The sequence below is a fragment of the Schistocerca nitens genome, chromosome 3 (genome assembly GCF_023898315.1).
Source record: "Schistocerca nitens isolate TAMUIC-IGC-003100 chromosome 3, iqSchNite1.1, whole genome shotgun sequence".
NCBI lineage: Eukaryota > Metazoa > Arthropoda > Insecta > Orthoptera > Acrididae > Schistocerca > Schistocerca nitens.
Genome location: NC_064616.1, coordinates 182,055,829 through 182,344,186, shown reverse-complemented (window position 1 = coordinate 182,344,186; position 288,358 = coordinate 182,055,829).

Genomic DNA, 288,358 nt, shown 5'->3' with positions numbered 1-288,358 from the left:
TTTTCGTATAAATTCCGTAATTCTTTTCTTCTGCAAGTTAGTCACAGATTCAACGTCAGCTAGCAGTTCAATCCATACCTGCCCATTGCCATGAATTTTGCGGAATTTTCCGCCATCCGGTCGTCACTTTAAAATTCGCTCGTGCGTTTCCTACACCCGCCACCGCGGTACGAGGGCGTTGCCACGAACGCTCACGTTGCTGCCAATGATATACAAGCATCTCTTCTCCGGAGCTCCAGCGCCGGGTCTGCTTAAGTTCAAATATCGAGGCACAGTGTCCAATTTTGTGTGCTTGCCATTTCATAATATTTATAAACTTACAAAATGGTTCAAATGGCTCTGAGCACTATGGGACTCAACTGCTGTGGTCATCAGTCCCCTAGAACTTAGAACTACTTAAACCTAACTAACCTAAGGACATTACACACATCCATGCCCGAGGCAGGATTCGAACCTGCGACCGTAGCAGTCGCACGGTTCCGGACTGCGCGCCTAGAACCGCGAGACCACCGCGGCCGGCATAAACTTACATAGCGGTCAGAGCTCGTTATGTACGGAGTAGGCATTGGGTTGAAAACTGATTTAATTGTAAACCTCCGTATCTACATGTATTTCAACATTCAAATATCCTGTTAGCAAATGACGCTGCAACTGCAGCAAACGAAGTTACGTATTACTTTTACTATTTGATATCAAATGCAGAATAAATTAATATCTGAATTCTTTGTCCACGAACCACGTCTGTTCCTCGCTCCTGTATCCACTAATGAACCACAAAATGTGCAAAGGAAGTTACAACATCTTTCTGTGGGCAAGGAGAATCGTAATATTGTTTGCGTTTCACGGCCACCAAAACTGTTTTTAGTGCGAGAAAATACCAGCACAAAAGATTCTGTTAGACGTCAAGAATCGCCCGGTGAACAATTAAAGCCCCTCTTGCAACAACATCTGCGTTATTCCCCCTGCAGGGCTCTGTTGCCGGAGAGGATACTCGGCACAACTTATGTTTTTACATGAGATGAGAGTGGGCACTTAGGATCTAATGGAAACTGTCTGAGTTGTTTGGTTTAGACGTTCAGAGGGACCCTAACTGTTAGAGCGGAGAAGACTCTCCAAACTAACGGAAAGGAAGTGAGAATCTTGTTTAGTTATTAGCAGTCTGGACTGCTCGGGTAAGAAGATGCCTACTCTCTTTACTTGCTGATGAGACTATTATTCCATCACCTGAACGTCTGTATGCATCTTCCGCCCACTGGTGTTCTTCGCTGGTTGATTGACGTGAGTGACTTTCTGGCATGATGCGTGGAAGCGGGAATGAATATGTGAGAGCACAGCACACAGTGGACTGGTCTGTACTGAGGCGGACAGGCGCTCCCTGACAAGTTTGTGGCGCGGTTTGGCTCTGTCTACAGCTGATCTAGTGAGGCCCAGAATAGTACTAGCCCACACCAAAGAGCATTTATCTCACATAGAAATGACAGGACTACGCACTATAAGGACGACTAGCCTCTTAAAATGATACATCACCAGACGTATCTGCATAAGAGGACCCATATGTAATGATTAATGCACTTCTCACAAGGGCGTAACCAACGAGCGGCAGTGGACGGCAGCCACCCTCCTCCCCCCCCCTCCCCTCCCCCCTTATCGATATTCTCACTCAAAAGAAAAAAAAATCTTCACAAACCGAATTCGCATCCTACCCGGCCAATTAACAACTGTTTCGTCATTCACCACAAAACCGACATAAGTCATCCGACCCCTCTTCCCCTCCACCGTAGGTACTAGGTGCGCTCTAGACAACTACTCTTTCACACAGGTGAGCGATGATTTAATTTCCTTGCTTGTTTAAAAACGCAAATTAACAATACACGTGTGACTTTTCAGGCATCCCAGGTGCATGTGTAGCAAATATACTTCTCGGGTTTGCCACCGGATGTCATTGTGTAAGTCCCACAATACTTCATCGAAACAACTGTTAGACATCTTTAGGCAACGGTTGTCTCTGTGTTCACTGCGGCAAAATGTGTCTTGCTGCAGTGAACAGAGCAACAGCCACTACCTAAAGACATCTAACAGCTGTGTCGATTAAATAATGTGGGACTTGCAAAATGTTCTCCGCCGGCAAACCCGAGGAGTGTATGTGTAACTTGAAAACTAGTAGCCAGTATGAAAACTTGTTTTAAGTGTAGTTGCATGTGTAGCAATAAAATGATGTGTTCATTAATGTTAAAAGTAATAATGTATACATATCCTATAAACTGACTCGTTTCACATCATTTCGATCAAAGAGTCGTTCAAATGATCTGTGGAACATGTATTAACTAACTAACAATACACGTGTTCGTTTTAATATATGTCGTTCCTTATAAACAGCATTTTCTATTTCCCTAAATTTGGTCATTGATTGTTTACCCAACGATTAAAACAATCTAATACTAGATGTGGACTTCTACAGTATGCAAAAATATAGCCCTGGTTATATAGTTGTCTATGAACTATTTCCTTGAAAAAAAAGCATCGTTAGGTGATACGTGACGTACTGATACAGCTACTTTAATTTCCATTGTGTTTACTCAGTTACATAAATTATCTGGAAGCCAAATGCAAATCATGGTGACAGAGTTACTTACGCATCCATCGTGTTTCACTTTCCAGTGCATAGCAGTTCTCTATACATGCCTTAATCACTCTGATCGTGTTATTACACTTCTCCCTTGAGATATACAATGAAGATAGCAAAAAAAAGTTTCACAATTTGTCATAAATATTGTTACCTTAAAAGCACTTCCAGTATCGTTCTGGAAAGGACGTCATTTATTCTTAAACAGTTTCTATGTAACACAGCTGTGCGTGTCCGTAACACCTTTGTACCGACAGAATCTCTCAGATACAAGACCAACAACGGGGCCCTGAACTCTTTCAATATCTTCCTGTAATTCGACCTGGCGAGAGTTTCAAGGACTCCCTAGGAGGATTGTTTGATTTGGAGAAGGGGACCAAACAACGTGTTCATCGGTCCCATCGGATAAGGAAGGATGGTGAAGGAAATCGACCGTGCCCTTTGAAAGGAACCATCCCGGCATTTGCCTGAGGCGATTTAGGGAAATCACGGGAAACCTATATCAGGATGACCGGGTGCGAGTTTGAACCGTCGTCCTCCAGAATGCGAGTCCAGTGTGCTAACCACTGCGCAACCTCGCTCAGTGTTTCAAGGACTCGAGCGGTACTTGAGCACAGGATGTTGTAGATGAGCTTTCTTGGGCTGCATTATACTTTCCATAAATCGTCTCGATAGATCTAAATCAGTAACCTTTATTCCAAAAACTGATTTTTATATATTTGTCTCACTTCATATCGCATTACATATATATCTGACAGACATGACTATGTCTTGCAGCAGATCACTAATTCAGTGCTACTAGAAAATGTTCTCTCTTTTATTACTTTCGAAAGACCGCCTGTGTAGCTACCCCTGGTGACGAAATAACTGGTGACGGATCTTGAGATATTTGTACCAAATAATTCTGAGTGGCAACAGCAAACTTCTGAAACTCCGATCTAAGACAGAGTCTCTGAGTATCTCAGTATTCAGTTGCGAGAGTGTCGTTATATTCATTAAGAGATCTGCTGATACTATATCTCAGCATTATCGTTTCCCGTAGCAGGTATAGATCAGACCGTTTAGAATCTTCGCATGTTTCCTTGTTATTACTGAACGTCCATGATTGTTCTGTGAATGTTAGTAATGTGAATATTCCTTTTTGCGAGAAGAGCATGTCGTTCGTACACGTCATATGATTCCCAAGTGTATCACATCCATCTTTGTATTTGTGATATTTCCTAAAAACAAGATGTTGAATATGTATGCCATTAAAACTCTTTTTCTGCCGTAAAATGATTAATAGCAGCGCCGTCTACATTTTCAGAAGTAGACAGCTGCTAGTCTTCTAACACCTTACTTTCATTTCTCGCTTTCAATCTCATACTGGGATAAACCAGTCGGTCAGGTTCATATGAGCGCTGGAACATGCTCTAAAAAAATTACCAACTACCTTGCAGTCCTCTCCAATCAGTTTTTAGAGCTATTATTAATGGAAATTCACGTTCGCATTATATTTAGTGCTTCAGCTTGATGCCTTGTAATCTGCCAGTGATAGAGCAAGCCCCTAATTTCATAGAGCAGATTTCGTCTTAATATTACACGGGACAAGTTGGGCATTACTTTATTTTTCAAAACCTCGTTTAGCTACACCTAAAAACAGAAGCGAACTTCAGTTAATCGATTTGATCCAAAGAAGACATTACTTATCGGAACTCATATAGAATGTGATATTCTACCCTTACTTTTTGGTTTTAAACCAATTAGAGCTCCATTGACTCGTCCATAAAATTGTCTTTCGGGAAATATACCGCAGTTCTTCAGCAGTCCTTTCCACTACCTCTCATTGGTTAACTACCACAGCTGTTTCAGGGAATAATTTTTACTCTTAGCTTGATGCGGAGGATGCGTTAATACAGCACAAATCTAAGGAGATCTTGTTGGAATTAAGAAAGTAAGTTTGTTCCATACCACCTCTCCACATAAACGAAGCTTAATAAACCGTGTTCTGGCGTGTAAATTTATCTACAGAGCCCACTAAATTTAGATTATATTCTAGTATAGTGAGGAGATCCTCGTCAATGTTAAACACGTCGGGAAGGCAAATTATAGCATGCATATTTTACATAAGACATATGCTGGAATATAATGTTTATTCCACAGAGTCTTCCTGGAATTACTTTCGATATCGTAGAACAACAAAGAACTTAAAACTCCTGAAATTCACTAAATAATGCCTATTAATCGTATACATACAAACATATGCATGCTAAATTATAAAAACAAATACTAGGCTATTCTAATCGAACATCGGCAAATGAAAGGAACTTACAATGTTTACTCATACCGATTGCGTTACTGAACCAAAGACGAATGGAAGATAAATATTATTTAGAAGGTACATGATGAATGGAGAATAAAATGTGCGCTTCTGCAAAATGAGACGTCACTTAGTGAGTCTGCAACCATGTTTTGTCAACATGCGGTGATCAAACAGATTTCTGCTATCCAGATACTATTTCAGTAATTCCATCCTCTATATAAACTGGATGGATCAAAAGCAGCTATTTGTCTGCCCGTTTCAAAAGAAGGTAGCTTCATTATTACAATCAGGTATTTGTAGTTGTGGTGTTTTGAAATCTGATTCGCTTTAACCTCGAATAAATGCTGGATAATGTTCCTAGCAAATGAAAATTGTATATAATTACAAATTTAGTGATAGACTTCTGGAGTCTGCCACATCGTTAAACATTTGTGAGTAATAGAAAAAGCGATATGAGACGAACGCATGAAATCTGTGGCAGGGATGGTAGACTTGTTGGAAGATTCTGGGAAAGTGCAATACACCCGTTGACGAAACCGCATAGAAGATGAAAGTGTGATATTGAGTGCGTCTTCAGCCCATAGCAAATAGAGCCCAAGACAGAAGTTGAGAGAATTCAGAGATGCGCTGTTGAAGTCTATTGGACAATTTTAGACCAGTATTCGAGATAGACTGCTTAACAATGCAGCTGCCTTATGTCTCAAATAGTTATCATGATGGTAAGTTAAGCGATGTTAGGACACATACAGTAGCACAAAGACAGGTATTTCTCCTGGCTCCTTGAACAAACTGCATAATACAGTAAGTGGATAATGTTGGTTAGGAGTGCCTCCATCATGCGATGTACAATGGCTTGCGGAGTGTCCAAGGGGTGGTCATAAAGTTTTAATTATTACCTCGAAAGCATAATGTACCGGAATTAATGTTTTGTTAGTTTGCAGATAAATGTCTGTAGTCCTGGAACCAAAAATTCCGGTGTCGCTGTACAGAGCTACGGCGCTGGATGTGTCGGAAGCAAAACGGCGCAGCCCCTCAATAAAGTGGAGTATAGTGCGTAATTCGTTTTCGGAATTTGAAGGGGATGATGATGTCTGGTTTGTGGGGCGCTCAACTGCGCGTTTATCAGCGCCCGTACAAATTTCCAACCTTTCAGCACTCTAAAATTGCCACTTTCATGAATGATGATGAAATAATGACGACAACACAAACACCCAATCATCTCGAGGCAGGTGAAAATCCGTGACTCCGCCGGGAATCGAACCCGGGACCCCATGCTCGACAAGTGAGAACGCGACCGCGAGACCACGAGCTGAGCACAATTTGAAGGGGAACAACGTTGCACCAATCACTGCTGAGCTGATGGTAGTTCATGGGAACAATGCACAAAGCGTACGGCACAGTGGTTAGGTGTCACAGCACTTTCAGTGAGACCAAATAAGTCTGAATGACGAAGAACGAAGTTGCAGGAGAAATGGTACTCGAAGACCCGCGTATCACATTCGAGTCGGTTAGGGACCGTGTCTGGGTGGCCGAAGCGGCAGCTCGATGTCGGTTGCGAAACGGTACTAACGGAGCTGTTTATGTCCTCGCCGTGGCGTGTGCCTCCCAGTTGTTTACTTCATAACGATATTCGCAAGTGTTACGACCAACGATAGAATGGCCAACCCTTACCATAAAACTACACTGAATTTCACCTTTCCGAAATAATATGCCTGACCAAAAGCGCTCTCTGAGTGACGTAGTGATACTCCACCGTAAAGACATGATTGGAATATACCTGTCCGTCATCAGAAGAGTGGTTTACGTCAAGCTGAAAAACGACGGCCGGCCCTGTGGCCGAGCGGTTCTAGGCGCTTCAGTCCGGAACCACGCTGCTGATACGGTCGCAGGTTCGAATACTGCCTCAGGCATGGATTTGTGTGATGCCTTTAAGTTAGGTTTACTTAGTTTTAAGTCTAGGGGATTGTTGACCTCACATGTTAAGTCCCATAGTGCTTACAGCCATTTGAAAAATGACGCAGCTTACGACAAGATCTGAGAACGGACGAAATATGTCCTCAAATTCTGGAATTCGGACAGTCACACCGGCCCAGTGATGGTTGAATGTGCCGGCCTGGGATTATGCACGATCCGTATCTTCGAACATCCGTTCCAAATGCCGGCAGAAGACGTGATGGCGGCACTGCGTCCTTGTGGAATAGTACTCGGGCAAGTAGCAGAGAAGTGGGCACACTTCACTACATACCTAGCTTTGGACGGAGTGCGGCAAGTATACATTGAGCTAAGGAAACATGTCCCGTCTACCTCTTCATTGGCAGTTGCTGGGCCATACGATGGGCAGCCGAGAACCTGTTATGGATTATCCGATTATGACGTCCCTTCCACACACTTACGAGGCGGTGCTGAGACCCGATGTCCTCCAGACACCTGCACAGCAGCCTCTACGCACCCTTTCACAACCCGCAGAGACAGGACGAGGCGAGGCCAACCGTCTGAAATAGTGACCGGCCTCTCCCCTGGAGATCCCAGTGCCGGATGAAGATCTTGACAAACGCTAAGATGATATGGCCCTCGATGCCGCGGTTGTGCCTACTGCCGCCTTCTCTCCTGAACGTCTCGACTTCATCCCGTCGTCCGATTCTGAACCACATCCCTACAAACGAAGGTCACCGAAACGACGCAAGAAAAGGAAGATAACATCGACGGCAGAGTCGGAGTCGTGCTCCCAGCATGAAACCGTCACACACCCAACTGGTGATTCCAAGTAGGAGGTCACATGCGCAGTTGCTGATAACCATCTCATCACGGGCAGGACAATTTACTGAGTGCCTCCGAATCACAGTAACTCCCAAAAGACCCCAACGGCGACGTTTCCCACGCCGCCAGCATTTGCACTCTGATGATAACGGCTCTTCCTGCATCAGCCCTGATCGAATCTGACTGTCCCGTTTCGTGGGCGGACGACGTTGTTCCTGGACCCGCACCAGACGAAGAAACGCCACAGGTCGCTCCAGTGAACCGGGCATGATCAGGAGACAGGCGATGCTTAAGATCCTCCTACATTCGTCCTTCCCGATATGGGCGCGCACGGCAACGTGCTGCCGATGCAGGCGTACAGAATTGCCACCACCAGTTTAAATATAATCGGTCCCTATTTAAACTCCAATTGTTACGTGACACGTTACAAGCGGTGGACGTTGACATTGCCCTGTTCCAAGAGCTACGGTCGGAGACTTGGCCCGATTTTTGTGGTTATACTGAAAACGTCACCCCCGCCGGCAAAGGAGATAGCGGAGCAGCAAATATCCTGCGCGGTGGCATTACACTAGAAGAAGTCACTTACTTATTGCCAGCACGCAGGCTAGCATTAATACTACACGGGATCAGACTTGTGAACGTCTATGCGCCATTTGGCACAGACCAACGACAAGAGCGCTCACAGTTTTGTTCAGAAACAATCAAGCCGATTTTTATGGAACGATATGGGCAGATAGTTATCAGCGAAAATTTCAACTGTGTTCTCTCGAGAAAGGACCAACATCCAAATTTTACCATCTGTCCAGAACCTGTTTACTTAGTACATCGACTCAGTCTCGTAGTCACCTGGGAGGTGGTACATTGCGACCGCCTGGGACATACCTACATCACGAGACACTCAGCCAATCGATTGGATCGCGTCTACGTGATTTCCCCCTCGCTTCGGACGTCCTGAACACTGAAATATAGCCTCCGAGTTCTCAGACCATAGTGTTTATCTGTGCACGATCAACCTCCAACACAAACTATACAGCCCGGACAGGGCCCTAGGAAACTTAACGTTGCCTTCTTATAGAAACCGGAATGTCGACGAATATCACGACCACATGGGAATCCTGCGAAAGCTGCATCACACAACACTCGTCCATATTTCTGGGGTGTGTACAATGTGTAAAGCCAGCCCTACACAAGCGCTGGTCCAGCACGGCAAGGAACGAATGCAGTGGCACCGAGACACGACAGATGTTTACTACATGATCCTCTGGGACCTTAAGGAGCACCCACCATCCCCCGCAAAGTCAGGTCGAGGTTCAATGCGTCAGGGTTAAGATATTGGCCCTCACTCGGCACCGCCTGAAAGGCGTAGTTGTCCAGGTGCGATGCCAAGACAGCATCAATGGAGACAAACTCTCAGTGCATCTTGTCGTCACAGATCGCAGATGACGTCGACAAGCGCTAATCCGTTCTTTAGATTTACCTGACGACCGACGGTTGGTGTCGCAGGCGGACATCGCAACAGCCTTCGAAGCTCACTATCGTCGCTTGTATCATGCAGAAGACCTAACATTGAGGCAGTTGTAGACATACTAGAGACGGTCCATAGTACCCCTGATGGTCAGGTGGTCGACTCTCTTCTAGCAAACATCTCCACTGAATACGTCACTGATGCGCTGGCCAAGGGAGCTCTCAACCGATCGCCAGGACCAGACGGTCTACCGTGATGGAGTGAAATATATCAGGAACTACTGCCCCCTACGACGTCGCCACCACCGGAATTTCTAGAAGGTCTAATTATTCCGATACCCAAACTCTCTGGAGGCACCCGACGTGACAACTATCGGCCACTGACTTTACTCAGCTCACACCTGAAGATTTTTACGCGCCTCCTCGCGATGCGTCTCAGACGAGTCATGCAGCAAGTCCTGTCACGTGCAGAGACGTCCTTGGTCGGATATACTAACATACGACCAACGCTATGTGACTGTAGAGACATCATCGCCGTCGTAACAGTCTGTCGACTCCAGGGAGCTATGATTTTCGTCGCTTTCGATCAGGCATTCGGTCGCATTAACCACACGTTCATCGCGGATGCGATGGAACGGATGGCTTTCCCACCTGCCTTTGTGCTCTTAATCATGCGCCTACTTCTTGACGCTTGGTCGTGAGTGATGATCACTGGACAGTTGACGAAACCAATATCAAACACAGGGCCAGTCCGACAGGGTTCTCCCCTGTCAACGATCATGCATGCTATCGCACTAGAGCCGCTTCTCTACGGCCTGCAACGACGTTTGTCAGGGATCACCCTGCGAGGACACACATTCAAATGCCGCGCCTATGCGAACGACCTCGTCTTCATCAGACGTAAAACGAGGAGGTTCAGGAGGCAACACGGTGGATCGAACAATACGGGAGAGGTGCGGGTAGCGATATGAACGTCACCAAATCTAGCACGATGACCATTGGCAGGGAACTCCCTGATGAAAGTGTGGCTCCGTTCAGGATGATGGAGACTCTACGCTGTGTAGGAATAGCTTTTACCCGAGACATCCGTCGCACCACGGCGATCAATTTTCGGCGTCTTCTTCGGAACATCAGGACAGACGTTCGAAGTCAGTTATTGCGAGCAATGGACATGTTAAAAGGAGGTGCAATTTGTTTAAATTTATATGGCGTCCCACGTAACACACATCCCACAAATATTACCTATTTCTACAGTGATGACGTGTCAGCGGTCTTCGGTTATTTTGTCAGTACTGGTCACATATTCAATGTCTGACACCCTCACATCCATAGGCGAAGAGGGGGTCTCGCCCTGGTCAACGTCCACGCGCGCGCTACAGCTCTCTGCGTACATACAGTCTTGAAGTTATGGCATTGCAGCTTGAACAGTATAACTGGACTTTTAGTCGAAGATCTTGCACCTAGTTCATGTTAACCGTCGATCGCCCTGGCGCACATTGCCACCAGCGCTATCACATATCAAACTTGGGAGATGATGATGATGTTCGGTTTGTGGGGCCCTCAAGTGCGTGGTCATCAGCTCCCGTACGAAGTCACAATTTTTACACAGTCCAATTTTTTTTTTACAGTCCAATCTACCCACTGTCACGAATGGTGACTATGGGAAATATTTATCACCTCTTAATGTGGGCTCACTCCAGGAATGCTCTCCAAGTACCTCACCCAGAGGTTAGGTGGTCGGCAGAGTGGCGCTCAGTTGATGAACCATATTTCACCACGGAAATGGGAGCCACCTGGTACGTCAATCTTACCGGTAAATACCCAACTCGACACAGAATCCACGCCATCGCGCTGGCGGATAGCCCCCTCTGCCTGCGGTGTAATGTGGACGACACGGACGTACAGCGTCTCCTCTCCGGCCTGGCGGCGGACGTATGGTTCCTTCTCCAGCGGATACTGGCCCTTTATCTCCGAGTGCCAACGCACATGATCGTCCCCAGTATACTACTCTGTCCGGACGAGATGTATTTTCCACCATCAAAGATGTATGCGTCACATAGATAAAGGTTATGGCCGTCTTTTATCTTTTCAGAACTGGACCCAAGAACATGATCGATTTTTAGACGCTTTTGCTAACACGCCACCACATAATGAGATGACACGTTAAATACCAGTTCACTTTTGCTGACTACCTAGGGAGCATTTTTTCCAACCCGTCCTGCAGTTGGACCCTCTCTGGTGAGCGGGGTTGACAGGTGAAGCTATATTCTCGGGACCATCAAAGACTCAGAGTTCACTTTCCGAAGACATATCCCCAAACGGCGTCTTTACAACGAGCGGTCAGATGACAGATGATTTAGGCCTTCCTCCTACATGCAGCTGAGGGGTCAGAGGATTATAAAGACTATACACACATTAAAAAAAATTTTCATCACCTCGGTTCCGAGAGTTCCGGAAGCTGCACAGAAAATTGGAATAGAAATCAACATAAACATCATTTCTGCCCTTTTTATTACTCATGAAAACCACACATTGCATGTTGCACCACCATACAGCGAGACCTTCAGAGGTGGTGGTCCAGATTGCTGTACACACCGGTACCTCTAATGCCCAGTAGCACGTCCTCTGGCATTGATACATACCTGTATTCGTCGTGGCATACTATCTACAATTTTATTAAGGCACTGTTGGTCCAGATTATCCCACTCCTCAACGGCGATTCGGCATAGATCCCTCAGAGTGGTTGGTGAGCCACGTCGTCCGTAAGCAGCCCTTTTCAATCTATCCCAGGCATGATCGGAAGGCTTCATGTCTGAAGACCATGCTGGCCACTCTAGTCGAGCGATGCCGTTATCCTGAAGGAAGTCATTCACAAGATGTGCACAATGGGCGGAGCGAATTGTCGTCCATGAAGACGAATGCCTCGCCAATATGCTGTCGATATGGTTGCACTATCGGTCGGAGGATGGCATTCACTATCATACAGCAGTTAAGGCGGTACCTTCCATGACCACCAGCGGCGTACGTCGGCCCCACATAATGCCACCCGAAAACAGCGGGGAACCTCCACCTTGGTGCACTTGCTGGACAGGTGTTCAGCCTGACCGGGTTGCCTCCAAACACGTCTCCGGCGATTGTCTGGTTGAAGGCACATGCGACACTCATCGGTGAAGAGAACATGATGCCAGTCCTGAGCGGTCCATTCGGCATGTTGTTGGGCCCATCTGTACCGCGCTGCATGGTGTCGTGTTGCAAAGATGGAACTCGCCATGGACGTCAGGAATAAAGTTGCGCATCACGCAGCTCACTATGCACAATTTGAATCGTCACACGACGTCCTGTGGCTGCACGAAAAGCCTGGACATTTCCCTTGTTGAGCGCCCCTTCCTAACACAAAGTAACAATGCGGACGCGATCGAACTGCGGTATTGACCGTCTAGGCCTGGTTGAACTACAGACAACACGAGCCGTGTACCTCCTTCCTGGTGGAATGACTGGAACTGATCGGCTGCCGGACCCTTCCGTCTAATAGGCGCTGCTCATGCATGGTTGTTTACATCTTTGGGCGGGTTTAGTGACATCTCTAAACAGTCAAAGGGTCTGTGTCTGTGTTATAATATTCACAGTCAACGTCAATCTTCAGGAGTTCTGCGAACCGGGGTGATGCAAAACTTTTTTTGATGTGGGTATCTTGACTGACCTACTACAAAAAGCACAAAGGGCTGCAATTCCGACCGCTGACGAAAGACTTAAGCTAAACATATAATGGACTAGAAGACTAACAAGGTTGCGCAAAGAAGCAAGAAACAAACGGAAATGGTATTATAGCGAAATAATGGCAAGGGATATCAATGTCATACAGTTCAGGGAAGCAAAACAACGCTACATACAAGAGCTACAAAAAACACGAGAAGGACGTTGGAACACATACGTGCAGAAACAGCTCCAGACCAACATTTGGGGGGAACCTTTCAAAATACAAACGACGCGTCTGAAGACGCCACTAGTCTTAACAACGCTGGGACGAGATGACCTTACCGTAACAGAGGGATTGAGAAGTTTGCTGAATGCCTGCTAAACAAACTTCTCCCCGCTGACGACCACCAGTCAGATGAATAGATTCATAGTGGACAGCGAACCTTAATTAACTGTTCCTATGAAAATGGTATCGTCATTATTCCCTTTGCATGCGAGGAGGTCCCGCTTGTGACTGCCAAACTAAAGAACAAAATAGCCACCGGACCAGATGGTATCCACTCCGAAACACTGAAAATTCTCGTTGCACAGATTGTTCCATACCTGACTGATCTACTCAACGAAGCGCTACGGCTGGGACGGATACCTACGGTCTGGAAATAGGCAAATGCCGTCATAATTTTAAAAAACTCAGGGAACAAGGACCCCTCAGATCCTAAAATGTATAGACCTATAGGCTTAATTAACACCTTGGCCAAGGTGCAGGAACGAGTACTGTGCGATCGCTTGCAATCGCACAGGGAGCCCCTTGGCCATGGTAAACACCAATTCGTTTTCAGGGCGGGAAAATCTATAGAGACACCCTAAATAAGGCACTAAACCACTATTAATAACGTTGAAACTAAATACTTAGTTGCTATTCTTATAGACATTTCGGGCGCCTTTGATAATCTCTGGTGGCCCGCAACGTTTTCAAGACTCAGAGAGATGCAGATACTTGAGGCCCTCTACGATAGCCTCTCGGACTACTGTAGAAACGGTGGTTGAATGGCGCGCGGGAAGTCAGAAAGTGATTAAAAGCATCGCCAAAGATTAACCGCAACGATCAATCTGTGGCCCCATCTTTTGGGATATCGTCTTTGAACCTCTCCTACATCAACTGAATGGTGAGAATTGTGCGAACGGGGCTATAGCGTACCCAAATGACCTGCTGGTAATGGTCGTCGAGGATTCATGAGCGCAACTCGAACATCGGTCAACACGGCTACTCACAAGCATCAGCCAGTGGTGCAAGCATAATAAACTTCAGATGACTCTACACAAGACATATTATTTACTATTCAAAGGAACACTACAAAGTAATCCACCCATAAAACTACACGACATTAGCACACGCAGACAACGGAAACACGACATCTTGCTGTGCAACTCGAAGAACGACTTCCCTTTGACGACCACATCAGAACAACGACTGACAGGGCTGCCAAGATCATGCAAAAGCTAGCCAGACTCAACATAACACACCTCAAGGTACCATTACACACACTGAGAACTTCCCATCGTGCGCTCTTTGAGTCTGTGGTCTGTTTTGCAGCCAGTGCATATTCCCACCGAGTACGTCTGGTGACGAATAGGAACATCGTGCGGCGAGGGCAGAGAAGTGCCCTGGTAAGGCTGTCAGGAGCTTTCAGCACCACGTCAGGGTAATCATTCTGCATGGTGGTTGGAACCTTCCCTGTCGACATAATTATTCGGTTTCGTGCTGCATTGTACTGGCTGAGGAGGGGGAGACAGGATAAAGTAATCACGATTACCGGACAAGACATCACCGAGGAGCTCAAATGGCTCTGAGCACTATGGGACTTAACAGCTGTGGTCATCAGTCCCCTAGAACTTAGAACTACTTAAACGTAACTAACCTAAGGACATCACACACATCCATGCCCGAGGCAGGATTCACCGAGGAGCGCCAGCGCTTTAAATGGCGGGTGGATACCTGGCAAAGGGAATGGGAGTAAAGCGATAAGGACCGTAGGGTATATCATTTCATCCAGGACATCAGAGAATGTTTGAGACTGAGCCATATCAATCCCATCCGGGGAATGGTACACTTTCTGACAGGTAACGGTTCTTACCCTACTCACTCACATCGCGTAGGCCACAGCCAGAGTGCTACTTGTACATTTGGGGAACATGGATCCCCAGAACACATACTTTTTTACTGTCACCTACACAGAGCAGCACACCAGACACCAATGCAATACGACAATGACGTGATACGGACAATAAAAGGCAAAGATGAGTGGCAGATATTAAATAAAATCGCTGATGATGTCTCATTACATGAAGAATAAAGCCAGACACGGATATATAACAGAACACTGCAACACACACGAAGCACGTAAGACAGCAGTTCAGTTCGTACACCAACACAGACAGTAGTACCAACACATACTGCAGAGAACCATACACAACATCTAGAATCATTAAACTTATTAGAATAAGCGGTGTAATGTAATCAACCCTGTAAACTTGTTCTAGCGTAAGTGTAAACGACAGGCATATCCATCCCATAGTCGTTATACTGATTTTGGGATGTGACATTTGTAACTGAACACTTAGTATATAAGCAACATGAAAGGTAAAATTCAAGAGACACAATACAGGAACTGAATGTTAATTAATAACCCCAAGAAATAACACACTTTACACTCACATACTACTGCGCTTTCCACAATGTGCATAATAGTTATAGTGTTTTCGTAAATAGTGTTTAGAAATATTAACCGGTAAATTAAACTGTAGTGAACTGGGACTGCAAGATTCGAAGTAGTTCTGAGACTTTCAGACCAGGCTTGCTCAGATAGGATAATACTTCTCTCTCTCTTTCTGTCCTAGTCTTTCCTATCACCTATCATCATACCTTCTTAAAATTTGAATATTTTTGTGTTTTTTTTTTCTTTCAGATTTTAATTTTTTTAAATTTAGTATTACTTCCATTGTAATTGCTGTTTGTAATGTGGAATATGTTTTTTAATCTCCATGAAAAGCTGTAAAATAGAAGACCTGTTACAAAATGTAAGGCAACATGTCTAATGATCAATAAATCAAATCAGTCAAATCAAATCACCGATTCATTTTCGCACACCAGGAGCACTTTGAGTTATTTTTTCGTGTTTCCTATGGTAAATAAAGGTGTTTCTGTTATTCTTTTTAGATCGTATAACTAAAAAAGATCTACACAAAATTTTTTCTTAGTTACCTATGCTCTGTGATTTTTAGTCACCGGGCAAAAATTAATTTTAGAGTAAGTGATGTTTCATGTAAAAACTATCATTGTTGTTCTGTTATTGCACTATTCAGCCCCAAGACTGGTTTGATGCAGCTCTCCATGCTACTCTATCCTATGCAAGCCACTTCGTCTCCAAGTAACTACTGCAACCTACATCCTTCTGAATCTGCTTCTGTAATCATCTCTCAGTCTCCCTCTACGACTTTTTATCCCCCTCGTTTCCCTCCAGTACTAAATTTGAAATACCTTGATGTCTCAAAATGTGTCCTACCAACCGTTTACTTCTTCTAGTCAGGTTGTGCCACAAATTTCTTTTCTCCCCAATTCTATTCAGTATCTCCTCATTGTTTACCTGATCTATCCATCTAATCTTCAGCATTCTTGCTTAGCACGACATTTCGAAAGCTTCCATTCTTTTCTTGTCGAAGCTGTTTATCGTACATGTTTCACTTCCATACATGGCTACACTCCATACAAACACTTTCAGAAAAGACTTCCTAGCACTTACATCCATACTCGATGTTAACAAATTTCTCTTCTTCAGAAACCTCTTTTCTTGCAGTTGCCAGTCTACATTTTACTTCCTCTCTACTTCTACCGTCATCAGTTATTTTGCTGCCCAAATAGCAAATCTCCTCTGCTACTTTAAATGTTTCATTTAATAATGTAATTCCCTCAGCATCACCTGATTTAATTCGACTACATTCCATTATCGTCGTTTTGCCTTTGTTGATGTTCATCTTATATCCTCATTTCAAGGCACTGTTCATTCCATTAAAAGTGCTCTTCCAAGTCATTTGTTGTCTCTGACAGAATTACAATGTCATCGGTAAACCTCTTAGTTTTTATTTCTTCTCCTTGGAGTTTAATTCCTACTCCAAATTTTTCATTTGTTTCGTTTACTGCTTGCTCAATATACAGACTGAATAGCATCAGGGATAAGCTACAATCTTGTCTCACTTCCTTCTCAACCACTACTTCTCTTTCATGCCCCTCGACTCTTATAACTACAATCTGGTTTCTGTACAAATTATAAATTGCCTTTCGCTCCCTGTATTTTACCCCTGCCAGTTTTAGATTTTGGAAGTGAGTATTCCAATCAACATTGTCAGAAGCCTTCTTTAAGTCTACAGGTACTATAAATATAGGTTTGCCTTTCCTGAATCTCTCTTCAATGAGAAGTCGTTGGGACAGTGTTGCCTCGCATGTGCCTACATTTCTTCGGAATCCAAGCTGATCTGCCCCGAGATCGGCTTCTACCAGTTGTCCCATTCTTCTGTAAGGAATTCGTGTTAGTATTTTTGCAACACTGACTTATTAGCTGATAGTTCGGTAATTTTTACACCTGTCTGCACCTGCTTACTTTGCAATTGGAATCATCATATTTTTCTTGAAGTTGTAAGTAGGCTGTGTAGGTTTTTTTTATTGGTAACGCCACGTAGCGCTCTGTATGAAAATCACTGGCTGTGCTGCGTGCAGTCTGTGTCTGGTTTACATTGTTGTCGGCTATTGTAGTGTTGGGCAGTTGGCTGTTAACAGCGCGTAGCGTTGCGCATTTGGAGTTGAGTCCGCAGCTCGTCGTCGTGCGGTAGCGTTCTCGCTTCCCACGCCCGGGTTCCCGGGTTCGATTCCCGGCGGGGTCTGGGATTTTCTCTGCCTCGTGATGACTGGGTGTTGTGTGCTGTCCTTAGGTTAGTTAGGTTTAAGTAGTTCTAAGTTATAGGGGACTGATGACCATAGATGTTAAGTCCCATAGTGCTCAGAGCCATTTGAACCATTTTTAGTTGGAGGTGAGCCGCCAGCAGTGGTGGATGTGGGGAAGTGAGACGGCGCATTTTTCAGAGCGGATGATCTGGACGTGTGTCCATCAGAAACAGTACATATGTAAGAATGGATGTCATGAACTGCTGTATATACACTCCTGGAAATTGAAATAAGAACACCGTGAATTCATTGTCCCAGGAAGGGGAAACTTTATTGACACATTCCTGGGGTCAGATACATCACATGATCACACTGACAGAACCACAGGCACATAGACACAGGCAACAGAGCATGCACAATGTCGGCACTAGTACAGTGTATATCCACCTTTCGCAACAATGCAGGCTGCTATTCTCCCATGGAGACGATCGTAGAGATGCTGGATGTAGCCCTGTGGAACGGCTTGCCATGCCATTTCCACCTGGCGCCTCAGTTGGACCAGCGTTCGTGCTGGACGTGCAGACCGCGTGAGACGACGCTTCATCCAGTCCCAAACATGCTCAATGGGGGACAGATCCGGAGATCTTGCTGGCCAGGGTAGTTGACTTACACCTTCTAGAGCACGTTGGGTGGCACGGGATACATGCGGACGTGCATTGTCCTGTTGGAACAGCAAGTTCCCTTGCCGGTCTAGGAATGGTAGAACGATGGGTTCGATGACGGTTTGGATGTACCGTGCACTATTCAGTGTCCCCTCGACGATCACCAGTGGTGTACGGCCAGTGTAGGAGATCGCTCCCCACACCATGATGCCGGGTGTTGGCCCTGTGTGCCTCGGTCGTATGCAGTCCTGATTGTGGCGCTCACCTGCACGGCGCCAAACACGCATACGACCATCATTGGCACCAAGGCAGAAGCGACTCTCATCGCTGAAGACGACACGTCTCCATTCGTCCCTCCATGCACGCCTGTCGCGACACCACTGGAGGGGGGCTGCACGATGTTGGGGCGTGAGCGGAAGACGGCCTAACGGTGTGCGGGACCGTAGCCCAGCTTCATGGAGACGGTTGCGAATGGTTCTCGCCGATACCCCAGGAGCAACAGTGTCCCTAATTTGCTGGGAAGTGGCGGTGCGGTCCCCTACGGCACTGCGTAGGATCCTACGGTCTTGGCGTGCATCCGTGCGTCGCTGCGGTCCGGTCCCAGGTCGACGGGCACGTGCACCTTCCGCCGACCACTGGCGACAACATCGATGTACTGTGGAGACCTCACGCCCCACGTGTTGAGCAATTCGGCGGTACGTTCACCCGGCCTCCCGCATGCCCACTATACGCCCTCGCTCAAAGTCCGTCAACTGCACATACGGTTCACGTCCACGCTGTCGCGGCATGCTACCAGTGTTAAAGACTGCGATTGAGCTCCGTATGCCATGGCAAACTGGCTGACACTGACGGCGGCGGTGCACAAATGCTGCGCAGCTAGCGCCATTCGACGGCCAACACAGCGGTTCCTGGTGTGTCCGCTGTGCCGTGCGTGTGATCATTGCTTGTACAGCCCTCTCGCAGTGTCCGGAGCAAGTATGGTGGGTCTGACACACCGGTGTCAATGTGTTCTTTTTTCCATTTCCAGGAGTGTATATTATCATTTTTGAACACTATTAAGGTAAATACATTGTTTGTTCTCTATCAAAATCTTTCATTTGCTAACTGTGCCTATCAGTAGTTAGTGCCTTCAGTAGTTTGAATCTTTTATTTAGCTGGCAGTAGTGGCGCTCGCTGTATTGCAGTATTTCGAGTAACGAAGATTTTTGTGAGGTAAGTGATTTGTGAAACGTATAGGTTAATGTTAGTCAGGGCCATTCTTTTGTAGGGATTACTGAAAGTCAGATTGCGTTGCGCTAAAAATATTGTGTGTCAGTTTAAGCACAGTCTTGTACAATTTTTCTAAGGGGACGTTTCATATGTCGACCCTTAGCGGAGGATACCTCACTGGAATCTTCTGATTTTTTCTTGTAGTTTGTGTAATTAGTGTAGCTATTGTTTATTTCTAGCGCGTAATTATAGAGAGAATTTCCTTTATAGTTGTAGTTTTTCATTGTTGTACAGTAAAACACTTGTGGCATGCATGTAGATTTGCAGCAAGTATTTCGCAGCTGCGCTTGCAATTAACTAGATATTATTTTCAGTGCTATGTTAATGTGTTTTCTTATTTTACTCTTCAAATTGTGCTTTTCTGTGTTGTCGTGTGAAATATTGTGACAATAATGGCGTGTGACAAACGTAATACTAGGCTCCAAAGTAAACTGAGAAATGACAGTGAAGACGAAAGTAGTGTGTTAGCGCCACCGTGTAATGAATTAACTAATTTTCAAACTAGTAATTTGGTAATTGTGCATAGGGAAATGGAGCGGGCGGCAAATAATGGTGTAGACAGTGAAACAAGTAGCGAACAGGGAAACATTATCGATCGATCGGTCGGCAACAGCTCTCCTCAGGAATCCGAAATGACAGAACACAATATTGCAAATACTGTAGACTCAGGTTTTGGGTCCTCACCGTTTTCTCAAATAAGTCAAGACACTTTTTCTGCTCGTCAAAATGTGAATGTTGCCAGTGCAAATGCACTGCCGAAAAGCATAGAGGAACAGATTCCAGACATTAATACGTTATTATTGAAATTAATGCAGCAAATGAAACAAAATCAGAGACAAACACAGCAACAGTTAGACACAATGGAACAAAATCTTCAAAAGTTAGACACAATGGAACAAAATCAGAGACAAACACAGCAAAAGCTTCAAAAGTTAGACACAATGGATCAAAATCTTCAAAAGTTAGACACCGCGCTTGAACAGACACGTGAAGATTTAACTACTGAGTTACATAAATCGAAGCGAAATGTCAAAAAGTCTGTAATAACGTAAAAACACAAATTTGTGAGCATTTCCAACCTATTTTTTCGCGACATCAAAATACATTAGAGAATCACGAAGCAGCCATAAAAGAACTATTGTTCATGAAAATCATTAGACCTTGCAAGCTAAAATTGACTCAGTTGCATCTACCGATTCGGTTACGCAACTTGCAAAAACTCAGGAAAACTTAAAGGACACAGTAGATACTCTGAAAATTGGTTCAGAAAGACACATAGAGGAAATTAGTTCATTATCAGAGAAAGTAGTTGAACTTTCGGATCAGCTAAATAATTTATCTACGAAGGTAGATGATAATCTGAATGACACAAAACCGGTAGTCTTTAATGACACAGAAGAGTGCGAACAAATTAGGAAGTTCAAACAAAATCAGAATCAAATTAATACGCAACACAAAAGAGAAATCCGGGAAGTACAAGATCAGTTGGCACAAGTAATACAAAAATTACATATTTCAGAGGACACTCGCGCCCCAATACGAGAAGAGGGACATAGAAATACGGAACAGCCACAAAATAATAATACAGCGCATTTCGGAAATTATGAAAGAAATTGGCAAGGTGCACCGAATTTTGAAATGAAACCGCCGAAACGACGTAACAATGACCGATATGCGACTCGCCGACATGATGATTTTGACTATAAGCTGTTCATTACTACACGTAAATTCAAAACATTTAAGAATTCTGGCAACGACATTCATTCACAAGCGTGGCTCCATCAATTCTCTCATTGTTTTCCTCCCAACTGGTCATTAGAGCACAGATTAGAATTTATGTGTGGCTTCTTAGAGAATGAACCAGCTGAAAGAATGAGATCGGTCACTCACGATTGTCACAGTGATGGAGAATTTTATCATGCCTTCCTCTCAGTAAATTGGTCTCAAGCTACACAAGACCGAGTAAAACGTAGCATCATAATGATGAAATATTTCGAACAATCTGAATTTTCCAGTCTTGTGAAATATTTTGAAGACATGTTGCACAAGAATCAGTACCTGTCAAACCCATACAGCCCCTCAGAACTCATCCGCATTTGCTTAATCAAATTACCTGAACATTTACGACATATTATTTTGGCAGGAGGTTGCAAAGACGACATTGAAGCTTTTCAGGGACTCTTACAAGAATTAGAAATTGACACTGATAATCGCGGAACGCGAAAACAGGAACACAACAATTACAGGTCACATCCGTCGCAATTCCACGATGAAAGAAATAATAACTGGACACGACAAGGCTATTCTCACAACACAAATCGTGACCAAAACAGACATCACGCGTTTGACAACCGCTGGCAGAGTAGTAATAATTACATGGAAAGGTCACCTCTCTGCAGTAGTGACTATCACAGAGACAATCAGAGAAACAGACAATATGGGAACCAAAATAATTATTATCAAGGGAGACAGAATAACTTTAGACGCAACGGTCCAGCGCGCAGTTACGATTCAGGGAGAAATTCTCCACCATGTGACCGACAAGAAAGAAACTATGCAATCTACCGACATGATGACAGACGATATGATCGTAACGACAGACCTGAATTGCATCAGAACTGGAGGGATTCAAACAGGGCAGGGCCCTCTCGACAAGGTGAATTTGTAGAAGTTAGGTCTCCAAATCCCAATAACGACGCGCGCCAAGAAAGAGACAATAGGCAATGACTCACACCGCTGGCAGCCACAAAACGTACTTATGAAACTGACGACGCAGCTGCCGTAGCTAGTAATTACGTAAAAATGGAAGACATTAGGGACATCTTACTCCAGGAACACGACGTAAATCATACCAACATTACATTTCCTGTGATTCACATTACAGTAAATGACGTAAAATTTACGGCAGTACTTGACTCTGGAAGTCCCATTTGAGTAATTAGTATAACAGCCTTTAGCAAATGCAACAAATCGAATGATTTCCCCGCACTTCCGTTACGTAAGATTAAATTACAAGGTGCGATCGTGCGAAAAAGTGTAGATGTACGCCAACAAACCAACTTAGAATCCTTTTGTCAAAGCCATAGCTTCTCTATGAACTTTCTTGTTGTTCCATTATTGTCGACGGAAATTATATTGGGAGTAGACTTTTTGAACGAATACAAAGCAATCTTAAACTTTCACGATGGTGAAATAAGTTTAGAGAAAGAAGGTAAGTCAATAACTTTGAAATTTGAAGATTGGCTCTCAAACCATGACGAAGAAATTAATCGGCTTTACCTCCTGTTAGACAACAGTTCGGAATTTTCGACGGAAATTGACACTAACAATCACTCTGCAAGTACTGACAGGGATGATATCGACGGCGCATTTGATACTAATGAGTTAATTCAGAATAAAATTCAAACAATTGAGAATTGTAATGGCACTGATAGGCAAGACCTTTTTGAGATTTTACAAGCACATTCCACAATTTTTACGCACAAAACAGGAACAATCAAGGGATTTCAACACCAATTTCGTGTTCGTGAGCATACTAAATTTTGTGTTAGACCATACGTAATTCCGGCGCAATATAGGGACCGTGTTAGAACAGAAATACAATCTATGCTTGACGAGGGCATTATTGAGCCTGCAGTAGGCTCATACAACAATCCATTACATGTTGTTGAGAAGAAAAATGGATCGATCAGACTTGTCTTAGATTCGAGACAAATCACTACTATCATTATTCCTGAAACAGACAGGCCGCAAACGATGGGAGAACTTCTTCAAAATTTTAATGGTGTAAAAGTGTTGTCTTCTATTGATCTCAGATCCGGATTTTATCACATCGAACTTCATCCAGAATGTAGAAAATACGCAGCTTTTCTTTGTTTCGGCGTTTGTTATCAATTTCGGAAACTTCCTTTTGGTTTGAACATTTCTTCGGCAGCATTCATTCGCGGGCTAAACTCCATGTTACCTGAGTTCTTAAGACGTCACATCACCTTATATGTGGACGATATTCTGATAGCAGAAGCCTCATGGGAACAACATAATCGCATCCTGAACAGTTTGTTACGTAGTTTTGCATAATCTGGAATTACAGTTAACTTGGAAAAGTCTGAATTCGGTAGGTCAAAGGTGAGGTTTTCGGGACATATTATTTCTTCTGAAGGCATTCAGTCGGATCCTGAAAAGTTAGAAGCAATCAGAGCCATTCCAGTTCCATCCACAAAAAAACAAGTCCGCAGTTTTCTAGGTCTCGTAAATTTTTACCGTCGTTTTCTGAATATGCAAATTCTAGTTACATCGGAACTTTGTTCTCTCACTGGAAGAAATACTACACTCCTGGAAATTGAAATAAGAACACCGTGAATTCATTGTCCCAGGAAGGGGAAACTTTATTGACACATTCCTGGGGTCAGATACATCACATGATCACACTGACAGAACCACAGGCACATAGACACAGGCAACAGAGCATGCACAATGTCGGCACTAGTACAGTGTATATCCACCTTTCGCAGCAATGCAGGCTGCTGTTCTCCCATGGAGACGATCGTAGAGATGCTGGATGTAGTCCTGTGGAACGGCTTGCCATGTCATTTCCACCTGGCGCCTCAGTTGGACCAGCGTTCGTGCTGGACGTGCAGACCGCGTAAGACGACGCTTCATCCAGTCCCAAACATGCTCAATGGGGGACAGATCCGGAGATCTTGCTGGCCAGGGTAGTTGACTTACACCTTCTAGAGCACGTTGGGTGGCACGGGATACATGCGGACGTGCATTGTCCTGTTGGAACAGCAAGTTCCCTTGCCGGTCTAGGAATGGTAGAACGATGGGTTCGATGACGGTTTGGATGTACCGTGCACTATTCAGTGTCCCCTCGACGATCACCAGTGGTGTACGGCCAGTGTAGGAGATCGCTCCCCACACCATGATGCCGGGTGTTGGCCCTGTGTGCCTCGGTCGTATGCAGTCCTGATTGTGGCGCTCACCTGCACGGCGCCAAACACGCATACGACCATCATTGGCACCAAGGCAGGAGCGCCTCTCATCGCTGAAGACGACACGTCTCCATTCGTCCCTCCATTCACGCCTGTCGCGACACCACTGGAGGCGGGCTGCACGATGTTGGGGCGTGTGCGGAAGACGGCCTAACGGTGTGCGGGACCGTAGCCCAGCTTCATGGAGACGGTTGCGAATGGTCCTCGCCGATACCCCAGGAGCAACAGTGTCCCCAATTTGCTGGGAAGTGGCGGTGCGGTCCCCTACGGCACTGCGTAGGATCCTACGGTCTTGGCGTGCATCCGTGCGTCGCTGCGGTCCGGTCCCAGGTCGACGGGCACGTGCACCTTCCGCCGACCACTGGCGACAACATCGATGTACTGTGGAGACCTCACGCCCCACGTGTTGAGCAATTCGGCGGTACGTCCACCCGGCCTCCCGCATGCCCACTATACGCCCTCGCTCAAAGTCCGTCAACTGCACATACGGTTCACGTCCACGCTGTCGCGGCATGCTACCAGTGTTAAAGACTGCGATGGAGCTCCGTATGCCACGGCAAACTGGCTGACACTGACGGCGGCGGTGCACAAATGCTGCGCAGCTAGCGCCATTCGACGGCCAACACCGCGGGTCCTGGTGTGTCCGCTGTGCCGTGCGTGTGATCATTGCTTGTACAGCCGTCTCGCAGTGTCCGGAGCAAGTATGGTGGGTCTGACACACCGGTGTCAATGTGTTCTTTTTTCCATTTCCAGGAGTGTATTTGGAACTGGGACGAACAAGCACTGTTGGAATTCAGTTCTTTGAAAGAATCGCTAATTAACGCGCCAATACTAGCTCATCCAGATCTGTCACAAGATTTCTGCCTTAGCACGGATTCTTCTAAAGTCGGTCTTGGTGCCCATTTATTTCAAGAAGCCATAGAAAATGACACTACTGTTCAGAAAACCATTGCTTTTGCTAGCCGTGTGCTAACAAAATCTGAAAAAAATTATTGCGTTGCTGAATTAGAAGCTTTAGCTATCGTTTGGGCATTTAACAAATTCCGTTTCTTTCTTTCTGGCAAGCACGTAAAAGTATACAGTGATCATCGTGCATTACAATTTCTTTTGTCTTCAAAATTAAATCATGACAGGTTAAAACGTTGGGCATTGCTTCTACAAGAATTCCACTTCACAATAGTCTACATTCCCGCAAAGGAGAACATTGTTGCGGACGCACTGTCACGCGCACCAGCTGGGCTTGAGAAAAGTAACACAGAAGGCAACCTCGAGAAAAATTTCAGTATTCTTTACATTCAGAAAGTCGCCTTTGAAACCTTCATCACCACATCTTTAAAGGACATTGCTCATGAACAAGATGAAGATCCGATCTGGAAAGACATCAAAAGTAAATGGCATGAAAAGACGCACACTCAGATTCGGCATTATTATCTGGTAAGAAACAACATACTCTTCAAACGGTGCACTGTTGATGACAAGCTATGGGTATTTTGCATTCCAGACGATTTTGTTAATATGCTCATTTGGTACATTCATTTCAGCTACGCACATTTTGGTCTACGAAAATGTTATCATATTCTTCGAACGACTTGTTATTTTAACAATATGGAAAAGAGAATTCGAAGAGTCTTGTCTATTTGTAAACTTTTTCAAAAGGCGAAACCATCTACTATCTCACATCATGCTCCGTTGTTTCCTATCATTCCTTCTAAATTAAAAGAATTTGCTGCTGTTGATCTCTTGGGACCCCTTGTCAGAACATCGAATGGATTTTCGTACGTTCTAGTCGCTGTTGAATTTACTTCGAAAATTTGTTTCTTTCACTCCGTTACGTAAAGCCACTGGACGGTCTATATCCAACGCCTTTGTTAAAAATTTCTTACGTGAAGTTGGCCACGTTGCTAAAGTCATTTCAGATAACAGACCGCAATTCAGATCTGCTGTTTGGTCACACATGCTTCGGAACCATAAAATCAAACCTGTTTTTATTTCATTGTACTCACCACAATGTAACCTGTCTGAACGGGTTATGAAAGAAATCAATAAGCTTTGCAGACTTTATTGTCACAGAAAGCATCAGCATTGGGACAGATATTTACACTTATTTCAAAATGTGCCGTATGAAATGCCACATGACTCCACTGCTTTACCACCTAATATTGTACTGAAGAATGAAGAATCACCGAACAGAATCAGAGAGCTTGTACCTTTCCCGAATACACGTAATCTTCGACACAAAGACATAATTGATTTGGCTATTAAAAATATAAAATCTGCAGCAGACAAAAGAAAAAAACTACACGGTAAAGCAAATGCGAAGAAATTATATATTGGTCAGAAAGTTCTCATTAAAGCTCATTCATTGTCACATAAGAAGAAACACTTGAGTCACAAATTCTTTCTGATTTACAATGGACCTCACAGAATCCGACGTATACCACATGATAATTACGTTTAAGTTGGAACTCTGCGTACTAGGAAGAGTGAAGGATTGCACCACATTTCACATGTAAAACCGTTTATAGAGAGATAATCTGTTTTTTTTTAATTTAGTCATTACTATAAAATTTTTCACTTCACTTTACTAGTACTCTTTGTCACACTTAGAAACTGTTAACATGTAACTATGTTTTAAAATCAACTATCCAGTCTGTAACCTAGGGAGCATATTTAGACAGTAATTACGAATGCATTGTTATAGTGAACAGACGACACAGTGTTATTGTGTGTGTACATTCTTGCTTGTTAGTGGCACGATTACGTAACGACCATAAGGCTCACATACTTAGAACATATACCGGTACTGCTAATGAGATTTTAATGCAACATTTTGGTTTACCTGAAAATACATTCTGGATTTAAAGTACTTTCTGAGAGATATCAGATGACACAGTGGTTAGTTTATTTGACAGCTACACGATTATATCACAACGCTACTAATGAGTGACACAATTTATATTATTGCTTTTGCGCTGTATCTTTTTTATATCTGCACAGTTTTTTTGAATTCTTCTGGAAAGGAAAACATGTCTTAGTGGTAACTTTTGTGGTATAGCTACAATGAGACAGCATTTTCCGTAGCACAACAATACGTTACAGCACAGTACTTTCTTCATCACCGCAATAAGCGTAATAAGTAAGATATCTATACGCAAAGCATTTCACTTTTGTTTATCATGAGGTAAGTACATTGACTTCTGCAGAACTTAGCTTTCGGAGGACGATAACTACGACACTTCCACAGAGATTATCTTACAACAAGACGCACAGTTTAGCGCTACAGTACACGTATTTGAGTGATTAATTTTGTACTTAAAACATTTATTTTTAAAGATTTTTGAATTACAAAGATACAAAGGTTTTCCGTGATACATTTCATTCCATTGCTGTAATTTGTAACACTTGAGGGTATAATTACATTAATCCTCAGGGGGTACACGCCTACTTTGTGTACCATGTGTTTGGCAAACACAAGGAGCCCTAGCTAATATGGTATTTGCTTATACAACTTTACACATCGGTACCATATTTCTCTAACACATAAATTACACAGCTATCTGATCATTTAACTGAGAGAGACAAACATTTATTTTACTACATCAGTGACAGATGTTTACGTAATTACGGCGTTAGATAACTTCACACTTACGAAATTGTATTCTGTCTGTATTTTGTGAACTGTTCATATATTTTCGGAACCATTGTGATATTATGAGAGCTTTGAATGACATATTTGGTATGGGATCACGATTTTTAAAGTATGATTGAGGTAGATGACACTATTGAAATGAGCAGAGAATTCTTTTTAGGTTTTGAAATTATTGCAGAAAGCTACGACGTTTTTGAGATTTGACTGATATGTTATTATGTTATTATGTTATTATTACGATGACAATGTGTATTATGCTGTTGAGGTATGTTTATGACCAATAAGCTGATGCTATATGATAAATTTGATTGTGCTACGTATTTATTATGATGAAATGTTGAAGTGTCGACACAAGATTGAAGTGTCGTCGAATATTTATATGTGTAATAAAGTAAGGAGTAATGAATAGTGGTTAGCGTCTCTGATATGTGAAAAAGGATGTTGGAAACTAAGAATCGTACTTTAAGAGTTATGAAATGTTTGTAAATGGGTGAATGTATCACAATGCCGATGAAAATATTTTGGACACTGTTATATTACTAGGATTTTGTTTCTACACATTTGCAACGCAAATTCTCGACCTGTGAAATTTTTTATATGAGACTGTCACTGTAGTGCAAACTGGTCTTGTAAATATTTCGGTAAGGAAGGTAGGTCACTGTAAGCACCCAGCTGCACGACAGTCGCCTGGAAAAAAGCCATTAGTGTGTGCCTTTCAGAGGCACAGGTGAAAAAAAAAAAGAGGCCATTATCCTCGCTATTGACATTTCTTTGTAGAAAGCCTCGCAAATATGACACGCTCAAACTTGGAAACATAGGATTATACTGTGGAGCGCGCGCTTTGTGCTACTTACTGAAATGCTTATGAACTGATGGGAAATATTCTTACATCTGCACACCTGATTATGACAAGTGTCTTTCTACGAGAGTTGAGAGAATTTCTACTAACTTATGAAATGCCACATGACTATTGAATTATATTTTTATGCTTCGCTTTAGATAGTTGCTTATTTCATTTGATATCTGGTTTCCAGCTGTGTTACAGCATTGGTTTTATGAAATAAAATTAAATGTATTTGCTAATGTGAAAACTTTGTGTCAACAGATCTATTAAATAATAATTTTATGATCCACATTCTTCGAAAAAGGAGCACTTGGAATGGAAAGAAAAATAAGAAGAGATAAATAACAGTAACTGCATACATAATTTTCTTCTCAACAATTCGGTAATTTTTTATAGAATAAGTTTTGTGGTGCACCACTTTAATTATATAGACATTAAGATGTGAATATACATTTCCCTTATCTGCAGTGTTGTCTTTAGTGTACTATTTTTTCTGCTTGTGGGTTTGTCATGTTTAGATATAAGTTATTATATTTACTGCTGCTTGCTTTGCCAATTTGGATTTCTTTGTCATTGCTGTTTGTGTTAATTGTTTTATGCTGCTGCATTGCGTCGTCCCTTAGTTTAGCTTCTGAGCTCAGTAGATTTAAGTTAGCTTAAGAGGGGGTAGACCATATACGAAACTAACTATGATGAATTGGAAGAATTGCATTGAGAAGCTATAAGAAAATGGTTTGGCCAAAAAAGTAGTGTACAGTGGAGAAAAACTATTTTTGAAAGAGGATGTGAACAGAATACAGAAAGCATGCTTGGATAGGATTTTTTTTGGTGGAAACAAATGTAGAAATAAGACGAAAGGTCTATGGAATGAAGTTTTGGGTTGGACTGCAGTACCAGATGTAACACTGAAAACAAACCCTGCCCTTTCCTCTTGTGTTATTCTGCTATGTGTTTGTGTACCCTTGTGTATTTGTATTTTTCCTGTCTTTATGTGTTTAGCTGATCAGAGTTATGTTGTAGAATTTTTCTAATACTATGTTATTTACTTTGTAAAAGATGTTTAGACATTATTAACTGTTCTGTTTTGTTGCTCATATGTGAAGTTGATGTTTCAAAAGTTGTAACACTGATGTGCATGTTTATGTTTATTCTTTTGTAAAGCCTGTTTTACTACAAATGTTATCTGTATTGTTATGTTCTTTAATGATGTATTTTGTACCTTTGTAATTGTATTCTTATGTCGTAAATTTATAATTGTATAGACACCAGTTCTTCAAATTAAGTATCATTTCACTGCACACGTTTCTGTTGGTCATGATGTATGCACAGTATGTGCGAAGTAGGGACTGATAGTGTTTGCACGTGTGTTAATTATTCAGCAAGGGACTGGATAACAGCATTGCTGGTTCTAAGGACATTTCAAACAAATTTTTTGTGAGTGGACAAGTGGTGGTTTATGGACTTGCTATATTCTCCGCAAGACTCTTCGATGGTGATTGTCCACCTGCGCAGTCGCAACAGATGGCTGCTGGCCGTCTCTACAAGGACTACAGTGGGTCTGCACCTTTGATGACCCACCAGTACCATTATTTCTACAAGGTCTGCAGTGGGTCTGCACGTTTGATGACCCACCAATACCATTATTTCTACAAGGACTGCAGTGGGTCTGCGCCTCTGGTGGCCCACCAATACCATACTCTCTACCAGGACTACAGTTGGTCTGCTCTGTGATGACCTACCTACCAATATTCTTCAAAACTTCGACTGACTCTGCTGTGGGTTTTCTCTGTTGTGGCCCATTACCTGTCTGCATGTCAAGAGTCACCACTGTCTTTCCGTTGGAAGGACAACACTACTTCTTCAAGACTGCATGGAAATCCACTACTTCCGTGTGCATTCTCTTTTACTGCTCAGACTTTGAGAAAAAAAAACAACACAGCAATTTTACTGTGATGAATGATCAGGACTGTCTGTATGGACTGTGAGAAAATTTTAGCTTTTGACCAACATTGTATCAATAAGTGTGTGCATTTGATATCTTTGTTATTGTAATTATGAAAAATTTTATCAAATCATTATTGGCGACTGCCCAAAACAATTTGTAAAATTTTTTGTGGGGAGCATGGGGGCTATGTAAGTAGGCTGTGTAGGTTTTTTTAGTTCGTAACGCCACGTAGCGCTCTGTATGAAAATCACTGGCTGTGCTGCGTGCAGTCTGTGGCTGGTTTGCATTGTTGTTGGCAATTGTAGTGTTGGGCAGTTGGCTGTTAACAGCGCGTAGCGTTGTGCAGTTGGAGGTGAGCCGCCAGCAGTGGTGGATGTGGGGAAGTGAGATGGCGCATTTTTGAGAGCGGATGATCTGGACGTGTGTCCATCAGAAACAGTACATTTGTGAGAATGGATGTCATGAACTGCTGTATATATATTATCATTTTTGAACACTATTAAGGTAAATACATTGTTTGTTCTCTATCAAAATCTTTCATTTGCTAACTATGCCTATCAGTAGTTAGTGCCTTCAGTAGTTTGAACCTTTTATTTAGCTGGCAGTAGTGGCGCTCGCTGTATTGCAGTATTTCGAGTAACGAAGATGTTTGTGAGGTAAGTGATTTGTGAAACGTATAGGTTAATGTTAGTCAGGGCCATTCTTTTGTAGGGGTTATTGAAAGTCAGATTGCGTTGCGCTAAAAAATATTTTGTGTCAGTTTAAGCACAGTCATGTACAATTTTTCTAAGGGGACGTTTCAAAGTCTCAGGGTATTTCGCCTGTCTCATACATCTTGCGCACCACATGGAAGAGTTTTGTCATGTCTGGCTGTCCCTAGGCTATCAGTAGCTCTAACGGAATGTTGTCTACTCCCGGGGCCTTGTTTCGACTTAGGTCTTTCAGTGCTCTGTCAAATTCTTCACGCAATGTTATATCTCCCATCTCATCTTCATCTAGGTCCTCTTCCGTTTTCATAATACTGCCTCCAGTACATCTCCCTTGTATAGATCCTCTATATACTCCTTCCATTTTTGCTGCTTTCCCTTCTATTCTCAGAACTGGTTTTCCATTTGTGCTCTTGATATTCACACAGTCGGTTCTCTTTTCTCCAAAGGTATCTTCAATTTTCCTGAAGGCGGCAACTATCTTTCTCCTAGTGATATATGCTTCTAAATCCTTCCATTTGTCCTCTAGACAATCCTGATTAGCCATTTTGCACTTCCTGTCAGTATCATTTGCTGCATTTTTGTATTTTCTCCTTTCATGAATGAAATTCAATATCTCTTGTGTTACACAAGGATTTCTGCTAGCCCTTGCCTTTTTACCTACTTGATCCTCCTCTGCTGAACAATAATTATTATGTTCATAGGTATAAATTTGTTTTGATATCAACGTTCCTAACTGGGATTTATATTTTGTAACGCTTTTAAACCGTTCTTGTAAATGTAATTGCAAAAAAGGAAAGACAGCGGTTGAATCAACTGCTCATGAGAAGCGGCAAACGCGGGTTCGAGTCCCGGTCCGGTATAAATTTTCAACTTTCGCCATTGCATAACCACAATGTCCTATGCGGCTGGAAGTCCGCAATTCCCACCCAGCCCTTCCCTTTGGTTTCCCATTTTCTCTTTCACATCAGTGACAGTGATCGCCGCCCGCTGGCTTCCACGAACGCGCAGACCCGTTCAAAAAGCTCAGCAAATCGAAGCAACAGCGACAATGTTGCAGCTGTGTCAGCCGGTCGGGGTGGCCGAGCGGTTCTAGGTGCTACAGTCTGGAACCGCGCGACCGCTACCGTCGCAGGTTCTAATTTTCTCAGCATGTTATAGTCTTAGGTGGAGATTTCAATTTACCAGATATATACTGGGACACTCAGATGTTTAGGACGGGTGGTAGGGACAGAGCATCGAGTGACATTATACTGAGTGCACTATCCGAAAATTACCTCGAGCAATTAAACAGAGAACCGACTCGTGGAGATAACATCTTGGACCTACTGATAACAAACAGACCCGAACTTTTCGACTCTGTATGTACAGAACAGGGAATCAGTGATCATAAGGCCGTTGCAGCATCCCTGAATATGGAAGTTAGTAGGAATATAAAAAAAGGGAGGAAGGTTTATCTGTTTAGCAAGAGTAATAGAAGGCAGATTTCAGACTACCTAACAGATCAAAACGAAAATTTCTGTTCCGACACTGACAATGTTGAGTGTTTATGGAAAAAGTTCAAGGCAATCGTAAAATGCGTTTTAGACAGGTACGTGCCGAGTAAAACTGTGAGGGACGGGAAAAACCCACCGTGGTACAATAACAAAGTTAGGAAACTACTGCGAAAGCAAAGAGAGCTTCACTCCAAGTTTAAACGCAGCCAAAACCTCTCAGACAAACTGAAGCTAAACGATGTCAAAGTTAGCGTAAGGAGGGCTATGCGTGAAGCGTTCAGTGAATTCGAAAGTAAAATTCTATGTACCGACTTGACATAAAATCCTAGGAAGTTCTGGTCTTACGTTAAATCAGTAAGTGGCTCGAAACAGCATATCCACACACTCCGGGATGATGATGGCATTGAAACCGAGGATGACACGCGTAAAGCTGAAATACTAAACACCTTTTTCCAAAGCTGTTTCACAGAGGAAGACCGCACTGCAGTTCCTTCTCTAAATCCTCGCACAAACGAAAAAATGGCTGACATCGAAATAAGTGTCCAAGGAATAGAAAAGCAACTGGAATCACTCAACAGAGGAAAGTCCACTGGACCTGACGGGATATCAATTCGATTCTACACAGAGTACGCGAAAGAACTTGCCCCACTTCTAACAGCCGTGTACCGCAAGTCTCTAGAGGAACGGAAGGTCCAAATGAGTGGAAAAGAGCACAGGTAGTCCCAGTCTTCAAGAAGGGTCGTCCAGCAGATGCGCAAAACTATAGACCTATATCTCTGACGTCGATCTGTTGTAGAATTTTAGAACATGTTTTTTGCTCGAGTATCATGTCGTTTTTGGAAACCCAGAATATACGATGTAGGAATCAACATGGATTCCGGAAACAGCGATCGTGTGAGACCCAACTCGCTTTATTTGTTCATGAGACCCACAAAATATTAGATACAGGCTCCCAGGTAGATGCTATTTTTCTTGACTTCCGGAAAGCGTTCGATACAGTTCCGCACTGTCGCCTGATAAACAAAGTAAGAGCCTACGGAATATCAGACCAGCTGTGTGGCTGGATTGAAGAGTTTTTAGCAAACAGAACACAGCATGTTGTTATCAATGGAGAGACGTCTACAGACGTTAAAGTAACCTCTGGCGTGCCACAGGGGAGTGTTATGGGACCATTGCTTTTCACAATATATATAAATGACCTAGTAGATAGTGTCGGAAGTCCCATGCGGCTTTTCGCGGATGATGCTGTAGTATACAGAGAAGTTGCAGCATTAGAAAATTGTAGCGAAATGCAGAAAGATCTGCAGCGGATAGGCACTTGGTGCAGGGAGTGGCAACTGACCCTTAACATAGACAAATGTAATGTATTGCGAATACATAGAAAGAAGGATCCTTTATTGTATGATTATGTGATAGCGGAACAAACACTGGTAGCAGTTACTTCTGTAAAATATCTGGGAGTATGCGTGCGGAACGATTTGAAGTGGAATGATCATATAAATTTAATTGTTGGTAAGACGGGTACCAGGTTGAGATTCATTGGGAGAGTCCTTAGAAAATGTAGTCCATCAACAAAGGAGGTGGCTTCCAAAACACTCGTTCGACCTATACTTGAGTATTGCTCATCAGTGTGGGATCCGTACCAGATCGGGTTGACGGAGGAGATAGAGAAGATCCAAAGAAGAGCGGCGCGTTTCGTCACAGGGTTATTTGGTAACCGTGATAGCGTTACGGAGATGCTTAACAAACTCAAGCTACAGACTGTGCAAGAGAGGCGCTTTGCATCGCGGTGTAGCTTGCTCGCCAGGTTTCGAGAGGGTGTGTTTCTGGATGAGGTATCGAATATATTGCTTCCCCCTACTTACACCTCCCGAGGAGATCACGAATGTAAAATTGGAGAGATTAGAGCGCGCACAGAGGCTTTCAGGCAGTCGTTCTTCCCGCGAACCATACGCGACTGGAACAGGAAAGGGAGGTAATGAGAGTGGCACGTAAAGTGCCCTCCGCCACACACCGTTGGGTGGCTTGCGGAGTATAAATGTAGATGTAGATGTAGATGGGTTTGTGTGATGTCCTTAGGTTAGTCAGGGTTTAAGTAGTTCTAAGTTCTAGGGGACTGATGACCTCAGTAGTTAAGTCCCATAGTGCTCAGAGCCATTTGAACCATTTTTTTTTTTTTTTTTTTTTGCTTCTGTGTCAAATCAATACAGATTACTTCCTGAACCGCCTAATCATCATTGACGAGCGCTGAATCTGTTACTAAGACCCTAAGACAAAGAAACAAAGTAAATAGTTTGGATCCACCACGATAGCGCAAGAGGATGAGGAGTGTTGTTTTGGATTGCAATGATATGGTGCTAACAGGTTATGCTCATGAGGATCAAAATGTCAAAGGAGCGTGCTACTGAAATCTTAAGAGTTTACAGAAGAACGTCTAGACGAAGCTTGTCTCTGAGCAATCAAATTTTTTACTCCCCCCTCTCCCCTCCCCCTTCCCTCCCTCTCGTTAGTTCCTCTGACGAAGCAAGTATTGTGTGGTAACCATTTCCATAATGTCAGAATATCGACTTCTACAAATAAGGCATCAGCGAAGTCATTCATAGCAGGGAAAAATATGTTGCTCTGAAGGGTAAATATGTAGAGAGGCGTTAACACCATCACCGAGGTTCACGGTTGCAGCTTGATTTTTTAGAGGTGACAACTGAAACTTTGGTTCTACTCCTCGTAGATATATAAGTGGCTAAAAGATAAAAGTTCATCAGAAAAAAGTTAGCTTTTCAAATAGGGATATTTTTTATGAATTCATATATGTGTACCTCGGAGGTGGTATCCTGTATTTCAATATGTCTGTGGTTGAAGAATCTCGAAGGAACGCTGAGCCAGACGTCTAGAGGACTTGCGTTCCTGTCGTTGTGGGGCTCCTCACAACATTATATACAGCCGGTAGACATAGAAACCTCACCATCGTAAGATTAGAAGTATATGGCAATATTTGATTTTAATCAGATGATGCACATAATCGAATTTGTGCAGTGATGTTCCACATACACAGGCGTAATAAAGAGTGATCTGCTTCTAATCTATTGGTCGCTTGATGCCAGCTTACCTCATCCACTCATTTATCACATTTTTAAGATAACTTACCAGCTGTTTTTGGGACCAGGTAAAATACAATTTGTGTCTCAGCGAATTCGTCCCTGAAGTAAGTTGGTCCATTGCTATATATATCACTGTAGTTAGTTAACTCCAGCGCGAATTCAGTGCTTTCTTGTTTCAAAATTGGGAAAATGATTTATGATTTACATGGGAAATAAAAATTCAATAGAGGCCAGTCCTACCCTAGCTTCTCATAAGTTTTACGTCTCAAATGATGCAAATGAACAGGCGATTATCATTTACTGAATGTTTCCCAAAAACATTTAGGCCCTGAATCAAAATACTCAGTCAAACGCTTGAGACGAATAGTTGATCAGGTCCGAAACAAATACGTATCTGGAAAAATAGCTAATGACGGAAGTTGTCTCTTATCTTAAGCACCCAGTACCAAGGAGCTACATCGTAAGTTCAGAGAAACTTATCGAATGGCTCTTCTCCCAAATTCTATTCAATACCTCCTCATTAGTTGTGTTATCTACCCATCTAATCTTCAGCATTCTTCTGTAGCACCACATTTCGAAAGCTTCTATTCTCAAAATCAAATGGTTCAAATGGCTCTGAGCACTATGGGACTTAACATCTCAGGTCATCAGTCCGCCAGAACTTAGAACTACTTAAACCTAAGGACATCACACAGATCCATGCCCGAGGCGGGATTCGAACCTGCGACCGCAGCGGTCGCGCGGTTCCAGACTTAAGCGCCTAGAACCGCTTGGCCACCCCGGCAGGCGAAACTTATCGAACTTAAGATAGTGATATATTACACGGAACAAGTTTGAATACTACAATTTTATGCACGCAACGCTCAGCAGATACCGTTAGCACCAAACCATTAACAACAAACTGAACATGGCATAAATAGGCAATGTAAAGTACGGTATATAAAATGGCAAGATCGTACAAAATTAGTACTGTTGAATAGACCTCACAAGATAAAACTTTTCATATCATGGAATGTCTAGTATGTTGCGACGATTCGAAAATGCCTAAAGGGAGAGCATATAACTTAAGGAAAGAAGATTGGAAAGAACCATATCGGCAGAGAGACTGCAAGTACTACATTGTGCAAAATTCTCCTCCCAGAAGAACGAGATTTACGGATTGGGCTACTAGCAGACGATAACTAACGTCAATCGTATCGATATGTCTCTATCAGCGAAACTTACACTGTGCCAACTGTACCGTGCATCTCAGCATCAGAAGGTAATTGGAATGATTTTTTTGTGAGAGTGGAATCTCAAACAGCATGTAACTGTGTGCAAGAGACAAAGCAAAATGAAACACCAATTTTCCACTAATATCATCACTAGCCTCGCATCATAAATTATAAAAACTTAAAAATAATGTGGGAGTTATGCCACCTTTGCGACTGCATAAAGTCTTATTTGAACGAAACAGAGCCAAGCGGAGTGGCCGTGCGGTTCTAGGCGCTACAGTCTGGAGCCGGGCGACCGCTACGGTCGCAGGTTCGAATCCTGCCTCGGGCATGGATGTGTGTGATGTCCTTAGGTTAGTTAGGTTTAATTGGTTCTAAGTTCTAGGCGACTGATGACCTCAGAGGTTAAGTCGCATAGTGCTCAGAGCCATTTGAACCATTTTAAACGAAACGGATTTTGGTTTATTTACAGGACCATCATTTGTCAGTTTTTGGTTCCTTACATTATTATTGTGTGTTCTCTTATTCATATGCGTCCAGTTTTCCACACACTGTGCCGCAGTAGCTACAATATTTTCGCTTTTCATCTACATCTTGGTTACGCATACGAACCGCACATAACCAAGAGGTGTATGTGGGTTTATAAGTCAAAAGATGGAAAAGAGAAATTATTGTGACTGCTGCAGTGCAATATGTGGAAATTCGGATGCCTGTATATCATAAAATACAGGGTGAGTATAGTTAAAGTTCAGCACTCAAACCGCTGTAGAAATAACACCATTGGTCTGAATGACGGCAAATTGCAAAGGAATATCATCGGAGAAGGGGGAAAACATATAGCAGAAGAAAAATAAATATTTACAAAATGTAGCAATAGATGGCGCTGTAAGCATCAGAATTTAATAGTGGTCGACTACAAATCACAAATGAATCGTAAAACAATGCCTAAGTATACGTTTGACGATAAACAAACTGTACTATTCAGTGTGCATGGGTGTACAGGTGTGATACTGTTAGTTACGTAAGCCCATCCACCACGGCAAGGTCATATCATGTCGGATTGGAAAAATCGGTTTTTAATTGTCCTGAGGCCAAAACCCCATAAAAAGCATCAATCACATCGGTTTTTAATGGTCCTGACGCCAAAACGCGCATAAAAAGCGGATTATTAATATCCGCGTGACTGGCGCTAAACATGTTCAATATGCTGTACACTGTTTTCTGCAAGTTGAAACAGAGGAACAGCATGTTCCACAACTGATCGAAGTGTTCCTGGAGTCACGTTAAGAATGTGTTGCGCGATGCGTGCTTTCAATGCAGCCAAGTTTGCAATAGGAACACTGAACACAACGTCTTTCAAACAGCCCCATAGCCAGAATGCACACGGATTAAGATCAGGTAATCAGGACGGCCAGGCTGTAGGGAAATGGCGGCTGATAATTTTAGCATTTCCGAAATGGCGGTTCGGCAGCTGCTTAACTGGATTCGCAATGTGCGGAGGTGCGGCATCTTGCATAAAAATGATCCCATCCACACGTGTATTCACGCTGTTGGAGAGCTGGAATGAAGTGGTTGCGCAAAAGACACTCATAGAGCTTACCAATGACGGTACAGGTAACAGGACCGGAAGCACATGTCTCTTCGAAAAAGTATGGCCATATGATAATTGATGTCGTAAACCCGCACCACACAGTGACCTTTTCAGGATGATGTGGTACTGGTTGATTTGCGTGTTGAATTTCCCTTGCCCATATTCGACAATTCTGTGTATTGACATATCCTGTCAGATGGAAGTGGGCTTCGTCTGTCCACAAAATGTGCCACGGCCATTGTCCGCTTCCATGCGAGCAAGAAATTCTAAAGCAAGGGTCTGTCTTGCTGGCAGGTCAACAGGAAGCAACTCGTGCACATGGGTAATTTTGAATGGACAGCAAAGAAGGATGTTTCTTAGGACTTTACGCACCGTCTCACGGGTATGTCCAGTGTTCGGGCAATTCACCGTGCACTACACGTTTCCACACCAACACTCGTCTCCTCCTGCATTGCTGTGGCCTCCCCCTACCAGGTTACATACCAAATGAATCCCTCTTTCCGAATTTCCGAATCATTTCCTCCAGACCCACGGCAGTCATCGGACCAACGCCCTTTTTCAAACCCTTCATTGTCTAGAACTTCTGCAGAGCGACTTGTGCGTAGTCATCATTGTTGTAATACAACATTATTAGCAGAGTGCGATCCTACATTCAGACAGTCATGGCGAACGTCGCAGACGCGAAAGGAGGAAAATCCGTGTATCCGGTGTGTTTATACCAAATTCAGAGAGTCTTGCGCATGACAAGCGTTTTCATTTACGTATTCTGACACATACAGCACCATCTATTGATCAATTTTCACAGTATTTTTTTTCTTCTGCCATACGTTTCCCACTTCTCCGATAATATTCCGTTGCAAGTTGACGTCATTCTGACCAGTGGTATTACTTCTACAACGTTTTGGATGTTTAATTATAATCACCCTGTGCATGGGAATAATGTAAGGAGCCAAAAGACTGGTCATTGATGATGCTTTGAAACGAAGCGAAAGGCGTTTGGTCCAAATAAAACCTTATACAGTCACAAAAGACGGCATAACCACCACATCGTTTGAAAACACTGCTACTGCAGAAGCCCCAAAAATAACTTTCCTTAAGAGATTATAATTTTCACTTACAAGTGGGCCGGCCGCGGTGGTCTCGCGGTTCTAGGCGCGCAGTCCGGAACCGCGCGACTGCAACGGTCGCAGGTTCGAATCCTGCCTCGGGCATGGATGTGTGTGATGTCCTTAGGTTAGTTAGGTTTAAGTAGTTCTAAGTTCTAGGGGACTGATGACCACAGCAGTTGAGTCCCATAGTGCTCAGAGCCATTTGAACCATTTTTGAACTTACAAGTGGATGCCTATACAAGCGGAAAATATGTTTCATACTATGGACTGTTCGTTAGACGATAGGTCCATGTCTATTTATTGCCCAAACTTCACCTTTTTGAAAGTCATCGTATAAGTGGAAGACAATGAGTGTGTTTGTACTGTTCTTTGCCCTTTTTTTCAATAATTTGAAAGAATTTTAGCAGTTTCCCTTTGACATAAGTTGTTCCTATACGAGTACTCTGTAATCAGCTACTACTCGTATGTGCTCTGTAATATACTAACGTAAATTTATTGTATCAAATGAACTGCTAACGTAATATCGTCCTGGCTACTCTCTTGATCTTTCTTTTTTTAATAAACGTATTTTTGCCACGCTAAGAGTATTTTTTTATTTTTAAAAATCTTTTTGTATGGACAAATGTTCAATATATTTTCCGTCATTTTGTAACCCCATTTGTGGCCAGTCTTTGTCTTCTATTGCAATAAACCTAAGTGCTGAATATTCAATAACTAATGAATTGAACGCTTATCCAGGTGATACTTTTTTATCTAATGTTTCATACCAGGTAAGCTCACTAGCAATAACCACAGAAGAAAGGTACTTGAAATTTGAACGCGAAACAACCATTACCATTTGGAGTACTGCACGAATTAGATACCTTTCAGTGATCTACTTGTAAATACACTCCTGGAAATTGAAATAAGAACACCGTGAATTCATTGTCCCAGGAAGGGGAAACTTTATTGACACATTCCTGGGGTCAGATACATCACATGATCACACTGACAGAACCACAGGCACATAGACACAGGCAACAGAGCATGCACAATGTCGGCACTAGTACAGTGTATATCCACATTTCGCAGCAATGCAGGCTGCTATTCTCCCATGGAGACGATCGTAGAGATGCTGAATGTAGTCCTGTGGAACAGCTTGCCATGCCATTTCCACCTGGCGCCTCAGTTGGACCAGCGTTCGTGCTGGACGTGCAGACCGCGTGAGACGACGCTTCATCCAGTCCCAAACATGCTCAATGGGGGACAGATCCGGAGATCTTGCTGGCCAGGGTAGTTGACTTACACCTTCTAGAGCACGTTGGGTGGCACGGGATACATGCGGACGTGCATTGTCCTGTTGGAACAGCAAGTTCCTTTGCCGGTCTAGGAATGGTAGAACGATGGGTTCGATGACGGTTTGGATGTACCGTGCACTATTCAGTGTCCCCTCGACGATCACCAGTGGTGTACGGCCAGTGTAGGAGATCGCTCCCCACACCATGATGCCGGGTGTTGGCCCTGTGTGCCTCGGTCGTATGCAGTCCTGATTGTGGCGCTCACCTGCACGGCGCCAAACACGCATACGACCATCATTGGCACCAAGGCAGAAGCGACTCTCATCGCTGAAGACGACACGTCTCCATTCGTCCCTCCATGCACGCCTGTCGCGACAACACTGGAGGCGGGCTGCACGATGTTGGGGCGTGAGCGGAAGACGGCCTAACGGTGTGCGGGACCGTAGCCCAGCTTCATGGAGACGGTTGCGAATGGTCGTCGCCGATACCCCAGGAGCAACAGTGTCCCTAATTTGCTGGGAAGTGGCGGTGCGGTCCCCTACGGCACTGCGTAGGATCCTACGGTCTTGGCGTGCATCCGTGCGTCGCTGCGGTCCGGTCCCAGGTCGACGGGCACGTGCACCTTCCGCCGACCACTGGCGACAAAATCGATGTACTGTGGAGACCTCACGCCCCACGTGTTGAGCAATTCGGCGGTACGTCCACCCGGCCTCCCACATGCCCACTATACGCCCTCGCTCAAAGTCCGTCAACTGCACATACGGTTCACGTCCACGCTGTCGCGGCATGCTACCAGTGTTAAAGACTGCGATGGAGCTCCGTATGCCACGGCAAACTGGCTGACACTGACGGCGGCGGTGCACAAATGCTGCGCAGCTAGCGCCATTCGACGGCCAACACCGCGGGTCCTGGTGTGTCCGCTGTGCCGTGCGTGTGATCATTGCTTGTACAGCCGTCTCGCAGTGTCCGGAGCAAGTATGGTGGGTCTGACACACCGGTGTCAATGTGTTCTTTTTTCCATTTCCAGAAGTGTATATCTACATTTGAGAGCTACTAACCTTAAGGAACCAATGTTCGCAGAGATATAATTACACTACTGGCCATTAAAATTGCTACACCAAGAAGAAATGCAGATGATAAACGGGTATTCATTGGACAAATATATTATACTAGAACTGACATGTGGTTACATTTTCACGCAATTTGGATGCATAGATCCTGAGAAATCAGTACCCAGAACAACCACCTTTGGCCGTAATAACGACCTTGATACGCCTGGGCATTGAGTCAAACAGAGCTTGGATGGCGTGTACAGGCACAGCTGCCCATGCAGCTTCAACACGATACCACAGATCACCAAGAGTAGTGACTGGCGTATTGTGACGTGCAGCCGGCCGAAGTGGCCGTGCGGTTAAAGGCGCTGCAGTCTGGAACCGCGAGACCGCTACGGTCGCAGGTTCGAATCCTGCCTCGGGCATGGATGTTTGTGTTGTCCTTAGGTTAGTTAGGTTTAACTAGTTCTAAGTTCTAGGGGACTAATGACCTCAGCAGTTGAGTCCCATAGTGCTCAGAGCCATTTGAACCATTTTTGTGACGTGCCGGTTGCTCGGCCACCATTGACCAGACGTTTTCAGTTGGTGAGAGATCTGGAGACTTTGCTGACCAGGCAACAGTCGAACATTTTCTGTATCCAGAAAGGCCCGTACAGCACCTGCAACATGCGGTCGTGCATTATCCTGCTGAAATGTAGGGTTTCGCAGGGGTCGAATGAAGGGTAGAGTCACGGGTCGTAACACATCTGTAATGTAACGTCCACTGTTCAAAGCGCCGTCAATGCGAACACGAGGTGACCGAGACCTGTAACCAATGGCACCCCATACCATCACGCCGGGTGATACGCCAGTATGGCGATGACGAATACACGCTTCCAATGTTCGTTCACCACGATGTCGCCAAACACGGATTCGACCATCATGATGCTGTAAACAAAATCTGGATTCATCCGTAAAAAATGACGTTTTGCCATTCGTGCACCCAGGTTCGTCGTTGAGTACACCATCGCAGGCGCTCCTGTCCGTGATGCAGCGCCAAGAGTAACCGCAGCCATGGTCTCCGAGCTGATAGTTCATGCTGCTGCAAACGTCGTCGAACTGTTTGTGAAGTTGGTTGCTGTCTTGCAAATGTCCCCATCTGTTGACTCAGGGATCGAGACGTGGCTGCACGATCCGTTACAGCCATGCGGATAAGATGCCTGTCATCTCGACTGCTAGTGATAAGAGGCCGTTGGGATCCAGCACGGCGTTCCGTATTACCTCCCTGAACCCACCGATTCCATATTCTGCTAACAGTCATTGGATCTCGACCAACGCGAGCAGCAATGTCGCGATACGATAAACCGCCATCGCGATAGGCTACAATCCGACCTTTATCAAAGTGGGAAACGTTATGTTACGTATTTCTTCTCCTTACACGAGGCATCACAACAACGTTTCAACAGGCAACGCCGGTCAACTGCAGTTTGTGTATGAGAAATGGGTTGGAAACTTTCCTCATGTCAGCACGTTGTAGGTGTCGCCACCGGCGCCAACCTTGTGTGAGTGCTCTGGAAAGCTAATCATTTGCATATCACAGCATCTTCTTCCTGTCGGTTAAATTTCGCGTCTCTAGGACGTCATCTTCGAGGTGTAGCAATTTTAATGGCCAGTTGTGTAACTAAGAATTTCCAATCCATACGTTCATAGCTGATATCGTCTGAAATACCCGTCTCTAGGTGTTGATGCTAGTTCTGTTGTGTGATTTACACGTTTTCCATCTGGAGTTTCTCCCCGCTACTGATTGCTGCGGTGATGGCGCAAGCGCCAGCCCTTACACCTTTAACGACAGGGATACCCTGAAACACCCCGGGCTTTCACTCTCTCTCTTACGCTGTCTCGCACTTCTTAAGCGCTTGTGTACTCTGTTGTTAGCGCCACTTCGCGTGTCTGCTTCCTGGTTAGGAAAATGTCGCCTCATTTGTCAGCGACCTTATCAGAGAGGCTACTCCTTCTGATCTCTAATTTAGCAATACAGCAGAGGCTGGTAAATATGTCATATGATTCAGCGTAGGATACGAAATTAGGTGAAGCGAATGAAATTAAAGAACAAGGAACTGAGTTTAATCTACCACTTGATTTGAAATACATAGATTTTCAGAGAGCTTTTGACTCGATGTCAACAAAATGTGCTCCAATAATCGCTGAGAAACGAGGCATTAGTTCAACCTATTTTTGTATACTGAAGAATGTGTACGTCAATGCTACAGCGACTTTCAGATTTCATCAGAATTGTGGGGAATCTCGAACAGATAAAGAAGTCAGGCAAGGAGATACTACATTACCAAAAGTATGATCAGCTGCTCTGGAGAAAATTATCGGATACTTATACCAGCAAAATAAAAGAAACAATACACGTATATAGGACATACGTGAACTACTTTTTTTTTTGACTGAACTACACTGATGGCCTTTAGTGCAGATAAATGTCAACAGCAATAGTTCGGACCTAATAGTGAAAGTTAGAAAAAAAGAAAGGCTAAAATAATATATAAGCATCATATTGATAATAAAACAGTACAGATCCACAGTGAAGTGATGGGAGTAGTTGGTGAGGTTTCGCATTTGGCGCAGTTGAAGGCAGCGATTGGATGGACAGCTAAAGAAATAAACAGAAGAATAAAATTGATCTGAAGTGCTTTTGATCAACTATATACAGTTTTTAAAACTAAACTTCCCATGTATGTGAAAATTAGAATTACAGCCAGTGTGTATTACTAATTTTAATATATAGCAGTCAGACATGGACTTTTAATGCGAAAATTATTTAAAAACTGAGGGTTTTTCAGGGAACAGTGGAGTGATTCGTGTCGAGTATTATTAGGAGACACAGGAAAAGAAGCAAATCGATCAGGAACAGACTGGAGAGGAAGACATAATCATTGTTATAATGGAAATGAAATGGAGGTAGGTAGGAGCCAAGCGTATTTATGGTAGAAGGGCCACGGGAATTCTCTGGTGGGTTCCAAGAGATAAGAGAGGACCAAGAGAGTGACCTAAGAGAAGGTGAGCATAGGATATTTGAAAACATACAAGAACAATACTAATGCCTAGAACTGACAATCGTAATCAGTGGTGAAGACTAGAGAAAGTTTTCATTCGGCGGTATAAATGACTGGTGTTTGTGACGATCATAATGATGATGATGATGATGATGATGATAGCACAGATTGCAGAGATGTCTGTGATCAGATGAAGACATTGCCTCAGGCCTCGAGAAAATCGAGGATTATATAATAGCAGTCCCACTGGTCTCTACAAACTTAGCAATGTCTGGAGAAAATTACTGATTAAGAACGGAACAGTCCGCGTCCTTCGTTTCCAAAGCAATATTAGACATCACAACGCAATTGCAACACCTAAACGTCCTTATAGTTCCATGATCTTCCTCGCGTATCAGGAAGTTAGATAGATTGACAACAGGACAAAATATAGGCACATTAACCAAAACCATACGTATCACCAAAATGGATGGACATTTGTATGCAAGCATGTTCCATATCTCCTCTACATCTACATCTACATCTACATCCTTACTCCGGAAGCCACCTGACGGTGTGTGGCGGAGGGTACCTTGAGTACCTCTATCGGTTCTCCCTTCTATTCCAGTCTCGTATTGTTCGTGGAAAGAAGGATTGTCGGTATGCCTCTGTGTGGGCTCTAATCTCTCTGATTTTATCCTCATGGTCTCTTCGCGAGACATACGTAGGAGGGAGCAATATACTGCTTGACTCCTCGGTGAAGGTATGTTCTCGAAACTTCAACAAAAGCCCGTACCGAGCTACTCACCGTCTCTCCTGCAGAGTCTTCCACTGGAATTTATCTATCATCTCCGTAACACTTTCGCGATTACTAAATGATCCTGTAACGAAGCGCGCTGCTCTCCGTTGGATCTTCTCTATCTCTTCTATCAACCCTATCTGGTACCGATCCCACACTGCTGAGCAGTATTCAAGCAGTGGACGAACAAGCGTACTGTAACCTACTTCCTTAGTTTTCGGATTGCATTTCCTTAGGATTCTTCCAATGAATCTCAATCTGGCATCTGCTTTACCGACGATCAACTTTATATGATCATTCCATTTTAAATCGCTCCTAATGCGTACTCCCAGCTAATTTATGGAATTAACTACTTCCAGTTGCTGGCCTGCTATATTGTAGCTAAATGATAAGGGATCTTTCTTTCTATGTATTCGCAGCACATTACACTTGTCTACATTGAGATTCAGTTGCCATTCCCTGCACCATGCGTCAATTCGCTGCAGATCCTCTTGCATTTCAGTACAATTTTCCATTGTTACAACGTCTCGATATACCACAGCATTATCCGCAAAAAGCCTCAGTGAACTTCAGATGTCATCCACAGGGTCATTTATGTATATTGTGAATAGCAACGATCCTACGACACTCCCCTGCGGCACACCTGAAACCACTCTTACTTCGGAAGACTTCTCTCCATTGAGAATGACATGCTGCGTTCTGTTATCTAGGAACTCTTCAATCCAATCACACAATTGGTCTGATAGTCCATATGCTCTTACTTTGTTCATTAAACGACTGTGGGGAACTGTATCGAACGCCTTGCAGAGGTCAAGAAGCACGGCATCTACCTGGGAACCCGTGTCTATGGCCCTCTGAGTCTCGTGGACGAATAGCGTGAGCTGGGTTTCACACGACCGTCTTTTTCGAAACCCATGCTGATTCCTACAGAGTAGATTTCTAGTGTCCAGAAAAGTCATTATACTCGAACATAATACTTGTTCCAAAATTCTACAACTGATCGACGTTAGAGATATAGGTCTATAGTTCTGCACATCTGTTCGACGTCCCTTCTTGGAAACGGGGATGACCTGCGCCTTTTTCCAATCCTTTGGAACGCTACACTCTTCTAGAGACCTACGGTACACCGCTGCAAGAAGGGGGGCAAGTTCCTTCGCGTACTCTGTGTAAAATCGAACTGGTATTCCATCAGGTACAGCAGCCTTTCCTCTTTTGAGCGATTTTAATTGTTTCTCTATCCCTCTGTCGTCTATTTCGATATCTACCATTTTGTCATCTGTGCGACAATCTAAAGAAGGAACTACAGTGCAGCCTTCCTCTGTGAAACAGCTTTTAAAAAAGACATTTAGTATTTCGGCCTTTAGTCTGTCATCCTCTGTTTTAGTACCATTTTGGTGACAGAGTGCCTGGACATTCTGTTTTGATCCACCTACCGCTTTGACATAAAACCAAAATTTCTTAGGATTTTCTGCCAAGTCGGTACATAGAACTTTACTTTTGAATTCATTGAACGCCTCTCGCATAGCCCTCCTCACACTACATTTCGCGTCGCGTAATTTTTGTTTGTCTGCAAGGCTCTGGCTATGTTTATGTTTGCTGTGAAGTTTCCTTTGCTTCAGCAGCAGTTTTCTAACTCGGTTGTTGTACCACGGTGGCTCTTTTCCATCTCTTACGATCTTGCTTGGCACATACTCATCTAACGCATATTGTACCATGGTTTTGAACTTTGTCGACTGATCCTCAACACTATCTGTACTTGAGACAAAACTTTCGTGTTGAGCCGTCAGGTACTCTGTAATCTGCTTTTTGTCACTTTTGCTGAACAGAAAAATCTTCCTACCTTTTTCAATATTTCTATTTACGGCTGAAATCATCGATGCAGTAACCGCTTTATGATCGCTGATTCACTGTTCTGTGTTAACTTTTTCAAATAGTTCGGGTCTGTTTGTCACCAGAAGGTCTAATATGTTATCGCCACGAGTCGGTTCTCTGTTTAACTGCTCAAGTTAGTTTTCAGATAAAGCACTTTAAAAAATGTCACTGGATTCTTTGTCATTGCCACCCGTTATGAACGTTTGAATCTCCCGGTCTATATCCAGCAAATTAAAATCTCCACCCAGAACTATAACATGGTGGGGAAATCTACTCGAAATATTTTCCAAATTATCCTGCAGGTGCTCAGCCACAACAGCTGCTGAGCCAGGGGTCCTATAGAGACATCCAGTTACCATTTCTGAGCCTGCTTTAACCGTGACCTTCATCCAAATTATTTCACATTTCGAATCTCCGTCAATTTCCTTCGATACTATTGCACTTCTTATCGCTATAAACACGCCTCCCCCTTCACTGTCCAGCCTGTCTCTGCGGTATACATTCCAATCTGAGTTTAGAATTTCAGTACTATTTACATCTGGTTTCAGCCAACTTTCTGTCCCTAGTACTATGTGGGCATTGTGACCGTTTATTAATGAGAGCATTTCTGGGACCTATCTATAGCCGCTCTTTCAGTTTACTATTACCACATTAATATTGTTATTCCGTGTTGCATTTTGCCTACTCCTACCTTGCCGCGTCTCAGGACGCGTCTTGTCGGGCCTAGGGAGGGAATTCCCTAACCTAAAAAACCCACACGTGCACTCCACGCGTACTCCGCTACCCTTGTAGCCGCATCCTGCGTGTAGTGCACGCCTAACCTATTCAGGGGGACCCTACATTTCTTCACCCGATAGCGGAGGTCGAGAAATTTGCACCCCAGATCTCCGCAGAATCGTCTGAGCCTCTGGTTTAAGCCTTCTACTCGGCTCCAAACCAGAGAACTGCGATCGGTTCTGGGAACGATACTACAAATAGTTAGCTCAGATTCCACCCCGCGAGCGAGGCTTTCCGCCTTCACCAACTCCGCCAACCGCCTGTACGAACTGAGGATGACCTCTGAACCCAGAGTCATTGGTGCCGATATGAGCAACAATTTGCACTCGGGTGCCCCCAGTGCTCTCTATCGCCGCCGGCAGGGCCTCCTCCACATCACGGATGAGACCCCCCGGCAGTCAGACAGAGTGAACACTGGCCTTCTTCCCCGACCTTTCCGCTATTTCCCTAAGGGGTCCATCACCCGCCTAACGTTGGAGCTCCCAATAACTAATAAACCCCTCCCCCCGTGTGCCTGCTCGGACCTTGCTGAAGGAGCGGCCACATGTCCACTCACAGGCAGAGCGGGCGATGCCACACGGCCAGCCTCCACGTTGATCCTCCGCCTCGTACGCGGCGAACGCCGCTGTACCCACCACTGCCCTTGGGGAGAGGGTGGCCCAACCGCGCCCGGTACCCGCGATGTCTCGACAGCAGGGACAGTGGGTGAAGCATGTAACACCTGGGGTGTACCATGCGACGCACCAGACTCCCCACTGCCGCTACACTCTGAGGCAGCAGCCTGAAGACGGCTGACCGCGGCCATCAACACGTTCAGCTGTTCGCGAACAGTGGCCAGCTCCTCCTGCGTCCGTACACAGCAGTAACACATCCTATCCATCCTAAGAAATCAATTTACTGTAGAGAGTTAATCAACTTTTAATTAGACTGCTAATTCACTAAAAGCGGCTGATAGTTGACTAAACTGTGGTTACAAGACACTTCTTGTAGAAAACAATGAAAATAGCACTACCTGTCTCTGGACTGTATTGAAAACAAACACTAGCACTACTGGCACTATGACTGACTAAAGGAACTCTCTCTGACTGTGTTGTTGTTGTTGTGGTCTTCAGTCCTGAGACTGGTTTGATGCAGCTCTCCATGCTACTCTATCCTGTGCAAGCTTCTTCATCTCCCAGTACCTACTGCAACCTACATCCTTCTGAATCTGCTTAGTGTATTCATCTCTTGGTCTCCCTGTACGATTTTTACCCTCCACGCTGCCCTCCAACACTAAATTGGTGATCCCTTGATGCCTCAAAACATGTCCTACCAACCGATCCCTTCTTCTAGTCAAGTTATGCCACAAACTTCTCTTCTCCCCAATCATATTGAACACCTCCTCATTAGTTATGTGATCTACCCATCTAATCTTCAGCATTCTTCTGTAGCACCACATTTCGAAAGCTTCTATTCTCTTCTTGTCCAACCTAGTTATCGTTCTATCGTTCATGCTTCACTTCCATACATGGCTACACTCCCTACAAATACTTTCAGAAACGACTTCCTGACACTTAAATCTATACTCGATGTTAACAAATTTCTCTTCTTCAGAAACGCTTTCCTTGCCATTGCCAGTCTACATTTTATATCCTCTCTACTTCGACCATCATCAGTTATTTTACTCCCTAAATAGCAAAACTCCTTTACTACTTTAAGTGTCTCATTTCCTAATCTAATTCCCTCAGCATCACCCGATTTAATTTGACTACATTCCATTATCCTCGTTTTGCATTTGTTGATGTTCATCTTATATCCTCCTTTCAAGACACTGTCCATTCCGTTCAACTGCTCTTCCAAGTCCTTTGCTGTCTCTGAAAGAATTACAATGTCATCCGCGAACCTCAAAGTTTTTACTTCTTCTCCATGAATTTTAATACCTACTCCTAATTTTTCTTTTGTTTCCTTTACTGCTTGCTCAATATACAGATTGAATAACATCGGGGAGAGGCTACACCCCTGTCTCACTCCTTTCCCAACCACTGCTTCCCTTTCATGCCCCTCGACTCTGATAAGTGCCATCTGGTTTCTGTACAAATTGTAAATAGCCTTTCGCTCCCTGTATTTTACCCCTGCCTCCTTCATAATTTGAAAGAGAGTATTCCAGTCAACATTGTCAAAAGTTTTCTCTAAGTCTACAAACGCTAGAAACGTAGGTTTGCCTTTTCTTAATCTTTCTTCTAACATAAGTCGTAAGGTTAGTATTGCCTCACATGTTCCAACATTTCTACGGAATCCAAACTGATCTTCCGCGAGGTCCGCTTCAACCAGTTTTTCCATTTGTATGTAAAGAATTCGAGTTAGTATTTTGCAGCTGTGACTTATTAAACTGACAGTTCGGTAATTTTCACATCTGTCGACACCTGCTTTCTTTGGGATTGGAATTATTATACTCTTCTTGAAGTCTGAGGGTATTTCGCTTGTCTCATACATCTTGCTCACCAGATGGTAGAGTTTTGTCAGGACTGGCTCTCCCAAGACCGTCAGTAGTTCTAATGGAATGTTGTCTACTCCCGGGGCCTTGTTTCGACTCAGGTCTTTCAGTGCTCTGTCAAACTCTTCACGCAGTGTCGTATCTCCCATTTCATCTTCATCTACATCCTCTTCCATTTCCATAATATTGTCCTCAAGTATATCGCCCTTGTATAAACCCTCTATATACTCCTTCCACCTTTCTGCCTTCCCTTCTTTGCTTAGAACTGGGTTTCAATCTGAGCTGTTGATATTCATACAAGTGGTTCTCTTCTCTCCAAAGGTCTCTTTAACTTTCCTATAGGCGGTATCTATCTTACCCCTAGGGAGACAAGCCTCTACATCCTTACATTTGTCCTCTAGCCATCTCTGCTTAGCCATTTTGCACTTCCTGTCGATCTCATTTTTGAGACGTTTGTATTCCTTTTTGCCTGCTTCATTAACTGCATTTTTATATTTTCTCCTTTCATCAATTAAATTCAATATTTCTTCTGTTACCCAAGGATTTCTATTAGCCCTCGTCTTTTTCCCTACTTGATCGTCTGCTGCCTTCACTACTTCATCCCTCAGAGCTACCCATTCTTCTTCTACTGTATTTCGTTCCCCCATTCCTGTCAATTGTTCCCTTATACTCTCCCTGAAACTCTCTACAACCTCTCGTTCTTTCAGTTTATCCAGGTCCCATCTCCTTAAATTCCCACCTTTTTGCAGTTTCTTCAGTTTCAATCTGCAGTTCATAACCAATAGATTGTGGTCAGAATCCACATCTGCCCCTGGAAATGTCTTACAATTTAAATCCTGGTTCCTAAATCTCTGTCTTACCATTATATAATCTATCTGATACCTTTTAGTATCTCCAGGATTCTTCCAGGTATACAACCTTCTTTTATGATTCTTGAACCAAGTGTTAGCTATGATTAAGTTATGCTCTGTGCAAAATTCTACATGGCGGCTTCCTCTTTCATTTCTTCCCCCCAATCCATATTCACCTACTATGTTTCCTTCTCTCCCTTTTCCTACTGACGAATTCCAGTCACCCATGACTATTAAATTTTCGTTTCCCTTCACTACCTGAATAATTTCTTTTATCTCGTCATACATTTCATCAATTTCTTCATCATCTGCAGAGCTAGTTGGCATATAAACTTGTACTACTGTAGTAGGCATGGGCTTTGTGTCTATCTTGGCCACAATAATGCGTTCACTATGCTGTTTGTAGTAGCTAACCCGCACTCCTATATTTTTATTCATTATTAAAGCTACTCCTGCATTACCCCTATTTGATTTTGTATTTATAACCCTGTAATCACCTGACCAAAAGTCTTGTTCCTCCTGCCACCGAACTTCACTAATTCCCACTATATCTAACTTTAACCTATCCATTTCCCTTTTTAAATTTTCTAACCTGCCTGCCCGATTAAGGGATCTGACATTCCACGCTCCGATCCGTAGAACGCCAGTTTTCTTTCTCCTGATAACGACGTCCTCTTGAGTAGTCCCCGCCCGGAGATCCGAATGGGGGACTATTTTACCTCCGGAATATTTTACCCAAGAGGACGCCATCATCATTTAATCATACAGTAAAGCTGCATGTCCTCGGGAAAAATTACGGCCGTAGTTTCCCCTCGCTTTCAGCCGTTCGCAGTACCAGCACAGCAAGGCCGTTTTGGTTAATGTTACAAGGCCAGATCAGTCAATCATCCAGACTGTTGCCCCTGCAACTACTGAAAAGGCTGCTGCCCATCTTCAGGAACCACATGTTTGTCTGGCCTCTCAACAGATACCCCTCCGTTGTGGTTGCACCTACGGTACGGCCATCTGTATCGCTGAGGCACGCAAGCCTCCCCACCAACGGCAAGGTCCGTGGTTCATGGGGGGTCTGTGACTGTATTCAAAACAAACACGAAATCTATGGAACACTATTACTTGCACTCGACAATTAAAGCTTCCTAAAAGCAAAAACACACGTAAGAAGAAGTGATAAGTAAAAAAATACAGTTAATACTTAAATTAACGTAGCTCGTTGCACAGCAGACGTGACGGCAGTTGCGACGACTGTGCCACCAGACCGATTTCAATCAAACTTAGTGTCTGTAAAGAATCACTGTAGGGGTAAGAACCACATTACTGCCAGAGGGGAAGGGAGAGGGGGTGAGAAAGCAGTGTAGCCCACAACGCACGAATACGCATACTCTAGTCAAATAATACTTGAGAATGAGTGCACATAACTTCCACATCTTCATCTACTTGCGACAAACTTTACACATGATATCAAACTTTTATGAAACTTTTTCTCGCTGATGACCACTAAAACAATGATGAAAGGAAAAACGTTTCTCGCTTACTATATTTTTGCTGTTCATGCCGTAAAACTGCCGCATGAAGCATGACGTTTTAATTTATTAATTCCTTACTACTAACTGTATTCGTGACATATTTTTCAGACAGTATTCACATATACCACTACATGTACGAAAAAAATATATAATGGTACGACACTTAATCCTGAAAATATGATGTCTGAAACTGACATGTACGAAAAACTGTCGCATCAAGCCTGGCGTTTTAATTTATTACCTCCTTACTACTAACTCTATTCGCAACACGTTTCACAGACGCTAGATAAATATATCACTGAATGTAGTTACAAAATTGTATTATTATTATTGAGTACAGAGTTCATGAGCTAGGACATCATAAACACTGAAGGGCGAAATTAACTAAAGATAAAGGTGAAATATGTGTACAAGTAAGCATGAAAGACGTTAAATGCATGTGAAATAGATTTGACATGTGCAAACGCGGACAAAGCGCCTGGTAGAAAGCTCATCCTAAACCGCCCCTGGAGCGATGTGAACCAAATACACACATTGGTTACAGTCTGGAAAGAAATACTGTGGGGTATGAAAGACCAACCTCCTACTAGACATGTAGAGAGAGAAGTGGGGGGGGGGGGGGGGAGTAGATGGACAGACAGTAAGGGGAAGATCCGATAGGCACAGACTGTGGAAGGGGGAGATGGACAGGGAAAGGGGGAGGGGGAAATGAACAGAGAGAGGAGGGAGGAGGAGATGAACAGACCGAGGAGAGGAGGAAATGGACAGAGAAAGTGAAGAGAAGGAGAAAAGCAGAGGCAGGAGAAGGAAGAGTTAGGGAGATACAGGAGGGAGGACGAAATGAACAAAGGAGACGATTAAATGGACAGAAAAGGGAAGAGGAGGAGATGGACAGAGAGAGGGGAGAGGGGGAAATGGACAGAGGAAGGAAAGTGATGCACAGAGACAGTGGGGGGGGGGGGGGGGAGTGGACAGAATGAAAGGGATGAGAAGATGGACAAAGATAGGAGGTGCAGGAGATGAACAAAAAAGGAAGGAGCAGATGGACATAGGGTGAAGGAGCAGATTGACAGAGAGGGAGGAGCAGGAGATGGATATAGATTGGCGGTGGAATAGGTAAACAGAGAGAAGATGTGAAGTATGTGGACAGAGAGAGGGTGAAGCAGGATATGGACAGAGAGAGGGGGAATAAATATATACACAGGCAATGCTGGGTTCTCAGCTAGCGGTTCTACAAATTAACATACTGTACATTAGCTACAAGAATGAGCTGATTTTCTTAGTTTTTATTGACTTTTAAATCTCTACCCATTTAGCCATTTGCATACAATTTTTAATCTTTAGCACTTAATTGCTATGAATAGTCCGCATAGCCGCGTGCATTAGGAAGCTGCTTTCGAGACTCGTCGAGCTGCGCCGGCCACCGATCGATCCACATGGCGGATTAACGACGAGGGCCGGTGTGCCGGCCATCCTAGGTGTGTTTTTAGGCCGTTTCCCACATTCGAAGAGGTGAAAAACGGGTTGATATCCAAGCTACGGTTCGAAAACATTTCTAGTATGCTCTCGCACGTTCTAAAGGGATGAAACTAGATGCAGACAGATGGGGCACACAAATTCCGTCCCCAGAGGGTGGTTGCCAAATCCAGATTAACATGCTGGTCCACTGATGATATGGGAAAACGCCAGGAAAAAAAGGGTTACTTACCACATTCACTAATCTACGCAATTGTCTTTTAGTCATTAGGTCTATACGTTATCTATATATGACTATGACGATTATTCCGCCATTTTGTGTTGATATTGGTTGCCGTAGCACGAAAGCTGGCAATTTGACGATCCAGATCAATCGACTTAAAGTCTACGCTTTCCTTTATCATTAGTTCAGTACCCCCAAATCTATCTTCCTTATCACATTGTCTTATTTCGTATCCACTGAAGTTAAACTTCTGTGATTACCGTAATCAAGTGTCGGTTATAGTGCCTACAGATATTCTAGGTACAGTTGTGAATTTAATAAAGCTTTCTTCGTTAGATGTTAGTGAGCGTGCGTTCCAGAAAAATATACGTGCATTTATACCTATCATTTTGTTGTTATAGTAGTACATTTTAGCTAATCTGAAATTTGAGGGCAAAACTGGAGCTCGCATCCCACTGCAATACAGTATTCACTAAGAATTTCATTGACAGAGAAGAGGAGTCGAGTGGCACTGACTTAGTTGAACCTCTATGAATTGTCTCACATCGTGAATACTCAACAACTCATCTGCTTTTCTTCTTTAAACAATTCGGGTAATTAGGTCAACCAGTTATTCAAAGACGGCGCCTTCCGTTTGTTGGTTGTCTCCTTCACTTCCTTGGGAGCGTTATGGATTGTTGCCTATTGCAGCCCCGCTTAGGCCCCAGGATTCATCTATGATTGAGCCATGTGCACTTATCTGTGGCCATTCTGGCAATGTTCGATTCCTCTTCTTCCGTCCGGTGAGTGTTCGTTCTGAAGACCGCGTCCGATACGTTGTCTGGAATCCCGACGACGAAGCGATGGCTGTGTGTAGGCGTACATAATTTGGGGTATTTCTATCGTTAAAATACCCTCTATCGATACACCAGTGTCCACTCTGCGAATGACACGGTGTCTATGGACTCAATGATTCGGAATGTAGGCTTAGAGTTTCCTCTCCTTTACCGCATTCGAATATAATATACTGTTAGCTGAGTGAGCCATTCGCTTTCAAAGCTGCGCGCGTAACCACGAGAGACATTTGAATGATCCCCTATTCAAGGTCTAAAAGAGGAACTCTGATAACCAAAGGCAACTAAATGTCGATATAATATGAGTAAAAACACATTAAAGACAACAAAATATTGCCAACTTATTGACGTGCACTTCTTCAGGCAATGTAATCTCTGCATGAGATATATTGTTGATTTTCTAAGATTGCAGTGTGAAAAATCACAAATAAAGTTAAACGACAGTAATTTCTTCATCAGACTTCACTATGTGCTGTACAGTCACCTTTCTCACCAGAGCAGAAGACTAAATTATAATACGCTCGGCAAAAGGCAGGTTATGACATTGACATACCAATATCACCGTTTGAAAATGTAATTAGTGTGGCATTTGATACTGGACTGCTTGAATGCAGAATTAATGATGAATGTGGAAAAGTGGTTTTAGTCAGCATACTGTTCTGTTCCACTTTGCTTTGATCACTTCAGTGAAATGTCACACCTGCACTTTGAAGACTGGATAGCTGAGCAACACTATCAGGTCAGCGGAGAAAGTTTATTGTTCAGATAACGTAATTAGTTTATACAGAGGAAAAGATAGCAATAAGTCATGCCATTCAAATATGTGTGCTTTAGGTCATGTTATATCGTTGTTTCGCCTCTTCTTGTTATCGAAGTTTCTCTCTTAGACCTGGAGTAGCTGACCATTCAGCTGCCTCCCGTAGTAAGACTTGCAGTTTTTCATGCGATTGCCCCACATCACTGTTCTTAGGATGAGAGATTTATCTTCTAAACACATTTTCGTTCGGTTCTGAGTGTTTGAGGTCACGCGCTTCCCTTGTAAGTGGACAAAGTATGGTCCACTATCCGTCGGCTTACAAAAGTTGATCTGGCGGGTTCTGTTCTAGATTCTATATACCATTATAAGTACAAGTACGTTAATATATCTCTCTTTACAGTTCCTATCAGTTCCAGTTCTGGCCTGTGAAGCAAGATACAACGTGGCGTTACTTTACTTAACTGTTTATGCACTTTTAACTGTTATATATTTAATGGTTATTTGCGCAACGCATTTTTTTATCTTTTCTTGCGATGTTATCTGAATGCTACAAAAAATGTTATTCTAATCTTCTGCATCTGAACTTTTAATTCTGATCACTGAAATTTCATTTTTTATCTTAGAAGTACTCTTTTACACAAGCGTAATATATGCTCTGTGTTACCTTCGAGACAGTGCTGAGCACAACTTCAGTGCGTCGACCTTTTCTGGAAGTTATTTCGAATGTGTTTCCTTCTTTTTGATTCGTCACTTATTATTTTCCAATTGTTATTTTGGACATCAACCGTTACCATAAATTCTTACCACGTTCTTTCATTCTGTTCAGCACTTTGTAAAAATGAAACTTATTCACTCGTCACTCCTTTCTTATGCATCAGCATTCTTTCTAAAACTGATAAATATCTGAACATTGCTACTCACTCTCATATCCTTCGCCGAATTCACTGTCATACCCATCCCTTTCGACGTCTGAGGCTGATCTTCTCGTTATTGTCCATCCTTCTGGCCTCTGGTGTTACTTCTGACTTATGACGTCTATGTGACGTTACTTGACACCGCCTAGAGTGTCCCTCGCGTCACACCCACCTTATTGATTTAATGTCTTGGCGCCGCGTCTTCTGCTTGTCGCCAATTGCACCGTCTGTCCTTTGCCAGTGGGTACACAATTCTTTTAAACTATTTCCGTTTCTTACAAGTGTTTTTTTCCTGGAAAACTTCTATATGAAAAAGGGATAGCGTCCAGGGTAGATTTCGTTACCTATGTCATACTTTTAGGTATTCAGCATTTAATCAAATCCAAGTTACGTGAAGGTTTCCGAATATATGGCACTGCTGATTTTGGGTCTGGGTTCTGCTACTGTGTTATCATTCTGTGCATTGCGTTTAATCACTTGCGTTTCCACTGCCAAGTATTTGTACTGACACCTACTTCTTCCTATGCTACGCTGCCCCAATTGGTGACTTTGCGTAGTTTACTGGTAGGTCGGCTCCCTCGCTGTCCATCCTCAGAGGCGGTTGTGGTGCTGTCACTCAAGTGCTACTGTTGGTTCTTTGTAGCACAACTAAACATTAATACTTAATATACTAACTGAGAAACGCATTGCGAGTATTTGCCTCCGTGAAGTAACACACGAAGCACAGCGCGACACGTACATACTGTTATGCGATTTGCGCTAAAAACGATCACGCCGTTTATGTAAATTACGGAAGACGAAAATTACGGTGGTAATTATTGCTTCCTTTTTTTTAAGTGTCTCCACCAGCGGATGGAGGTTTCTAGACAATAACGACAGAGGAGATTATTGCGTTTGGAAGGAAGGATCGATGGGCAATATTGGCGAGGTGGGCGGATTGAATTATGGGTATGGATGTAATGTGAAGGGCTCAGATGGAAGAGTGAGATGGAACAGATGTCTATGAATACCAGGCAAAGATAATTTGTGTGCGAAGAAACGAAAGAAGCCGAATATTGAAGGAAGTTCTGCTCCTGTCTGAAAGTTTCTATGAGCACTGCCCTGTGTCCTCACTACCACACACCCTGGGTTATGAGGGAAAAGTGGAGAGGAATAATGCAAGATGACTTGCCGCTTTCTGAGCAGATGTACAATAGTATTGACTGCTTAAAAGAATCGTCATGTTAATGGGACCTCATACTTTAAGTAAAAGCCGAATATAAAATAGAACTTTGATTTCAGTATAGTATCGTGTGTCTGCATCCTTGAATTATAGTTTAGGTTCAGGCCACGCGGTAGCTCCTCGTATTCGGGAGCAAGACTAACATTAACGAAAGCGGGTAAGCTAATTGCAGTTTCTGTATGGTTTCCAAGGGAATTTTATAGCACGCTTCTAGTAAAATAGTGCCAAGTTCAGGTAACAAAGATGGAAGCATGTAGAGGTTACGCACCTTCCTCTACAAGGTAGACCACGACGGGTCAATATCATTGAGATGTGGTGAATGGGGGGCCAGGGGAGATGCGAAAATTCATCCTTGTGCTCAAGAAATAGGACTTGGACGACGCGAGCTGTGTAGAAAGGGCCCTGTTGTCTTGGAATACAGCACCACCCATCATCGAAACCAGGTCATATTTCACTCTTGGGACGTAGACTCGGCCAGAAGCTGGAAACAGTGTGAAACAAGGCTCATTAGACCAAATGAGTTCTTCTATTGCTCCAAAGTCCAGGTTTCATGGCTTCGGCACCACTTTTTCTTGTTACTGGCATTTTCATCACTGATGAGTGGTTTTGGAGTTCCAGCTCGCCCTGAAATTCCCTGTTTATGGAGTTCCCTTCATGTTGCTTTGGTGCTGATAGTGTCGGCGACCGTGACAGTCAGTTCTGCAGCTACTTTTGCAGCTGTCGTTCTTTTTCGTCACTTCCCTCTTCAATGACCCTATGTCGTTATCGCTTAAAACGCACTTTCGTCCACGTTGTGACTCAGCAGATGACGTTTTTCCCTTTCCCTGTATGCTGTACAAATCTTCGATGTGGTGCCTCTTGAAACACCAAGCACTTCGGCTCCGTTGAGTACGGGAGCATTTCCCCACTTTGGAATTTACTTGTTTCCGACATAATGCACTCACAACCGCACAAAACGCTGTTCTGAGTACGACAGACACTTGCAGTGTACCGAGGACATTGCACAAGAGCTGAAAGTGGTCAGATACCTCCAGGCGTGGCTAGCATCTGCATTTATGTTGAAGTATACATTTCTCACGGTGTTTCCCTACTTTTGTCCACCCCTTGTAGGTGTAAACATTACCGATCCAACAGTTTAATAAGTTGTGACAACGGAATACTGACGCCAATTATTTGCAAAAGAACGGAAAAATCTAGTAGAAGCCAAGATCGTGGCAGATCAGTTTGGGTTCCAGGGCAATGTAGGAACAGGCGACCAATACAGACTATATGACTTACCTTAAAATACAGACTGAAGAAAGGCAAATCTACTTTTATAGCATTTTTAGATGTAGAAAATGCCTTCGACGATCTTGACTGGCATTTACTCGATGAAATTCTGAAGGTAGCAAGGATAAACTACAGGAAGTGAAATTTTACCTACAGTTTTTACAGAAACGAGACTGCTGTTATAGGTGGACATGAAAGGGATGCAGTAGTTGAGAAGGGAGGGAGACAAGGTTCTAGCCTATCTCCATGTTATTCAATCTGTACATTTAGCAAGCAGTAAAGGATATCAAAGAGAAATTTGGAAAGAGAGTTAAAGTTCATCAAGGAGAAATAGAGACTTTTAGATTTGGCGACGATATTATAATTCTATCATATACGGCAAAGGTCTTGGTACACCAGTTGTCAAAATGGATAATGCCTTTAAGGGAGTGTGTAAGATGAACATCAACAAAAGTAAAACAAAAACAATGGACTGATGTCGTATTAAATAATGTGATGGTGAGGGATTTACATTAGGATCTGAAGCACTGAATATAGTAGACGAGTTTGTTATTTGGGCAGAAAAATATCTAACGACAGTAGTTGTAGAGAGGATATAACGTTCAGACTGGCAATCGCAAGTAAACATTTCTGAAAAAGAGAAATTTGTTAACACTGAGCCCAAATTTAAGTGTTAGGAAGTCTTTTCTGAATGCATTTGTCTGGAGTGTAATCTTGTACCGAAGTGAAACGTGAATGATAAACAGTTCAGATAAGAAGAGAACAGAAGCCTCTGAAATGTGGTGCTGTAATAGATTGCTTAAGATTGGATGGATAGATCGGCCAACTAATGAGCTGGTACTGAATCGAGTTGGAGAAAAAAGAAATATATGGCACAACTTCACCAGCTGATATCTTCACATTCCAGGAAGTTTTGACGCATTTTGAACAAAATAAACACTTCCTGGGCACGTCTGCGCACTGTATCGCCAGTGTTTCATAAGTCGCGCTGCGCAGAGCCCTGAGTGAAACAACCTGTAGTTGGTTCTTGTGATGTAGTGAACCTTCAGTTTGCAGACCTGTGAGGGACGGAATTGCATGTACAGAATCCGGCAACTTACCTTCCCTCGCATTTCTACTGCACACATCTCCCTCCTCCACCCTGTTATATTCCCTGAACGCAGTTTCTTCCCTAATACCGAACAGCTGCGCTTACATGTGCTACACATGTTTAATAATTGGTTGTGAACCACATCATTTAAAGATAAACATTAATTATCTACAGTTAGAACAATATTTTTAATAATCTACTATTTTTTCACCCCCTGAACGCGGAAACTATTAGTCCTAGAAAAAAAAATGAGTCGGGACTCTTTCGCAGGAAATTTAGTTTAATTTTGTACTGGGAAACATTTTCGTTAGCAGCCGTGGTTTTCGAGCTATTCGAGAAAAGCATAAGAAAGTGTCCCTTAAATCAACCCCCACCTGAACAATCACACGTGACCGGTTATGACTTTTAGTATGCTATTCTGGTTGCTACTTCCTACCACTGTGCAGAAACTGGCGACTAAATGATTTTTTTCCCTTAATCGACCTTTTTTGGTCATCGTTTACTGGGCTAGCGGTCCAGTTCACGTGTGTCTGCGAACGTATCAGAATTTATAGGTAAAGCACGACAAAGCTGGTGCGCCGAAACACTGGCTGCAAACTCCACAAATGCAGTAAAACTGAAGATGTGATATGCCCCTACAGTGCGTAATGGAAGAATGTGTCAGTACATTTATTGAGAAGTCTGCGCATTACACTTTTTGCCTTCTGAGTCGCAGTGTGAATGTGATCATAATTTCTCATCCAAGTGAAGTCTCAGGTGTCTGCAGTTATCACTACGTTTTATGGTATTTTGTCCTTGTTTTACTGTAGAGTTTAATTAAAAGACAGATTCCTTCTCAAAAAGATGAACATAATCTTATGGTATACCATTTTTAATTTGCACAAATGGACCATCCCTGCATCTATTCGAGAACATAATTAGCCTTCATTGTAACTTTTCTCCATTAAATCTGGACACCATAACGCCAAAATCATTACCATAAACAATCATTTCATTGGTCAATCATGCCAGATCCTATGAATCTAGTTAGTGTTCAGTGACTAAACCCCAGAAAATAGACCTACACTATATGATCGAAAGTGTCCTGACACTTATTAGTGGACATTAACGTGGCGTGTGTGCACCCTTCGACTTTATGACTGCTTGAACTCTGCTAGGAACACTTTCAATAAGTGCGTGAATATCTGTGGAGGAATGGCAGCCCATACACCCTCAAGAGCCGAAACCATCGAAAACAGAGATGTTGGATGCCAAGGTCTGGAACGAAGTCGACGTTCTAACTCATCCTAAAGGCTTTTCACTGGGTTCAGTTCAAGACTCTGGCCAGGCCAGTCCATTTCGCGATTGATATTGTCCACAAACCATTGTCTCACAGATGCTGCTTTATGACAGGGTGAACTGTCATGCTGATTCAAACAATCATCGTCTCCATTTTCTTTACTGTACGCAGTAAACAGTGCTGCGTAATGTGTTCATATCCTTCCGCATTTAGCGCTTTCGGAGACCATATCCTAACTACGAAAATCATCCCCATACCGCAACACCACCTCCTGTGTATTTCAGTGTTGCCACTACACAGATAATGTTCGCCGGGTATTTGCCAAGCTGAAACCCTTCCTTCGGCTTGCCATTGGACATAGCGTGATTCATCACTCAAAATCATTTATTTCCAGTCATCTACTATCCAGTGACGTAGGTGTTTACAGCACCGCAAGCGTCTCTTAACCGTGATTACGAGGAGCTGCTCGGTCACTGTACAGCATTCGTTTCAGCTCCCTGCGCAAGGTACTTGTGTGACTCGGACTGCTGGTAGCACTTCGGAACTCACAAGTGGTTCCATTCCGCGGATTTCATGCGAAGTTTTACAACCACACTGCTCGACGGCCCCACCCGTCAGTATATGAGGTCTGCTTGGTCGTGGTTTAAGTGTCGTTGTTGCTTCGTGTTTCCACTTGACAATCACATCACCAACAATCGACTTGGTCAGCATTACAACGGATGAAATGCACCTGACTGTCTTTCGTATATCTCTTACTGTTTGCAGTGCTATGCAGTCATTTTGGAGTTTTGTTAAATAGTGATTAACCCTTGTGGTAATCTTTCTCTGTCATGGAGATGGATTTCATTTACACCAGAAGGCTTTTGGAATTTTAGTTGATTCATTTTCTTCATAATTTCTTGTCGGCCGTAAGGAATTGTGACATGATTTTTGGTATGCAGTTCAGCTGTCTGGCTCCTTATTTGAGTATGCAGTTTAGTAGCCACATCGTCGTTAATATCAGAGACAGGGAGAGATAACGAAGCCTCTCTGCGGGATTCCTTGTGGTGCTCGTCATTTTTCGCCTCTTAGATATAAAGTAGAAAAAAAATTATGATTTGGTATTACCTGTAAATCAAAGCATTGTTCTTAAGTTTCCCCCTGCAGAAATCCCCTGTAGAAATATTGAGACACGCTGCCTCTATAGCCGTCCATAATTGCGAGGTGTTGCCGGTGCAGGAGTTTGACGAACTAAACTCTCAATTATGTCCCATAAATGTTCGATAGAATTCATGTCGGGCGATCTGGGAGGCCAAATCATTCGCTCGAATTGTCCAGAATGTTCGTCAAACCAATCGCGAACAACTGTGACCCGATAATATCGGGCATTGGCATCCATAACAATTGCATCGTTAGTGACAACATGAAGCCCACGAATGGCTACAAATGAGCTCCAAGTAGCCGAATGTAACTACGACCCAGTCCATTCCATGTGAACACAGTCCACATCATTATGGAACCACCACTAGACTGCGTAGTGCGCCGGCCGTTGTGGCCGAGCGGCTCTAGGCGCTACAGTCCGGAGCCGCGAGACCGCCACTGTCGCAGGTTCGAACCCTGCCTCGGGCATGGATGTGTGTGATGTCCGTCGGTTAGTTAGGTTTAAGTAGTTCTAATTTCTAGGGAACTGATGACCTTAGAAGTTAAGTCCCATAGTGCTCAGAGCCATTTGAACCATTTTGAACTGCGTAGTGCCTTGTTGGCAACTTGCGTCCATGGCTTCGTGCGATCTGTGCCACTAGAACCCTATCATAAGCTCTTACCAACTAAAATCGGGACTCATCTGACCAGTCCACGGTTTTCCTATCGTCTAGGGTCCAACTAATACGGTCTGCGCCCAGGAGAGGGGCTGCAGGAGATGTCGTACTGTCTTAAAAGCACTCGCTTCGGTCATCTTCTGCCATAGTCCATTAACCCCAAGTTCTGCTTCACTGTTCTAACAGATACGTTCGTCCTACGTCCCATACTGATTTATGCGGTTATTTCACCCAGCGTTGTTTGTCTTTAAGCGCTGACAGCTCTACGCTAACGCCGCTGCTCTCGGTCGTTAAGTGAAGGCCGTCGGCCACTACGTTGTCCGTTCTGAGAGGCAATGCCTGAAAATTTGTTATTCTCAGCACACTCTTGACACTGTGGATCTCGGAATATTGAATTTCCTAACGATTTCCGACTGCACTGTCCCATGCGCCTAGCTTCACCTACCATTACGTGTTCAAAGTCTGTTAATTTCCGTCATGCGGCCACCATCACGTCGGAAACCTTTTCACATGAATCACTTGAGTACAAATGACAGCTCCGCCAACGCACTGGCCTTTTATATCTTGTGTACGCGATATTACCTCCATCTGTATATGTGCTTATCGCCATCCCATGACATTTGTCACCTTAGCGTATGACGTTCTTCACATCCAAGAGCTCTCTGATGTTGCTGCCGATCTCTTCTCATTGCACCTAGGAGCCAGGGCAGATCATTATGATAGGGTTCGCCAAGTACTTGCAACTCATTTCCTAGGACTACCTTTCCTTTGCACAGCTAAAATTGCAGCTGTTAACGTATGGGCTCTATAATCAGTACCGTCCTTGTCATGCAATGTTAGTACACATTCTACTCTAGCTTCAACTTTCGTGGCGTTTGCACTTTTTGTAACCAGTGATCAAAAACCATAGAGCAAAACTTCCACAACAGAAACTGCATTCGATGATAAAACATCGAATATAATTAAGCTATGAGCCCTTGGGATAGCACGTAGGTATACACTCCAACCACTGATAATTGGGACTGTCATACGACTTGACCTTCCTTTGCAGACATCAAGGCACTCATTAGTGTTCATACGAAAAGTACCTGACTCTTCTTATGGCATCCTGTACTACAAGCTCATGTTCGTCAATAGCCTTACCATGCCACATACATGATTTTGCATTTACATCAGCGGTCTCATGGCACTGTCCTACTGCCTAATACATTTCTTTTTTTAATTTTCTCTATACAGGATCTCGTGAGAATATTAGGAATAGGTTCTTGTAAGTAGTGGCTATCAACTCTTTGGACCACTTGTCACTTAAATGACCTTGAAAGATTCAAGGGATTGTGCAGGTTGCCTGTAAGCAGGGACACTCTTATCAGTGACATCATCATACTTATAAGTGATATCATGAAGAGACGCCCCATTACCCATCCCCTCCCTCTTCCCACCACTCTCACCTGCCCCCTCCCTTCACCTCGCCAGCCAACTTCAGCCTATCATTAAAATGATACACCAATCAGAATCCAAGATGGTGTGACTAGCCCAATTTGTGCTAGTAGGTAGTTTAACACCCTCTTCCCTATCTAGCCAATCACAGCGTAGCGCTAAAGTGAGGTAGCCAATTGGAATGTAGTTTCGGTAAAAAAATCGCAACACCAAGAAGGAGTTGTGCGACATAAAGAAACTTGGTAGGTATGTTTCTAAATTCAGATTTGCTTCAAATACACGCTTTAACGGTCGTGAGTGTTAGTTGCCTTTGAAAGTGGACGTGGTGAGTTGATGTTAGTCAAGAATGCCTTTAACACATTTCTACCTAGTGTGACATATATGTCAAGTAACATTCCACCATTATTTTTTCTTATTGGCAACAATGCATGCATTTGAAATGCCTATTGTTGAGTGTCTCTCAGTTAAGGAAGCTCTATTGTTGACATTAAAGTGTGTTTCTGCCAGTAGAAAGCAGGAAGAGGAGAATATCTGATTGTTCTTTCACTGAAGACTTTTTCTGAATAAGATTATGTCTTCTAATTAGAAGTAAATACTTTAATCTGAAGCAATATACCACACAATTTTTAAAACTTTTGCTTAATTATAATGTTAAACGTCCTGAAATTTAAATTATAGGTTAGCCACAAAATGCAGTTCATTATTATGATTCCAGATCTAGTTTCTAATTGTGTGTTGCGCATATGCTACGCTAGGCAGAGCAGTCAATATAATGTTTACTTCTTTCTCAGAGCCCTATCCGTGCATGAAATCCTGGCTATTCTTGAGGAGGAAGAAGACGGATATATTTATTGAGCATCCTGAAGCTAATGTAGTGCCAGTTGAAGATTTTGGTGAAGAAGATGGGGTCAGAAAGATAGATAATCTTGGACCAAGGTAACTTCATGCTGGTTCAGAAGCGGTATTGACCTCCAGAGATTGACGGCTCTCATGATGGTAAACCAGAAAATGGTACTTCAGATGAAATAGAAAAGCTACAGATCTAAAAATCTGTAATAGGAGATTGGAGAAGGGAGGATTTGCAAAGTGGTAACGTTTTATTTCTGAGAGTGATCACAGTAAATACAGAAGCTTGTCTCCAATTCAGGGCTTCGAACTGTTTTGGAATGATGAAATAATTAAAATGATCTGAACTGAATCTAAAAAATATACTTTGTTCAAGAACTGCCCAAATCTCAAAACAGCAAATGAAAGGATAAAAGGTTTTTAGGAATTCTTATTCTCTCGGGCTGTAATCCTCAACCTAGCAGAAGATGTTACTTGTATTGAGGGCTGGACATGAGAAGTGAAATGGTGCACAATATGATTAGAAGAGACAGATTTGAAACAGTTATGAGATTTAGTCACTCATGTGATAACACACAAATCAATGTAAATGATAAAATGCTCAAACTTCATACATTAACAGATATGTCAAGAACAGTGTTTTCTCTCCACTTGTAGCCTGAGCAAGACTTGGATTATGATGAGGGCATGATAAAGTACTTTGGCAGGCATGGACGCAAACAATTTCTGAAAGGTAAACCCATTAGATATGGGTACAAAGCATGGTGCTTAAACACCAACATGGGTTGGTTACCTAGTGGATTTCCAAATACACCAAGGAATTTATCCATAAAGGAACGCAGTGTACAAAGAAGCATTTGGAAAATGTGCTGCACCTCTGATTCAAATGATTGATTCACTTCCTGATCAAAGAAAAAATCCGCCCTACAGGTTTTATTTTGACAACCTGTTTACAACACCAACTTTGTAGGTTCGCCTACAAGAACGAGGTTATGGTGCAACTGGCACTATTCGTGAGAATCGTCTGCCTACAGAATGTCAACTTATACCCTCCAAGACAACATGAAAAAGGAATAAGAGAGGAGATTTTGATTACAAGAGCAGCAAAGAAAGTGGAATGGTTATTACCAGATAGCCAGATAATTCTGCAGTAACAATTGCTTCTACCAGCCATGGGATCAATCCAATGAGCTCTGTGAGCCGATTTTCAAGACAAGAGAAGAAAAGAATACTTGTACCGCGACCACATGTAGTTGGAGAATACAACACAAATATGGGGAAACTGACTGAATGGACGAAAATATAGCGTTATATAGAGTGAGCATCAGAGGAAGGAAAGGGTGGTGGCCGGTTTTTACGTAGCTACTGGATGTGTCTGTATATAATGTATGGCTTCTCTACAGAAATACAGGTATGAATGTGCCACTACTGCAATTTCGGCGCTACATTATGAAATGTTACTTGACTTCCAATGTAACAATCCCTAGAGGTCCTGGTCGCCCTGCAGGTTATCCCTATCAAGGTAGAGTGCTGCATGACATCAGATACCACGAAAAAAATCATCTGTTAGCTATGGTGCCACAGAAAAAAAGAAGACGCTGCGCTGCAGAAAAATAGAAAGGAGATCCAAGAAAAACGTGCTGCAAATGTGATATTGCTTTTTGCGTAGAGTGTTTTGAACGGTATCACCGAAAATGAATGCTGTTGCCTAAACATAATGTAAATAACATACAGTTTTATTTTATTTACTGTCATCTACTTCACTTAAAATGTATGATCTGCCTAGCGTGACATAAATGTTACACCCTCTTTTGCTTATACTATTAATTGCTTTCTTTGCTTAGCTTGTTGTAGTACATTTCATCAACGACAATGAACAAATAAATATCCGATTTCTAAAATTCAGAAGTGAAAATTAATTCAGGTGGAAATGGGTTAAGGCGAAAAAGACGCCATTATCAGCACCCCCATGAGTTTCAATTGGATCGTGTCACAGGGCTAAGAAACTTGATGTTCCTTCTACGATATTGTAGAAAGAGTTGGCAGGAATATAGCCACGGTAGATGACTGCCGGTAGTGGTGGTTATGAGAATGTATGGTCGCAAGAAGACCAGTCTGCGGGCGGCCACATGGCGCTACCGAGAGGAAAGACCGTGTTCTGCGTATGGCTCTCGCGCATCGATATGCATCTGCAGCAGCAATATGAGAGGCAGTTGGCATCGTAGTGACGCAAAGAACTGTTAGAAATTGGTTTCTTCAAGGACAGCTTCGGACCAGACGCCCTGCAGCGTGCATTCCATTGACGCCAAACCACAGCCATTTGCGACTTCAGTGGTGTCAAGCGAGAGCTCAATAGAGGACAGGGTGAAGGTCTATTGTATTTTCTGATGAAAGCTGGTTCTGCCTAAGTACCAGATGGTTAAGAGGAGTCCAGTTGAGGGCTTGCAACCAACTTGTCTGCGTGCTAGACACACTGGACCTACACCTGAGTTATGGTCTACGGCGCGATTTCGTATGGCGCCAGAAGCCCTTTATCTCACGCACCCTGACTGCAAATTTGTACATCAGTCTGGCGATGCGATCTGTTGCGCTGCCATTCATGAACAGCATTCCAGGGAGTGTTTTCCAACTGGATAACGCGCGTCAAAAAAATGGTTCAAATGGCTCTGAGCACTATGGGACTCAACATCTTAGGTCATAAGTCCCCTAGAACTTAGAACTACTTAAACCTAACTAACCTAAGGACATCACACACACCCATGCCCGAGGCAGGATTCGAACCGGCGACCGTAGCAGTCCCGCGGTTCCGGACTGCAGCGCCAGAACCGCTAGACCACCGCGGCCGGCTGATAACGCGCGTCCACATACCGCTGTTGTAACTCAACATTCTCTACAGAGTGTCAACATATTGCCTTGGCCTGCTCGACCACCAGATATGTCTCCAATCGATCAGATATGGACGTCAACGGACGACAACTCTAGCGTCATCCACAACCAGCGTTACCCGTCCCTCTATTGACCGACCAAGTGCAACAGAAATGGAACACCATCCCATGAACTGACATCCGGCACCTGTACGGCACTACACATGCTCGTTTGCATGTTTACATTCAAAATTCTGGTGGCTACACCGGTTATTAAATATACCAGCATTTCACATTTGCAACAGCTTAGCTGCGCTTACATTAACCTGCAATAATTTACCTGGCGCTAACATTAACCTGTGATCTTTTAATGTTAATCAATTAAACATGTTATCTAGACACATGTATTCCCGACGTTTCATTACTCTACATTAATTAATTTTTGGTATTGATATTTTTTGTCGTCAGTACATAAAATAAATTTTGAAAACGTCAACTAGCCCATCTGTGCTTTGTGTCCCCTCCTTCCTCTCTTTCTCCTGCCAGTTTCGGAGGAATATTAAAATGATGCATAAAAATGGAGTCAAGTTCGAAAACGTGCAGTTTAAAAGTACCGGGTGATCAAAAAGTCAGTATAAATTTGATAACTGAATAAATCACGGAATAATGTAGATAAAGAGATACAAATTGACACACATGCTTGGAATGACATGGGGTTTTATTAGAACCAAACACATATAAACGTTCAAAAAATGTCCGACAGATGGCGCTTCATCTAATCAGAATAGCAATAATTAGCATAACAAAGTAAGAATGCTCAATATGTCCACCATCATTCCTCAACAATAGCTGTAGGCCAGGAATAATGTTGTGAACAGCACTGTAAAGCATGTCCGGAGTTATGGTGAGGCATTGGCGTCGGATGTTGTCTTTCAGCATTCCTAGAGATGTCGGTCGATCACGATACACTTGCGACTTCAGGTAACCCCAAAGCCAATAACCGCACGGACTGAGGTCTGGGGACCTGGGAGGCCAAGCATGACGAAAGTGGCGGCTGAGCACACGATCATCACCAAACGACGCGCGCAAGATATCTTTCACGCGTCTAGCAATATGGGGTGGAGCGCCATCCTGCATAAACATCGTACGTTCCAGCAGGTGTTTATCAGCCAGACTGGGAATGATGCGATTCTGTAACATATCGGCGTACCTCTCACCCGTCACGGTAGCAGTTTTGCTGTCCAGCGCCATCTGTCGGACATTTTGTGAACTTTGTTTTTTTTTTTTGTTCTAATAAAACCCCACGTCATTCCAAGCATATGAGTCAATTTTTGCCTCTCTATCTACATTATTCCGTGGTTTATTAAGTTTTCAAATTTATACTGACTTTTTGATCACCCTGTACGTAACTCTCATTTGAAAGTCAAAGATATCCATTATTCTGTGCAAGTCAAGGGTATTTGTGTACACATACATACCTCTGTATTTAATCAGCATAATATTTAAATTATCCACAAAAATGACGCAAAAATTGCACTGTTTCGTGAAAATCAAAGATATTTGCGCACACACACATACGTCTGCATTTAATCACACTAATTTTAAAATAATGCACAAAAATGTCATTATTTTTCAATATATCAGAGACATTTAGATACATGTACATACCTACGTATTTAATTAGTGTAAAATAAAAATGGTGCCAAGTTGCATTATTTGTGTGAAAGTAAAAAAATTAAGATAAAATATTTTTCTCTGAATTACATGCGCACACACACACACACACACACACACACACCAAATTTACTTTCTTGCCTCATGTTCAAAAGTATCAAACAAATACTGAACGTACTTCCAGCACCGCGTTCGAAAGATGTATGAATACTCGAGTTTTGTCGCTAGTAGCGCACACACACACACACACACACACACTGTGAAGCACAAACAGTATACTACAGAGGGAAGGGAAAAGGAAAAAAAATCAAGCAAAAAATACACAAGGCTAAAAATTGATTATTAATTTTTTATTACAATGTCTTTACATACTAAGTTTGTACATAAAATGTTTGTGCATACAATGTTTCTTTAAACATTCACTAACAGAGCAGTTATGATGTATCACTAAATTTCCATTGAAAATCATACGGCAACATAACGAGAACGCGAGTAAGGAGTGCCGGCCGGAGTGGCCGAGCGGTTATGGGCGCTACAGTCTGGAACCGCGCGATCGCTACGGTCGCAGGTTCGAATCCTGCCTCGGGCATGGATGTGTGTGATGTCCTTAGGTTAGTTAGGTTTAAGTAGTTCTAAGTTCTAGGGGACTGATGACCTCCGCAGTTAAGTTCCATAGCGCTCAGAGCCATTTGAACCATTTGAGTAAGGAGTATGTGAATTCACACGTCAGTAACGAATTTGGTAGTTGCGTCAAACTGAAATCTACAATTTACATTTTTTCACACACATTTTCAGATATATACAACTAAAACTTTTTTACAGATTTTTTTTATTGAATACATATCAGTTACAAAGGTGATAGTGAGCTCAGTTCACAATCTGCAATTACAAATTCAATCTACAAGGGTCGTTCCGAAAGTAATACTTCCTATTTTTTTTGTGGTGACTTTGGATGTCCGCGCCAGATGTCGTTGGTGTAGTGCTAATGCTTGAACCTTCCTCCTTCATTTGCAGGTGGTTCCGTTGTTCTGCGGTAGTTGGCGTAAGCAGAAGAGTGTTCCAAAAAGAAGTCTGATATGGATGCGCGTATAAAACAGCGATGTGTAATTGAATTCCTCACTACTGATGAAAATGCACCTATTGAAATCCATCGAGGCTTGCTAAAGGTGTATGGAGACGATACAATAGACGTGAGCAATTTGAGGCAATGGGTACGTCGTTTTCAAGGTGGTGAAAATGGTGTGCATGACAAGCCACGGCTCGGTCGACCCTGCACAACTGTCATCCCTCGCAATGAAGGAAAAAATGGTTCAAATGGCTCTGAGTACTATGGGACTTACATCTTAGGTCATCAGTCCCCTAGAACTTAGAACTATGGTTCAAATGGCTCTGAGCACTATGGGACTCAACTGCTGTGGTCATAAGTCCCCTCGAACTTAGAACTACTTAAACCTAACTAACCTAAGGACAGCACACAACACCCAGCCATCACGAGGCAGAGAAAATCCCTGACCCCGCCGGGAATCGAACCCGGGAACCCGGGCGTGGGAAGCGAGAACGCTACCGCACGACCACGAGATGCGGGCGGCTTAGAACTACTTAAACCTAACTAACCTAAGGACATCACACACATCCATGCCCGAGGCAGGATTCGAACCTGCGACCGTAGCAGTCCCACGGTTCCGGACTGCAGCTCCTAGAACCGCAAGACCACCGCGGCCGGCCTCGCAATGAAGAGCGCCTTCATCAACTCATTCGTGATGCTCGGCGTATAAGGACCAGAGAATTGTGGGCAAAGCTGAATGTCGGTTGTGATGCCTTGGAAACAATGTTGGAACATCTTGGTTATCGCAAAGCCTGTGGGAGATGTGTCCCGCGGATGCTTACAGACGAAAAAAAAAAACACATAGAATGTAAATTTGTCGAGACCAATATGAAGCTGAAGGTGACAATTTTCTGAATAACATCGTCACCGGAGATGGCACGTGGTGTCACCACTACAAGCTGGAATCCAAAAGACAGTCCATTGAATGGCGACATGCGAATTCTCCGTCAAAGAAGAAATTCTAGACACAGCCGTGTGCAGGTGAAGTGATGTGCACAGTCTTCTGGGACAGCCAGGGTGTGGTTTCCGTGGATGTTTTGGAGCCTGGAGAAACTGTCAATTCAGAATGCTACAAGACGACACTGATTGAGCTGAAAGGCAGAATCTCAAGGGCAGGGCCACAGAAGAAGATCAACTTTCACCTACAACATGATAACGCCAGGCCCCACACCAGTTTTACGACCAGGCAACTCATTGCAAAACTCGGATGGATTGTCGTACCACATCCACCGTACAGTCCCGATTTAGAGCCTTCAGACTTATATCTCTTTGGGCCCCTGCAAGATAAACTATGTGGCGAACATTTTCAGGACTCGGATGCTGTTGTCAAAGCTGTAAGGAAGTGGTTGGCGTCAGCTGGTTCAGATTTATACAAGCGCTGCATACAGGCTCTGGTTCATCTATGGCAAAAGTGTACAACGAATGATGGTGACTAATTGGAAAATGACAGTCTGTAGCTGAAATATTGCTCTAATTAACTGTGCTGCTGTGATTTATGTATCTCCTGTAGTTTCCATGAATAAAAATAGGAAGCATTACTTTCAGAACGACCCTCGCACAATACATATTTTTCTCGCGTATTTTCAAGGTGTCTACATTTTTTTTTACAATGAAATCAGTCATTACTTTTTCGTGTGGTAGTGATCCCAACCCACTGTATTTAACCTGTCTGGAAGTATCAAACGTTTATCGCCTTATGCAGATTAAGCAATTTTATGCTAATACTAGTAATGGGAATAACACGTTGCTTCGATTAAATCATGCACTTCACAGCCGTTTGTATTACTGAATCCAGCACCGATTGCCTGTAATCATCGGTGTTTAACCTTTTAACAGAAGATTGTTTTATACCTTCAGCTCGGCGCATTATGCACTACTAGTCCGTCTCGAGAGCATATATTTTTGCTCGTAGACCAATCAATACTGTAATATGTTCACCATTAAGTTAAACCGTTCATTAAACCAACCTTTATTTTAGTCACCAGCGGAATATTGTATGCGTTATTTGAAGGGTATTCCGAAGTATCTAACCTTGTATACACATCACTTTTGATATCCTCGTAGGTATTTTGAGTTTTAATGTTATATATTAAGCTGATTAAGTTATTGGCGTCCGTGTAGCACAGTTTTACGTAATTTGCTTAGTACTTGTTGAATAAAGTATGTATCCATAATGAAAGACGGTAAGATGGGTTTTATAAATATCCAATGTGTTTATCAAACACCAGAGAAGTAAAATTTCGTTAAAAATAACACATCTTCGAAAATTTGATTTGGCAATTAAAACAGGTGCCCCCAAATTTGTCTTTACATGATTTTTTTCAGTCTTATGTCCCACATCTGTCGCACATTTTGCATCGTTTTTCCAAACACATCAGTTTGAAAAAGTTTTTCTCGAACTCATTGTTTGCACTTACGCATATTTGCGTTCTTCTAAATGTATGGCTGAAGTTCCAGGGAACCTGCTTAAATGGATTTCAGGTAAGATGCACACTTTTCAGGAAATATGTCAGAGAATTTCATGAATCATTAAATCTGAAATTTATGTTACAGCTATTCCCTTAGTCCATTACTTAGATACTCTTTGCAATCATTTATACATTGATCAGCCAGAACACTACGACCACCTATCTAAGAGCCGGTACGTCCACCTTTGGTAGGGATAACTGCGGCGACGCGTCGTGACATAGAATCAATGAGGCCTTGGTAGGTTGCTGGAGGGAACTGGCACCACATCTGCGCACACAAGTCACCTAATTCCCGTATATTCCGGGGAGGGGGCGATGAGCTCTAACGTCAATTTTAACCACATCCCAGATGTGTTCTATCGGGTTTATATCTGGCGAGTTCGGGGGGGGGGGGGGGGCAGCAAATCAGTTGGAACTGGCCATTGTGTCTCTGGAACCACTCTATCACACTCATAGCCTTGTGAAAAGGCGCATTATCTTGCTGCAAAATGCCTCTAGCGTCGGGAAACATGATCGTCATGAAGGGGTGTACGTGGTCTGCAACCAGTGTACTGTACTCCTTAGCAGTCACGGTCCCTTGCACGAGCTCCACCGGACCCATGGATCACCATGTGAATGTTCCCCAGAGCATGGTGGAACCGGCGCTAGCTTGTCTCCGTCCCGCAGTACAGGTGTCAAGGAGCTGTTCCTCTTGAAGACGACGGATTCGCGCCCTCCCATCGGCATGATGAATAAGGTATCAGGACGAATCAGACCATGCAACGTTCTGCCACTATACCAGGGCCTAACAACTGGCCGACTTTGAGCGCGAGTACTCGCGTCTGCTAAGGCACGTGCTCGCGAGCAGGTGCAAGGTCGTGGAGTAGGGAGGGAGGGGAAATGCGCGCGCACGTTTGAATGTGATCTCGCGTTCTAAGCAGATTCAACTAGCCATCTGAATGCTTTGAACATTTTACTACAAGGTAAAGATCTGCTAATTACTCATTTCATAGATCGAATACGAGCTTTTAAAATGAAATTGACACTTTGGGTGAGTCAGCTGGAAACAGGAAACCTAGCTCATTTTCCTAAATTATCATCCATGCAAGATGTTCACAAAGACTGTGAACGTTATTCACATAGTTTAGTTGATCAGCGCTTTCAAGATCTGACAGCACTAGACAGTGATTTTGATCTGTTCTCTCCATATTCAGCGAATATTTAAGGGATTCGTCCTGAGCTGCAGCAAGAAATTATTGACCTGCAGTGTGAGAGAGAATACAGAGACAAATTTCAGAACAAGAAAAACATTTTGGAATTCTACAGACACTTCCCTCAGGATAGATTTCCTCGTTTGAACAAATTGGCGGCTACAATAATATCAATGTTCGGTTCCACGTATGTTTGTGAACAACTGTTCTCTGCAATGAAACACATTGTCTGATCGAAATTTAAACTACACGCTGCGCCTAAAATGCACAAGAACAATTACTCCGAACATAGACGCAATTGTAAAGGGCAAAAAGTACAAGATAACCGAGAATCCCACACTTCAGTGACACCTATTATTGTATAACAGTTCACAAATTAATGCGAATGTAGAGGCATACGCTAAGCTAATAAAATTATGTGGCACGTGTACATTCTCCTTTATTTGTTTCATTTGTCGCAGTAATAATTCGTGAGTGATATCCCTGCAGGTGGCCGCGGATTTACATTGACTGGCGGCAGCTGTTGTGTGCCCCACGTGACTCTCCCCACTCTCCGCTCCGGTCCGGTAGTGGGGGTAGCGTGCTCGCGCTGCTCCGTGCTCGCGCCTTGCTGCTCACAGCTTGCTCCGCGAGCACGTATGTTGTGAAGCTCTGCACTATACCAACGTACAGTGCCGATCGCCAGTGCACATTTCAGTCGTAGTAGCCGATGTCGTCGTGTTAGCATTGGCAGATGTATGGATAGTCGGCTGCGAAGGCTCACCGTTAGGAGTGTTACCCGCACTGTGTGTTCAGACACACTTCTACTCTGCCCAGCATTAAAGTCTGATGTTAGTTCTGCCACAGTTCGCCGCCTGACCAGTTTTACCAGTCAGCCCAGCTTACGACGTCTGACATCTGTAATGAAGGGTGGTCACCCAACCAACGACGTATGGACGCGGTTTCACCTTGGTTTCGCCATGTGTTGAACACACTCACCACAGCACACCTCGAACACCCGACAAGTCGTGCAGTTTCCGAAATGCTCGGGCCGAGCTTGCGGCTCATTACAATCTGCCCTCGGTCAGACTCAAATAGATCTCACACTTTCCCGATTCTACGCACGGACATCACGCTCACTGATACTACAAGCACCGTGCGTGTGTCTGACTAGCAGTCATTCCTCGCCGATGACGCTGCTATCGCCTGCACGGGTTTATATCGATAGTAGGTGGGTGGTCATAGTGTTCTGGCTGATCAATGTATTTTTCCATAATAGAAGGAATCAAAAAACACGACCTGGATTTACTTTAATTCTTACTCATTCTACTCTACGACCATTTGCTTAAATGTGTATGTGATCAATATATGTCTGTCATAATTGCTAGGGGTGTAGAATACAATGGGGAATGTATAGCAGGGCATGTAGTTTGAACTGCAACTGGCATGAACAGCACCTCTGTATGCGGCGGTGAAATGCCAAATGGTCTCTGTGTTTTACATCATCATTCTTAAACGGTTTCTGGAAAATATGGCAAATTTCAGCTTAAAGACATGCTAATGTTTCCTTGCGGCTTATTTTTATCTTTTCTTTTGTAATAGAAACCCATTTACTGTCTCAGTGATTGCATACAAGTGTTCAATGAACCATTTCATGCAGTCACAGCCTCTCTGCAATTTAAACCCAGAATGCCTCTCATCATAGCCATAGTGTATATAGTAGGCAATGCTGAAGGTTGTATGCAAAAGGGCCCGATCGCAATGCCAACGAGAGTAACTATTACAAGTATCAACTGGCTCTAATAAGCATTCTGTGTAATCATAAACCACAAAAGGCAGCTTCATTTTGTGGCTGAAGTTTGTAAATCTCACTATTCATGACACTGCCGACTATTTTCTACTACCCACGGTCAACTGAGTGTGCCTCTAACTTTTCTTTGGAATAAAAACCGGACAAGTGCGAGTAGAACTTGCTCTCTGAAGGTTCCATACAAACTTACATATATAGTTAGATAGATAGTTCATCTATAGATTTCGATGAATGAGTGTGCGAGTATCAAAATATGTGACATAAATGGTCGTATATTTTGAGTGCATAGATTTAGAAGCTTAAATTTTTTATACCGCCAAGGGACCATACACGTTAATATTTGACACAAATTCCAACTTAATACCACTACCAGTTTCTGAGAAAATCAGTTATTAGCAGACAGATAGACAGACGGACAACGAACTGATCCGTTTTTATCTGTTGAGACACAGAAACCGAAAAATGGCACCGGTAACGTTCACATACTACAGTATACCGATGAGAAAGAGTAATGCTACTTTGAGCTAATTTCGACAAGTTTTTAAGCAGCTGGAATGGTATTTATTTGTGTTACCAACCTGCAGCATTAACAGAGTTACATGTTCCTCGTGACAATATTTTGTGATATGCAATGGCAAAACAGGAAGCTCTTTCTTATCTTCCTCGTCATCTGTGACCGTCTATTCATAATCTGAATGCTGGATACTGCAGACGTTTGCAGAGACGTCTTTGCCGGCCAGAGTAGCCGTGCGGTTCTAGGCGCTACAGTCTGGAGCCGAGCAACCGCTACGGTCGCAGGTTCGAATCCTACCTCGGGCATGGATGTGTGTGATGTCCTTAGGTTAGTTAGGTTTAATTAGTTCTAAGTTCTAGGCGACTGATGACCTCAGAAGTTAAGTCGCATAGTGCTCAGAGCCAGCCAACGTCTTCGTGCTGTTTTTCAAATATCTGCACGTAATTCACGTCTGAAGGATACGGCACGTTTGCAAAGTTTAATTTGGTTGCATATAGAATATATTTAGGAAAACGTTCAGTATGATGATTTACAGCATATAAACCTGCTAAAATTTACCACTTAACACAGTCATTGTCTTTTGACTGAATGTTTATTACTGCATGTTTCTCATCAATCACCACGAGCAGTTTTGCATACACCCCTGCATACAACACTTTATTTTTACAGTTGAACTACTTCCTTCAGCACCCAACTGGGATCTCCCTCCTAAAAAGTCTCTACTTCTTTAACAATTTATCAGTAACATTAGTCGAATATCAGTCATTACTAATTGTAAGTGGAATTAACCTTGCATTCTTTGTACTAAGATACATTTGTTTTTCCTTCCTTTGGCAAGAGAGAGAGATGCAGACTAGCGAGAAATCGATTTTAGTTGGTTGTTTAATTCGGCGAACTCTGTTGTCAGAAGCTTGAAAACTCGCATTCGTGAAATTTGTAGGCTTCTTAAATCCAATCCTGTTATCTATGACACCTGTCCAAGTTCGACTTCTAAACCTAGAGTGAGCAACAACCCATTCAAGATCATTTAATTTAATGTGTTTTGGCACTATTTCATATATTATTGCTAATACGAGGAGCGTTCCGTATTGGTTTACACTTTATATTCACAAACTAACAAACAAAGAAACGAGACGCTAAGAAACTCGACAGGCACATGCACTTTTTCAACATAGTTTCCATTAAGCTGCACACACTTGTGCCAACGACGTGGTAACTCCTGTAGGCCCTCCTCAACCATTTTTTAAGAGTCTGTTGCACCCATTGCAGGACAGCTGCTTGAAATCCTGTGCGAGTGTGAAATGATGTCCACACAGAGGTTTCTTCATAGCCCCGAATAGGTGGTTATCATAAGGCACCAAGTCAGTAGAATATTTTAAGTGTGCAATACCTGGAACCCCGTGTCAGCGATGCCAGCAGTGGCTGTCTGACTCGTATATCGACAAGCTTAGTTCTGTTGCAAGAACACTCCTTTCGCACATTTTCCTGGCCATTTCTTTTGCATTATACACCAAGACTCTTCGGGTGGTTCCATCGTGCAACTCAAAGTGCGTGGTATGGCTGTAGGATCCTGCACGAGTGTCGCTGAGATACTGTCCGGCACTGTACAGTATATGGCACTCCTGAACCCATCGATTACATATTCGCATTAGGATCCCAACCAACGTGAGTAGCAATATTCTGGAATTATAAACCAGAGTCTCGATAGCCAAGGTCAAGTTGCTGAAGAATTCCGGCACAATGTCCCCTTCTTACACGAGAGCAACATGATCTTCTCTCCGCCAACCTACGTTCTGCTATGATTTCTGAATGAGAACGCCTTGCGTTGTGTACAGAATGTACAGCGTGTTTCACAGTACATGTTACAGACTTATATAAGTTGTAGAGGGGACTTAGTAGATCAAGTTTTACATAGGAACCCATGTCCGGAAACGTCATCCAACAACACTACTGAGCGACAAAGTTATAGGCGGCTGCGTCTGTAAATGTAGTATATACATGATGATTTTACGAACTTTCAGAGATGATGGAAAAGGATAAATGTATCAATTTGAGGTAAGGGACCCTTGTACCAGAGAGGAACGAGTCGAAAGTTATAAGCGACAACCGTTCTGATACCTCTGACAGTGCAATACATGTACCGGTACTATTGTTTCTAAGATGATAGGGTAGAAAACTTTCAGTGTTGGTAATATGGACCAAAACAAGAAAAATTTTTTAGCAAACATGGGTCCCAAAATGCAGAAATTAAGAGCTATGGGCACATGTTCAATAGAGAAAATGTGTTCCACACCATTGAAGATGAAGAAGTGCTCATAGCTCCTCAGATATGCGTTTTAGGGCCCATGGCTATTGGACATTTTTTCTTCTCTTGTTTTTTACTACAATCTCTGAAAGTTGAATACCCTACATCCTTAGCAACAACTGTACCGGTATACGTATTCTACTGTCAACGGTATCAGAATTATTTTCGCTTATAACTTTCGACTCGTTCGGTTCCGGTACAGGGATTCTTACCTAAAATTTGTACATTTATCCTCCTCCATCATTCTTGGAACTTTGTAACATCATCACGGACTCATCCTGTATATACATACACTTACAGGCGCTGGCGTATGTAACTTTGACGCTCTGTAGCGTTGTTGGGTGACTTGCTGGACTTGGGTTCCTATATAAAACTGGATTTACTAAGTCCCCTCTATAACCTCTAGAAGTGTTTAACAGTAATTGTGAAACACACTGTAGATAACGTTATTTCTACTTACTTTGCGCGGTGCACTAAAATTCTAATCAGTTGCATTTATATGCACCCATCTTGTCGCTTTGACTTTTGTTGCATGTCACCTTCATGATATTGCAATTTTATTGGCCAGCTATGTAGTTTGTACACAAAGTAAGGATCTGTGCATTAGAATGTTTTATTTTTCCGCTTCGCCATAAAATGTCGCTTCCTTACGATTGAATTAAATTCGTGCATCACAGCTCGCGGTCGTGATATATAAATTTTGAACACTATGTAAACGATATGCCATTCTTGGAAGACCCCGCTCTTTCTTTCTCAGGGACTTTGCGGACTTGGCACGTTGCCATCCACAGTCATCTGCACGTGCAACAATCGTGTGGAATTCTTATAAAGTAAAGTATCATAGCACTACTCAATATTTAAGAAACCAAAATTGGAGGAATGGGTACGGCAGTGTATCTTGCGGATCTCTTTAGACAACATTAGAGAGTTCAACAAGTGTGTAACACACGAAGCTACAGGCATGATGTAAGGCTAGCGATGTCGGATAGCGCCTGGCCGTGTTTTTCTGAAGATTAGATGTCAGTCGTATGCGACAGTTGCTCAGGAACTGTTTATCTGGAATTGTATGGTTCAAATGGCTCTGAGTACTATGGGACTTAACTTCTGAGGTCATCAGTCCCCTAGAACTTAGAACTACTTAAACCTAACGAACCTAAGGACATCACAAACATCCATGCCCGAGGCAGGATTCGAACCTGCGACCGTAGCAGTCGCGCGGTTCCAGACTGTAGCGCCTAGAACCGCTCGGCTACCACGGCCGGCGGAATTTTCTGCATGTTCTCGATAAAAGCAGATAGAACTCAGTGCAGATGTCATTATCATAATACTTGTCCACAAAGGCAACCTTGATACTGAAAACAGTTGTTCTTGCAGATTGTTCGTTAGCAGCAATCACGAATGACTACTAAGTGAATGTTAGACTGAGCAAAGTGCCACAGCTATTAAGAATAGGAACTGGCATTACGAAGGATGACAGATCAAATCCATGGCTATCTAAATTTATACTTCCCATTTTTTCCCAAAATTATTTTAGGAAAATGCTGGGATGATCCATTTTCGAAACGACAGTGTCAGTTTGATTCACCTTCCCTCCCCCGTCCGAGTTTGTACTCCATTCCTAACGAGCACTCTGTATTCTTATGTTCCTTTTTTTTATTTTGATATTCAAATTGTGTGTAGACATCAAGATGTTTCTTGTAGGTAGGTAACACACCATGCACACTCTTCCATAATAGAATTTTTCCAACGCATGTTGATATGGTAGGGCCACACGCAGACGTGGCCGGACTGAATTTTGAATGCAGAAAACATTTTCGTCGCCAGCATTCGGTCGGCAGTGGTGATAGAATAACGTTACTGATCATCACACTGCGTTAATTCTCAACTCTCCTTGTATTTGTTTTAATTATTGTCATCTCAACTCGCTTATAGTATCCGTGTCACTATCTCCTCTGGGACCGATGACCTTTGCAGTCTGGTCCCTTTATTCCCACAAACCAACCAACCAACCATCTCCTCTATTCCGCGATGACAGAAAACAAGCTGCCCTTCTTTGAACTTTTTCGATGTCCCCCATCAGTCCTTTCTGATAAGGATCCCATACTGGTTAGCAAGAGGCCAGAAGCGGGCGGATAATCGTAGCGTAGGCAGGTTTGTAGCACCTTCTACAAGGGCTATACATAAATAAATCTTCGACCGTCTATTAAAAATAATCAACTGCTTATAGCTTCATGAGGCTTGCATGGTTGGAAAAGGAGTCTTTGTAAGTCACGTTACGTCAGTCAGCTTTCTGTTGTGTTTTTCAGTGTAAGCAAGGAGCCATTGAATTGGATGGTACTGTCGCTTCTTCCGCCAGTTGCAAGATACTGCACAGTCTGCCGGCCGGGGTGGCCAAGCGGTTAAAGGCGCTACAGTCTGGAACCGCGCGACCGCTACGGTCGCAGGTTCGAATCCTGCCTCGGGCATGGATGTGTGTGATGTCTCTAGGTTAGTTAGGTTTAAGTAATTCTAAGTTCTAGGGGACTGATGACCTTAGAAGTTAAGTCCCATAGTGCTCAGAGCCATTTTTGAACTGCACAATCTGTCATTCGCTTCCTGCAATCAGAAGGAGTCAATGCCGTGGATATTCATCTTCGATTGCATGGTTGGTATGGGGGTCGGGTTCTGACTGTTAGTATTGTGACGGGGTAGGGCAGAAAATTCAAGGATGGCTACATAGATATGCGTGATTAAAGTGGTCGAAGAAGATATTCAGATCTGACCGATTGACTTGTGCAACATTTTTACGAAACTGTACGTGTGAAACGCCGGTTTACAGTTTCAGATCTTTATGAATATGTGCCTCGGATTTCAAAAACCAACATTTTTAACAATGTGACAGATGGGTTAAGTTACCGTAAGTTTTGCGCACGGTGGGTACCAAAATGTCTGACCGATGTTCTCAGACGAAAAAATGGCTTCGGTCTTGCCATTCCTTCAGCGCTACCATGAAAAAGGAGGTGAATTTCTGAAGAGAACTGTGACTGGGGTGAGACATGAGTGCAGTACGGGAACCCTGAAACTAAGGAACATTCCAAACAGAAAATGCACACTTGTTCTCCCAAAGAATGTAAAAAATTCAAGCAGATACTGTTAAACCGCAAAATGATGGTTACAGTTTTTTCAGATCGCAAACTAATTCTGACAACAGATTGCATGAAAGTAACGCGTATAAATACCATGACATCATAGGTCTATTGTGAGTCTATTACGAAACTCCGAGGGTCAGTCCAAAACAAACGGCGCAAGATCATTACCAAAGATCTTCACGAAAATGCTCGATCCCAAACTGCGAATCGAATTAAGGAAAAACTCGTACTTCTTCCCTGGGAGATTTTTTCAACAGCGTTCCTATAGTCAAGAATTGTCACCAAGCGACTTTCATCTCTTCCGTAAGATGAAGGCACATCAGTCTACTCAGAATTTTCCAACTGAGGAGAGCTCGAGCATGCCGTCAACAACTGGCTGAAGCACCAGCCGGCAGCATTCTTTGAAGAAAGGATAACAGTAAGACCAGTGTTTAAATTTGGATATTGACTATGTGGAGAAGTAATGCTAACATTTAAGTGCAGATTGTATGATTTTTTTATTTTTTCCGACCCAAACGTACGTTAATTTATGAATCGCCCTCGAAAGCTTTCTGCCAGTGAAATGCAGTCGTCGGTTAGCCGTAGCTGTAAGATTTTTGTGTGATAGTTGCAATTTCGGTAATCCCTAGGTATCTGTTACAATCGAACACCTGTAAATCTATGAGGTTTATCGTGTAAAGGAAAATAAAAAGACTTGTTTTAGCACTCATGTGAATGAACTAACATTTTTGATTTTTTATTTTTCAAGATCAATTGAGACTTTCCGTACGAATCCAAGAGATAATCTAAATTATTTTTGAAACTTGTTTTGGTCTTCTAATGACTTCACTAGAAGGTAAACGACATCATTATCTGCAAACAACCTAAGAGGGCATTCAGATTGTTTCTTAAATCTTGTACGCTTCATTCCCGCAGCTTTTATGTGTTTCATAAATGACATCTTGTTCTACACCATGAGCTGCGCTTCAAAAGTATTTATTTGCCAGACAGATATCCTCTGCACATCTACATCACATGATGAGCCCCTCAGACGTAAAATGTACGTGGTGATTATAAATGAAGACGATCTCTGCGGTACACAGATAGTGTCGGATACATGTTACGAAACTGTAAAACGCTGAAATGAATGTTAATGACTAGTTCTTTAAAATATTCTGCCCTACAAATAAAGTGAAGCACCCAGAATAGAAGGAGGAAACTAAATGAAACTTAATGAATTGAGAGGGTATGTCATGTTGTTTCAATGATTTCAAAACCGAATCAAATTTTACAAAGCATTTGGCAATATGAGTCCATTTATGTGTATGACGTTGCACCCGTGCTACCTGGATGTACGCACTGGTTCGTATGGGAAGGGTGTCATAAAGCAGTTGTATCCTCACCTGAGGCAAGCTGTCCCACAACTGTTGTAACTGGTTTTTCATATCCTTCGTACTGGCACTGAGGCAGATTTGGCATCCGAGCTGGTCGCACACATCTTCTATTGGGAACAGATCTGGCGTCTTTCTGGAGACGGGAGTGCTTCAGCATCAAGTGTACTGTTCAGAGCGACAAATGTCATGTGTGAGAGAGCGTTGTCCTGATGAAAAATGACACCGCGATTCTGTCACATAACAGATAACCCACGAGGACCCAAGATGTCCATGCCGTAGTGCTGTGCTCTCGCGCTTCCTCAATCACTACCAGCCGTGACCTCCACAAACCACGACGCCAGGAGTAACACCGCTGTGCCTAAAACATCAGAAGAATGGGAGCTGTCTGAACGTCCCCGCCATACGCGCCGATAACGGTCATTCAGGATAGTGCAGAGGCGCGATTCGTCGCTGAATACAGTGCGACGTCATTCAACAGCACCACATACTTCCCGGTTACGGCACAACTTCAAACGCAGCCGTTTTCGTTGTTTTAACGACAGCCTTCGCATGCGACGGTAATTTCCTAGTCCGGTTGCTGCTAGTCTTTAAACAATGTTGCAGGATGACACAGAATGTTGCAGGGAGACCATTACATGTTTTTACATGACAGGTGCGTATGTGAAGGGGTTACGATTTGCTTGGTGCACAATACGGTGATACTCCCTTGTAGGCGTCAGACGTGGTCGACAGGAACCTGATGAAGAGTGTGCTTGCACTGACGTTCCGTGCAGTCCTACATCGGGCCACTGTCACATACGATTGCCCCACAACCCTGGATATTTCCAATGCGATCAGCCTGCCATATGGAGATCCACAATGCTGCTCACTTCAAACTCTATCAAGTGTAGCTGTTTACTCCCTTATACCAATCAGGCCTGGTAACAACACTACACATGACTCTCGTGACCGCTGTGCCACTCGCACATAATTGCGACTGCAACAGACATTGACATCCGACCTTGTCTTTTGGGTACTTAACTTTTTTTGTCAGTCAGTGTACATGTAAACACGATCACAAGACAATTTCTTCCACCGAGTGTCCAATAAGATTCGTACGTGTGGCTGACGTAAGTGATATTATACAGGGTGTTTATAAATGAATATCGGAGTTTTAACGCTTTATAATATTTATTATATTAAACTTACAGTTATAAATGATATGTCAAAAGAAAGAGCAACTCAAACAGTTTTACCAAGAACCTTACAAATGTTCAATGTGAGCACCATTTGTCATACGGCACACATCAAGTCTATAGCCGAGTTCTTCCCAAAAGTTGATAAGTGTGTCTTCAGTGATTGTAGCAACAGCTCCTTCAATCCGGTTTCGTAATACAGGGAGGTCTGCTGGTAGCGGAGGCACTTACACACGATCCTTGATGAAGCCTCAAAGGAAAAAATCGCATGGCGTTAGGTCGGGTGAATGTGGAGGCCATGGTCTGCCGGCTTTAGAGCCTGTAATAACTGTAAACGGTAAGGACGTAGTTGTACGCGTTTTCTTAAAACTTGCCAAACAGTCGACACGGGAACTTGTAATTCACGACTAGCCTTCCGGACTGATTTCTTTGGGCTACGAGTGAACGACCCTCTCACTCTCTCAACAGTTGCCGGCCGTTGTGGCCGAGCGGTTCTAGGCGCTTCAGTCCGGAACCGCGCTGCTGCTACGGCCGCAGGTTCGAATCCTGCCTCGGGCATGGATGTGTGTGATGTACTTAGGTTAGTTAGGTTTAAGTAGTTCTACGTCTAGGGGATTGATGACCTCAGATGTTAAGTCCCATAGTGCTCAGAGCCATTTGAACCTCAACAGTATCTTCACTAGCTCTTGGTCGTCCTGTGCTCTTCCCTTTACAAAGGCAGCCGGTATCTTCAAACTGATGATACCATCTACGAATGTTATTATCACTTGGAGCATCGCAACCGAACTTCAGCCGGAACCCACGTTGCACAGTAACTACAGATTCGGTCTTTGCAAACTGCAAAACACAAAACGCTTTCTGTTCACTAGTCGCCATCTCCGCTACTATAGCGGATTGCGGCGGAAACATTGCGCGCTGCGCATGCGCACTGGTGCCAAACACAACTGTCTGAGTTGCTCTTTTATTTGACATATCATTTATAACTGTAAGTTTAATGTAATAAATATTATAAAGCGTTAAAACCCCGATGTCTATTATAAACACCCTGTACTGCACACCATACTGTTAGACGAAATTGTCTGGTTATCGTGTTTAATTTTTTTCTTTTTTTGTACACATGACTGTGTACTGCAGAGGACGACAACATTTATAATTATCATAAAGAAGTTAAACCTGCAGACGCGTTGTTTGCTGTACATGTGCATCGTATACGGCACTGATGATGGACTGTATGCCTAAATAGCGATCTTCGAATAAAATCTTTTGAAGTGAAGCTTGTGGTGTACAACTAGGTGCCCTTTGTCTCCTAAATCGTTTATATGCAAGACGAGTCTGAAAAGTTCAGTGAGTGGTCTCAGAACATAAAGGAAATAAGAGCTACTAACAAAAAACCTTTACTGACTTTCAAGGTAATTACCATTAGCTACAAAACATTTCTGATATCGCTAGGAAAGGTATTGAAAACTGTCAGCAAAAGTATCTTATGGAATCGGGCGAAGCACCAAAGACCTGTCACTACCAGTACCAGCCGGAGACCAGGCGGCAGTCAATGGCACTTCCCACTCAGGCTCTGACTGCTCTTCTCCCGTTTTCAGCAACATACCTGTGTGAAACGGGATTCTCAGCATATGCAGCTACAAAGGCAATATATCGGAGAAGACCTGTTTTATGTATTGTTGTAGAAGTCTGTAATATACAATGTACCAATTTTTGTATGATTTTAATTAAATGATTATAATAGGAGAACATAAAACCGGTTTTTGCTTATTTTAGGGCTCCGTAAAATACACTACTGGCCATTAAAATTGCTACACCAAGAAGAAATGCAGATGATAAACGGGTATTCATTGGACAAATATATTATACTACAATTGACATGTGATTACATTTTCATGCAGTACCCAGAACAAACACCTCTGGCCGTAATAACGGCCTTGATACGCCTGGGCATTGAGTCAAACAGAGCTTGGATGGCGTGTACAGGTACAGTTGCCCATGCAGCTTCAACACGATACCACAGTTCATCAAGAGTAATAACTGGCGAATTGTGACGAGCCAGTTGCTCGGCCACCATTGACCAGACGTTTTCAGTTGGTGAGAGATCTGGAGAATGTGCTGGCCAGGGCAGCAGTCGAACATTTTCTGTATCCAGAAAGGCTCGTACAGGACCTGCAACATGCGGTCGTGCATTATCCTGCTGAAATGAAGGGTTTCGCAGGGATCGAATGAAAGGTAGAGCCACGAGTCGTAACACGTCTGAAATGTAACGTCCACTGTTCAAAGTGCCGTCAATGCGAACAAGAGGTGACCGAGACGTGTGACCAATGGCACCCCATACCATCACGCCGGGTGATACGCCAGTATGGCGATGACGAATACACGCTTCCAATGTGCGTTCACCACGATGTCGCCAAACACGGATTCGACCATCATGATGCTGTAAACAAAATCTAGATTCATCCGTAAAAATGACGTTTTGCCATTCGTGCACCCAGGTTCGTCGTTGAGTACACCATCGCAGGCGCTCCTGTCCGTGATGCAGCGCGAAGAGTAACCGCAGCCATGGTCTCCGAGCTGATAGTTCATGCTGCTGCAAACGTCGTCGAACTGTTTGTGAAGTTGGTTGCTGTCTTGCAAATGTCCCCATCTGTTGACTCAGGGATCGAGACGTGGCTGCACGATCCGTTACAGGCATGCGGATAAGATGCCTGTCATCTCGACTGCTAGTGATAAGAGGCCGTTGGGATCCAGCACGGCGTTCCGTATTACCTCCCTGAACCCACCGATTCCATATTCTGCTAACAGTCATTGGATCTCGACCAACGCGAGCAGCAATGTCGCGATACGATAAACCGCCATCGCGATAGGCTACAATCCGACCTTTATCAAAGTGGGAAACGTTATGTTACGTATTTCTTCTCCTTACACGAGGCATCGCAACAACGGTTCACCCGGCAACGTTGGTCAATTGCTGTTTGTGTATGAGAAATCGGCTGGAAACTTTCCTCATGCCAGCACGTTGTAGGTGTCGCCATCGGCGCCAACCTTGTGTGAATGCTCTGAAAAGCTGATCATTTGCATATCACAGCATCTTCTTCCTGTCGGTTAAATTTCGCGTCTTTAGCACGCCATCTTCGTGGTGTAGCAATTTTAATGGCCAGTAGTTTATTTAGTATTTCAAAGGGTTTCTTTTGATGGGACAAATACAACTGTTATTCATCGTCAATGATAAAATTCACTACAGTTGTAAAAATAATTTTTAAATCTGTAGCAGATTTTGTCATTGACGTATCTCAAAAGGGTTTCGTCACCAAATAAGTTTGAAACTCGGCGATGTGGAGTAATGTTTGCCCTTTGAATATCTGTATTACTTGAGAATAGTTACAATTTTATTTGTGTGACTTTTCCTGTAGACTACGGGTGCGTCGATAAGAGTAATCCCCTGCTGTATTGAGGAGGAGAAGAGGTTTTCTACGTTTGCTCAGCAGAAGACGTTTGCATATCAGTCATACGTTTGTGCAAAGCAGCATCAAGACTACTTCTACAGAAGTTTTTTTTTTTCCTGTGATGAAATGCAATTTATAGCGGCGACGCCTTATTTCGATCCCAGTACCGCCTTGATAAGTTATACTCAGATGTTTCCCAAATAATGCCAGTAAAATGCCAGGTTTGTTCCACCGACAAAGGCACGATCGGGTCCTGCGTCCTTGTAAAATGAACGGGGGGAAGACACAGACAGGAGACAGGCGGTGCCAGGTACGGCGAAAACCCGGGAAGGTTGCGGCAGACCCCTGGGAGGCTGCCAGGAAGAGACTCGTGTCGCAAGCGATGCTCCGTAATGCCAAGGATTCCGTCTTCCCCAGCGACTCCATATCTGGTGACGCCCGACACTCGACGTCGCAAAGGCGGTCAACTCACTGCCCCAGGCTCGTTGCGCGGACCCACAAACGAAATCTCTGAACCATATAAGACGGTACTATAGTTAATGCTGAATTACCCGCCACTAGTCTAAATGAGCGTTATACAAGCTGTTGTAGTAAATCGTTGACCTCTGAAAACATTAGTTCCTTTTCAAAATTCATCAAGGTATGCCTTCTAATTCAATCGTTTTTAGGAAATTCCTGGATTCTTGCCATTATTATTCCTATATTTTGCCTAAAATAACCTCTTCCTTTGCACACCAGACTTAGCATTGCACCAACACAACTGTGGCAGGCAGGTACAAAGTTTTGAAACAAAAATGAGCGTGTTTTATTTGCGTATTGCGCCTGTAAGCATCAGTTTCAAGGATGTAATGTACACTATCTGATCAAAAGCATCCGAACACCCGTATGTAATACCACATTGATTACTAGATGTCACAATAGGCAGACCCCCCCCCCTCCACGCCCACCCCCCGGTATAAAAGGAGGGGGGGAGTAAACTGTTGTCAGTAGAGAAGCAATAACAGCAGAATTGGTCTCTCAGGAGAGCTCAGTATCATGGACATCAACTGAGTAACAAATCCACCACAGACATTTCACACCTTATAGAGCTGCCCAAGTCAACTGTTGGTGTGATTGTGAAGTGAAAACACGAATGAGTTGTCACAGGTAAACTAAGACCAAGCAGACCATGTGTACTGCGAGACAGGGAGCGTCGAGCATAGCAGAGGGCGGTGGAAAACTGTCGCATGAAGTCACGGAAGGAATCAGTCGTGAGTTCCGTAATGCTACCAGCAATCCAGCTAGCGCAATGACTGAGCGTGGGAAATTAAAAATAATAGGCACAATGGTCGAACTGCTCCTCATAAACCACAGCTTTCTGAGGTCGATGCAAAGCGATGCTTGAGGTGTTGTAACGAACAACGCCGCTGGAGTAATTGGGAGTGATGAATCACACCATACACTGTGGCAATCCGATGGAAGTGTTTGGGTTTTGGCAAAAGAATGGAAAACTTAACTTGTCATCATGTGTAGTGCCAACAGTGAGATATGGAGGAGGTGGTGTTACGAAATGGAGATTTTCAGCGTTAAGTTATGATCCTCTTATTGCACTTAATAAAATGCTGAATGCGGAAGGATATGCACATATCATACAGCAGTGTGTACTGCGTATACTAGAGGAAGAGTTCGGAGACGATAATTTTTTTTTTATCAGCAGGGCAATACATCCTGTCATAATGCAGCATCTGTGAATCAATTTTTTGTGGATAAAAACTTCCCGAAATGTACTGGCCTGTCCAGAGACCTTACTTGCACGCGATGGAACACATTTTCGATGAGTCAGAATGTCGATTTTCCTCCAGAACCCAGAGTCCAACATCACTACCTTCTCTGGTTTCGGCGCTTGTGAAACAATGGACTGCTATTCCCTCACAGACATTCAGACACACCACTGAAAATGTCCTCAGCCGAGTTCACGCAGTCATAAAGCCGAATGATGGACACGCCCTGTATAAATATTCACTAATACATGTCCAGATAATTTTGATCAAATATTGTACATCATCGTACATCTAGGAAGATAGTTATACATAAAGCGTATCAGATCATACAGGGTGTCCAGAAAAGGGCTCCCTGATTTCAAAATTAATATCTCGAAAACAAAGATCGATAGAGGAATGCAGTAAACGGTATGTTTATTGTGAAAGCTGTAAGAAGTTTATACAGCAGTTTGAAATAATAGTTACAAAAGCTGCTAACAGATGGCGCTGTACGCTTTACACCTCATATCAGCATACAGAAGTGAAATAATCGTATGAAAACAATCTTTGCAAACAATCACATCACAATGTTTTCAAAATGTTCACCATTGGCACTACAGAGGTGGCGCAAAAGAAGAATGAAATTCGCCATCACATTTCGTAGTGTCTCAACCGAAATGGATTCACATGCCACAGAGATCGCCGATTCAAGCTCGTCCAGCGTGGCGGGATGCTTCGGGTAGACCATTTCTTTCACTGTGCCCCATAAAAAAAAGTCACAGGGAGTCAAATCCGGCGAATATGGAGGCCAATCCATGCCTGCACCAGTAAATTTGGGATATTCCAAAGCAATGACTCGATTCCCGAAGTATTCCTCAAGAAAGCGAAACACTTGTTCGGTCCGATGTGGTCGGGCTCCATCTTGCATAAACCATTCAGTACCTGGTCGATCCTCTAACGCTTGCTGTCGGTTTTTCGGGATGCGTGTGGGATAATTTCTATTGACTACCTTGAAAATGGGAAAACTATCAACGGAGAGTATTATGCGAACTTATTGCAACGTTTGGACGAAGAAATCAAGCAAAAACGGCCGCATTTGGCCAAGAAGAAAGTGTTTCTTGAGGACAATGCACCAGCTCACAAGTCCGTTATTGCTATGGCCAAAATTAATGACTTAAAGTTTGAATTGCTACCTCATGCATCATATTCGCCAGATTTAGTCCCTTTGGATTATTTTCTGTCCCCAACTTGAAAAAATGGCTCGGTGGTCGAAGATTTTCAACTAGTGGAGACTTGATGTCGGCAGTTAATGGCTATTTTGAGGAGTTAGACAGTTCTCATTATAGAAACGGAATCGAACTTATTGAACATCGCTGGTAAAAGTGTATAGAGTTGAAAGGAGATTATGTTGAAAAATAACACATTGTTTTTCCAAAATTTTTGTTGATTCAGTTACTTATGGGACCACCCTCGTATATATAGATTGGCAGTCCCTTTGACTGTGATAACACTAGTCGTTCCACGAGTTACCAAAAACGATGGGAACCAACCAGATCCTCGATAGTTCAGCCGCTGCGCAGAACGTACGGAGATTGGTCGGAACTGGGTCCAAGAGGAGCGAATCTCACACGGCTGTGTCCTTGATGTGAGTGTAGAGTTGAGTTGAGGTTTTGAACAGGCCACCCTAAGTATCCTTATACCCTTGGAGAGTTCTTCAAACCATTCTGACGTTATTCTGAGGCGACGGTTTGACCCACTGTCTCTCGAAGTTTCCCCAGATAGAATATTCCATAATCGTTAGTGCGCGTATCCGGAACTACAACATTTCATCTTCCGATATAATGGCTGGTATCTATACAGTTATCGTCAAAGCGAGTCGGTGACCGATTTAAAAGCATTTGATAAAATGATATACTCTGGAGTAAATGTGCAAGTGTCAGAGATAAACAGTAGGCACAAGAACTTCAGTCATAGATAGAACTTTATGGGTCTTAGAATAAAATACAGCAATAACCGAGTTAGAAGATTTACAGTGCTTACCAATTATGTTGTTAATTATTAAAATTCCAATAGGATGAGACTGTGGCCATTATCTTGATTTTACCTCAACCCATGGAATTATTGTTGTTGTGGTCTTCAGTCCAGAGACTGGTTTGATGCAGCTCTCGATGCTACTGTATCCTGTGCAAGCTTCTTCATCTCCCAGTACCTACTGCAACCTACATCCTTCTGAATCTGTTTAGTGTATTCATCTCTTGGTCTTCCTCTACGATTTTTACCCTCCCTGCCATTGAATAGTTGGTGGAATTGCTTGTTCTGCCACTGCACTGTGTCCATGGTGTTTGAGTCATCATTCTCGTAGTGTGTGTTTTGTTTGTCCTATGGAAATTTTACCACACTGTAGAACTGTGGATCGGGCACCATGGGCACGCTAGATTTCTACAGCCCAAAGAATCTGCAGTGGCTCAACATAGTAATGGAGGAGGAGATTAGTGTTTGACGTCCCATCGACAGCGAGTCATTAGGGATCGAACGCAGTAACTATACTGGTCATTCCATGCATTCTCCCTCAGGGGAAACTGCTTCAATGATACACTGTCCGTGTGGGCGGGAGGGTTTGGGCGTTCCAAGGAAGTGGAATTGCTATACTGGTGGTAGCGTAACTGCGTAGCATGGTCTCCGATGCCAGGCAGAGTTTCATAGAGGATCCAGACAAAGCGTGTCAAACAACGTCCTGTCTTGTATTCTATACTTTCCTTTTCTTCTCTGTGACTGTGTGGAAGCAGGCACAGCCCTCTAATCTGGACAGCAGAAGATCCTCGGCAACTAGGACAAGGATGATATGCATAGACCTCAATGGGGAGGGATTGTCAGCGTTCTGTAGGCGGGGTGAAGGCAAATTATCCGAGGGGTAAGATCCTGAAACGAAACTTTGGCAGGTGTGCAGGAGGGAATGAGGTGGCAGCCCCACCAGGACACTCGGGAGCTGTGGGATGATAACCCACACCACCAAAAAATTCAAACCACAGAAAGTGAAAGGACAAATAGCCAGATGTAACTTAAGGATATGTCCTGTGGTGTGAAAAGGAAAACTCGTTTTGGATTTTGGAATGTAAGAACATTAAGGGAAGCAGGAAGGTTAAGACAAGTGGAAAAAGAAAAGATGCATTAATAACTGGGTATATTTGGACTGAGTAAAATAAGGTGACCACAGTTTGGGGAAGTTGAAACACAAAATGGTGTAGTGTTGCTATATGTACGACAGACAGGCGAAGATACAGTGCATAGAAATGTGCATAGGAATGCTGTAATGTTAAAAGCTGATATCGAAGTGCTGTTAAAATTCTCCATCCCTTGTTGAAGCATATTTTGCTCTAAGATAAATTTTCAAACGAGTGGAAAAATGGATTGATAGTAACACTCCCAAGAAAAGGAAAAGTTGTCGAGTTGTAACAACTGGCGTGACATTACATTCTTGTCAGTGCCCGGTGAGGACTTCATCAGAATTATTTTAAACAGGATTAAAGATTTACATGAAAATCTACTGCGTAAAAAACAGGGAGGTTTTAGGGGACAACGCAATTATGTTGATCTTATTAATACACTTATGACCATCTTAGTACAAAGGAAAGAATAGACAAGCATATACCTGGCATTCATTGATTATCAAAAGGCCTTCTATTCTTTTGAACATAAAGTGCTGTGGCAGGTGTTGCGGAAGTACGGTATACTACAGAAGATTCTCAACTCCATCGAAGATCTGCACGATGGCTACAGATGCTGTATGCTCCACAACGGAAATCCCACTGATTCAATAGAGGCAACAACCGGAGTTCGGTAGGGTTGTATTTCGTCGCCAATGCTTTTTCTACTTGTCCTTGACTCAGTTATAGGAGGAGTCACAGTAGGCAGGAGAAGACGAATCCATTGAAGGTTCCATGAACGTCTGGAGTATTTGGATTTTGCAGACGACATAGTTTTATTAGCTCAAAGGCCGATACGTATGAAATCTAAATTAAACTCCCTGAAAAAAGAAGCAGAAATTGCAGGCCTCGGGATAAATAGAGGTAAAATAAAGGAAATGAGAGCAAATTCTGGGAATTGGGAAGTGCTGCTGTTTGTAGGGGAGCATCAGGTGGAGCCTGTACTTCATTCTTTTACCTGGGTAGCGCAGTGGCACAAGATGGCGGATCTGCAGAAGATGTGAAGAAAAGATGGCAAATGCTGCCTTCATACAATTGTATCCAATATGGTGAAAGTAGAAAAATCACTTTAAAATTTAAAATCCGTATTTTTAAAACAAATGAGAAGGTTCTGGAAGTCCGTCGTTTTCACGAAATTGGGACAGCAGCTGATGATATAAATAAAGAAAACGAACCCCCAAAGCCGTGTTATCAAAGAAATTTATTTCGGACTTCTAGTTTCGGCGCATTAGCTAGGCCATCTTCAGGTCCACCATAAGTCAAGAGTACTTTCATTCCCTGGACCATGTATCGTGAAACCCATATAATACTAGTTGTGGACTGCACACATGAGGAATGTATCTCTACATCATGTTGTCACCACGGTGGCCACATGGGCATATCTGAAGATGGCGTAAGCGTTGCGCCCAAACTTTTCGTTTGAAATAAATTTCTTTGATGATACGGCTGTGGTGGATCGTTTTCTTAACTTAAATGTGAAGGTTCGTTCCGTACGTCACCGAAAGAAGGAAAGTAGACAAGAAGAGAACATCACAGTTATAGAGCTTCATAAATACGTATCCCCGTCTGATCATGAATATCTGGTGGCCTTAAAAATTGGTAATGAGGTGCTCTGGAGGAAAGCAAACCTGATGCATACTGAAGACCAGATATGTGTGTGGGGCACACTTTGAGAAAGCCAGGCGAAACAATCGAGAAGAAGGTACTGGAATGAAATTTCCTGTGAACAAGGAAAAGAGGGAGGCCTAGATGTACATGGAACAGGACTGTGGAAGGATAAGTAAGGAGAGTTGGCAAGACTGCGGCGGAACTGAGGGAAGTGCCAAAAGACAGATATGGATGGCGAGTTTTCCTGGATGCCCTATGCCCCCATAGGGGCTACAGGATTAACCAAGTCAAGTCTTTCCATGGATTGCGGGAGAGTCCTCATCCTACTGGGACTCAGTAGTCAAGGAAGATGAGGAAACACAATTGCCGGCTGCTGTGGCCGAGCGGTTCTAGGCGCCTCAGTCCGGAACCACACTGCTGCTACTGTCGCAGGTTCAAAATGGTTCTAAGTCTAGGGGACTGATGACCTCCGATGTTAAGTCCCATAGTGCTCACAACCATTTGAACCATTTGAAATACAATTACCAGATAAAATACTCAAAAAATCATGTAAACCACAAATTTCCCGTCTGCTCTCTCAGAGGAATTATTGCTCTGGGTCTTCGCTGTCTGGCATTCCAACGCATGCTACCTATTTTAATAATTATTCACATAATTCCCAAGCGCTGTGGATTTACTGACTCGACGTTTGGTATGTCAAGAGGTTTCAATTCAGCCGGCCGGTGTGGCCGAGCGGTTCTAGGCGCTTCAGTCTGGAATCGCACGACCGCTACGGTCATAGGTTCGAATCCTGCCTCGGGCATGGATGTGTGTCATGTCCTTAGGTTAGTTGGGTTTAAGTAGTTCTAAGTTCTAGGGGACTGATGACCTCAGATGTTAAGTCCCATAGTGCTCAGAGCCATTTGAACCATTTGTTTCAATTCAGTCACCAATTCACCTTGAAGATGGCGGTAAGATTACCGTCTGAAATATCGAAAGGAGGTATACTGCTGTTCCGGATACAAGCCCGAAAAATGATGAAAAAATATGCTGGTCCATTGCTTGATAAAGAAGGAGGCCCTGCGAATGCTGTGTGGATAGTAGGTTTCTGCACCGCTCATTGTCGAGGGACACTGGCGGACGTTCCAGAGATCCTATTTTATATCATGTAAACATTCCTCGTACGAAAATACGCCCACTAGGCGCCTGAACAGTGCCCTTTTCAAAAGCGTGATGTATCGTCTCATATTGTTTCCTTGGTAAGTTTCAAAAAATGGCTCTGAGCACTATGGGACTCAACTGCTGTGGTCATAAATCCCCTAGAACTTAGAACTACTTAAACCTGACTAACCTAAGGACAGCACACAACACCCAGCCATCACGAGGCAGAGAAAATCCCTGACCCCGCCGGGAATCGAACCCGGGAACCCGGGCGTGGGAAGCGAGAACGCTACCGCACGACCACGAGATGCGGGCCTTTGGTAAGTTTACTCAGTCATAGGTGCGTACTAACGAGTACCACGAATCATTACTCCAGGTGACCTGTCAACACATTTCTTCGAATGTTCATTGTCGACGCTCGCTCGGCCATGTTAATCGTTGTGCTTTATGACGCGTAGTGTATAAAAGTACAATCCGGCGCGGTAGCTTCTGCACCCCATAGTGAGTTGGTGGTTATGTACTGTGCGGCTACGCACCAGTGGTTTTTGTTGTCCGTCATTGAATGTCAAGGTGTTAATTGTACTGTGACCTCTCTATCTGCTGTTACAATATGTGATAATTATCCGTGACTCCTGCCATCCACACACTACTCTTCTAAGCCTACCACTGTGTATGGTAGTCGTTTTCCCTGATCAAGATATTCAAAAACCACCATTGGTGCGACAGAATGTGGCGTCCTGAGATCGAATGTCACACCAGCAGCCAATTCTAACTATAACGACATCGTAAACGGGCGACAGGTCCAACTGTTCCAGTCACTGAGGCTACAAGAGCGCACCCTCTCCAACATGCAAGCAAAATCCAATTCATTGCTTATGAGTGTATTCGCAAATCATTGTTTTACACTTTGCAAGATGTTCAATAAGAATAACCGTTATTGCATCTCAGAAAACACTGATCTTCCTTCTCGCCAGATTAAATTAACTCTGTAGGTGGTGTAGGATCCGGTTTCCACCTATTGCTTGAAATGTTGTTTCGTTTGTAAATTGAGTTGGTGGACAAACTTGTCAACGTCGGTAATAATTACACGGCGAAAATCTGTATTATAATAGTCTAAACGTCGCTCAGAGATTTGGTTTCACTTTTTCGTATGGTTAGTAACAATTACGGTATCAGTCTTCCACAACGCTTTCGCACAATTCATGTTTCATGTAACATGTATCGCACTCTGTCTTTCCACATGCTTATGACGTTAGATAGTACTTACATCCTTAACGGCTCACCGTCTAATATCATTCAGTCTATCCTCTCGATGTTTTCATTTTCGGATAGGTTTTCTTCAATCTCTTTTTAGTCATCTATTATTGACATTTGCCCTACTGGGGGTAGGTAGGTAGCGGCCCTGCTGCCGCTCTTCCCTCGCTGCAAAAGGCGATCTCCATAAACAAAAAAATGTGTTTAAATAATAATGTTGAAACGCTTGTCATTATGATGAAGGCGTTCATAGTTTCATGGGACTGACTGTGGTGAGTCGGCATTAAGTTCTAACTGTCACCTCTGAAAAGTAAAGTTGCGTAACTAATTTTTTGTTTATTTGCAGGTAGATGTCAGCAGATTTAGACCACTCTGAAACCTCTGCGCTACAATACCGTAGGAGACTGCTAGAGGAGCCAAAACAAAGTGATGAATCCCACTGATAAAACAGAGTACCATCAAGTAATTTGTTTCCTGCATTTCTAGGAGAACAACTCTCCATCTCTCCACGCCAAGCTGATGGAAGTATACAGGAACGATACATCATCATATACTGCGGTGACAAAAGTCTGAGACACCTCCTAATATCATGTCGGACCTTCTTTTGCCTGGCGTAGTGCAGCGATTCGACGTGATATGAACTCAACAAGTCGTTGGAAGTCCCCTGCAGAAATACTGAGCCATGTTACCTCTATAGCCGTCCATAATCGCGAAAGCGTTGCCGATGCACGATTCTGTGCACGAACTGACCTCTCGATAGAGCCATAATTGTTCGTTGGGATTCATTTCAGGTAATCTGGCGGACAAAATCATTCGCTCGAAGTGTCCAAAATGTTCTTTAAACCAGTTGTGAACAATTGTGGCATGATGACATGGCGCATTGTCGTCCATAAAAATTCCATCACAAAAGGTCTCCAATTAGAAGAACATAACCATTTCCTGTCAATTAACTATTCAGTTGGACCAGAGGACCCTGTCCATTCCATGTAAACACAGCCCACGCCATTATGGAGTCACAACCAGCTTACACACTGTCTTGTTGACAACCAGGGTCCATGGCCTCGTGCGGTCTGCACCGTAATCGAACCCTACCATCGGCCCTTACAAACTGAAATCGGGACAAATCTGACCAGGCCACGGTTTTCCAGTCGTCTAGGGTCCAGACGATATGGTCACGATGCCACGAGAGGCGCTGCAGGAGATGTATTGCTGTTATCAAAGGCGCTCGCGTCGATCCGCTGCTGGGATAGCTCACTAACGCCACATTTCGCCGCTCTGTCGTAACGGATACGTTCGTCGTACGTTCTACATTGATTTCTGCTTCTATTTCACGCCAGCCAGTGTGGCTGAGCGGTTCTAGGCGCTTCAGTCTGGAACCGCGCGACCGCTACGGTCGCAGGTTCGAATCCTGCCTCGGGCATGGATGTGTGTGTTGTCCTTAGGTTAGTTAGGTTTCAGTAGTTCTAAGTCTAGGGGACTGATGGCCTAATATGTTAAGTCCCGTAGTGCTCAGAGCCATTTGAACCATTTGACAATTCACGCAGTGTTGTTCGTCTGTTAGCACTGGCAACTCTATGCAAATGCCACTGATCCCGGTCGTTAACTGACGGCCGTTGGCCACTGCGTTGTCCGTGGTGTGAGATAATTCCTAAAATCTTGTACTGTTGGCATACTCTTGACAGTGTGAAACTTAGAATACTGAATTTGCTGACTATTTCAGAAATGTAATGTCCTAGGCGTCTAGCTCCAACTTCCATTCCGCGTCCAAAGTCTGTTAACTCTCGTCCTACGGCCAGAATCACGTCGGAAATCTTCTCACACGCATCAGTTGAGTGTAAATGACAACTCCGCCCATTTATACCTTGTGTACTTGTATATGTGCATATCGCTTTCCATGACTGATCAAATAAGTCTGAATCACACAGAATCAAGTGGTAGACGGTCTCTCTCTGAATAACGGGAATCGCAAGAGAAGTAGAAGCCCTGGTGCTCGAAAATCGAAGTATCACAATAGAAGTATTAATGGAAAAAGTACAAATCCTTCATCGATCAGTTTTCATTGTCTTCGACGATAAATCTCGGTGTCTACTGGGTTTGGCGACTGCCCACACACATTCAAAAAGTCCGCTGAGTCGAGGCAGCAACAGAGACACACACATCAAAAAAAGTTTTTCATCACCCCGGTTCCCAGAACTCCTGAAGACAGACGTTGACTGTGGATATTTTATCACAGACACAGTCCCTTTGACTGCTCAGAGATATCACTAAACCCGCCCAAAGATGAAACAACCATGCATGGGCAGCGCCTATTAGAAGGAGGGGGTCCGACAGCCGATCAGTTCCAGCCATTCCACCAGGAAGGAGAAACACGGTCAATACCGCGGTTCGATTGTGTCCGCATTGTTACTTTGTGCCAGGAAGGGCTCTCAACAAGGCAAGTGTCCGGGCGTCTCAGAGTAAACCAAAGTGATGTTATTCGGACATGGAGGAGATACAGAGAGACAGGAACTATCGATGACATGCCTTGCTCAGGCCGCCCAAGGCCTGCTACTGCAGTGGATGACAGCAACGCCACCATGTAGAATAATGCTTTTCGTGCAGCCACAGGACGTCGTGTTACGACTCAAACTGTGCGCAATAGGCTGCGTGATGCGCAACTTCACTCCCAACGTCCATGGCGAGGTCCATCTTTGCAACCACAACACCATGCAACGCGGCACAGATGGGCCCAACAACATGCCGAATGGACCGCTCAGGATTGGCATCACGTTCTCTTCACCGATGAGTGCCGCATAAGACTTCAATCAGACAACCTTCGTAGACGTGTTTGTAGGCAACCCGGTGAGGCTGAACGCCTTAGGCACACTGTCCAGCGAGTGCAGCAAAGTGGAGGTTCCCTGATGTTTTGGGGTGGCATTATGTGGGGCCTACGTACGCCGCTGGTGGTCATCGAAGGCGCCATAACGGCTGTATGATACTTGAATGCCATCCTCTGACCGATAGTGCAACCGTATCGGCAGCATATTTGCGAGGAATTCGCCTTCATGGACGTCAATTTGCGCTCCCTTCATGCACATCTTGTGAATGACTTTCTTCAGGATAACGACATCGCTCGACTAGAGTGGCCAGAATGTTCTCCAGACATGAACTCTATCGAACATGCCAGGGATAGATTTAAAAGCACTGTTTATGGACGACGTGACCCACCAACCACTCTGAGGGATCTACGCCGAATCTCTGTTGAGGAGTGGGACAATCTGGACAGCAACCTTGATGAACTTTTGGATAGTATTCCACGACGAATACAGGCATGCATCAGTGCAAGAGGATGTGCTACTGGGTATTAGAAGTTCCGATGTTTACAGCAATCTGGATCTCCACCTCTGAAGGTCTCGCTGTATGGTGGTACAACATGCAATGTGTGGTTTTCATGAGCAATGAAAAGGGGGGAAATGGTGTTTATGTTGATCTCTATTCCAGTTTTTTGTACAGGTTCCTGAACTCTTGGAACCGAGGTGATGGAAAACTTTTTTTGATGTGTGTAGAAGCACCCTTATCACCATGGGCAAGTGATGGATGTATAACTACGGCCCTGAGGGAAAGTCGGAAAGAAAGCAGTGGTAACATGTGGATTCATCGCCACCTAAAATGTTGAAGACCCAATAATCTTGGGCAATGTGATGCTACGTGCCTTTTTGGGGAGATCCTCCTGGTAAGGGGTAAACCGTTACAGGAGCATGCTGCCGAAACCGCCTAATGAGATCACGGGAGGTCGTCAAGACGAAGCGTGTCGGGAAGCTGTGCAAGGGGCTGTTTTTGCTCCAAGACAACAGTTCATCTTATGAGGGGCGTTCAATTAGTAACGCAACACATTTTTTTCCTCGGGCAGTTTCGGTTGAAAATGTGCGACATTTGTTGTTGAACGTCGTGGAATATTTCCGCTTTACCACCAATGGTGACAGAGTGACAGAGCAGTTGGCCCAAGATGCTGTCAAATCTGATGATAAAACGCTAAAGTACAGAAAATTACGACAAAGGTGATTAACAACAGCAGCAAACCACAAAACAGCTTATAAGGCAAGAGTTCTAAATCTACATCACACTGTAATAGAATACAGAGTGACAGAGACCACTAATGATACATGGACATGGTATGAAGATGGCAATCTAGCGGAAATGGATCTATTACAATAAAACACTATACTCCCGTAGCAGCAATTTGAATTTCATTACACAATGTGTTTAAGACATATCTTCAACACTGTGGGCCCACTGGATCGTAAATAAGTACGTAACTCATGTGCAAATCTCTGAACTTGCTCACGTTATTGTCAATGTCACTGGTTGCGTCCTGTGATGGACACTCAACTTTTGCAAATACAAGTATCAGTTCCTTCTACTTCGCTGATTTCTCATGTGGACTTCAACTTTTTCTATATGCAAGTATCCAGGGATTTAAGCCGCTTGATGTTTGATGGTGACTAAATACTGTAATGGTAGAAGGTTTATTTATTTGCTGTAGATTACAGCAACAGGCGTCGAAGTATTTGTCTCACGTGTACATGACGGCTATTGTACCAGTGACCGTAATCATTATGTGTGCAAAGCAGAATCTAGATCTACCCAGATCGTAAGGATAAGATAATGTATCAAAGACTAAGGCAGCATTTCTTAAGGTCATCTAACAACAGCAGAAACAACACAAGCAATATCAGCACAAAATGCTCCTGCTCTAGCAGCAACAACAGCAAATTATGGAACACTATTGTTTCGGTCCGATGTGGCTGCACTCTGCCTTGTATAGCCCGCTCTGGCCCCATTTCCTTCGTTCAACAGCGACCGCGATGAGTTGAGGTCATATGCAGTACGCCTGCGCCAACATCTCGCGGCGGGACACATTATTGATTCTGCTCGTCGCCGGGGCTACCCTCTCGTATGTTGCGGACCGGAAGTGTTTCAGACGACACAGAATATCGCCACGTGGCAGAAGTCTTCTGTCCTCACCCTGGACGAGCTCACGGATGTACTAGTCCAAAATGAAATGAAACGATCGTATGACATTATTAGCCGGGAGGCCCCCATTCGGGGAGTTCGTCCGCCGTATTGCAAGTCGGAGAATCGAACTTGGGCCCCCTACGTGGTAGGCGGTAACGCTACCGGTACGCTAAGGAGGCGAACTATGATAGCCCAATACTGTAACCACGGAATGTATGTGGTTTCAGAACTGCGTTCCCCTCAGTGTGCTAAAAAACGATATATACCTATTTACAATGTGCTACCGAACTCCACAGCAATAATTAAATGCTGTAAATTCACTTATACAGCAGATAATTGTAAAAAATCTTAAGACAGCATCATACGTGATACACTACTGGCCATTAAAATTGCTACACCACGAAGTTGAAATGCTACAGACGCGGAATTTAACCGACAAGAAACAGATGCTGTGATATGCAAAGATTAGCTTCTCAGAGCATTCACACAAGGTTGGCGCCGGTGGCGACTCCTACAACGTGCTGACATGAGGAAAGTTTCCAACCGATTTCTCATACACACACAGCAGATGACCGGCGTTGCCTGGTGAAACGTTGTTGTGATGCCTCGTGTAAGGAGGAGAAATGCGTACCATCACGTTTCCGACTTTGATAAAGGTCGGATTGTAGCCTATCGCGATTGCGGTTTACCGTATCGCAACATTGATGCTCGCATTGGTCGAGATCCAATGACTGTTAGCAGAATTTGGCATTAGTGTGTTCAGGAGGGTAATATGGAACGCCGTGCTGGATCCCAACGGCCTCGTATCACTAGCAGTCGAGATGACACGCATCTTATCCGCATGGCTGTAACGGATCCTGCAACCACGTATCGATCCCTGAGGCAACAGATGGGGACATTTGCAAGACAACAACCATTTGAACGAACAGTTCGACGACGTTTGCAGCAGCATGGACTATCAGCTCGGAAACCATGGCTGCGGTTACCCTTGACGCTGCATCACAGACAGGAGCGCCTGCGATGATGTACTCAACGACGAACCCGGGTGCACGAATGGCAAAACGTGATTTTTTCGGATGAATCTAGGTTCTGTTTACAGCATCATGATGGTCGCATCCGTGTTTGGTGACATCGCGGTGAACGCACATTGGAAGCGTGTATTCGTCATCGCCATACTGGCGTATCGCCCGAAGTGGTGGTATAGGGTGCCATTGGTTACACGTGTCGGTCACCTCTTGTTCGCATTGACGGCACTTTGAATAGTGGACGTTACATTTCAGATTTGTTACAGCCCGTGGCTCTACCCTTCATTCGATCCCTGCGAAACCCTACATTTCAGCAGGATAATGCACGACCGCATGTTGCAGGTCCTGTATGGGCATTTCTGGATACAGATAATGTTCGACTGCTCCCCTGGCCAGCACATTCTCCAGATCTCTCACCAACTGAAAACGTCTGGTCAATGGTGGCCGAGCAACTGGCTCGTCACAACACGCCAGTCACTACTCTTGATGAACTGTGGTATCGTGTTGAAGCTGCATGGGCAGCTGTACCTGTACACGCCAGACAAGCTCTGTTTGACTCAATGCCCAGGCGTATCAAGCCCGTTATTACGGCCAGCGGTGGTTGTTCTGGGTACTGATTTCTCAGGATCTATGCACCCAAATTGCGTGGAAATGTAATCACATGTCAGTTCTAGTATAATATATTTGTCCAATGAATACCCGTTTATCATCTGCATTTCTTCTTGGTGTAGCAATTTTAGTGGCCAGTAGTGTATGTTCGTTCGAGATGAACACGCTGATTAAGTCTGGATCAACCCCCTGCAGTTACCAGATCCTAGTTAGTAAGAAATCCTAACCATCTCACGTTCCATCTGACAGACGTTGCCTTCACAGCTTCAACTAACAACCACCTTCGTCTCCTACCATGGCTCAGCCCGTGTCGGCAGCGTCAAAGGAGATTCCCTCTTACCCGGAGTGCTTTTGCCGCCACAATCGTGAAGCTTGCCCTCACCACAAGCTGTTTGCACAATTTGCGGTCGAACAGGCCAGATCGCCGCAGCACCAGAAGACGGTCTGCAAGGCCGTCACCACCAATGGAAACCAACAAAATCCATACGATGCAGGACAGTTTCCATGACAGACGTGTATGGATACACTTCAACATTGCCAGCCACCGAACACCATTTCAATTGGATAATGGCGCTACTGCGGCGTTGTTGTCCATAGACACGTATAGAAAATTTAGCTGTGCCCCTCTCCTACTATTAATGCGTCTCTGCTTGGGCATGGCCAAGGATCAATTCCAGTTTTAGTCTTACAGTGCGTTTTGGTCACATACAAATCAGTCACTTGCCGTCTTTGATTTGTAACAGTCAGACAAAGATATTCCAAACAACTCTTCTAACGCATTCCTGTTAGAAATTCTGTTCATGTGGTGTCAAAAGTTGCGCTTCCAAGAAATCGATATGATTTGCAACAATTACCTCTATCCGTTTCAACAAGGGCAAACGGGCAAAAGGATTTACAGCATTTATCACTCTCGTGCCGACTCCATTTCAGGGTTCCCACGTGCTCATTCTATGCCATACGTCATCAGGGAGACCGTATGAAATGAACTCGATCTCCATTTGCCCCACGGCGGTCTGCATCAAATTCCAGCAGGTCTCTCTGGTCATCCTCCATCATACTGGCCCATAAAACAAACGGATCTCTTCGCATCTGCGGCAGTTTCAACGCCACATTCACTTCCCAAGCAGTAGCAGCTACATGTTCACTCCCCTAACACGAAGAAATATTTTCTTGCCATGTAGTTTGGCATTGATACTCAAAGATTGATCTGTCTTAAACATACTGCGAGTGACCCCTTGATACAGAGTCTCAAATATTCATTGTTGTCGACATACCATTTGGAGTATATCAATGCTGTAGGCTGTTATTTGGCATAGAAAGTGCACCAGCAATATTTCAGAGGTTCCTGGAGCATTTGCAACAGGATGTTCCCCTATGCTTAAACTATTTGGACGACATTGTAATAACTGGAACCGACAAGGATGACCATACACGCAACTTCCAGTTATTTTTCACACTACTGAAGTAAACAGGCATCCATTGCAACCTGCAATCTGAGGACTAGGATTATGATGATGATGATGAAGTCCCATACTCCGAGGAGCGTAGGGGACGATGCGGGAGACCCGCACCGCTGTACTACGCAAGGTCCTAGTGGATGTGGTTTGCCATTGCCTTCCTCCGACCGTAATGGGGATGAATGATGATGATGAAGACGACACAACAACACCCAGTCATCTCGAGACAGGAAAAATCCATGACCCAGCCGGGAATCGAACCCGGGACCCCGTGCGCGGGAAGTGAGAATGCTACCGCAAGACCACGAGCTGAGGACACTAAGAATATATCGTGGTAAAATAAATTATTGCAGACGTTTACTCCAGATGCCACCACTATAGCAGCACCACTGAACAGACTTCGGAAAATTGTCTTCTTTTTTGAGTGGACTTCTAAATGTAGCTGTTCTCTGCTCCCAAGCACTCTCAGCCACAAGTTCCATGCTTGACCCACTTTTCCACTGAGTACTCTCCCATCCTGGCAACGGATGGCTCCCTGTTTGTGGCTGGAGCAGTATTGCTGCATCGCAAAACTGATGGGCCTGTGTGTCCAATCACATATGTATCTGAAACCTTGCCCAAAAAATATTCATGGATTGAAATGGAGGCTCTTCCAACATCCATGGCGTACAAAATTTCCACGAGTATCTGACTTGGTCAGCGGCCATAAGCAACTGGTAGCAGTATTTGTACCTGATCGGAGCGTCACTGAACGTGCGGCTCAATACCTTTAGCGTTTGTCCCTGTTACTCAGTAATTATCAACATGAGATCATCATTCAGTGATGTCACATGTTTTGTGAGCAACAATTGCCCAGGAAGTTTTTGCAAGTGTTTGCCGTGGGCAGTGGTCAACAGCACCAACTGTCAGTGCGCTGTGTGCAGTAGCACATAGCTGCCGATGGAGAGCTGGTACTCACAGCGGCTGATGGAGAAGTTTAACATTGTCAGTCAATGGATTAGCGGTCGTCTTCGAACTGGAAACAAGTATGCCTTTACCTTTGGTTAAAAATGGTTCAAATGGCTCTGAGCACTACGGGACTTATCATCTGTGGTCATCAGTCCTCTAGAACTTAGAACTACTTAAACCTAACTAACCTAAGGACATCACACACATCCATGCCCGAGGCAGGATTCGAACCTGCGACCGTAGCAGTCACGCGGTTCCGGACTGAGCGCATAGAACCGCACGGCCACTACGGCTGGCTACCTTAGGTTAATCTGAATTTATATCAGTATATTGGGTCACCACCGCAGCTAGCTCAGAGCCAAATGGTGACACACAGTAAACATTCGGTCTTTCAGATGGTTCAAATGGCTCTTAGCACTATGGGACTTAACATCTGTGGTCATCAGTCCTCTAGAACTTAGAACTACTTAAACCTAACTAACCTAAGGACATCACACACATCCATGCCCGAGGCAGGATACGAACCTGCGACCGTAGCAGTCACGCGGTTCCGGACTGAGCGCATAGAACCGCACGGCCACTACGGCCGGCTACCTTTGGTTAATCTGAATTTATATCAGTATATTGGGTCACCACCGCAGCTAGCTCAGTGCCAAATGGTGACACACAATAAACATTCGGGCTTTCAGATGGTTCAAATGGCTCTTAGCACTATGGGACTTAACATCTGTGGGTATCAGTCCTCTAGAACTTAGAACTACTTAAACCTAACTAACCTAAGGACATCACTCACATCCATGCCCGAGGCAGGATTCGAACCTGCGACCGTAGCAGTCACGCGGTTCCGGACTGAGCGCATAGAACCGCACGGCCACTACGGCCGGCTACCTTTGGTTAATCTGAATTTATATCAGTATATTGGGTGACCACCGCAGCTAGCTCAGAGCCAAATGGTGACACACAATAAACATTCGGTCTTTCAGATGGTTCAAATGGCTCTTAGCAGTATGGGACTTAACATCTGTGGTCATCAGTCCTCTAGAACTTAGAACTCCTTAAACCTAACTAACCTAAGGACATCACACACATCCATGCCCGAGGCAGGATTCGAACCTGCGACCGTAGCGGCCGCGTGGTTCCAGACTGAAGCGCCTAGAACCGCTCGGCCATTCGGTCTTTCCCTGGGGTCAAATCTCAGTCCAATAAAAGTAAGAAAATCTAACCAGATAACCAATACTGTTAGTAGTAAATTTCTGGACAGCAGCTAACATTTTAGAGTTAGACGTTGTTTTGCTAGTAAGTTTCCAAACTCAAGAGCAATTAAATCTCATTTCGACCACGATTTCATTTCAAGAACTTTATGCAATACGTGTACAGCACATACAACTGTTTGAACCCACGCTAGATTGTACAATAGGGTTTGAAGTGCATACATCGTTACAGCTCTCCACCGCACATACGTTTTACAGGACGTGCACACTGCCATTTGTCATGAATAATCAAGTTAAGATGGAACTAAGGTCAACAGTATGAGGGTAATATCCCCAGTATATTTAGTCCACTGAGCAATGCCAGTGATAGGTATAAAAATCTCAGTGTGCCTGCTAGTATACATGGGAATTTACTTTTTATGTTCGATCAAATATAGATGTGAATCTAATTACCAGGGCAGAGGAATTGTTAGTCATATTGGCTGCGGGCCACTACGTCTCTAAATGGCTCTCTCTTAGGCTTATTTTTAGTTGCCTGCGATAGTAAAACCCACCAAATTTTAGTTATTAATCAACAGTTCGGCACGTGTTGGTAACAGACAGCAAGCGCTTCCATAATATTTCAGAGGTAGTCTGAACAACTGATTCACAGATTATTTAGATGATATAGTCTCTCTCTTTTTCCTACCATTTAATCCCGACTTCCGGGATCGGCTGGTTAATCGGATGTGACATGTTAATTTGAAGGGGTGGTCAGTGTAGTGTTGCCAGAAGAGCCAACACCGTGTTACTAGAGGAGGCAGAAATGCACGCGTTTTAGCTCACGCAGGCTGGCGTGAAGAGGGAAGAACTATGTTGACGTGAGATCTGGAACATGACAAGGAATTAGAATTCAGAAAGCGGACATAATTAGTTTGATACTTAACTTTAATCCATTGATGATGAACGTCGCTCTTGACGGTACATGATTCACAATATTATATGTTAGTAACTGAATATGGCGCCTTGCTAGGTCGTAGCAAATAACGTAGCTGAAGGTTATGCTAAATTGTCGTCTCTGCAAATGAGAGCGTATGTAGACAGTGAACCATCGCTAGCAAAGTCGGCTGTCCAACTGGGGCGAGTGCCAGGGAGTCTCTCTAGACTAGACCTGCCGTGTGGCGGCGCTCGGTCTGCAGTCACTGATAGTGGCGACACGCGGGTCCGACGTATACTAACGGACCGAGGCCGAATTAAAGGCTACCACCTAGCAAGTGTGGTGTCTGGCGATGACACCACAGTCAGATGCCCTTCCTGTCACCACCCCATACCCCACAGGAAGGAAATAGTGTACCCCAACTGTCTGCGTTTAGTGTAATCCATGGAATAGTGCGAATGTGTTCAGATGTCTGCGATCCGTGTAACTGAGGCGGAACGCGGGAACCAGCCCGGTATTCACCTAGTGGGATGTGGAAAACCACCTAAAAAGCACATCCAGGCTCGCCGGCACAATGACCCAACGTCGTTAATACGCCGGGTGGATTAGATCCGGGGCCGGCGCGCCTGCCCGAGTCCAGGAAGAAGCGCGTTAGCGCTCTTAGCTACCCTGGCAGGCTTAGATAATATTGACTGATGACAACAAAAGTGAAGAACACAGAAGGGGATAAGGAAAAAACAGAAACTTCACTGGTTGAGAGGGTATGTGATATAATATCAGTGATCAAAAAATCGAGTCAAGTTTACAGAGAACTAGACAAAACAAGCTCACTTATCTGTACAGCGTTGCACCTCCTCTGGCATGGATGCATTCACTGATTCGGTTCGGAAGAGTGTCTTAAAGGCGTTGTATTCTTTTCTGAGACAATCTAGCCCACAAATATTGGAACTGATTCTTGACATCTTGGATACTGTCACTGAGACAGACTTGACATCTGAGCTGGTCATAAACATATACTATTGGGGAGAGATCTAGGGTTCTTGATGGCCACAGAAGTGCTTCATTGTCAAGTGGACTGTTCATAGAGACTCGTACCATGTGTGAACTAGCACCACAATACGGTCACACGAGTGGTAACACATGAGGACACAAGTTGCTAACTTCGTGCCAGGCCTCACTGACTGACATCGATACCTCTCGTCAGTGCAGCACTCCGTGAAGAATGGGCTGTCATTCCCCAAGAAACCTTCCAGCACCTGACTGAATATATGCCTGCGAGAGTGGAAGCTGCCATCAAGGCTAAGGGAGAGACAACACCATATTGAATTCCAGCATTACCAATGGGTGGCGCCACGAACTTGTAAGTCATTTTCAGCCACGATTCCGGATACTTTTGATCATCTCTCCACAGGATGCTATCATATTCGCCATTGATGGTCATCCAGGATAATGCAGAAACGAGATTTGTCGCTGATCTCAATATGACGCCATTACCTAACGCTGCTGTATGAGCGGTGGGATTAACGGCAGTCTGCGCATGGGACTGGAATTTCCTAGTTCGGCTGCTGTTAGTCTTCAGCCAGTGGTGGAGGATGACACAGAATGTTGCTAGGAGTCCATTACTTGTTCTCGGATGAAATGTACAGTTGTTAGTTAGTTACATATTCCATATATGGTTTTCCATAGATCTTTGAACAGGATATGTATATATGATTACTGTTACCACATGCAAAATATGTCAGGGTGTTGACTGGTTTGTTTCCAAGGTTAGCAATTATAGGAAGAGCAAAAGTAGAACAACTTAATTGTTTGAGAAGCTCAGTAGTATGCTTCTTCCAATTCAAGTTTATCAACAACATGGTTCAAATGGCTCTGAGCACTATGAGACTTAACATCTATGGTCATCAGTCCCCTAGAACTTAGAACTACTTAAACCTAACTAATCTAAGGACAGCACACAACACCCAGCCATCACGAGGCAGAGAAAATCCCTGACCCCGCCGGGAATCGAACCTATCAACAACATGTTCATCCAAAAACTGGAAGCGTTCTACCCCACTTTCTAGCTCCTGCTTATGTGCTACCTCAATTGTTGGTATGACTTTTTGTTGTATAGAACTGAATGTAGTAAATTTTTACAAAATTTTTGGAGAGTCAATTTTCAGAGAACCACTTAAGAACTTTAGGAAATATTATTCACTAACTCTTCTGTTTCTCTCTAATGTGTTTTATTATAACGTTAGTATCGTCTGCAAAAAGTACCGTTTTTGCTTGTTTTATGTTAAGTAGAAGGTCATTCACATATATAAGGAACAGTTGTGGACCCAAACTTGAACCCTGTGGAACGTTCTTTGTAATTTCACCCGACACTAAAATTTTCTACCTTTTGGACACTGTCTGTATTATTTAGCACAACCTTCTGCATTATATTTGTCGAGTACGATTTAAATCAGCTGCGTGTAAAGCCGTCAGTTTCATGAAACTTGAGTTTTTCTAGGACAGTATCATGATCTGCGCAATAGAAGGCCTTGGAGGGATCCAAAAAAAAAACAGGTGATATATTATTATTTGAGGCTTGTACTGGCTGGCCGAAGTGGCCGTGCGGTTAAAGGCGCTGCAGTCTGGAACCGCAGGACCGCTACGGTCGCAGGTTCGAATCCTGCCTCGCGCATGGATGTTTGTGATGTCCTTAGGTTAGTTAGGTTTAACTAGTTCTAAGTTCTAGGGGACTAATGACCTCAGAAGTTGAGTCCCATAGTGCTCAGAGCCATTTGAACCATTTGATTTTGAGGCTTGTACAATTTGATGAGTGTACGTATAAATAGAATTCTCAAGTTGGAATCCAAACTGTTATCCGCTAAATAAATTGTTTCCACTTAAGTGCGCCACTACTATTCAATACGTTACGCTTTCGAATGCTTTGGAAAAAACTTTACTAAGGAAAGTGGATCATGATCGTTTAAGTCATTCCTGTCACCTTTGTTATGAAGTGGTTTCATAGTAGCATATTTTAACCTGTCTGGAGAAATTACCTGTGCCAGTGATGCATTGCATATGTTGCTAGGAATATTACTTATTTAGGTAGAACAACTTATCAGAATTCTGTTTCAAATTCCATCAACCCCACAAGAGCTTTTATTTTTTAGAATTTTTATAAGCGATTAATTTCAGTGAAGGATGTTGGTTCTACTTCTAGTTGCTTGAAGTTTTGCGCAATGACATTTTAATTACATTCTCTTGCTTCTTCAACTGAACCTTTTAATCCTATATTTGCTGCTACATTTAGAAAGTGACTGTTAACAGTAATTGCAACTTGTGAATTATTAGTCATAACACTGTCATTTAGTTTAATTGTTATGGAATCTTGTACACTGACAGGCTGTCCTGACTCCTGTTTGACAATGCCTCAGATAGCTTTAATCTTATCATCTGCAGTATTTATTTCTGTTAGTACATGTATACTTCTGGAGTATTTTTTGTAGTATGCAAGTAATGTCGGATCTTGACTTACTCTGATCTTTACATAAATTTCCTTCTTCTTCTTGCATGAAACTTTAAATCCCTTTTTGAACCACAACTTACTAGTTCCTTTAATGAATTTTTTGGATAATTTTTTAGGAAAGCAACTTTCAGATATTGACGCATATTTACCATGGAATAAATTGAACTTGACGTAAGCATTTTTTTATATATAACTCATCCCATACCACCCCTCTCAGCTTACTCTTAAAACATTGTATCCTGTATTAATTAATAAGCCTCACTGCTTTGTATGAACCTGCCTCTGGGTTGTTAGGTGTTGCACCGTTTATTTTCATGAACTGTGCATCATGATCGGATAGTACATTAGAAATTGGGTACACATTAATTGCTTCAGCCTGAGTACTATCTATTACAATGATGTACTAACGAAACTGGTATAGCTATGCGTATTCAAATACAGAGAGATGCAAATAGACAGAATACGGCGCTGCGGTCGGTAGCGCCTATAATAAGGCAACAAGTGTCTGGTGCAGTTGTTAGATCGGTTACTGCTGCTACAACGGCAGGTTATCAATATTTAAGTGAGTCTGAATCTGATGTTATAGTCGGCGCACTGGCGATGGGACACAGCGTCTCCGAGGTAACGATGAAGTGGGGATTTTCCCACATGACCATTTCACGAATGAACCGTGAATATCAGGAATCCAGTAAAACACCAAATCTCCGACATCGCTGCAGCCGGAAAAAGATCCTGTAAGAACGGGACCAACGACGACTGAAGAGAATCTTTCAACGTGTCAGAAGGGAAACATTTCTGCAAACCACTGCAGATTTCAGTGCTGGGCCATCAACTAGTGTCAGCGAGCGAACCATTCAACGAACCATCGTCGATATGGGCTTTCGGAGCCGAAGGCCCACTCGTGTACACTTTACGCCCCGCCTGGGCCCGTCAACACCGACATTGGACTGCTGATGACTGAAAAATGTTACTTGGTCGGAAGAGTCTCGTTTGAAGTTTTATCGAACGAATGGATGTGCACGGGTATGGAGACAACCTCATGAATCCATGGACCCTGCATATCAGCAGGCAACTGTTCAAGCTAGTGAAGGCTCTGTAAACAGTGTGGGGCGTGTGCAGTTGGAGTGATATGGGACCCCTGATACGTCTATATACCGGCCGGGGTGGCCGAGCGGTTCTAGGCGCTACAGTCTGAAACCGCGCGACCGCTACGGTCGCAGGTTCGAATCCTGCCTTGGGCATGGATGTGTGTGATGTCCTTAGGTTAGTTAGGTTTAAGTAGTTCTAAGTTCTAGGGGACTGATGACCTCAGAAGATAAGTCCCATAGTGCTCAGAGCCATTTGAACGTCTATATACGACTCCGAAAGGTGACGCGTACGTAATCATCCTGTCTGATCACCTGCATCCACTCATGTCTGTTGTGCATTCCGACGGACATGGGCAATTCCAGCAGGACAATGCGATACTCCACAAGTCCAGAATTGCTACAGAGTGGATCCAGGAACACTCTTATCAGTTTAAACACTTTTGCTGGCCACCAAATTCCCCAGACATGAACATTATTATGCATAGCTGGGATACCTTGCAACGTGCTGTTCAGAAGAGATCTCCACCCTCCAGGATTCATGGTGTCAGTTCCCTCCAGAACTACTTCAGACATTAGTCCAGACCATTCCACGTCTGCCTGCTCTCGGGGGCGCTACAGGATATTATGCAGGTGTACCAGTTTCTTTGGCTCTCCAGTATAAAATGTTTTCAGTCAGTGTCCTACTACTGTATTTTGCTACACACAAGTTGGAAAATTTACTACTGAAATTAGACTGAAACACCCCAATAGTAATCCTAGTTCATTTTTCCTGTCTGCATCCTTTAAGAAAGCTACATTAAAATCTCCACAGACCACTAATTGCTTCTGCTTGTCTGACCGGTAGCTCAATAAAGCATCTGGATTTGCGAAGGGGTTACAATGTAATTGCAATTTTGTCATATGATGACATGATGGAGACTGTGGCTGTTGTTTGAAGCCGGCCGGTGTGGCCGTGCAGTTCTAGGCGCTTCAGTCTGGAACCGCGTGACCGCTACGGTCGCAGGTTCGAATCCTGACTCGGGCATGGATGTGTGTGATGTCCTTAGGTTAGTTAGGTTTAAGTAGTTCTAAGTTCTAGGGGACTGATGACCACAGATGTTAAGTCCCATAGTACTCAGAGCCATTTTTTTGTTGTTTGAAGACAAATGTTGATGGTGTTTATAATTATGTATTATTTATATTTTAGGACAATTAATCTGTAAAAAACACACCACATGCCATACAGAAAGCGTGTAAACCGTCTGAGGATGAATCACAACGATTCGAAACCGGTAACGGTACCCTTTGAATAAAGGAACTGAAAGTAAATTTGTGGCTAGTTGCTGTCCTAACACCATCAACATTTGTCTACAATGTAATTACTGTACAATGCAGCGATGCTCCCTTGTGATGGTCAGACGTGGTCGACCGGAATCCTGTGACAGGTTTGCCTGCCCTCACGTTCCCATGCAGCCCAACATCGAGCCACAAGTGGCCACGAAAGCCTTAACAATTTTGTATTACGCCTCTACGGGGAGGAGATTTGCAGATTGTACCGACGCCTTGACCAACGAGGGAAGAAGAAAGCGCGATTGATGTCCTCTCTCGCCTTTCTGTCACGGTGCCGAGATGAATGTGCTACACCGAAGTTCTTGAGATGTAAGCGCCTATTCACCACCGCCCAAGCACATCGTATCTACGACAGAATGGAACGAGCTTTTCTTCGTGAGCGAATACATACAACACGGAGAGACTTGGCAAGAACGGATCAGGAACTTCTGGACATTTTCTATCAACTAAGTAGCAGAATGCATCGAGACGACTGGGACAAGATCGACAGCATCACTCACAGGAGCATGCAGAACGAACTCGAGCGCTGCACCGAGCGGCAGAAGAAAAAGTTTGAAAGATGCCGGAAGCAGACCAACAAGGCGATTCCCGACATGTCACACACAGTGGTCAACCTCACTGAACGACAATTGTCCGAAGAGGAAGTGTCTGTTCTTCAAAAAGGAGGGAATTTCGCTATCGTCCCGAGAACTATACCTATGGAGGACATCATTGCCAACACCGAAGCAGCCATTCGGATCCTTCCTTGTGAAAGGGCAGAGGAAATACGCACGGAAACAGCCAGGATACTGCGCCGAGCAAAACCACCAGCGTGCAACCTGAAGAAAGAAGAGGTACAAGCCATTAAGGATCTCAACGCCGACAAGAGTATATTGGTACTGCCTGCCGATAAGGGGAATGCGACCGTCGTAATGAAGACCGAAGATTATGAGCAAAAGATCCGAGACTTATTAGATCCGACGACGCACCGAAAACTAAGCGCAGATCCGACGCAGCGTATCACTCGGAATACGAATCGATTAATCAAGGCGTCTTCTCTGCCGGCGGACATACAGAGAAACCTGCGCAACACGGAAGCCCCACCACCTCGGCTGTATGGATTACCCAAGATCCATAAGAACAACGTTCCACTGGGACCGATCGTTAGCGCTCCTGGCTCACCAACGTATAAACTGGAAAAACACTTGGCCTCTCTGCTCCAGCCACACGTGGGGAAGACCGACACACACATTAAGGACTCAGGACATTTCATTGAGAAGCTGAAGAAACTGAAACTTGCACCAAACGACATCCTGGTCAGCTTTGATGTTGTTTCGTTATTTACGAAAGTGCCACTCAGTGACGCTCTGGAGCACATCGGTTCCATGTTCCCGCAAGACATCAAAAAGCTCTTCCATGCATGTCTCACCACGAGCTATTTCACGTGGAATGGCGATTTCTACGAACAGCTGGAAGGCGTCGCCATGGGTAGTCCTCTCAGTCCAGTGGTGGCCAACTTCTTCATGGAACAATTCGAAGCACAGGCACTGGACTAGGCGACTTTCAAGCCATGGGTAGTCCTCTCAGTCCAGTGGTGGCCAACTTCTTCATGGAACAATTCGAAGCACAGGCACTGGACTCGGCGACTTGCAAACCTAAGGTGTGGTACAGGTACGTCGATGATACTTTCGTGGTGTGGAGCCATGGTGAAGAACAGCTCGGTGACTTCCTAAGACACTTGAACAGCCTCCATGCCATCATAACATTTGCCATGGAAGTAGAAAAGGATAAGAAACTGCCATTTCTAGATGTGCTGGTCACAAGGGAAGGCGAGAACCTGGGACACAGCGTGTATCGAAAACCGACACACACGGACCGATACCTGCACAAACTGTCAAACCACCACCCGAGCCAGAAAAGAGGCATGATTAGTACGCTCGTAACGAGAGCAGGACGAATATGTGAGCCGCAACACCTCAAACGAGAAATGCAACACCTGGAAACTGTTCTGAGGAGTAATGGGTACTCCACAAATTACATTAGAAGTGTAACAGAGCCCAACACTCGGCGAAGTAAGGAACCAGAAAAAGAAATGTCGGGTACGGCCTTTCTGCCATACATTCCCAGAGTGACGGAAAGAATCGGCCGTACATTGCGCAAACATGGCGTAAAGACGATTTTCAAACCGACAAGGAAGATCAAAGAGTGTCTTAGATCGGCGAAGGAGAAAAGAGACCCACTAATAAGGTCGGGAATATACCGTATACCATGCACATGCGGAAAAGTTTATGTCGGAATGACTGGACGATCAATTAACACCAGGATCAAAGAGCACAAGCGACATTGCAGGTTGGGGCAGGTGGAGAAATCGGCCGTGGCAGAGCACGCACTGAATGGGACCGACCATGTAATAAAATTCGCCGACACGGGAGTTCTAGCTGTAGAGAAGCACTATCACACGCGCTTGTTCAGAGAAGCTGTAGAAATACAAAAATACGCGAACAGTTTCAACAAGAAAGAGGAAAGCCTTAAGGTAAACGGATCCTGGCTTCCCGTACTGCAGCGAACGACCGTCGCAGGTAGCAAGAGGAGAACCGCACCGGAAATGACCGCGGAGAAGCCCTCGGACGTTGGCGCGCCAGGTACATATAGTCTGCGGCCGCGAGCTCGCCTCCAGTTCACCACCGCCAATGGAGGGTGAAGCTTTGACAATGCCAGCCACTCGTGCTGGCGAAACGTCAGAAAAATCATTAGATGAACGTCGGCCGAAGAACCCGAGACAGAAGCCAATAGGCAGTTTGTTAACCTAAGGACATCACACACGTCCATGCCCGAGGCAGGATTCGAACCTGCGATCGTAGTGGTCGCGTGGTTCCAGACTGAAGGGCCTAGAACCGCTCGGTCACTCCGGCCGGCAGCAAGATAACTGTGCGTGTCACAAGGCTACAATTGTTTTATAGTGTAGCATGGCAGTGAACTCACATAGATGTCAAGGCCACCTTATTCGCCTGATCTGAACCGATGGAACACGTCTAGAATGCTATCGGGTGCCATCTCCGCACCCAAAAACCATCCGCCTGTAGTTTACAGGAATTGCGTCACTTGTGCGTAGTTATCTAGTGCCGTATACTCCAAAAACGTACCAAGGACTTGTCGAATCCATACTGAGCAAATTCGCTGCAGTGCTGCCTCCCAAATGTGGACAAAGACACTATTAAGCAAATGTTTTGCCTCATCAGTGTGTGTGTGTGTGTTTGTGTGTGTGTGTGTGTGTTTGTGCAAACGGCACAGAACAACTTATTACATTCACACCCAACGTTAACGGCGCCCCAAGGCAACTGTTCGCACATTGAGAAGGAGGTATTTATAATCACGTGGCGTCAACAAATATCACACTAATCTTTACAGGACAAAGCTTCATTTGATAACGGGTTATAAGCCCCGGATTCCATTGTCTGGCCCCAAACAATATGCTCTTGGGCAAAGAGTGTAAATTGATTTCGACACACCATTCCAGGGCGCAAGGCGGTTGCTAGTTGTTCACGGATTCTCTAATTACGATTGCGTAATAGCCACTACGACGACGTCAGCAACCATTTGTTCCCATGTCACTATATTTGCCATATGGAGGGAAGCCACTACGACTGTTTATGACAGCGGTCCTGAATTTACAATATATTTATTCCAAGCATTATGTGAACATAATGGCGTAGAACATTTGTCCACCATTCAGTTTCATACACCTTAAAATTCTGAGGTGAAATGTTTGGTCAGGACATTTAAAACAAACATGTGAAAATTTATAACAATCAGTTCTGGTAAAAAAAGAAAAAGATCTTATCACAACTTACAGGTCCGTCTCTGTAAGTGGACGTAGCCATGTACTCTCTCTGACTCTCTGCGTGCAGTCCAGCAAGCCCACTGCCCATTCATACAGTCATATCATCAAATGAGTTCCTACACACAGGCTTACAATTTTGGCTGGACCCCCCCGATGGCTCAAGGCGTCATCGTCGGCAACAGCGGGCCAGAAACTTTTCATGTGACCAATCATGCGCAGGTGCTTCAAGACCAGGACTGGCTCTGGCAATGGTAATATACACTGCATCTCACCAGGAGACTTAGGTCATAAACGTCACCATGAGGACATGTAGCATCCTGCCAGCCACCATCATTACTACCTCCATCCCCACCACCAAAATAAGAGGAAGCCAACAACGAATAACAATGGCAATCGAAGGAGGTGGTACTACCGCCATCCCATAATTCACTTCCATCTTACACAATCAGTTATTCCTTCCTCACATCAGAAAAGGCGTTGTAGATCAAACATCAAACCAAGATGTGTCCATGGAGCCAAAACCAGAGCCGCACTCTGAGCCACTACTGGAACACAATCCACCAAATTATCCCGAAGACATACAATTGGCTGGTACCACCATCCATACCACCAGCACCAATACAGGAACTGGTCAATTACGACCTGGACATGCGACAGGACCCTATGGTAGGTATTCCAACACCTCGCTCTCCGCCGTCGGCACGTTGCCATTAATAAATTTTGACCTGGAGGCGACTCATTCACTCTTGTGCATTCTATGAAGCCTTAGTTAAAGCCTTAAATCGACGCTTAGAGTCTGACGTTACCTGGTAGTTTTGTTCGACTTTAATTACTCTCTGTACACTGAGGTCATAAAGGTCATGGGATATGATCTATTATCACATCGAACCTCGTTTTGCCCAGTTTAGTGCAGCAACTCGACGTGGCATGGATCCAACAAGTCGTTGGAACCCCCTACCCCTATAGCTGTCCATTATTGTGAAAGTATTGCCGCTGCAGGATTTTGAGCACGAACTAACGTGTCGATTATGTCTCATAAATGTTCAATGGAATTCATGTCTGGCGACCTGGGTGACCAAATCATTCGCTCGAAATGTCCAGAATGTCCTTCAATCCACTCGCGAACAATTGTGGCCCGGTGCTGTGGCGCATTACCATCCATAAGCCTTCCATCATTGTTTGGGAAATTGAAGTACTTGAAAGGCTGCAGATGGTCTCCATGTATCCGAACATAGCCATTTCCATCAATGATCGGTTTAACTGGAGTAGAGGACCCAGTCCATTCCATGTACACACAGCCCACACTGTTATGAAGCCACCACCAGCTTGCACAGTGCCTTGTTGACAAATTGGGTCCATGGCTCCGTGCGGTCTGTGCCACACTCGAACCTTACCGATAAGTCTTACCAACTGAAATCGGGACTCAGCTGACCACGCCACTGGTTTCCAGTCCTCTCGGGTCCAGACGGAATGATCACGAGCCCAGGAAAGGCTCTGCACGCGATGTGCTGTCAGCAAAAGCACTCTTGACAGCCGTCGAGTGCCATAGCCCATTGACGCCACATTTCGCCACACTGCACTAACGAATACGTTCGTCGTACGTCCCACATTGATTTCTGCGGTTATTTTATGTCGTGTTCCTTGTCTGTTAGCATTGGCAACACTACGGAAATGCCACTCCTCTCGGTCGTTAAGTGAAGGCCGTCGGCCATTGCAAGCCTGGAATTTGGTATTCTCGGCACACTGCTGACACTGTGGATTTTTGAATGCTGAATTCCCTAACGATTTCCGAAATGGAATGTCCCATGCGTCTAGCTCAACTACTATTCCGCGTTCAAAGTCCATTGACTCTCGTCGTGCTGCAATATTCACGTCGGAGTACAAATGACACTGACCTTTTATACCTTGGTTCAAATGGTTCAAATGGCTCTGAGCACTATGGGACTCAACATCTGTGGTCATAAGTCCCCTAGAACTTAGAACTACTTAAACCTAACTAACCTAAGGACATCACACACATCCATGCCCGAGGCAGGATTCGAACCTGCGACCGTAGCAGTCGCGCGGTTCCTGACTGAGCGCCTAGAACCGCTAGACCACCGCGGCCTTTTATACCTTGTGTAAGCGATACTACCGTCATCTGTATGTGTGCATATCGCTATCCCATGCCTTTTCGTCACATCTCAGAGTATGTAGCTTACGATAACCTTCGCTGTATTCCGATTTTAGCTTGACATCAGCCGTCCGATATGCGAACTCTTTAATTAAAGACAGCACGCACCTGCCTGTTTGTTCCACCGGTCTCCACCACCACATCGTCATCAGTGTTGAGGAACTTTGGTTCTATTCACTACCGAGTACGGTAGAAAAATATGGGACGCAATAGCAACCTCTATAAATAAAAATGTAAATGATCGTCTGTACAGAAAGTTCTGTACATATGGAGGGAGAGAGAAGAAGGTTGTTGCATCCGCCTTCTGACGACAATGTACAGGATGTCGAGCGGTCAGGACTTATGAGTGGGCATCCAGGGCTGCCGTTAAATGACAGAACAGAAAATTAGGTAAAAAGAAGTGAATATATTTCTGGTTACGAAATACATACGTCAAAAAAAGTTTTGCACTACCTCGGTTCCGAGAGTTCCAGAACCTGTACAGAAAACTGGAATAGAGATCAACATAAACATTATTTCCGCCCTTTTTATTACTCATGAAAACCACACAGTGTACGTCGTACCACCAAAAAGCGAGACCTTCAGAGGTTGTGGTCCAGATTGCAGCACACATCGATACTTCTAATGCTACCCCAAAACAGCAGGGAACCTCCACATTCCAGCATTCGCTGGACAGTGTGTCTAAGGCGTTCAGCCTGACCAGGTTGCCTCCAAACACGTCTCCGACGATTGTCTGACTGGAGGCATATGCTTCACTCATCGGTGAAGAGAACGTGATGCCAATCCCGAGCGGCCCATTCGGTATATTGTTAGGCCCATCTGTACCGCGCTGAATGGTGTCGTGCTTGCAAATATGGACCTCGCCATGGACGACGGGAGTGAAGTTGCGCATCATGCAGCCCAATGCGCACAATTTGAGTCGTAACACGACGTCCTGTCGCTGCACGAAAAGCATTATTAAACATGGTGGCGTTGCTGTCAGGGTTCCTCCGAGCCATAATCCGTAGGTAGCGGTCATCCACTGCAGTAGTAGCCCTTGGACGGCCTGAGCAAGACATGTCATCGATAGTTCCTGTCTTTCTATATCTCCTCCATGTCCGAACAACATCGCTTTGCTTTACTCTAAGAAGCCTGATCACTTCCCTTGTTGAGGGCCCTTCCTGGCACAAATTAACAACGTGGATGCGATCGAACTGCGGTATTAATCCTCTAGGCATGGTTGAACAGACAACACGAGCCGTGTACGTCCTTCCTGGTGGAATGACTCGAACTGATCGGCTGTCGGACGCCCTCCGTCTAATAGGCGCTGCTCATGCATGGTTACTTACATCTTTGGGCGGGTTTAGTGACATCTCTGAACAGTCAAAGGCACTGTGTCTGTGATACAATATCCACAGTCAATAGTTACCTTCAGGAGTTCTGGGAACCGGGGTGATGCCAAACGTTTTTTGATGTGTGTACAAGGGGTGCCCCTGACTTGGAAATTAACAGGTGGAGGCCAATCTAGAAGGACGAACAACAACATAAATGGGCAACGGAAGGGGAGCTGGTTCATGTTAAATTGTGTTGGTGGCCAGTTATGGAACGCAGAGCTGGAGGCTCTCCCTCCTAAGTAAGACGTCTGTTTTGCTCGAGATCTGGAATACAAGAGACAGAGGCAACTGTATTCGGCACTGCAGAACCTTCCAGCGTCCACACACGTGACCTGTATCCCAAGCACGCTATTGACTAAAGCAGACAGCATAAAGTCGCTAGCAGTTTCAGCAGAGGGCTCAAGGCGTCTAATGTTACCAAATTTAGCTGGACAGAACTGCCTCGATTCTGAAATGCAGGCAACTTTTGTCACGTAGACTCAGCGGAAGCTGCTCTGGCAGAAAACTTATAAGAATTTGACTGGGGCCTTTGAAAAAGAAATTTAAACCAATTTCCTAAATATTCCTTGACTGGTTGCCACCCTGTATGTTCCTTCCCCCTGCCAGAGGAGTGGTGACATACATTGTTTACAAAAGGGTGTCAGTCACTCACCGGAAAGACGGGTTGCCATAGTAGGGGCCTTAAACTGTGGGAGGGATATAATTGTGTTCATTTAGTGTAAGTAGGAGTAGACTTACATGTAGTCAATTTTTTCACATTTAATCAGATAAGTATAGTAAAATATTAAATATTCAGTTTTTTTTGTAGAGTTACACTAGTTCCTGTAATGACTGCAGTCATCTTTGTCCAGATAATCAGATCTTAAAATAAACCATGTTAAAATCCTACCAGAGAGCTTCATAAAAGGGGAATGAACTACTATTGTCTCTGTTACATCTACATCTACATCTACATTTATACTCCGCAAGCCACCCAGCGGTGTGTGGCGGAGGGCACTTTACGTGCCACTGTCATTACCTCCGTTTCCTGTTCCAGTCGCGTATGGTTCGCGGGAAGAACGACTGCCGGAAAGCCTCCGTGTGCACTCGAATCTCTCTAATTTTACACTCGTGATCTCCTCGGGAGGTATAAGTAGGAGGAAGCAATATATTCGATACCTAATCCAGAAACGCACCCTCTCGAAACCTGTACAGCAAGCTACACCGTGATGCAGAGCGCCTTTCTTGCAGAGTCTCCAACTTGAGTTTGCTTAACATCTCCGTAACGCTATCACGCTTACCAAATAACATTGTGACGAAACGCGCCCCTCTTCTTTGGATCTTCTCTATCTCCTCCGTCAACCCGACCTGGTACGGATCCCACACTGATGAGCAATACTCAAGTATAGGTCAAACGAGTGTTTTGTAAGCCACCTCCTTTGTTGATGGACTACATTTTCTAAGGACTCTCCCAATGAATCTCAACTTGGTACCCGCCTTACCAACAATTAATTTTATATGACCGTTCCACTTCAAATCGTTCCGCACGCGTACTCCCAGATATTTTACAGAAGTAACTGCTACCAGTGTTTGTTCCGCTATCATATAATCATACAATAAAGGATCCTTCTTTCTATGTATTCGCAATACATTACATTTGTCTATGTTAAGGGTCATTTGCCACTCGCTGCACTAAGTGCCTATCCGCTGCAGATCTTCCTGCATTTCGCTGCAATTTTCTAATGCTGCAACTTGTCTGTATACTACAGCATCATCCGCGAAAAGTCGCATGGAACTTCCGACACTATCTACTAGGTCATTTATATATATATATATATATATATATATATATATATATATATATATATATATAGTGAAAAGCAATGGTCCCATAACACACCCCTGTGGCACGCCAGAGGTTACTTTAACGTCTGTAGACGTCTCTCCATTGAGAATAACATGCTGTGTTCTGTTTGCTAAAAACTCTTCAATCCAGCCACACATCTGGTCTGATATTCCGTAGGCTCTTACTTTGTTTATCAGGCGACAGTGCGGAACTGTATCGAACGCCTTCCGGAAGTCAAGGAAAATAGCATCTACCTGGGAGCCTGTATCTAATATATTCTGGGTCTCATGAACAAATAAAGCGAGTTGGGTCTCACACGATCGCTGTTTCCGGAATTCATGTTGATTCCTACAGAGTAGATTCTGGATTTCCAGAAACGACGTGATACGCGAGCAAAAAACATGTTCCAAAATTCTACAACAGATCGACGTCAGAGATATAGGTCTATAGTTTTGCGCATCTGCTCGACGACCCTTCTTGGAGACTAGGACTACCTGTGCTCTTTTCCAATCATTTGGAACCTTCCGTTCATCTAGAGACTTGCGGTACACGGCTGTTAGACTGAGGGGGGGAAATCTATTATTAATTTACTGTTGCAGTACTGAAATGAATGTCATAGGAAGTAGATGCTGGTCGAACTGAATCAACATTGATCTTTTAATGGTTTACACGCGCCCTTAGGAATGTGTAGGTGCTTGCATTGTCTGGAAAATATTAATCTCGTTGCTACATGACGGAACCAATTCCAAAGTATAACATATACCATCAGGATGACAGACGACTTAAGTCTAAAATAAATGCATTTGGGTGACAAACATAATAAATTAACTTCATGCCAACATTACACCTGACATGTGTAAGAATTGGATTCAGTACATTTTAAAAAGAATAATAAGAAAGATAAAATCTTGCTGTATCATCAGACTATTTTTACGGGTATTTGTTGCATAAAATTCCACGGGCTACAACATATTAACACATTTCACTAAAATGTAGAATGCAGTTAACAAGTTGAAGTGAAACACTATCATAAATCACGTGAAAACTTTATCTACATAACCCCATATTAAAATACAAAAGTTCAAAACCGTTTCCTACACCGACAAAATACTGGAATTTTCTATGAAATCAAGGGATAGCAAAAGTTACACTTCAAAATCTATGAATTTCTAATATTAAGATTCCGTCTACTCCGATTCAGACGCCTTGTATTACCTCATAGAGTAACAGTCCTTCAAAACATGGCATATTGCAATACTTCGGAATACACAGCAAGAACGATACTCAAAATTACTCAGTAGTTTCAAATGGAAGAGGGTAGCGTATGCTGGTCACAGCTTGTAGTAAACTGTCACTGCTTCACGCTCGATACATCATTATAAATGGCCAATACAGCCAAATAATAGTGAAAATCTCAGAAAAGCAAAAGAAAAGATATACCTATTCATTCCAATACCATTTTAAATTACCTTATGGGGTAATAGTCCTTACGCACATCACTTAATTTTTCATATAAATTAATTTGTCATAATTGAGGCAAATGAAAATTAACAAGGTTGAAATGTGATCAGGTTGTGGTCTGAATGGTTACTGGTTTGTCCGAAAGATAATATAAGTGTCATAAATGGGTAACTATAACCAATATTTTTCATGAGTTAGTGCTCAAGATCCAACACAGTATTGTCCAACTGCCAAATGAGGATCTGGTATGACCTTAAATATTTGTAGGGTGACTACATCTAGCGTAAGGTTTTCCTAGTCATAATACAGTTTCGACTTATACTCATTAATTGTAGAAAACACATATTGCTTTAAATGCTTAACTAATTCCCAGAACTACAAAATAAAATCATCAACATATATCACCTCGTTACATAACAATTATAAAAATAACATGAAACAAAAGCACTTGAGGGATCAGATCTGTGGTAAATCGTTAATATCCATTACCTTACTAAAGAATATTGCTCATTATCTTATCGCAACCACGGCACCACTCTCCCTTCTGCTGAAAACACAGTAAAATTACTAAATGCCTTTATCCAAGAAGATAAAACATGAAAATACTCCAAGAAAGTATAAGATCTAGTGCTCAGGCTAACACACAGATTTTACATCTTTCCCAATAGTGTCATTCAACCACAATGTTCTACAAACATATTACAATAATTAATAACAAACTGCCGTCTATAACTAAATTATAACTAGAAAAACTGAAGGACAAGACCAGAACAGCGCTTGTTGGTTTATCAATTAAAAATGGGGATCGCTTACAACATTATTTTTCCTCTAAGGTGACCAAATTCAAAAAATACTTCAAAAAATATGTGTGTATTGTCAGGTGTTCTTATAAATGTACATTTCTGAAATTAATACAGGCTTTCATATGGCCTAAAATAAGCTTGTAAAACAAAGTTATAGGCACGGAGAAATACACATGCAGAACTCTCGAAAAGAGGATTAAAATGTGTGTCCACAGTTATATACAACTAACAGTATCATCGTCCTATTCATAAAAGTTCACATAACGGAAGGGGAAGAAGCAGTGAGTTCATAATCAGTTCATTAAATACAAAAAGGTTCACGGTTAGAATATGGTTCTGTGGTGTCACCGCTAGACACCACACTTGCTAGGTGGTAACTTAAATCGGCCGCGGTCCTGTAGTACATGTCGGACCCGCGTGTCGCCACTGTGGGATCGCAAACCTAGCGCCACCACAAGGCAGGTCTCGAGAGACTGAGGAGACCTCAGCCCCAGTTGTACGGACAACATAGCTAGCGATTGGACGTGCTAAGCCTTGCTCTCATTTGCCGAGAGATAGACAGTAGAATAGCCCTCTGCTAAGTTAAATGGCGACCACCTAGCAAGGCGCCATTTGTATCAGTGCCTATAGCTTACTAATATTCAAGAGAGATGTATTCCAAGGACTAATTAAAAGTTAAGTAACAAGCATCTACGTACTTTTCTTCTTATTCATTTATAAGTCTCATGTTCCAGACTTCACGCCCGTCTGCGTTAGCATTGCGTGCCCTATCGGCTACAGCATTGTGTCTAGGCTGTATGGTCTAGACACAACAGGTTCCGCGTGACAGAAGCGCATGCAGTGTTTGTGAACAAACTTCCCCCTGACGGGAGAAGAGCAGGTGGCTTCCATGGCGGGGAAGAAGACACATGCATGTAGAGCTTCTAGTCTGATATCTTCCCCATAACTGAGGGTTCAGCAATGTTTACCTTGTGGTTGGTTAACCTTTTAACGCAACTTTTTACGGTATTTCTTATAAAATATTTGGTTGGTTGTTGGTTGTGTTGGGGAAGGAGACCAGACAGCGAGGTCATCGGTCTCATCGGATTAGGGAAGGACAGGGAAGGAAGTCGGCCGTGCCCTTTGAAAGGAACCATCCCGGCATTTGCCTGGAGCGATTTAGGGAAATCACGGAAAACCTAAATCAGGATGGCCGGACGCGGGATTGAACCGTCGTCCTCCCGAATGCGAGTCCAGTGTCTAACCACTGCGCCACCTCGCTCGGTTAAAATATTTGATATTGTATGAATGAAGAGTACCAAACAGTTATTAAAATTTAGTTTACCTTATTCATATAACAGAAAAATTGAAATGTAACATTACATGGCTATAGAAACACAGCATCGGAACTTGCTCAGTAATTTGTAATTGTTAAATGTAATGAGTTAGGAATTCGGTACCAATGTCTTCAAATATGGGTGTTATGCAATAACAACCGGTGGCTGTTTCTTAGTTTTGCATGTATATAGCCACTTGTAAAAGGGTACCCGCCAGCTCAGCCGAGAGCGCTAACGCGCTGCTTCCTGGACTCGGGGAGGCGCGCCGGCCCCGGATCGAAGCCGCCCGGCGGATTAACGACGAGGGTCGGTGTGCCGGCCAGCCTGGATGTGGTTTTTAGGAAGGGCATCCGGCCACCCCTTTAACTAACACTGCCACATCCGATTAACCGTGCCGACCCTGCGTATCTGCGGGAAAAAGGCACAAGCAAAAGAAAGAAAGAAAGAATAGCCACTTGTAAAAGAGTTGTCTATTTTTTATTCAAAAGCAGGTACTTAAGATATGCCACATTTTTATTGTACAGAGGTGGGAGAAAGTATAGTTTCATCTTACAACGAAACGAATTTCTATTACGTTTCATCTATCATTTATCCAATATTCATATCATGTACTGAATGATAGGTTTGTTGTTTGTTCAGTTGTTGTAAAAACTTTATTCTTTAAAGGTCATGTTACTTGTGCAGTTTCCCTCACAGTGACCAATCCGCTATAAGAATATCTGAATTATCACTGGATCTACCGTGCCTGTAAAAGAAATCGAGTTAAGTATTTTTCAATTATAATAAGACATATCAATACATAAAAAATATTCCTCTCCACTTTGTCGATTGCGAAAATATCTCAGGAATCGGTAAATTTTGAGATGAATTGCTTCAGTACAGTATTCGACTGGGAAGAAACGCAATTGCATATAACTGGTTTCAAGTTTATTACTACTTTTATTAATGTATATTTACAACACACAGCTGAGAGCCGGATGGTTCCCAAATGTCACTCCGGCAGTCTATGGCCCATCTTTGTCTTCATTCTGGGTCACTAAGAAATCTAAATATCCCAAAACAAATTTTGCAATAGTTAGTGCAATTCACAGCTCAGCAGCCACCCATATTCACGATGAATTCTTCAGTACATTTAATTAGAAACCTCGACTCGCATCGTGACTTGTACGTAAATAAGTGTGAATATCCTATGCTTTGTGGACGGACAGTTCAGCTCAGGTTACAGGAATCTTACATACGCATGACGGGTGTACAGTGCACAAGGCGACGGGCAAGTAGTGGCAGGGTTGTGGGCTGGCCGGGGGGGGGGGGGGGGGAGGAGGAGGTGAAGGAGTGTAAATGTGCTAATGCTGGAGAAGAGAGGAAATGCAACGATGCAGCTAAATCGTGATTGAGGTAAGTATATGTACTTTAAAACACAACTGGTGATATATACTAAGCGATCGAAAGCATCCGGACACCCCAAAAACATACGTTTTTCATATTAGGTGCATTGTGCTGGCACCTACTGCCAGGTACTCCATAACAGCGACCTCAGTAGTCATTAGACATCGTGAGAGAGCAGAATGGGGCGCTCCGTGGAACTCACGGACTTAGTGGTCAGGCGGTTGGTTGTCACTTATGTCATTCGTATGTACGTGAGATTTCCACACTCCTTAGGTCCACTGTTTCCGATGTGATAGTGAAGTGGAAACGTGAAGGGACACGTACAGCACAAAAGCGTACAGGCCGACCTCGTCTGTTGACTGGCAGAGACCGCCAACAGTTGAAGAGGGTCATAATGTGTAATAGGCAGACATCTATCCAAACCATCACACAGGAATTCCGAACTGCATCAGGATCCACTGCAAGTGCTATGACAGTTAGGTGGGAGGTGAGAAAACGTGGATTACACCGTCGAGCGCCTGCTCATAAGCCATACATCACGCCGGTTAATGCGAAACGACGTCTCGCTTGGTGTAATTAGCGTAAACATTGGACGATTGTGTGGAGAGACGAATCACGGTATACAATGTGGCGATCCGATGGCAGGGTGTGGGTATAGCGAATGTGCGGTGAACGTCGTCTGCCAGCGTGTGTAGTGCCAACAGTAAAATTCGGAGGCGGTGGTGTTATAGTGTGGTCGTGTTTCTCATGGAGGGGGCTTGAACCCTTTGTTGTTTTGCGTGGCACTATCACAGCGGAGCCCTACATTGATGTTTTACGCACCTTCTTACTTCCCACTGTTGAAGGGCAATTCGAGGATGGCGATTGCATCTTTTAACACGATTGAGCACCTGTTCATAATGCACGGCCTATGTCGGTGTGGTTACACTACAATAAGATCCCTGTAATGGACTGGCCTGCACAGAGTCCTGATCTGAATCTTATAGAACACCTTTGGGATGTTTTGGAACGTCGACTTCGTGCCAGGCCTCAGCGACCGACATCGATACCTCTCCTCAGTGCAGCACGCCGTGAAGAAATGGGCTGCCATTCCCCAAGAAATTTTCCAGCACCTGATTGAGAGTTGAAGCTGTCATCAAGGCTAAGGGTGGGCCAACACCATATTGAATTCCAGCATTATCGATGGAGGGCGCCACGAACTTGTAAGTAATTTTCAGCCAGGCGTCCGGATGCTTTTGGTCACATAGTGTATTCCAGTGGTATGACGCTAAGGACGTGCAAAAACGGAAGAGGACAATGATGTCTGATAGCAAGTTAAACACAAATAACAATTGGCTCAGAGCAGCACCAAATTTGTCCATGAACGATCTTCACTTTTGTACGGCGAAACCAAATGCAAGGCAGCATAGTAAAAGACGTTTAAGAAGGCTCGGTTCACATCGTTAGTACAGTACTTGTTTCAATTTTAAAACAGAAATAGGGTGTCAGAGTGCATCTCTGTGTTGAATTTCAGCAAACACAAAATTCAGAAAACGATTGCCAGTCGTTCTAGGAATTTCTTCAATACATAAAAACCCCAACAGAGTCGCCTCAAGACGGCGAAAATTTTGATACACGAAGACCGAGGTGAGATAAGGAGTACTGTAGTTATAATTTCCGACTAAAATTACGCTGGTTAATACATGGGCAGGGAAAGAGTGCTTATTGTGTTACTGGACAACTGACAACAGAACGACTGAAGGGAAACGGTCAGTTAAACGGACATGAGAAATAAAAACGTGCAGTTATTTTAACCCTTAGTGACACCTTGAAAGAAAAGGGAATATAAATGCTTTGAACCGGCAATAGACTTAGGTCGTCTGCAAAGCAGTGGAACATTTGTTAGATGAAAGTTAGATGAAAATTCGAAGTATCACAGTCTATTGAACAATGAAAGACAAACAGTACAGACACATCAAAGGGGGGCTGCATATTCTAGGTTTGACAACAAAACGAAACATTCAAAGAAGCAAGTTTGTTATAATCAGCGTTGTAGAAAAACTTTAGTAAGGTAAACTTAATGTATTCTTTCGAAAAACAAAACAGAAACCTTGGCAGTAAAAGAGATCTTTAAGTGAAATACAGCACAACACCAAAATTCGACAACAAAGCTGAATAATGCGAAAAGCTTAATTCATCACATGACAAGGACCTGTGCAGTAGTTGAGAGAGAGTACCTTCAAACACCTCAAAATCTTCAGAAATACCTAAATTTTCCACATAATACAAATAGGCCTGCACCTGGGCCAGGCTTCTCACAAAAAAATATTAACTGTTACTTACAACCACTTAATATTTGTACTCTATATAATACACTCAGTACACTGCCAGTCAAAACCTATGCAATAAATGACTTATAAATCATAAGAAAATTGGACTTAATTGTGAAAGACAGGACGAAAAAGAGGGAGAGTAGTGGTAACGTGTTTGGGGAGTGGCTCGCTTATCTAAAGGCAACAGCTGTGATGGTCCACGTGTCTGTACCATCTGCTGTCTGCTTATAGTAAGCGATAAGAGGTGACAGAAGCTTCACCTTAAAACGACTAAAAAAAATTGTCTCAACTGGAACCTCGGTGCATAGTAAAATGAATCATGGCTAACGGTTCTACTCTGGCCTCTGGGGGGCTAACAGCATAAAACAGACCGTTTAACATCACCGAATCATCTTCTCTCGCACAATAAGCAATATAACTAGCATTCACTGTGTCCTACTCAGCTTCCACAACAAAACATTATCTGTACAACAGAAACAACATCGCCGCGCGGAGTGGCCGCGTGGTTTGAGGCGCCATGTCACGGATTACGTGGCCCCTCCCGCCGGAGGTTCGAGTCCTCCCTCGGGCATGGGTGTTGTGTTGTTCTTAACATAAGTTAGTTTAAGTAGTGTGTAAGTCTAGGGGCCGATGACCTCAGCAGTTTGGTCCCATTGGAATTCACACACATTTGAACATTTTCAACATCATTTAAGACAACTGACACAGGACCTGTTGCCTGCACATAATTACCTTCAACCACATGAACGACAGGACCACTTGCCAGCTCACAAATAATCCCAATAAAACAACCTCATACATATCTCCATACCAACAAAACTTCGTTGCCCACTGGAGGATAACCACCGGAAGTCAGCATATCCTCTCTTATCAACTTACAAGGGTACAACAGCTCAGTACTCTTTCTCATTATAACATTTATTGTGGTACATTATTTAATGCATCGTTGATTCTTGCATTACGTTAACCATCCGAGCAACTACCATTTACGAAAGGCCCGCCCGGTTAACCGCGCAGTCCAACGCGCTGCTTCCCGAGCGGGAAGGCGTGCCGGTCCCCGGCACGAACCCGCCCGGCAGATTTGGGTCGAGATTCGGTGTGCCGGCCAACCTGTGGATGGTTTTTTAAGGCGGTTTACCACCTGCCTCGGCAAATACGGGCTGATTCCCTTATTCCTCGCCAGTTACACTTTGTCGGCGATTGCTGCACAAACACTGTCTCCACGTATGCGTACACCATATTTACGGTTGTTACATGAAATGGCTCTGAGCACTATGGGACTTAACATCTTAGGTCATCAGTCCCCTAGAACTTAGAACTACTTAAACCTGACTAACCTAAGGACATCACACACATCGATGCCCGAGGCAGGATTCGAACCTGCGACCGTAGCAGCCCCGCGGTTCCGGACTGCAGCGCTAGAACCGCACGGCCACCGCGGCCGGCGGTTGTTACATCCGGCTTAGGACAACAATGTATAAGAGGTCGAGCGGTCAGGACGTGTGAGTGGGAATCCAGGGCTGTCGTTAAAGGACAGAACAGCAAATTCGGTAAAATAAAGTGAATACATTTCTGATTATGTAATACAGGGGCGTGCCTGGGGTCGTAGTTAAGAAGTGCTGCCCAGTCTAGGAGAACGAACAACTAACTGAGTGGGAAACGAGAGGGGAAGTGCTTCATGATAGATTGTGTTGGTGGCAGGTCATGGAACGCAGCGCCGGAGGCTCTGCCTCCTAAGAGAGACGTGTCTTCTGCTAGAGGTCTGGATCACATGAGAGAGAGAGGCAACTGTGTTCTGTACTGCATAATCATCCAGCGTCCACACACGTGACCTGTATCCCACGCACGCTATTGACCAATGGCATTGACCAATGTCATGAATTCGCTAGCAATTTCAGCAGAGGGTAGAGATTGCTGTATCTCATGTCAGCAACTTTAACTAGACAGAACTGACTCGGTTCTAAAATGCAGTTAACATGTGCCACATAGGCACAGCGGAAGATGATCTGGGAGACACAATGTTGCATTCGAATGCGCACGTATTTTTATATAACAATCTTCGAAAAATGTGTGACATACAAATACATATGTAATTTATAAATTTATCAATTTCTTGACAAATTTATTTAATATTTTTACACCATACTCTAATAAACATTCGTGCCGACACAGCATATATATTTTAATATACACTGAAGAGCCAAAGAATCTCATACACCTGCTTAATATCGTGTAGGGCCCCCGCCAGCACGCGTAAGTGCCGCAACACGACATGGCATGGACTCGACTAATATCTGAAGAAGTACGAGAGGGAACTGACACCACGAATCCCGCAAGGCTGTCCATATATCCTTAAGAGTACGAGGTGGTGGAGATCTCTTGTGAACTACACGATGCAAGGCATCCCAGATATGCTTAATAACATTCATGTCTGGGAAGTTTGATGGGCAGCGGAAGTGTTTAAACTCAAAAGTGTGTTCCTGGAGCCACTCTATAACAATTCTGGACTTGTGGGGTATCGCATTGTCCTGCTGGAACTGCCCAAGTCCATCGAAATGCACACTAGACATGAATGGATGCACGTGATCGAGCAGGATGCTTAAGTACATGTCACCTATCAGAGTCGTTTCTAGACGTATCAGGAGTCCCATATCACCCCAACTGCACACGCCCCACACCAATACAGAGCCTCCAAACAGCTTGAACAGTTCCCTGCTGACATGCAGAGTCCATGGATTCATGAGGTTGTCTCCATATCCGTACACGTCCATCCGCTCGATACAATTTGAAACGAAACTCGTCCGACCAGGCAATATGTTTCCAGTCATCAACAGTCCAATCTCGGTGTTGACGGGTCCAGGCGAGGCGTAAAGCTTTGTGTCCTGCAGTTATCAAGGGTACACGAGTGTTCAAAAAATGGTTCAAATGGCTCTGAGCACTATGGGACTTAACATCTGAGGTCATCAGTCCCCTAGAACTTAGAACTACTTAAACCTAACTAACCTAAGGACATCACACACATCCATGCCCGAGGCAGGATTCGAACATGTGAACGTTGCGGTCGCGCGGTTCCAGACTGAAGCGCCTAGAACCGCTCGGCCACACCGGCCGGCGGTACACGAGTGGGTCTTCGACTCCGAAAGCCCATATCGACGATGTTTCGTTGAATGGTTCGGACGGTGACACTTGTTTTCGGCCCAGCATTGAAATCTGCAGCAATTTTCGGAAGGGTTGCTCTTCTGTCACGTTGAACGATTCTCTTCAGTCCTCGTTGGTTCCGTTCTTGCTGGATCTCTTTCCGGTCGCAGTAATGTCGGAGATTCGATGTTTTACCGGATTCCTGATATTCACTGTACGCTCGTCAAATGGTCGTACGGGAAAATCCCCAATTCATGGCTACCTCGGAAATGCTGTGTCCCATCGCTCGTGCGCCGACTATATCACCAGGTTCAGACTCACTTAAATCTTGATAACTTGCCATTCTAGCAACAGTAAGCGATCTAACAACTGCGCCAGACACTTGTTGTCTTATATAGGCTTGCCGATGGCAGCGCCGTATTCTTTCTGTTTACATGTCTCTGCATTTGAATACGCATGTCAATACCAGTTTCTTTGGTGCTTCAGTGTATATGTAATAGTGAGACATTATTAGCAAACAGGAAAGTTGAATTTATGGTTTATCGGCTAATGATCTGAATACTACTACAGAATCTGAATTTGCAATAACGATAAACAATGGTCAAGATCAGTGGAAGTCTGAAAGAGGAGATGTATAGAAAGGTGGGAGGGAATGGACGTACAAAGCGTGCAGGAGAAGATGGACAGAGAGAAGATGCAAGAGGAGGTGGAGAGAGGGATGTAGAAACGGGGGGGTGGGGGTGGGGGAGGTGATGGACAGAGAGAGGGGAGGAGAGGGGGATAGAGGGGGAGAGAGAGGTTGCAGGAGGAAATAGAGAGAAAGGGGGAGGAGAATATGGACAGAGAAAGGGGGATGAGGTGATGGACAGAGAGAGGATTGCGGGGGAGGAGATGGACAGACAGAGGGTAAAGGGGATATGGACAGAGACAGAGGAGATAAGGAGATTTGAACGTATATCCAATTCCATTACATATCAGAAACGTGTGCTTTACCTTTTCTCTCTATATCATTTAACCAGGCTAAGCCATAGCAACGCATGGCCAAGAACAGCTAGTAGGGAAAAAAAGTCTTCCAAACTTGGTATACGTTTATGAAAACTGTTCTTCTTATTTTCAATAAATTAAGAAATGAGCTGCGGAACTAAATCTTACAAACCAATCAAAGGTAGGAACACGGATAAAATGCATGCTGTGACACTGATGACCATTGCTGAAAAATATTAGAAAAAGTATTTTTTAATGTTTGTACCCTTAGCCAGATTAACCGTCTAGAAATCGTCACACTGGGATAAGATTACTTTCAAAGAAAGTGTGGAAGCAAGTGGCCCTTAATCGAAAGAAACGATGTCGATTTCGCCTGCCAGAAATAGTTACAACAATTGATTTCTGGGAGACCAAACTGGCGTTTTTTCTTCTCTTGCACCGAATGAAACATTAACTGGTACATAATATTCATTTCTTCTGAACCTAATATACCCAAAAATACACGAGTAGAAGACTGGATTGCGAAATAAAAACATCTAAGGAAACGTATTGAGGCCAATAGAGTGGTTATGGTAGTGAAATATATGTATTTTACAGACCTTCCTCATTCGCAGATTTAATCAGTTGGCTTACTGGCAGAACTTTGGACATAACGGGAATTTCATAGAAAAATAAGTTCATTCTTTAACGAAAAAAGCAATCTACCTCGAGATCAGACTACTTCACACTGCTCTCGTATTATAAGTAAAGCTTTTCCTGTAATGTAATGACAAGATGAAATATTTCTAGAAGGCAATTACTTCTCCTGCACATAGCACTTTCTCTGTCATTACCGTTATGTTAATTTTGCAAGTGGTTCCAGTGCAACGCTACGTTAAATTTTGAAGCAGATGCCATATCTACAGCTGGTAAAGTGGAAAAGTGCAAATGGTCAGCGGACAGCAAGTTGCAGCTTAGCAAATGTCAGGCGAGTGTCGCGAGGCTGCCAAGACAAGGACGGAACCGACAACAGCACAGCGTTTATATCATAAATGCACATGTGCAACCCTCGAATTACAAGTGAGAAGGATGAAAGTGAAATTCCGTCTGTGGTTTAATCTACAGGCGGGTAGGAACAATAAGTTATAGTATTATTTCATCTTTCGCTGCAGTAGCATGATAATTCTATTTTTGTCGATCCACACGTGTGCATTGTAAATCGAGATAGGAATTTGACATTTCCGTTGTAAGGAACTTTAGCCTGAAACTACTGTGTGATGTTTGAGACTGGCATGAATCCATGGCACCCGCAGATAGGCATGTGTCGAATATTGTCTCTTCTATTAGCATTAGGTTTCTGCATACATTCATAGCGGTTTTTTTTCATATTCGTATTTCGGTTGCTACGGATTTATTTGTCGATTTCCATTTTTGTTTGTTATTCACTGTTGCTGTTTGAGATAACATGTCGCCATTTTGCCATTTTCAGTGGAGCTATGGACGCTAGAAAATCCAGTGCCAGATTTTCTACATATTCTTCTGCCTGAGGTCAATAAGGGGATGACAACAGCGGAGGAGGACAGAAATATTTGCACCGTGTATGGGGATAATATCACTGGACAGAGCACGGTAAGAAAATGGTTTTCTTGTTTTAAGGAGGATAGTTTTGACGTTAGTGACTCTCCACGTACAGGAAGACCTTCCGTGATTATTGATGATCGTTCAAACGCAGTAATCCACAAAGATCCATGTCAGTATGCTGGAGAACCGGCAAATGTGATGAACTGTGACCATTCCACTATCGTACGACATTTACATACAATGGGGAAGGTTCGGAAACCGGGTGTACGCGCTAAGCCAAAATCAGAAAAATCAGCGGGTGGCCATACAAGCATATCTGTCTGCTCGTCATCAATTGGCTGGAGAACAACACCGACCATCCATTCCTATCCTGTACCGTTATTGATGACGAGAAATGGTGTCTTTACGCTAACATAAGAAAAAGAAAGGAATGCTTAAGCCCAAGCAAATCGGCAACTCAAGATCTGCTCGCATCCATAAATCATGCTATGCCTCTGGTGGAACAGTGACGGTGTGGTATACTATGAATTGCCTCGCCGAACTGTAACTATCAGTGACATTTATTGTCAACAACTGAGTTGTCTTGTAGACGCAATTCGAGAACAACGTCCAGGAAGACTGCGTATAGTGACGCTACTGCACTATAACGCCCACCCGCATTGTGTTGGACTGACCAAAAACACTATACAGGAGCTGGGTGGGCAACTCATTCCGCACCCGCCTTATTCGCCTGATATTGCGCCCTCGGATTTTCACCTTTTCCGCTCTCTGGCGAACGGCTTCAAGGAATTTCCTATCCGAATGAAAATGCGGTCCGAACATGGCTCTACGAGTTCTCCGCATCAAAACCAAGTGCTACAGAAGTCTATAGCAGGAAGCCGGCTGGTGTGGCCGAGCGGTTCTAGGCGCTACAGTCTGGAACCGCGCGACCGCTGCGGTCGCAGGTTCGAATCCTGCCTCGGGCATGGATGTGTGTGATGCCCTTAGGTTAGTTAGGTTTAAGTAGTTCTAAGTTCTAGGGGACTGATGACCTCAGACGTTAAGTCCCATAGTGCTCAGAGCCATTTGAACACTCTGTTCCTTGACTTCCGTAAGGCGTTCGATAGTTCCACATTGCCGCCTAATGACCAAAATACAAGCGCAAGAAATATCAGAACAACTGTATGATTGGACTGAAGAGGTTTTGGCAAACAGGTCACAATACGCCACTCTCGAAGTCTTTAGACGTAAAAGTAGCTTTGGGCATACACCAAGGGAGTGTTGTACGTCGATTACTTTTCTCAATATAGGATTTTTGCGAATGATACTGTTGTATATGGAGAAGTAGCAACGTTATAAAATTGTAACGAAATGCAGGGAGACGTGCAGCGGATCGACGCTTGGTGCAGGGAGTGCCAATTGACCCACAACATAAAGAAATGTAACGTAATGCCAATACATAGGGAGAAACACACATTCTTGTGTGATTACGCGATTGGAGAACAGTCACTGTAAACGGTTGGCGTATGCATATGGAGCGATTTAGACTTGAACGACTTAATGAAACTAAATTTTTAGACAACATAGTTGTATGGAGATAAACAGCGATTGATTTACTTATAATCAATTATTCAAAATGACAGTCACAATCGCATTATCTATTTTGCAGCCGACCGGTTTCAACCCACGATGGGGTCATCTTCAGGGCAATTTACACCATTTGGTCGCTCGCTGGACTCCAGCAAAATAAATAATGCGATTGTGACTGTCATTTTGAATAATTAATGAAACTAATCACAGGAAAGGCAGATACCACACTGAGATTCATTGGGAGAACCCTCAGGAAATGTAGTTCGGCAGCAAAGGAGGTAGCTTACAAAACTCTCGTTCGACCAATGTTTGAATCATGTTCTACATTGTGATATGAGTACCAGACAGAATTGATGAGGAAGCAGAAAAAATTGAAACAAGAGCATGTTCATTTGCACAAGAGCGCCTATGAGATGATCTATCAACTCCAGTGGCAGACACTGCAACGGAGGCGTTCTACATCACGGTGTGGTTTACTATTAAGGTTCCTAGTGCGTACGTTCCTAGAAGAGTAAACATACACTCCTGGATATTGAAATAAGAACACCGTGAATTCATTGTCCCAGGAAGGGGAAACTTTATTGACACATTCCTGGGGTCAGATGCATCACATGATCACACTGACAGAACCACAGGCACATAGACACAGGCAACAGAGCATGCACAATGTCGGCACTAGTACAGTGTATATCCACCTTTCGCAGCAATGCAGGCTGCTATTCTCCCATGGAGACGATCGTAGAGATGCTGGATGTAGTCCTGTGGAACGGCTTGCCATGCCATTCCCACCTGGCGCCTCAGTTGGACCAGCGTTCGTGCTGGACGTGCAGACCACGTGAGACGACGCTTCATCCAGTCCCAAACATGCTCAATGGGGGACAGATCCGGAGATCTTGCTGGCCAGGGTAGTTGACTTACACCTTCTAGAGCACGTTGGGTGGCACGGGATACATGCGGACGTGCATTGTCCTGTTGGAACAGCAAGTTCCCTTGCCGGTCTAGGAATGGTAGAACGATGGGTTCGATGACGGTTTGGATGTACCGTGCACTATTCAGTGTCCCCTCGACGATCACCAGTGGTGTACGGCCAGTGTAGGAGATCGCTCCCCACGCCATGATGCCGGGTGTTGGCCCTGTGTGCCTCGGTCGTATGCAGTCCTGATTGTGGCGCTCACCTGCACGGCGCCAAACACGCATACGACCATCATTGGCACCAAGGCAGAAGCGACTCTCATCGCTGAAGACGACACGTCTCCATTCGTCCCTCCATTCACGCCTGTCGTGACACCACTGGAGGCGGGCTGCACGATGTTGGGGCGTGAGCGGAAGACGGCCTAACGGTGTGCGGGACCGTAGCCCAGCTTCATGGAGACGGTTGCGAATGGTCCTCGCCGATACCCCAGGAGCAACAGTGTCCCTAATTTGCTGGGAAGTGGCGGTGCGGTCCCCTACGGCACTGCGTAGGATCCTACGGTCTTGGCGTGCATCCGTGCGTCGCTGCGGTCCGGTCCCAGGTCGACGGGCACGTGCACCTTCCGCCGACCACTGGCGACAACATCGATGTACTGTGGAGACCTCACGCCCCACGTGTTGAGCAATTCGGCGGTACGTCCACCCGGCCTCCCGCATGCCCACTATACGCCCTCGCTCAAAGTCCGTCAACTGCACATACGGTTCACGTCCACGCTGTCGCGGCATGCTACCAGTGTTAAAGACTGCGATGGAGCTCCGTATGCCACGGCAAACTGGCTGACACTGACGGCGGCGGTGCACAAATGCTGCGCAGCTAGCGCCATTCGACGGCCAACACCGCGGTTCCTGGTGTGTCCGCTGTGCCGTGCGTGTGATCATTGCTTGTACAGCCCTCTCGCAGTGTCCGGAGCAAGTATGGTGGGTCTGACACACCGGTGTCAATGTGTTCTTTTTTCCATTTCCAGGTGTGTATATAATTTGCTTCTTTCTGTGTAAATCTCGCGAAAACACAGGCATTCGAGTCTACACGAAGACTTGACGTCAATCGTCCTTCCCGCGAACTATTCCCGAAGGGAACAGGAAAGAGAGGAAGTGACTATGATACACACAATGTACTCTCGACCACAAACCGCAAGGAGAGCTTGCGGAGTACAGGTGTAGATGTAGGTTCATTCATTAGGTAGTAAACTGGTTGCTAGAGGTAAATGTTTTGTTAAACACTTCCCTGGTGTGGGGGTTGCCATAGATTAGGTCCATTATTAACTAATTTTATATGTTGTACTTGTGGTCTTCAGTCAGAAGATTGGTTTGCGGCATCTCTCCACGCTAGCCTATCTTGTGTGAACCTTTCTACTAAATCGCCTATTCCTTGGGGCCTCAGAATCCTCTGTCCAGTTATCCATATGCCTTGCGCTTGCCCTCCACCGCAACTGTGCGGGCTCTGACCCAGGTCTTCACGATCAGTTCTTTTAGTCATCTTGTGACACAACTTTTCTCCTCCTGTTCGATTCAGTACTTCCTCATTAGTTATTCCGTCTGTCCATCTAATCTTCGGCATCCTTCTGTAGTACCACATTTCAGAAGGTCCTATTCTCTTCTTCTCTGAACTGATTATCACCCATATCTACCATCAGTGTAAGGTTACACTTCAGACAAATGCAGTCAGAAAATACTTCCTAACACAAATTTGCAATTAATCTTAACAAAGTCTTCTTTTCAGCAACGCTTTTCTTGCTTTTGCCCGTCTGAATGTTATATTCTCTCTACTTTGGCATGTCAGTCATTTTGCTACCCAAATACCAAACCTCATATACTACTTCCAGTTTTTCATTTCCTAATCCAATTCCCTCAGTATCACTTGATTTAATTTGACTATGTCTCTTTGCCCTTCTTTCACTATTTTTTATGTTCATCATCTCATTCATCCGTTATACAGCCTGCATAGAGAAGGTGTTCTTTTGATTAGGTAGGCAGATTGTGACAGGGCGTTCAGACACGTAGAGTCGTAGCTCAAGTCGTCACTGCGTTTCAATACTTTTATGCTGGGTAAACACTTCACCCTTGCCACAAATGCTTCCTAATATGGGGTTGGAGTGGTTTTGGGTCAAAGAAGCGTTCACATCACTTAACACTTTATTGTTTACGCCTCCAAGACGTTGACAACATCTGAATGAAATTATTCTCAGATAGAAAACGAAGCTTTGGAAATCGTGTGCGTAGTTCAGAAGCTTCTTGTTTTTCGCTATGCCAACAAAATTCATCTCATCATAGTCCTCTTTCGCAGCTTCCCAACAGGACCAGACAACATCTCCAATGTTAGGCTTTCTTTTTGTGTCAATATTACTATGAGGCTCATTATAGATTGACAGAGCAACATGTTAATGCGGATGCATTCTAGTACTTGCTCAAGGGACCAGACCTAGCGTTCAACAAATCGAAAGTTGTCTGTTTTCAGATTGATGATCACTTGCAGCACACAGTCGGTACTTTTCTGGCAATGGCCCATCGTGTAGCGCTGGCCGTCCAGCAAAATCCCGTACTCCAACAGCTGTTTCATTTTTTGTGCAGTGGTTGGCCCAAGCGACTGCCCACCAAGGAATCCTCCACTTTGCTCCAGAGTTACTTCCTCGTCCGTCATCAGCAGTCGGTATCAAGACCACACTCCTCCTTTACCGACCTGGACGACCACTGCATTGTTGTTCAACCAGTCCTGTGGTTCCCACCCTTTCTCTCCTAAACATGGGCACTATTGTACGACCCACTTGAAGGTCCTTGCATGACGTTTTGTTTGTTGTCCTGGCATTAATTTGGTGATTGAGAAGATCACCTATGAGTACTAACAGTGAACCTGGCAATGTGTGGTACCACCATAAAGTTTCGCTCCATAATCCATGAAGAATCAGCCATGGAACTGCAGCCACATCGACTTTGTGGACTCCTTATGGAATTCTGTGTGGTTGGTGGTGGTCGACACACTTTCCAATTATCCATATGCCATGCACTCCACCATGACTGTGAGGTCTTTCACCCAAGTCTTCACACTTGAATTGTACTCCCGGACGATTATGACTGTTAATGGCCCAGGTCCTCTTTAGCATTGATTCATGCCCACAATGGTATTGCCCACCTCACATCCACACTGTTTCACCTACAGTTGAATGAGGAAGTGGAGGACATGGCCCATACATCTAAGACACAGACAAAAAAGTGCTGCCGGCCGGTGCGGGCAAACGGTTCTAGGTGCAACAGTCTGGAACCACGAAACAACTACGGTCACAGGTTCGAATCCTGCCTCGGGCATGGATGTGTGTGATGTCCTTAGGTTAGTTAGGTTTAAGTAGTTCTAAGTTCTAGGGGACTAATGACCTCAGAGGTTAAGTTCCATAGTGCTCGGAGCCATTTGAAAAAAGTGCTTGGCAGATTCTTTCACTGAGCTATTGTTTCCTCCGTTTTTCAGATTCACCCCACTGAAGTGGAGATTTCCATGGCCAACATCCAGGACTCTGCAATTCACCCTGGGCAAACCCATCTGGATGCATACATTTGGTTGGTGCCTTGGTTGTGTGCTCGTCATGGTGCAAATGCCACACAGTTGGCGAATGTTCATCGTGGACACCAGCAGGGTGTCGTTCTTCTGCCATGAGAACTACTGCACCGTTGATGGCGAAAACTAACCACCGCCACCATGGCCACAGCAGGCGCTATCAAGAAGTTGCCTGCAAACACTGTCCCACTCCTGGGCCTGTATACCACTGGGACGCCTCCACTTGATGTGATGTTGGGTGCACGCAGTGTTGGGGTGCAGCTGTCGGCATCACCAGATACTCAGCTAATGTCTGATGGCAGCTGTCCAGATGACTCCCTTCAGCAGGATCACCCAGTTGCAGACACCTAACAGTGCAGCTCTGAGACAGCAATGCCTCTTCGGATGCTGAGGAGTTGGTGGAGGTGAACACCATCAACCAGCAGCAGCCGTTACGTCGCTGCTGCCTCCAGGTCACTTGGGCAGACTCTATAGCCTGATTGCCCAAGCGAGTATGAGTCCATCAGTCCTGCTGTTTGGCCCTCTGCCATTGATACCTGTGGTGCCAGCTACCTGTAGTAGGGCGCACCCACCTAAGCTACCACCATGAGTGCCGAATTTGTATTCAGCGCCTTCAGCGACAGACTGAAACGAAAATACTTCCTTCGTTCATTGTCAGTGCCACTGCCAGCTGGTGGCATGCCTCCAGGGCAGCCTCACTCCCTCTTATCTCAGCTGCACTCAATGAAGTTTCTGCCTACCACCGAGGACTGATGCATGAATTTGTATGGTGAACATTCAGTGTTATCAGACTCAGCCTGGACTGTATTGTTCTACTAATGTTTTCACATGCCTCTGTGATTCTGGTTCTGTATCATCGCCATAATGCTTCTTGTGTATTTTATTGTTGTAATGAATAACTGTAGATACTGCAGCGACGGTGTAATTCCCATGTAGGAAGAGCTTAAAAACGAATCCCAACCTCAACTGTGTAATTGTTATGTCAGAAGAATGTACAGTGTTTAAAAAATGTACCTCAGCAGTTCCATAGTGCACTTGCTATGTATCAGGAACGCACTTTGTTTAAAAAAGATGCCTACACACCTACTCTTACAAATTACTATTCGTTTCTATACAACTAAACTTCCTTAAATACTTTAAATAAATAGGCCATGCTTTATGCACGCTGTCTCGCTTTGATTTTTATAACTTCCTCCAGTTTTTACACTGTGGTACAACCATTGCGACATCATAGTGTTAGACCCATCTTGGGCAGCCATGTTTGATTGTGGCAACAAATCAGGCCATAAGTTACAGTGATAAGAATCCGCATATAGTAAATGACACTGATAAAAATAAGGGTGACACAATTATAGAGGCAGCCATCTTTTATAATAAGTTATACTGATAAAGATAAGAGTGGCATAAATATATAGACAGCCAGTGTGGGTAATAAATTATGGTGAGAAGAATAGTAAACAGGGTAACAACTTAAATCCTAAATAAAAACTGACATCTGCCTCCCAAGCCATAGGATAACACCCCAGGGGTATAAATTAAACACAGCACAAGTGGCATATAAGGAGATAGGTAGGGTGCAGAGGGGTGACCTTAAAAGTGACAGGCTGAAGAGGGGGGCATAAATCATTATGCCAGGAACTGCTTTGCCCCCATACTTTGGTACTCTATTAAGATACATTTCTGAAAATTAAGGGTTGTCATACAAGCGAACAGAAATCCTTCGCACTCTTAATTATATGCCTCGAGTTTTTACAACAAATGGATGTCAGGAGACATTTCACCACATATTATAGACTGTGAATGATGGATGGATTCACCTACCTGAGCATGTCTGAGTAGAGTTAATACTCCAACCTGGCACCCTCAACTGTGGTCAAATCATTGTTTTATAAATGAATTACTCATAAATGAACATGTCAGTACTGGGAAAATTTCCATGAAGTTATGTGTATTGTCTGTAACACAATCTCAAAGACGTACATTGTTAATCCACTGGTAGAAGATTAACAAGTCAAAGGCCAGAAGGGGAGAGGTGTGTTGCTGCCAGTGGCATTCTCTTTTGCCCTGTAAGCAGTGTGTAACAATCTTGCCATCTGGAGACTAGTTCATTATGTTTGAGTCCTACCTCAAGTACTTGTGTCATCTTAATCTCATGACCCCAATATAAAAACACTGTATCAATATTACCTCATTGAAAACAAAAAAAACTGTACAATTTGATCCAATTCAGAAATATGTCTTCTCTTGAGTGTTGAGAAATTATTTTTCAGCTCTTATGTTATGATTCTTTCTCTTGGAGCTTTACTGTGCAATGACTCTGACTTTTTTGGTATTGAATATATGCACATTCCCAGAAATGCATTGTCTACTCTCTATTTGGATAGCATTTTATTTCAATGAAATATTTTAGTAATTCAGCAAGATTAGTAATTGTTATATGTGCATACTGTGAAACCCTTAATGACTTCACTATGAGTGAAGGCTGAAGGCAACTATTAATCCCTATTTCTTATATATGTTGTTAGGGTCTTAGTCAAATATGTCATGGGACAATGATGTGGCGTGATGAGAAATGTGTTTCTGGACATGGAATCACTCTTTCATTAGTTACAGTCTATATTTTATTAAATTTTTTGTCTCCAAGGAGTGAAGGCCAAATTATGAGCAGTAGGATTGAGCAGTAAGAAATGAGGATTCTTATGTTTCTAAGGAGTAGCTATCATGGAATATATTAATACAAAGATATTATAAAGTATCTGGGTCTGGAATGTACCAACAGAAGGATTTATACACATTAACCATGTACTGTAGCTGTTTATGTTTTTGCTGAAGTCCCTACTGTGTATTGTGAAGTTTACTGGTCATTGGTCAGGAAGGCACATGGCAGCTATTTGCGAACAGAGGAAAAGTGAGATGTCTTAAAGAGACAGAATACTGATGTTTGTGTGTATCTGAGTTAATTTTGATGGCAAGACTAGGCAACCAATGTAGCATATACTTATAATACATGAACTGCTACGCTATATTTAATGCCGGAATTTTCTCCTTGGTAATACATGATGTATTAACAGTGTAAAATGTATGATCATGCAGGAACCCTGAAGAATGTTTTATTTTATATGGGGTGATTTTTTCACTTTGTACAAGCTATACGGATTGATTGATGAGAGGATATGGAACAAAAAAGGCCTAATGAACTTATGTCCGGAAATGCATGGTTTCCATGCTAGAGAGCATTTATTCAATCATACATTGTTACAGAGACTGGTCTAATATGCGCTGTACCAAGCAGCCACACGTACTGTGTGTAAAATGGTTTCCATGTACATCAACGCATGTTTGTATGTGTCATAGCACATTCTGTATCACATGTTCACATCACCCAGGCTCACCCCTAACAGTGTCAAAGACAGCATGAATATGTTGCTCCAGTGTCTCCACATATGGAATGGGTTCTGCATACACGATACTTCTGAGATGGCCTCACACCCAGAAATCGCTCAGGTTGAGAGCTGGTGAGTGAGCAGGCCACAAAACTGGACCCCCTTGTCCAATCCATTGACCAGGGAAGACACAAATGAGACGTTAACGGCGAAGTGGACTCGAGCATCATCAGGTAGCAGCCACATAACCTCTCGAATCATCAGTGGCACTTTCTCCAGCAGGGGATGAAAAGGCACCCATAAGAAATGCCAATAGTTCTGGCCTGTTAGGTGACGTGGAAGGAAGACTGGTCGCAACATACTGTCACCAATTATCCCATCCCACACATTTCAGCTGCACTGATGTTGATGATTTGCTGTCACCATAGCACAGGTGTTCTGCTTACTATCCCACAGATGACTGTCATGAAAGTTGAAGACACCACATTGAGGTGGTTCCATCTGTGAATAGGATGGATGACACAGATCCCAGAATCATGGTTGTCTGGTGAAGGAACCAGTGGAAAAACTGCTCTGGATGTGGAAAGTCTGTCGCTAGTAAGCCCGGCACACGCTGTAAGTGATAATGGTAGTAACAGTTGTCGTGGAGAATATTCCACACGATCTCTAGCTTACCAAATACTGGCTGGCCAACTGCCTGTACTGACACGGAGGTTGCCTTCCACAGTGTAAATCACATTTTCCTCCAAGTCTGGTGTCCGAACATTTCGGGTACATCTTTCATGATTTCCTGCTTCCTGAAACGACCCTGTCTCAGACAAACGGTGAAACACTGTAGCAAACATTGAACGTTGTGGTTGTTGTCGGCGGTGATAGGCCTCCTGACACAGCCTTGCTGCCTGCCGCCCATTGCCATTTGCCTTTCCGTAACTAAGCACTATGTCGGCAAGCTCTCGATTCGAATATGAAACCCTTGTGTACAACACTGTATCACATCCACTAGAAGGTGAGTCAGCAAGAGAAGTGAATCGGACTCAACATTACCGATTACAATAGCAGGAGAGGGTGCTAGGGGATGACGTAAGAGGAACAATACTACCTCTAGAAGGAAACCGTGCATACTGTAACTGTGGGTGCATGGTATAGCCAATATTAGACCACAGTCTCTGTAACAAAGTATGATCGAATTATTGGTCTCTAGCATGGAAACCATGCATTTCAGGACGTAAGTTCATTAGACCTTTTTTGTTCCATGTCCTCTCATCAATCAGTCCCTCGACTTTGTACATGGGGACAAATCACCCTGTATAAAATCGGGACTCTGGTCTTAAATAATGTTTTAAGGTTTGTTGTGGATTTTGGACAGATCAGTTCTGTCACAAGGTCCAGAAACGTAAGATGGTGAGATTTATGTTCTACTGTGTTCCCAATCATACTAATGTAGATTTATATTACTTCTTTATAGCTCATCTGTCAGGCTGATGTGACAGAATACGATTGCAGTGCTCAATTAAGTTCTTGGAGATCGTCTGAATCTTAGATATCTCGAACAGAATGATCAGCTCAGTGCTAATCAGCATGTATTCCAGAAATGTTGATCATACAACACGCTGCTTTTGCTAGTCTCAGATGACACCCTGAAGGGAAATCATGTAGATGTAGTAATTCTTGTCTTCCATAAAGTATTCAGCATCACACCACAACAATATAGGTTAACAAAAATATGAAGTATCAAACAAAATTTGTGACTGGGTTGAGGAATCCTTTGCAGGCAGGGCATAACATGTTTTCTTGGATGGGGAGTCATTGACAAAATTGAAATAACTTCAAGAATGACTTAGGGAAGTGTACTGGGCCCATTATTGTTTTCATGTTGAACGTTAATGACCTGGCAGAAAATATTAGTGGCCTGCTTTCTGCAGATGTGGCAGTTTTTCTATAAGGAAGTACAGTCTGAAAAACATTCTGAAATATTTAATCAGATCTTGACAAGATTTCAAAATAGTGATAATTTGCTTCAAACAATACAGAAATATAAACTTTTGGGCATCACAAAACTAAAAAGCGTGATATCGATAGTGTAGCAATGGGAGTGCAAATGCACTTGCAATAATCAGCAAATTATTATAAAAATAGTTGTCAAATCACTACAAAAATCATCTAAAACAGACATACTTCTTTTCCTCTGCGCTTTATTCTACATTTGCTAATTAGTTAATATGAGATCCATAAATCAGTAGAAAATGTTGACAAAGGAAGCCTAATTGTAACATTTTGAAGATAACCTACTTAATACTCAAAAATTAACAAATAATTCTCACTTATTGCATAAAATAATTTGCAAGAGTCTGAACATAAAAATATATATTGAGTAAGTTTGTTTTCTATTTATCATCTAAAAAGTTATTTATTTCTTTACCAGATTTGCCGCCAGTTATTGAAAGTGAGTAGTAACACATTTTTATTGATCTCTAATGCTGAAGTTAAAATGATATATTTTAAAACTGAATAATTAATCATTTCAGTTCTTATTATCTCTGCTTGTGCTAACATACTTTGGCATGGAAGATAAATTTACTTGTCTGATCTTTTTATCCATATATTTATTTAAAAATTTTTACTTATATTTTTGTGTTGTGAGTCATATGTAACATTCTTTTCCAATACATAATGAGATATACAGCCATTTTATCAGGAGTTTTGTTACAAAAGTTTGCACATAGTTTTATAGTTGTTTGTTGTGTTGCTATAGCATTTTTTCTACAACGTGTTTTAGTGGCATAAATTTTATGGATTAACTTCACCATTTTCTTTTAATTCTGTCACTAGTTTGAAATCTCTCAGTGGATCACATACCTTCATAGAGATGTTAGTCAGGCAGTCATTCCATGACTGTTTCATTTTGACCCATTTTAAGGTAAATAATGCATATTTTATATGATCATATAATGTAAAATCATTCAGCTGATAATATTTCGATCAGTTTCCAGCACAAGACATGAAATTAGGCACATCAAACACAACTGATTTATAAAGATTAGTCGCATCTAACTCAAAATTTTTGCTACATATAAGCCACTAAATACATGAGTTCGTCATTCCAAAAAGATTTATGGCATTTAGGAGCCATTAACCTCTCTTATTCCAATGTAATTTTATATTCAGGTTCATATTTAACTAGAAAAACTGAAATTTCAATATTTTTATAACTTTTATTACCTTCCTTAGGAAGTGTACCAAAAAATTTCACTTCCAATACCATTTGTGTTATACCATTTAACAAGTACAGCAGTTGATGTTGAACACCATATTATACGTAAGATTATATCACTGTTTCACGTAATTTCTTTATAATCCCTCAGAAACTCGACAAATAACTCATAAAGGGTTTGTCATTCTATTTGACTTCTGTTTTACTTTACTATTAATTATATAATTTTCTATATGTTTATTATCTGACAGTGACTTAGTTAAGTCTAATAATGCTGTAAAAATGTATGGGTGTCCAATTGTAGACAAAAAGTAATTACATTTTTCTGGAAATTATATTAAATAGCTTTGTAAGAGAATTAGCTATTAGTTTAACATATCTTTTCGCTTCATTGCTGTAAAATCTGTTCTACGTGTACTATTAACATCAAATTTCATATGTAACTGAGTGTGATTCGGGTAAATCCAGTCATCTTCAATGTTAATATTAATTTCTGTGTCTTTGTTAGGTATATTTAATTTATTCCTTGGTCTTTTAATTAACAGGGTTAACTGAGACTAATAGTTTTAATATTCATATACATACAACAAAAAATATTGCAAAATGAAAGGACATCAACTCTAACATGACTCTTTCAATTGCATACTCGAAATCAATGAAATTTACAAATTCATCACACCTAGCTATTTATAAATACCGTACTGAATTTTATCACAATTTGCAACAAATTGAGGATGATGTGGTTTGTAACTTATTGGATATCCAAATTAAAACTTAGGTTTAAAAGGTACAATAATATTAATTTCACAATGAATATGTACTGAATTTTTAACATGTATTCGTCAGCTAAATTAAAATGTATATTAAGTAATTCAAATCGAATAATTTTAGGTATATCATAATATATAATATGTGTTTTTGGTTCAATATTTCATTATTAAAGCCTCAATAGCTACCTATACTATCATATTTATACATATATTTAATTTTACATCACCCACTGTTATCACAGTATTTAACAGTTTCACTTCCTTTAAAATTTAAATATGCATTCTTTGTAGAAATACACAAAAATATCTTCCAGACATCATAAATGTCTAACACTATAATTTATTTTTTATTTTAATTAGTTATTAAAATATTGAAGAAAATCCCACTACTGCAAAGTTTTTAAAATCATTTCTGATTACTACGTATTACATTTTCTCTTAGATTTGATGTTTTGCCAATGAACTGCAATGATCTTAAATGAACCTAAATTTAACCACTTTATAAACAGTTGTAATATAATGAAAATAAATTCAGTGTAAGTTAAGCTAATTCATTTATAATACTGAATATATTATTCTCTACATCTACATCTACATATATACTCTGCAATCCACCATACGGTGCGTGGCGGAGGGTACCTCATACCACAACTAGCATCTTCTCTCCCTGTTCCACTCCCAAACTGATCGAGGGAAAAATAACTGCTTATATGCCTCTGTACGAGCCCTAATCTCTCTCATCTTATCTTTGTGGTCTTTCCGCGAAATATAAGTTGGCGGCAGTAAAATTGTACTGCAGTCAGTCTCAAATGCTGGTTCTCTAAATTTCCACAGTAGCGATTCACGAAAAGAACGCCTCCTTTCCTGTAGAGACTCCCACCCGAGTTCCTGAAGCATTTCCATAACACTCGTGTGATGACCAAACCTATCAGTAACAAGTCTAGCAGCCCGCCTCTGAATTGCTTCTATGTCCTCCCTCAATCTTACCTGATAGGGATACCAAACGCTCGAGCAGAACTCAAGAATAGGTCGTATTAGTGTTTTAGAAGCGATCTCCTTTACAGATGAACCACATCTTCCCAAAACTCTACCAATGAACTGAAGACGACTATCTGCCTTCCCCACAACTGCCATTACATGCTTGTCCCACTTCATATCGCCCTGCAATGTTACGGACAAATATTTAATCGATGTGACTGTGTCAAGCGCTACACTACTAATGGAGTATTCAAACATTATGGGATTCTTTTTCCTATTCACCTGCATTAATTTACATTTGTCTATATTTAGAGTTAGGTGCCATTCTTTAGACCAATCACAAATCCTGTCCAAGTCATCTTGTGTCCTCCTACAGTCACTCAACGACGACACCTTCCCGTACACCACAGCATCATCAGCAAACAGCCACACATTGCTATCCACCCTATCCAAAAGATCATCTATGAAGATAGAAAACAACAGCGGACCTACCACACTTCCCTCGGGCACTCCAGATGATACCCTCACCTCCTATGAACACTCACCATCGAGAACAACGTACTGGGTTCTATTACTTAAGAAGTCTTCGAGACACTCACATATTTTGGAAATAATCCCATATGCTCATACCTAAGTTAGGAGTCTGCAGTGGGGCACTGAGTCAAACGCTTTCCGGACGTCTAGGAATATGGCATCCGTCTGATACCCTTCATCCATGGTTTGCAAGATATCATGTGATAAAAGAGCGAATTGCGTTTCACAGGAGCGATGCTTTCTAAAGCCATGCTGATGCATGGACAGCAACTTCTCTGTCTCAGGGAAATTCATTATATTCAAACTGAGAATATGTTTGAGAATCCTGCAACAACCGATGTTAAGGCTATTGGTCTGTAATTTTGAGGATCCCTTCTTATATATAGGTGTCACCTGCACTAAAATTAATTGAAGGCAAATTCAGTCATTGTATTTGAAGATATAATATTTATAAATTGAAATTTTGTTAGAGACCATTTTACTAGATGTAGGAACAAGAATGTTATGTTTTTTTTATTTTGCTCAAATATATGACACTAGTTTAAATCATAAGTAACATTAATTTATTATTAGTGGTATAAAGTATAATGAATTTAGAAATATATGTATTAATTCTTAGCAAGAAGAATTATAAATGGGACATCTAAATATAATACTGATATACCCAGAAATAAAATCAAGTCATATTTCAATACATACAATAAAAACTGTTATGTACAACTGATGTATGCTGTTACATACAACACAGACAGTTGTGTAATGTGTATCGTAATGTATAACATACTGACTACTGTAATAAGTAATGTAATTCTTGGCATTAAACTATAAACATGTAGCAATGCTTTTCTGCCATAAATGTACATATCTTATAATCCAAATATGTTTAAAAATTTCAGATAATTAAAGATGAGCTCTGTGATACATTTAGATTGTGGATAAAAACAGCCTAGAAATGAGTATGGAAAACGTAAAAGGTAGGATCTGCCTGTTATTGATGCTATTTAAGTGGTCAGAAAAGGAACAGGGGGGTAGAAGATAACCTATTAAAAGCAAATGAAGAAAATACAGAAATAGAGAAAACTAATACCATACATAATGATGATCATCATGGTATGTTTCCAGATCCGTCCACACCAAGTGAAATGTATTCTGAAAGGAGTCCATTAGTACAAAGGTAATAATGATGATTCAATAGTTTCACATTACAAAGGGAACAAAGAAAATTTTGAAGCATTGGATCAGAAAGAATGACGAAAATTATACAGAAAAATAGCAGTTAGATGAATAATGTAAAATAGACGAAAATTAGGAATGCTAAATAAGACAAACGTTATTAAAATTCTACATCTTTATTCCTCATGTCTACATATTTATTTGTCAACGTAATTTCCCTGCTCATGAACACATTTCTCCCAATAAGACACCCATTTGTTGATACTGACACTATAGAATGTTTAAATTGGCTGACAGAGCCACTACCTCACCTCTGATTGCGCTGCAACATTGTTATCAACGTGAATTCCTTGAATGTGTTCTTTAAGTTTTGGATATAGATGAAAATGGGATGTGAAAAAGTCGGGTCTGTATGGAGGATGGTTGATGACATTGGACACAAGGCGTCGGGTTGTTCCAGATGTCACAGTACTCATCTGTGGTCTGGCATTGTCGTGCTGAAGGAGACGGTGCTCCATGTGAGGATGAACTCTTCGAATTCGAAACTCGAAAGCAGCACACTGTTTCTTACACACTGCAATAGTTACATTACACACCAAAGTGTTACACATTACAATCTGGAGTCCTCTTGTGGCAGATGGCTGCAAAATGCAGATATGAATAATAAGATTGTAGAGGGTTAGTGACGTTTGTTTTGTTTAAAAAGTTTTAAGAGTTTCCACATAAAAAATTCGTAGACATTACTTTTCAGCACACCCTCAAAGTAATTATATTAGTATGATTACTGTGTTTCATTTTCTTGAATAATTTTATACCATATAAAGGAAATGTTTATAATACTACTCATTGTAGTACATGTATAACACAATGAAATATATATGGGTGTGTAATAAAATCCAGATTGCTGCTATGGTATCTTAATATGTTTATTGTGATGCATCTATTTTGGATAGATTACTATCCTCAGTCTGTCTGTAAAAATTATGTAATACACTTTATTATGAGCTTGGAGAGTCACGTTTTCAGATATACTAATTTGGGACTTACATCCATACATCATCAGAGAACGCTGACACTGTGTCTTGTATTACAATGTGATGTGAATTCAGGACTCAGATGCTACTAGCTGTTTTATGGTTTGCTGCCATTTTTAATCACCCATTCTCGTATTTTTTATAATTTGACATTTCATCATCAGATTTAACAGAATGACAGTGTGGCAGTTGGCCAAACATGCTATATGGTTATCGTTGCTGAGGTGTGTTGAAGTTATCATGTTGGGATGTATATACAACCTTAGTAGTAGCTATGTCTGTGGATAATAGTTTGTGTCTGTCTGTCATCTCTGGTTAGGAAACAACTACTCGTAGTCACGTACGTTACAAAGATGGTATATACAGCCCAAAATGATAACATCAACACCCAGTAACAGCTGTTATCATTGTCATCTTAGGCAGTTCTCACAACTGTCAGTCTGTTAAACCTGATGATAAAACGTCAAATTTTAAAATTATTAAAAAGGTCTATTAGCAACAGCAGCAAACCAGAAAAGTGTGCATAGCTTTAGGGTTCAAAATACCCACCATGCTGTACTGCAGAAAAGAATGTCAGTGACTGTCGATGATATATGGATGTATGTACTAAATCTTTATATTCAAAAATAGGATTAAGTAATATAATAATAATCTAAAAAATATAATGTAACTTTTGCACATGGTCTGAAGATGGCAGTCTAACTGAAATGGATCCATTGCAATAAAAACATTAAAATACTGTAGCAGTAATTTGTACTTTATTGCGTAATCTCGCTAAGAGATTTCTTCAAGGCCACAGGCCCATTGTATTGTAAATATATAGAAGTTATATTTCCTAAATATGATTATAAATTGTATCTTTTATTGATAAATAGAACTGAAACACAGAATAAAGAAAGCTGATAAAGTTCAAAAGTGTGGTAAACTAACTTGTATTTTCTGTATCAGAAAGAAAAATAGTATTAATATGTACATGCCAAAAAAAATTGTTCATTTCAGTAAACTTTGTAATATGATCAGGTCTATTTTGACCATAGAGATGCTTCATGATCTACAACTTGCAAAATATATTTGATTTCAATAAATCTCCTTCATTAACTTCATCTGTCACTTATAGAAGTATATTCTGACAGAAAAAATATTTTGGAGCTTCAGTTCTACACTCACAGAAATAATACTTCTCACAAATCTTTTTAGACCCTGCATATATGAACCTTCATTATTACAGCAAATTCTGTTGTTTTGAACAATGGAATGTTTATTTCTGTGCAAAGGAAGATAAGGGGAGCATAAGTTGTTCTTTGGTGTAATGGGATATGTTTATAGAGTGATTCATTTCTACTTTGGCTGCTCATTTTCTACCTTTAGTATTAAAACTTTTGTAAGTGATTTTTCTGAAGATAAAGGCCTCTTTGCAAGATGATGAAACAACAGACACACTTATGCATGTATCTGATAGTGATGAAGTAGCTTTAGAGAATGAAGAACATGTCTCAGAATGCAGCTCTTTATCTTCACAAGAAGACACAGACGATGTGTCACAACAGCAAATGGTAAGCAGTGCATGTCTAATTTCGAAGGATAAATCAGTTGAATGGAAGACAGATCACCTACGCCATCTGGAAGAGCATGAAGCGTTTAATGCAGTTCACTAGACTCCAGCACCAACAAGGTTCTCACATTACAAATGAATACTCAACTTTCAAATTGTTCCTTCCTTCAACAGTCGAAAATTTTATATTTTAATGCTTAAGGAGCATTTTTGTAAAGGTGGAAAAATAGATATTCTTGCTCTATATACTTACATAGATCTGTTGATATTACCTGGAGTTTATAAGTCACATAATTAGTCTGCTGAAAGTTTATGGGATTAATACAAAGGTTACCCAGTTTTTAAAGCTGTGATATCACCGGAAACATTCAAAAAGATATCAAGGCCTATTCAATTTGATGTTCATGAGACAAAACTACTAAGTTTATACCTGTAATGGGTAGAGGTACTGCCTAAGTTACACAATCCTAAGAATCCCTAGTAACCACTAATGTATGTCATCATGTTTACAGTACTTCATGGCAATGAGACAAGTTATGTATAAAATGTATAAAGGCAACTCTGCCCCCCCCACCCCCCACCCCAAACAGAAAGCGAACACATTGAAGACGACTGTTCCTAGAAACACTTGATAAGCCACTAATGAGGGAACGAAGGCATCAGTCAAAAGGAAATGCTGCGAGAGAAACTGTGGAGAAAGGGATATCATTTTAATATGCACACTCAACGTTGAAAGAATCTAAGAAGGCATAATGTGCAAGAACTGATAATAAAAGTTCAGTGAGATGTGGTAAACATAAAAAATTCACTTACAGGAAACATTTTACACACACATGTAAAAAACTGTTATTAACAGTTAAGCACAGTATGGCAAAATCAAAACATACATTATTTTCATGTTCGATTATTGTATTTTCCTATCTATTGTGCAGTTTTTAGTGATTATTAGATTAAACTAGCTTAAGTATGACGTTATCTATGATTTCAACCCAAAATGTATAAAAGTATACCTACTAGAAACAGAAAAAAACTGTGTCTTTTTAGACAAAAATATTCATGTCCAAAAAAACACCATAGTATGGTTAAAAAAGTATGAAATTGGGTGTTAACACTAATTTTAGCCACGTTGAGTATAATTACAACACATTTAGGAACTATCCTTGCAGTTGGTTCAGTACCAGCTTGAATGCAACAAATGTTACGAATACAAAGAATGTGATGCACAAATAGCAAAATTAAAGAGGCATAATGAAGCAATGGAATGTAAAGTTCATAGGTCAAAAAGCATTATCCATCAAATAGTACCAAAATATAAAAAAGCATCAAGTAACTATCATGGTTACTGAATTATATGTTTAAAACATTTTAGATGTATTTATGACTGATGATTTACCTCATAAACAAAATTACATGGAATGTGTAATGATTAATACAGCAAATCATATTGGTACATTTTGGACTAGGCACTCTAATAACTGTAACAATACAAATGTATTCAATTTCATGGGCAGTATTAGGCCAAATAGGATAGTACATTATTTTAATTCTAACAACTGATTCTTCAATCATAAATTATTTGAAAATAATAATGACTGTACTTGTGGTTATTTATTTTTATTTATTTGAATATTAATTACAAAGACAAAAATTTCATAAAATTTTAAACACACAAAATCAGTGTATCTTGATATAAACAAGCTAATAAAGAAGGTGACAACACAGAAATATAAAAATATAAACCAGTCATTGAATTCAAAATAAAAAACCAATAAGGAAAAAGAATAATAAGATAAACAGATAGACACCAAAATTAGAAGTGGATTACACCCAAAAATTAAAAAAAAAATAATACAAATATATTTGAACAATATTGTAATGAATTTCAGGAAAAATTTAACGTTAATGAAATGCATAATTATATTAGCGATAGATGACTGATTGGTGTAAATGTCCTAAATAGTGAAGAAGGTGTTAATAAATAAAAATATTTAGGAAATGAAATAAATAACAATGGTACAAAATCTGAATAATTGAGTGCTCTAACACAATACAGTATCTTTGTACAGTGCACAATAATTATTGATAAGATAAAAAATCTTGACAAAGCATTTACAGACAACACAGAGGATTTTGAGACTCAACTTGAATATAAGGTAGATATTTAACAAATAGTCGAATTTTTTTTAAGACAAGAATTGACAAAATCATCAGTATAATTTTCTAATGAAAAAGCTGATAAAAATTAAATCAAAAATTCAACATTCAATGATTTAGGTACTACACTATGTGCATATGATAACCACTCACACAATGCTGTGATCATCGATGAAGACTGCAGCACCTACATTCCTCAGATCTGGCAGTGGTTGTATTATTAGTCAGAACTGGGCACCAAAGTTTAAAACTAAACTGATATGTGACTTGACTGTCCTTCAGTGCTAGACAAATATAAACAGTATACTTGTACTCAGCTACAAAAATAAATATATGTTGATATTCAGGTGGACATAGAAAGCATTGAATTTGAGTATTCTATATTAAAGAGTTAGAATAAAATGAATTAATATTTTCTGTCCACTGTTGTCACCACTCGACCTTGTTCTGAAGTAAATCTAGGCTTGCCAGCCACAGATCTACGATATTTCCGAAGACGGGGAAAAACTTGATAGTGTCCCCCCCACCCCCTCTTACACCTGAGGGTTTGAGACAGGATGTAAAAAGTTTTTAAAAACTGTTTTTTCAAAAATATTTTCATTTTGTACAGCACATCTTTCTGAAGACTTTGCCACATAAAACATACGTCTTCGAGGAAGTGTATAAGACCTGTTATTTGGTCTCAAGGGTGTCAATGTCCAATGCCCCACCTTTTCACATTGTATTCTTCTATTGCATGTCACTGTGGACTTCAAACATGTGTATTTTGTGATGGTAGCCAAGAAACATGTATTCAGGACAGTACAAATTAAAACATCATGTGCTGCCTCTCCTCCTCCCGGTTGGCTGGTTTGACATCCTACCCCCCTTTAAAAAAAGTCACAATTAATACTGGGTGGGATTATTTGTAACTCTGAGAATAAGAATTCTTCAGAAAATTTGCACTCGTCATTTACTATTAGCTAATAACTTTCTATTTTGTGTGATATAAAACTAAACATTGGAAACATAAAACCCCTAAAGACAAGAGACAAGTAAGATGTTACACATTTCTTCAATCATTAGGTCCCAGCACTTATTTCTATCAAATCCTGCTACAGCTTTACACAGCTTGCTTTCCTTTCTGATAAAAAATCTGTTACCCTATCAAAGTTCGTCTCATAGGCAATTTAATTTCAGTGGCTAGGATCGCAAGGCCAGATAGACATTCCTGACTCATCATTGTATGCAGATAGCTTTTAATGATTTTCACTTTGCTGAAGCTTCACTCCAGCTTTCAGATGTCCTCAGTGATGTGCAGTATATGCTTAAAGCTCTACTAATATTAGAAAAAGCTTCTGCAAGTCATGCTTGCACCAATGTTGTAATAGGTCGAACGCACTTAGTTTTTCATTAATTTCAGTTACTAACTTTTTGAATACGGCTAGTTCCAGGCAAAAATCAACTACATTCTAGTCTTTCGAATATTTTCGTGCTAGATCGGCTCCATTTTTTTGCAGATCCTCAGTCGTCACATTTAAAACTACGGCGAGTTCCAGGCAAAAATCAACTACATGCTAGTCTTTCGAATATTTTCGTGCTAGATCGGCTCCATTTTTTTGCAGATCCTCAGTCGTCACATTTAAAACTGTGGCTTCATTGAGAAAAAGCGATATTTTCATGTAGACTCTTTGCATTCTCTACCCTTGTTTCAGTTTGTGTTAAAATTTTGTCAACTACTACTTTTATATCTTTGGAAAACAGCTTAGTTGGGTCTAGTGTTCTTGATTCGACCTCACAGATTTCGTTGTTTGCCATCTCTTTCCAGAAGTTCGTTTGCTTTTTCAACTTTTCAACTTTTCTGAAACAGGTATAGGTTCTTCGATCCATCGATCTCTTGGTTTCTCTCTCATTTCTTGGAAGATCTTAAAAGGGCCTTGCATTAGCACACTGAGCGCGACATGATCATGTCCTCTTTCTGTAGTTTTACATTCACACTATTAATCTCTCTAAGAATACCAGCCGAAACTGTTAAGTTCAGGAAAAATTTAAAATCCATCATCCCATGTAGTAGATGATCAGCTTCATACTTAGATTCTGTGGCAACAGAGGATTCTTGAGTTTCTTCCAGAACTTTGACAACTTACAGTAAATTATTTAATAGAGATGTAACAGCTAGGCTTTTAGCCAATCATCTAGTTTGACTACATACTTTTAAGTTGGTTTTTGTACACTTTCTCATTACATAAAGAAAGCAATAAAGTTTATGTACAACTCCAAACAGGCTAACTGCTTCCAGACATGATGAGGCAGAATGCATGTCCACAAGATTTAAAGAGTGTACTAGACATGGTACAAACTCTGTTAGCAATCGGTAGGGTAGGCTAACCACAGTATAACTTGGGGCACACAATGTATGGCGTCATTTTATTCTCCGGTTGGTTATCCTTGGAATAGCGTACCTCTCCAGTTAGGTTGACAACAACAGCAGAGCACGCAGCGTAATTGAGCATACTTCATTCGTATTTAAAGCCCCTATTACATGGTACACCAATGGAATACAAATCCACAGCAGCGCACCTAGCGCCCATGTCTGTAACTGCAGACTGGTTCACGTCTACTGATTAAACTACACATGCAGGGTATTCATGGCGTGAATCCACGCATGTGAAGTAGATGGAGTAATGAGCGAAACTAGAAGGGGAATTAATGATTTCTGATGAAGCCTTAATAATGGCTACAGATATAATATGGTCATGGCTACACGAATGCTTTTCGGATTAAGATCAACGATTTTTCAGGGAGTTCCAGTTCGTCATCATATTTAAAGTTACTATTCGAGGAAGGACCATCTGATCCTCGATAACCTGAAGGCTTCCTTAGAAGAAACGGAGCTTTTCAGAGGCAGGAAATCGTCACTGCGAAATGTGGTTACGGCTTGGGCTACAAATACAAAAAAATTAACGGTAGAAAGGTCGTAATGGAGAGAGATTACATTGTAGCATGGCGATATCGATTTTTGAGGGCAGTATCAAAGGACATTATGTATATGATGACATGGAAACAGGAGAAGTTGAGAGTGTAAAGTTCTTGGGATTACAACTTGATAATAAATTCAGTTGGGAGCGACATACTAACGAACTGCTAAAACGTCTAAACAAGACTGTGTTTGCAATGCGAATGATGTCAGACATAGGCGATTGAAAATATAAAAAAAACTGGCAAAGTTCGCTTATTTTCACTCCATTATGTCATATGGTATCATATTTTGGGGCAACTCCACAAACTGAGAAAAAATTTTTAGAGTACAGAAGCGTATAATAAAAGCAATGTGTAGTGTAAATCCAAGAACATCATGTCGAAACCTACTCAAGGAATTCGGCGTACTAACCACATCTTCTCAGTATATTTATTCGTTAATGAAGTTTGTTGCAAGTAATACATCTCTTTTTCCAACTAACTGATTAGCACACAGTATCAATATTAGGAACAAGAACAATATACATAAAGATTTAAAATCACTTACTCTTGCCCAGAAAGGAGTCTAGTATTCAGCAATGCATATTTTCAATAAGTTACAAGCAACCATTAAGAGTTTAGTTTCAGACAAGGCACAATTTAAACATAATTTAAAAGAATTTTTGGTGGCCAACTCCTTCTGTTCCATCCATGAATTTCTCAACAAGTGCAGTAGACCATTTTAATGCAAATTATTATACTTTAATTTTTGGCAATACTTGGTTGTAACGGCCAAGTAACTACCTTCTGTGTGAAAGATGGATGTATGGAAAGCAGATGTAAGTCTTAAGTCTGTAAATGGTGGAAGTTTAATCTTAAATCTTGTACATAATTTGACTGTTCTTAACTAAGGATCATTGAAATGAATAATTTACTTTAATTTTTGATAATACTTGGTTGTAATAGGCAAGTAACTAGCTACTGTGTGAATGATGGATTTAATGAAAGCAAATGTAAGTATTAAACCCGTAAATATTAGAAGTTAAATTTTAATTCATGTACATAATTTTACTATTTATTGACTGAGGATTATTGAAATTAATTGAACTCAAGTTTTTCTAATTACATTTTTGTAATGTGTTTAATTGATATGTTCCACACCCAGGAGGACCCCTCTTTTGTGGGTCTATGGAATGAATAATTAATCAAATCAAATCAAAGGATAATTTTCATGACATTTTTTGGCTAGATGAAACATTGGCACATGCAAGCCATTCAGTGGATACATACTGGACAGATGATTCAGTGACTGGCACCATGCTACAACCCATTAGAAGAGGTAGCAGACTGATTCTTCTCCATGCAGGTATATATGTACAGGATGTATACAAAACTGTATGCTTTTAATTAGATCGAACTGCCAATTACGACAAAGAAATGAATGGAGACACATTTCAGCAATGATTTAAGTACTCGCACTGGAAAAACTTGAGCAAGCCCTCAGTGACAGTTATGGACAACACCTCATATCATTCAACTAGCCTTGGGAAGAAGCTGCAGTTGCTTCTAAGAAGCAAGACATTATCTACAGGCTAGAAGGCAGAACCATTCTCACACCAGTTGACTGTAGAAAGGGTGAATTGTTGTCTCTCGTGACTCAGAATAAACCACCTTATCCTCTATGTGTTTTAAGTGAATTGGCAAAAAAATACGGCTGTAGCGTCCTTATATTGTCACAATACCACTGCCACTTCAATTAGATTGAGCTCATATGGGCTCAACTAAAAGGTTACGCAAAAAATGTACTTTTGCAGAAGTGTAAAAAATGAAAGGCATGTTGTAAACCAACTTTCGTCGTCAAATTGGCACGATGTCGTAAGGCACATGAAAGAAGTAATTATGAAAGAATGGGCGAATGATTGTGCAGTGGAAAATGATATTGAAGAACTTACAATTTCATTAATCTCTGACAGCAGTTCGAGTGACACTCAGAAAAGTGAGAGTGATTCAGATGTAAGTGGCGTGTATCCGTTAGTGTTAGAGTGTTGTTATCACCATTTACTATTTTCTCTGTCTGTTTATTTTTTACTTTGTGATACACGTATGACTGAACACTCGTCTGTCTTGTTACTGTTATTTGCCTATAACGTTTTATACTGCATTAAGAGTAAATGATACATTGGTGATAGATGTGTATAGTGTTGCAGAACTTTTTAATAAACATTTTATAACTGTTACCGAAAAGATGTGGTTGTCAGGGTCGGTAGATGCTGCTATGGAATACCGCAGACCAGAAATTTCAAGCAACTTCCATAATATGAATTTGAACCTCACTACCCCAACAGAAATAATGTCCATCATAAAATCTTTAAAGCCAAAAAAATCTAGTGGGTATGATGAAATATCAACAAAGTTAATTAAAGAATGTGTTTCTGAGCTAAGTAACATATTAAGCTATCTGTGTAACCAGTCATTTGTCAGTGGAATATTTCCTGAATGGCTGAAATATGCTGAAGTTAAGCCACTGTTTAAGAAGGGAGATAAAGAAATAGCATCAAATTTCCGTCTAATTTCACTGTTGCCAGCATTCTCAAAAATTTTCGAAAAAGTAATCTACAGTTGGCTTTATAACCATCATATCTCAAATAACATACTGTCAAAATCACAGTTTGGATTTCTAAAAGGTTCTGATATTGAGAAGGCTATCTATGCATACAGTGAAAATGTGCTTAATTCATTAGACAAAAAATTGCAGGCAGCTGGTATATTTTGTGATCTGTCAAAGGCATTTGACTGTGTAAATCACAATATCCTTTTAAGTAAATTAGAGTATTATAGTGTAACAGGAAATGGTGCAAAATGGTTCAAATCTTATATCTCTGGCAGGAAACAAAGGGTGTTAATAGGAAAGAGACATGTATCAAGCTATCAGGCATCACCCAACTGGGAACTAATTACATGTGGGGTCCCACAAGGTTCCATTTTGGGGCCCTTACTTTTTCTTGTGTATATCAATGACCTTTCATCAGTAACATTACCAGATGCCAAGTTCGTTTTGTTTGCCGATGATACAAACATTGCAATAAATAGCAAATCAAGCATAGTCTTAGAAAGATCAGCTAATAAAATATTTGTGGACATTAATCACTGGTTCCTAGCCAATTCTTTGTCACTAAACTTTGAAGAAACACACTACATGCAGTTCAGAACTTATAACGGGTGTCCCACGAGTATATGTCTAACATACGATGACAAGAAGATAGAAGAAGTGGACAGTATTAAATTCTTGGGATTACAGCTTGATAATAAATTCAACTGGGAGGAGCACACCACGGAACTGCTGAAGTGTCTTAACAAATCTCTGTTTGCAGTGCGAATTTTGTCAGACATAGGGGATATAAAACTGAAAAAGCTGGCATACTATGCTTACTTTCATTCCATAATGTCATATGGAATTATTTTTTGGGGTAATTCATCAAACCAAGCTAAAGTTTTCCAGGCACAAAAACGTGCAGTAAGAGTTATATGTGGTGTGAACTCAAGAACATCCTGCAGAAACCTGTTTAGGGAACTAGGGATACTGACTACTGCTTCCCAATATATTCATTCCTCAATGAAATTGGCCATTAAAAATATATCACTTATTCAAACCAACAGCTCAATTCATGGAATCAATACTAGAAATAAGAATAATCTTCACAAGGATTTTAAGTCACTTAGTCTTGTACAAAAAGGTGTGCATTATTCAGGAACACACATTTTCAATAACTTGCCAGCAGCCATAAAATGCTTAACAACCAATGAAATTCAGTTTAAGAGAAGCCTAAAGGATTTATTGGTGGCCAACTCCTTCTACTCCATTGATGAATTTCTCAGTAAAACCAACTGACTTGTATATATATATATATATATATATATATATATATATATATATATATATATATATATATATATATATATGTGTGTGTGTGTGTGTGTGTGTGTGTGTGTGTATATATATGTATATGTATATATATATATATATATATATATATATATATATATATATGTAAGTACAATATAACTTCCGTGCAATTTCAGTGCAGTGATGTGTTCATTGTAAATAAGTATTATAGTAGTTGTATTACATGTTTATTACCTTATAAATAAATTAAAACTTTTTTGTTTTAAATTCAGTGCATTAGTATTTGAATCAGTAATTGTAAAAACAACATTAGTCCAAAAAAGTAAATTTTTCAGGAGAAGCAAAAAACTGTATACAGGCTAAATAATGGACAGAAGGATAAATCCATTAATTTTAATATTGACTGTGTATGTTAGGTAAGCTTTAACAATAAAACAAAGTACTTTAAATGTAATAACTTTGCATGAACGATTTTTTTTTAATTGTATGGACTTATGTTGTTATTGCAGGATGAACATTTTGGACTGACATTTTAACATCAACATTTGTTTATGTTATCAAAAATTACTTTATTGTATAAATTTAATATACAATATTACTTGTACATTGTCTAATATTGTTTTACAGAGAAATTGAAAAATATTGTTAATGTATGCACACACTGTATGGAAAGACTAAAGATATGACGATGTAAATCGTGACATTAGGAATTAAATTTCTTTTTTCACTTATCAGGACAATGAAGGATTAACACTACACTATACAGGTTATTTTATACCAAAAATGTATTATGAATCATCTTCAGGAGTGTCCACAGAAGGCCACTCAGTCAATTCCAGATAAAAGGCTTTGTGCTCATCGGGAATATATTGCATTAATTGTCCCACATCTTTCAATTTTTTGACATCGATTGCAACTTTGTTATTATATGCCATTTCTGCAGGCAACTTTGGTTCTGTGTGTAATGAATGTCGCAATGAAAAGCGGTGTTTTACGAGACCATCAATATGATAGTAACAGTCAACTTTACCTGGAAGCATTTCACTGTGATGGAAGCTCATAAATGAGGACACTGTGAACTTCACTTTACTGCGTTTGTCCACATTCGTCCCATAACTGTCGTCAGACAAACAGGATCGCTTATAAAATTTGGGCCACCATTTTTTGTAACCCAAAATCTCTTCCGAGGTAACAAGCTTTACATTAATATTTTGTTTTTTGGATGATGTCACCATACATTGAACATACTCATACAAAGAATATTTCTGTCTTTTCTTCTTATCACCCTCTTTATGGAAGCAAATGTACGATCACATGGTAAAAATGAATGGCCACACACAGGAAAATACTGGAATACATCTTTGAATCTGCCAGAACTTACAAGGCAGTTCATTACCCTAACCACTGTGTTGTTCTTATTTTGTGCAGGGCACCCATCCGAGAACAGGTGTAATTCAGTAGCACTATCAGGTATATCTGTGTTGATGTAATCAACCAAAAACGAGCATACTTCGTTAGGTCCTTTGTGGGCAGTACCTTCGTGATACATATATACCTTGGATTTGTTGCTCTTTAGGTCTGTAATACAGAATGCATTAACGTTAATTTGCCGTAAATAAAAAGCTTCCGGTACTGGGAGCTTAGGCAACTGCAGATTTTGCATATAATCGAAACACAATGCTACCACATGCTCATTTTCTGCACACTTCTCCTTAACAGCATCCATCTTTAAACAGAATTTTTTGCTTCTTCTTTTATGTACCATGAGTTCCGCTACAGCCACACGCTTTGCAGTATCGTTCAATGATGGACTCTTAATCTTCACTGAAAGTGACTCACAAGAGCAGCAAGTATCGACTTGCGGCCGCCCAAAGCGTAAGTTAAAACGCTCATTGAAAACCCTTAAATAAATTCCATATGACACTCTGGTATGAGGATATAACTTCATGAACAGTTCGTACATACTTTTTACAGATAATTCAGGATTTAAGTAATACATTTCTTTGCTTGAATAATGTGAGATTTTCGTAGGGAATGTTTTAATATGCTCCTCAATTATCGATAGGACTTCCTGTGGTGTTGCATTGGTTGAAGCAGTACGTCCTCTACTGTCACATGGGCGAACATTATTTTTCACACAGTTACGAATTCGTCGCACACGTTCATTTGTAATGCCAAAAAGACTACAAAATGCCTTTTTGCACACTTCGACCCGCCCAGCATCTCCAGTTACCACGTGATATCGATAATTTAGTGCTCTTGGCTTAGGCTGGCCATCACTTTTCCGGGGTCTTCTGCGTACCACGTCTTCTTTTTCGATCAGGCCTGCAAGGTAACCATCTTGTGTGTTCTTACTCTCAAAATCGTGAAATTTAGTGAATATATCTATCTGTTCATGTTCAGAGATCCTCTTTAAACACAGTTTCTTACATCTGAAACATATTAATACACGAATACCAATGTCAGGAATTGTAAAAGAGTTGCAAAAAAAATATTTACGTAAAATCAGTTATTTTTTATTGATAGAGTAAATTATCCATATGATATTTACGTACCATAAAACTTAGAGCAGATGGGAACCTCTAAGAAGTAAAAAATACACAGACAGGAGATTAATTCACATAGCCTTTGAACTCACCCACAGTCAGGTCCTATTTTTACAGCATTAATTTCTCTTCCACTGTGATTCACGTAACCAATTCCCTTCGTTCTGGCAGCTTTTATGACATTTCTTTTATATAGTTCCGGTGGCGCACCTCTCTTCTTCGACATTGTGCATAGATAATCCAAAGAAACGTGTTCTATAAACAAAACTAAACGGCAATGTATACGCAGCTGCTACAACAATGCACATAGGTAATTAGATCACAGGTGTCAGATATGCTGCCATCTGGCATGCATTATATTCACTACATGGAAAAAGATCCGAGTATGTTCGTTTGGTGCTGCCATCTGCCATTTCTTGCAATAATAACGTAAGTCCTGGACTGATGTTGTTACTGCAAAGAACACGAAAAACTGTATGCCTGTAAAGGCATTAAATTGTAAAGGACAAGTGTGATTTTTACATAGATGCTGCATCTAAGTATCCTGAAGGCTTCTCTGCATATATCTAATTTTTGCCAAAAAGTGGACATGTGTTGTTTTTACAATTACCGATTCATTTGTAAAATGATTTTCATATAGTGTTCATTAAAAAATGACGATCATTCCACTTGGGACCTGTGGAATGGTACATTAGCTTATTTGTTTTTAGTTGTAAATATTTGTCATGTATTGTTGTTTTTCTGACATGTTCCATATCCTGGAGCACCTCCTCACTATGGACCAATTGGAATGAAAGTAAAAAAAAAAAAAACTGCATCAGCTCAGCAATAGCAGCCGCAGCGCCCCCCCCCGCCACAGCCCTCCCCACTACATCTACATACAAAACTGCGTAATAGTCAGTAAGTACATGACTTGTTTGTTTTTTGGTGCACGCAGCAGTCGATCGATTGAGCACATGACGTACTGTGTATGAGCCAGCAAATCTGCTCCCCACCACTGCCAACTGTCAGTCAAGAAATAATTTTAATCAAGGTGACAAGAGCGATAAACGTTCCAGTGGGCAGAACTGTTCCCTTGAACATATGTTGAGGCTGATGGGTATTGTCAACAAGCTCCAGAGAATATTGGAAAATATTAAAACTGATATAGTCACATGCACTGAAAATATTAGTGTAAGACTTTTACCTAAGCTTGTGTTGTACATGTATGTAAATGGCAACAGTCTATCTTGTAATCAGTAAAAAATTTAGTAAAAAAATTAGATATCATTTGATTGATGAATAAGAGATCGTTCTAAATTTTTGAATAAAGAATAGGAAAGTGTGTGTAACAGTTTTAGCTTACAAATGATTTCATGTAGATTGATAGAACATCCTTTACAGAAAACAACATGTAAATATTACAACCAGAAAAGGAATACAGACTGACAGTGGCCCATATGTGGAATGTCGTTTCTAAGGTGTGTACTCCAAAATACACGATTTGATAAAGTTATTAACATAGGAGTGCCACAGGATGATCGATTCCGATGCAGAATTTCTAAGTAAGATTATATTCAACCAAACATAGCTGTATTTTAGATGACAAATTGTAAGAGGGCACCTAATATATGAGAAACTTTGAAGTGCAATCCGCCTTGTGAAAAAAGTGATCCTTTTCAGAGTCTTAATGAAACTTTGAGAACACAGGCATCATAGGGATTGGTTTGACGGAAATTCTAAGACTTTTGCTCACTGGCTAGCTTGCTGTTGTATTTATGTCTGAAGGTTAGAATGTTTAATTCATTATAGTGGTAATTGGTGTTCAACAGAAAGTACATTTGTTGAATTACTGATCACTATTGGTGCATCCTCTTTCACAGTTCTGGAGCACATTCAAAACCAATTTTTATTATGTGATTATTATTAATTATTATGTTAGTGACATATATGGGGAATATTTTACCAACAGTTTCAGTGAACTACTATAATTCTTTTTATATTGCTGGCTAGAAGTGCACCTATGCTCATACCCAAATTGGATGCTGTTGTTATAGTCCGAGAAAAAGTAACAACTACACTCATAATTTTGGCTTGTGCAATCATCTCTAGCTGGCACATGTAGTGAGTGAGGGGGGGGGAGGGAGTAACTGGAGACACAACAATTTCACTGTATTCTCCCTTTTTGCGCAAACCTCTCCTTAAAACAGTCAATTTTATTTTCAGAATAAAAATACCTATTCCCTGATGTGAAAAAGAACTAGCAGAGTTGCAGGTGGTGCTGCTCCAAAAGTAACACGATGAGAACCAGAGAATGGAGAAAGAATTGCATTAGTCAAAAAATGGCATTGTGTTAAAATTAGATTTGTAAAAGAGGTATTAAAACAAAAGATTTCAGCAAAAAATAAAGTGATCCATATACATTTATTTACTTTATTTTAATTTCATTACAACAGAGAACTGAAATAATTAACAAAACTGTCTCCTGTGCATGTTGTACTTTGTCATACACCTTCTCCTACTAATCCAGCTTGATGTATAGTTATCAATATCAATGAAGTCTCCAATGGAAAGAAAGAAATCACAGAGGAAAAGCATTTTAGCGTCAATAGAAGCTGATTAATTGGTAAAATAGAGTTACTTCTGACAGAAAGGAAAGAATTACATGTGACAATTCTGCACATCAGAGGTAAAGTGTGACATTTCACAGACGAGCACAAAGAAGCTTCTGCGGCTCGGACTTTGCTACCTGTAAAGTAACTCAAATACACACTTAGGAACAGCTGTGCCTCTCAAGTCTCTACGTCTATCCTTTCACACTAGTCTCTATGTACGCTTTGTCTTTATTATGATCAATTACCACTGATTTACCGCTGGACTCTGCTTTCACATACGATACAATCACACTGCTGAATTTCTTTTCTGTGAATCATATACATATGATAGTTTACCACTAAGAAGGTACGCTATAAACAAGCCATGTGCTATGGAAACCACAAAATCGTCGTTTTTTCACTAACGATAGTTTACTTCCGACGTCCAGAATTTGTGTGACAGTTCCAGACAATTAAAGAACACTGAATGTCAGCCACCCCCTCTATGCATATTCAATAACTGAAGATTCTTGTTAGCTGAATGTCAAATATCAATGTTTTTATAGCAAAGAACTTTTATTTTATGATAAATGTGGACTTTCTTATGTGGATAATACTAATAAATAACAAACACAATATCTGTATTCTCTATCTATGGAAGTATCATCTTTCATTTTTTCTTTTTTGTGAATAAAAGGAAAGAGAAACTTAGCTTTAGTATGCACAAATAGTTACCTGTTTATGGGAACAAAGGGTAAGTGGGAGATGATTCTGTTGCTCTGAAGCATCAATCGTCTTTAGGGGTAGTTAACATGGGGAGCAGAAGGGGAATTTTCTGGGACATAAAAGACACAATAGTTCACTGTGGCCCCACTATTTTCACTAAAAGACAGTAAGTTGTTCTGACACTGCTTTACTGTTTACACGTGGATCATTCTCAATGGAAGATACAGTGGACCAATATTTTCTGCAATTGACTTAACATGCCCGCATTAAAGGCGGGAGACTAACGTTCTGTCAAACTTTTTGCTACATGAAAAATTAAAATATCGTTGTCCAATACTGAAACAGATTTTAATACGGATAGTACCCAAGACTGGTATGGTTTCTCGATTTGATTACGTCTGTTTTGTCGCTGACTACTAGTTAAAACAAAATCGGTCTTTCTAATATTGCAGAAATTGTAGCGAGACTGTTTTGGCACAAGTTGTCATTAATATTGCCTCATTTACATAAATAACACGACAGAATATAATTCACGAAGTACCATTATCAATGCCTGTTAGGCGTACTACTAGCAAAACGTTTCCTGTTAGGAAATAGTTTCACATTTCACTCATACATTCCAGTTTCTCAAGCATGAGATCAGGCTGTAGTGGTGCAAAGTTTTTATATATATATTTTGAATCGTCATATTCTTCCATATAATTTGTATGATGTCCCCGTGTCTTCTCCTTCCTCGTTCTAACAAACAATCTTGTCATCTCTAATTACGTAACTATTCCTGCCATTGTCAAAACTTATTCTCTGGTTAACACGACACAATATAATTCACGAAGTAGCAATTCCAGATGCCTATTACGCCAACTACAAGCAAAACTAAAAGCAGCTTCTCAAGCATGAGATCGAGATGTAGTGGTGCGAAGTTTTTATACAAATTTGGAATCGTCATATTCTTCCATAATTTGTATGACGTCCCTGTTTCTTCTCCTTCTTCGTTATAACAAACTAATTACGTAACCATTCCTGCCATTGTCAAAACTTATTCTCCGATTAACTTCGCTAACCATGTCAGAATCGCCGGTTCAGTTACCCCGCATTTATTCTCATGTTAGGCGTCATTACGTGTTCATACAACGTGCCTACCGCGCTATTCCGAGAATAGAACTTAGTGGCTGCTAACTAGGGACTGTACAACTGGCCCTTAGAAGTGTAGCGTTCTGGTAAAAATGCTCTGTCAAAGTTTCATTTTCTAGGATTAGTTTAGTACTTGTTCCATAGATCATGAATACGACACTTTGTGATGATGTGGAATGTGTCAGGTTAATAAAAGGTGTCTATACAAGATATTACATGACACAAAATATTGCATGACACTTAATATCTTTTTTTTTTTGGGGGGGGGGGGGGTGTTGGGGAAATTACCCACTTACTATATCCAAAAATTCATCTAATGAGCAGAAGGAGTTGCCATTCAGAAATTCTTTTAATTTCCTCTTAAATGCTATATGGCTATCTGTCAGACTTTTGGCCGGCCGAAGTGGCCGTGCGGTTAAAGGCGCTGCAGTCTGGAACCGCAAGACCGCTACGGTCGCAGGTTCGACTCCTGCCTCGGGCATGGATGTTTGTGATGTCCTTAGGTTAGTAGGTTTAACTAGTTCTAAGTTCTAGGGTACTAATGACCTCAGCAGTTGAGTGCCATAGTGCTCAGAGCCATTTGAACCATTTTTTTGTCAGACTTTTGATGCTATTAGGTAAGTGACCAAAGACTTTCGTGGCAGCATAATTTACCCCGTTCTGAGCCAAAATTAGATTTAACCTTGAGTAGTGAAGATCAACCTTTCTCCTAGTGATATTACTTTGCCGGCCGGAGTGACCGTGCGGTTCCGGGCGCTGCAGTCTGGAGCCGAGCGACCGCTACGGTCGCAGGTTCGAATCCTGCCTTGGGCATGGATGTGTGTGATGTCCTTAGGTTAGTTAGGTTTAATTAGTTCTAAATTCTAGGTGACTGATGACCACAGAAGTTAAGCCGCATAGTGCTCAGAGCCAGTTTTTTGCTATTACTTTTGAATTCGTTCGGATTGTTAATAACAAATTTCATAAGTGAATATATATATTGTGAGGCTACAGTGAAGATCTCTAGCTCTTTAAATAAGTGTCTGCAGGATGATTTTGGATGAGTTCCAGCAATTATTCTGATTACACGCTTTTGTGCAATAAACACTCTTTTACTCAATGGGGAGTTACCCCAGAATATGATGCCATACGAAAGCAGAGAATGAAAATAGGCGTGGTAAGCTAATTTACTCAGATGTATAGCGCCAAAATTTGCAATGACCCTAATAGCATAAATAGCTCAACTCAAACGTTTTAGCAGATCCTCAGTGTGTTTTTTCCAGTTCAACTTCTCATCAATGCATCCACCTAAAATTTTTGAATATTCTACATTAGCTACCGATTTCTGATCAAAGTCTATATTTATTAATGGTGTCATTCCATTTACTGTGTGGAACTGTATATACTGTGTTTTGTCAGAGTTTAATGAGAGCCCATTTGCAGAGAACCACTTAATGATTTTCTGAAAAACATTGTTTACAATGTCACCAGTTAGTTCTTGTCTGTTGGGTGTGTTGGCTATACTTGTATCTTCGGCAAAAAGTACCAGCTTTGCATCTTCGTGAATATAGTATGGCAAGTCATTAATATATATTAAGAACAGCAGAGCACCCAAGACCGAACCTTGTGGCACCCCATTCTTGATTGTTTCCCAGTTTGATAAATCACCAGTTTTTTCCATATTTCAACTTTCTGCACTCTTCCAGTTAGGTATGATTTAAACCATTTGAGCACTGTCCCATTCATACCACATTACTTGAGCTTATCTAGAAGTATTGCATGATTTACACAATCAAAAGCCTTTGATAGATCACAAAAAATCCCAATGGGTGACTTCCGGTTACTCAGAGCATTTCATATTTCATTAGTGAAAGTATATATAGCATTTTTCATTGAAAATCCCTTCTGGAAACCAAACTGACATTTTGTTAAAACTTTATTTTTACTTTTTCAAGAATTTTGGATAAGGTAGTCAGAAGAGAGATTGGGTGGTAGTTATTGACATCAGACGTATCCCCTTTTTTATGCAGTGGTATAACAATGGCATACTTCAGTCTATCTGGGAAAATACCCTGCTTCAGAGAGCTATTACATATGTGGCTAAGAATCCCACTTATTTCTTGGGAACAAGCTTTTATTATCCCACTGGAAATGCCATTAATTTCATTTGAGCTTTTATTCTTGAGAGAGTTTATTATCTTCCTACACCAAGAAGACAATATGTAATCTTTCTTCCCTGTTATTCCTGTTAATCATTTATTTCCACTCTGGTAGTCTGAATCTATAGATTTCGCTATAATTATAACAATGCTAATCACTTGCACACCCAATCAAACACGTAAACAAACAACAGTTGGGATTCGGTTGTTTGGGTTTGTTTGGCTCAGCCCTTATAGCCACGTCTTCTTTTCTCTGTGGGAAAGTTTTCTATTTCTAGATTCGACGGAGATCCACCTGACAGAGACATCACATGCCTATGCACCAATTCAAAAATCAGCTTATGATTCATTCTCAACTTAGAATGTGTTTAAAAGCTTTCCAACTCCAAGTGGGATACGTTTCAAAATTATATGAATAATTGATAGGCCAACTTGTGCTGGTTGCTTGGTGCTTTGTGAACTCACACCACAACCCCCTTCCTCACTAAATCCGGGCCCCAGAAGAGCTACAATACACAGTTATTCTTACATTGTAGCATATACATATCCTTCAGACCACTCCAGACAGCTCATGTCAACAATCACTCACCGCATTATCAGTCTCACTACTTTTCTCACACATCTCTTATGTGACAGTATGAATCTTGTTAAAAATAGATGGATGAGCAAATGGAACACATACCAGTAGTGTAATCTTACAATGTGTCATATAGGCTACATAGATGAAATAATCATTGGAAAGTAGATATTTTAAGAAGTCTGGAAGCCACATCTTTACGTCTATCCTCAAGACAGGTAAAGCTGGGGTTGTTTTCCGTTTATTTCCTTTTTGAAGAACACAAAGTTTGGGAGATCCTTACCAGTAGATGATATTCAGAGTTGCAAATTGATCAAGCAAAAAAATAATTGTGCTGTCTACAAAAAGATATGTAACTGATTCGCTAATTTGTAAGGAGCAATCAAGTGAAAATGGGACAGATGGAATAAAAATAAGGAAACTGTTTGTTATTTCAAATGTAACAGTTACTACATATATCTCACCATGAGACAAGATGGTAAATGTTCTTATGGAAAAAAGTTTTTGGTTGCCGACAGAACCATGACACTATCCATGGGTTCACCTCCTCATCCAAAGAAAATTGAAGGGCAGAAACATCTTTCTTCAGACCTCCAAAAATATGGAAATAACATGGTGAGAGATCGGGATTGAATGGAGGATGTGTAACAGTATCCCAGTGAAACTTCTGTAGAGTAGTCAAAACAACTTTGGTAACTTGTGGCCTGCCCATCCTCCATACAGACCCAATCGCTCCCCATGCGATTTCTGTATTTTTATAGCACTGAAGAAAGACATTCATGGCTGTCAATTTGCTTCAGACAAAGAGGTGCACGCCTGGGTACAATCAGGGTTCTGTAGACAATGAAAAATATTTTACCAGGGAGGCGTTGACCATCTTGCCTCCCACTGGGGTAAATGTATTAATGGTTATTGCAATTACATTTGAAATATGACGATAAACAGTTTACTTACTGTGTACTATTTGTCTTGCTTTCATTTGGCTGCCCCTAATTTATTACAACCATTCAGAGAGGAAACCAGTCGTCTTCTGGAAGCAGGAGAAATTTGCGTTCGCTCATCTCAGAGTCATGACTGAGGTTTAGTATTGTGATGACCTGTTGTTCTGAGCTCCACTAATTTTGTAAAAATATTGTAATTTGATTTTGCTCAGATGATTAGTAGTTTGGAAACTGATAAGATCTGTTGTAAATGACGTTTCCAAAGTTTCTGGATTTTTGCGAAAACTGTGACTTTCATCTGATCGGCCTCAGAATTCGACATGGCACGCGTGATATGTAGTCACATTTCAGAAACTTCAGATTACTGAGTATTGGGTAACTGCTCATTACTGTGTGAGAATAGTAAACTGATGGGCATAGTGTCAAGTTTCCTACTGTTTACTGACTCATAATATTTGTGATACTTTGGACAGCAGGTCACCAGTTCTACTCTAGAGAGAGAATGAACAGAGTAGTACAAAATATGAGCAAGTATACACTTTCACATCGGGAACTGTGTGTTAGGGCAGACTTTGTAGTAGAATGCATATTACCAAAGTAACACTACATCAGAAGCATTTTAACCAAGAACATCTTTTATTTAATAGCTTCACTCACACCTGACAGAATGAACCCTTTTTTAACCAATGTTACAGAAAAATTTATGGCACTTTTCCTTTAAACAGCTTCTCCAGAATGAGCCATCCTATGCATCAGTTCAGGGAATATCCTGGCTATAAGGAAATAACTGATGTCCATGAGTAAATTCCAGAAAAAGAATTATACTTTGCCACCTCATGTGTGCCGAGCAATACACCATAGGATACTGGAAATTGAGGCCATTAGGGTGTGTGCAGTGCCACTGGTCAGTTACATGCTAGGTAGACAATATGATTGCCTCATTGTGTAAGGAATGTATTAGAAGCTGTGCAAAATACAATCAGTATGGGAACACAAGGGATCCAGGGATTCAACGTGCCAATCTGCACATAAGCCAATGTAGATGATAGGAAAAGAGCACAGGTAGTTCCTGTTTTCAAGGAGGGTCGTCAAACAGATGCGCAAAACTATAGGCCTGTATCTCTGCCATAGATCTGTTGTAGAATTTTAGAATATGTTTTTTGCTCACGTATCTTGTCATTTATAGAAACCCAGAAGCTACTCTGTAGGAATGAACATGGATTCCGGAAACAGCGATCGCGTGAGACCCAACTGGCTTTATTTGTTCATGAGACCCAGTATATATTAGATACAGACTCCCAGGTAGATGCCATTTTCCTTGACTTCCGGAAGGCATTCGATACAGTTCCACACTGTCGCCTGATAAACAAAGTAAGAGCCTACGGAATATCAGTCTAGCTGTGTGGCTGGATTGAAGAGTTTTTAGCAAATAGAACACAGCATGATGTTGTCAATCGAGAGACATCTACAGGCGTCAAAGTAACCTCTGGCGTGCCACAGGGGAGTGTTATGGGACCATTGCTTTTCACAATATATATAAATGACCTAGTAGATAGTGTCAGAAGTTCCACGTGGCTTTTCGCGGATGATGCTGTAGTATGCAGTGAAGTTGCAGCATTAGTAAATTGCAGCAAAATGCACGAAGATCTGCAGCGGATAGGCACTTGATGCAGGGAGTGGCGGAACAAACACTGGTAGCAGTCACTTCTGTAAAATATCTGGGAGTATGCGTAAGGAACAATTTGAAGTGGAATGAGCATATAAAATTAATTGTTGGTAAGGCGGGTGCCAGGTTGATATTCATTGGGAGAGCCCTTAGAAAATGTAGTCCATCAACAAAGGAGGTGGCTTACAAATCACTCGTTCGACCTATACTTGAGTATTGCTCATCAGTGTGGGACCCATACCAGGTCGTGTTGACAGAGGAGATAGAGAAGATCCAAAGAATAGCAGCCCATTTCGTCACAGGGTTATTTGGTAAGCATGATAGTGTTACGGAGATGTTTAGCAAACTCAAGTGGTAGACTCTGCAAGAGGGGTGCTCTGCATCGCGGTGTAGCTTGCTGTCCAGGTTTCGAGAGGGTGCGTTTCTGGATGAGGTATCGAATATATTGCTTCCCCCTACTTATACCTCCTGAGGAGATCACGAATGTAAAATTATAGAGATTCGAGTGCACACGGAGGCTTCCCACGAACCACATACAACTGGAACAGGAAAGGGCGGTAATGACAGTGGCATGTAAGGTGCCCTCCGCCACACACTGTTGGGTGGCTTGTGGATTATAAATGTAGATGTAGATGTAGATGTAGATACCTGTGCCATATGCTTAGAATATTTCAGAGGTAGTCTGAACACCAAACCCATCCTGCCCCCTTCTGTATGCCCATGATTAGATCCTCAGCATACTTGTCATGAAGGCTAACACCATCATTTCACCTCTAATAACCATTCCTGCTGAATCTACAGCATCACTTCCCTTCAACTCTTCAACTAAATACTCTCTGTATTCTCTCCCAAAACATATTCAACAGTCTTCCTTTCCCAGACAATGAACTCCACCCTGAAATATATCAATCCTTGTCTTTTCTAACTTTCCTTGCATCAGGTCTCCCCATCATTCCTCTTCTTTCCTATTCAGAATCATGATCTGGCCTCAATTCGTGGTATGATGGTGGGACCGTGGCAACCCTTGCCTTCTACTCCACACTAAATACTCTCAGTACAGCCCTGTCATCTAATAATGCAATACCAAATTTTGAGCTACTCTAAATTGCACTTCAAGATTCAGTTAGTTTCGTCATATATAAGTTTTTGTTTCTTTTTTTTTATCACCAGTGTTACTACAGTCATCTGAATTACCTTCAATGCATTGTTTTTACTTCAAGGGTGTGCTGAAAAGTATTGCCCTGCATTTATTATGTGAAAACTCTTAAAGTTTTTTAAATAAACAAATGTTGTTAACATTCTACACCATTATTCTTAACGTCTGCATAGGTACTTATTTCTAAACATAGTTACCCTGGTGATGAACACATTTCTCCCAACAAGAGACCAGTTTGTTTGTACAATCACTGTAGAATGTTTCATCAAACCAGTCTTTGGACTGAGGACCACAACAACAACAACAACATGAAAATTGGATGGGGCCAAGTCAGAACTATATGGAGAATGATCAATGACAGTGAACCCAAGATATCAGGCTGTTGGAGATATCACAGTGCTCATGTATAGTGTGGCATTGTTCTGCTGTAGGACAGGGTGCTCCAAGTGTGGGCAAAGTCTTCAAATTCTAAACTCAATTACAGCATGCAGTTATCATGTAATGACATAGTTATGTTACGCACCATGATGTTAAATGCTATAATTCAGAGCCCACTTCTGACAGAGGGTTGCAAATATGTAGCCATGTAGAATAAAGATGTACAATGTTAATAAAATTTGTTTTATTTAAAAATCTTTAGCAGTTGTCACATAAAAAATCTGGAGGCATTAATTTCAGCATGTTCTAGTACAGTCAATTGCATAACATCTGCTATCCTAAATGGCATAGCTTCAGCCTTAACAAACTCACCCAGACGCTTAAATGGTCGATTTCAGCTGCATCATGTTCGTTATCACTAACAGCAGTGTCTGTACTAAGTGACTATCACAACAACAATAGTCATCTATATGTTCCCATGTTGCACTACATAAATCCTTCATCCCATACACATTATCCCTGTCTTTTTTTCACATTTTTTCTTCTGACTCCCTTCTTACAGTGACTTCTTCAATTGTAAGACCCAAACATTTTGTTTGTATTAACTGGACTCCTTCCTTGTATTCACCAACTGCAACAATAAAACTGCACCAAGGTACAGCATAAAAAGTCACATAGTAACAGTCTTATCAGTATCAAACGTAACTGAACTAACATCATCAGCATCTTATGACACTGACCACACTTCACATGAGATATCCCACTGCAGCAAAACCCACGCAACAGCCCAGTCAACAACCACACAAAACCTAATCCCAAATATAACCCCATGAAGGACGTTGCTCTAACTCTCTAAACTACCATGTAGTACCTCACAAACCACTCCTCCCACACACCTTTATATGATTCTGACCTGATACTATACTCCTAAACCCCAAAATCCCATATTCCGAAATAAGAAAACATGCCCCTACCCTAAACACATCCAACCCTATGCCCCTAAAAGATTCTATAATCATGAACTCCCTTAAGTCCTTATTCCCAGTTTCTCCTATCATAAATTATCTGCCAAAACATTTCATCCTCTCTCTTAATCCTCCACATCCCAGACAAGCTCTAACCTCAAATCCTGCTAACCCTCACCACATAAATTAAGCAGGTTGATGCAGATATCACAGCAGATTAACCTAAAGAGGACCTAGAATCCACCCCTGACACATATACAGCAAAAGCTCTATACATCCCTAACAACTGTGTACCACATTGTTGTCCACATTTTCTTAGTATCTTCAGCACCCATTTGTCATAATATCACCTATGACATCATGATTTCTAATTCCAGATACCAGTACAAAGTTCAGCCTTTCCAAATCCGAGCACAAATGTACTGTACCTTATAGAGCCTTGTATGTAATGAAAATTTGTGCCAAAACTTCAAGGAACCATTCCACCTTTCCTTACAGCAAGTAAGAAAAAAAGCCCTTTAAAAATGTCCCAAATTGCAGTCTTCGACACTTCATTAACACACGCAAATGACCCACACCCAATTATTTCTACAAGTTTTAGGAAAAACTAAGGGTTTATTCAGTGACAAACATAGGAGGGCAGCTGCCTTTCCCCTCACCCAGAAAAAAGGCCCTCACAAAATGAATTCACATCCTGCCATGCCAAACATACAAATGTATCAACTCCGTATCAGTTTGAATAATGCCAGAAGGTGTAATGTGTACTGACTAGTAACAATTGTAACTCAAGCCATTTTTAGATTGATTTAATGATGGGTGGGAGTTACAGAGCGGACCCAAGATCTTCTGCATTCTCAGGTGGGGAAACACATGTTATACATATCGTGAACAACCCACAAGTTTTCATATATCATTAAAATGGCTTGGGTTACATTTGTTACAAGGCAGTACACTTTACGCATTCTGGACTTCATCAAACTAATATTGTGTTAATACATTTGTCTGTCTGGCACTGATTAGCTTATTCAAAACCACAATGGCTTCTTGTAAAGGGAATGAAGGAAACATATTGTAAAGCAAGATCACATGGCAAAATTCAAGAAACAGGTGATAAATTTCTGTAAGTTAGACAGCTGTACTAGTAAATGACAAGCAAGATTTTAGATGCAACTTTGTCAGAATTTATATGTGTGGTGTCTGCTCTTTTGGACATGTTTGAAAGAACAGATGCCATATTTCATGCTGCAGCCTTATATGATAATTAATAAAAGGAGTAACCACATTAACTGCTAGTGGGAATTGATATAAATCAATGGAGAAAGTTAAAAATGTGAGCCAGACTGAGACTTGAACCCAGATTTCTCAGGTTCATGCAAACAATTGGCTTGATTACCTCAGCCATCTGAACACAATCCCTAACTGACACAGATTTCCAACTCAGCTACACACTGCTGATGTAGAGTCTGTAGTTCCCCTGCCCATTACCTTCACTACTCACAGTGATTACTGATTCCCATAGTTGTTGAGAGTTGTTTGTGCATCTGCACTGAAAGTATCATCGGTCTGTCTTATGCTAGTTGTATACAAGGAGTTTCAAAATATTCAGGGGTATGACAGGAATGATCATTCAAAACAAAAAAGTCAACAAAACATAGTGTCCAAAATGCATAACTTACGAGCTACAAGCAATTCTTGATCTTTGACACTGTGAAACAAATCTCTATTACTGCTAGCCCTTTGCTTTCCTTGCCTTGGGAAGTGGTAGTATGGACCAAAACAAGACAAAATGCATATGTGACCTAAAATGTACACCTTAAATGTTATGAGTTCTTGTTCATTAGAAAAGATGTGTTTCAAAGAGCAAAAATTAACAAGTGCTCATAGCTCTTAAGGTATGCATTTTAGGGCACATATTTACTGGCCTTTTTTCTTGTTTCAATCCATACTATCACAGAAAGCAAAGAGATTGCAGTAGAAGAGATTTGTTTCAATGTGTCGAAGATCAAGAATTGCTCATAGCCCTTAAGGTATGCATTTTGAGCCCATGTTTACTTGACTTTTGTGTTTCAAATGATCATTCCTGTCATATCTCTGAATATTGACCATCACTTTTTAAACACCTTGAACATGAGGTGTCTTTTCTTTTGGACACATCAAAAATCCGATCTTGTTTGTGTACCCACACTGAAAGGATCATTGGGCTGTCTTGCCCTGGATAAAGAAATTTGGTATCTGTTCTTTTACACATGCCTGAAAGAACAGACACCAAATACACAACCGAATGACGTGCCACAGTGGTTAGCACACTCGACTCGCATTCTGTAGGATGACGGTTCAATCCCGCGTCGGGCCATCCTGTTTTAGGTTTCCCGTGATGTCCCTAAAATGCTTCAGGCAAATGCCAGAATGGTTACTTTGAAAGGGCATGGCCAACTTCCTTCCCCATCCTTCCCTAATCCGATGAGGCTGATGACCTCGCAGTTTGGTCTCCTCTCCCCAAATCAACCAACCAACCAGATACACAACTAGGATGAGATGGCCCAGTGATCTTTTCAGAACAGATGCACAAACAAGCCTGAATTGCTATGGAAATCAGTGATAACTCTGAGCAGTGAGGCAAATAGGCAGGGGCACTACATCAGTGGCTACAATAGAAATTTGGATCTGTCAGTGACATTGTCTGGATGGCAGAGGGGTTCAAGGAGACTGTGTGTAAGAAACTGAAAAATTTGGGTTTGGGTCCCAGTCTTGCACAAATTTTCAACTTGGCACATTGCTTTATATCACAGCCCTCTGGTAGCTAATGTCGTTATTCCTCTGAGTAATTATGTTAGAATGAAGTAATATAATCGAAAACTGGATGTGATATACGTCACTGTCCAGGCTGAATTATTTTACAGTTCACACAGTTATATATATCTATATGCTTAAGTGCCATTATCGATAGTGTGTTGAGGTATGGCTTAAAGAACAGCCATATGAAGCTATGTTGTTAAATTTATTTAAGATGTGTAATAGCATTCTGAATTTTTATCGATATGTCTCATGTTCTTCATTTGTCACTTCTTTGTTGTTATTGGATAAACTATATTATGTGAGAGTGAGTGGAGATATTATGCCATTAAGATTTTAAAGCTAGCTCAAATAGAAGATTGTAGTGTTTTACTAGTCATGGTTCTTGAAATAAGTTTACTACTCAGCTATAAGGGCCCTACAATTTAAAATAGTCTCCAAATCATTATGCAAGTTGCTATTAACAAACCATTGCCAAAGTGAAAGAAATTATACGTGACAAAAGTTATAGGACTGACTGGATATTGATCATCAAAACATAGACGTCGTGAACCTCACTTCATGGTTTGCTAAAAGACCAAGAACCAAGGGAAAAAGAGCGAATACATGAAAAACAAGTGCGTGCCATTTTCCCACACTCGCCTATCGTTTTCACTGCCGATAGTTCCCCTTGTGTTTGTATTGGTGTAAAGGGGGCTTCAGTGCTCTCACATTGCAGTTCTGGTTCTAAGCATGTACTCTTTGTAGATTCTTCTCAATCACATGCCAATCTCTGAATTAATAAAGTCATTTACCATGTACTAATAGGTATGAAGTTTTATGTGGCTTTTCTAAACAACAAGTTAACTTCTGTTTGCGTTTCAGTTCTATACCTGAAATAACTTTGGAGATATTTGGAATTACCTAAAGCCTAACTATTGTAACTTCCCACAAAAATCAACATTTCCACACGTTAATGAGTTTTGAAAACACATTACAGGATGACTGTAATTGAACACTTTGTCACTAAATAGTTAATTATACAATATTATAACAGTGTAAGTTATGTGATGTTTTCAGTTTTCATACAGTAGACCTAATGGTTATTTTCAGTTGTCTGCATTATTGTTTTAATTTAGTCTGCAACCAGGATGAGATACGGGGTGGATGCAGCATATACGAGGTATTTGGAAAAACTAATGAGACTGATTTTTTATCTATGAAAGTTTTATTTTTATCAGAGAACAATATTGTCCACTTCAAAGTAGCTCCCTCTAGCATCTACACACCAGCAAAGTCGTTGTTTCCAGTCTAGGTAGCAGCACTGCAAGGCTTTAGTTAGTAGGGTATTGACCACATTCTTTTGAGTGTTATCCAGAACCCCAAAATACGTTTTTTAAAGGAAAAAATCACAAGGACTCATATTGGGACAATAGGGGGGGGGGGGCTGTGGAACAGCAAGAATGCCTTTTGAGGTCAAAACTTCTGTGATGGGAGTGGCTGTGTGACATGGGGCGTTGTAATGACGCAGCATCCACTTGTCTGCAATGTCCTGTCTCATTCAATTCACCCTTTTCCTAAGCTTTTCAAAGACATCTTCGTAAAACGCTTGGTTGACAGTTTGTCCTGGAGAAACAAATTCTTTATGCATGATACCCCATTTGCTCATTTGAGGTTTTTTTTCGGTCTAGTAGGTATCTCGGTGTCCTACTCTTCACTTTGCCGCTGTGTTTCAGGATCGAACTCAGGAATCTACGAGTCATTACCTGCTATAACAAGACTGTAGCATTTGTTGTCTTTGGCAGTCCTCTCAAGAAGATCAACGAACACATTTCTTCGACAGTCCTTCTGCTCAGTTGTGAGGTTTTTCGGGACCATTTTGGCACAAACCTGTCTCATGTGCCAAACTTTGGTCAAAAATTTTTGTATGGTGAAAGTATTTGAATTTAACTGGTCACCTATCATCCTTATTGTTAAAAATCGCTCTGATCTCATAAGAGCACGCACAAGTTCGACATTTTTGTCGGTTTTTGGAGTTGAAGATCTCCCTGAGCAAAATTCATTTTCAATGCGTTCTCAGCTTTCCAGAATGATTTGTGCCAGCAAAAAACATGTGCTCTTTACAAGGAATGTTCCCCATAGGGCTGTTTCAACTTTCCAAAGCTCACACTCAAGGATTCCCCAAGTTTAACACAAAACTTCATTGTAGAATGTTACTCTAAAGTCCGCTGTTCCATTTTTGTAACACAAAATAAAAACGCAGTTTCACTGATAGCGCTCTCAAAAATCACATGAAGGCTGTATGGAGCTGAACCCGGGACTGTGCATCTGGAAGGGACGGATACACTGATCTACAGAAGCAGAACAACACAGCATTGCCAGATCACTCACCGCATTATCAGTCTCATTACTTTTCTCACACATCTCTTATGTGACAGTATGAATCTTGTTAAAAATAGATGGATGAGCGTGTGAAAAATGTACCGGTAGTGTAATCTTACAATGTTTCATATAGACTACATAGATGAAATGCTTATTTGAAAGTAACCATTTTAAGAAGTCTGGGAACTACATCTTAACTTCTATCCTCAAGACAGGTAAAGCTGGTGTTGTTTCCAGTTTATTTCCTTTCTGAAAAACATAAAGTTGGGGAAATACGTACCAGTAGATGAAATTCAGAGTTGCCAATTCATTAAGTAAAAAAATAATTGTGCTATCTAGAAAAACAATCAAATGAAAACAGAACTGATGGAGTAAAAATAAGGAAACTGTTTGTTATTTCAGAAGTAGCTGTTAATATATTTATCTCACCGTGAGACAAGATGGTAAGTGCTCTTATGGAGAAATGTTTTTGGTTGCCAACAGAACCATGACAGTATCCATCTGAGCACCTCTTCATCCAAAGAAAATTGAAGGGCAGAAATGTGTTTCTTCAGGCCTCTAAAAATATGCAAACCACATGGGGAGAGATTGGGACTGAATGGAGGATGTGTAAGACCATCCCAGCAAAACTTCTGTAGTGTAGTCGAAACAACTTTGGTAACTTGTGGCCTGCCCATCCTCCATTCAGCCCCAATCTCTCCCCATGTGATTTCTGTATTTTTGTAGCACTGAAGAAAGACATTCATGGCTGTTGATTTGCTTCAGATGAATAGGTGCACTGACCGGAGTGGCCGAGCGGTTCTAGGCGCTTCAGTCTGTAACCGCTATGGTCGCAGGTTTGAATCCTGCCTTGGGCATGGATGTGTGTGATGTCCTTAGGTTAGTTAGGTTTAAGTAGTTCTAAGTTCTAGGGGACTGATGACCTCAGAAGTTAAGTCCCGTAGTGCTCAGAGCCATTTGTTTGAAGAGGTGCATGCCTGGGTACAATCACAGTTCTATAGACATCGAAAAATATTTTACCAGGGAAACATTGACCATCTCGCCTCCAACTGGGGTAAATGTATTAATGGTTATTGCAATTACATTTGAAATATGACGATAAACAGTTTATTTGCTGTTTACCATTTGTCTTGCTTTCGTTTGACTGCCCCTAATTTATTACAACCATTCAGAGAGGAAACCAGTCTTCTTTGGAAGCAGGAGAAATTTGCGTTCACTCATCTCAGATCATGAGTGAGGTTTAGTATTGTGATGACCTGTTGTTCTGTGCTCCATTAATTTCATAAAAATTTTGTAATTTGCTTTTGCTCAAATAATTACTGGTTTGGAAACTGATAGGATCTGTTGTAAATGACGTTTCTGAAGTTTCTGGATTTTTGCAAAAACTGCGACTTTCTTCCGATGGGCCTCAGAATTCCACATGGCATGCATGATATGTAGTCACATTTCAGAAACTTCAGATTACTGAGTATTGGGGAACTGTTCATTATCGTGTGAGAATAGTAAACTGATGGGCATAGTGTCAAGTTTCTTACTGTTTACTCACTCATAATATTTATGATACTTTGGACAGCAGGTCACCAGTTCTACAATAGAGAGAGAATAAACAGAATAGTACAAAATATGAGCAAGTATACGCTTTCACATCAGGAACTGTGTGTTAGGTCAGACTTTATAGTAGAATGCATATTACTAAAGTAACACTACATCAGAAGCATTTTAACCAAGAACTTCTTTTATTTAATAGCTTCACTCACACCTGACAGAATGAACCCTTTTTTAACCAATGTTACAGAAAAATTTATGGTACTTTTCCTTTAAACAGCTTCTCCAGAATGAGCCATCCTATGCATCAGTTCAGGGAATATCCTGGCTATAAGGAAATAACTGATGTCCATGAGTAAATTCCAGAAAAAGAATTATACTTTGCCACCTCATGTGTGCCAAGCAATACACCATAGGTTAGTGGAAATTGAGGCCATTAGGGTGTGTGCAGTGCCATTGGTCAGTTACATGCTAGGTAGACAATATGATTGCCTCATTGTGTAAGGAATGTATTAGAAGCTGTGCAAAATACAATCAGTATGGGAACACAAGGGATCCAGGGATTCAACGTGCCAATCTGCACATAAGCCAATGTAGATGATTGGAAAAGAGCACAGGTAGTTCCTGTTTTCTAGGAGGGTTATCAAGCAGATGCGCAAAACTATAGGCCTGTATCTCTGCCATAGATCTGTTGTAGAATTTTAGAATATGTTTTTTGCTCAAGTATCATGTCATTTCTGGAAACCCAGAATCTACTCTGTAGGAATGAACATGGATTCTGGAAACAGCGATCGTGTGAGACCCAACTGGCTTTATTTGTTCATGAGACCCAGAAAATATTAGATACAGGCTCCCAGGTAGATGCTATTTTCCTTGACTTCTGGGAGGCATTTGATATAGTTCCGCACTGTCACCTGATAAACAAAGTAAGAGCCTATGGAATATCAGACTAGCTGTGCGGCTGGATTGAAGAGTTTTTAGCAAATAGAACACAGCATGTTGTTCTCAATGGAGAGACATCTACAGATGTCAAAGTAACCTTTGGCATGCCACAGGGGGGTGCTATGGGACCATTGCTTTTCACAATGTATATAAATGACCTAGTAGATAGTATCAGAAGTTCCATGTGGCTTTTTGCGGATGATGCTGTAGTATACAGAGAAGTTGCAGCATTAGAAAATTGCAGCGAGATGCAGGAAGATCTGCAGCGGATAGATACTTGGTGCAGGAAGTGGCAACTGACCCTTAACATAGACAAATGTAGTGTATTGCGAATACATAGAAAGAAGGATCTTTTAATGTATGACTATATGAGATCAGAACAAACACTGGTAGCAGTCACTTCTGTAAAATATCTGGGAGTATGCGTGCGCAATGATTTGAAGTGGAATGACCATATAAAATTAATTGTTGGTAAGGCGGGTACCAGGTTGAGATCATTGGGAGAGCCCTTAGAAAATGTAGTCCATCAACAAAGGAGGTGGCTTACAAAACACTCGTTCGAGCTATACTTGAGTATTGCTCATCAGTGTGGGATCCGTACCAGATTGGGTTGATGGAGAAGATAGAGAAGATCAAGAGAAGAGTGGCGCGTTTCATCACAGGGCTATTTGGTAACCGTGATAGCGTTACGGAGACGTTTAGCAAACTGAAGTGGTAGACTCTGCAAGAGAGGCGCTCTGCATCGTGGTGTAGCTTGCTCGCCAGGTTTTGAGAGGGTGCGTATCTGGATGAAATAACGAATATATTGCTTCCCCCTACTTATACCTCCCGAGGAGATCACAAATATAAAATTAGAGAGATTCGAGCGCGCACGGAGGCTTTCAGACAGTCGTTCTTCCCGCGAACCATATGCGACTGGAACAGAAAAGGGAGGTAATGACAGTGGCACGTAAACTGCCCTCCGCCACACACCGTTGGGTGGCTTGTGGAGTATAAATGTAGATGTTGATGTACTTATTTCTAAACGTAGTTCCCCTGGCAATGAACACATTTCTCCCAACAAGAGACCAATTTGTTGATGCTATCACTGTAGAATGTTTCACTCTGTTGGCAGAGCCACAACCTGTCCTTTGCTTGCACCACTTTGTTAGTATCAAAGTGAAATCCTTGAAAGTGATATTTTCAGTTTTGGAAACGTGACTACAGTAATCAGATTTAGTGACATGTATCTTGCAGTAGTTATTTGGAGATGATGAGGCATACACAGGATGGAGTAGCATGGACAGCTGCATCAAACCAGTCTTTGGACTGAGCACCACAACTACAACAACATGAAAATTGGATGGGGCCAAGTCAGAACTGTATGGAGAATGATCAATGACAGTGAACTCAAGATGTCAGGCTGTTGGAGATATCACAGTGCTCATGTATAGTGTGGCATTGTTCTGCTGAAGGACAGGGTGCTCCAAGTATGGGCAAAGTCTTCAAATTCTAAACTCAATTACAGCATGCAGTGATCATGTAATGATGTTACATGCTACAATTCAGAGCCCACTTCTGACAGAGGGCTGCAAATATGTAGCCATGTAGAATAAAGATGTACAATGTTAATAAAATTTGTTTTATTTAAAAATCTTTAGCAGTTGTCACATAAAAAATCTGGAGGCATTAATTTCAGCATGCTCTATTACAGTCAATTGCATAACATCTGCTATCCTAAATGGCATGGCTTCAGCCTTAACAAACTCACCCAGACACTTCAATGGTCAATTTCAGCTGCATCATTTTCATTATCACTAACAGCAGTGACTGTACTAAGTGACTATCACAACAACAATAGTCATCTATATGTTCCCATGTTGCAATCCATATATCCCTCATCCCATACACATTATCCCTGTCTTTTTTTTTCAAATTTTTTCTTCTGACTCTCTCCTTACAGTGACTTCTTCAATTGTAACACCCAAACATTTTGATTGTATTAACTGGACTCCTTCCTTGTATTCACCAATTGCAACAATAAAACTGCACCAGGGTACAGCATAAAAAGTCACATAGTAAAAGTCTCATCAGTATCAAACGTAACTGAACTAACATCATCAGCATCTTATGACACTGACCACACTTCACATGAGATATCCCATTGCAGCAAAACCAGTGCAACAGCATAGTCAACAACCACACAAAACCTAATCCCAAATATAACCCCATGAAGGACATTGCTCTAACTCTCTAAACTGCCATGTAGTACCTCACAAACCACTCCTCCCACACACCTTTATATGATTCTGACCCGATACTATACTCCTAAACCCCAAAATCCCCTATTCTGAAATAAGAAAACATGCCCCTACCATAAATACATCCAACCCTATGCCCCTAAAAGATTCTATAATCATGAACTCCCTTAAGTCCTTACTCCCAGTTTCTCGTATCATAAATTATCTGCCAAAACATTTCATCCTCTCTCGTAATCCTCCACATCCCAGACAAGCTCTAACCTCAAATCCTACTAACCCTCACCACATAAATTAAGCAGGTTGATGCAGATATCACAGCAGATTAACCTAAAGAGGACCTAGAATCCACCCCTGACACATATACAGCAAAAGCTTTATACATCCCTAACAACTGTGTACCACATTGTTGTCCACATTTTCTTAGTATCTTCAGCACCCATTTGTCATAATATCACCAATGACATCATGATTTCTCATTCCAAATGCCAGTACAAAGTTCAGCCTTTCCAAATCCTAGCACAAATGTTCTGTACCTTATAGAGCCTTGTATATGCAGAAACAAGCCTGCATTGCTAAGGAAATCAGTCATCACTCTGAGCAGTGAGGCAAATAGGCAGGGGCCCTACATCAGTGGCTACATTGAAAATTTGGATGTCAGTGACATTGTCTGGATGGCGGAGGGGTTCAAGGAGACTGTGTGTAAGAAACAGAAAAATTCGGGTTTGAGTCCCAGTCTTGCACAAATTTTCAACTTGGCACATTGCTTTATATCATAGCCCTCTGGTAGCTAATGTTGTTATTCCTCTGAGTAATTATGTTAGAATGAAGTAATATAATCGAAAACTGGATGTTATATACGTCGCTGTCTGGGCTGAATTATTTTACAGTTCACACAGTTATACATATCTGTATGCTTAAGTGCCATTATCGATTATGTGTTTTGGTATGGCTTAAAGGTAATCCATATGAAGCTATGTTGTTAAATTTATTTAAGATGTTTAATAGCATTCTGGATTTTTATGGATATGTCATCACGTCCTTGATTTGTCACTTCCTTGTTGTTATTGGATAGACTATATTATGTGAGAGTGAGTGGAGATATAATGCCATTAAGATTTTAAAGCTAGCTCAAATAGGAGTCATGGTTGTTGAAATAAGTTTACTACTCAACTATAAGGGGCCATACAATTTAAAATAGTCTCCAAACCATTATGCATTGCCAAGGTGAAAGAAATTATAAGTGACAAAAGTTATAGGACTGACTGGCTAGAGATCACCAGACTTTCGAGTTACCGTGAAGCACATACTCCCTTATGTCATTATATGTTCATGTAATACAGTCATGTGATTTGAAACATCCTTTATTACAGTATTCCGCACAAGGAAATTAAACTGTATGCTACAGATAAACTAATTTTCTTGAAATATTATTCATAAATAAAGTACACCATACTATGTGTTAGCTTGTGAGTTGACAATAAATATTGTACTCAAATTTTATCTCAGTCTTCATTGTGCTTCAGGTTCTCAAGCATGGGTGGTAGGGGTTGGGTTGTCACTGGGAGCAGAAATAATGTTCCTCTTTCACCAAACAGAGCCATCCAGTATAAGTAATTTTTAAAAAATCAAAGAAGAAATATGACAGTGGTGTCACGGAGATTAAGTTACACTTCTGTGATCACTGTGGCAATGATGTTAGATTACTGAAGTTGATGATGGGTTTTCTGTGGGTCAATATGAGGCAATTGCATGAGGGTTGATGAACATCTCCATGTTAAATGTGTATGTGGAATGGGATCAAGAGGAGAAAGGTGCATGTGGAATGTAGATGGAAAGGTGAATATTAGGTTATGATTTGCAGAAAGTCTATATTCCTTCTAACACTAGTAACAGAACTTTAATAATACAGAACAAGCAGAACAATTGTATTTTTATCCAAAGTGACAATAACTTTTAATTGGAACATAAAACATGTATGAACATTTAAGCCAAAAATTCAAGGAACAATTCCACCTTTCCTTACAGCAACTAAGAAAAAAAAAGCAATTTAAAAATGTCCCAAATTGCAGTCTTCAACACTTCATTAACACACACAAATGTCCCACACCGAGTTTTAGGGAAAACTAAGGGTTTATCCAGTGAGGAACATAGAAGGGCAGCTTCTTTTCCCCTCACCCAGAAAAAAGTCCTTCACAAAATGAATTCATATCCTGCCATGCCAAACATACAAACGTATCAACTCCGTATCAGTTTGAATAATGCCAGAAGGTGTAATGTGTACTGACTAGTAACGATTGTAACTCAAGCTATTTTTAAATTGGGTTATTGATGGGTGGGACTGACGTGGTCAATTCCTGATTAGTTGGAGTTACAGAGTGGACCCAAGATCTTCTGAATTCTCGGGTGGGGAAACACTTGTTGTACATATGGTGAACGACCCACTGGTTTTCATATACCATTAAAATGGCTTGGGTTACATATGTTACAAGGCAGTACACTTTACACATTCTGGACTTCCTGAAACTAATATTGTGTTAATATATTTGTCTGTCTGGCACTGATTAGATTATTCAAAATCACAATGGCTTCTTGTAAAGGGAATCAAGAAAACATATTGTAAAGCAAAATCACATGGCAAAATTCAAGAAACACATGATAAATATCTTGAAGTTAGACAGCTGTACTACTAAATGACAAGGATAATTTTAGATGCAACTTTGTCAGAATTTATACGTGTGGTGTCTGCTCTTTTGGACATGTGTGAAAGAACAGATGCCATACTTCATGCTGCAGCCTTATATGACAATTAATAAAAGGAGTAACAACATTTACTGCTAGTGGGCATTTATATAAATCAATGGAGAAAGTTGAGAATTTGAGCCAGACTGAGACTTGAATCCCGATTTCTCTGGTTCATGAGAAAAATTGCCTTGCTTACCTCTGCCATCTAAACACAATCCCTAACTGATCCAGATTTCCAACTTAGCCACACACTGCTGATGTAGTGCCTGTAGTTCCCCTGCCCATTACCTTCACTACTCACAGTGATCACTGATTCCCATAGTTGTTGAGAGTTGTTTGTGCATCTCCACTGAAAGTACCATCGGTCTGTCTTATGCTAGTTGTATACAGAGAGTTTCAAAATATTCAGGGATATGACAGGAATGATCATTCGAAACAAAAAAGTCAACAAAGCATAGTGTCTAAAATGCATAACTTAAGAGCTACAAGCAATTCTTGATCTTCGACACTGTGAAACAAATCTCAGTTACTGCTAGCCCTTTGCTTTCCTTGTCTTGGAAAGTGGTAGTATGGACCAAAACAAGACAAAATGCATATGTGACCTAAAATGTACACCTTAAATGTTATGAGTTCTTGTTCATTAGAAGAGATGTGTTTCAAAGAGCAAAAATTAACAAGTGCTCATAGCTCTTAAGGTATGCATTTTAGGGCACATATTTACTGGCCTTTTTTCTTGTTTCAATCCATACTATCACAGAAAGCAAAGAGATTGCAGTAGAAGAGATTTGTTTCAATGTGTCGAAGATCAAGAATTGCTCATAACCCTTAAGGTATGCATGTTTACTTGACTTTTGTGTTTCAAATGATCATTCCTGTCATATCTCTAAATATTGACCATCAGTTTTAAACACCGTGAACATGAGGTGTCTTTTCTTTTGGACACATCATAAATCCGATCTTGTTTGTGTACCCACACTGAAAGAATCATTGGGCTGTCTTGCCCTGGATAAAGAAATGTGGTATCTGTTCTTTTACACACACCTGAAAGAACAGACACCAGATACACAACCAAACGAGGTGGCGCAGTAGTTAGCACACTCGACTCGGATTCGGTAGGATGACGGTTCAATCCCGCGTCGGGCCATCCTGATTTAGGTTTTCCGTGATGTCCCTAAAATGCTTCAGGCAAATGCCAGAATGGTTACTTTGAAAGGGCACAGCCAACTTCCTTCCCCATGCTTCCCTAATCCGATGAGACCGATGACCTCGCACTTTGGTCTCCTCTCCCCAAATCAACCAACCAACCAGATACACAACTAGGATGAGATGGCCCAATGATCTTTTCAGAGCAGATGCACATACAAGCCTGAATTGCTATGGAAATCAGTGATAACTCTGAGCAATGAGGCAAATAGGCAGGGGTACTACATCAGTGGCTACATTGGAAATTTGGATCTGTCAGTGACATTGTCTGGATGGCAGAGGGGTTCAAGGAGACTGTGTGTAAGAAACTGAAAAATTCGGGTTTGAGTCCCAGTCTTGCACAAATTTTCAACTTGGCACATTGCTTTATATCATAGCCCTCTGGTAGCTAATGTTGTTATTCCTCTGAGTAATTATGTTAGAATGAAGTAATATAATCTAAAACTGGATGTGATATACGTCGCTGTCCAGGCTGAATTATTTTACAGTTCACACAGTTATATATATCTATATGCTTAAGTGCCATTATCGATAGTGTGTTGAGGTATGGCTTAAAGAACAGCCATATGAAGCTATGTTGTTAAATTTATTTAAGATGTGTAATAGCATTGTGGATTTTTATGGATATTTCATCACGTTCTTGATTTGTCACTTCTTTGTTGTTATTGGATAGACTATATTATGGGAGAGTGAGTGGAGATATAATGCCATTAAGATTTTAAAGCTAGCGCAAATAGGAGATTGCAGTGTTTTACTAGTCATGGTTCTTGAAATAAGTTTACTACTCAGCTATAAGGGGCCATACAATTTAAAATATTCTCCAAACCATTATGTGAGTTGATATTAACAAATCATTGCCAAGGTGAAAGAAATTATAAGTGACAAAAGTTATAGGACTTACTGGATATAGATCACCAGACTTTCGAGTTACCGTGAAGCACTTACTCCATTATGTCATTATATGTTCATGTAATACAGTCATGTGATTTGAAACATCCTTTATTATAGTATTCTGCACAAGGAAATTAAACTGTATGCTACAGATAAACTAATTTTCTTGAAATATTATTCATAAATAAAGTACACCATACTATGTGTTAGCTTGTGAGTTGACCATAAATATTGTACTCAAATTTTATCTCAGTCTTCATTGTGCTTCAGGTTCTCAAGCATGGGTGGTAGGGGTTGGGTTGTCACTGGGAGCAGAAATAATGTCCCTCTTTCACCAAACAGAGCCATCCAGTATAAGTAATTTTTAAAAAATCAAAGAAGAAATATGACAGTGGTGTCACGGAGATTAAGTTACACTTCTGTGATCACTGTGGCAATGATGTTAGATTACTGAAGTTGATGTTGGGGTTTCTGTGGGTCAATATGAAGCAATTGGATGAGGCTTGATGAACATCTCCCTGTTAAATGTGTATGTGGAATGGGATCAAGAGGAGAAAGGTGCATGTGGAATGTAGATGGAAAGGTGAATATTAGGTTATGATTTGCAGAAAGTCTAATATTCCTTCTAACACTAGTAACAGAACTTTAATAATACAGAACAAGCAGAACAATTGTATTTTTATCCAAAGTGACAATAACTTTTAATTGGAACATAAAACATGTAGGAACTTTTTTGGTAAAACATAACACCAATATTAAACTACATAATTATAACTAACTGTAAAATATGCTATTTGTAATTTAAATTATTTTCAAATTTTTAAGCTATTTCACAATGAACATGTAATTTAATATCCATTTTTGTTTCTAATATTTTATAAATTTATGGAAATTCACATTATATTTTCTTTAAGTTCAATGCAGGCTCATCTCTTCACCATCTTGAGTATAGGCTCTATTTATTAATTAATCAGGAGTCTTGTATCTTCAAAGAACTGTCTACATAGTTTCTTGTTTTGTGAAATCACGTTCAGTATTCCTCTAAAAAATTGTAATAGATTTGAGAATTCTCTTAACCAAAAATTATGTACACAGCACATCTTCCATCATCAGAGACAAGAGTTGCAGTGTAAATAATAATTAACATACAAATAATTGGCAGAGAGTGATTTGAAACATCCTTTATTACAGTATTCTGCACAAGGAAATTAAACTGTATACTACAGATGAACTAATTTTCTTGAAATATTATTCATAAATAAAGTACACCATACTATGTGTTAGCTTGTGAGTTGACAATAAATATTGTACTCAAATTTTATCTCAGTCTTCATTGTGCTTCAGGTTCTCAAGCATGGGTGGTAGGGGTTGGGTTGTCACTGGGAGCAGAAATAATGTCCCTCTTTCACCAAACAGAACCATCCAGTATAAGTAATTTTTAAAAAATCAAAGAAGAAATATGACAGTGGTGTCACGGAGATTAAGTTACACGTCTGTGATCAGTGTGGCAATGATGTTAGATTACTGAAGTTGATGTTGGGGTTTCTGTGGGTCAATATGAAGCAATTGGATGAGGCTTGATGAACATCTCCCTGTTAAATGTGTATGTGGAATGGGATCAAGAGGAGAAAGGTGCATGTGGAATGTAGATGGAAAGGTGAATATTAGGTTATGATTTGCAGAAAGTCTAATATTCCTTCTAACACTAGTAACAGAACTTTAATAATACAGAACAAGCAGAACAATTGTATTTTTATCCAAAGTGACAATAACTTTTAATTGGAACATAAAACATGTAGGAACATTTTTGGTAAAACATAACACCAATATTAAACTACATAATTATAACTAACTGTAAAATATGCTATTTGTAATTTAAATTATTTTCAAATTTTTAAGCTATTTCACAATGAACATGTAATTTAATATCCATTTTTGTTTCTAATATTTTATAAATTTATGGAAATTCACATTATATTTTCTTTAAGTTCAATGCAGGCTCATCTCTTCACCATCTTGAGTATAGGCTCTATTTATTAATTAATCAGGAGTCTTGTATCTTCAAAGAACTGTCTACATAGTTTCTTGTTTTGTGAAATCACGTTCAGTATTCCTCTAAAAAATTGTAATAGATTTGAGAATTCTCTTAACCAAAAATTATGTACACAGCACATCTTCCATCATCAGAGACAAGAGTTGCAGTGTAAATAATAATTAACATACAAATAATTGGCAGAGAGTGATTTGAAACATCCTTTATTACAGTATTCTGCACAAGGAAATTAAACTGTATACTACAGATAAACTAATTTTCTTGAAATATTATTCATAAATAAAGTACACCATACTATGTGTTAGCTTGTGAGTTGACAATAAATATTGTACTCAAATTTTATCTCAGTCTTCATTGTGCTTCAGGTTCTCAAGCATGGGTGGTAGGGGTTGGGTTGTCACTGGGAGCAGAAATAATGTCCCTCTTTCACCAAACAGAACCATCCAGTATAAGTAATTTTTAAAAAATCAAAGAAGAAATATGACAGTGGTGTCACGGAGATTAAGTTACACGTCTGTGATCAGTGTGGCAATGATGTTAGATTACTGAAGTTGATGTTGGGGTTTCTGTGGGTCAATATGAAGCAATTGGATGAGGCTTGATGAACATCTCCCTGTTAAATGTGTATGTGGAATGGGATCAAGAGGAGAAAGGTGCATGTGGAATGTAGATGGAAAGGTGAATATTAGGTTATGATTTGCAGAAAGTCTAATATTCCTTCTAACACTAGTAACAGAACTTTAATAATACAGAACAAGCAGAACAATTGTATTTTTATCCAAAGTGACAATAACTTTTAATTGGAACATAAAACATGTAGGAACATTTTTGGTAAAACATAACACCAATATTAAACTACATAATTATAACTAACTGTAAAATATGCTATTTGTAATTTAAATTATTTTCAAATTTTTAAGCTATTTCACAATGAACATGTAATTTAATATCCATTTTTGTTTCTAATATTTTATAAATTTATGGAAATTCACATTATATTTTCTTTAAGTTCAATGCAGGCTCATCTCTTCACCATCTTGAGTATAGGCTCTATTTATTAATTAATCAGGAGTCTTGTATCTTCAAAGAACTGTCTACATAGTTTCTTGTTTTGTGAAATCACGTTCAGTATTCCTCTGAAAAATTGTAATAGATTTGAGAATTCTCTTAACCAAAAATTATGTACACAGCACATCTTCCATCATCAGAGACAAGAGTTGCAGTGTAAATAATAATTAACATACAAATAATTGGCAGAGAGTATTTCTGGTGTATTATCTCATTTGGATTCTTTAGTTAAGGAACCTTTACCCCCTAGGTTAATCACCAATCTTTTGCAGAGGAATAGGTCTGCAGTGCAGAGTTGATTGATAATGAGATTAGACAAGAGCACCTTCAAGTGAAGAAGGGAAATTTAACTTGTTTTTGTAATACAAAGTGGGAGTATTAAGATGAAATTTGTTACAGGAATAGAGTATAATTAGTTGGAAAATGTGTGCATTCAAAGGGGTGAACATTTCACAGTAGAAGCAGATTGAATGGGCATAAAAATTTGTGGGATAAACTCATTTATTTGATGGGTGAAATGGCCACAGTCAATTCCAGGTTAATGGGAGGTAGGTTTTGCCAAAGAGCATACCCAGGACCTGAGTCCTGGGATGGAGAAACGTATGTTGTACATATAAGTAATGGCATAACAGTTTTCAGATATCATTAAAAATGGCTTGGGTTAAGCTTGTTACTAGTCAGTAAACAGTACACATTCCGGGCTACTTCAAACTGATATTGACTTGGTCGATTTGTGATTTTGCCAATGATGATTAAACTGTAAAATTATTTAAAACTATAATGGCCTCTTGTAAAGGGAATGAAAATATTGTAAATAGTGTTATAAGACTGTCATAAGCTACCATGGAGTATCATAAGTAAGTATAGACTATGGTAGTTTTCCTAGTAGCTTTGGTCAATTAATATAATAAATATGTTACCTGTATGTTATATGTGTTGTATATGCATTGGGCATCATTTGATTTTGATCACTTTGTTTACATATGTGATCAATCCATTGCTAGGTTCCCTAGAAACTGAAAGCAGTGAACCTCTAGAAACTGAGTGAGGATATATAAAGGACCACATAACCTATGCAACATTTTTGTTCTCTATAGTTATCCTCCTGTCTACTTACAAACAAACAGTATTTATAGAAAAACTGAAATTGTCAATGTTTAATTCAGGTTTTATTCAAAAACTCTTGATATGTAGTGATAAACAGAGAGATGTCATTGTAAAATTTTTAAAAAATACAGATTTATCATATAATGATAGGAAATGCTATTTCTGAAAAAAATATAAACTTAAAAAAAGAAAGACAAAAGAGAACCATATTAAACATTTTTCCAACACTTGTTCAAGCTGATATTCATCAACATTCACACTTCTCAGTAATAACAGAAAACTCTTGCCTTTGATCATGGTGAAGAACATTCTATTGAGTACAATATAACTACAATAATTATATCATTCCTTTATGTTTATACATGTAAACTGTACTTGCATCAAAAGTGGTTGCTTTGGTTACATAAAAGCAAAGAAGTTATATGATCACCTAATTTTTATTACCTATAAAACACAATTTATATTTTCTGAGGATACAAAATACTCAGAGGACTAACACTGAATGATATGCAATTCTGATTATGTGCAAAACAAAGAGAAGTCATCAACTCCCAGTTTCTCTTCCACACATTCATTTATGTTTCTTTCCCTACCAATGCTACCAATACTGTTAGTAATCCTAAACTTTATTATGCCATTTATGTACTGTACCAAAACTACAAAACTGTAGTTTTTATAGAGTGCAACTCTAATTGTAAGGCAAGAACATTTGGCAAAATTCAAAAAAATCCTTGTAAATTTGTTTTAGTTAGACACCTGTACTAGGAAATTACAAGTATAATTTTAGATGCAACTGTGTTAGAATGTAGTAATATAATCAAAACCTGGATACATCCGGCACACCATAGAGTCACTAAATAAGCAATCATTTGTCAGAAGTTTGGTTTGAAATGAACAGTAATTCTTTAGATGTGGGATCTACTGGATGTGAAATGTCTCTGAGCTTTCTGACCTGTGAATCAGTTTGTCCAGTTTGCTCAGATACAAATTTCGAAATGGAATCTACACCGCTGTACATCATGCCACTTTGAATATGACAAAGAATACTGTCAGAGATAATGGTTTTATTAAGAATATGAAAAAGCCCTGGATCAGACCACTAAGTTATTAAAAAACAAAAGAGCCTTACCCAATACTCCTTTCACATTTCATATAGAAATAATCCGTTGTGACAGTGGAGTTATGAGTCTGAATCTGTAACTGACATGGCAGTGTGAGCATATGTATATGTGTGTGCGTGTGTGTGTGTGTGTGTGTGTGTTTGTGTGTGTGTGTGTGTGTTTGTGTGTGTCATGTGAAGGACTCAGGTTCCATTCTGGGTATTTCTGAGGAACATTCCTTGGTGAGGGGACTGGAACAGGTCCACTCACCTTTGTGATAGCAACTGAGTAGTCTCTTGAATAATAAGTAGTAGATTCAAGGTGTGGAAAGCTGACAATGGTGAAAAGAGCAGTGTTCCAACCCCAGGACACTCCATACCTAAAGTTCCCATTGCCTTTTCTGTAAAAGTGCAGCACTGCTGTATGACACAATTGGTGTCTGGTTGAGTAGCCCAACATCTCTCAGAGTGCAGTAGATAGGTGTTAGAGTTAAGTTGGTGGGACTATTATTGATGTATTAGATAGTCTGTATTTCCACAATGTTTCATCTGATAATACATACTTGTTACTGAACCCAGAGTGCATCTTGATTATCGCAATTATATTGGTCTCCATGGTTGTCATTCATATGCTATTTCTTTATATTTTCAGTACCTATATAAATAAGATGTTCTCCAAAATATCTCTATTACTGCAGCCATTTGTGAGATTATAGTATTAGTACTACCGGGAATATTAATCTGTGATAATCAAATAAAATTATTCTGTTTTCCCATTTCATTCTTAACTGACAAACCAACATGCAGTCCATTTGAGCACAGGGCTATGTTTACAACATGGTGAGACATCCTCACTAAGATAGGGCACAAAAAAGACACATTGCTTACTTTGTGGACTGTTTTAACTATTAACAAAACCACTGTAGCTCTATTTGTCACACTTGTGTGGTATACAGTAAAAATCCATGCAGGTATTCCACTTTTGACTAGTGGTTATTTGTTGGTTTCTTGAATCTAAAACAATCATTGAAAGATATAAGGGGCAATCAAAAAGTTTCCATTTGAGGGCATTGCTCTAGGGTATATGCAACATAGCTAGACTCTGATGCAGATATATGAGTACCAACATGTACGCAAGGGATTAGTGTGTTTTTCTGATGTGCATGCAGTAAATGCAGAAACATGAACTGTGGTTACATTATTACCAAATGCGTCCAAATATTACCAATGTGTTGTTATTCTTTTCTTAGCTGCCAAAGGACCAACACCAGAAGACATCCATCAGAGGATAAAGGATGTGTATGGGGCAGCATGTCTGTGGAAAACCACTATTGTGGAATGCTGCACCAAATTGCATGATGCTGCTTCATTTAACACACATCCCTATATATAAAATGTCATAATGCAGAAGTTACTCCTACTCAAGTTTGGAACACGTGCACCTGCCCTATAGGCCTGTCCTCTCCCCATGTGATTATAATACCCGTGGTCCCTTAAAAAAGGCCTAGAAGGGTTCAGTGGTTCCTGCCTGACGAGGACGCGTAGCAGGCAGTTACGCACTTCTCCACACAGCAGGACATGGTGTTTTACCAAACAGGTAACTCCAACATGGTGCACTGGTAGGCGATTGCCTCAGTCCTCATGGTGGTTTCTCCTGAATGGTATATTAATTCCACACTGCATGGCATTAGAACAGAAACTTCCTGATCACCCCTTATTTCATAATATCACAAGAAACATATAAGGTATGTATGCAGCTCAGGATATGAAATATACTACAAGTTTTCTGATTTCGGAAATTTATTGAGTTTGCACAGTCTGGACAAAATGAAAACAGGTGTAAAAGATATGAAAACTGTATGAGAATAATTGTAGTGTATCATATGAGGTATACAAAGCACTGATAGTATTTTCTGCCTATTAAGGTAATTTTCACCGTTTTGAATGATCTGTGTAAGTGAAATGATACAGTAATAATTTTATCCTGTTTTCACAATAAACTTTTAGTTCTCGCATTTGAGCTGCTGATCAAGTCAAAACGAGGCAAGGACCTAGAACTTAAAACCGTATCATCATACATGAAGTTGTGTGGTTTCAAACTGACTTTCCGGTTACTGTTCACATTGAATACATAAATCGCATATTGAAACCATCTATATCCCACATGTCCAAACCAGGAGTCATGATTAATGTCATCAATAAGGATGAAATATTACTGCATACTAAACAATTTTCCACATCACATTAGTGGCTCAGTGTCTACTGCAGTGGCAGTAAACTAGGTAGAATATACTATGTTGTGTATAGTACTCATTCCCAACTGTATCAGCAAAACAAACTGTTGAAATGAATCTTATGTCACTTGCAGAATTATATAATGCCCACATTCATAAATAAACATTACTGATAATTGTAAAAGTCACTATAGACCTATGACTACAATAGTGAACAGAAATCTGAGAGCAGCACATAAGAAAATGCATATTAGCCTAACTCCACAAGCCAAGTGAATCAATGAACATGAGAAAATTAAAACTAACTTCTAAGTGGAGGGGACAGGATCATTTCACAAAGCTGTAAACATATGTACACAGTCTCATATAAAGCTTTGACTGAAAGAACAGACAAAACTTACCATTTAAGATCACATACTGATTGGCATAAGGAACACAGTCAACAGATGTGACTGGTCATGTTTTTTTAATATCGGTATCCAGAGGAACATAAATTTTTTGTGATCATTTAGTGCGATTACATTCAAATTCTGTATTTATTTCCAAATGAAATTTAGTGCAACATAATTTCAAACTGACTCCAAATCTGGGTTTATAGTGCTGTATAACACTCAGACTTTGTAATCAGTCATGTCTTTGTAAACTATCTATTTCACATTTGTGTGTGCAAGCACACTATCAAGCAGTGAACAAATCCTATAAAATAAATAAATAACTCTGTTGTGTCACAGCACCCAATAATTTTTATACTGTCTTAATATTATATACTTATGATTATAACAAATAGCTTTAATGAACTATAAAACTGATGGAGAGTAGGTAGAAGTTAAGAGATTAATCAGGACTCATTCTGGGCGGAAATGGGATACTAAAGTGGTGATAAATGATGAGACGTGTTTGAAGTTCGGTATAGAAGTAGATTCTGCAATAAGAAATACCAGAGTAGGTAATTCAGTTAAAGATGAGTGGGTATGTCTAAAAAGAGCAAACATTTGTACAAGGGAGGTAAGTGGGTAGAAACCTAGAGTAAAAAAAAGAAACACTTCAGTTGATCGACAAAAGGAAGAAGTAAAAAAATGTTCAGTGAAAGACAGAAGGAATTAAATAAATAGGAAGTGCATGGAAGACAAGGCGAATGGCTGTAGGAAACATGTGAAACAACTGAAAAAGAAATGACCGTCAGGAGGATTAATTCAGTGTATGGAAAAGTCAAAACAGCCATCGGTGAAATTAAAAGCAAGGGCAGTAACTAGTAAAGGTTTCTCAGGCTTCCAGTTGCGTCAAGTGGATATATAATGTGAAGAGGATAAATTATGAAGTGGAAAGTAGGACAGGGGAAACTACAGCCGTAATTTTTCACGAGGGCATGCAGCTTCACTATATGGTTAAATAATGATGCCATCCTCTTGCCTAAAATATTCTGAAGGTAAAACTGTCCCCCATTCAGATCTCTGTGTGAGGACTACTCAAGAGGACGTCGTTATCAGGAGAAAGAAAACTGGCGTTCTATGGATCGGAGCATGGAATGTCAGATCCCTTAATCGGACAGGTAGGTTAGAAAATTTAAAAAGGGAAATAGATAGGTTAAAGTTAGATATAGATGGAATTAGCGAAGTTTGGTGGCAGGAGGAACAAGACTTTTTGTCAGGTGAATACGTACAAAATCAAACAGCGGTAACGCAGGAGTAGGTTTAATAATGAATAAAAAAATAGGAGTGCAGGTAAGCTACTACAGACAGCATAGTGAACGCATTATTGTGGCCAAGATAGACACAAAGCCCACGCCTACTACAGTAGTACAAGTTTATATGCCAACTAGCTCTGCAGATGACGAAGAAATTGAAGAAATGTATGATGAGATAAAAGAGATTATTCAGATATTGAAGGGAGATGAAAATTTAATAGTCATGGGTGACTGGTATTCGATAGCAGGAAAAGGAAGAGAAGGAAGGTAAATATGGATTGGGGGGAAGAAATGAAAGAGGAAGTTGCCTGGTAGAATTTTGCGCAGAGCATAACTTAATCATAGCTAACACTTGGTTCAAGAATCGTAAAGGAAGAGTGTATAAATGGAAGAAGCCTGCAGACACTTACAGGTTTCAGATGGAGTATATAATGGTAAGACAGATATTTAGGAACCATGTTTTAAACTATAAGACATTTCCAGGGGCAGATGTGGACTCTGACCACAATCTATTGGTTATAAACTGTAGATTAAAACTGAAGAAACTGCAAAAAAGTGGGAATTTAAGGAGATGGGACCTGGATAAACTGACTAAAGCAGAGGTTGTAGCGAGTTTCAGGGAGAACATAAGGGAACAATTGACAAGAATGGGGGAAAGAAATACAGTAGAAGAAGAATGGGTAGATTTGAGGGATGAAGTAGTGAAGGCAGCAGAAAATCAAGTAGGTAAAAAGACGAAGGCTAATAGAAATATTGAATTTAATTGATGAACAAGGAAAATATAAAAATGCAGCAAATGAAGCAGATAAAAAGGAATACAAACAGCTCAAAAATAAGATCGACAGGAAGTGCAAAATGGCTAAGCAGGCATGGCTAAAGGACAAATGTAAGGATGTAGAGGCTTATCTCACTAGGGGTGAGACAGATACTGCCTACAGGAAAATTAAAGAGACCTTTGGAGAAAAGAGAACCACTTGCATGAATATCAAGAGCTCAGATGGAAACCCAGTTCTAAGCAAAGGAGGGAAAGCAGAAAGGTGGAAGGAGTATATAGAGGGTCTATACAAGGGCAATGTACTTGAGGACAATATTATGGAAATGGAAGAGGATATAGATGAAGATGAAATGGGAGATACAATACTGCATGAAGAGTGTGACAGAGCACTGAAAGACCAGAGTCGAAACAAGGCCCCGGGGGTAGACAACATTCCATTGGAACTACTGACAGCCTTGGGAGAGCCAGTCCTGACAAAACTCTACTATCTGGTGAGCAAAATGTATGAGACAGGCGAAATACCCTCAGACTTCAAGAAGAATATAATTATTCCAATCCCAAAGAAAGAAGGTGTTGACAGATGTGAAAATTACCGAATTATCAGTTTAATAAGTCACAGTTGCAAAATACTAACGCAAATTCTTCACAGATGGATGGAAAAACTGGTAGAAGCCGACCTCGGGGAAGATCAGTTTGGATTCCGTAGAAATATTGGAACACGTGAGGCAATACTGACCCAACGACTTATCTTAGAAGCTAGATTAAGAAAAGGCAAACCCACATTTCTAGCATTTGTAGACTTAGAGAAAGCTTTTGACAATGTTGACTGAAGGTGGCAGAGGTAAAACACAGGGAGCGAAGGGCTGTTTACAATTTGTACAGAAAACAGATGGCAGTTATAAGAGTCGAGGGGCATTAAAGGGAAGCAGTGGTTGGGAAGGGAGTGAGACAGGGTTGTAGCAACTCCCCAATGTTATTCAATCTGTATATTGAGCAAGCAGTAAAGGAAACAAAAGAAAAATTAGGAGTAGGTATTAAAATCCATGGAGAAGAAATATAAACTTTGAGGTTTGCCGATGACATTGTAATTCTGTCAGAGACAGTAAAGGACTTGGAAGAGCAGTTAAACGGAATGGACAGTGTCTTGAAAGGAGGGTATAAGATTAACACCAACAAAAGCCAAATGAAGATAATGGAATGTAGTCGAATTAAATTGGGTGATGCTGAGGAAATTAGATTAGGTAATGAGACACTTAAAGTAGTAAAGGAGTTTTGCTATTTGGGGAGCAAAATAACTGATGATGGTCAAAGTAGAGAGGATATAAAATGTAGACTGGCAATGGCAAGGAAATCGTTTCTGAAGAAGAGAAATTTGTTAACATCGAGTATAGATTAAAGTGTCAGGAAGTCGTTTCTGAAAGTATTTGTATGGAGTGTAACCATGTATGGAAGTGAAACATGGACGGTAAATAGTTTGGACAAGAAGAGAATAGAAGTTGTTGAAATGTGGTGCTACAGAAGAGTGCTGAAGATTAGATGGGTAGATCACATAACTAATGAGGAGGTATTGAATAGAATTGGGGAGAAGAAGAGTTTGTGGCACAACTTGACTAGAAGAAGGGATCGGTTGGTAGGACATGTTCTGAGGCATCAAGGGATCACCAATTTAGTATCGGAGGGCAGTGTGGAGGGTAAAAATCGTAGAGGGAGACATAGAGATGAATACACTAAGCAGATTCAGAAGGATGTAGGCTCCAGTACGTACTGGGAGATGAAGCAGCCTGCACAGAATAGAGTAGCATGGAGAGCTGCATCAAACCAGTCTCAGGACTGAAGACCACAACAACAAAACTGATGTATGATTAATGTTGTTCATTTCTTAGTCACTGGATATAAAAATTATAAATGTCAAATGTAACGAGTTATCCTTTTCTATTAAAATACTACTGACAAACTCAGTATACAGTTTTACAGAGTTACTGAAAGAAGACAACATTTAGCGTATCATGAAATAAAGACTAGAACTATGGTGTACTAGGCATACAAATTGGTATATTTAAATATTAAAGTATAAAGCACTTATTGGAAGAAAGTAGATATCTAAATCATACTAAAATACACTCCTGGAAATTGAAATAAGAACACCGTGAATTCATTGTCCCAGGAAGGGGAAACTTTATTGACACATTCCTGGGGTCAGATACAGCACATGATCACACTGACAGAACCACAGGCACATAGACACAGGCAACAGAGCATGCACAATGTCGGCACTAGTACAGTGTATATCCACCTTTCGCAGCAATGCAGGCTGCTATTCTCCCATGGAGACGATCGTAGAGATGCTGGATGTGGTCCTGTGGAACGGCTTGCCATGCCATTTCCACCTGGCGCCTCAGTTGGACCAGCGTTCGTGCTGGACGTGCAGACCGCGTGAGACGACGCTTCATCCAGTCCCAAACATGCTCAATGGGGGACAGATCCGGAGATCTTGCTGGCCAGGGTAGTTGACTTACACCTTCTAGAGCACGTTGGGTGGCACGGGATACATGCGGACGTGCATTGTCCTGTTGGAACAGCAAGTTCCCTTGCCGGTCTAGGAATGGTAGAACGATGGGTTCGATGACGGTTTGGATGTACCGTGCACTATTCAGTGTCCCCTCGACGATCACCAGTGGTGTACGGCCAGTGTAGGAGATCGCTCCCCACACCATGATGCCGGGTGTTGGCCCCGTGTGCCTCGGTCATATGCAGTCCTGATTGTGGCGCTCACCTGCACGGCGCCAAACACGCATACGACCATCATTGGCACCAAGGCAGAAGCGACTCTCATCGCTGAAGACGACACGTCTCCATTCGTCCCTCCATTCACGCCTGTCGCGACACCACTGGAGGCGGGCTCCACGATGTTGGGGCGTGAGCGGAAGACGGCCTAACGGTGTGCGGGACCGTAGCCCAGCTTCATGGAGACGGTTGCGAATGGTCCTCGCCGATACCCCAGGAGAAACAATGTCCCTAATTTGCTGGGAAGTGGCGGTGCGGTCCCCTACGGCACTGCGTAGGATCCTACGGTCTTGGCGTGCATCCGTGCGTTGCTGCGGTCCGGTCCCAGGTCGACGGGCACGTGCACCTTCCGCCGACCACTGGCGACAACATCGATGTACTGTGGAGACCTCACGCCCCACGTGTTGAGCAATTCGGCGGTACGTCCACCCGGCCTCCCGCATGCCCACTATACGCCCTCGCTCAAAGTCCGTCAACTGCACATACGGTTCACGTCCACGCTGTCGCGGCATGCTACCAGTGTTAAAGACTGTGATGGAGCTCCGTATGCCACGGCAAACTGGCTGACACTGACGGCGGCGGTGCACAAATGCTGCGCAGCTAGCGCCATTCGACGGCCAACACCGCGGTTCCTGGTGTGTCCGCTGTGCCGTGCATGTGATCATTGCTTGTACAGCCCTCTCGCAGTGTCCGGAGCAAGTATGGTGGGTCCGACACATCGGTGTCAATGTGTTCTTTTTTCCATTTGCAGGAGTGTACATTAAAAAGCCATTTACATTTGAGTTTGCCTGTCAAAAGGTATTCTATTGTTGATGCTGCACACCTCTGATATTTTTTTTATTGTGAAATTCATTATTTTTATATATGCTTTCCTACTTTTCTTTATAAATACTGTACTTCATTCCATATACATTTAGTGAAAAATGGCATCAAGTAAAATGTGAGAGTAATGCATACAAATTGTCTAACACTTAATAGGACAGTTGTGACAATTAATAAAGAAGAAACTTCAGTAACTTGTGCAGTGATGTGTGAGCATGATGAAAGCTACTGCTGTGCCTTAAGAAGTGCTGTAAAATTTTCATTGCCATGTGAAATGTATGTGAAGAATACAGATACAATTAAATGCGGCATGACATATCATCACAGTATAATTTTGTGTAACAAAACATAGCTTAAGAACATACATCATTACTCAAAGTAGATTACAACCAAATGGATTTTACTAGGTTTCAAATTTTTCACATGTAAGTCTTATGTGAAATATCTGAAAATGTGCTACAGTCATTTCATCCATCTCACTTAGGAAAATTGAGAATACAGACATTAGCATATCTGCATTCTTCATATTGAATAGTACCATGATTAAAGCATGAGCACCAAGTGATTCAAAGTCCCAACATTATAAAAGACATAGCCATTATCCGATTGCAGAAGCTGGCCTAAGCAAGAAGTAGATCCAGTACTGCACAGTGGAATTCCTTATCTGACAGACAATTAATACATGGTGCCACAAGGATAACTGCATCTGATGAACTAATATAAAGTTCTTTGTCTTTCAAAAAGTGAGTTCTGCATCTATGTTTATGTCCAGTTTCACACTGTACAAACTGTTATGAAACACATGTAAAAATATTAGAGCCACAATAAATTTATGTACGGAGCACAGCAAGAATGACTGCCTAAATACCCTGTGTGCATTGTCATAATTGTAATCTTATATTTTCAGTCCCTATCAGAGAAATATGTAGTGGGATGAGGTATGTTCCTATGTTTATCATAATTTTTTTACAATTTGAAAATAGGTTTTAGGGAGATAGTTGACATCTGTCATCAAGAGTCTTCCAGGTTTTACAAAGTTTCTGTGATACTCTCCCTTGGTTCAAACAAACCAGTGACAATAAGTGTTGTTTTTGTTTGTATGCATAATTCCTTCTTAGTCCTATTTGTTATGTCACACACACTTCAACAATATTCTAGGATATGATGCACAAGTGTAAGTAATCTACATTACATATTGATAGTATTTTACCAGTACCCACCAAAAAACTAAAATTTCCTACCTGCTTTAACTACAGTTGAGTCTCTGTTATCATTCTACTTTATATTATCACAAATTCATCAAGTAATTTACATCTTTCAGTGAGATTCGCTCCCATTGACATTTATACCTGGTAGAGTTAAAAATTCTTCTAATCTTTTAGACTCCTTAGTGAAACAGTTCCCACAGTTGTTGGACACTAATAGTCGTACAGGTATTAATGCTTGTACTGTAAATGTAATTCTAGAAACTAAATTGAAAAAATGAACAAAATATTGAAATAGTTTATTCCTCTCCTTATAGCTGTAATGACACATGTATCAGTAGGACAAAATTATTTTTGCTTCACGAAGTATCCCAAATGAAAATATCACCAAATAAAATTTTATACACAAAAGGGAATGTTGATTATTTACCTTGGTGTCCTGCTCAGCATTTCATATGAATGGTTACATATAAGATGCATCTTAACATGATGTCACAATTTATTGCAAAGAGCTGCTATATCTCACAGCTACACCTTCTCTAATGTGGCTGGGTATCAATTTGAAATAATGCTGGATGACAGATGTGAGTATCTTGTTCCATGCAGCTTCAACTCTGTGTAAATACTGTAGCAGTTGCTAATATAGAGCTGTTAAGAGCTTAAATTATGCTGCTGGTGAGGATGCTTACTGTGTCTATGCAGTAAACATAGTAGGCCTACAAAGAACACTTGATTAAATTTCTTGGTATTTTGGAGGACTACAGGGTCACAATTTATTATACAGAGCTGCTACATCTCACAGCTACAGTGTTTCTAATGTGGCAGGGCATCAGGTTGAACTGATCCTGTATGACAGGTAAGGGCATGCTGATCCATGCAGCTTCAGGTCTGTATCACAATTTATTAACTGTAATGGCTGGTAAGTGGTGTCATGCTCTTGGGAACTGGTAACCAGATGTTTTTAATGGGTGAGAAATCTAAGGGAATATTCTGGCCATGGCAACAGTCAACCACCTTACATATTGAGGTAGTATTGGCAATATGCAGTTTTGTTTTACTTACAAGGGATCCTCCCCATCGCACCCCCCTCAGATTTAGTTATAAGTTGGCACAGTGGATAGGCCTTGAAAAACTGAACACAGACCAATCGAGAAAACAGGAAGAAGTTGTGTGGAAATATGAAAAAAATAAGCAAAATGTACAAACTGAGTAGTCCATGTGCAAGATAGGCAACATCTAGGAGAGCGTGAGCTGAGGAGCACCGTGGTCCCGTGGTTTGCGTGAGCAGCTGTGGAACGAGAGGTCCTTTGTTCAAGTCCTCCATCAAGTGAAGAGTTTAATTTTTTATTTTCAGACAATTATCAAAGTTCAGGCACTCACACATAATCAACTTCACTCTCCAAAATTCCAAGACATGTTCAGATTTGCTTGGACATATGCAGGATTTGACGGTCTACACACGGAAAAATTTGAAAACATTAAAAATAAATGTTTTGCAGAGCACAGGGAAAACTGTGTGACTGTGAAGCTGTTGCATTCATTTGTTGCAGTTTATGTGACAAACTCTTATGTTTTCATCACTTTTTTTGGGACTGATTATTACATCCACAAGAAAACCTAAATCGGGCAATGTAGAAGACTCTTTTTACCCATTCGCCAAGTGTACAAGTTAAGTGGGTCAACAACATATTCCTGTCATGTGACGCACATGCCGTCACCAGTGTCGTATAGAATATATCAGATGTGTTTTCCTGTGGAGGAAACGGTTGACCTATGACCTTGGGATCAAATGTTTTCGGTTCCCATTGGAGAGGCACGTCCTTTCGTCCACTAATCGCACGGTTTTGTGGTGCGGTCGCAAAACACGGACACTAAACTTATTACAGTGAACAGAGACATCAATGAAAAAATGGACAGATCATAACTTTGTGAAAATAAAGAAAGTAAATGTTTCACTCAAGGGAAGACTCGAACTAAGGACCTCTCGTTCCGCAGTTGCTCACGCTAAACACGGGACCACAGCGCTCATTAGCTGACACTTTCCTTGATGTTGCCTATCTTGCCCATGGACTACTCAGTTTGTATATTTTGCTTATTTTTTCATAGTTCCACACTTATTCCTGTTTTCTCGCTTGATCTGTGTTCAGTTTTTCAAGGCCTATCCACTGTGCCAACTTATAACTAAATCTGAGGGGAGTACAATGGGGAGGTTCCCTTGTTAGTTGAAAAATAATGTCATGGAAGTATCAAAAATAGAGCACACTGACAAGTCTTAACAAGTCAAAAAATTAATGACTGCTGTCAAAATTACCAGCTGCAGAAACTAGAGGTGATAATGTTTGTGCCCAATGGCAACCACTACCATCACACAACTTTCTGAGTCCATGTGATGATGATGAATGCAGTCTGGGAATGTCTCCTCAGAGTCTTCACACACAGAAACATCTATCATAATGTTGTATGCAGAGCCATGTGGTTACACTCTTATGTACAGTGTTGTCATTGCATGCACATCTCTTTGTCATGACACTGAGGAAAGCTGCAACAATGCTTGTCATTTTGACTGCCTGTGATGAGAGGATGACATCAGACTGCCTGCATGGATACTTGTTTTGGTGGAAACAGACCATTTCCTGACTCATTGTGTGTGATGTGGCTGGACAGTCATATACAGCTGAGCAAACTTCTGAATGAAGTGGTAAATGACACGTAAATATTGCAGAACCTTGGAACAGCTAGAGTTAAAACATTAAGATGACAGTGATCTGTGGGTAATACTATGACAAACATTTCTCTACTTTTCAAGTTACATGAGGAAAAGGGAAGACTTTAGAAATAAACTTGGTAAAAGATAATACAAAGGACTATCAAAAATTGTTCTGAAAAAATACTGGTATCTAAACAACACTTATAGCTATGATCTCATAAGGCATAAACAAGCACGGTTACAGAGTTAGTAGCATATACAACCGGCATTTGAGAAGAGTTGAGTTAAAATCCCTCTCCAGCCATAGTGATTTAAATTTTCAGAGGATTCCCTACATCACCTAAGACATATACTAAGATGATTCCTTTGTATTGTACAGTGACAATTTCCCTTCCAAATCTTGCCCAATCAGAGACTCTTGAACATCATCTGCAATTTGGGATGTTAAGGTCTACCTAACATTTCCTGCTTCCTCTGGTCAAATGGGTACCGAAAAGTGGTTTATTATCTCTGTGATTTCTTGAAGTATTAACATTGATTCATCTTCAGTATGGTACTGCCATTCTTCTAGTAGATATCAGCAGTGCTAAACTTTGCTTTCTAGCAAGACGTGGGATTGTTGCATCGTCTTCACAACTGAATGATTGCAAATTATTGTTGTTAAAAGTTCCACTAATGGAGAATCACTGACACAAGCCAGCACATAACTACATCTGCTGTATATTACTAAGGCTGCAGTGTCTGTCTAAAACATAACCTTTACCTTAAGAGGTGACATCTGTCAAGATAATACAGTTCAACAGCGAGCAAGCTTACCAAGATAATTTTGTGTGCTAAAGATGACCACTAATTGTACACATGGACAGACAAAAAGAGGAAGTAAAATAAGCTGTGGAAATTTGCTGTCCTATAAATGATGCAACTGTTTTCACTGGGGAGGACAGCATTGGTGTATCGAGCAGAGTGGGGTGAGGGCAGGAATGGCAGCTGAACACTCTTCTCCACCAAGGAAAAGAATTTCGGTATCTTCACAAAACGGGATCGAACCCTACCCGGACACACAGGCAGACGTATCAATACAGAAGTTAGAAGAAATATATATAATGGTTACTTACTAACAGCAAGTGTAACCACAATCATTTGTAAAATCCCAAAATCATTTCACCTTTCTACGTTGAAACTAGTATGGGTTGCCCCATTCCTGTGACTCACATCCTGGGTACGCTTTTAAGGATTATATTAAAACATAAACCTTGCCAGTTCTTCATTGCAGCGTACTTCTTAAAATTCGGTTTATTCCGCTGCACTGTGATACCTTGACAGATGGAGAGTAACAAGTCCCAACAAAATAAAAACACTGCCACACTGAAATTACAAGAGTAAATAATAATTTGGTGAAATTCATCCTTATTACTGTGTCAAAAACAACTAACACACGACAAATACAGATTTAAAAGGAAGACTGGAAAACCTCCAAAGAGATGTGTTTTTTCAAAATTTCTAATTTCCATATGAATAAGAAGTATATTAAATGCGATAAATACGCTTTAATAATGATTTCACACTGTAACCTAAACACTAGAGCGTTATGCAGGGGGTATTCCTATACATAAAACCCGAAAAATTAAGTTGGTATATATAACAGCTGGACATTCCACTTATAACGTGTCCACACATCGCTAAATAGGAGACAGCAGTGGGCGAAAGCAATGGGCTAAAACCTCCCTTACATTCAGTTTTCATCACATTTACGCAATTTCGTAATAATTACCAGGAACTTGAACTGTACATTTGAGAGATGGCGCTAGATACAAATTTTCATCAGTAGTGGGAGCGGCGTTGAAGTGGCTGACCGTAAAAGTCGAATGAATATAAAGATGCAATAGACATTTCAGTTGATTATTTCGACTGAATTATCAGCAAAATTTTCATTGTCAGATCTGTAAGTGACGAGGAAAACCCAAACTATAGTATAATGGAACGAACTATCATATCGATCATCATTTTTAATGAGCCAAATTTCCTACAGCCTTCAGTATTTTCTAATTATGCAACTGTGCTTCGATGGCAGCAGTGCGTCAGCTCACGCAATTTTTAATTACGTACCTGTCACTTTCTATTTCTTCTCGGCCCAGGATCCATAAGAAATTCGTATACATTTTGAAGCATTTTAAATAGGAGCCACATTTTCAATATAAATCGAAGAAGAGCTAGAGCTGCTTCTATTACGTCAGAATCTTCCATGTCAGGCCCTCTTCCTTATTCGTCGGCTAACACAGTGAAATATGCCGACGGGTTGAAACAATTGGTAGCCGGCTGTGCTAGTGTTGGACATCGCATGTCAGAGATGTTAACTCTGCTGTGTGATTGGAAGGTCCGCAGTGGAACGTCAGCTCGCTTACTGACGCTGCACCGTTCCTTTCGATACGAGATCTTTAATTGTCGGTTTGATCGTGAAACGCTGAAAACTTGGCGCAGTCAGCTAGTTGTAAACGAAAGATATCTTTGGCGATGGTATCGCTACTGAAAAATAAAACAAAAACAATGATAATGGAGGTAATTCTGTCAGCTTTAGAAGTTAGAGTATCCATAATATATTTGAAGTGGATGTGCTAGATTGGTCACACAGCCTCACTGCTACGGCGGTCTCGTCTTTATGTTAGCGACATCTTCACACTATGTCAATATCTTAATCTGCACAGTATTTGAACTATATTAGCACCGCATGTTTCAAAACTAGTCATCATAAATTGCGAATTAGATGTTCGTAGAGCAAGGAGAGAAATGATAATCTCTCTCTCACACAAACACACACACACACACACACACTTGTTTGTATTATGCTTCTGGTCGTAGATGAGGACTCGAACTTAGACGAATAATCCGCTACGTCACATCTTATTATATGTGTGGGCATACTGCAGTCACTAATATTTCGTGGCCTTCTAGTAATATAATGTAGGGAAAGTTGTTCCTTTCTCTCCTAGACTTTCTTCACATGGAAGAAACGGTATTTATATTTGCCCTATATTTCTCCTCATAATTTCCACATGGGGTACTGCTGGTGTGCTGTATATTATTTTTAATGTCATTTAGTTTCTCTTTTTTTCTTAAAAAAAACAGTTCTAGTTTTTGATGGTGTTAGTTTGATTTTCTCCCTAAGGTTTCCTCGTGGTACAACTATGTTTTATTTGCCTTGGTGTTGTGTATTGTTAATATCTAACTATGCAAACTTCAGAACCTGAAATAAGAATTTTGCACATTTTTGCACTTCTTGCAACATAACATACACAATATGTACTGCGACATTTAATTTCCACATTTATGGCATTTTATCTCCTTTACCGTTTCATTTTTGCATAAATAAAGTTTCTCATCTACGTCTACGTGACTACTCTGCAATTCACAGTTAAGTTCCTGGCATGGGATTCACCGAACCACCTTCAAGGTATTCCACTACCTGTCCACTATCGAACAGTGTGCGGGAAAAACCAACACCTAACTAATTTTGTGAAAATATCTCCCGCAACGAAAAACGCGTTTGTATTAGCGATTTTCACCACAGCTGACGTATCATATTCACTAAACTTTCTCCCTTATTTCACGATAGTACAAAACGAATTGACCTTCATTGAACATTGTCCAAGTGCTGCTTCGTCAATTCTATCTGGTGCGGATCCCATACTGCACAGCAGTACTCCAGAGGAGATTGGACAGGCGTAGTGTGTTCTGCCAGTAAGTCGCAGTGTTTGCTTCGATTTTTCCACAACATGTTATATGACATATGTGATCGTCCCGGTGTAAGTCATTCGTAATTGTAATCCTTAACTACTATATTTAGTTGAATATACAGCCTTTGGAGTATTGTGATTTATAGTGTAACAGAATTTTAGCGGATTGCTTTTAGTACTTACGTGGATGGCTTCACACTTCCGATATGTAGAGTCAATTGCTACTTTTCAAACCATACAGATACACTATGAGATCAAAAGCATCCGGACATACGTTTTTCATATTAGATGCATCGTGCTGCCACCTACTGCCAGGTACTCCATATCAGCGACCTCAGTAGTCATTAGACATCGTGAGAGAGCAGAATGCGAAACTCACGGACTTCGAACGTGGTCGGGTGATTGGGTGTCACTTGTGTCATACGTAGCCGCCCGGGGTGGTTGAGCTGCTCAAGGCGCTACAGTGTGGAACCGCACGACCGCTACGGTCGCAGGTTCGAATCCTGCCTAGGGCATGGATGTGTGTGATGTCCTTAGGTTAGTTAGGTTTAAGTAGTTCTAAGTTCTAGGGGACTGATGACCTCAGATGTTAAGTCCCATAGTGCTCAGAGTCATTTGAACCATTTTTTTTTTTTTTTTTTTTTTTGTGTCATACGTCTGTACGCAAGATTTCCACACCCCTAAATATCCTTAGGTCCACTGTTTCTGATGTGATAGTGAAGTGCAAATGTGAAGGGACACGTACAGTACAAAAGTCTACACGCTGACCTCGTCTGTTGTCTGACAGAGACCGCTGACAGTTGAAGAGGGTCGTAATGTGTAATAGGCAGACATGTGTCCAGACCATCACACAAGAATTCCAAACTGAATCAGAATCCACTGCAAGTACTATAACAGTTAGGCGGGAGGTGAGACAACTTGGATTTCATGGTCGAGCGGTTGCTCATAAGCCACACATCACGCCAGTAAATGCAAAACGACGCCCCGCTTGGTTTCAGGAGCGTAAATATTGGACGACTGGACAGTGGAAAAACGTTGTGTGGAGTGACGAATCACGGTACACAATGTGACTGTCCGATGGCAGGGTGTGGGTATCGCGAATGCCTGGTGAACGTCATCTGCCAGCGTGTGTAGAGCCAACAGTAAAATACGGAGGTTTACCCAAACTTAAGTTATCTTATAAACCACGCAGAGACATATCTAATACGAACTTCAGTATTTAATTTGGCTGTCATGCACAGACACATATGGTGACGAATACAGGGTGTTACAAAAAGGTACGGCCAAACTTTCAGGAAACATTCCTCACACACAAATAAAGAAAAGATGTTATGTGGACATGTGTCCGGAAACGCTTAATTTCCATGTTAGAGCTCATTTTAGTTTCGTCATTATGTACTGTACTTCCTCGATTCACCGCCAGTTGGCCCAATTGAAGGAAGGTTAAGTTGACTTCGGTGCTATTGTTGACATGCGACTCATTGCTCTACAGTATTGTGAACGTTTGGGCAGGCATTGTTGGTGATGTCTTGATTGGGCCCCATGTTCTTCCACCTACGATCAATGGAGCACGTTATCATGATTTCATACGGGATACTCTACCTATGCTGCTAGAACATGTGTCTTTACAAGTAAGACACAACATGTGGTTCATGCACATTTCAGTCGAAGTGTTCGTACGCTCCTCAACAACAGATTCGGTGGCCGGTGGATTGGTAGAGGCGAACCAATTCCATGACCTCCACGCTCTCCTGACCTCAACCCTCTTGACTTTCATTTATGGGGGCATTTGAAAGCTCTTGTCTACGCAACCCCGGTACCAAGTGTAGAGACTCTTCGTGCTCGTATTGTGGACGGCTGTGATACAATACGCCATTCTCCAGGGCTGCATCAGCGCATCAGGGATTCCATGCGACGGAGGGTGGATGCATGTATCCTTGCTAACGGAGGACATTTGAACATTTCCTGTAACAAAGTGTTTGAAGTCACGCTGGTACGTTCTGTTGCTGTGTGTTTCCATTCCATGATTAATGTGATTTGAAGAGAAGTAATAAAATGAGCCCTAACATGGAAAGTAAGCGTTTCCGGACACATGTACACATAACATATTTTCTTTCTTCGTGTGTGAGGAATGTTTCCTGAAAGTTTGGCCGTACCTTTTTGTAACACCCTGTATACAGCAAAAGTGAAATTCCTGGAAATCGAAAACAAGTGCAGTGAACTAGCAAAAATAAAAAAGTAGCTTAGTCTCAATAGAAGAGTTTGAAAACTTGAAACAATTTTCACACATTACAAAAATGGTTCAAATGGCTCTGAGCACTATGGGACTTAACATCTGTGGTCATCAGTCCCCTAGCACTTAGAACTACTTAAACCTAACTAACCTAAGGACATCACATACATCCACGCCCGAGGCAGGATTCGAACCTGCGACCGTAGCAGCCGCGCGGTTCCGGACTGCGCGCCTAGAACCGCTAGACCACCACGGCCGGCCACACATTACAAGCCACCACGTTTTATAAGAGGAAGAATAAACCTATGAAGGAAAGCCGATACAGCATGGTTAAAGAAGCCATATATATGGATTTTCACAAGATGAGTGATAGCGCGTAACAGGCGGTGTGCAGCGTAACAATGTCGGTGTGCGAGAAGCAGCATGCTGTAATCGAGTTTCGAATTCGAAGAATTCGTCCTGATATACAGAGCACCCTCTCCGTCAGCATGGCAATGCTAGACCACAAACTAGAGCTGCGACATCTGTAGCAATCCGACGCCTTGGGTTCACTGTCTTCGATCGTCCTCCACACAGTCCCGACTTGGCCCCATCCGATTTTCATCTGTTCCCAAAACTTAAAGAACACCTTCGAAGACCTCACTTTGATTGGAAAAGAGCACAGGTAGTTGCAGTTTTCAAGAAAGGTCGTCGAGCAGATGCGCAAAACTATAGGCCTAAATCTCTGACATCGTTCTGTTTTAGAATTTTAGAATATGTTTTTTGCTCGCGTATCATGCCATTTCTGGAATCCCAGAATCTGCTATGTAGGAATCAACATGAATTCCGTAATCAGCGATCGTGTGAGACCCAACTCGCTTTATTTGTTCATGAGAACCAGAAAATATTACATACATGCTCCCATGTACATGCCATTTTCCTTGACTTCCGGAAGGTTTTCGATACAGTTCAGCGCTGTCGCCTGATAAACAAAGTAAGAGCCTAGGGAATATCAGACCAGCTGTGTGGCTGGATTGATGAGTTTTTAGCAAACAGAACACAGCATGTTGTTCTCAGTGGAGAGACGTTTACAGACGTTAAAGTAACCTCTGGCGTGCCACAGGGGAGTGTTATGGGACCATTGCTTTTCACGATATTTAAAAATGACCTAGTAGACAGTGTCGGAAGTTCCATGCGGCTTTTCGCAGATGATGCTGTAGTATACAGAGAAGTTGCAGCGTTAGAAAATTGCTGCGAAATGAAGGAAAATCTGCAGCAGATAGGCACTTGGTGCAGGGAGTGGCAACTGACCCTTAACATAGACAAATGTAATGTATTGCGAATACATTGAAAGAAGGATCCTTTATTGTATGATTATATGATAGCGGAACAAACACTGGTAGCAGTTGCTTCTGTAAAATATCTTGGAGTATGCATACGGAACGATTTGAAGTGGAATGATCATATAAAATTAATAGTTGGTAAGGCGGGTGCCAGGCCCATATTCATTGGGAGAGTCCTTAGAAAATGTAGACCATCAACAAAGGAGGTGGCTTACAAAATACTCGTTCGACCTATACTTGAGTATTGCTCATCAGTGTGGGATCCGTACCAGGTCGGGTTGACAGAGGAGATAGAGAAGATCCAAAGAAGAGCGGCGCGTTTCGTCACAGGGTTATTTGGTAAGCGTGATAGCGTTACGGAGATGTTTAGCAAACTCCAGTGGCAGACTCTGCAAGAGAGGCGCTCTGCATCGCGGTGTAGCTTGCTGTCCAGGTTTCGAGAGGGTGCGTTTCTGGATGAGGTATCGAATAAATTGCTTCCCCCTACTTATACCTCCCGAGGAGATCACGCATGTAAAATTAGAGAGATTTTAGCGCGCACGGAGGCTTTCCGGCAGTCGTTCTTCACGCGAACCATACGCAACTGGAACAGGAAAGGGAGGCAATGACAGTGGCATGTAAGGTGCCCTCCGCCACACGCCGTTGCATGGCTTGCGGAGTATAAATGTAGATGTAGATGTAGATAGTGATGAAGGGGTGCAAGCACAGGTGAGGCTGTGGCCCCGTCAAGAAAGTCAAACATTCTATAGTGACAGTATCTGCAAACCTGTATCTGATTGGGAGAAATGTGTTCGCCGTTGGGTGACTATGTTGAGAAGTAAATAAGTAAACATGAATAATGATGTAGTAGAATGTTAATAACGTTTGTTTTAGGTAACAGGCATAAGACTTTTCACATAAAAAATTCAGAGGCATTATTTTTCAGTGCATCCTCGTACTTCCAACTGATGATAACCACTTGTACATTCGTAGTAGAAAAGTAATTACATTGATTTAAGTGGCACGATGTCCCTCAGGAGGACTTGCAACAAACTCTGTCAATGGATGCCAAGCACATTAACTGCTTGCATAAGGGACTGAGTTGGAAGAACGAGTCTCTTGAGTAAATCATCCAATTTTTCTTGAATTGTAAATTTTTGTTTCTATGTATCTGTATACAGCGTCAACCGATTTCTGTCCGCCGGCTGGGGTGGCCGAGCGGTTCCAGGTGCTACGGTCTGGAACCACGCGACCGCTAGCGTCGTAGGTTTGAATCCTGCCTCGGGCATGGATGTGTGTGATGTCCTTAGGTTAGTTAGGTTTAAGTCCCATGGGGTTCAGAGCCATTTGAACCATTTTTTTATTTCTGTCCCATTCGGACAATTCCTTCGGGATACGTACTTTTTTACTTTTTTTTCTTAGGGTGCGAATATCAGGTATTATAAATTACTCAAGCAATACTTCTTACTTCTTTAGTCTGGACTACTTTAGTAAATTACTTCTGTAGCAATATACTCTTTTAGTAACTGTTGGAGGTAGCCAAGAAAAGTTCAAAAAACATACCAGAAAATGAAAAAGAGCGGTTTGCTGAAACTCGGCCGGCATTTAAGCATCGATATTAATTTATGCTAATACCATATTCTAATATTTATCTGAATTTACAATATTATAAAATATGTCTTTTTGTTTAGAAATAATCGAAACATTGTATGACTATGTATACTCAATTAAGAAATAAAATGAGAATGTTAATCACCTAGCAAAAAAAAGAAAGAAAGAAAGAAAGAACATAATTATAAAATTACACATAAATGTAATGAGACACTTTTCACTGCAATAGTGACAATTGGGTGGCTTATTTATTCATTTAAAAAGGAAAAGTCTTTACACTAACTTCTTATTTTACTAGCAAACTAGGTACAATTTTAATTAAAGTATTTAAGCATATTAGACGTTCTGACAGCTTGGCCTGCAGCATCTGCTTCTGGCTCAAATGTATATTGTTCGATGTCATTCACCTCCACAGCATCAGGGTGTAACACATCTCTAACTTCTATCCTAACGTTGCGTAGAACTGGAGCAACCACAATAACATTCCCACACTTGTTTAGTTTAAATCGCATTGTTTTAGTGAGAATTTGGAAATGTTTCTTCCAAACACCGAACATTTACTCTATTACACATATGGTTATAATATGGGCTCCATCGTAGCGCCGTTCGGCTCCTGTGTTGGCTCAGAACACAGGCGCCATAAGATGTTTGGAGAGAGCATATCCACTACCTCCAACAAGCAACCCATCATACTGTCCATCTTCAAAATCTGCAGCAACTCTACTACTGTCCCAAATGCATGCATCTTGCTTGGAACCCGGCCAACGGCTTACCACATTCAAAACCTTCATATTGGTATCACAGATGATTTGTGTAATGATAGGAAAGAAATTCTTGAGATTTCTGTATAGTTGTGCTAGTGCTCCAGAAGGGTAAAGTGTGGGTATATGTACACAATCTATGGCCCCTATGACATTTGTGAATCCACCAGCGCGATAGAATTCCCCTCCTTCTTTGATATATTTTCTTGGCTCTGTGGCATGGGCACGTACAGGGTCTTTAAGGCAATTAAACTGTTAAAAGCTCTTCCAGCGGTAGTACGATGGATATTAATGAGATCCTCTGCTACGATTTCATAAGTACCTGTGTCAAAGATTCGCAGTCCACAAAGAAGTTGCAGTCTAGGAGACAAAGCATGGTCCCTGTCAGATTTATGCTGCAGTAACGGCTCCAGCATATCGAGTAGCAACTCAAAAGATTCCATACGAAACCCAAACCGCACTTTGAAATCCCTGACGCCATAAATCACAAGTGGGTCCCTTCACTCCATTACAGCCCTCATTTTTGGGGTGTTTACTTCTTCCTCCATCTAATATATTCTTCGTAGTCCAGGTAATCCATGGAATTCGACACTTAAAACAAAGAACTCAAAGACCGCACCATACTCTCTTACATACTCCTACTACTACCTAGGAGTAAATTTTGGCCTTGTTTCCTCCGTAAGTTACTAACGTAGTAGCGTACTCTTCAATGGTGCTCTACACCAGCAATGGAGAAAATAAATTTACTTCGGAAGTAAATGAAAAATTTACTCCTAGAGTAGTTTACTCCTTTAGTTCAGTACTATCGACTGGAAGTCGCCGATTTCCTTCTCTCTTAGTAGCTTGCTACTTTAGTTTCGCTAACTCCCGGTTGGTGCGCGCCACTCGGTGTACTTCGTTTGGCAGGTCAGTACCCACATTCCCCTAGACTACCTTTGCTGTACCTTTCCGTACTTTATCAAGTAAAATGACCTTTAGTGCACGCATATGCAGTTTATTTGGTACCATCTTCATGACTGGTGAACCTATTAGCAATGTATCACATGCAATAGTCGTGCACAGTGGAAAAAATACCGCACTGAGTTTGATTGCATACGGCAAAAGACTATTTCTGCGTTATGCTTATCTAGAAAGAAAAGTCCTAGGATCGCACGGCACCCCTCCCCCAACATGTGGCATCACTTCCATATGCTGCTGAAATCATGTTCCAACGCTGAAACTGAGCAGTGTTGTTCCTAATGATGTCACATCATTGTCACCTACCCCACGTAATCCATAATGTAGAGACTTCAGTCTCTTTCTACGTAAAAGGGCCAGACTAACGACCTGTTCAAAAGCCCCTGTGTCTACCAAAAATTTATATTCAGTTACATTCGCTGTACCCAACAACCAGCATTCCGCCCCTGCGTACGTTTGTTCTGTATTTCATTTTGCTGGGAATGGCAAACGATGACTGAGACATTCCCTTCGTCCTTTAACGATAGCTGACCCAAACCTGTCTATCGAGTTTCCTGCTTCGACTATCACCCGAGCGGTGCCCACTTCCCTACATTCGTAACATTAAAATATGCGGCATTGCTTCTGACCGTGGTTCATACGTCCACACCTATAACTTTGTATCTGCTGAGGAAGTATACACCAGTCATTTCGGCCTCAGGTAGAAATGTCATTCTCCTCAAGCTGAGTGGTAACTCTAATGCCAGTGGCTAACTCTAGGGGTTTTCCATTCTCACCATTCTCGACTTGGCACCTGTAAGTCCGTGCAGAAACAAATCGAATGCCTTGTTTTCTGCCTCCTACTGAACCGAACTGATGAGATCCTCCAGGACCTAGAATATGTTAGAAAAATAATAATGCAAAATAAATATTTGCAATGAAAAACAAATATGCTAATGTACTTTCCCCAGATCCCATGTGAAATAATCGTCCTGGATGTAAAATGAGTCAAAAAATTTAACCATATTTTCATTTAAAAGGTAATAAATATTAAATAGAAAAATTATTTTACAGCACTTATAAACAATGGTCGCATTTTTCCATTACTCATATTGTTCTGCTGGCACGTTACTGAAATGTGTGTTCCTGAATAATAGACGCCATTTTGCCCGCATCTCGTGGTCGTGCGTTAGCGTTCTCGCTTCCCACGCCCGGGTTCCCGGGTTCGATTCCCGGCGGGGTCAGGGATTTTCTCTGCCTCGTGATGGCTGGGTGTTGTGTGCTGTCCTTAGGTTAGTTAGGTTTACGTAGTTCTAAGTTCTAGGGGACTGATGACCATAGATGTTAAGTCCCATAGTGCTCAGAGCCATTTGAACCATTTTTAGACGCCATTTCGGACCAAAGAAAGTAACTTTAAATCTTTCGGAAGATTATTCTTGTTTCTAGTACTGATTCCATGAACACAGTTGTTGGTTTGAGAAATATATATTTTAATGACAAATTTCATTAAGAAATAAATATATTGGGAAGCAGTAGTTAACCCTAGGACGCCCAAGTCTTTTTTTCTAACTTGGATGCCCAAGGGGGGGTTCGACGAGCCCACAGGTTTACTGACGAAAAATTACAACTTTCAAAATGGTTTATGTATTTTAACTAAGGCATCGGTTTACAAATGTGGTTAATTGTTATAAATACTGAATTATGTGAATAAAAAATTGACATATTACAATACAAAATACAGATGTGTTCATATAAAATTTTTTCTGAATGTGTGTTACACACATGTTAATGACACTGTCCACAATACTGTTTTGGTTACTTATATTGTTGTACGTCTGCTTCTTTGTTTTAGCTTCTCTTACACAGATATGGCACCGAACTTTCCCTGCAGGAGGCTGACGTGCTTCTGTTGTCACTTCTTTGATTTTCTTTTGTAGAATAGTCTCCATTGATTGAACAATTTGGTTAGATAATCCTCCTGCATTGACACTTCTGTCTTCTACCTGCAATTTCACTAGTTCTATCCCAGCTTGCAGAAGATAAAGTTTCCGTTTGTTGTGTTTCTTTTTATTCTATCTTGGATGTTGCTGGATGAATATGGTGGTTGCATTAATAGCACAAATGTCGATGAGAGATTACAATACAGATAGAGGCCATCTCTTTGTTCCCCTCTTGCAGGTGTACATACGCGCCATTTGATCAATGGTATCAATTCCACCTTTAGTAGAATTATAATATGCATTCATCTCGGATTTATTCTTCTCTCCTCCAACAGTGCCTTTATCTTGGTGCATTGTAGACAACATCAGCAAGTTTTTACTTGGTTTCGTTTTTGCTATGTAGGACACCAAAGTTGCTGGAGGCCTTTCTGTTGATGGGTCTGTGAAGAAGAACATTGATGAATATAGCTCTCGATTTGACGTGTTCTTCATTAGGTCTGGAATATGCTTCCTGTATGACGGGAGAGTTCCTACTGTAGTAACCTTGTAGTATTGGTATAACTCTTCCGCCAAATCCACCGATGTGTAGTACTGGTCCGTAGTAATTTTTCTACCAGTATTTTTCACAGGTGCTACCAGACGTTTGACGACAGCTGCAGAACCCTGTTCTTCTTTCGACAAATTCTGAACATTACCTGCATAGTATACCATATTCAAGACGTATCTGTCAACTGCATCGGACATCATGCGTATAAGGATGCAATACTTGCCCGGTTTATCCTTCATAAATACCGTGAAGGGGCAGCGCCCTCTAAACAAGCTGAGCATCTCATCAGTGGTGAGGTGGACCCCTGGTTTATACAGTAGTGGAAATCTATCATTCACTTTGTTGAAAACATCACGGATTGCTGTGAATTTGTCTGCTTCCCTGGCGGGTACTTTTGTCATCAAACCTTATGATTGCAATAAGTTCCTTGATATGTTCTCTTGCCATAATACCCTTGTAAACTGGCCGACCCATTAGGTCCGACCAAAGATCGCGCACGCTGACAAAATTGTCCTTATTTGCCCCCATAAGTATCAGGATTCCTATAAGGGCATACAATTCTTTCTCATTAAAGTAACATTTCGCCTAACTGCCTCTTCATTTGAATGTTTCACTGTACCATCCATGTTGTCATGCGAAAGAAGTAACTTCCAGGATTCTCTAGGTGAATGGCAAACACCAGCTGGAGTTACTCCTGCCTGCTCTCTTACTATATTAACAACAGACCTCCTAGGAATTCTAGGCTGTGTGGTTATGTACCTTCTTCCAGACTTGGCCACAATAACATCCTGATGGTCACTGCCTGAAGCTGCGCTATCTTCATCTTCTCTAACATCCACATTACTTTCCCGATCTGAATCATACTCCATAACACCATCCTCATATTCACTTTCACTCCCTGAGTCAGAATCTTCATCTAAAATTTAATTCAGAACTCTTTCAAAGATGAATCACGTATTATTTTAGTCATTTCTAAGTCTGGGTGTGAACAGTAGGGAACTGCACTAACTCACTGCAAGTTTACAAGATAAATAAAAGCTGACTGACATCAACAATCACTTCCTCTGAAAGTAAACCGATTCCGATTGTTGTGAATACCAAGAATACCAACCAGCAAGAAATTAACTTGCATTGTTGTAGATATCAGAAATACGAACTCCTACTAAGGGAAATTTTCTATAGCATGGAAGCCTAAGGGCGGGGGGGGGGGGGGGGAGGAGTGGGGTTTTTTGACCCATAATAAGTTTATTTATTTTTTCTTTCAAAGCAGGAATTTACTATAAAATATATTGGCACTAACGTTTCATAAAATAGCCAACAAACAATGACTCAAACAGAATATGTAGTATGAAAGTTACTTGGGCAAAAGCAGGGGACATAAAGAAATTATGGGTTCAACGAACCCCCCTCCACCTTAGGCGTCCTAGGGTTAATATCACAATTTCCCTAAACCAGCCTCTGAGGATGTTCTTGACATCACACCACAAATAATTCTTATTCCGCGTTTTTGGACCTGGAAACCTGTTGCTGGGCCTATCATTTTACCTAAGAAAATAATACTATATGACATTATGGAATGAAAGTATGCATAGCATGCCAACTGTTTTATTTTTAATGTTCCAAATATCTGACAAAATTCGCATCGCAAATGAAGACTTGTTTAGTGGCTTCAGCAGTTCTGCGGTTTGCTGCTCCCAATTGAATTTATTATCAAGCTATAATCCCAAGAATTTAATGCTGTCCACATCTTCTATCTGTTTGTCATTGTATTTTAGTCATACCCTAGTGGGAAACCTCTTACAATTCCTGAACTGCATGTAGTTTGTTTTTTCAAAGTTAATTGAGAAATAATTGGCTGGTAACCATTTATTAATGTCCCTGAAAATTTCATTAACCGATTTTGTTAAGATTACAGTTGATTTCCTATTTATTGCAATGTCTGTATCATCTGCAAACAAAAACAGACTTGAAGTCTGGTAATGTTATTGATGAAAAGTAACTGATAAACACAAGAAAAAGTAAGGACCCTAAGACTGAACCTTGTAGGACACTACATGTAATTAGTTCCCAGATGAATGATGCCTTGTAGCTTAATACATGTCTCTCTCCTAACGACACCCTTTGTTTGCTGTCATAGATACAGGATATGAAACATTTAGCAGAATTTCACGTTAAACTGTAATATTCGATTACACTTTAAAGAATATAATTATTTACATAGTTAAATGCCTTTGGCAGTTCACAAAATATACCACTGTAATTTATTGTCTAATGAATAAAGTACATTTTCGCTGTACATGTAGATAGTGTCAACATTAAAAGAAAAATGAAATGTAATATCTGTGTGACGCCAGTTTTTCATATCTTTGTTCTATGTGTACAATTTAATTTTTGGACAGTAGAACGGAATGTGCTAGTCTTTGTTGCCGGTCGGAGTGGTCGAGCGGTTCTAGTTGCTACAGTCTGGAGCCGCGCGACCACTACGGCCGCAGGTTCGACCCTGCCTCGGGCATGGATGTGTGTGATGTCCTTAGGTTAGTTAGGTTTAAGTGGTTCTAAGTTCAAGGGGACTGATGACCTCAGAAGTTAAGTCCCATAGTGCTCAGAGCCAGTTTTTGCTCGTCTTTGTCATAAAACTAAATCTGTGTGTGTGTGTGGCGGTAGGGGGGCGGGGGGAGTATAACGGTTATCTGTAAGAAACCACGTTCGTGTAAATCAGATGCTTTTCGTAGTCTGTTTTAAATAATCTTAACAGGTTATGGACGCAGACCGCATGTGAACAGCAGCGAAGCAATTGTTTTCGCTCGTGACTAAAATAGCATGAATTTGCCCGTTGTTTGTGTGTTTGACGAAAATTGGCAGCCGGTGGCGTTCATTACAAAACACAAGTGGGAAAACTCGAAGCACCTGAAGACTGGGCCAAGTGGTAGTGGCACGTGTCGATGCTGTTGAGAGCATAGGCGCTTGAAGACGTCGTAAACGGTGCGTACAAATGTCCTGAATTGCCGAACGATGCGATCGCGGAGAAAAAGGCGGCACATCGGCAGTGGTTGAAGGACGATGCGAAAGCAGCAAGTTCACTAGCAAGTGCGTAATGAAAATCCGTTGCCGAGCTCGTATTAACATGCATCCTCACAAGTGAAATTTGGGACAAGTTACATTCACGACTCGGACGAAGCAGTACACAAGGTCTCAACATGTTGATAGAAGCATTTTTTCGTGTTCAACGTGACGCCAAAGAGGACATTAGCACACACGACGCGAAACTGCAGAAACTTTTCGTGGATTCGAATGACGAATTGCAGAAGCACAATGAAAATGTTTTGTGTGAAAGAATTTTAAATGTCCGAATTCTCTCCACATTAGGCAAAGAATATGACAATTTCAAAAAATTGTGAGATACGATTCCATCTGAAAATCAAAGTGTGAACCTTTCGATTGAAAAACTGTGCACAACTGAATTGCTTGATCAAAGTATGATCGAATCAGCTGCGTTTGTTACACGTAGTTGCCCTAAAAAGCAAATTCAGTGAAACAAAATGACGATGTCGTTAGTGACAAATCGAAAAAGAATACAGAACGCGCGAAACGAAGATTTCCGTGTCACAAATGTGGGTAGGTAGGCCACTGGGCAGCAGAGTGTTCAACAAAAAAGACAGATAACATACGCAACAATCATTCCGAAAAGAAAATGGAAAAGAATGTTGCATTTTTGTCACAGGTTTTTAGTGCTTCAGTCGAAAACTGCGTTGGAATCGACAGTTGGTACTGTGGCAGTGGTGACACAAATCACAGCGCTGCAAATGAACAATATTTCGAATCATATACGAAATTCGCCATCCCTGAGAAGGTTTATATTGGCTCATGGACAGGGAACTGTAAAAATTCAAATGCAGTTGAATAATGTCAGAAAAATCGGTGAATTGGAAGATGTACGTTATGTTCCTGAAGCGAGTGCTCACTTGTTCTCTGTCAAAGCAGCTGCACGAATAGGTTTTTGCACCAGACTTGATGACAAAAGTGTCGAAATTGAAGACAAAGTGACTGGGCAAACAATGATGACTGGTCATTTCAGCCATGGTCTATATGATCTTGACATGCGTGTCGTTAAACCAGTATAGCCAGCTCAAGTGAATTTGGTGACATCGTCAGATATGCTGAAAGTTTACCATGAGAGATTTGGACATCAACACAAACGACACGTGAAATGAATCTTGAAGTAGATGAAGAACAATGTGGATGGGTGCAAAGAAGAATTCAGTGATGGATGTGCACTCGGAAAAATGCATAGACTGTCATTCAGGAACAGACTGAATCGACAGGTGAACAAATCCATGCTGAAGTAAATGGACCTATGTCTACAGTGTCTGTCGGAAAAGCTCGCTACTACGAATGTTTCGAAGATGATTTGAGCAAGTTCCGTAAAATTTTCTTTCTTAAGCAGAAAAGTGAAGTCAGTACAGTCCTGGAACAGTTCTTGAAGGAAGCCAAGACAAATGGTCATGCTGTGAAACAGTTGAGGAGTGATGGAGGAAGAGAGTTCAATACCAAGAAAGTCTCAGAATTGCTGGCAAGCGGAGGCATACAACATTACATCACTCCACCTTACACACCACAACAAAATGGTGTTGCAGAAAAGGAAAACCGCACTATTGTGGAGTGTGCACGTTCTATGTTGAACCCCAGTAAATTGCCAAAGGAACTGTGGCCAGAAGCATGCAATACTGCTGCATATATTTTAAATTGCACTGGCAAGTCCTCTCCTGAAAACCAACCTCCATATGAACTGTGGTATGGACGACCAGTAGGCAACCTGGATCATCTGAGAATCTTTGGAACAGAATGTTATTTGCATGTGAATAAGAATTTCCTAGTCGCTTCAGTCCCGAACTGCACTGCTGCTACGGTCGCAGGTTCGAATCCTGCCTGGGGCATGGATGTGTATGATGTCTTTAGGTTAGTTAGGTTTAAGTGGTTGTAAGTCTAGGGGACTGATGACCTCAGATGTTAAGTCCCATAGTGCTTAGAGCCATTTGAACCGTTTTCTTCGAGAAAGACACTTTCCAAACACCGTCAGTAAAACAACACTGACGTGTAAGGATATGCCTTGTATGTAGCAAGAACTAAAAAGGAAAGGGATTGCGTTACTGCTGTAAACAATTTGACGTGGAACTCTATGTTGCGCCTATTTCGAAATATGCCTATATTACACAAAAATTCTTTCTGGTATGTGTTTCATTGTAGCGTTGTCCAGTATTAGGAACATCGACGATGAGGAATATTCAGATCACAATTTGTTTTAGGAACTTATTGGTGAGAATAAATACGGAAGAATCTGCGATGATAACGACTAAGCGCAGCAGTGCTCAGCGCCGTATAGTGCCCAAGCGAGCGCTGCCGTTGGGGGCATCCCTACCGCACACGGATGTGCTCACTGTTATGGCGCACTCAGCGGTGAAAGGGCTAATAAACACGAAAATCCACCATTTTCTCCTACTGTTTTCTCTGTTGTTCATCCTCTGTTGCCCATTCCTGTTTCAGTAATTGCTGTATGGAAAGTCCAGATCCAAAACTCTATTTTGCCAGTAATTCACTGGCTGGCAGTAATAAAGCCACTGACTTAAATTGTGATACTGTAGAAGCGTATGGAGTAAAAGAGAAAACTATTAGTGAAGATCGTATCATAAATCTTCATTACTGTTGCAACGGACCTTCAGCTGTTATTTTTAAAGGTCAAAGTGCTATTCGACGACACTAATAAGCTCCTAATCTGTGTCAATGTCGATCTGTTGATAATATTCTTATACCCACTCGCACCGCCTCCACGAAGAGTGCTAGTGACTGCCGTGAGTTGCTTTCTCAGAAATCATATCACATGTTCTCTTCTGAACCGTAAATAAACAGTTTGGTGCCGATTCACTTTGCGTCAATTACTGCGCATTGTTCGTAGTTCCCGCGTTAGCGCGCGCCAACAAACTTCGGTTACCATCGGTCCAGTTCGACCCAAACCGACACTCTAGCGGCGACTGCCGCGTGGCGGGTAGCAAGAGCCATTCAATCGATTGGAGCCACGGCGCGTATTGCTTCTTTACATTTCAGGAACGAAGTAATAGCAAACCATCTCCACTAATTTCTTATTTCGAAAAGTAAAGACAGATTTCTTTTTTCGTGCTTCAGGCTGGTATGACAGAGAATGGCCTAAACAGTTCAAAGCAATGTGGAACTTCAATAGCTGCATCGGTGCTATGGACTGCCAATTATGTTAAGTAGGTTTGACGTATCGGTATCAAGTCTTGATGTTATGGGGTATAGTTGCCCTCCTGAAAGAACTAAAAGCTTTACTGTTTGCTTTAATTCCGATTTCGTATGCTCGACTACATTGGCTATGTCACATAGGTATCTTTGTGTATTGAATTCACAACTACTGTAATCTTTCTAATGCGTTGACACCATAGTGTGTACCACACACCAGTCGCTACTGTCCTAACCATAAAATATATTTCGTCCATAGTTGTTTGATTCCAAATAGTGGAAGACCGAATCTGTGATAACTGAATCTATGAAGCAACACAATTTAAACGCACCTGTCCGTGTACCGCCAACATAACTCGTTATATTTATTGAACTTCTGAGATTGGTTTCATTCACAGAATCGATAACCCAGTGTTTTTTTACATTAAATCTTTAAAAAAATTCCCTTATGACGGTGTTCAATGTGTGAACAACATAGACACCAAATACTTTATTAAATTCTGTAACTGGCTCAGTTTCTTTTGTGTATCTCACATAGTGGGGAAGCTGCGACAATTTGGAGTCTGTGACGCGTCTTTAAGACATCTCTCAGTTCCCCTGTTTTATAGCATTAATGTACCTTTCTTTACTGGAGCGTTACTCAGCTCGTTTTAATCAGGTCGAATTAATACCCTCGGAAGAAAATAATGTAAGCAAGTAAAACTAGCCCGACGTGACTTCGTTATTCAGCTATGTATGTGAGCAATTTTACAGGGTGCAGCAGAAACAATGACCTCTTCTAAACTGCGCACCATTGTTGAACACGGCTTCCTACAGAGCTGATGTCGGTACCAATGCGTATTGCGGTTCATAGCACTACCAGTCTCTATGAGTCCTTCTATATCGTCGTACCACACATATGGGAAGCGCAAAGGTGCATTGTGTCTTCGGATATCATAGGTTGGTTTTCTTGTCAGCAGTTGCTACGTCTGAAGTTGCAGAACGATCGCTCTTAGCCATAAATGTCAACATCTAAAGAACAATGAATCCTTTCTCGATGTACAACAGACTCCATTTCTCCACTAATTTGTCCGTTGCACTGACATGTCATTGACTAGAAACGTGGGAGATCATGTCTCTTTACGAATGTACTATATGTGTATCCTGAAATCATATTCAAGGAATATCCAAATATTGAGGCAAACAGGATCTGAAAACACGTAAGATACCTATAGGGTTCGACGCTTTAACTTTAGGGCTTTCTTTAGCATTGGGTAGTGCCGTGAAATATCCGTTGTTTCATGAGTGACGTATCGGTAGTTGTAGTATAACCGAACTTATATCGTTAATTTTTTTCGCCGTTGCCTTCTATCCCAGAAACAACGCTATTGTAATTCGAAGAACACAGGGCAGATTTTTTTGCCTAGCGTATAGTGTTATACTGTAATTAATTGATTTAATAATACTCCAGCATTAAGTTCTAAACAAAAATAAATATTTCAGAGTTCTCAAAAACGAAGTTATTAAATTACTTAGAAGTAACGTTTTCATAATTGATTATGATGTGACGTTAATTTAGCATACAGCGCTTACACAAAAGCAAAATACCAAAAAGCCATAGTAGCAACATAGGATTAGGAGACAACGAAAGTAATTGCAAATCTACTAGAATGTTATAAGCTATCTGAGTTCCAATATTGTTTCAAACAACAATACAATTGCAAAAAATAGTCCTCATTTACAGACAACTGCGTAAATTTTTCGTCGTTTCGCATTCAACAACTAGGTCTATATTCCATCGAAAGATACAATATACCTTAGTTCCAATACTGTTCAAATGGCTCTGAGCACTATGGGACTTAACTTCTAAGGTCATCAGTCCCCTAGAACTTTGAACTACTTAAACCTAACTAACCTAAGGACATCACACACATCCATGCCCGAGGCAGGATTCGAACCTGCGACCGTAGCGGCCGCGCGGTTCCAGACTGTAGCGCCTTTAACCGCTTGGCCACCACGGCCGGCAGTTCCAATACTGTAATCAAACTATCGTTCAATTAAAAAACGCTGATCACACATATTTCATTTTCGTATCTCTGATTGCAATGATTGATACTGTTAGTTGCCGCTATCAGTTGTTCCGGTATTCAAATTAAAACGTTCGCACGTTTACCGCTAAAGTTCGGATGCCTCACAGAGGTCCAAAAACTCGTAGAAATGCCTTATCTCAGAGAGTTTTGTGCTACTTTATTCACTACGCTGCTTATTTTTGGGACAATATACGGCTATTTTGTATTATTCAGGAACTACAAGATAGCGAGGAAAATTCAATACAAAATGCTCCGAATTAAGTATTTGTGAGAGGCAGAGAGGAATTAATACGTTGCTTGTTTATTCCGAGCTACGTATAAGAAGCTACTATATAAATTGGAGTGCATCTGGCTATGAAGCGTACTATGTGGAATTGCATCTCATACCCTAGATCTTTCTCTGCCTCGTGATGACTGGGTGTTGTGTGATGTCCTTAGGTTACTTAGGTTTAAGTAGTTCTAAGTTCTAGGGGACTGATGACCTTAGATGTTAAGCCCCATACTGCTCAGAGCCATTTGAACCAAACTCAAGATCGAAAGCTGCAAGCATTTTGTGTGATTCAAGAGAAAAGCTACATGAGCGACGTTTCAGTTGGCTACCTTTTCGGCTTTCCTCGTTACTTAGGCCTTATCAGCGATTTGATTTGTATAATAATTACTCAAAATTATTGCTCTTAAGTTTTTTGTGTATCCATTTCATTGTTACTCGGCCTTTTAAATCTTAGCGTTTGCTATGTCATCATGGACTTATCCGCGATTTGATTTGTATAATAATTACTCAGAATTATTGCTCTTAAGTTTTTTGTGTATCCATTTCATTATTACTCGGCCTTTTAAATCTTAGCGTTTGCTATGTCATCATGGATGGACAGAAGTCTTGTTCTAAAGTGTCTGAGCCGCTTATATGAGCCGCCAGCTCCCAGTGAACAGTTGGGTTCATAGATATACAGGGAGACCAAAAATTCCGTTACCTTTCGAAAATGCAGTAATTCACTGAATAATGTAGGCAGAGAGGTAAAAATTGATACATATTCCTGAAATGAGACAATGTTGTATGCATCTACATTTTATAGTGCATGGCATATAATAAAGGAACACGTATTGATACAGTTACATTCTTGAGTACTTCACACATTTTTGTGTGAATAATACAATTGAATTTGGTTCTAGTCACTTTCTTATGTTTTATTTTTCTTCGTGCAATATGCATATTGGATGAAGGGTGAGGACAGTACTGTGAAATGGTCAGCAAAATGTGAGGCCGATGTCTCAGTTTATCACTACTGTCTGCTCTATGTTTTGTATTCATTCCAAGGCTTCTTTCATTAGATGATAAAAACATCAGATAAATATCGAAGGTGTACATCATTAAATCAGGAGGCAAAATATGTAATGACTAAAAGAAAGCATCAGTTGGCAAAACACTTCCTGAGGCATCAAGGAATAGTCAATTTCATTATGGAAGGAAGTGTAGGAGGTAAAAATTATAGAAGAAGACCAAGGCTTGACTACAATTAACTGATTCAAGTGGACATAGGTTGCAATAGCTATGCAAGATGAAAATACTTGCGCTAGATAGGCTGGTGTGGTGAGCTGCATCAAACCAGTCTTCAAAGTGAAGACCATGATGAAAAAAAATCGTATTTGAGAATAATATATAGTCTCTGATAACATTTAAGGACATATTCACTTTACTTCTTGCCCCTACAGCCAATTACAAATGACTGAATTTGATCTCTGTCTGCATAACCATAAAATGGGTGACAGAAAAGTAAAGCAATGAAAAGACATGGTCAGATGTCAGTGTAACTTTGTACATGTTCATGCCATCACCAGGTATGTAAATTATTAGCACAGCATACTCTCTGATGGGTGGAATGGCCTCTGGAGTGAATTAATGTTCTCGTGTTTAATGTTGTTAATATGTCTGTTATGGTATATAGGGAGTATCAACACCATAAATAGTTGATTGTAACAGTGAGGCTGCATACTTATCTGATACAGCATTATCAGCACTTCACAGAGTTTTAAAAGGCCCTTCCTGTGGATGTCCATTTGGCCAGCTGGTTGAATTGTGCAATCAAGGTTTGTAGGGCATTTGAATGTGACAATGGCCCAAAGTTAGACTGTATGAAAATTTGGGGCAGGCACACTCATCAGCGAGGTTTCAGTTGACCATATCTAACAGCCACAAAGGAGGATAGCTGTATAGTGCACCAAGCACATCATAATCCTTTCACATCTGTACCTATCATCTGACAACAGGTAATGGACTGTGTGTAACTTTCTTTGTCATCGCACACCATTGTGTGGAGGTTTTCAGTAGCCACACTAGGGAATTATTGTGTTATAAGCCGCTGTTAATACCACAAAAATCTTATGTGTAGAGTGCCACTGTGTTCAGGGAGCACAGACTGCTGACAAATGGTGTTGTATTGTGTTTGGTGATGAATTGTGGTTCTGCATTACCCTGGATTCCCATCATCGGTGAGTATTGAAACACCTTGGGGAGAGATATCATTCTTCCATTGTCTTGGAGAGCCACAACAGTATTACTCCTGGTGTCATTCTGTGGTAAGCCATTGTTATGACTTCAGGTGGTAGCTGTTAGTGATCGAGGGAACTCTGTCAGTACGGCATGTCGTGGACATCCTGTGAGATCATGTGTTACATCTCATGTGACAGTATCATGATAATATTTCTTTGGCAGAATAATGCTTATCTGCAAATGACACATGCCTCTATGTACTGATGTACTGTCTGTGTGTTGCTGAGGTACTCGCATGGACTGCAAGATCCCCAGACCTTTCATGGACACAACATGTGTGGGACCAGCTTGGCCATTAATCGTTCCCCGTGCCAGTATTCAGGATATCAATGACCACTTAGAACAGCTGTGAGCCAACTTGCCATTGAAGAGGTAGAATGGTTTTATGACACCTTCCCAACTGAATAAGTTCATGCAGCCAGGCCAGAGGAGCCGAACTGTCATACAGATAAGGGGGCTCATACCACCAAGTTCTTTGTAAATTTCACTCATTTTCTTAATCACTAAAATAACATCACATGCTCTCATAACCCACAAAGTTTCATTTTGTATCCTCCTCTCATTTTTTTCTCAGGCAATACTCATTACTTCAGATTAAGTGTTTGGACTGTATTAATTCCAGTATGTAATAAACTAAACCATTCTTCAAACTGCCATCATAAATAATTTTCTACACTGAGATGATAAATGCTGTGATCCTTTTTCTGTTTTGAGCTGAATATGTTAATCACTAATTTTGTTTCCTGGTAAGAGTTATTTTATAAAAAAAATTATTATTATTTTGTTCTTTGCAGTAGCCTTTAAAAATAAAATGTGGTGACATCCATCCTTATATCAGAAAACCTGTGCTACAAAATGTCTGTATGGGTGATTAATGTAGCCAGAAGGGACTCTAAGCTAATGAAGAGAATACAACAGTTTACTACAAGCAAAGGAAGTTGTTTCTTAAAATACCATATGGGTTAAACATTTAACTGCTGGATGCACTATAAATAAATTTTGTTGCTGAATCAAGCACATGTTTCTTATGAGATGTTGACTATGTTTCCATTTAGTGTCTATTTATGTGTTTACATATAAACAAAATGTTATTATGAAGTACAGCATTGCAGTTTTTACTAATGCATATGCTAGAAATAGATCAAATTTGCACTTCTAACACCACTTTCATATAAAATGCAAAATATAGTGGCTATGTATATGTTCATATACAAAAGAAATGTTCATATAAAATAAACTTGAGATATAGTTAACACATTTAACAGTTACATAGAGTGCAAAAAGATTCCCTGCTGAATGTAGCACATATTTCCTTTACAATTATCATTGCATTTGCATTCAGTGCATATTTACATCTTTATGTATAAATGAAATGTTCATATGAAATACTATGTTATTCATTTTATTATTCTATGTAGTACAAATAAATTATATTAGTGTATTTAACGTATTTTTCTTATAAATTGTTAAACAGTATTTGCATTCAGTACATGTGAATGTGTCCTTATATGAATTTAGTGTTCATATAAAGTAAAAGCTAAGGTATAGTTTGCACTTGTAACTCTTGAACACTCTACAATTATTTTTCATTCCACAGTCTAGCATGTATTTCCTTCACAATGGTTTTTGTGTTTGCATTCATTGCATATTTATGTGCTTATATATACAGGAAATATTCATATGAATTACAGGATTAGCATACATAATATACAAAATATATTAAATTAGTACATAGAGTACATATTTCTTAGAATCCATCCACTGTATTTGCATCATTGTATATGCAGGTGTTCATATATAAAGGATATGTTCATATGAAGTTAAATTTCACTTGTAAATAAAATACAAATAAATTTCTGTTAATAAACTGCCATATAAATGTCTTTGATATTATTAACTCTTTATTTTCAATGTATGTATGAGTCATTAATGTTATGTGGTGAGAATGTAAATCAGTTTATCATATGAACAACCTCATTTCCTGAAATTGCCATTCTTGTATCACTGGGTGCAGGACTGATCAATGGTTATGATTTCATCTGAAACTTTGAGCATTTAGAGTTATGCTACTTTAAAATTACTGTGTGTGAAATGACTGACATGACCAGCTCAGTAAATATAAATTGAATTTTTTTTTACCAGATATAGCATAGCAATGAGTGTTGTGAAAGACATTAAAGATGGATAAAAGTCACTCATAATTTAGTCATTACTCAGTGAGAGCTGTAAGCAGCATGTTGTTATTCATCATGTATAGTGTTTATGGAACTTCACTATGACTTTCTCCACAGGACTCTGGCTGAGGGGTACATTTTAAGCTGAACAGAGATGTGCATTGTAAGATAAACAGAATTCCTTGGATTATTCTTAGCAGCTTCACCTGTTGTTGCCTCCCTCTGCCCCCCTTATAGTGTACATATTCTCCGTGGAATATGGTAAGAGATATTCATGAGACTGTAAGAACACTCTTCCTACCAAAACACACACACACACACACACACACACACACACACACACACACACACACATAAAAGTCCATTATGCATTAGGCAAGCTACACTGAAATCATAAACAATAGTGAATCTATGTAAAGTTACTATGAATAGTCACTAATTATGTGTATATAATTAATATGCAGGAGAGATAAAAGAGAATTATGATATTATCATGCACAACATCTCATACTCTAAACGATATCTTGCAGGCTATAGAACTGAAAGCCATATAAACCTAAGGCACTATGACCCAGTTCCTAAAGATGAGTCCCGTAACTTGGTTATTGCACCACCTCTCCCACTGGCAGTGGCTGAATGTGCATCAGGAGTGTGCCAAGAAGATAGATGTAGAACAGGATTTTGTAACTTAGTACATTCAAACAGCATTTCCAAGGGAGGTGTGTGGGACATTATGTCAGAAGGCAGTTTCATAGCTTTCACATAAAGAGCCAACATTACTTTTACATTCACTGTGATCCAACAGGTAACTTTGAGTTTGTTTTAAAATGACTGTTTTCTGAGGTTATGCTGTAGCTTTTATTACTAGCAGTTCTGATGCTGTGAGACTTTCCCTATTATGCTTAGCTGCAGTTAGCTGAAAGTCTCACTGTGATCCATTCTTACTTACTTCCTTTCAGCCATTAGTAATTCTGCAAATTGGTAAAACACATAATACTGGGTGCTTTTCAATATATCTGTCAGTAATTGTTAATTTGGCCATCTTCATACAATTAATTAGTTTTATTATCAATGTGGTTGAGTCACTGCGATTGTAAACTTTAAAGGTATGTGTGTATGCTGCAAAATTCCATATATTTCTGCTGAGTTAATACTATACTGTTCAATTAGCTACAGAACTCTCATTATTCCTGCATCTGACTGTTGTGTATCTCATCTGCAGGAAGATATTACTGCATTCTCAATCAGTTTTCCTCATGGGACTGATTCTTTGTTGTGTGAACACTGCATGAGAGAAAAGTAGTCACTCTATATTTAGTGAGGATTCTTGGAAGTTAGTAATCCTATACTCTGCTGAGGACTTATGAAACAAACTTTTATGATACAACTGTTTATCACAGTAACTAAAGAATTTGAGAGAGAATATCTTCTCATCTTGATGACTGAAAACTGTCTATCCTGGACAATATCCCAAGGAGCAGTGTAGTGAATTCCACACGGTCCTTCAAGGTGAAGACATGTCTCGTAAGTGGATGATAGAAGTGCAGCAGTGGATGTGGATCAAAATGTGTATGTAGAGTGGCAGCATTCATGGCAGAAAGGATCTGTTGCGGTGACATGAGATGGTCCTTAATCTGTCAGAGTCTATGACACATCTGGCTTCCTCTGGGTGGAGCACAGACCTACGTAGCCACCTGGGGAAGGATACAGCATGGTATCACATGAGAATATAAACAAGTAAATGTAAGATAGTGCCCACTGATTGCAGCACTGTCTGTTACAACTGACATGTTATATAGCAGTTAAACTGGTGCCCCTGGATGTTGTGGCAGTTGCTGGCAGCTGGACTGTATACAGTGCCTTTCCTCTTCCATTTACTATCAACCTTGTAGGTGAGGCAGGGGCCACACCTGACCCCCTAAACCTAGACAGTAGTGTGGTGGTCAAACTATGCAAGGGGCAACCCTGCCTACACCACATCTGTGAATCGCTTAAATATGCGTGTCTGAATTAGGCTGACATGATATATTCTTTCCACTTCATTTATGGGTGGAAGATGCATATATGCTCCTGCCTAAACTTTACTTAAACTTAGGGACTGATGACCTCAGCATTTTGATCCCATAAGGTCTTACCACAAATTTTGAAATTTTACCCTCTCTAATTTATTCTCTTTAATGCCATAGAAGTAGTATGTGAAGAACAGCAGGTTGTTCTAAGATAACAAAGTGAAATTTTTGTTAAAATACTTTAGGGGATTTTAGTTGGATAACTGGTGCTCTATTGTAACCATTCAACACTCCAGCTTTTTCTTTTACATTTAAAGAAAAACTTTACAATGGACCAGCTATGTCAACATAGATGTATAATAGTGCTTTGATCTTAAATTTAAATGCAGCATAAAAAAGTACTGCAAAACAAGGTTGAAGCCCTTCCTAGAATTACACAATTCTGTAGACAAGGAAGGTGGCTGGAATGAGTAAGACAAGTATGCACTGTCCTTATTAGATAATTGTACCTCTAGTAAAGATTGACTTATAATTGAAGTTGTTGCTAATGGATCACAGTTTCTGATAGGTTTCCAAGATAAAGAAACCACAAACGCCAAAGTATTTTTCCTTCATAATATTCCACAGGATAACTTTACCTTATAATGCAGTATTAATTAATTAAATGTTATCTGTGGTAAGTAGTAGTTGTGTGAAGTCACTTGCAAATATTCATGTACAGTCTGGAGAGACATCTGGGATATTAGGATTATTCATATCAGAATACCTTTCACTAATATGGTCACTTCTATCTAATTAAAACCATTACTTCTAGAGAAAACATGGCATACAGAATGACAGTGCAAAATGAAGAAATAGTACCTACACAGAATTTGCACCCTTTTCTAAGATTCATCACTTAAAACTGGAATACTATACTTAAATTGTTAAATGCTATTTACAGAAATAAGTTGGGAAGTTAATTCTGGAGGACTTAACGTCATAAATTATTGTCCAGTCAATGAACTTCTATAATTTTCTAAACAACTTGGTCCTATACTAAGGATTTCTCTCAGTACCATGATAAGATAAAAATTTTGCTCTAGCAAACACATATTTTTCACCCCTCAGGTATTAATGTGCTTATTCATTAATAGTGATCACATACCAGTCAGTGTGCAATTTGTGCTTTTACCAGTGGGGGGGATGTCTTATGGGGTTAGTATAAATATACATGTTACTAGCTTGGACCCTGGCGTTACCCATGGTTAAACAGTTATTTATAAATAGATGTTAATGCCAAAACTCACTATTCATGCGTATGCACTATCAGAAAAGCCATCCCTTGTTGTATCTTTAAAAGTACATTATAGATAAAGCTTATTTACAGAATCATCTACATACAGGTATACGAGGGGAATTCAAAAAGTAAAGGCGCATTCGTGAAAAGTTGTACTTATTCTGATGATAGAAAACTGAAACATGCGTTATTGTTCTACGTAACCTCCCTGGACTTCAATGCAGTTTTCCTGACGTTTTACGAGTTTTCAGTAAATACATTTCTCGGTTGCATCTGTAACCAATTTTGCACCGCAGCAATGACGTCTTCATCACTTTCAAATCTTCTTCCCTGTAGTGCTTCCGTTAAGGGTCAAAACATGTGAAAATCGCTTGGAGCCAGGTCTGGACTGTTTGGTGGATGTTTCAGCACTTCGAATCTCAACTCCTTCATTGCGTCGGCTGTCCGTTTGGCAGAATGTGGGTGAGCGTTATCTTGCTGCAGGATGACACCTCTTCACAGTTTTCCACAATGTTTGGATCAGATTGCAGGTTTTAGTTTCGTACGCAACACATCACATCCACCATACAATACAGACCTGGCTCTAAAGCCTCGTTTACGCTGGGGTGATGTCTTGCAACATTGTGGCATGCTATGGAAATGTGGCGTACATCGTCTTGTCATTTAGTTCTAAGTGTTTTGAAATGCTTAATTACTATATAACACTTTTTCAAAATAAATAAGCAAACTTATTAATAGTATTAATAGTAAACTTTCAGAGTTCGGCTCCACAAATTAGAATTAAATGTAAAGTCTTACTCCACTGAGTGGGAAATAAACATCCCAGGTTGGGATGCATAAACTAAAACCAGAGGAGGGGATGGTCTGATGCAGAGGGGGGGAAATCCTCCCCATCCCCCCCTGCAAATCGCACACTGATACCAGTGTACCAGTACCACTTTTGCATGTTGTACAGTAATGACTTTTGTCAGAATGGATCTATACATCTCATGACTTACTTATGTGTAACATTCATCATGCAGTGAAACATTTAACTCCCCCCCCCCCTCCCACCCACCATTGATTGAGTAAATAATCCGTACTCTATCTGTCCTTCAAAGCTAAGCATAGCTACTCCATAATGTCTGCTTATAAACAGAGTTGGAGCAGTGCATTAAGATAATGTTATCTTGGTGAAAGACAAATTTGTTAGGCAAGAACAATATATTGTAGGATCGATTTTCTTACCTGAAGTGTTCACATAATTCTTGGTCATAATTTAGACTCTAAGAGTAATTGTGTAAGTGATGGAGTTTGATTAAGTGCCAGCCTACAGAACCTATTTCATAATTAACCTTTTAAAATCTTTGATACAACGACTAAGCCCAATGACAAGCCATAATGTGTAAATACAAGTTGCTTTTCAGGAAAGGTGAAGAATCACACAGCAGTTAATAATAATAATTCCTGGTCAGTTACAATAGTTTGTTTTAATATCTCTTGTGTCGCTGTAGGTGTAATTTCTTTGTGAAAACTCACATTAGATATCAGAAACTACACTCACTGCAGATTTTCTCCCTACATATTGTTAGTGAAATATGTCCACAATTATTTATGCTACTATTAGCTCTTTGAATCTTATTCCTCTGGGCACTTGTTGTACAGGCACTTTTCCCTGCATTTGTTACATCTAAACTTACTTTGACAATCTTCCCATGTTTGAAACTGAGTGAGATGGTGCAGTGGTTAGCCCACTGTACTCACATTTGTGAGAATAGTGCTTCAAATCTGCGTCCAACTACTGTAATTTAGGTCTTCAGTGATTTCCCAAATTGCTCAAGGCAAATGTCAGGATAGTTCCTTTGAAAGGGCATGGGTGATTTCCTTCCCAACCCTTGCAACAATCTGAGCTTGTGCTGTATCTTTAATGACCTCAATGCCAATGGTACATTATACCCTCATCTTCCTTCCTTCCTCTCCCTTGTTTGAAGATAGGTGTGTATTGCAATTCATCTCATAAAATCTAAAATTGTAGTCTTTGAGTTCCCCGAGGCAATCATCTATCAGTTTTTCCATTCTTCTGTAAATAAACTGAGTGAGGTGGTACAGTAGTTAGCAGACTGAGGAGGACAATGGTTCAAATCCTCATCTGGCCATACAGATATAGGTTTTTCATGATTTCGCAAAGTTGCTCAGGGAAAATACTGGGTTGGTTCATTTGTAAAGAGCACTGCTGATTTCCTTCCCCATTCTTTCCAAAGCTGAGACTCTGCTCCTCTCTAATAACCATGCATTAAACTCTAATCTCCCTTCCTTCTATTTCTTATAAATATTTCATGTCAGAATTTTCTAACCATTTCCCATTAAACTGATAGTTCTGTAATATTCATCATAGTATCAGCTTTCACTGGAATTCAAATTTCATCATTCTCATGTACCTCACATACCATGTGTAATAGATTTGTCATGGTGTGTTCTCCAAAGGATATCAATAATTGTGAAGGAATCTTATCTATTCAGTTATCTTACGTTGACTTCTGGCTTTCAAAGTTCTGTCAAATTCTCTTTGCAGTATCATATATCATATTTTATATCCCTCTACTTCCTTTTTCCTCTTCATAACACTACTTTCAAGTTTGTTTCCTTTGTATAGCACTTCTACATATTCTTTCCACATTCCAGCAATCCCTTTTTTTTGGTTAGTAATGGCTTTCCATCTGAGCTCTTGATTGCTTAGTAGCTGCACCAGCTGTGCTAATGGAACATTTGAAGTTATCATTATCTGTAACATACAAATCAAGTGAGGGCACATGCCATTCAATTGCTGCTGATACTGCATGGTAACCATATGAACTTCCATATGAATATAAAGACACCTAATGGCAGGCTTTCCCTCAGTACTGTTTGGTTTATTAGGCTAACAGACAATTTTAATTTGTGTTATCAAAGTTTACTTGTGTTCAATAAATGTGATTAGAGATAAACTGAAGGTTACAATACTCATACAACTTGTTCTTTTTTTCTCCAAGGGTTTCTTTAATTTTCCAATATTCATAATCTATCCTTCCCATTGTACTGCTTCCTTCTAAACTTTTGCTTTTCCCCTATGGGTATTTTGCATTGTCTGTAATCTAATTTTTAGATGTCTATATTTCTGCTTTGTTTGCTGCATTTTATATTTTCCCATTTCATCAGTTTAATTCAAAATCTTCTCTGTCATCCAAGGTTCTCCACTGGACTTTGTCTTTTGGCCTGTTTAGTCCTCTGCTGCTTGTACTATTTCAGCCCTTGCAGTTACCTGTTTCTCTTTTATTGTGTTCCTTACTCCCATTTCACTGAATTCTTACCTAATGTTCCATTTGAAACTCTCAAAACCTCTGGTTTTTTAAATTATCTGTGTTCCTTCTCCTGCCTGCGATAGGCTACATGACTTGTGCACACAGCAGTGGCATCCACCATGTTATCTACCAGATCCCTCCTCTTTATAAGCATATCGCAGCACGCATTTATTCTCATACTGTGTTCATACTTACCATCACCAGGTGCTTGTATCAGTACCTGGATTGTTTCTGTGTTTGTGTACATGTTCTCAACTGTTGTTTGCTTGTATATGGATGAAGAATAAACTAGTGGTGGTCACTTCCATGTGCTCAGTCTATTTGGTTCTTCCTTCAGGCAGCAGCTGTACAAACGTGGCCTCTACACGAGACTGGACAGTGATGTGCCAAACTACAACCACATTAACAGCAGCACTCTGCACTCTCATCTTGACCGTACTGTTTTGTGCAATATGACAGGACTGCCTGCCTAAAGTGCTGGATGACTTGAACCAACTGTAGGAAAAAAACACATGTTGGCTCTGCCTGTCATTCCCAGCCCTCTTTTGCAGACATTGTATGTCCCCAACACTTATGGATCATAATAAACTGTTTATCAAAGTGTGAGTGATGAACAAAGTGCTGACATTACTGCATTCAAAAATGTATTTGGATTTGGGGCCTTCATCATTGTCTCCAGTTTCTCAATGTTTGGTGAGTTACAACGAGCAGCGTATACCAATTTTGGGGCAATTTATGACCCCCCACTATGTATAAATCTGTGGTTCAATGCTTGAATTTTTTGGTAGTGCATGATTGTTGCACCATAAATTTTTTCAATCTGGATGCTTTCAACTTTTTCCATTTTGGATATGGTTCACCTTGTTTCTAAACAGTTCCCTTACCAGTAGTTAGAGTTTCCATGGTCTGAGTTCTTGTCTCTTTTCTCAGATGGATTAGATTGTGCCACAACACTGAGGTGACAAAAGTTATGGGACAGTGACATACACATATACAGATAGCGGTAGTATAGCATACACATGGTATGGAAGGGCAGTGCATTGGTGGAGCTGTCATTTGTACACAAGTGACTCATGCGAAAAGGCTTCTGATATGATTATGGCTATATCATGGGAAATAACATACTTTGAACATAGAATGGTAGTTGGAGCAAAATGCATTTCAGAAATCATTAGGGAATTTGATATTCTGAGAGCCACAATGTCAAGAATTTTCTGAGAATACCAAATTTCAGGTATTATTTCTCACCATGAACATTGCAGTGGCCGACGGCCTTCACTTAATGACTGAGAGCAGTGGCATTTGCATAGAGTTGTCAGTGCTAACAGACAAGTAAAACTGCATCAAATAACCACATAAATAAATATGGGACATATGACAGTCACATTCATTAGAGCAGTGCAGCAAATTAGGTGTTAATCGGCCGTGGCAGCAGACGACTGACGCGACTGCCTTTGCTAACAGCATGACATCACCTGCAGTGCCTCTCTTGGCCTTGTAACACACCTATTACATCCTACATGACTGGAAAACTGTGGCCTAATCAGATGAGTCCTGATTTCAGTTGGTAAGAGCTGATGGTAAACTTTGGGTATGGTGCATACCCCACAAGGTCAAGGACCCAAGTTGTCGACAAGATACTGTGCCGGCTGGTGGTGGCTCCATGATGGTGTGGACTGTTTTTATATGGAATGGGCTGGGTTCTCTGTCCAACTTATACCAGTTGCTGCCATTCATGGAGTTCATGTTCCCAAACAACAATGTAATTTTTATGGATGACAATGTGCCATGTCATCAGGCCACAATTGTTTGTGATTGGTTTGAAAAACACTGTGGACAATTTGAGCAAATGATTTGGCGACCCACATTGCCCCACATAAATCCCATCAAACATTTATGGGACATATTCAAGAGGTCAGTTCATGCACAAAACCATGCACTGGTAACACTTTCACAATTATGGATGGCTTTAGAGCCAGCATGGTGCAATATTTCTACAGGGGACTTACAACGACTTGTTGAGTCCATGCCACATTGAGCTGCTGCACTACAAAGGGCAAAAGGAAGTCCAACATGATATTAGGAGGTATCTCATGACTTTTTTCACTATAGGGTAATTTTTTGGCCCACATTTCCCTGAAATCTACATTGCAGCCACACTTTTTCCATACCCGCTAGTCCAGTGGCTTTGCATGATTGAGTGAAATTAGGTGGACTGACATTATTGGAGGTTGTACAGACTATTACATATTGTGAATGATCTGTTCACCTTGTGATTGTTCAAAAACAGATTGGTGAGGTTTACCTCTGTGGTGAACTTAAAGTTTAAGTTATTGTTCAGTCTGTCACTGACGTCATCTCTTTCTCCCATCCACAGAACTTATTGGCTAAACTTGCTGGTGTTCACTTTTCCTCCAGAACTAATTTATCTAAAGCCTATTTACATGTTCCATTGGATGAAGATTCTAAATGGCTTCTTGTAGTTAACACAGCCTTCAGGTTGTATCAATATCAGCACCTCCCATTCTGTGTGGCTGATACTCAGGCAATTTTTCAGCATTTTTTGGAACAACTGAGGATGTCCAATATGGGAGCATCAACTATCTTGATGACATTGTTCTGAAGGGTGCATCCACTGAAGAGCATTTACATAACTTGTGCACTTTATTCATGGTCTTAAATACTGTGGGGTTGAAATGCAATTTGGAAAAGTCATATATTTTGCACCCATCAATTGTATATTTTGGGTCTGAGGTTTCTCAAGATGTTGTTAAGCTTTTGCGTCATCATGTTGCTGCTGTCATGGATCTACCTCACCCTACAGATATCAAAGAACTCCGAGCATGTTTAGGTTAAATTTCTTACTATCAAAAATTTTTTTGGGTGCAGCCACATTGTTCCATCCCCTCCATGAGTTGCTCCACAAGAACTTTTCTTTTCACTGGGCCCCAACCTCTGAACATCTGTTCATACTTTTGAAATCTAAATTACTTTCTGCTCCTTGTTTGGCTAATTTCCATCCTTACCACCACCTGTTTTTGCTATGGAAACCTCTCAGTGTGGACTTGGGGCACATTCTTACATATCAATATAAGGATGGTTCCAAATGGCCGATAGCTTTCACACAAAAACCACTCAGCTCCAATTAGTTGAAAAGGAAGGTAGGAAAAGTTTAAAAGGGAGGTCCCCAATCTAACAGTGAGGTGTAATGTATCATGTAGATGTTCAATTTTCAGATGGGGAAGTATGTCACAGACAAATCCACAACCAATTCCTTGACACACTTCTTGAATTTCTACAGGTTTATCCTTCTGGGGGATTGGAGTCTGGTTGAGTAGCTCCATGGTCACCAGTGATACATCCTTCTGTATATTCTCTTGCCACATCACCAATGCCCGTCTATGTTACTCTCATCCCAGTTCTTCCCTGTCTCTGCAGTCTGGGCATAGGGCTTTGGTCACCAGCTGGAGTGAATTCCAGCCACAGTCCACAATTGCTGAGGCTCATGGCTCTTTCAGGCACACACCAGTGATGGGCTGGTGGTGTGCCACTATGACCAGCTGCATCCTCGTGCCACAGTGAAGGCAGTGGCTCTGCTGCTCCTGCCTCTGCCTCCTCCTTAGTGCATCTCCTGGCCTCGTAGTGCATCATTGCTGTGGGGATTGACACACCCTCCTTGTGGATGTCACCACCTCCTCCCTCTCCTCCTGAATCCAACCCCCTGGCACCTGTTGCTGGGCCTGCCTGCAATGTAGCAGTGCCACCGGCATTTCAACCACTGGCCGGCCTAGAGCCCTTGAGTACTTCAACATCGGCTTTCCTGGTATCCCTGATCAAGTGGCTAGTGCCTTCACCGTCAGCGCAATTCCACCACATTGATGAACCACCCATCAAGATGCAACCAGTGCCCTTGCCACCGGTCCTGTTGTATGTTAGTTCATGGTGGGGAGGGGGGGGGGGGCGGGGGTAGCCACCACACGTTTCTGTAGCCATGCCACATCTAACCCTACTTAACAATTCTAGCCAAGAACCTTCTTCTACTGTTGCCATCATCACCTGGGGCATCCCCAGAAAGCCATGGATGTTTCAAAAGTCACCCTGGTTCCCACATCAGTGGAGCACTTTTTCCTCAAGGAAGGAGGCATGCTATAACCCTGTGTGTACTACTTGAATATGTGCCACAGTACCAGGCCACATCTGGCAGCACCCTTCCCTTTATAAGTACGAGGTGCATTCAAGTTCTAAGGCCTCCGATTTTTTTTCTCCGGACTGGAAAGAGATAGAAACATGCACATTGTTTTAAAATGAGGCCGCGTTCATTGTCAATACGTCCCAGAGATGGCAGCATCGTACGGCACATGGAATTTTACCACCAGCGGCGAGAATGAGAACTGTTTTAAATACTTAAAATGGCAATGTTTTCCTTACTTGAACAGCGTGCAATCATTCGTTTTCTGAATTTGCGTAGTGTAAAACCAATTGAAATTCATCGACAGTTGAAGGAGACATATGGTGATGGAGTTATGGATGTGTCGAAAGTGCATTCGTGGGTGCGACAGTTTCATGAAGGCAGAACATCGTGTGACAACAAACCGATAGAACCTCGGGCTCGCACAAGTCTGTCTGATGACATGATCGAGAAAGTGGAGAGAATTGTTTTGGGGGATCGCCGAATGGCTGTTGAACAGATCGCCTCCGGAGTTAGCATTTCTGTGGGTTCTGTGCACACAATCCTGCATGACGGCCTGAAAATGCAAAAAGTGTCATCCAGGTGGGTGCCACGAATGCTGACGGACGACCACATGGCTGCCCGTGTGGCATATTGCCAAACAATGTTGACGACAGCATGAATGGGACTTTCTTTTCGTCGGTTGTGACAATGGATGAGACGTGGATGCCATTTTTCAATCCAGAAACAAAGCACCAGTCAGCTCAATGGAAGCACACGGATTCACCACTACCAAAAATATTTCGGATAACCGCCGGTGCTGAAAAAATGATGGTGTCCATGTTCTGGGACAGCAAGGGCGTAATCCTTACCCATTGCGTTCCAAAGGGCACTATGGTAACAGGTGCATCCTACGAAAATGTTTTGAAGAACAAATTCCTTCCTGCACTGCAACAAAAACGTCCGGGAAGGGCTGCGCATGTGCTGTTTCACCAAGACAACGCACCCGCACATCGAGCTAACGTTACGCAACAGTTTCTTCATGATAACAACTTTGAAGTGATTCCTCATGCTTCATACTCACCTGACCTGGCTCCTAGTGACTTTTGGCTTTTTCCAACAATAACAGACACTCTCCATGGCTGCACATTCACCAGCCGTGCTGCTATTGCCTCAGCGATTTTCCAGTGGAAAAACAGACTCCTAAAGAAGCCTTCGCCACTGCCATGGAATCAAGGCATCAGCGTTGTGAAAAATGTGTACATCTGCAGGGCGATTACGTCGAGAAGTGATGCCAGTTTTATCGATTTCGGGTGAGTAGTTAATTAGAAAAAAATCGGAGGCCTTAGAACTTGAATGCACCTCGTACAGTGCAGCAGGCACTCCCTCTCATATTTTGTTCATACTTATTGTCAACAATTCCTTGTATCAGTAGCTGCATTGTTTATAAGTTTGTGTCTACATTTCTAACTGTTGTTCACTTGTATGTGGAAGAAGAACAAACTTTGGTTAACTTTGGTTACAGTGTTGTTGTTTGTGTCTTACAGTATGATACAATCATCACACTAAATTTTCTTCTCTCTTAATGATACGAATAATTTCTTTTATGCCATCACATATTCTTTGTATCTGTTCATTATCTGCAGAGGTATCAAAGCATAAAATATTATAACAGGCTGCAGTTTGTTGTGGGTTTGCCTATCTTAATGCATGTGCTATGCTGTTCATAGCAGTTCAGCCATATTCCTATTATGTTATTCAATATTAGACCACTTCAGCACCAACCTATTAGACAATGCCAAATCACCCAATCATTCAGCTTGTTGTCCTTTCAACTAAAGTACTGAAAAGACTGCTGCACTCATTAGTCTGGCCTCTCTACAATTAACCCTCTGCTGTGGTTGTAACTAATGCTTAAACTCATTGCCCTTATGTGGTGGTTGTGGCCATAGATGTTACAAAGGTCATCCTCTATCATTTTGTCTCTACCAGCTAAACTTGGTATATATTTTTCTTATTTATTGTAATTCTTTCTGTCATTCTTTATGGATGGCTTTATTTGCATAGATTTAACATAAATGTTCTACTGCATCTCCATAGAAATGTAATGAAATCCAGTTTTGGTAACTCAAGCAATGTAAAACTAAGGCCGCAGCCATCAATTAGTTTTACTAGTGTTACTTCATAAAGACTTTAAATATTCATTAATTGTGCCATGAATATCCTATATTTAGTGAGAATCTTAAGGAATTTAGAATGTCTCACAATGTGCATTAATCTAGAGAATCAGATGTTAGAAAGTAATTCTGTACACTGCAAAAAAAAAAAAAAAAAAAAAAAAAAAAAAAAAAAAAAAAAAAATTAACTCTCACTACACAGATGTGGACTCATTGGTAATTTGCCAACAAGAAATAAATCCCAAATAGGATGTGGATACAATGATTAATCAGCATGTAATTTTTATTCACACCAAGTTTTAATCAACATAAATAGAATAATACATAACACTTTAGGTCAATGATAAATACTCTTTGTTAAACCAGTGTGTCATGTTTTGTCTCTTCACTTGCTGGGATAATAATGTGGGCATCTGGAGTCTCCTGGAAGGCTGCAGTGTCACTTGGCACTGTAGGCTCATCACAAACTGGTGGAAAACTGACAGGATTGTGCTGCAAAGGTTCCTCTTTGTAGAGGTAAGTAGGCTTTAGTCGCTCTATCGAGACTGTTTCGTGCCTGCCATTCTGGTCAGTCTTCAAGATGTTCTCTTCTGAAAGCACTCTGCAAGGAGCAGTACACAGTGAGTGTAACAGTTGCCACATAGTATAATCTGTGAGCCAGATATGTGTGGCTGTAAGCAGGTCTCTATGAATGAAAACATTTGTCTCTCTCTATCTGACAAGTGGGTCTCCATGCAAATGCTTCGTCTGGTAGCTGAACTGCCATTGAAACTCCATCACTATTTCTGGAGTGGTTGACTGAATAAGATTTGATACAATGAGTTGACCTGGCACACACAACTGCTCACCAATGACTAACTGTGCAGGAAAATGCTGCAGATCCTCCTTTACTTATGTTCTAACAATAGCAGTAACGAGACCTCTGTCCACATTGATGAGTAACACATCAAGTCACCTTTAGCATGTGAGGCAGTCTGTCTACAATTCCATTCCTGGCAGGATAGTAGTTAGCGGTGTTAAGGTAGTTGCAACTGCGTAGTTGATGAAGCTTGTTAAACAGCTGTGACTTGAACTGACATCTGTAGGCAGTCATAAAGGCTTGAGGAATGCCAAGCCTTGAAAAACCATGTAAGCAACAATGCTTTTGTAATCACGTCTGTGGAGATTTCTAGTATGGGAGCAGCCTTGGGCAACCTTGCAAAATTACCCATACTGTAACTAGATACTAATGACCATCAGAATATGGTAATGGCTCTACTATGTCCACATATATGTGTGAAAATCTTGCTTTTGGCATGATAAAATGTGCAACAAATATGAAGACATGTCGGCTGACTTTGTTGGGCTGGAATCTACAGCAGGAGCATGCCTATCCTCAGCAATCCTTCAGGATTCCTGGCCACACCACCTTGCTAGCCACTAACCTTGTTGCTGCTTGTATGCCTGGATGAGCCAGGTTATGTAATGCTCAGAAAATTAAGTGCCAAAATTCTGCAGGAATATATGGGCATTATTTGTCTCAGGGTGTGTTGTGCCAGATACTCATAGTACAACATGGGACAGCAATACATCACAGGCACATGGCTGTATGTTCACTTTGGAGTAAGTCATGGAGCACTTTGTCCTCTTGTTGCTTGGCCACTACTCAGCCCATGGCACCACTTGTAGGCTGGTGTAATTTAATGATGGGCAATCTGTGTCAATGTTGTTTCTACCTAGAATGTGATGTACATCAGTTGTAAATTAAGCTATATATCCTGCTTGTCTCCACTGTCATAGTGAGCCATGATGCAATGTGCATTGGAAGAAACAAGTTAGTGATTTGTGTTCAGTAAAAACTGTAAAATGTCTTCCTTCCACGCATTATCAAGAATGTTGAATGGCTGCATAGATCAGCAGCAACTCACAACTGGCATCACGCCATTTAATCTCCTGTGGCACTGATCATAGGGGATCAGTTCAAAGTGAAACTCACTGCTGAAGACAAGTCTACTTTGCTCAGTGAGATTTCAGGCTAAAGCCATGTCTGGAGGTGCCCTGGACAGCAGTGGGATACCAACCTGAGGGTTACCTGCTGTATAGACTGAAAACCAGGAGTGATGATCTGAGATGCCATTTCTTTTCTTAGTAGGACCCCTTTGGTTGTTATCCACAGCATCCAAATAGTACAGTGGTATGTCGACGATATTCTGCACCCGTTTTGTTTCCCTTCATGGCAAGCCATCCTGAGCTTACGTTCCAGCAATATAGTGTCTGCCTGCACATGGCAAGACTTTCTACTGTTTGTCTTTGTGCTCGCCAGTCTCTACATTGACGAGAAAGATTGCTGAACCTCTCCCCAGTTGAGAACATTTGGAGAATTATGGGCAGGACCAGCCAACCGCCCCCGAATTTTGATGATCTAACATACCAATTTCACAGAATTTTGCATGATATCCCTATGAAGGACATCCAGCAACTACACTACTGGTCATTAAAATTGCTGTTCCAAGAAGAAATGCAGATGATAAACGGGTATCCATTGGACAAATATATTATACTAGAACTGATATGTGATTACCTTTTCACACAGTTTGGGTGCATAGATCCTGAGAAATCAGTATCCAGAACAACCACCTCTGGCCGTAATAACGGCCTTGATAAGCCTGGCCATTGAGTCAAACAGAGCTTGGATGGAATGTACAGGTACAGCTGCCCATGCAGCTTCAACATGATACCACAGTTCATCAAGAGTAGTGACTGGCATATTGTGACGAGGCAGTTGCTCGGCCACCATTGACGAGACGTTTTCAATTGGTGAGAGATCGGGAGAATGTGCTCGCCAGGGCAACAGTCGAACACTTTCTGTACCCAGAAAGGCCTGTACAGGACCTGCAACATGCGGTCGTGCATTATCCTGCTGAAATGTAGGGTTTCACAGGGATCGAATGAAGGGTAGAGCCACAGGTCGTAACACATCTGAAATGTAACGTCCACTGTTCAAAGTGCCGTCAATGTGAACAAGAGGTGACCAAGACGTATAACCAATGGCGCCCCATACCACCACGCTGAGTGATTCGCAAGTATGGTGATGACGAATACACGCTTCCAATTTGCTTTCACCGTGATGTTGCCAAACACGGATGCAATCATCATGATGCCGTAAACAGAACCTGGATTCATCCGAAAAAATGACGTTTTGCCATTCGTGCACCCAGGTTTGTCGTCGAGTACACCATTGCAGGTGCTCCTGCCTGTGATGCAGCGTGAAGTGTAACCGTAGCCATGGCCTCCAAGCTGATAGTACATGCTGCTGCAAATGTCATCGAACTGTTCATGCAGATGGTGGTTGTCTTGCAAGCATCCCCATCTGTTGACTCAGGGTTCAAGACGTGGCTGCACGATCCGTTACAGCCATGCAGATAAGGTACCTATCATCTCAACTGCTAATAATATGAGGCCATTGGGATCCAGCACAGCGTTCCTTATAACCCTCCTGAACCCACCGATTCCATATTCTGCCAACAGTCATTGGATCTCAACCAACGCGAGCAGTAATGTCGCGATATGATAAACCACAATCGCGATAGGCTACAATCCGACCTTTATCAAAGTCTGAAACGTGATGGTACGGATTTCTCCTCCTTACACGAGGCATCCACAACAACGTTTCACCAGGCAACACCGGTCAACTACTGTTTGTATATGAAAAATCTGTTGGAAACTTTCCTCATGTCAGCACGTTGCAGGTGTCGCCACCGGCACCAACCTTGTGTGAATGCTCTGAAAAGCTAATCATTTGCATATCACAGCATCTTCTTTCTGTCAGTTAAATTTCACGTCTGTAGAACGTCATCTTCATGGTGTAGCAATTTTAATGGCCAGTAGTGTATATCAATCAATTTCAAGCCAAATAATGACTTGCATAAGGGCCAGAGGTAGACCAACATGTTATTGATTTACTCAATCCATGAAGAAGCTCTGTTTTTTGAGTAAATCATCTAACCTTCCTGAAACTCCAATCTTTGTTTGTGTGTACATCTACATCACATCTACTGATTTCTGTCCCATACAGATCATTCCTGTGTGTTGCATCAACTTTTTGTGTATTAGAGCATATTATGTAAATAATTTAGAAGTAAAGGTAACCACTCATAGAACAGTACAAGCACATAAACAAGGCTGAGAACCTTACTAGTTTTTGGACTAATCATTTTTGAGGTAGAGTACTCTGTCTGTCTGTCTGTCTCTCTCTCTCTCTCTCTCTCTCTCTCTCTTCCACTTCCTCTCCATGATGTGAGATTAGAGGCTTATTTACAGTTAACGTTGTTACCTGACATTCTTATAGATGAAATAAACAATTCTGGAATCAATTTTTGTGAATAGTGGTTTATTAGTCTTTCAATTTGTCTCTAATGTACATAATACCCCTTGCTCAAATTATTATTTCACTCTCTATGAATTCTTCTATTGAATAGTAGCATTTCTCACACAGAATTTGCTGCAGCATTGTTTTTAAAATCTCTAGCTTCATGTTAAATATGTTAAATATGACCATTAACTCATTATATATTGGCATCCCCATATATTGTGGTCTCTGTGCACATAATTTCAATTGCTGTGTGGGTAGTATAAATTTATTTTTATTTCTCATATTATATGTTTGGTAAAGACAAGTCTCCTCAAATAATTTTTGTCTGCTATATACAAAGATTATAATTTGATAAATGTCTATGAAGGGGACAGATAGGATTTGTAGTTTCCACAATACTGGGCAAGTAGACTCTGCCTGCAGTGCAATACACATTTATCTGACAATTTTCTTTTGCAGTTCAATTCCATTCCAAGTGTCCTTCATACTTTCATTTGAGGGCATTTCTGTAACCAATAAAGGGCTTCCCTTTTCCTGATTTCCAAGTCCAGTGGTCATATTTCTAGAACAAGTAACCATTCTTCCTTCAGGATACTGCAGAAGGTACCCATTAATCTTAGTAGCAGTCCTCATTCAATGAATGAAGCTGTCTTCACAGGGTGCAGTGGTAAGCCCAAATGCTCACACCATATCCTACAATTTATACTAGTATAGACTGGTGGTATGCTCTAATTGTTTTCAAGGGAAGTTGAAACTGTCTATTTGCAATGGTTATAATTTTGTTCATCACATTTGTACCTTTTCTGCCGGCATCCTCTATATGATGTACAAATTTATGAACAGTTGTCCAGGAATACACTTAAACACCTCATTACGGCAATTCTAATCATTAAATTGTATAATTTTAGTTATGTTTCAGAACGAGGCATTAAATTTTGTGAGGTGCTATGGAAAATTTGGCACTTTGATGCCATCCATCAAGTTAGTAGAGTGCTGCATAACATTTCTCTTCTAAAATTCTTCTGAAATAACCACTTACAATGAACAAAACATCATAAGCAAATGTTACCAGCCCACTTAGACTTTTGCCATAGTGTAATTTTTGTAGTATTGCCTCCAATGACACAATCCAAAACTCTAGATGTCACTCTAATCCCTCTGAATAGCCTTGTGTTATTGTATTTATTATCTTTCCTGGGTTTATTAAATATGTATGTCTACCATGGCATTAATCTCTCAGGCAGATGTACAGCACATATGGACACTCCAACTCCCTAAGGTAACCAAAGAGAGATATCCACCATACGATATCAGAAATGCCAGTTATATTGATTATCATCAATAATGTGTACATAGAATGTGTATCTGTCATTTGTGAGATCACCTTATTCATTATGCCTTCAGCTGAGTGACCTTTTCTAAACCTGTACTGGTGAGGGCTCATCCCATGTAACAGTCTTATGATCTTGTAACCAATCTGCATATAATTTTTCAAATATTTTGCCGAGATAGTTCGGAAGACAAATGAGTTTGTAGTATTTGGATGACATTGGCCCCTTCCTTTGCCCTTTACTAATAATCACCATATTGGCATTCTTCCTTGGTGCAATACACTTTATTGAAAGAGACACATGAACAGTTCACACAAGTGATTATCTAACTTGTCACATATGGCTTGTAATACTTCATCAGGGATCTAATTTGGTCCTGTAGATTTTTTCTTTTTCAGTCTCAAAATAGTTTGCCTGATTTTTTCTGGTGCAAACGGGTACACAAGATAGTCACATACAAAAATATATTAAGTAAACTAGCAGCTCTTTATTCAGATCGACAGAAGGGGATACATTCATGAGGCAAAAATCATACTCAACTTAGCTTGTTGATAAAATTATGTATATGTTGATTCTATTTAGTTACATTTCCAGCGGCACATTATGGAATTTTACACAGCTAATAAATGAAGATTGTAACAACAAGCTATGCATAAGATTAAGATTTCAACTGTTTGTTGTGAACCAGCTTAAGAGCTGCCCAGCCAGCATCTTGTCTTTGTCTCTATTGTCTCAAAGTGAATGTGAAAGGCACTGCTGTCCCCATGGTGTTCTTGATGGTCTTTGTGTTTTTGCAGGTGGTATTTTGAATTTTTTCCCTTGTAAAGTGTACTGGATGGCTTATTGTGGCTATTGTTCACTGTGGAGTAATTGAGAGCGTTGGTGGCCTTGAATGTTTTAATAATCGTGATGTCATTATCTACCGTACTTTTAAAATTGGTGAAGTTTTTAATAACCATATTGGTATGTATTATTTCTATTGTACAATGCCTTTTGTACTGAGGATGTTGAAGTGTCATAAGGTGGATCAAGATGAAGTTATTTATGTGTATTGTAAAGGATCTGGTGTATGAGAGGCTGTGAAATTTATTGGTTATTTCACTGCACAGTATCATAAATAAAGAGAATTGGTCCCCCCCCCCCCTCCCCCCTCCATAAAAAAGAAAACTACATGTAGACCTTGCCAGAACTGTTTCAACTGCTTGTTATGAATCAGCTTACAGGCTCTGCACCTAGCATCTGCTCTGTGTCTCATATAATATTTTTAACACTCTTTTGAAGTCACTGGAAGAGAGTTTATATTGATTAGGAACAGGAGTGTGCACAAGAGGAAGTTTTATGGCACTTTGTATTGTTTCAACACCACTGAATTCAATTTTGTTCTACAGTCCTGTTTGTAAGTGTGACTTTAAGTTTTGCTTGCCAAAGATGGTCTCCACTCAATCAATAAATGTCATTAATGTAATTAATATACAGTATCTTAGCTACAAATTCATATTCATATGGTCAAAGCACTTTATAAAGTCACAACATAAATCAACTGACAAAGTTTTCCTCCTTATCTGTACCATGCCCAGATTTGTGAGGGTATATTCAGCTTTTCCTGTAGAGAAACCCTTATAAGGAACAGTTTACATGTTTGAGAATTTCCCTACAGACAACTGTCTCAATACCTAGGACTGGAAAAATAAAAGGAAGCTGTAAGTAGATATGATTTGTTGTATCTCTTTCCCTGGGGCAATTGTTATTAATGAATTATGTTTAAGATAATCAGAAAGTTCACCTTGAGTCATAATTTCTTACAAATATAGGTACACCTCTAATGCAACCAGAAAAATCCTGCTTTATAATGAGGCCCTTATTGTTAATTTTAAAACCAATGGCTGCCTGAAAGAGTAAATTAATTTGTCTGTTTTTATTTAGTTGTGAGTAAGTGCCTGCTACTTCTTCTACAAACGATGCTACTAAAGTGCCTGTGAAGTCAAAAGGAAGAGCTGTCATGGAGCACACTATGAGCTGTCCAGTTTTCAGAATATACAAAATTTACTTCAAGATTTGCATATCATACAAAATTTTTATGAATTGTATAGAATAGTCTCTCACAGTTTAATTTTTGTATCAAATTTATTTCTTTTTAACGTAATTTCAGTTGTCTAGACTCGGGGTACTGTCTTTCACACCTTTTTGTAATCTATTAGATGGCAAGAGTTGTCTCTTACATTAATAATTGATACAATCATATAAACATAGACACCGTCATATTTTGCAGTGATCAGCATTTTGAATACCATGCCTCAGTAACAGATTTTCACACAAAGTAAGTAATGGTAGTCACAGTATATCGCTGAATGTATGGTATTAATGTCATGTTTTCTATCTATTACTTCATATTCACATTGTAACATGTGTTTATAAGGTGACATCATATTGGAATTTGGAATTATTTATGAAACTACTTGATGTATTGTTTATCTTCTTGACATAACAAGCAGAATGGGGTAATATATAGTAATGATTTCAATTGAAAGCTATAGAATGATTCTATTCTACAGCTATACTTAAGCCCCTTGTGACTGCATATAATCTACCTGCTCATAAAATATGCAACAAGAGTTATGGGAAATAGCAGCACTGCTACTGACAATATTTTTATACGTGCATTGAGACTAGAAAGTCAAAGTATATGTCTCACAGTTAATGGCCTCTCAGATCATGATGGTCATCTGATCTCATTTAATATAATAATCCATGACAGAATAAAAATAATTGACAATTTACACTGTCTGACAAAAAATGTGAAGTACCCAGAAGACCTCGTTGGATGTCAATGTAACTTTGTACACATACCCCCAACAGCAGACATGCAAATTATTAGTTTTACAGTTCTCTGTGGTATGCGGAACAGCCACCAGAATGCATTAGTGTTGTTCATGTTTTATGTTGTTGTTAAGACTGGAATGGTATACTCATGTGAGTATCTGACATAATTTAAGAGGGGTGCTATTATGGGTCTCAATTGACCAGCTGTTTGAATCATGAAATATCCAGATTTATGGGGCATTCAAATCTGACAGTGGCCTGATGTTGAATTGCATGGGAATGTGAGGACAGGCATTCTTGTTGTCAAGGTTCTGTTCAACCTTACCTACCCACCATCGCCAAATCACCTTATCATACATGAAGCATTTTGTAAACCCTTCACATCTGCACCTGCCATCAGAGAACAAGTAAACGGTTATTTGCAACATTCTGTGTCATCCTGCACCTTTGGTCAAGACCAGCTGCAGTGAGACTAGGGAATTATTGTCCCATGTGTGGACTGCTGTTAACCCCACAACAAATATGTCTGTGTTTGCAGTGCTGACATCATGGAAGCATAGACTACTGATTAAAGCATCATATTGTGCTCTGTGATGAAGCTTTGTTCTGCACTACCCTGGATGAGTGTTGCTAGTGAGAATGATGACAGCCCGGTGATGGGTCCCATTCTTCAAGCATTTCTTTACATAGATACAGATACATGGTATCATGAGCACTCAGGTATGACTTCAGGTCAGGCTGTTGGAGATTGAGGGAGCTCAGATGGTGCAAGGGAATGCCACACACATACCACATCCGCTCCATCCTCTCATGGAAAAAAAGTGGTGCCTTTTTTCAAGCAGACAATGCTAATCCTCACGCAGCATGCATGTCTATGAACTGTCTGCAAGATGCCCATGATAGAATGTGTGTGAGACCACCTTCTTAATTAATTAGGTTAGTCTCATGTTCTGTGGATCATTTACATGGTTAATTGTAATGATGTGGAACAAGTCATTTTACATTCACATCACAAATTAATTTGTAAATATGGATACATGCTGAACATATATAACTTTTTCTAAATATACACTAAAGAGCCGAAACCTTATGACCACTGCCTATTGTGTGGTCACACTCTTCCTGGTGGAGTTGGAGGTACATTGCATGGTAAGAGAAGTATGTGAGCAGAGCAGAGATGAATGGATACTCATTCTAGTGGTGATAGGTGGCACAAATGCCGAAATCCTCTGACTTAATTGACTTTCACAAAAGCCAGATTGTTGTGGCTCAGTGCCTGAGAGAGAGCATCTGAGAAATGCCTAAGCTGGATGGCTGTTCATGTGATACTGTCGTGAGCCTCTATGAAAACTGGTTGAAGAATGCTGAAACCGTGAGTAGGCGACAAGAAGTTGGACATCCATACCTCATGACAGAACATTGGGATTGGAGGCTTGCCTGATCTCTAAAGCAGGATAGGCAGTGACCTGTGGCATATCTGGTGACAGAGTACAGTGCTGGCACAGGCATAAGTGTTTTGGAGCATACTGTCCCGCACACAGTGTTAAACACACTGGCATAACAACATTTTCAATTATGATTATAGTGGGCATGGGATCATCAAGATTGGACCACAGATCAGTGGATAATGTTGCATAGTTGCACGAATACTGTTTATTTTTAAACCAAGTTGATGCTCATGTCCAGATACACCGTCATCCAGGTGAATGGAAGCTCAAAACACACAAACACACAGAGCACCACAGGCGCAGGCCAGTAGAAACAGTATTATGTTATGGGGGATAGTAATCTGGGCTTCTATGAGACCTTTGGTAGTAATTAAAGGCACCATGATAGCTATGGTTACGTGAACATTATTGGGGACCACCTGTAACCCCTTATGCTTGACGCCTTCTCCAACAATGATGGCATCTTCCAGCAGCATAACTGTCCATGTCAAAAGGCCAGAATCGTACTACAATAGTTTGAATAGCATGATTGTGAACTCAAATTGATCTCTTGGTCATCAAATTTGGCTTATCTGAATCGAATGAAACCCAACTGGGACACTATAGGTCAGCAACTCCACACCCACAAAACAACCGCCTGTAAATTATGGCAAGTGTGTGAACTGTACATAGGCATCTGGTGCCACAAACCACTGGAAACCTATTAAGCACTTGCTGAATCCATGGCACATACAGTCACTGCTGCACTACATTCCAGAGGTGGGCTAACACGCTTTTAAGTAGATGGTAATAATGTTTTGGCTCATCAGCATACAGATGTGGATTAGTAATTCATGCTCACCAACTTTTAAACGTTATAACAATAGAAATTTTTCAATGGAAGAGTAGGAGTGGTCATGGAGAAAATTTTCCAGTTCATTTTCAAATTTTACTTTGCTGTCTGCTGAACATTTTATATTACTGAGTAAGTGCTCAAAAATTATAGTTGTATCACTAGGCCCCCATTTTTTGTGCTGGAGACAGTCTTAATGTAGAGTAATGAATGTCATTATTCTTCTGGTGTTGTAATTATGTATATCATTGTACTTTTGACCTGCAGTGGATTACTTACAACAAACTGTGAAGCAGTAGTCAAAGTGCTCAACTCCTTCTGTTGCTGTGTTTATGCCTGGATTGATTAAGAACTAATTCTGTTACTTAGTTAGTTACATGTTCCGTAGATCATTTGAATAATTCCGTTATCAATGTGATGTGGAATCAGTCAGTTTACAGGCTATGTATAGACTATTAGTGTTAACATTAATGAAAAGATCATAATTTTATTCCTACTCGTGCAACTACACTTACAAACAAGTTTTTAAAAAATTATTTATTGGTTACAATTTTTAGGTAGAAATTCCTCAGTGGAATAGAAAGTGTTGTCCAGGAGAAATGATTTGAAATTAGATTTAAAACATGCTTCACCAGCTGTCAGATATCTTATATTACTGGGAAAATTATTATAAACTATCAAAAATTATCATAAATTTTTATTGCTCCATATTGGACTCCTCTTTGAGCCACTGATAGCTTTAACAGTGGGTAATAAAAGTTGTTTTTCCCTGTAGTGTCTCTAGTGTTGTAAGTATGTCACAGTTCTCAAATTGTGATTGATTATGTATGATGAATTTCATTAGCAAAAATATGTATTGCGATAGTGCTATTAAAATGCATAGCTCCTTGAAGAGGTGCCCACATAATTTCCATGGGTGAACTACATTATTCCATATGACATCACTTGGAAATGATAAAAATATGTCAGGAGACTGATACATTTCTTTCCAAGATGAGCAACTGTACAAAGTGCAAAAGTAGCTGAACTTAGTGGTTTGAGAATCTCAATGACATGCTTCTTCCAGTTAAAGTTTTCGTCAACACCTAAACTAAACATTTTGGAGCATTCTACCCTACTTACTGACTACTGCTCATGTGCTACATCAGTTGTTGATATGATAATATATGTTGTATAGAACTGAATACAGTGTGTTTGCTAAAGTGCTTCATGTATGATAAGGTGTTAATTTAGGGTGAGTCAATTATCAGAGAACCACTTAATAATTCTTTAGAAAATATTGATTACTAACTCCTCTGTTGCTTTCCCTCTAACACAAATTATTATAACACTAGTATCATCCACAGAAGCCACCAATTTTGCATATTGAATTTTGCTTGTTGAATGTTAAGTGGAAGATCATTTTCAGATATAAGTAATAGGAGTGGACGCAAAATTGACCTCTGTGGGATTCCCTTTGTGATTTTTACACCAGTCATTAAAGTTTTCTACCCTTCCAACAGTGTCTGAATTATTCAATACGATCTTCTGCATTCTGTCTGTCAAGTATGACCCAAACCATTTGTCTATAAAGCCATCAATTCCATGAAACTTGAGTTTTTTACATTATCATTTGAAACTAGTACTATTTCCTAAGTGAATGTATAAATAGAATTCTTAGTCAAGAAAACTTTTTGGTATCCAAACTGTCTTATGCTAAGTAAATCATTTCCACTTTAGTGTGCAACTTCTATTACTGCATTACTTTCTTGAACATTTTGGAAAAAGATGTCAGTAAGGAAATTTGATGGTAATTGAGTCTGACTTGTCACCTTTCTTAAGTAGTTTTTTAATAATTGCATATTTTAATTGCTTGAAAAATTTCCTGTCTTAGTGAAGCATTGCATATCTTTCTTAAGTAGTTTTTTAATAATTGCATATTTTAATTGCCTGAAAAATTTCCTCTCTTAGTGAAGCATTGCATATATCACTAAGGACATTATTTATTAAGCTGGAACAACTTTTCAGAATTCTGTTTGAAATTCCATCAACCCCATAAGAGCTTTTGTTCTTTAGAATTTTTATAATTGTGTTGATTTCAGTGAAGGATGTTGGTACCACTTCTAGTTGCTTAAAGTTTTGTAGAAAGACATTTGTAATGTATTGTCTTGCTTCTTCAACTGAACCATTTAATTCTATATTTGCTTTTGCATATAGAAAGTGATTGTTAGAAATACTTGCAACTTGTGATTTATCAATCACAATATATCCTTTCTTTCAGGAGTGCTAGTTCTGCAAGGTTCGCAGGAGAGTTTCTGTAAGGTTTGGAAGGTAGGAGACGAGGTACTGGCAGAAGTAAAGCTGTGAGGACGGGGCATGAGTCATGCTTGCCCACGAAAGGCAAAGGTCCCGAGTTCGAGTCTCGGTCCGGCACACAGTTTTAATCTGCCAGGAAGTTTCATATCAGCGCACACTCCACTGCAGAGTGAAAATCTCATTCTAGTCACAGTATTGTCATTTATATTGTTATGGAATCTTGTACACAGGCTGGATTTCATGTCTCCTGTTTGGCAATGTCCCATTGTGTTTTCAGCTTCTTATTTGTATTAATATTATGAAAAGGAAAGTTGCTACTCACCATATAGCAGTTATGCTGAGTTGCAGATAGGCATAACAAAAGACTCTTACAATTAAAGCTTTTGGCCGTTAAGGCCTTCGTAAACAATAGATGTCACACACACACTCACACACACACACACTCAGTGTGGCTTCAGTTGCCTGAGACTGCAGTTGTGTGTGCAAGCTGTATCTGCATGTGTGTGTGTGTGTGTGTGTGTGTGTGTGTGTGTGTGTGTGTGTGTGTGTGTGTGTGTGTCATCTACTGTTGGCAAAGGGCTTAATGGCTAAAAGCTTTAATTGTAAGAATCTTTTCGTTGCGCCTATCTGTGACTCAGTGTCCCCACTATATGGTGAGTAGCAACTTTCCTAATCATAATATTGTTACATTCCATCCTGGATTTTCAGTTGTTTGATTATGATCTGTATTATATATTTCTGTCAGTACATATATATGTTTGGACATTTTCATGTCTTTCCTTAGAATACTGCAGTATTTTTTGTAGTATGCAAGTAATATCTGATCTTGACATACTCTGACCTTTGCATAAATTTTCCTCTTTCTCTTACATGAGATTATAGTTCCCTTAATTATCCATGGCTTGCTTGTTTTTTTATTTATCTTTTGGATAATTTTTAGGGAAGAAACTTTCGAATATTGACACAAATTTACTACGCAATACATTGAATTTGTCATTAACATCTCTTTCTACATATACCTCATACCACACCACTCCTTTTAGCTTACTAACATTGTACCCTATTCTCAGTAATAAGCCTGCTTTGTTGTTTGATTGGTTGATTTGGGGGAAGGGACCAAACAGCAACATCAGTGGCCCCAACACCACTATGTATGAATGTGCCTCTGGATTCTAATGTGCCATAAGTTTATTTGCTTTAATTTACATCATGATCAGATAGACCATTAACAACTGGGTAAACATTAGTTGTTTCATCCTGAGATCTGTTTACAAATATTTTATCAGTCAGTGTTCCAATATATTGCTGTGCACAAACTGGAAAATTGACTACTGAAATTATATTGAAACAGTCATATAATAACACCCTTTAAGAAATCTACATTGAAATCTCCAGAAACTACTAACTGTTTCTTCTTGTTTGACAAGTAGCTCAATAATGCATCTAGACTTCTCATAAATAGCTGTAAGTTTCCTAGAGTGGATCTGTAGATTATTTCAATTATCAGAGAAGTATTCTGTGGTAGCAACTGACAAGTATATGTTTCTAGTTACATATGTTGTGGCATATTACATGGTAGATCATTTGCATTTGTGGGGAGTAATGGGAGACCTGACTAAGCCATGGGAAAACCAATATATTATTTATCTCTTATCAGAAGACTCTCCCATGATTACATTGATTGAAATACTAAGTACAACTTTCTGCTTTCCTTTGGTTGGATATGACTTTATCTGAGGGTTGGCTATTCCAGCAACTTCATAAAACCTCAGTTTATCTAGGAGAATATTGTAATTCACACTGTCAAATGTCTTAGACGGATCAGGGTAAATACCAATTGGTGCTATTTTGTTATCTGGTGCCTGTAAGCTTTGAGTGAATGTGTAAATGGCATCCTCTGAATGTCAACCCTTATGACATCCAAACTGTGATTTACTGAGGTATTATTGTTGCTTGGGTGAGATACTATTCTGGAACAATTCACCTTCTCAAAAATTTTGTAAAATTATGTCAGTATTAAAAGGGGTCAGTAGTCCTTGACATCTCTCCTAACACCTTTCTATAGGGGATTTTAACATGACTATGTGGACTCTAGTGAAACAAGAGACAAGACAACTGGTCAAGGAAAAGGAGAAATATGGTTGCTAATACAGGGACAAACAGTTCAAGAGAACAATTACAGCAGTGTGTTGAAAAAGCAACACTCATAAAATTGATTCATCTGAACTTATCACCAACTTCTCCTCTAAAATCAGGAAAATTATATATTCCATCAAAAATAAAAGTTTATCAGGATTTGGTGGTGTATCTGATGTGCTAAAGATTTGTTTCCATGTGGTGACCTTAGCACAACAACTAGGTGACTTAAATAGCTGTTATTGAAAGAAAAGTGTTTTGAAATTTATTGGATTTTTAAAGCTTGACTATATTCAATGTGCTTAAAATAATTCTGATCTGATGTGCTTATTTCATTTGAAAATGTCACTAGTTTTAGGCTTGTTCTGATTTTCCTACCATGACTGATTTTCTTTTACTAAAAAAGGACACATCTACTTGTAGCACTCAACCTGATGACAAGTTTCCTATTTGTGATTTCCAAAATAAACCAACTGCTAACTATCTTAACAACATATTTATTTACAATTAAATACATAGTAATGTTGAAATGTGCCAAAATTATTTTAATAATACACTGCAATGTTGAGTCTTCAGAAATACACTGTTGTTTATTCAATTTTCATTTTCTGAATACCACAAAATCTAAGAAAAAACTGTTGTTTTTTGAAGCCATTCACTGTATCTTGTGATGAAAATATTTCTGGTCTTCTTGATGTGGTAGGTTTAGTAAAATGGCTGATATTCCAGTCTTAGTGTGGGGCAGATTTGACTTTAGTAAGGACATTAAATCACTCTGTGGTACTTTTCATTTGTTACAGGTCAGACATACACACACAAAGATTTGGTGTCTGACAATGAGATCTTCTTGACAGTCCAGAGCTCTAAATTTCCCATCACTGTGTTCTTTAAACTGCATAACAAATGGATGCTATTTTGTATATTTAAGCCAATGATCCTCTATCATCTTACCGCCTTCCCATTCACATGGATTCAGATGATGCTTCCAATCAGTAGTCACCTCCTGGGTAGTTTCATGAAAAACATAAGGGTTGTCACTCTTCTCTTCTTTGTAGCAAGCAGGAGAAAATAGTGAAGCTCCTTTTTGAATTCACTCGTGTACTAGTCTTTTAGAAGATTTGGTCTGTGGTGCTGTGTGTAGTCTCTTTTTCTCACATACATCTCAAATTTATCTTTAAAAATGAGCCTTTCTGCTTATGTAAACTTTTTATAACACTTCTCTCTTCAGTTGTCTTGGCATAGATCTTTCATGCATATTCCTGAAGCGTGCACTTTCCAGGATGAAACATAGGATGTTCCACACTTCCATTTGACTTAGGTAATATTTCTTGCTCAGTGTTCTAGATGTTTTAACTTTTTTATAGCACTGGTTGATCTTGAAAGTGTTTCTTCCCTGCCTTCAAACTTGTGTTCTTTAAAGAGATGCATCTCAGAATTAACACTCATTCTTCTCTGTGATTCTTCATCTGATTCATCACCAGATGATGGTCAGTGTCCCTAAGCATGAGGAGAGACATCAGATAGTGAATCTGAATTACCATTGTCACCAATGCAAGCAAAGAATGAGGGTCACTCCAAAAGAAATGCACTCTATTTTTGTAAAAATACAGTTTCCATTCTGCATGAGTGAATGTTTTACAGTGTGTAGATACATCCTTCCCACTTGTTTCCAAACTTAGTTCAACCTGTTCCCATGAGTGGCACCATCACAGCATGTCTTCAAGATGGCTGCTACACTTGACGTTCATCAGAAGCAACATGCTGTCATAGAATTCCTGTGCTGTGAAAATGAGACAGCGGGAAACATCCACAAGAGTTTGAAAAAGGTGTACGGAGATGCTGCTGTTGATCGCAGTACAGTTAGTCAGCAGACAAGCAGGTTACATGATGAATGTGGGCACGGCAATATTGAGGATTGTCCTCATAGTGGCAGGCCTCTTACTGCACACACTCCAGACAATGTGCAGAGAGTTAACGAATTGGTGACTGCTGACAGACATATTACAGTGAATGAATTGTCACGCTACGTTGGGATAGGGGAAGTAAGTCTTTGCAGAATACTGAAGGTGTTGGCATTAAAAAAGATTTGTGACAGGTGGGTTCCCAGGATGTTGACAGTGACTCACAAAGAAACAAGAAAAACGGTATGCAGCGAACTTTTGGACCAGTACGAGAACGGTGGAGATGAATTTCTTGGAAGAATTGTGACAGGTGATGAAACGTGGCTCCATCATTTTTCACCAGAGATGCAGAGGCAATCAAGGGAGTGGCATCATGCAAATTCACCCAAGGAAAAAAAATTCAAAACCACACCTTCTGCTGGAAAAGTTATGACTACGGTGTTTTTCGATTCTGAAGGACTCTTGCTTGTGGACATTCTGCCAAGTGGAACCACCACAAATTCTGATGCATATGTGACGACACTGAAGAAACTTCAAGCTCGACTGAGTTTTGTTTGACCACATTGGCAAAAGCAGGATGTTTTGCTGTTGCATGACAATGCATGGCCACATGTCAGTCAAAAAACCATTGAAGCGATCAGAAAACTCAGATGGACAACACTGAAACATCTGCCTTACAGTCCTGACCTGGTTCCTTGTGACTATCATTTCTTTGGGAAACTGAAAGACTCTCTTCATGGAACAAGGTTTGAAGATAATGACTCCCTTGTGCACGCTGTCAAACAGTGGCTCCAACAGGTTGGTCCAGAATTTAGCACTGTGGGTATACAGGCGCTGGTTACAAGATGGTGTAAGGCAGTTGAAAGGGATGGAAATTATGTGGAGAAATGAAAATATTGTTTCTAAAGGATGTATCTACAGACTGTAAAACTTTCAAACACATAGAATAAAAGATGGATTTTAAAAAAATAGTGAGCATTCCTTTTCGAGTGACCCTCGTAGAAGGCAAAGTGTCAGATTCAGATGGTTTTATACTCAGGGTGTGACAAGAACCAATGTTATCTGCAGAAGAACAGTGTAAGTTATATAAGAACAGAGAAATATTTAATAACCGATAATGGATGGAGCAATGAGGACATAAAAAGCAGACTGGAACTGATATAAAGGACATTCCTGGCTAAGAGAAATCTACTAGTATCAAATATATGTCTTAATTTGAGGAATAAATTTCTCAGAATGTATTTTTGGAGCACGGTATTGTACGGTAGTGAAACATGGACTGTGGGAAAACTGGAACAGAAAAGCATCGAAGCAGTTGAAATGTGTTGTTACAGAAGAACATTATAAATTAGGTGGACTGATAAGATAAGGAATGAGGAGGTTATCCAAAAAATTAGTGAGGAAAGGAATATATGGAAAACACTGACAAGAAGAATGGACAAGACGATGGAACATCTGTTAAGACATCATGGAATAACTTCCACATCACTACAGGGATAGTACAGGGTAGAAATGGTAGAAGAAGACAGAGATTGGAATTCACCCAACAAATAATTGAAGACATAGGTTGCAGTTACTACTCTGAGATGAAAAGGCTGGTACAGGAGAGGAATTCATGTTGCACCATGTCAGACCAGTCAGGAGGCTGATGACTAAAAAAAAATCTTTTTGCAATCACTGTAATAAAATCATGAACTCTCTCAGCCCATGAAGTTTTGTTCCTTTTTCTAATCCCCTACTGGGTGATTCACTTATCTGACAGCCATAATAAATGAAAAAGGAATTGAGGAATTTAGGAAAAAGTTGTGTAATGTAGACTGGAAACAGGTGCTGCTTGGCTTTCATGAAAAATATGATGAGTTCTGTAACATAATCATAGGCTACTATAAAAACTTCTTTTCTAAGAAATTAACCAGTGGTGACACAAATGTTGACAGGGTTTAATAACATTAAATCTGTGCAGTAAAATTTTATGTAAAGTCATCAGTGCATCACAATGAATTTATCATCAACAAAAAAATAACTTCCTTCAGTAATAAAATAAGAACTGTTAATGCATCAGGATTGCCCAGGAGGGGAAAGCTCTAGGCACCCATAAAGAAAACATATTTTATATGCATGAAAGTTTAATGCTGTAAGCAGGCAGGCCTAGAGAAACCACCGAGACTGCAGGGCAGGAGAGGAGGCCATGGTTCGAACCCCACTTGACTACCTCCAAGCCCCCTTATTGGTCAGTCAGATCATAAGACATGCAGTTCAGTAGCATTACCTCGCCAGCAACGTGTGAGTTTAGCTGCTGATGGTTCATCACGTGAGTTTCAGGGTGGTACTATCCAGTTTTGGGCAATGTAACTGAGATGCTGCAACATATGACCAGGCAGAAGGCACAGACGAGCATCAAGTGAAAAATAAAAATCAAAATTTTATACTAGTAAATACATTCAGTAACGATCCCCACTGAACACACTTCTCCCCTCCACAGGAGTGAAGGATGCGGGGATGGTAAATTGACAGTTACTAAGGGGCTCCTGCGAAGGAAGGCCTTACATAATTTTAACAATACATCTTGATTATTTGTGTTTTTGTGTCAGATTTGTATTAAAAAATGACAATAATTAAGTGATGAATGCTTGCTTAAGAAAACTTGGACGACGGCGGATGGTGCAGGAGTGGTGTGGGAAGCTGCAAGTAGTGTGCTCTTTGCAGCGATCAGCTGTTGGCGGTGGCAGTGGCGGAGGTCACTGACTGCAGCAGGCAGCAGCACACTGTGATGCACAGCAACTTCCGCCGGAGCATATAAGTGGGGTGTTTCGGAAGGGTCGATGCACAGATCAAGAGAGAGAAGGGTGGAAGTGGTTAACACTGGTGGAGCACTTCACACGCATATTTCGTTGCTCACATGTAAAGGAGGGCCATGCCTTTTCTTCTGGGTAGATTTTACTTATTTACTATTCCTTTCTACTCACCACTACCTTTTACTGACTACTACAGTATGGAGGCAGCAAGGAACAATCTTGCTCCCATTTCGCAACTTAACATGGTATTCCCCAGGAGATTGCTGTTCAGGGACAACAGAAGTGGGTGACCGAAGTCACGCAAAAAGTCCTTTTCTAAACGCTACTCATAGTGATAAACCAATAAAGATAATTTCTAAAGGGGGTATATACAGAACTAGGACAAGCACACAAACACCTCCTCAGGGGGTGGGGGGTGTGAGGTGCGGGGGGGAGTGATATAACAGGGAGAGCTATTAAATGGTGAACTGCCACCATTAAGTACCACATGGTAGGGCTGGGTTGCTCGAAAGTATTCGTAACAGAGTTATACTCTATATAACACTCTCCGTACATTGTCACTCAATACTTATATAATGAATGACGAATAAATCATATGAAAATTAGAACTAATTATGGTGACAAGACGAAGAATTGTGAGGAAGGGGTAGCGTTCGGGAATGTGACTGGCTTATCGCAAGGTGACAACTGTGCCAGTCCGCATGTTTGCACCATGCTCTGCTTATAGTAAGCGTTCACTGGTAGCACAACATGCAATTTAAATGACCAAAACTTTGTATCGACTGGAAACTTGCTGCATGGTAAAGTGAATCATGGCTAACGGTTTTGCTCTGACCTCAGGGTGGCAGCATTAAACAGACCATTCAACATCACCTACAACACCAGACACAGGAACTCTTGCCTGTTCACAAATCAACTTACAGGAGTAAAACAAATCAATTCTTTTGCATCACCAACAAACCTTCGCTGCCCTCTGGGGGTTAACGGCCAGAAGTCATCTGGTAGTGTCGAGCATTGAGTTAACCAATCAGGGAATTACCACTTACAAAAAACAGAAGGCATGGACCGAAAAAGAATAAATAGTTGGGGAAGATTCCAAAGAACTGCAGGGATAGACATTAGTAGCAATGGGGTAGTAAGGGGCTGAGGGGGGGTATGGTCATGCTTACTCGTCTTCTAGCTCAGAAAGGGTGCAACATTGAGGGATTGCATTAATAAATACCTGCAATCAATCTGTAGGTGGAATTTTCTGTATGTGGTGGTTTTGTAAGTGATTCGCTGAATCGGAAGCTTTAGTACTGGATGTCAGGGAAGGAAAGACGTTTGACCAATGGGAAAAAGCATGTTCCATTTAATGCGGAGTTTGTTCTGGATATATTCATGTACAGCCATCCATGTTCACAACGCTGGGGTCACCCGACATACTGGACAGTTAGGCCGAGAGGCCAACCCGTGGTGAACCGGGAACGTGTTCACATTAAAGAGTAAGGAATGGAGTATAATCGGGAACAGGCTCAGGTAATTGGTTTCAGAATAAAATTGATTCAGCGATGATACCTACTAGTTGCAGGATATGGAGATATGGGATCGGATACACACGTCTACTGGGTGTACCATCACTGAGGAAGTCGGTAACTAGATGGTACAGCCAGGTTTCCATACAAGGAATTGCAATGGGAGGATAGTCTAAGAGCATGATACTGATTAGACATCTGATTACAATAAATGAATAGCCTAAGAGTAGGCAGGGTGCAGGACGAATGCTGCTAGAGGAGCAGGACGCTGAACACGGCAACAACAGAGAAATTCTAACTGTAGTACTTGTATTGGAATGTAAAAGGCTTCCTTTCTCCTCCTTCTTGGGGGAGGCAATGATGCACAGATGAAAGGGATAGGTAGGTGATCGGTTTGCAAAATTGAAAACTGAAAGAATAATCCGATCAGTTGGGCACTCTGTGGGCACTAACAGGTAGCGTTATGAAACTGGGTGGAGGCAGAAACAGACAGAGGCAACAGAAGCAGTTTTCAAGTTAGTGCTGAGATTGCACCGGTGCTCACGTGTGGTGCTTAGGTAGAGGAACAGCTGCAAAAGCATGTGTAATGCCAAGCTAGCCAGGAGTGGCACATTGTAACTAACCAGTTGCAAAGTGCATTCCATAAACATTAGTAAGATTATAGCAGATTTAGTGACTGCTATGAATAGTATTGACCAATGAAATGATAAAGAAGGGTTGAATAGGCTGTGATGAGCACATAATGGTGAAGCCATCTATGAATTTGGAAAAAGAGTAGGTAGTCGATTATGAAGGTATGCAAGACTAAATGTAGGGTAGGAGGGTGGTACTATTCTTTGAGGGAGGTTTGGAACCGTAAAGTGCCACCAAACCAAATTTCGATGTACTGGAAGACATCCCTTTAACAGCATGCTTCATTATTGTGGTGTGTTCCCACTTCACGATCCATCAGCTGGAGGTCGTTTGCTTCTAAACTTGCCTTGGAGGTATAACCTGATCAGCAGACATGTCAGTGGCTTAGGAATGCAAATAAATTTACGGGTTGAAGTTACTCAGTCAGTGAGGTGGAAGGACGGAAGAAATTACATTTAAAATAGGTATTGCTTAAAAAAGATGGTGCCTTTTTCTGTTAAGGTGATATGCATTGATAGTGAAGATGTTTCTAGTGTGTGTATCATAATCTAATGGTGGAAGAACGGTGTGCAGATGGTGCGCATATAGAGGGTCAGGAGGGGGAGGGGGGGACTTGAGTGGCGACAGCTGGGCGTGGCTAGTGACACGCCATGCATCGGTGGAGGGTCGGGGAGGTACTGCAGTGTCAGATGAGTGTCTCCGCCCTTCTACACGATGGCCGCCGTGCGTGCAGCTCCCTGGTTGACAGTACCAGATGATTTTGACAGGCAGAGTGCACGAATTCACAATTTCACAGTAGCTATGTTAAAACAAGAGAGTTACTCAATAAAGTAATACTCTTATTTGGAATTAACTGTACTAGTAGTGAGAGTAGAGCTGCTGTCCAACCACTGGGCATGTCATAACACATAAATAACATAATCAAAATAAAATCAATATAACACTGGTTAGAACTAAGAATTAATTAAGCGGGGCCAGCATTGCAGAACAGGCTGGGCGGGTAAAACTCTAACAATCTCTTTCAGAGGGGGATGCTAGGGGACATTTTAGTTATTATAGTAGGGGTAAAATGTTCACTTGCAAAGAGAAAGATAAAAAATAATAAAGTGGCTGCCTGAATCTTGCTACTTTATCTTTTGATTGATCAAACTGGGAATCTCTTAAGTACAAAATAGCACCTTCTTTTGTAGTCTCTGGACCTAAGAGCATATCAGTGTTTGGATCTGAGAGTGTATCTAGGGCAAGCTGGGGGCAGTGTAACTTCCCATTTACTCTACTTCACAGGGGGAACAGGACCTGCTGAAGGTCCAGCATTTGTCTCAGAAGGTGGGGGGAGAGGCATAGTTCCTGAATAAGGTTTTAGCCTATCAAAATGGACGATCACTTTGCGGTCAGGCAGTTGTAATTCTGCATTGACAGGAGACGTAAGCCAAATAATTGACTATGGTCCATCATACAGGGGGGTAATTTTCTTTACTCTTCCTTTCTTTACACTAGGCTTTTTCAGTAAAACCAAATCACCAGGTTCGTGGAGGGGGGGGGGGGGGGGGGGAGGATGCCATTCCCCGGTACCTTCTTCCAAATGGCCTTAAGGGAATGGAATGGGCTAGCCCCTCAATGGCTGTGTGATCGATTCCCAGAGGTAATTTATCAATCTCAAAGAGTGATTCCATAGGGCGGCAAAACACTACCTCATAAGGGGTATGTTCAGTGGCTTCGTGGAAATGGCTGTTGTACACACTTGTCACATACAGAATGTATCTTTGTCAGTTGCTGTGGGTTGAGTTAACATAATAGGAAAGCATTCATTTTACAGTGTGATGAACATTTTCAATGTGACCATTTGCCTGGGGGTGAATAGGGTGGTTCTCCATTTTTTAATTCTCAGCAAATTGCAAACTTGGATAAATAAGACAGACATAAAGTTGGTTCCTTGGTCGGTTATATTAGCTTCAGGGCTTCTGAAAGGAAGGACAACATGGTCTACAAAAGTGCGTGCTACGGCTTAAGCTGACATGTCAGCGATGGGTACCAAAATAAGGTATTGGGAAAAGTGATAAATAATAGAATATATTTACTTCCTTGTGTACTTACAGGAAGTGGCCCGACCACGTCTAAAGCGATGAACTGAAAAGGTTTTGATGCCTTTGGAAGAGACTGTAAGGGAATTTTGATTCATGGGGGTGGTGTTCTTTGGGCACAGGGTAGGCAATTTTTTATATACATGGCAACATCTCACCATCTGTTATCCCATCAATACTATGCGGAAATGCAGGTGTTTGTGGCTCTTCATCCACTATGGCAAGCTCGGATGCTGTTGTGGCACTGGGCAATAATTCTTGATTGCAAGTGTTTTGGTACTGCTATACATTTACCCAGGGGCGTCTTATGGTACTGAATTCCATCCTCTGTAACAAAATTTGGATGTGAGCGATACTGGCAACATTTTGCATAATTTTTTTGGGAGTCTTTTAGTTCATCAATTAGTACTTCACCTGTTTGAGCTACTCTCACCTTTCTGCTAAGGGGGTTAGCATTCTGGTGCAATCATACAGCTTTGTGTTGCACTTGGTAATCATACTCACTCAATTTCAGGACCCAGTGTGTGAGACAGCTGCTAGGATCTTTTAAATTTTATATCCACTGAAGTGCTGCATGATCTGTTACTATTGTAAATTTTCTCTCATAAAGGTAGCATCTAAAGTATATAACTCTGAACATTAGTGCCAGTAATTCTTTCTCTGCCGTATTGTTAATTTCCACCTGGTTTTGCTGACAGGATGCGTAACCAATTGGTCTTTCCTCACCGTCAATAATTAGACTCAGAACATCTCTTACAGCAAAGTCAGATGCATTACATGAGAGAATGAATGGTTTTTCGAAATCGAGATAGATCTACAAGGGGGAACTAGTTATAACATCACTGAGATGTTGCACAGCAGCTTTGCACTCGTTGGTCCATTGATAGGGTACATTTTTTTTTCAACAGGTGGGTAAGGGATTTAGCTATTGTGGCATAGTCCTTTACAAAACGCCTATAATAATTGATGAGTCCCAGAAAGCTTTGCAATTCTTTTACATTCTTAAGGGAAGGGAAAGTTCTAACTGGTTCAATTAGATGGGCGTCTGGCTTTACTCCTTCAGCACTAATAATGTGCCCAAGATACTGTATTTGACTCTCAGCAAAGGAACATTTTGCTATTTTTAAGCTTAAATTAGCACTTCTTAGTCTAGACAAAACATTTCTTAACTGGGTATCATGCTTGTCTATGGTCCTGGAAAAAACAATGATATCATCTAGCTAGACTAGGCACATTGTGGATTTCAATCCTGTAAGTAATAGGTCGGCAAAACTTAGGAAGTGGCTGGCACTTTGTGCAACCCAAATGGCATTCTCAGAGATTCGTATAGACCAGAGGGAACTACAAATGCTGTTTTGGCCTGTCCTGTGGGGCAATCGGTATTTAGTGCTGCCCACTCTTCATGTCAATGGTAGTGGTGGTGGTGGTGGGTAGTGTTTAACGTACCATTGACAACGAGGTCATTAGAGATGGAGCGCAAGCTCGGGTTAGGGAAGGATTGGGAAGGAAATCGGCCGTGCCCTTTCAAAGGAACCATCCCGGCAGTTGCCTGAAACAATTTAGGGAAATCACGGAAAACCTAAATCAGGATGGCTGGAGACGGGATTGAACTGTCGTCCTCCTGAATGCGAGTCCAGTGTGCTAACCACTGCGCCACCTCGCTCGGTGTTAATGGTAGTGAAGTATTTACAATTTCCTAACATGTCCAGTATTTCGTTGATACGGGGGAGAGGGTAACTATCAGGAGTGGTTACTTTATTTACTGCTCTCATATTGAAGCAAAGATGGTAGGTCATCTCTCCATTGATTGACTTCTTGAGGACCCCAACAAGTGCTGATGAACAGGGACCGGCGGAGGGTTGTATTATCCCTGCCCCTAGCTGCTGTTGGATACTTTCCTCCACAACGGGCTGGAGGTGGTTTGGTATTCTATATGGTTTCTGTGCAACGGGTCTTGCATCTCTGGGAGGAATTTCATGGTAAACAAGCTTAGTAGCTGGCAAATAACACCTTTCCTCGAATAACCAGGAGTGTTCTTCCAAGAGGGAGTACAATTTGTTTTGGTCAGCCGCAGGCAGATGAGCTAACTTATCCTTAAATTTGTCTTTCAGCATGGGAGGGATATGACATGTTACATTCTGGGAGCCGGTGTTTTCGGTTAGATTTTGGCTTCTCTTGTACAGGGTGGATTTATTCAATCTTGTGGCCGCTAGCTATAATTGTGCCACTAGGAATCTCTACTTCTTTCGTTCCAAAATTGTCCAAACAGACGGGAATGTAAAATTTCTTCTCCTGTACTTCTGCTGTTGTTCAACCTCACTTAACATGGACCTGTAATCTGACGAGGACATTCTTTGACAGAGAGGATCCACCAATATGGCTGTTCTCAGCAGTTCCCAGGATTTGACCTCAAGCCGGAGAATGCATCCCATGCCACCACTGATTCTAACAGAGGTAGTTGTACATAACACCCACATTTGCTTGGAAGGAACCTGTGGAAGTGGCTGCATTTCACAAATTCCTTGCAATGGCTGCCAAAATTGTGGGTTTCCTCACTGAGATGGACAGTTTGCATTCTGTAATCCACAACACTCTGGTAGTGGTGAAGGAAATCACTCCCCAGGATTAAATCAAAATCTTGCCTTCATTTCTGAATTATGACCATGTCAAAAGGGTAGTAGCTGGCTCTGATTTTCAACTTAACTTGACAATACCCAGCGGCTATGAGTATCTTGTCACTCAGACCATTAATGTGGTGACGGGGTGGTTTTAACACTTGTCTATTCCCACGCCCTATGAATAACAAGCTAGTTTGTGCTCTCGTGTCAATAAGTATTCTTACCTTCTTTCCTCTAATTTAACCCTTGAGGAGGATACTCGCTGCCTCATTTATGACACTGTGGCAGAGTGGATGCATAAATTTTGCATTGGGCAGGGTCTGGCAGCTTGACTTGCCCCTCGACCATTTCCTGGCTGTCTTTCAGGTCAGGGTGGATTGTTGGTGAATTGCTCCTCCTGTTGGTTGTACAAGGGGCCCCCGTTTCCCAAGTTATGTGGGCAGTTTTTACTCATGTGCCCTATGATTCTACACTGAGAGCAACAAGGTGCACGGCACTGCGTGGCAGCAAGGCCTGCCTATCAGCAGCATTGGCCTGCCTGCTCGTATCTGAAAACTGGACGCTGCTGTTCATCCAGGCGCAGTGAACTGGCAACAAAATGTGCTACCTCCTCCTGCACCATCGCAAGTCGTGTGGCATCATGCAACCAGGTGGGTTATGCTATTTTGACCTCCCCTCCCACATATGGGTTGAAGATATTCAACGCGACATTTTATTGCCCTTTATGACAAGCCATTCTGGGCTTAGATTTCAGCAAGATAATATCCTGCACATGGCGAGAATTTTTAATGCTTGTCATCTTATAAATATATCAATTGAGTGAGCTTCTGCTTGCTCGATTAACACTTCATTATGTGCGGGATCTGAATCCAGCATGTATGTGCAGCAAGCCACAATGTGGATTCGGTCAGCAAATGCCTCTATGTCCTCCCCTTGCTTCTGGCAGAGGGTGGATAACTTATCCCTGTAATAATGCCCATCACATCAGTCTGAATACCTTTCTTTCAACCCAGCTTCTAATGTGACAAAAGAGGTGGTGTCCTTAAAGGTGTGCACTGATTCACTATAGGTATGGGTGTCACCTTACAATCTAAGGTGGCGTGCATTCACCAAGAATCACCTAGCCAAACACAATCGCTCCCTACATCTCGGACGGTTTGCAAAAAGGACTTTATCTTTTCATTGGGTTTCCTGGAAAATGTCAGGATTAAGTTGACTGCAGGGAAACTGTTAGTCAAGGTAGCAATGTGCAGCTGGGGTACTATGCTATTGGAGGTGCTTCCAGCCATCATTTGCAGCATAGCAGGGTGTGTTTCCGGCACACTTAACTGGCAGACTGGGTTTGAGCCAATTTTTGGCATTCTTCCATTAATTCTATCTTCTGTAATAGTAATTTGTTGATTTCTGCTTGGAGGGCAGCTACTGGGTCTGGTTTTCCTGTAGGTGGGGTGTTGTCTTCACCAGTGGCGGTATTACGGGTTTGAGGCATGGTTACAATGTTAGGGCACCTAGTACTTGCTGGAAACTTTACAATCGGAGCACGGGAAGAAAGAAAGGGCCTATATTGGATGGCATGTCAGTGTAGGTGATACCATGGAGGCGGCGGCATAGAAAAATGAAGCGACGAACTTACAGAAGTTGTGGCAGTGGTGCGTTGGCTGACAGCAGCTAGAAATGGCGGCAGAGGTGAGGGCAGCAGTGTTGACGGTCGGGTGCTGTGTGTCAGCTAGCCAGCTGGAGCATGTGTCCATACCACAGCGTGGTGCAGAAGGTGGCTTCCTGCAGTGTAGCCAGGCCCTGGACTGCCTGTGGCACCTGCTGGTGATGTGCAGCGAAGCCCCCGGCCATGTGGCCTGGCGTTCCATGCTGCAGCTGCTTGGAAAAAAAATGCCGAACAGCAGAACACTGCGTGGTGATCCCACGAATGCGTGGGCTTATTATCACATGGTGCATCTGGAACATCAAGTGCGAAGTACTGCTGGCAACATCAGAAGGTACGGCTGGTTAAACTTCACCTAATGGTGAGCCATCCTGCTCCTGACAGCAGTTGTTAATGCGTCAGGATTGGCTCGGAGCAGAAAGCTGTAGCACCCGTAAAGAAAACATATTTTAATATGCATGAAAGTTTAATGCCGTAAACAGTCAGGCCTAGAGAAGCTTCTGGGTCTGAATGGGCTACTGCCCAAGAGGACAGGAGAAGAGGGTGTCTGGTCGGTTTGGAAGCTGCCAGCAGAAGAGAGTGAACGATGAATCAGCTCCTGGCAGCTGGCCGTGGTTCAATCCCTACTTGACCACCTCCAAGCCTCCCTGTTGTGCAGACAGATCATAAGACATGCGTTACCTTGTCAGCAACACATGAATTTAGCTACTGATGCTTCAACATGTGAGTTTCAGGGTGGTTCTATCCGGTTTTGGGCAATGTGACTGAGACGCTGCATTTTACCGCCAGACAGAAGGCACTGACAAACATCAAGGGAAAAATAAAAACCAAATTTTTATACTAGTAAACCCATTCAGTAATGGCCCCCACTGTACAGAACTATTGAGGAGATAGTAAAAAATTAGACAGAGAAAGTATATCTAGAAAACCAATAAGCTTGTTTTAAGATAGATATGAACAGATGAACACACATAAAAGTAGGTGTCGGAATGACAGGACAGTCCATAAACATCAGTATCACCAAACATAAGTGTCATTGTAAGTTGGAACAGGTGGAGAAAATAACTTTTGTGGAGCATGCACTGTGCGAGACTGACCACATAATAAAATTTGCTGACACAGGAGTTCACTCTGTGGAGGAAAACTGCCATGCCCACATGTTCAAGGAGGCCATAGAAATCCACAAATGTGATAACAGCTTCAGCTAGAATACATAGAGCCTCTAGCTACTGTATCCTGGATTCCCATGCTGTAGTGAACAATGGTTGTGCGGATCAGGGGGAGACCCGTAGTGCTAATGACCAGGGAAAAGCCCTCAGATACTGGCATGACAGGTAAATATAATGTATGGCCACGAGCTCACCTCGAATCCAATGACAACAAGGACTTGAGATAGTGAAATATCAGAAAAATCATGAAACAAGTACCAACCAGAGAACTCGAGACAGAAGGCAACAGGCAATTAGTCGACAAATGGCCTATGAAAGCCTCAAGAGATTACCTTTAAGATAGCCCTCAAAATTACAGAAACATTTAATAACTTTATTCTGTCAGTAGCAAATAATTTAAGATTCAATGCTTTCTTAGCAGTCAGCCTCTGATTCCACCGAAAAGCCTTACAAAACAAGTTTGATCAAATCCAGCTTTAGTCTAATGTATAAAAGAAGTTTACAGTGTTATCAACTCTCATAACAACAAATGTTCAAGCAGTTTTGAGGAAATCTATATTAAAATAATGAAATGTTTGTTCACATGAACTTAGTAATATATTGAGTGACTTATGTGATGAACCTTTTTACAGCAGTACATTCTCAGAGCCACTTAAATATGCTGTTGTCAAACTAATTCACAACAAAAGGAGACGAAACATTATAAGTAATTACCAAACCAACTCATTACCATCAATATTTTCACAAATTTTTAGGAGTATACTAGACTTTATATACTCAGTAGTAAACAGTTCGGATTTCAAAAAGGACTGTAAGCTGAACACACAGAACTAAGATTGGTCATTATATCTAAGCAGTGGGTTTTCCAATTGTGGTTCTGATTTATATATAGTACGAATATCCAAAAGAACAGACACCATTTGTGGTCCAGCAGCCATTATGAATTGAGATACAGCCAACATCTATACTTCCTTTGTGTCTTGACATTTTAAACCTCTTGTATTTCATTCTTTGAGCAAACTATTTGACATATGAGATACTAACATCAATAAACTAGAAAAAAACTACTGTAGGGAATATTGTGTGAGTTAGCTGATGTTATTGACCACCTGAAGCACATCCTACTGCAAAAAAATTAAAATATTATACAATAGACGACACAGCAGGTCCATGGTTTTTATCTTATCTGATTGGCAGAAAATAATGTATATCAGTTCCATGTCACCATGTAATAACAGACACTTAGAATTTAAAGCAGTAAGATATGGTGTACCACTAGGTTTACTTTTGGGTCCTCGGTTGCTTTTGATATACACTGCTGGAAAAAAATTTGTACACCCTTTTATAGGTTTCCAATTCACTCAAGATTTATTGCAGCAACAGTGCATATTGAACACATGAAATGATTACATTTACAGATCAATAGCACAAGTGGTTGTGAGGAATGAGATGTCAACCCACGTTGAAACACCCATATTAGTACATGGTTTAGACTCTATGTGTGGCAATGCAGGTGCTGACTGTAGAATCCTCTCAATCATAAAGATGGTGAATACTTTCCTCGGATACATTATTCCATGCCTGGTCAACCTGTGCAAGTAGCTCTGTAAGAGCTGTTGGTGGACAGGTCACACGAATCATTCTAATTCCATCATATCCCACATGCACTTGACTGAAGACAAGTCCAGAGATTGTGCTGGCCTGGGAAATTGCAGCACATCTTGCAGAAGAAGTGGGCAGTGTGTGGGTGAGCATTATCCTGTTGGAACAACACATCACCATCACCTTTCCACTGCAAGAATGGCACAACAACAAGTCTAACAACATTCTGCCCATACTGAGCACTGCTTAGCGCCCCTTCCAGAAACACCAAAGTTGAAATTGTCTTGTTGCTTATCATACACCAGACCACAAGGTCTGCGGTGGGGCCAATGTGTCTTCAATGAATTCACTTTACGAGGCAGTGCTCACCAAGTCTACATTTTACTCACAGACAACCATCACTAACATGCAGGCAGAATCTTTTTTCATCACTGAAGACCATGGCACACCATTCCAACCTCTAAGTGGTTCTCTGATGGCACCAGTCCAGCTGTGCACGTCGATGCAGTGCCATGATTGGAAGACAGGCTAGAGGTGTGCATGCCCACAGTCCCACTGCTAATAACACTGGTTCACAACAGCTCATAATGACCCTCTTGGCTCACAATCCCTCTTATCTGTGTTGTGGTAGCTGTACAATCAGCCACTGCTCCTCTCACAATATGATGATCGTGGAGGATGTCTGTGCTATGTGGATGTCCATAATCTCGTCTACAGGTGTGAGAATGTTCACGTGACAACTGATACTAGTGTCATTGCACAACTGATGCAGCATGTCCAAATTTCATTGAAAGGACCATTTTTCACATGAAAGGCCACAATTGGACCCTTCTAAACCTCACTCAGTCAGCTGTAGGTAGGACGAGTGCATCCCTGTTGCCTGGCTGCCTGTTTGCTTCACTCATTCTCATTACAATGAGTTTCCTGGCTGTGAGTGTTCCATATTACAAGGTAGACACACACAGCATTCTGGTAGCTATGCCACTACATTATCTGTTGGCAGACAATGTTGCAACCATTATCAGTTCATCTACTATCCAGCAGGTGTCGTATGCCATCATCGGAACAAAATCAGTGTCACCTTTCCAGGTGAAATAATTTTTTTTCAGGCAGTGCATGTACAACATATTGCTCCAGTAGCTTCAAAAGAAGCAAATTTTGTCCATATTTCTGGTGATATGAATATAAGGAAAAAATAGTACCATTTTTCTTATTGAAAAGGCAGCTAATGAAATATTTCAGAATATCAGTAGATTGTTCAAGGCAGATGGATTACCATTTAATTTAGCAAGACAGAGAACATACAATGTAGTACTTCTTACAGAAGTCCAAAAACTATCAAAATAGGTTTCTCAAACAATGAAATACAAGAAATTTGAAATGTTAAGTTGTTGGTAATGGAAAATCCGCTGTCTGAATTTAATGACTCATCTTAGTTCTGCTTAGTTTGCAGTATATATGTTTACAGATAATGTGATTAAAAATTTAAGAAAGTAATTTATTCTGCATCTTTTCATTTACTGTTAACTGTGGAATTAGTTTCTGGGGAAACTCAACATATGGGATGGACATTTACTTTCAAAATGCAGAAGTCTATTATAAGAATTGTATCTGATCTTATTTCAAATATCATGCACTTAACTTAGAAGATATCTTAGTTAGCAAGTAACTTCCTCTCCTGCAGCACCACAGGACAGAACATTGTTCATTTGTGAACTATTTTATGAGCTTATAACTACAAGCAACTTATTTTGATTTATGAGTGTGCTTAGTAGTTTAACTGCTACATTTATTGCATGTTTGCCTATTTGCTAGTCACTGTTCTGCATTTTAATAATTTTTTTGTACATAGTTCTGCTGCCTCTAATGGTTATGCCACAACTGATTGTTTGTTTTTGTTTGAGCAGTCAGTTCAGTTGCAAGACACCATAGTTAGCTAGCAGCTTCTGTTCATCTAGCACCACAGGAGAATGCATTGTTCATTTTTGAATTACATTAGAAGCTGCCAACTATGAAGTGATGACTTATTTTAATTAATTTGTGTGCTTAGCAGTTTATTTTTTAAGTTTAATATGTGTTTGTGTATTTACTAAGCACAAATTAATATTTTAATAGCTGCTGGTCTATAGTTCCACAATCTTTAGTATGGATAGAGACTGTGATCACCGTATTTGGATGCAATCTGAGTTGGTGACCCTTTATTCACAGCTCCAGGCAGTCCTCCCTTCAGTCATGTAGCTTGAGGCTGTTGCTAATGGGTTGTGGGAAGCTGGAAATGGGGATCCAAGGGATGTCCAATGCATCACACATGTCCCTCAATTGACCCACTACTGTGGCTGCCATGATTATTACCCACACTGAGGTTGACCCCTCAGCTGTGGTTGAGTTGCAGATTGTCCCATGGTCTGGTAGACTGCAAAAGATTTTCTGTGAGGCCTATTGAAAGGCCTTCCCAGTTTGTTCGATAATGGGTTTCAGGAGCTGTCTGTTGCTATTAAAAACAATGAGTCAGATTCAGTTGCTTGTCCCGTTTCAGAGGAAAGCTCTCAGCCATCAAGATCTGGACGTTCTCAAAGGGTGGCATTACTGGCAGTTGGGTGCTCCAGTGTTAGATGTCTAATGGGACACATTAGGGATATGACTGCGAATGTGAGAAGAAATCCAGTGTACACTGTGTGCAAAACAGAGAGAGTCATATGCAATACTTCTTGCATTACAAGAAAATCTAGCTGAAAAATTTTTTGCTGGTAACTGTAGCGGCATGTGAGCCAATGTACCTATTAAAAGTTTTCCTGGAAATAATAATCTCCCACCCTGTTGATTTTTTCTAACTCTGTTGTGACAGTTTTGTTTCTGGAATGACTAATATGTTTAAAATAAAAATTGTAAGATGTATTCTAATGCAGAACTGTCACACGTGAGCCAGAATACTAATTCAGATGTATATTATAGTGATTTTGAATAAATGTTTCCAAACAAACTTTGTTCATCAGGCGAAGGCAGAATTATATGTAAATATTTGAATGGGCTTAACTCCAAAGAGGGGACTGAGTATATGAAAGAATTATGTGAAAAATAACTTCAAATACAAATTAATGTAGACAAGTCTTTTGAGAAATTTACACAAACAAAAGCATTTACAAGAAGACATTGGGGAAAGTTCATTGGGTATTAGTTCATCAGTCTGAGGATTAAATGGAATAGTTTCTAAAATATGTTGATAAATTAGACAGAGAATTAGAGAAAAGTGAGAGGCAGAATTTAACCAGAGTGATTATGATGGTTGTCAACATAGGGGATTGAACCAAAATTAAAATGTTGAAAATCATGGGAGAAGAAATGCAGAAAATTTTAGAAATAAATGTCAGGGGGTTGAAACAGTAGACATTTTGAGTCTAATGATAGGAATAGAAATGGGAATACAGATTTTGGAAATAGGAGTAATAGGAGCAGACCATCAGAATTGAAGAACAGACCCATTATAACTAAGGCTAACCATCAAAGGATGCTTTAGATAGAACTACAGGGGAACACACTAGATGAGGAAACTGTATTTTGCTAGGAAAGCAGTGACTACTAATGTGTGTGATGATAAAAAAAAGGTAGTCTAATGAAAGGATAGAGTCAGGTACAGAAAGTCTCACATTTTTTTTATAATCAGTCACAGAATGAAGCTGTGAAAGCAGAAGAAATTTATGATAATACTTTTGATGAGTACAGAATACATGATTTTTTGAGCAAAGAGAAATTAGAATTTAAAAGTAATCCTGTTGCTTCTTGCGTTGATGCTGATAGGTGTAATAATCATGTACTGAGGGTGACTAAATCATTTTAATTAGTGCAATGGAAGTAATAATGAAGCTGATAATCATGATGATGATGAAGAAGTAAAAAGTAAGGTTGATTCAGATCAACAGCTAAATGGTGTGATTTATGTTTAAGTGCTGGAATAAGCAATGGAGGACTGTGATTCAGTTAATAGTAATGAGATAACTGAAGAAGCCAAGATACTAATAGAGAATCACATTTGTCCTGTCAGTATCAATATGTTGGCTAGCTCATATCAGTAAATTAGCCTACTACTACATCTGTTTTCATTCACTGCTTTCATATGGCATCTTATTTTGGGGCAATTTGTCATTAAGAGAGAAAGTAATCATTGCACAAAAGTGTGTAATCAGAATAATAGTTGGAACCCACCCAAGATCACCTTGTAGGCATTTATTTAAGGAACTTGGGATGTTCAGTACCTTCACAATATATATATATTCACTTATAAAATTTGTCATTAACAACCCATCCCAATTCAAAAATAACATGAAGTTCATAGCTACAGCACTAGAAGAAAGGATGGTATTCACTATTCTGAATTAAATCTCACTTTGGCACAGAAAGGGGTGAATTATGCTAACATAAAAATCTTTGGTCATATGTCAAATATTATTGAAAGTCTGACAGATAGCCAACCAACATTAAAAAGCAAATTAAAATAATTTCTGAATGACAACTCCTTCTACTCAGTAGATGAATTCTTAGATATGAAGTAGTAACTGTGAAAAAAATTAATTAATTAATTATTTTGTGTAAAGAAAACTTATGTTAAGGTGACATGTTCCACATCATTACAAAATGTCGTATTCATGATCTATGGAACAGGGATTAATGTATGTATGTATGTATGCTCTGGTGGGATAAGCAAGGATATGAAGAAACTCTAACACGTGAGCTTTTAAGAGTACATAGTTTCAAATAATATTGTAATGATAATAACAGCAAAATTAAAGGTAATTTAAAAGAAGTTTGTGACAAGGTGGATCTAGACAGGAGGGAGGAAATGAAATTTAACTGAGAGAAGGGGGATTTGTTACACCTGAGAGTAACATGCAAACTGAAAAAGAAACACTCATGGTGAAGGATGAAATGAAAGAAAATCGGTTTCAGTGAAATTCAAGGAGGTCTATTAATGAAGAAGATACAAGATGTCCTTACATTTTTATACAAATTGAC